Source organism: Hyperolius riggenbachi, chromosome 5 (assembly GCF_040937935.1).
Source record: "Hyperolius riggenbachi isolate aHypRig1 chromosome 5, aHypRig1.pri, whole genome shotgun sequence".
NCBI lineage: Eukaryota > Metazoa > Chordata > Amphibia > Anura > Hyperoliidae > Hyperolius > Hyperolius riggenbachi.
In genome coordinates this window covers 205,574,246-205,824,367 of record NC_090650.1, presented here as the reverse complement: position 1 = coordinate 205,824,367, position 250,122 = coordinate 205,574,246, and the positions used below count along the sequence as shown (strand labels likewise).

The 250,122-nt window shown below is 44.8% G+C and overlaps 1 protein-coding gene across 1 annotated transcript; it reads right to left on the bottom strand.

The window, feature by feature from the left end:
• Positions 1-10,069: 10,069 nt before the first annotated feature.
• On the bottom strand, positions 10,070-141,758 carry LOC137518568 (collagen alpha-2(VI) chain-like). Its single transcript, XM_068236616.1, has 18 exons — positions 141,676-141,758; positions 138,760-138,822; positions 135,208-135,261; positions 131,539-131,574; positions 91,222-91,284; positions 88,185-88,247; positions 85,279-85,341; positions 81,292-81,354; positions 69,822-69,872; positions 65,946-65,981; positions 63,780-63,842; positions 47,278-47,340; positions 34,545-34,580; positions 30,806-30,851; positions 20,011-20,163; positions 18,328-18,774; positions 18,183-18,221; positions 10,070-11,334 (listed from the first exon to the last, which is right to left on the bottom strand). Exons 1-18 carry the CDS (start codon positions 141,730-141,732, stop codon positions 10,727-10,729), a joined length of 2,004 nt encoding a protein of 667 aa, XP_068092717.1. The 5' UTR covers positions 141,733-141,758; the 3' UTR covers positions 10,070-10,726.
• Positions 141,759-250,122: the final 108,364 nt, after the last annotated feature.

Here is a 250,122-nt window from a genome sequence, read left to right as displayed (position 1 = left end):
CACTACTCCTCCACAGGAGTCAGCGCAATCCACGCAAGGTAACAGGAACAGGACTAGGACGGATTCACTACTCCACCACAGGAGTCAGCGCAATCCACCCAAGGTAACAGGAACAGGTCTAGGAACGATTCGCTACTCCCCCGCAGGAGTCAGCGCAATCCACGCAAGGTAACAGGAACAGGGATAGGAAGGATTCGCTACTCCCTCGCAGGAGTCAGCACAATCCACGCAAGGTAACAGGAACAGGACTAGGAAGGATTCGCTACTCCCTCGCAGAAGTCAGTGCAATCCACGCAAGGTAACAGGAACAGGACTAAGAAGGATTCACTACTCCCTCGCAGGAGTCAGCGCAATCCACGCAAGGTAACAGGAACAAGGGCCCAGTAGTAACAGCTAGACAGGCTAAGACTGAAACTATGACGGGCGGAGTCTGAAAGGAGAGGGAGACTTTTATGCCGGCATCAGCCAATGGATGCAAGCATGTAAACTCCCACACAGCTGAATGGTAATCACTCAATCCTGAGCATTCCAGAGCTGAAGAGCGATTGTAGATGGAATGAACACTTAGTGTGAGTGCAAGCAGAACTATGAAAGCAAATACATGTAAAGGACTCAGAACTGCTTGGCTGCAGTACCTCTGCAGCCAGCAGTACATGCTGCACTAGCGATCATGACACTAACTTTCTTTGGAGGGAGTGACTGAGGAGGTGGTAAGCGGTAAGCTCACTGTGTGACTGGAGGTTGGATCCCATACAAGAATAGCACCAAAGTTATCTCAATAACTTTTTCTGCTCTATAACCATTAATTTGAGTCTTTTTTTGTTGATTAATAGAGGTTTTTGGTTAGTAAAATGCTTTTTCATTTCACACTCCTACAGCCTTGTTGGTGCCCTTACAGCTCATTGAAACAGTGTTTCAAGCCTCCTGAAAAGCTCTGAAATGAAACACTTTAGTCGCATGTACAGTAAAACAAATCAAGCTTGAAAAGGGATAAAGTGTTACTTATTCTACAGGGATTCTCTAAAATGGTCTGGAGACTTTTTTGTGATACCTCTAAAAGAAGAATGAATAACTGAATTAGAGTGATTCTCCAAATGTAATTAGTACGACACATCTCCTAATTGGCCAACTGGTCATTCTGTCTGTTGAAATAAGGAAAATAGACACTGAACTCTGGCATTATGATGTGTCCCAAACTGAACATGGACCAGAGAAAGCAAAGGAAAATTACAATTATTCATGCTAACGTGAAAGGCTAAGACCATCTCCAACCAGTTTCTTTTTTTCATGTATTGAGACATTTACGGTTCATGAAACTGTAGCCAATCTCCCTGTATGTGGCCACAAGAGGGAAGTAAACAAACACCAGAGTGGTAGATGAAAATCCAGTGAAAATTACCAAAGAGATGCAAGCTGAACTTCAAAATCATAGTCCAACAGTGTCTGATCACACCATCCTTTGGTCTTTGAGTGACAGTAAGTTAAGCAGAAGAAAACCCAGGAGAACTTGTTTAACTCTTTGCTCTGACCTCATAAAGGAAACCCAAGGTGAGACACATGGAGGCTGACATATCTATTTCCTTTAACCTCCTTAGTGGTAACCCTGTGCTGGACACGGGGTAAGCCGTGCAGGAGGATTTCTCAGGCCCCGCTGGGCCGATTTGCATAATTTTTTTTTATACACGCAGCTAGCACCTTGCTTTGTGCATGTGCGCTGTCTGGCCAATCAGTGCCAGGCAGCGCTGAGGGGTGGATCGAGACTCCCTCTGACGTCGGTGACGTCATCGCGCCCGTCGCTATGGCGACGGGGAAGCCCTCATGGAAATCCCGGTCAGAAATTTCCGGACGGGCTTGATCGCCGGAGGCGATCGGAGTGGGTGGGGGGATGCCGCTGTGCAGCGGCTATCATGTAGCTAGCGCTAGGCTAGCTACATGATTTAAAAAAATGTAAAAAATAGTGCTGCGCCGCCTCCCTGGCGGATTTAATTGACCGCCAGGGAGGTTAATCAATACACACTGCCTGGCTGTCCTGCTGATCATTTGCTTCTAATACATACATTTAGCCATAGACCCTGAATACAATCAGATGTTTAAAAAAAAAATAGTTGCATGCTTGTTTCAGGTGTAAGATTTAGACACTACTGATCAGAAAGATCAGTAGGACTGCCAGTCAACTTGTATTTATAAAAAATAAATAAATAAATATGGCAGCCTCCATATGTCTCTCACCTTGGGTTCCTTTTCAGAACTCGAGCCTTTTTTCGTCCCTTTTTGTCAGTGATCACTTTGATTGGCTCACAGTGATCACAGGGTCAGGCGCCATGGAGCTCAAGTGTCTTACAACTGAATGCAGCTGCAATGGAGCAAGGACAGCGGCAGGAGTAAGGCCTGGTGCACACCAGAGGAGTTTTTCTGAGCGTTTTGAGTTTTTAAATCTGCTGCTAATGTTATCCTATGTGTCTGTGCACACTGGAGCAATGAGGTTTTGTAAAAAAAAACCCCATAGCATTACATTGGGAAGAGCTTTTGAAACCTCTAAAAGCTCTTCCCAATCTAATGCTATGGTTTTTTTTTACAAAACCTCATTGCTCCAGTGTGCACAGACACATAGGATAACATTAGCAGCAGATTTAAAAACTCAAAACGCTCAGAAAAACTCCTCTGGAGTGCACCAGGCCTAAGAGTTGATGGGAGATTGAAATCTACGCCCTGACAGGGATAAGAGGCAGTAAACTGGGAGGGGGGGGGGGGGGGGTAGATTTGAATCAGCAAGGTCCACAAGAATTAGCTAATATGCATACTGACAAGCTGCAGTGATTCTACGGAATGAGACAAAGCTAGGGCTTTTTGGCAAATCATATCATCTCTGTCCACAGCTGAAGGAAACAAAGCTTTCAAAGAAAATGAGCATGTTACATAACAATTTTACATGCTATTAACATAATATGCATGTTTTAACATGCAGCATATGCTTTTTACTTGTTATAATGGCCTCTATTCACAAAACTTCTTATACACGACTTATTATCTAATGCAGGCATGGGCAAACTTGGCCCTCCAGCTGTTGAGGAACTACAAGTCCTACAGTGCATTGCAGGAGTCTGACAGCCACAGTCATGACTCAAAGGCAAATGCATTGTGGGATTTGTAGTTCCTTAACAGCTGGAGGGCCAAGTTTGCCCATGCCTGATCTAATGAATAAAAATAACCTTTCAGCACATTTACAAGCAAAATAATCATTCAAAGTAAGTTGTTCCTGATTAACTTCATTTCAATATCACTTTTTTTACCATAATATTTTTGCTCTTTGGGAGCATAAAAATGTAACAGATAAGGTGAACACAGTATAAAACAGGTGAAAAAGCTTTGTGAATCATGCCCATTGGGTTAATTACACAATACGAATAGTGTGAACTCAACATTAATTTTGTTTTAGAGTGCATTCACACTATTGGCTTAAAGGAATACTATCGATTGAAATGACTTTTTTTTTTAATACTCTATATTAGTGTACAAATTACCACTAGTGCTAGGGGCACTTTATTTATTCACCCAGGTCTCCCTCCCTCTATTTCTGCTTAAAAATTCATTTCTCACACAGCTCACAAATATATTTCACTGTGTCACTCACAGCATGCAGGAGACATGAGATGAAATAGGCTGATCTGAGGTGGTAACAGGTAACTAAATGAGCTGTAATATTGCTGGAATATAACTAGCTATAACACTAGTCTGTGTTTACACTCAGACTGGCTGCCTGGCTGCCAGCTTGTGGTGATTCACTCCAGGCTGCATCCACTTTACAAGCTGCTGAGAGGGGCAGACCACTGTTTACAATTAGCATTATTAGTATCTTTACCAGTCAAGAGAAACAAAGATAATAAACACACATTGCTAGAATCTTTAACCCCTTACCACCATATCAACAAGATTCTTTCAGCAATTATAATTAAACTATAAACTGAGGAGTTGATAGCAACTCCCCTGTGCAGACATGGTCTTAGCCCTCTGGGAGCCCTCAGTTTTTAGATACATTTGTATCCAACACTGACGCCAAAACTGACGGAGGATTTTACAGCTGAGAGGAACAGCTGTGTGAGAAATCATATTGCTCCTAGTACTTGTCCTAATGTGTGTTACAACATACAGCATTTAAAAATAAATGCATGCATCGATAGTATTCCTTTAATTCACTAAACCGTGAGAACTGATATTACGCCCGTGCTATGCGATTCGTGCGCATTTGCCGTGATTTTCGCATGCAAATTTTAGCGTTTGCGTGCTAATTTCCACGTTCGTGGGAAAACGAACTTTAGCACGAGTTAACTTTCGCGTAGGTTAATGCATGCTAAAATTCGCATTAGCGCGCGAACTTGAAGATTTGCTCACCCAAAAAATTTACATGTAAAATTACAGCAAAATCGCGTGAAACGCATAGCACGGCCGTACTATCAGTTATCCAGTAATCATATAGATAAAAGTGGCTGGGCACATCCAGTAAAAAAACCTTTATTGTATCCAATTAAAAGTTGTACAACCACAGGCAACAGTGCAGCAGGAGAGAGAGGGGTCAGCATGTGAAGTGGTCGACAGCTGTTTCGCACCCTGCAAACGGGCGCTTCGTCAGGACAATCTGAGCCCCCCAACAACCCCCCTTAAATACAGTACTCACGTAAATAGCAGATCACCAGAGGAGGACGCCGTGCAGAGTGCACCCACGAGGCCGGACTCCGCACTTCCTGGACGCCCAATGCGTTCCACCAGGTGGAAGCGCGGACCGGAAGCAGTCATGCCGCTGGCTGGACCAATGAGGAGCATGATCAAGTGACGCTCCTCACAAGCGTCAGGCTATAGCTGGCTGATACACGAGAACCGCCCCCAAACAATGCCATTGGCTGCTCCTATACATGCCCGTCACCTCGACCAGTCACATGGGGTGCGGATCACACCTCGAACCCGTCCCCCCCGGTAACTAGGAAGTGATAAGCAAGCATTCCTAGCAACTATATCGGGAGTAACCTATTGACAGGTACACTGTCTACGCCTGCCACAATAATATATATCTGATAAAGCCAAGGCAAATAACAGGTCCTAACCACCCCCACAGGAGAAAAACGGAGCTAAATATCCCATTGACAGTCAAAGCTGTCACAAAAAGCTGTATGTTGTAACACACATTAGGACAAGTACTAGGAGCAATATGATTTCTCACACATGATTACTGGCTTGGTGGAACTGCATTGTTGGGCTTTGAGCACTCCGGAGTAACCCACTACAGGGACCTTGTGCACCTCCTTTCTTCAGATTGGTGGTAATATCAGTTATCACGGTTTAGTGAATCAAGCACCATGTGCGTTGTTGTGTACAGCAACGGACTACACTGGGCCCACATTGGCATGTTAGCACCATGGTGCGTCAGATTCTTTCATAAAAATGTAAGCGGAACTGTGCGGTACTGAACAATGTGCATGTTCTACCCATGTTACAAATGAATGACATCAACGTATCATGGGTTGTGGGTTGCAACACGTGCGTTACCAAAAGCAGCTAATTTTGAAATTGCATTGCAACAGATTCAACTTAAATGACAGCTGAAGAGGTACTGTATATGTTACCTGCCATATTTGTTTCCTATTAAGCAGCAATACCAGTTGCCTAGCTATTCTGCTGATCCTCTGCCTCTAATACTTTTAGGGCCTGTTTCCACTTGTGCGAATCTGAATGCGTTTCCTGCATGCAGATTCGCATAGACAATACAAGTGGATGGGACTGTTTCCACTTGCCAGGATTTCTGAGCGTTTTTCTGTGCAGAAAAAAACTGCACGGCAGAGCCATCAGAATTCGCATACCACATACCACTATGCGATTCGCATACAATGTATTTAAGGGCTCGTTTCCACAAGGAGCAGTGCGATGCGGCTACATAGCCACATCGCACCGCAGGTGTGCTGAAACACATGCAGGTCTACTTGGCTGTGGAATCGTTTTCACTGCGTGCATGCTGTGCGGTGCGGCGCGAAGTGTTCCAATAATCTGCAGCATGCTGCAGATTTTCGTACGTCCGCATCCGCCCGCAGCCGTGTCCCATCTCCCCAATACACTTCCACATCGGAGATGCAGAAGTGATGCGGCCGGCGGTGGAAGTGATGCGGCTGTGTAGCCACACTTGCATCACTTCGCAAGTGGAAACGGGCCCTTATAGGGAATTCGCATGCGGTTATGGTATGCGAATTTTCATGCGAATGCGCACGCAAATTCGCATGGAATCAATGGAAAAGCACACAGGCACTGCCATGGTTAAATTCGCATACATCCTCATCCATGCAAATTCGCATGAACATTCGCATGCACCCGCATGCGAAATTCGCATCTGCATGCGAATTTTTACCGCAGCGATTCGCACCGCACAAGTGGAAATGGGCCCTTTAGCCATAGACCCTGAACAAGCACATGCAGATCAGGTGTTTCTGACATTATTGTTAGATCTGACAAGATTAGCTGCATGCTTGTTTCTGGTGTGATTCAAACACTACTGCAGCCAAGTAGACCTGCAGGGATGCAAGGCAACCGGTATTGCTTACAATGAAACAAATATGGCAGCTTCCATATACCTCTCACTTCAGTTGCCCTTTAACTGTTTTCAACTAATCAATTAAGGACAAATTTACTTATTTTATTTTAGACATTTTTATGATTATTTCTCCACATAATCACCCCCCCCCCCTTTATTTAACCTTCCTGGCAGTAAGCCCGAGCTGAGCTCAGGCTATGCCGCGCAGGAGGATTTCTCAGGCCCTGCTGGGCCGATTCGCATAATTATTTTTTTTTGCAACACGCAGCTAGCACTTTGCTAGCTGCGTGTGCATTCCGATTGCCGCCGTTACCCGCCGGTTAGCCGCCGATCTCCACGCCGCCCCCTCCCCCCCAGAACCCGTGCGCTGCCTGGCCAATCAGTGCAAGGCAGCGCTGAGGGGTGACGTCATCCCGCCCAGTCGCCATGGCGACGGGGGAAGCCCTTCAGGAAATCCCGTTCTTTGAACAGGATTTCCTGATCGAAGCGGGCGGGGGGATGCCGCTCCACAGCGGCTATCATGTAGCGAGCCCTAGGCTCGCTACATGATTTAATTTTTTTTATTTTAAACTGCTACGCTGCCCCCTGGCGGTTTCTAATAGACTGCCAGGAGGGTTAAGGGACAACTGAAGTGAGAAGACTGTGGAGACTGCCATGTTTATTTCCTTATAACAATATCAGTTGCCTGGCAACCGTGCTGGTCTCTTTGGCTGCAGAAGTGTCTGAATAACACCAGAAACAAGCATGCAGCTAATCTGTCAGATCTGACAATAATGTCAGAAACACCTGATCTGCTGCATGCTTGTTCAGGGTCTATGGCTGAAAGTATTAGAGGTAGAGGGTCAGCAGAGCTACCAGGCAACTGGTATTGCTTAAAAGGAAGTAAACATGGCAGCCTCCATATACCTCTCTCTTCAGTTGACCTTTAAGCATTTATTATTTATTTTTAATTTAGGATTAATGATGACATGTTTTTATGTTTCCTAAATAATCCATGTATTCCCTTTGACGTTGCATGTATATAGCTGTCTTATAAACATACAGGATTCAGTCTGATGAAGGCTCAAAAGCTGAAAGCTTACTCATATATTTTTTAAGTTAGCCAATAAATGGTATCATCCTGATTCAAAACTTCTTGATTTAAATGTGTAATTCATTTAATGTATCCATTTGTGACATTTTATTAGTAAATGTATGTTCTTAATTTTTCTAATTTTACTAATTTATTAAAGATTAAAAAAAATTGTATGTGAAAAAAATATGCTGTGATAGGGGAAAACCAGTGAGGCATTGCGTATTAGGCCTGTGACCCACTAGAGCGTTTGAGCGTTTAGGGAGTACTTTAAATTGCTAACGATTTCCCTAAACGCTCTGACAATGTAAGTGTAAGTGACAGATTCTACTAAAGCGATTGCGATAAGGTTAATCGCAATCACAGGACATGCAGCATTTTGGGAGCATTTCCATTCTAATTAGTTGTATAAAAGCAGGGAAATCACTCCCAAAATCGCTTGCCAAGAGCTATCCCAAATCGCTACTGATTGTGGTATTAACATGAAATGCATCACTTGATTAGTATTGCAGGTTGTGTATTATGCTATGACAATACACATAACATTTATATTGCGCTTTTCTCCTGGCAGACTCAAAGCTCCAGAGCTGCAGCCACTAGGACACGCTCTATAGATGTTAGCAGTCTTGCCCAAGGCCTCCTCACTGAATACATACTGGCTTACTGAACAGTAAGAGCAGAGATTCGAACCCTGGTTTCCTGTTTCAGATGGAGAGTCCTTAAAGGGTACCTGAGGTGGGGCCACAACTGCCCCCGTAAAGTCCTCCAGTCCGGGCCCAACTGCTCATGCATGGCCTGGCCGCACGCACGCTCCAGCCGCGTTCATGTCACCAGGAGCTCCCAATGGGGGAGCGTACCTTGCCGGACTGCACCTGCGCTGAGTGGCCCTGACTGGAGGATTTTCCAGGGCCAGTTGCAGGTGAAACATGAATACATGTTTGATGCAGCCCCATCTCAGGTACACTTTAACCAGTAGACTATCCTGCCAATTCTTAAAAGAATTGCAACATTGGTAACAAAGACCATCGTATGGAGCCATGTGTTCTTTCTTAAGGGGCCCATACACATAATGATTTTCCCGTAAATATACAGCAGATTCGATCACTGTGATCGAATCTGCTGTGAAATCATTGTGCAAACGCAAACGATTGATTTCCATCCGAAATAAATTGTTCCCGTCGATTCCCGTCGAGCCGTCCGTGCGGAAGATTTTGCACGATCGCCAGCGGGTTGGGAGTGCGTCGATAGCGGCGTTCGAATGCCCGACGACCGACGCAATACATTGCCTGCTCCGGTTGGCGCGTGTCCCCCCCGGTCACTGCTGTCTCTTCTCCGCTGGGCTCCAGGGCTGCAGCTTCACTGAACTTCCTTTCCTGGCAGGAAGTTTAAACAATAGAGCGCCCTCTACTGTTTAAACTTCCCCGGACAGACAGAAAGAAGTGAAGGCAGCTGGTCCGGAACCCAGCGGAGAAGAAGACAGCGGTGACAGCGGGGACTCGCGCTGGGCGGATCAGGTAATGTATGCGGGGGGGGGGGGGGGGGGGCAGCAGCAGCATCACCACAGATTGTGATCGGTTTCATGCTGAACTCAATTCACAATCTGTATGCAGTAAAGGCAGCCATACCATCCCTCTCTGATCAGATTCGATCAGAGAGGGATCTATCTGTTGGTCGAATCTGATGGCAAATCGACCAGTGTATGGCCACCTTTATATCCACACACAGACTTGAAGTATTCATGTGTTAACATGTGCACTAAAGACTGCAAGAAACCATTTTATTACTTAGAATTTATATTGCGCTGACATCTTCCGCAACGCTTTACAGAGTATATAGTCTTGTCACAGAAGAGCTCACAATCTAATCTCTACCATAGTCAAATGGCGATAATAGGGATAAGATTGTGAGCTCCTCTGTAGTCTAGGGCCATTTTGGGGGGGATACCAATTAACTTATATGTATAATTTTGGTATGTGGGAGGAAACCAGAAGATACCAACAGAGACTCAGGGAGAACATACAAACGGTGCAGATAGTGCCCTAGCTGGGATTTAAACTATGTTGTGTGTTTTATTAGATATTCCCAAGTCCCGCAAGCCATGTTCGTTCATGATAACAAAATACAAGCGCAGCATGTGTTGCATTTTAATAAACTGTATAAACTATGCAATCTCTGCTAACTTAAATAGCACAGTTAGGTAATTTATTCATACAGATGAACATGGCAATCGGAACATATGCCGCCTCTAAGTCAGTGATAGTCTAGCAACGTTCCTTTTAACTTTTACAGGCATTAAAACACAAATCATATTCACAGTACAGGTAATAATCAAAACAAATGCATTAAAGACATTGAAGATATAAACTAAAACGGAATGCTTCTGTTTACAACCCCCCCCCCCCCCTCCCTTTCCCCAAATAATACAGCAGAAATGTATACCTCTTAGTGTGTGCGGCTACAGATGAGACAAAACAAATCAAACAAGATACTAAAGGGGAATTGTGGGCCTTTCACTTCATGTTAGCAAAAATATTAAGGGTCTAATTTTTATTAAAAGCTCAGTTATTAGTTACATGTCTGTTGTGTATGATCCCTACTCTACACTCATCAGTTTCCAAGTAGGAGCATTCAGCAAGAGATAGCATGGCAATAACTGGCTTACAAAGCTGCACTATAACTCCTACACTGCAGGCTGGACAAGCAGCTCTGCTATAAGCTACTGCACAATCTGCCACCCTGAGAATGCAAACAAAACAAATAAGCAGGCTACTGTAAACTGCTTTTATTCATATTGCGAGTGTTTACAGAAGGTACCCAGTCATCCTCTGCAGTGAGGGATGTAAAGGCAGACTCTATGTTGAAAATATAGGGATGGTCAATACGATTCAAATTCCATAATCCTGCATCAACTAGGAATTATATGCATCTCATTGACCATCCATATTTGAATACCAAAATCATAGTAACAACCGTAATGTCTCCTTGTGATTTTTCATGTCTGCAGATCACGTTTTTTTGTATAACAGATATTTTTGCTAATCGGATGTGAGTGGCTCAGAGTTCCTCTTTAGGTTTTAAGAAGGTCACCCCAGCCACTGAACTATATCCCTCATAAAGGAGATAGAAAATAGTTGGTCAACTTTCTTAAGTCTAAATAGTGAAGACCTGTCTTTCATTGTTAACTGAGTAAGTCTTTCAAGGTTAAAATCTGAGCCCACAGCTATTGCACTTGTAACAATACTATGTGAGCGAATTAAATTTAAGCCCTGGGCCAGGTTCTTGTTACTGCTCATGCCATCTGTTATAAATACAAAGGAGACTTCTGCCATGTGTCGTGAACCTTTGAATCTATCAGAACGACCTAACACTATGTTTTTAATTGCATAAAGAATGGCTGTGCCAATATGTGAGGAGGATTCATAGTATACAGCTTTTGAATGCAAAGTCTGAAAACTGGTTAGGTTGTAAGTGAAGTCCAGCAGGACATTCTGCTCATTTTCACCTCCATATTGGATTACTGCAATTCTGGCTCCATGTCTGTCCTCATCACCTACAGCAAGTTTTAGTTCCTCTGCTATGTGCTGTATAAATCTTAGTATATGCACAAAATTCTCTGTACCAGTTCTTTCTGAACCATCCACAAAGAAAACAATGTCCACGGGTCGTCCTACTAATGGTCCGAGGGTGACAGCTGCAATACACAAATAACAATAGCATTGTCATGGTTACTTCCTACATTTCTGTCTTTCTGCCACAATTCCCATCTTCAATATATCAATAAAGTGCCTTTTAATAATAATAATTGTTGTTGTATATACCATATTCCAGAAGGGAATCTTAACACTTTTTACATTCTAGCACAATATCTCAGACTTCAAGTATACCTGTCAGCGGGGAACTATGGGAGCAGCCATGGCTGACCTCCATGAAATACTCATTGTTGTTAAAGAATATTTAAAAAAATCATAGAGTAGTGCTCAAGCTGTAAAAAGACATAAGCAGTGCTGAGAGTCTCTTGTATTCCTAGTGACAATAAGCAGTCCACCACCTCAGGTGGGGCAATACGCCCCACGTGCTTCTCCCCCCTTCAGAAAACAACTCACCAGATGTTGGGACCCAGCGGATCACTAATCACATGTGGGGTATCTGGCCACCCCAAGCCTCTCTGGCAGACCCAGCTCCTGTCACCTGTGCTCCCTTATTACATATAAAGGGAAATATAGAGAGCAATATCCTTAAAGGTGTGCCACAACACCCACGTATAAAGTCTACATGTGCTCCCTTAGACAGCCTCCACCCTGCCACACCTCTTATTATGCCCCTACTACACCCCTAGCAGGGATGTCCCCAGGGCAAAGGTAACTTGGGGACCTCCTACCCCCTTCAACAAAGTCAGCCCCCTGGGGCCCTGAGTTAGTGCTGCCACCGCCTCCTTTCCCCAGGTGGTCTCCCTCCAACTGCTTCCCAGGGCCCCTGCACAATGTGTAGCTGCATTGTAATCGCTCTCCCTAGGGCCGGTTCTAGACTTTTTGTTGCCTGAGGCAAACTTGTGAGTATGCACCCCCCCTGCCAATTTAGAACGATTGCACACCACCCAAAAATTTTCACCCTCACTATAGGTAGCTAGCCAGGTATAGTTACCCTGGTATAGGTAGCTAGTATAGCTGCTCCCAGTATAGTTGCATCCAGTATAGTTGCCCAAGTTTAGGTAGTATAATTGCCCCCCGTATAGGTAATATAATTGCCCCCATATAGGTAGTATAATTGCCCCCCCTGTATAGGTAGCTAGTATAGTTGCTCCAGTACATGTAGTATAGTTGGTAGTATAATTGCCCCGTATAAGTAGTATAATTACCCCCGTATAGGTAGTATAATTGCCCCCATATAGATAGTATAATTGCCCCCCATATAGGTATCTAGTATAGTTGCCCCAGTACAGGTAGTATAATTGCCCCGTATAGTTAGTATAAATGTCCATGTATAGGTAGTATAATTGCCCCAATGTAGGTAGCCTGGAGGAGCTAGCAGCCCGGAAGGGGGGGGCAGCGGGCACAGCGGTGGGGAGGGGGGGTCGGACCTCTTCCTCTCACCTCTTCTTTCTCATTCCAGCATTGTGTACCACCGCTTGTCACTTCCTCAATGCCGCCCACTGTACTTGCGCAAGTACAGTGGGTGGCATTGAGGAAGTGACGAGACGTGGTACGCAGGGCTGGAACGCGGAAGAAAGAGGTGAGTAATCACTTCTCCACCCGCTGCCTGACACACACGCTGCGCACATAGCTGGACTGGAAGGCAGAGCAGACGGGGGGCACACAGGTGAGGGAGGGGGACCCAACCCCCCTCCACACTGCTGTGCCCACTGCCCCCCCTTCCTGGCTGTTACCCCCTCCAGCTCACTTCACGGTGGCCCCTCCATGGCCCGGTGGGCGGCTGTAAGCTGGGTGGTAGCAGGCCAGGCACACTTCCTGGTTTTGCCTGGCACCACCCCCAGTCTTCTGCCGCCTGAGGAAAACGCCTCACTTGGTGTCATAGGTGGGACGGCCCTGACTCTCCCGTCCCAGTGGCTACTCCATCCATGCTCTGTCTTCAGCCCCACTGCCTGCTTCTTCTCCGTGTGGTGCATGTTCTGCGTAAATAACCTGCACCTGGTCATGGAGAAGAGACAGGCAACAGGGATGAAGGCAGAGCAAGGATGAAGCAGTGTGCAGGGACAGGTGAGTTATTACAATGCAGCTTCATGTTGTGCTGGGAGGGAGGCCTGGGACAATAGTAGAAAATTACTTATTTTTACACAGAGCAGTAGGTACATCAGCAGTACATTCGTCCCTGTAAGTGGGAGAAATGAGGAAGAAAGGGGAACAGAAGGATTTGTTTCCCCAAGAGGGACAGTTTCACTTGAACAAGGACAGTTGTGAGCTCTGTTTGAGTTCTTGTAAAGTTGAAGAAATGAAGAACATAAATACCAGGCTTGGTAAGTGCATTCTCTATTGTTTATTCTGAGACACTGAACAACTTACGCCATCATGCACAGGGTCCAAGTGCCACGATTTCACCGTGGCAGTTCCGTTTTGAGCCCTCCCTCACGCTGTCACTGGGCAGCGTGCATTTGTCACGGAGAGGAGACTAGTTGCAGATGTGGTATGCGGCATGGATGGCCGCCGCCATTAAGTTTCTCCCTCCCTTCTAATGTGCCCCCAGTGTCCCCCCTGCCTGCAGAGTAAAAAATGCGCAGCGGAGCGGGCTGTAAATCCTACCATTGCCTCTCTGCACCGGGATCTCATCTAGTCTTCTCGGCTTCCTGTGATGTCACAGGAAGCAGGAAGCCAAGAAGACCAGATGAGATCCCGGTACGCACGGAGAGGCAAAGGTAAGATTTACAGCCCGCTCCACTGCGCATTTTTTACTCTGCATGCAGGGGGGACACTGGGGGTACATTAGGAGGGAGGGAGAAACTTAATGGCGGCGGCCATCCATGCCGCATACCGCATCCCCGGGCTCGTGCCTCGATAGTTTTTTCCCCACTCTGCCCACCCACGGCCACTCTCACCCTCCTCCCCACCCACTGGCACCCTCACGCGTCTCCCCTTTCGGGAGTAATTAATATTTATTAATTAAAAATATTTAATAAAAAAACTTTTGGGTGGGCGTGGCTAGGGGGGTTAGGGGTGTAGCCAGGGGTGTGGCCTAAGTGTCCCGCTTTCTAAAACTCAAATGTTGGAAGCACTAAATGGTTTAAAGAGGCGCCCTGGTGGTATATAAAAGCGTTTAAAAGCAGTTTAAAACCGAGAAAAGGTTTGAGGTTGCTAAGGGAGGCTCCCTTAGCTTGCTATTTCAATTGGCCTGGCACTGCTATTGGCCTGAGGAAGCGGGCTCAGACCCGTGAAACGCGTTGCCTGTGCTACCAATAAAATCTTTTGTCCCTACAAAGATTTGTCGTCCTTGTTGTAAGCAACCTCAAACCTTTTCTCGGTTTTAAACTGCTTTTAAACGCTTTTATATACCACCAGTGCGCCTCTTTAAACCATTTAGTGCATCCCTAACCCCCATACGATACCCGTGTGAGGGGTGGAGGCAGAACATATGTGGTTTACACCACGGTGGACATCTGCCTCCCTTCTTTTTTCCAAGGAGAGCGACCGCATCCAGGTCCTTAGTGACCTCCCCGAGTGGAGTCGGGTTAATTGTCTCCACCTGCTTCCTGTGGTCGGTTGCCCCTCTGCAACCCACTCTTGTGAGTAGATTCTTATCTTCTATATTGACAATTTTGACTAAACATATTACACTATTGGGCTCCCGTGTTTTTTGTTTCCTGTGCCTTTTCCCCAGAAGGTGTCCTGACACCAATCATCCAATACAATACAATACAATAACATTTCTATAGCGCTTTTCTCCCATAGGACTCAAAGCGCTTAGGCTCTCTCAGATTCAGTAATTAGTAGGATGAAGTATTCACACAACAAAAGTTATATTTCTGCAAATGCCAAACTGAACAGGTGGGTTTTCAGTCTGGATTTAAACACGTCCAGGGATGGAGCTGTCCTGATCTGTTGAGGTAAGGAGTTCCAAAACGTAGGGGCAGCATGACAGAAGGCTCTGGGACCAAAAGTTTCCAAGTGGACTCTGGGTATGACTAGATTATTAGAACCTGTTGATCTGAGAATGCGGGGATTGCTACGCAGCTGCAACATATCTTTCATGTATCCAGGGCCTAAATTATTCAGGGATTTAAATGTCAGTAGGCCGATCTTGAATAGGACCCTCCATTCTATAGGTAGCCAGTGAAGGGAGTGCAGGACTGGCGTTATGTGGCAGTGACGGGGTTGGTTGGTTAGCAGTCTGGCAGCAGTATTCTGTATCAGCTGTAGTCGGTACAAGACCTTTTTTGGAAGGCCAGTGTAGAGATCCACTACTCAAATGTTGGAAGGTATGCATCATGTGTGTATGAAAAGCATGTATAATGATCTTTTGTACGCATTCCTCCATTTGCTTCAATAAAACAACTTAATGAATAAACCTCTGACCTCTGTTTTCTACATACACAGCAATACTGTTTTTGAGTGTTGAACACTACAGTTATATTACACAGCTATATTTATTGTGACCTTTCTTTGTATGAAGCATGAAGGGGGGGGGGGGGGGGGGGGGGGAGACAGAAAGCCTGCAGCAGGTACTGAGATGGTGCTACAGCTACGGATATGCTCATGTTATTCATTTTCCTTGTGCATGCAAAAATCCTCCATAGTCTTAACTCTAAAATGTTTTGCATACAGACACTGAATAATATGTCAATTTTCCTCAATGAAAAAATAAAAACCTACAATTGTCTCTGAAATAGCTTGGAATTCATAAAAGTAATTGCCGCTCGGGAGACTGTTAGACGGAGAAACCGCTGTCTAGTCACGTTGTACAGCAGCGCTGTACTGGGGACAGCCGTGTGACACGGCTGTCCCCTCCATAGGCTAGGGAGCGATCACGCTTATTGGCTGGCGGGGGGAGGGAGCGGGAAAGGGGGAAAAAAATAGCAAAATGTATTTAAAAAAAATAATTAAAAAAAATGTATTGAAAAAAACAACAACAACTACGGAGCGATCAGACCCCACCAACAGAGATCTCTGTTGGTGGGGAGAAAGGAGGGGGGGATCACTTGTGTGCTGAGTTGATCGGCCCTGCAGTTTGGCCTTAAAGTAAAATAGCCTGGTCACTAGGGGGTTTAACACAACGGTCCTCAAGTGGTTAAAGTAAGGAAAACATTCAAGACCTTTTTAAGCGCACTTCCTATGGTAAGATATTCTACATCTTAAACACTCTTACTATGAAGAACCCTTTTCTAATCTCCTTTCTGCCTTGCCTAGTTCAGATCATCCTGCCTTTTTAGCCCTTGGCCTGTAAAATGAACACATTTACCAGGTGTTTATATTACCCTTAAACACATCGATAAACGTTAAGTCACCTCTATGTTGTCATTGTTCCAAAATGTTCTAATTCCTCTTGGTATGTGAGACCTTACATCCCTTTGATTAATTTAGCTGCCCATACTAGTAACTGTTCTAAAACAATATCCTTACTTTAAAGGGAACCCGAGGTGAGAGGGACATGGTGGCTGCCATATTTATTTCCTTGTAAACAATGCCTGGCAGCCCTGTTGATCTTCTGGTATAAGTAATAGGAATCAAAACCCTGGAACAAGCATATGCCTAATCCAGTAAAACCTGAGTCAGCTGATACAAAGTACCTGATCTGCTGCATGCTTGTTCAGGGTCTATGGCTTAAAGGATACCCCAACTGAAATATGACATAATGAGATAGACATGTGTATGTACAGTGCCTAGCACACAGATAACTATGCTGTGTTCCTTTTTTTCTTTCTCTGCCTGAAAGAGTTAAATATCAGGTATGTGAGTGGCTGACTCAGTCCTGACTCAGACAGGAAGTGACTACAGTGTGACCCTCACTGATAAGAAATTCCCCTTTTTTTTACCTCTTTCTTGCTCTCAGAAGCCATTTTCTGCTAGGAAAGTGTTTTATAGTTGGAATTTCTTATCAGGGAGGGTCACACTGTGGTCACTTCCTGTCTGAGTCAGGACTGAGTCAGCCACTTGCATACCTTATATTTAACTCTTTCAGGCAGAAAAATAAAAAAAGGAACACAGCATAGTTATCTGTGTGCTAGGCACTGTACATACACATGTCTATCTCATTATGTCACATTTCAGTTAGGGTATCCTTTAAAGTTTAATTAGAGACAAAGGATCAGGAGGATAGCCAGGCAAGTGGTATTGTTAAAAAGGAAATAAATATGGCAGCCTCCATATCCCTCTCACCTCGGGTTCTCTTTAAGGTAGTGCCCACAACTGTATAATGTCTGCTGATTTGACTTCACTAATTATTTATACACAGACAGCAGCATACTAATATCTCATGTTTTTATTTCCTATTTTATGCATCCCAGAATTGTCCCCTTAAATTTATCAAAAGCCTGATGATAATAACAATAATAATAATAATTCCAGTTTTTGTACAGCGCCTTTCTCCTGTCAGACTCAAAGCGCTTGCGAGGCAGCCACTAGAGAGCACTCAGTAGGCAGAAGCAGTGTTAGGGAGACTTACCCAAGAAACTCCTTACTGAATAGGTGCAGCTTACTGAACAGGCAGAGCCAAGATTTGAACTCTCTCGGTCCCCCTCATCCAGTGCTGTCCCCCAGTTAAGTTATGCTGCCTCCAGGAGCCCTCGGCAGGCTTCAGGAGCCTGAGTGGTCCCAAAGATGGGTGGCATGAGCGAGTACTTGGGTACATGACTCCTACCTAAGCCTATTGAGGGCCCCTGAAGGCGTATTCGACCAGTTGGTTGAATACATGGAACGGGGGTGTCAACACTGGAACAAGGGGACCCAGAGGGGACAGGGAAGGCTCAATAGAATCTTCCCTCTCCATAGGTAAGTATCAGATTTTTTTTCGCTTCAGACTTACTTTGTTATCAATAAAAGTTATAAGTAGGTCTTGCGTGTGTGTTAATAGCAGAATGGGAACGTCATTACTTACCCTGTTTGCATATCTGGTCTGGACAGATAATTTCTGGTTCTGTCAAGAAAATAAATGTATATTTTTAATTTTTTTTTTACACGTGAACAATATATAAATGAATGGTTATTGTAATAACCAAGGCAGCAGATATTGAGAGCCTGACCTGGGCATAACACTGCTTCTATGTCTTCTAGAAATTCCTCTGCAGCTAGTTCTGCATACATGCTTACATTCTTCACTCTGTGATTGATATTACAGGCTATCTTTTCAAGCTCTTTTTTTTCTGCTCTGTTGTTGAATGTGTCTCCAATACCGATGGCATAAACTTCTACCCCTTTACACAGTGACTCCAGCTTGTTTAAGTCTTTAGGATCATAATGTCCATCTGTAATTACAATTGCGATCACTTTGCTCACAGCCCTTTGGTTTGGAAGGATGAGCTGCTCATAGGTGTACTTCAAAGCTGAAGGAGTCCAAGTGCCACCAGCCATCCACTCCATGTTCTTCACCTTAGAAATAAATGAAGCCTTTGAGATTATACTAGGATCATCCAGCCTGATTGCTTGGATTGATTCTTGATGACTATACTGTACCACACCAAGACGAGAACCTGCAATAAGAATAATTTATTATAGATACTTGATAAGGAGATTGTTATAATGTAGGTGCACAAACCCAGGAATTATGTTACATATTGTTAGAATGAACTATCATTAATCAGAAGACACTAATCACATATATAAATGTGTATTCTTTTCAACTTTAAATTTAATTGAAAAGATATTAAAATATAAACTGTGGCATAAAATATAAAAAAGATTTTGCAGAAGGGGAGGTAGCATCAAACAAGCATGTGACATTATAGACATAAAAATCATAGCAGTATATAAAACCCAACACAGAGAAATTTGTCACAAGCTAACAAATAACAAAGATGACAGACTAGTTTGACTGAGCTCATGCTGACTAGAGCCCTAGCAAATTACTTACGACAATAACTTGCCCAAGTTCGAGCCATTGGGGTATATAAAACGAATAAAACTAGCTTAAAAGCTTACACCACATGTAAGTATGTACCAAAAGGGTATAACAATCCTTATTGTGAGATTGGTGAATAAAGAAGAAGGAAAATAAAAAGAAAGGGGGGGGGGGGGGGGGAGTAGTACAGTAAAGAAAGGAAAGAAAAAAAGAAGAAAGGAAACTGAAAAAAACAGAGAGTTACAGTGGCACCTGGATACAATGAAACAGGACGTATAACTTGTCTAACCATCAGGATCTTTTTCAGAAAATTTGGGGTCCATGGTTTGTCAATGTGGTGTCTCTTTAAATCCCAACTAAAGCGAAGTGAATTAATGTATATATATTGTATAGAAGAAGTATTGGACAAAATACCTCTTTTTATGCCCCAAATATACAAAGTCATTTAAACACAGCTCTAAACATTTCCTCTCCTCTCTGAATTCTATCTGTGGGCGAGTCACTCAGGTGTGACAATATGGTGGACAAAGTAGGAAGTTGTACCTTCAACACTGTCACACCCATCCCTTTTTTGGGGGGGGCTTTCTAAGTGATATCATATGAGAAGCATTAACTAAGGGGGATATAAATGACAGCTGAAATGGCGGAAAGGAGCTTCCAAAGAATCAGGAAAATATGCCAGATTCCCTCCAACCTCTACACTAGGAGGAGAATAGGAGAGAGTAGTGGAGTTAGGGGGCATAAAAGCACCACCCACAGCCCCAGCGTTGCCCCAGCTCCCTGCTTAGCTTGAACAGTCTCCAGGGACAAGACTCTTCAGAGTGAGCAATATAGAGGGATAAAAGCCAAAGATATTCATAATATCTACCTGTTAAGTCAGATGCATTTCTGCCCATTTTTCCAATCCTGTTGGCAATATTAATCACAAAATTTTTTATAAGACTAAAATTCGTTTTGCCAACACTTGCTGAGCTGTCCATCACAAACACTACATCAGTCGGCACACAGGATTTGTAGCAGTCTGCAGAGAAGATAACAAATTAAGATAAAGTAAGAAAGAAAATTGAATTGGTGTTTATTGCATATTTAAAACAATACCATCATTTTTGTCAAATCACTAAATACATGATTCCAATACACGTACAGTGTCTAACAAAAGTCAGTACATTTCTTACATTTTCGTCAATACTTTAATAAGCACACCACCTATGACGTAGAAGAATAGAGTTTAAATCTCAAATCTTTCTATTAAGTGAGCTAGTATCTATTCATTAAAGGTCTATAAGCATGGCAAACTTTTGTGTAATTTTGGCTGACAAATTATTTTTTGCACGGCATCGCACAACATCATTTATTGAAAATGCATTCAATGATATTTAAAGACTGCAGACAAACCACAACAATTGTTTGTTTTAAACAACCATCATAACAGATCATATCGTGAACAATCATTTTACTTTTTCAATAGACTTTAATGAAAATTTTGAGGAATCGTTTTAGCCATCGTTCGTTATTCATCATTTGTTGTAATGAAAGATGAATCAAGGAACAAACGTTTATTAGCGGAGTTCCCAATCCATATTTTCGTGGTTCCTCAGTCCTTTTGCAAAACTGTGTACAAATTTACAGTGTAAATTTTCTGTCCCATCAAAATAACTCAACACACATTAAGGCCTGAGACACACTGCAGAACATTTTGCTGATTGTCAGCGCTGTGTTTGCATTTTTAAAAAAATGCTCCCATTGACTTGCATAAAAACCGGTGTAAGAGTCAGGACAAAATCGCGATCACAGTGATTTTGCTGCGATTTTTATACACGTCAATGGGAGCACTGGCAACAAGAGTGAGTACAAATATGTTAGCAGATATTCTAGCAGTTGCCATTTTTATTATAACCTTGTTAAATGTAATCTTTGTATTTTTTTTTTTTTTTTACATTATCACAAAAATACTTTTTTTAAAATAACAATAAAGATTCTAAGGCAGGGAACACACTTGACTGTTTTCATGCGCGTTTTCTGCACAGGAAAACTGAGAACTCATGTTAATCAATGTGCTAGTTCACACTTACTGTGTTGTTCGTACGCAGAAAAAAAACTGACATTCTGCATAATGACTCTGCACGTTTTGGCAGTTTTCTCTATCAATTACATCAGTTGCTGTGAAAAAACGCGCACGTTTTCCTGCATGGAAACACACTTGGTGTGCAGAAAAAGTATGCAGAAAAATGCGCGCGGAAAACTGAAAGTCAAGTGTGTTCCCTGCCTCATTGTTCTAATTATTTCAGTAGGGGTAACTGTTACAATCTATATTTTGGCTAACAGTGGTTTTTAACCCATGCAACTGACTTTGGAAGAAGTAACTTATTATTGAATTAAACCCTCTAAATAAGTTACCGTAATTATCCTATATTGTATTGGAGCTATAAAAATCCTAATGAGCACCTGTGACACTCTAAAGAACTCCACGCCCAAGAGCATTAAGGCAGTGCTGGCAAATAATGGTGGGCTCCCAAAATATTGATACGTTGGGCAAAATATTGATACGTTGGGCACAATTTTGTCATTTTCCGCTTACGGGTGTACTCACTTTTGTTGCCAGAGGTTTGGCTATTTTGGCTGTGTGCTGAGTGATACTGTAGGTGAATCCGTTTAGTTAGGATTTGTGATTTAGCCACATAACTCTTTTATTTTCCAGTTTTTCAGCTTCCTATATTCATCAATGATTAATGTGTGCCATTTTAAACCAATTCTACTAATTCATTGTCAGATGACCAGACAGGAAGCAGCAAAGGTGGAATAGAAAATAGTACAGTCATCAGTCTGGCAAGGAACTTTGCCTGTGTGAATCACACATACATGAATCATCCTGCATGTTTTTATAGCTTAGGGAACAGTACACGCATTGGTTACTGTGCCAGCTTCCACAAATAGATCTAAAACGTTGGTTCTGAACGCATACCCCGTGACATACTTTAGCTGGGCTCTGGTGGTACTTGAAATTGTCATAATACATATAATAAGTTTTGGGGTTAAAAAAAAAATCTTGAATAAATAAACCGAAATAAGTATTTATAGTTAGTTAAAAGCATCAAGGAATGTTAAAAGGCATTTATACACAAAGGAGGAGCACTCCTAGCACATAGATATGCTTTAAAGCAGGGCTTTTCAACCTTTTCACAGATTGTACCACGTATATAATGCTGGGAATACACGGTTCGTTTCTGCCGCAGATAGATGGCTTGATAGATCATTTCCAACATGTTCCATCTCCTGTTCGATCGTTTTGCCGCTTGATTTCTCATAGAAGTGAATAGAAAAAGTTAAGAAAAATGAGCGGAAGATAAGAGAATCAACTGCAGAATCGAGCTTCAAAAACGATCGAGCAGTGAATCGAGGGGCAGAAACGAACCGTGTATTCCTAGCATAAAACTTTTCAAGTACCACCAATTACTTCACAAGGTGTCAACTGCTCAATGACTGAAAAAAATAATAAAGTATGCCCACTTACCACACTTAATGGAAAACTCATGCCTGGTTCTCTGACATAAATCAGGCAGAAATTACCTATGGCATGCAGGTATTACCAACAATAGGAAGATACCATCATGAGGCCTCCCAATGACAAATACAGTGATCATAATGCCTCAGAATGATAATTTCAGCAATCATGAGACCGCCAGATGGCAAATGCAGCAATTACTGTATGAAGTCCTCAAATGACAAATACAGCGAACATGAGGGCTCAACTTATCACATTAGCAATCATGAGGCCCACAAATAACAAATTTGGCACTCCCAGAATAGGTAGCCAGAGAGAGAAGACCACAGTATAGGTAACTAAATGTCACCTCAGTGTAGGTAGCAAGATGACCCCCTCTCAGTATTGGTAGCCAAATATCTTCCCAGTTTAGGTTGCAAAATGTCCCCTCTTAATATAGGTAGCCAGATAACCCACCAGTATAGGTAGCCAGATTCACCCAGTATAAGTAACCAGATGACCCCCACCCCAATATCGATAGCCAAATGACCCCCCTCCCCCGTATAGGGGGTTAAGTAATTCATCTCTCCAGGCTGCACTGACCCATCTTCCTCCTCCCAGGTGTTTTGTCTCTAAGATGCAGTATCACATGACACCACACCACAGAGATGGAATCCCTGGGTGGAGGAGAATTATTATTATTATTATTATTTAGTATTTATATAGCACCAATATATTATGCAACGCTGTACAGTATATATATATATATATATATATATATATATATATATATATATATATATATATATATATATATATATATATATATCTTGTCACTAACTGTCCCTCAAAGTAGCTTACAGTCTAGTCTCTACCAATGGGTCCCATACGTTCTCGGTGCTGGCATCTTTGTATAGATGTGTTCCAGGGAGGGCTATTGTAAAGATTAAAGGAAATACTAAGAATATCCAAAGAGGAGATGGACTAGGCCAAAACCTGTCAGATCTCTCAGATTTTTACTACCTACTGTAAGTGACAGTGACAAAGAGAAAAGTATACAGTAGTGCATTTTATGCTGAGAGGAATGTACATCTTATACAGTATGTGTTCTTTTGTGATTTTTTTTTATGAAAGTGGTCCTTGAAGGGGTATTTGAGATTAATGTTACCTATTATAGGAGGCAGTAGCATACCTACCATAAGGCTGCAGGTGCTCACAGCACCGGGCGTAGCCATGGCTAGGGGTGCCGCTGTGGTGCCCAGTCACTGTGTTCTTCCACCTTGGACCTTTTTTCAAAGTTTGGCAACAGTCGGGAAAATAGCAGCAGGTAGTGCAGAGGACTGCACTACTTCCTGCAGTAGATGTAGCACCCCTCCCCCTTTCTGACCCATGGGCAATGTGTCTTCTCGCTCTCTACACACAGCCTGCAGTGAGTGAATGTGCAGAGCAGCAGATGAGTAGAGAGAATGATTGCTGTGCTGCAGCTGGGAAATTAGCAGGGAAAGGTGGAAGTATGCGTTTATTGCTTCAGAAGTTGCCTGTCATTAGTAGCCATGTGCACTGGCTGCTGTAATACCCGAGGGACCCAGACTATTGATTATTTATCCTAATCAATAATGCAGGGCAGTCTGCTGTTGCAGAAGCCAGTGATACAGGTGCTGACAGCCGACTTCTGTAGTGAGCAGAGACGCAAGCTCCAGGCAATTTAGATTAGCTTGATTGCAGGTAATTTTATCTCTTTTCCCAGCTCCCTCTCCCACCCTATTGTCTTCCTCCATGACCATTTCCCTGTTTTCAGATTTCAGTGGCTTCTTTTAACAGCATGTCCCTACCAAACAGTACTGGTGATGTCTGCAGTCCTGTTGAGAGGTCTTCCTGACATTTCTCCTCTCCCATCAGGCTCTCTGTCTTTTGCTTCTACCTCTTTACCCCCCCCCCCCCTCCTCCTATGCATTCTTCTCTTTCGCATGTCCCCCTTTGCTGACTGTCCTCAGAGGAGCTCACAGTCTAATCCTACCATAGTCATAGTCTAATGTCCTACCATATTATTATTGTGTATTTAAATAGCACTGACATCTTCTGCAGCACTTTACAGAGTACAGAGTTTCATAACGGTTAGCTCCGTGAACATCTTGTTGACTCCTTTTCCCCCAAAATTTGCAGCGACGTGCTCAGTGTCCAAACCCTTACACCGTCCCATCAATTGGGGAGAAGGGGGTCTGGGGTGTCTGTAAATAACCGTCTGACAAACTCCCTAGGTATGCCACTGATAAGAGGTAATTTGCCAAAGCGGTCATTAATAAAGGGATGCATGCTATAAACATATTAATACAGATCTAAAAAGAGCAATATATCATAAATGTATTACAAGGACAGTATGAGTTTTCCAGTGATTAGATAGCAGGAGAGGGAATTAAAGTACACCTGAACTGAGAGTTATATGGAGGATGTGAAATATATTTCCTTTTAAACAATATCAGTCGCCTGGCTGTCCTGCTGATCTCTTTGTTTGCTGTAGTGTCTAATAGAGATGGCTCGAACCTCCGATTTTTGGTTCGCGAACCTCTAATGCGAACTTTGAGCGAACTTTCGTGAACTGCAATAGACTTCAATGGGGAGGCGACAAAAACAAAGAAAAGTAGTCCCTCTATATAATATTCCAATAATCAAATATCCACAACTACAGTAGTATCTCAAAAAAGGGTTCTTTATTAGCAACAACACATGATTAAAAACAATTAAAAACACTATGATCCCCCAGGCCCCTAATAATCCACATGGTCAATATATGATACTGATAATATCAATAACACTAGCTGGGCTCCTATTGTTTCATAATCAGCAGCATGTTGTTCCAAGTATGTGTCTCCCACCAGCTGTAGCTAAATAATGACGTTCTAATAGTGGGACACTGGATCAAGAAATGCTGCTGATCATGAATCTGTAAAATTCATGTTAACAATAGAAAGACAAAAGATGGACAATGGATATGCGCTAGTCCAAGCAAACTGTGCAATTATGCAAAAAAGTGCTAGTGCAAAAATTCATCAATCTGAAACCCTGTAAACAATGTTAAATTGAGTGCTGTGCAAAGAGTGCTGTCTAAAATGTGATTAAAGTGTCAGTGCATAATAATAAGAGCCCCCCTAGGGGACAGCATCACACCAATATATAGAAATGAGCTATAGTAAAGCAGAAGGATCCACAACCTTAAGAAGCATATTGAACAGGTATTGCCACCAATACAGTGTATAGATCAGAGAAGTAAAGGCGCAAGGTATAAGATAAAAAATTAGTCCACCTAAAGAATATCGTCAGGTGCAGAGCTTACCAGCAAGATTTAAGTGTATAGGGCCATGGGGTTCAGCGATCCTACCGGTTCTGTCTAAGCTGAGGCAGCTTAGGCGGAACCGGTAGGATCACTGAACCCCACGGCCCTATACACTTACATCTTGCTGGTAAGCTCTGCACTTGACGATAATAATTGCGGCCTGGTATCTTCCACTGCGGTGTGTGGCTTTGCTTTTGTGTGCTGCTTTCAGGAGAATTATCCCATTGCAGTTTGTGCTTTGTCATCATGTGCCGTCGTAAAGAAGTTGTCCCTACGCAGGTCTTGGTCTTTCCACGGCTCAATTTTCGGTGGCACAGAGTACAGATGGCATTGCTCTCATCTGAGGCAGACACACAAAAAAAATGTCCACACCGCTGAGCCCTGGGGTGATGGCACTTTGGTGGTGGCGGCCGACTGAGTGTTAAGTGGGGTGCCAGAATCAGAGCAGAAAGAACTTGTAAAAACAAAACAGAGGACACCGAGAGCCCAATAGTGCAATATTGTCTGGTAAGCTCAATATATAAAATAATGTCAAAGGTTCTTATACTCACAAAGGTGGGTTACCATCAGGCAACCACTTGACAGGCAGGTGGGGAGTATCAGTACCTGACCCCACTCAGGTATAAAAGTCGCTCTCTGTAGATAGAAAAATGGGGAAAGAACCCCTCCACCAGGGGTGGACTTAATAGTGCTGTAATATGTACGAACAGAGGCGCCAAGCAGAGTAAAACAATGTTCTAAAAACGATAAAAAGAGGGAAGTCGAGGTGGACTTACCTCCCTCTGGTAGTGGACATATACTCAAATGCAGAGTAAAAATATATATACAATTTATTCACCACTCCATAAAATCGCACCGCGTTTCGCGGTCAACAGTCCCGCTTCATCAGGCAGTATAGGAGCATAAAAAACTGGTTCAGGACCATAAAGCGTGTGAGCGCTCACATGCTTTATGGTCCTGAACCAGTTTTTTATGCTCCTATACTGCCTGATGAAGCGGGACTGTTGACCGCGAAACGCGTTGCGATTTTATGGAGTGGTGAATAAATTGTATATATATTTTTACTCTGCATTTGAGTATATGCCCACTACCAGAGGGAGGTAAGTCCACCTCGACTTCCCTCTTTTTATCGTTTTTAGAACATTGTTTTACTCTGCTTGGCGCCTCTGTTCGTACATATTACAGCACAGAATCAGAGCAGGAGGAGGAAGATATGTCACGCTTCCGTGCGGAAGCTGAGGAAGATGAGGTGTTTTGTGTTAAATAGTCAACTACGTCCTGACAATCTTGGGGGTTGATGGCACACACCTTCTGAACACTGTACTTTGATCCAGGGCCGCACAAAATCACAACAGCACGACCTCGAAACAGACCTGCCGGGTGGCCTGCCTCTGCCTGTTTTGCCCATATTGGGGGGGATAATGTGAAAGGTATGCACTGACTTGACTAATACAATGTGCAGTCACACAGGTGCAGTGAACAGGTATGCATTGACTGGTATCAATGCAATGTGCAGCTGTCACACACACACAGGTACCATGAACAGGTGCAGTGACCGGTGGTATATAACACTGCGTGCACTCACGTAGGTAGGTAGGTGCACTGAACAGGTAGGTATGCAGTGATTGGTATTACAAATGTGCAGCTGTCTCACACACACAGGTACCGTGAACAGGTGCAGTGACTGGTGGTATATAACACTGCGTGCACTCACGTAGGTAGGTGGTGCACTACTAAACAGGTATGCAGGGATTGGTATTACAAATGTGCAGCTGTCACACACACAGGTACCGTGAACAGGTGCAGCGACTGACTGGTATATAACACTGCGTGCGCTCACATAGGTAGATAGGTCCACTGAACAGGTGGGTATGCAGTGATTGGTATTACAAATGTGCAGCTGTCACACACACAGGTAGTCACTGAATGTGCTGGGCCTGGCAGTGGCATAGTAGGAATTACCAAGGGGCCAAGGTCCAGCAGCTGCGACTGACTGACAGGGCTGTATATGCAACACAAGTGTCTGTGGGACACACACACACACACACACACACAAAAATAGATCACAAGAACAACATTAGCTCTAGATATTGTATTTCCAAATACAATATTGTCGTCATACACTAGGGACATACTTTAAACTTTGTAATAACTGAGACAAATAGGCAAAGAAATTGTGTGAGTTTTATCCACAGTAGCACGTTTTATTTTAAAACCATAATGGCTGAAAACTGAGAAATAATGTTTTTTTTTCAATTTTTTTCTTATTATTCCCATTAAAATGCATTTAAAACAAAACAATTCTTAGCAAAACGTACCACCCAAAGAAAGCCTAATTGGTGTTGAAAAAAAACAAGACAAGATATAGTTCATTTTGTTGTGATAAGTAGTGATAAAATTATTGGCGAATGAGAGGAGGAGCTCTGAAATGTGAAAATTGCTCTGGGCCACCCCTCAGTGGTTAAAGTTTATGCCTCCTGTGTAAATAGCAGTGTTTGGTATGGGCCAGATATCTAATTAAAATGCTTATAATTCTGGCTTGTGTGCAAATTTCATTTAATTTATTTGTAGCTCAGTACTTATCTAATCCAATTAGTAGTCAGGAAGTGCCTTTGACTACCCCAATTCCAATCTACAGGCAATTGCATTAACCTCTTGAGGACTGCATTGTTAAACCCCCCCTAAAGACCAGGCCTTTTTTTGCTGAAATGGCCACTGCAGCTTTAAGGCCAAGCTGCAGGGCCGCACAACACAGCACACGAGTGATTCCCCCCCCCCCTTTTCCCTGCACCAACCGAGCTCTCTGTTGGTGGGGTCTGATCGCCCCCATTGTGTTTATTTTTTTTTTAAACAAATATTATTGTTATTTATTTTTTAATAAAAAATGCTGTTTTTTAAATTATTTTTTCCCCTCCCTGCAGCCGGCCAATCACAGCGATCGGCTGTCATAGGCTTCTGCCTATGAGAGCCGATCGCCCTCTTGTCCCGTGTCACACGGGTGTCCCCAGTACAGCGCTGCTGCTGATCGCAGCGCTGTACTATATGTAAAGACGGCGGTTTCGCCGTCTAACAGTCTCCCCTCAGAGCAGCCTGCACACGATCTCCTGCAAAACAGAGCCCCAGGACTTGACGCCAGTTGGTGTTAGGCGGTCCTGGGGCTGCCGCTGCGGCCACGCCCATTGGCGTGGGGCGGTCGGCAGATAGTTAAAGGAGTACTGTAGGGGGTCGGGGAAAAAGAGTTGAACTTACCTGGGTCTTCTAAGGGTCTCCCGCAGATGTCCTGTGCCCACGCAGCCACTCGCCGATGCTCCGGTCCCTGCCTCCGGTTCACTTTTGGAATTTCTAATTTTAAAGTCGGAAAACCACTGCACCTGCATAGCCTCAGCCTCGTTCCTGCTGATGTCACCAGGAGTGTATTGCACAGGTCCAATGCAGTCTGTGCCTGCTTAGTAGGCTCTTGGTGACGTCAGCGGGAACGAGGACATGGCCGCACAGGCGAAGTGGTTTTTTCGACTTTAAAGTCAGAAATTCCAGAAGTGAACCAGAGGTGGTGACAGGAGCATCGGTGAGTGGCTGCGTGGGCACAGGACATCTGCGGGGGACCATTAGAAGCCCCAGGTAAGTTCAGCTCTTTTTACCCTGGCCCCCTACAGTAGTCCTTTTTAATGTGCATGCTAGCTGAAATATAATCTACAATACACTATAACTGCTCTAACTGAACTACTATTTTTTTTTGTTGGAAGGGGGGATTGTTTTTCATCATATGGACAACGGAAGTGAAAAGAATATGAAGGCTGCCATATTTATTTATTTCCTTTTAAACAATACCAGTTGCCTGTCAGCCCTGTAGGTCTATGCGGCAGCACAGTGTTGGACTGGGAGGTGGTAAAGCTGAGGAAATCCACTTGCTGGCTAAGCAGCAGTAATCAGGTGTTGCTGCTTGCAGTGAAAACTTGCTGCAGGTTTCTATTGGGAGTGATAACACTGGATCAGCTTATTTCGGCGCTCGGCTCTCAGAGCCGAGGGCCGAAACTGGGCGCCCCATAGCAGCAATGTTATGCTGCGCGTATCGGCAATTCGGGGCGGCTGCCAGACCCCGAATTACATCTCCCTCCGAGTTGCGACAACTCAGAGGGGAATAGTATTTAATGCCGCCTCGGTATTTTGCGGCAGTGGTGAAAGCCGTCATTCGGCTCTCACCGTGCCGAACTGAGCGGTGCCGAAATGACATGCACCCGATAACCCAGGGTTACTGCTGCTTGGCCAGCACGTGGATTTCCTCAGTTTTTCCATTTCCCAGTCCGACACTGTGGCTGCAGTAGTGTCTGAATCACACCAGAAACAATCATGTGGTTAATCTTGACAGATGTCAGACAATAATGTCATAAACACCTGCTGCAGAAAAAGTCAGTCTTATATCAATACACAATACAGAGAACCTCCAGTCCCTATTTTATGTAACTAATAGTATGTCATTCATTCACGCTACCTATGCCATGTGCTGCATTTTCCTTCAGAAAGAGGAGAGACTTTGTTTCCCCAGGGACATTTGTACCATTTTCTTCTATCACATAGAGTCGCAGAACTTTAGGGAACTGCATGTAGCTTTACATTTGAACCCATTGAACCATTCCACCAGTACTTTTGTATTTAAATGCAAATGCATTGCTATATACATTTTAGTGAGGAAATACATGTGCTTCAATTCAAATTCAAATGAATAGAAAAAAAAATAAAAATGCATGCAATTCTATATAATTTTCCATGCTATTTTGATGGGAACGAGTCCCATGATACTTCCTTTTATGATGAATAATAGAGACATTAAAGAAATGCTGGCTTTGTACATACCACAGCATCCACAGAGTTCTTCCACATAACTCATTATTTCACAGTCCTGTTTGAAAAGACAAACAATTTATAACACAAGGTATGTAACAATATTTCTTATTTTCTTGACAGAGATGGATTCACTTTTAATAATTGTATCTCTGCTGAGCATGTGAGCTGCTAACTAGCTGAGCAATACTCTGGGTTGGCATCCACCTGTTTCCTGCACACAATATACAGTATGTAGTAGCACAAAATAGCAGATATGGGGCTTGATTCACAAAGCGGTGCTAACTGTTAGCACGCCTGTGAAAACCCCCTTAGCATGTCTAAACAAGCTTTTCGCGCATAAAACTATACACGTGCAAAACTTTACGCGCGTACTGCACAGAGCGCAGGGCGCTCCGTGCGAAGTGCCCATTAAACCCTATGGGACTTAGTGCGCATAAAAACTTTGCGCGCGTAAAACTTTGCGCGCGCAAAGTTAGCACGCGATCTGATTGAGAAATCCGGTGCTAACTTACTTAGCACCCTGGTTAGCGCGTCTAAAGACTTTAGATGTGCTAAGTAGGTTAGCACCGCTTTGTGAATCAAGCCCATGGTATGTAATACAGGGGAAACTTGAAAAATTAGAATATCGTGCAAAAGTTCATTTAATTCAGTAATTCAACTTAAACTATTACCGGTATATGAAATAGACTCATTACATGAAAAGTGAGATATTTCAAGCCTTTATGTGTTATAATGTTGATGATTATGGCTTACAGCTTATGCAAACCCCAAAATCAAAATCTCAGAACATTAAAATATTGTGAAAAGGTTCAATATTCTATGCTGAAAGTGACAAACTCTAATCAGCTAATTAATCCAGAACACCCAAAAGGGTTCCTATTTCATGTATTAGTTTCACTAGAATAACAGAATTACTGAAATACTGTAAATGAACTCTTGCACATAATAGATTTTGAAGGTGAGGTTTATTACCATTACATCAGCCATGATATCATGAAATGACCAGTCTAGCAAGTTATCCAGTGATGAAAATCCCTAAAAGGCCACATTTAGGCACTATGGACTCATCTTATCTGTTGTAGTAACTCAGAATGCATGAAAGCACAGGTGAAGAGACCTTGTGCAAGACTCCCTACCACTGCTATTGCTGTAGAGTTGCAGCTCTGGCGCTCTGAGTCTGCCAGGAGAAAAGCGCAATACAAATGTTCTGTGTCTTGTTTTGACCAGAAGTGAGAGGGATATGGTGGAGGTGACTGGGAGTAGGTAGGTTGCACCCATAGGTATTGTGGTGTAAATGGCAATGCAGAAAAACAAGATATCAATATTCCTACCTTAAAGGAGTTGATCTCACATGCAAGGTAGCGGTTAAAAGCTTTTACATTTTATTGATATGGCACAAATGACAACGCGTTTCACGGCATAAGCTGCTTCCTCAGGTCTGTAGGTGTGCCTGGGGTAAAGGAATAACTATGGCGCCCTGGATAGTTATTCCTTTACCCCAGGCACACCTACAGACCTGAGGATGCAGCTTATGCCGTGAAACGCGTTGTCAATTGCGCCATATCAAAAAGTAAAAAATAACATTTAAAAGCTTTTAACCACTACCTTGACTCCTTTAAGGTAAGAACATCGATATCTTGTTTTTATGAACTGCCATTTACACCACCATACCTACGGGCGCCTCCTACCTACTCCCAGTTACCCTAACCCCTGTATAGGGGAGTGTGTACTTGGAATCTTCCAAGTTGGCCACTTTTTTCTACCAGGAGCTGCGACCAAAAACCTCCATATTGGATACAAGGCCGAGTGAGGATGGTACTTCCTCACATGCTGGATGAGTGGTTGCTGTCACAGCGACCCAATTTTGTGAGTATAAACGATCTACTTAATCATAAATAGGAGACACCGAGAGCCCAATATAGTGTAGTATGTATTGGAAGGCAGTGGTGGACTTACCTCCGGAAGGCAGACTCAAAATACTGTCTGAATTAAACAAATAAATGTATTATTGGTACCCCAAAAGATGCAACGCGTTTCGCAGGCACAGCCCGCTTCATCAGGCAATAAGATAGGGGACAAACTGTGGACAAAGACAAAAGACGTTGCTGTAGCGAGCCACATAAAATTAACAAAGTGTGTAGTATCATGCAAATTGTATGCAACTTTTTCACAATATAAACACTGGATATAAGGTTGCACAATTACAACAAGGTTGACAGACCCTAGCATCATAAAATCTGCACTTTCTTGCCTCCTACACTAAATTGAATTATTCCTTAGGCTACAAGATGCACTGACTTTTTTGTGGATTTTATGATGCTAGGGTCTGTCAACCTTGTTGTAATTGTGCAACCTTATATCCAGTGTTTATATTGTGAAAATGTTGCATACAATTTGCATGATACTACACACTTTGTTAATTTTATGTGGCTCACTACAGCAACGTCTTTTGTCTTTGTCCACAGTTTGTCCCCTATCTTATTGCCTGATGAAGCGGGCTGTGCCTGCGAAACGCGTTGCATCTTTTGGGGTACCAATAATACATTTATTTGTTTAATTCAGACAGTATTTTGAGTCTGCCTTCCGGAGGTAAGTCCACCACTGCCTCCCAGCAAATTTTAAAATTTTTATTACCTTTTATCCTGCTGGCGCCTCTGTTTCTCTTACGATCTACTTAATCACTTCTTCTAGTGTCTTAGTGCTAATACACCAGATCGGGCTCCCGGTCTCCCTGTGTCTTTTTGTCTTCCATAAGACCCTGCAATGGTGGAGGTGGTCTTGTTTATCCTCTGCCTCTTATACTTTTAGCCATAGACCCTGAACAAGCATGCAGATCAGATGTTTGACTTAAGTCTGACTGCATTTGCTCCATGCTTGCTTCAGGTGTGTGAGTAAAATACTACTGAAGCCAGAACAATCAAAAGGATGCCAGGCAACTGGTATTGTTTAAAAGGAAATAAATATGGCTGCCTCCATACACCTTTCACTTCAAGTGTCCTTGAATATGCTATGGTGGAGGGCAAAATTAGAATTCTAGAAATGGGCTGACAGCCCTAGTAATGAGAAATTGTCTGCTGTTTAATACTTTTCCTTTTACTCAGCATTGCAGTTTCAACATGACCAGTAAAAGCAAGTAGTTTTAAATCAGGAGGATACCATTTGTTGGCTAACCTAGAGGTAAACAAAAAGCAAGCTTTCGGCTAAAAAGCCTTCTTCAGACTTTGTACCTGTATATTAAAATGTGAAAACACACAGCTTATATACACTGAACAGTCAGATGAGAAAGACAGACATACAGTATACCAGATGTGGTAAGTGATTGGAAAGCCCCTGATATTGATCATTTACCACCTTACCTGTTACCACTTTCAATATTAGATCAACATTAGATCAGAAATCTCACCTAACATTCCTCTCTTCACCGCAGCTGCAACTTTTGAACTGATCTCACAAGGAATGGCCTTTCTCGATCAATAATTAATCAGCACAACAACTGAACATCGATCGATGTGATGATTTTTCATACAGTTTTTTGTTAGGAGTACATTTTTTATCAAGTGCCGCATCTAATCTATTAAAAATGTAGTAGAATGTATGCCTGCCTTAAAATAAGTTGAAAAGCTCTTTATGTACGTAGGACTTTAATAGAAAAACATGTCTGCTCTACAGACAATTATAATATCCATCATGGTTAAAGTGTATGACAGAAGAAAACAGTTATTACGGTATATCAGTTAAGACACCTTACAGTAATTCCTGGATCTCCCCGCTCTCCTGGTGGACCCTGTAAATAAATACATATCACAATGATGCAAGCATACTTCCTCTAAATAAACATTGAAGTTTGATTGGACCTAAAAGTATGATCCTACTGTCCTCATGGAGTACATTACATACTATACTAACTGAAGTATTCCTATCTGTACTATGGAAAGAGGACGTGAGGTTATAAGCAGACCTTGGGCTTGATTTACAAAAGAGTGCTAACTGTTAGCACGGCCATTTTCGCACGAATTTTCGCATTGCGCGCGCGTTCGCGAATTGTCAAGCAAAACAATACCGTTTTCGTGCGTAAACGCGAATTTTCCCTCGAAATCGTTTGCAATGCGAAGATTCGCGCAAAACCGGCCGTGCTAACAGTTAGCACTCTTTTGTGAATCAAGCCCCTTGCCTTCCTCGCTTCAAGCTTTATTAGGGGAAGCAATAGTGATTGTGTGACCTGCAGATAGATTCAGTCCCCCATCCTATACATTACAGCGGTGGTGTCTACAAACTGCTGCCCAGTCAAGCTGTTATCACATTCATATTTATATACTTCCTAACGTCTTTGTTAAAATCGGCAAATACATATTACTTGTAACCTGCCAATAACAGGGGTAAAGAGACTTTCCTTTTCACCAGTCACAATGAGTAAATGTTTACCTTTAATAAACTGAAAACTCTTCATAAAACATCGGGAAGTAGAAAGCAAGAAAAAAAGAAATTCACTCATACATCACTTGAAGATCATTCAAAGAAATCGGTTTTATTTCCTCTTACCCACCAAACACTATAAATGACCCCTCCCCTCCATCTACAACAACTCTCTCCTCCCCCCCTTCCTGAATATTCTAAATATCCTTCCCATGCTCCCTTTGCAATGTAATAGGGAAGGCATAGTTGTTGCAACCACTAACCTCCTCCTCCTGTTCTTACTATTGGTGAGGGGTGTGGCTATCTAGTAAAATGATTGGTGTAAAAGTTTCTGGGTGTGGGAGGTTGTGGAGGGAACATGGCTGTGCCCTGCCACTGAACTGTGCTTGCATTGTTTCCTGGAGGGGAAGTGGCCAAAGGAATTGGGGGGAATCAGTGCAGTCCCAGTACTGCACTGGAGAGAATCCACTTGAAGATGGAGTCACATGACTGAAGACCTGTAGTTAAATATGGGGATCAGGAATGATGGAGGAGTGAAGGGTTAGATTGGAGGGTGCACTAAAAATTGCCTGCAATTGGTTAAGGTGTTTCCACAGAATGACAGCTTTAGTGAGGATGCTTATAAATGTTATACATTTCATATAATCCAGCATATACATGCAGAACTGCGATGCCAAGCATACAGTTTAAAATGATGACAGATTATAATAAAACCTCTACTGAGGATATTATAGAAAACTTTACATCTCATCAAAATTTCACAGATCATCTCTTTTGAAGGTGCCACAGCAACTTGGGATGTTTCATTTAGTATGTTACTATGTTTTATTTATAGTGATTGTATCGAGTCTTGGTAAGTATATGTATATGGCTCTTTTATTGAAAAAAAGAACTGCTCTTTAAGGATAAAGCACACGCGCGCACGCGCGCACACACACACACACACACACACACACACACACACACACACACACACACACACACACACACACACACACACACACACACACACACACACACACACACGATAAGGCTGATGACATTGCTGATCTCTGCAATAACTGCAGTCGGTAGGGGCAGTGTAGTGTGATATGTACATGTGGTGCAGCTCTGATTTGCACCTCAGGAGTGCGGTGAGCACACCTGTTTTGGGTACCCCAAAACACTGGGTCACCCTCTGGAGAGGCAGGGATGTTTTCTCAAAGCAAGAGGGGTAAATCTGCATATATCTGCATTAATAATTCTCTTTTCCCATAAAAATTAAACACATCTGATTGGCTGTTTGGGGTTCCACCCCCTTTTCTGATTTTGCGCTCAGTCACCCAAATGACTGACTGTGCCAGGTTGAGGCCACTGCTATTAACAGTGTAAGAATGGCAGCAATGTAGATATTCCCCTTGAAATTCAACAGATGTATTTTGATTGACTATTTTAGGCTCCACCCACTTTACTAAATATTAATCCCAGTGTCCCCAGGGACGGATCTAGGGGGGGGGGGGGGGGGCAAGCGGGTATCTTGCCCCAGGCGCAGTTTGTTGAATTCTTAAAAAGGCAGCAAAATGAATGGCAGTTTAGGCGCCAAAACCTGACCTTTAGCCGCCAAAACCTGACCTTGCCCCAGGCGCAACTTGGTCTTGATCCGTCCCTGAGTGTCCCAGTAACCATCTGTGCAAAGTTTAAGAACCCTGCCATTAGCAGTGTAAGAATGGCTGCAGTTTACATTTTCCCAGTGAAAGTTTGTTGGCTTCGTCCATTTTTTTGTAACCTGGACACACAGTCACTCAATTACCAAGTTTATGAGCTTTTGGGTTACTGGCATCAAAATGTGTGAATGGAAGCAGTTTATCCTGCAAAGAAATGTGATTGGCTGTTTGTGGCTCTGCCCCTTTTCTGACTTTGAACCCCAGTCACCCAATAACGGATTGTAGCTGTCACGATTGTGGAACTTTCTCCGTGATCAGAGCACAACGCGTGCGCTGACACGGCGGAAATTCTCCACAAGCGTATATTTGCAGGCACCCAGCAAAAGGTGCTACTCACCTGTAGAGGGAAATTCCTGTTGGCAGATGGCGCTGGGGAGTGCAGAGGAACCAATCCTCTGTACCTCCACAAGTGCCAGACAGGAATTGTACGAAGCGCAGAACGCAATCGCAAGAGAGGCGATTGCGAATGAGATTGAGCAAAGGGATAGGTTGTATGTGTGTGCGCCAATCCAGTCGCCACCCCGCGACCGCGCACACACAACAGCAGATACGAAATAGGAACGCGATCGCGAGAGGTGCGATCGCCAGACGTGACACAAGGCAGAACAGAATAGAATACGAGGGTAGCAAAGGCACAGCAAATACAATAAGGAGATATGGAAAATAACAACCGCTAGCTAACCGCGAACACCGCACTCATTCGCAACAGTGCACGCGGTTATGCGCGATCTCCACGTGATAAGCACAATAGAGACAAGCACGCCTAACTAACCATAAACAGACAAACATGAAACAGAGGACGCGAGCGCTTGCTTAACGGTTACCTCACCGAGCCTGCAGCAAGCGTAGCGGACAAGACAGACACACGAAAAACAGGAACTAGGCAGAAAGGATCCACCGCTCTTCCGCCAGAGCAAGTGTGATCCAAGCAGGAACACAGATCAGAAAGATCCACAGCCGCTAACGCTAGCGGCTAGTGCGATCTAAACAAGACAGATCAGATGAGGTAGCTGGTAGCAACCGCTGCTCCAGCTTACACTCCAGGAACTAGATCAGAAGGATCCACAGCCGCTACCGCTAGAGGCCAGTGCGATCCAAACAAGACAGAACAGAAGGATCCCCAGCGCTAGCAAAAAGTAGCTAGCGCGATCCCAGGAGACAGAACAGAAGGATCCCCAGCGCTAGCAAAAAGTAGCTAGCGCGATCCCAGAAGACAGAACAGAAGAGATAGCTGGTAGCAACCGCTGCACCAGCTATACTCCAAAAACAGAGATCAGAACCATTTCCTGTCAACCACCATAGGGACAGGACAATGGCAAACAGGCAAGACAAGACAGAACAGGCAATACAGATAATACAACCTGACTGGGCTAGCAGGGGAGCCTAAAGCAACCCCCAGGAATTAACTATACTAGATAGCAATGGCTGACACTCCAGCAGTGTCCATCAGGAACAGAGCATGGAAGGGAAATGTCCAGCAAAGCATTCTGGGAAACATAAAGCTCTTATAGTGCCAGTCATCAAAGAAGGCAGGTAGGGGATTTGCATAACGAATGTATGCAAATTCCCCAGCAAGAGAACAGACCAGAAACTTGCAATGGAAAGACAGGTCTCTGTTCCAGAGACCTGCAGCCCACAGACTAGAGGAATGGACAAACAGCTGTCTGCCTGTGCAGCCAGCTGAGCGGATCATCACAGTACCCCCCCTTCTAGGGATGGATTCCAGACATCCCTCAAAACTGGTATCATCACAAAACTCTAACTGAAGACTCATGAAGGTCAGGACAGCCCGACAAGGCCCAATTCCAGAGTCAGTCCATCCGAAACCGACCTCATCAGAAGCAGAAGCCACCGAAACATGCCCATCAGCACTACAAGTCTCAGCGTAACACCCATCAGGACTGTGGACACCAGAAAAGAAGCCATCGACACCCTCCAGACAATACCCACCACCTTCCAAGGAGCGTCCAAGAATACCAAACCTGCCGCAATACCTGTTCGAAGTGTCACTTACAACACCAAAGTCATTGCTGATCGTATTCAGGGCACCAAGCAAAACCTTTCCCGGAATCTCCCAGAACGCCTTGAAGCTCCGCAGAGATCCCAAGAAGCCAGAACGCTCACCAGGCTCACATGGAGAACCACCAAGAACCCCTATGGAACCTATGATCATTCCAGACTCAAAATTAGCAGGACACCCATCAAGATCAGGTCTTTCAGGGGGCCACTTCTGGGCATGCAAGCAGGCAGGCTATATCAGAACATGTCTCCACTGAGGAAGCATCTGAGTACGCTGGTAACCGAGGCACACTTGGGCTTTCTGGGTCACAGAGCACATCGGGGTGCACTAATACAGGAGAAACCTCAGGACATGTCGGGGAACTGCCAACCTCAGAGTCCGACACGACAAGGCCAAAACCAGAACCGGGCAGAAAATCATCACGAGTAAAGGTCACAGGTACTGGTCTTTCAAAAGAAGACTCGGACTCAAATTCAGAATTTTCTGTAACTGTAATATCATCATTGACTACACATGAATGAAGCTCCACAAGAGCTGCAAAAGTAGTCAGCAAGGCAGCAATGCCTACTGAAGTGGGCAACACCTCAGAAGGACCTGGGGGGCAGGAGACATCTCCTACAAGCTCTGCACCCTTTGGGAGGAACTCGGAGACCTTTAGATCATCAAACAAGACCCCAGGAACATCATTTTTCAAGTTGTCTAAGAAGGATTCTGTACTATCCATGTTACAGGGCAAAACTGGAACTTTATTTTGAGAACAGGGCCGATGTCCCAGGGAAGGTTCCACCACAAACTGAGACTGAATTTCATCATCATTAGTGGAACGTACAGGAATATTCACTGGACCACACACTAACTCCCTAACTTTAATCTCGCTGCACCCAGAACTCTGCGTAGTTGTCAAACTAGCTTGCAATTCCAAAACTGCAGAAAGACAGGTAAAAATAGCAGCAATACCTAGGCGAGCCTCTAGGGGTAGGGCAGGAGATATTGTACAAGGCAATATTGACTCATCCAGAGTACTGGGTGGAGAGTCAATACTTTCTTCAGAATCAGACTCGCAAATGTCAATGCAAGTGGACATCATGCCTTCATTCATGGTACAGGGCAGGTTCAGAGAAAGCTTCTCTGGACAAGGCAAAGAAGCTTCAGCATCAGATTCACAAAACCGAAGCGCTGTCTCACTCTTAGATTCGGCTAACAATGTCGAATCCGAGGAGTCAGAACGCAAAATTTGCGGATCCAAGATCGCTTTAGGTTGCGAAACTGACGCTTCCATATCGCAAACTTCCGCGATCTGCGGAGCAGACTGCAAGGCATCTAGGACAGAAACACTGGAGCAACTGTCATCAGGCAACAGGCCTGCACAGGTGCGAACAGAATAAGACATAGATTCATTTGCAAAAGAAATGGCGACATCAACAGGATAAACTTTATTAGGCATAAAAATTTTACTTTTGACGCTGCATAGTCGAGAAATTTTCCCCATAGCAGGGTCACAGACAGAAGATCTCAAAGATCTGTTTCTAACTGACAAAGGATCCCACACATCCTTGAGGAAACCGGCAGACTCATGCCGATCACAATCTGCAGGAACATCCGAGAAACAGGCATCAGATCGCACAGATTCAAACTGCACACTGTCAGGAGAGAATCCTTCGGGATTCGCACAGGAACCAACCACAGCGGCACACTCATACATTTCAGATCGCACAAAGTCAAGACTCTCATGCTTTACCCCAGAAAGGCAGGAACAATCATCCGACAAAGATGTCTCTTTATTGGAATCAATTGGTTGGTGTGTGTGCAACTCATCCAAAATCGTTTGCCATACATAGATCACCAGATCCACATCATCCTTGTCACATTCATCGGAATCAATCAGAAGGTACATAGAATCGAGACAAGCATTCAAGACATCTTCGCTTTTTGCGATGTAAAAATCGCAAAAGGCTTTCCAATCAAAATCGAATTCTTCCAGCAAGGCCCCAATATCCCAGGAAGTAAATGGGGGTTTAAACAGGCCAGTATCCAAATAATCTCCATAGGGGTGGAGTTCAGGAACAAGAACAGATTTTTTAACTGCTTTAATGTAGTGTGCGATCCTACCTATAGCAGGATCCACATAAGCTTTGGATTGGGGCAAAAACCCTGGAAACTGATCAGCAGATGCATTATAAACATCATTATCATACTGCATGGTTTTGCCCATTTTAGACTTGACAGAAATAACCTGTTTATTTGTGGTTGCTAGGGGCAACGGATCTTTCCGCTGGGAAGCCTTCCTAGATCTTTTACGTTTAGACTTAGAGGCTTTGGATGGCTGCTTTGTGGATGAAAGAGTAGATGGAACAGCTGATTGAGCTGCTGACAACAACTCATTAAGGGGGTATGGTAATTGAGGTAATCTCAGCCAATTGTGAATTAAAAAGGCCAAGAATTCCAGGGGTCTTTGACTCAGGGTGGTATGATTTAACACATCATAACCCCACATTAACATTTCGCCCCCCAACAGAATGTAGACCATTTGGGGGGCCCAGGTAGACACTGGGGTGCATTGGAATTCAGGGTTCGCTAACAGTTTCATACACTCAGACAAAAATTTGTCTGCTGATTCAGGTTCAAGTTTTTTAAATCTCTTAAAGGTACAAGAGCCATATTCGACAAAATCGTACAAATCGGAAATTCCGTCTACACTGGGGTTTTGGGTAGGGCTGGACATTCTGTCACGATTGTGGAACTTTCTCCGTGATCAGCGCAGAACGCGTGCGCTGACACGGCGGAAATCCTCCACAAGCGTATATTTGCAGGCACCCAGCAAAAGGTGCTACGCACCTGTAGAGGGAAATTCCTGTTGGCAGATGGCGCTGGGGAGTGCAGAGGAACCAATCCTCTGTACCTCCACAAGTGCCAGACAGGAATTGTACGAAGCGCAGAACGCAATCGCAAGAGAGGCGATTGCGAATGAGATTGAGCAAAGGGATAGGTTGTATGTGTGTGCGCCAATCCAGTCGCCACCCCGCACACACAACAGCAGATACGAAATAGGAACGCGATCGTGAGAGGTGCGATCGCCAGACGTGACACAAGGCAGAACAGAATAGAATACGAGGGTAGCAAAGGCACAGCAAATACAATAAGGAGATACGGAAAATAACAACCACTAGCTAACCGCGAACACCGCACTCATTCGCAACAGTGCACGCGGTTATGCGCGATCTCCACGTGATAAGCACAATAGAGACAAGCACGCCTAACTAACCATAAACAGACAAACATGAAACAGAGGACGCGAGCGCTTGCTTAACGGTTACCTCACCGAGCCTGCAGCAAGCGTAGCGGACAAGACAGACACACGAAAAACAGGAACTAGGCAGAAAGGATCCACCGCTCTTCCGCCAGAGCAAGTGTGATCCAAGCAGGAACACAGATCAGAAAGATCCACAGCCGCTAACGCTAGCGGCTAGTGCGATCTAAACAAGACAGATCAGATGAGGTAGCTGGTAGCAACCGCTGCTCCAGCTTACACTCCAGGAACTAGATCAGAAGGATCCACAGCCCCTACCGCTAGATGCCAGTGCGATCCAAATAAGACAGAACAGAAGGCTCCCCAGCGCTAGCAAAAAGTAGCTAGCGCGATCCCAGGAGACAGAACAGAAGGATCCCCAGCGCTAGCAAAAAGTAGCTAGCGCGATCCCAGAAGACAGAACAGAAGAGATAGCTGGTAGCAACCGCTGCACCAGCTATACTCCAAGAACAGAGATCAGAACCATTTCCTGTCAACCACCATAGGGACAGGACAATGGCAAACAGGCAAGACAAGACAGAACAGGCAATACAGATAATACAACCTGACTGGGCTAGCAGGGGAGCCTAAAGCAACCCCCAGGAATTAACTATACTAGATAGCAATGGCTGACACTCCAGCAGTGTCCATCAGGAACAGAGCATGGAAGGGAAATGTCCAGCAAAGCATTCTGGGAAACATAAAGCTCTTATAGTGCCAGTCATCAAAGAAGGCAGGTAGGGGATTTGCATAACGAATGTATGCAAATTCCCCAGCAAGAGAACAGACCAGAAACTTGCAATGGAAAGACAGGTCTCTGTTCCAGAGACCTGCAGCCCACAGACTAGAGCAGTGGTCCTCAAACTAAGGCCCGCGGGCCGAATGTGGCCCCTTGAGGTTTTTTTACCGGCCCCCTACACACAAAATGTATTGCTTATAGGTGAGGTCAGCTACATCTTTAAATATTGGTGGTCCACATATAGAATAGCAGTGCTGGCACCACCCATCCACATGGAAGCCAGAAAGCTGTGATTCGCTGGTTTCCAATCAAATACCACATCAGGTGACACTGCTGTCGACTGCAGGTTGTCAACTGGGTATGCTTCACTGTCTGGCCTACAAAGACTTCTACGTCATTTTATGTATACTCTGGCCCCCCCAGCAGTCTGAAGTATGTTGACCCGGCCCTCGACCCAAAATGTTTGGGGACCCCTGGACTAGAGGAATGGACAAACAGCTGTCTGCCTGTGCAGCCAGCTGAGCGGATCATCACAGTAGCAGGTTTGAGGCCTCTGCTATTAATAGTGTAAGAATGGCAACAATTTAAATATTGCCCTTTAAAATCAATAGGTGCATTTTGTTTGGCCTTTGTAGGCTCCACCCATTTTCCTGAGTATAATAGAAGCTTGAAACGCAAAATCAAATCTAAACTAAAATTTCAAGATTACTCCCCAAAATCTCTGATCATTTACACTTCCGAGCTGCAGCTGCTAAAACTGTACTAATACGAATGTAAAGATAGCCATACATCTAGCAATTATGGGCATATTCAACCAAGAGAAAAATATCTCTCTGATCAAATCTGATTAGAGAGAGAAACGTTAACTGCCCATACATCACAGGCTGATTCCCGATCGATTTCAGCATGAAATCTCTTGAGAATCGGCTGTGTCCTCCGCCTCGCCGCTGCCCTCCAGTGTATAAATGTGTATAAATGTACTCCCTCTTGCGTGCATTTATACATTATCTGTCTTATGCTGCCCACCGCGCAGTGCTCATCTGTCTTTGCAATTCCTTGCAGGTTATTATATTTATTTATTTATTTATTTGTTGTATTTATAAAGCGCCAACATATTACGCAGCGCTGGACATTAATTTAGGTTACAGACAATATTTAGGGGTGACAAACAGCAATATGACAATACAGGAATACAAGAAAACCAGATCACACAGCACAGTATGAGTACAAGGTAATGCTTAGTCACTGGATGGGAGCATGGAGATTAGGCAAGTTAGGTTCACTCAAATGCATAGCATGGGTGCACAGTAATAGAGGTGCATGATCAGGTAGGACACAAAAGGAGTGAGGACCCTGCCCAAAGGCTTACAATCTAGAGGGAGAGGTAGGGACACAAGAGGTAGGGGACCAGAGTTCGGCTGTGGGTTTAGAGCAATTGTGAGGGGTGGTAGGCAAGAGTGAAAAGGTGAGTTTTGAGGGCCTTCTTGAAGGTGTTGAAGGAGGGGGCTGCCCTAATGGGTGGAGGTAGGGAGTTCCATAGTGTCGGAGCGGCTCTTGAGAAGTCTTGGAGGCGTGCATGGGACTGGGTGATGCGGGGGACGGTCAGGCGAAGTTCATTGGAGGAGCGGAGTGAGCGGCTTGGTGTGTATCTCTGAGTAAGATCAAAAATGTAGGTTGGACAGGTTTTGTGGATGGATTTGTAGGTCAGACACAATATCTTGAATCTGATTCTGGACTGGATAGGAAGCCAGTGGAGGGATTCACGGAGGGGAGCCGCCCTGGTGGAGCGATGGGAGGAGTGGATAATTCTGGCAGCCGCATTCATGATGGACTGCAGTGGGGCTATTCGGGTCTTAGGGAGTCCAGACAGAAGGGCATTGCAGTAGTCGAGGCGGGAAATTATGAGGGCATGGATGAGGAGTTTGGTGGTGGCAGGGGTCAGGAAAGGGCGAATCTTACAGATGTTACGAAGGTGGAAGTTGCAGGACTTTGTGAGGTTTTGGATGTGGGGAATGAAGGAGAGTGCGGAGTCCAGGGTGACACCCAGACAGCGGGCTTGAGAGGTAGGGTGAATAGTAGTGTGGTTAACAGTGACCTGCACATCTGGGAGGTCCAGGGATGACCGGGGTGGGAAGATCATAAATTCCGTTTTGTCTAGATTTAGTTATAGTAATTTTATTGAATTCAATGCAAAAAAAAAATTACTTTGCTGCCAGATGACAGTGCGTGACCCTGGCGTCATCAACACTGATCACTAGGAAATGTCACTATCACAGGTACACGACGAGGGATCAGCACACCAATGGTGAGTATAAGTGCGCTCAGTATAGGTAGCCAAGTATAGGTGCCACAGTATAAGTTAGCTAGCTATAGGTGCCCTGTTACAGGTAATCTAGCTAAAGTTTCACCAGCGTCGTTAGCCAGCTTTAGGTGCCTCAGTATCATTAGCCAGCTTTAGGGACCTCAGTATAGTTAACCAGCTTTAGGTGCCCCAGTATAGTTAGCTAGCTACAAGTGCCCCAGTATAGTTAGCAAGCTTAAGGCGCCCCAGTACAGTTAGCAAGCTTCAGGTGCCCCAGTACAATTAGCAAGCTTCAGGTGGCCCAGTATAGTTAGTTAGCTATAAGAGGCCCAGTATAGGTGCAAACCTCAACGATCCCCCCCTTTTCTCTCCGCCTCCCTCCCTCTCCATCTGCAGCGATAGCGGGTGGACGATCCCCCCTCATCTCTCTCTTTTCCCGCATCCATCCCTCCCTCCCTTCCTCTCCCTCTGCAGTGATAGCGACTGGCCGATCCCCCCATTTCTCTTTCTCCCCGCATCCATCCCTCCCTCCCTTCCACCCTCTGCAGTGATAGCGGTGGCCCAATTCCCCCCCATCTCTCTCCCCGCATCCACCCCTCCCTCCTTCCCTCTCTGCAGTGAGAGCGGGTGGCTAATCCCTCGACCTCTCTTTCTCCCTGCATCCATCTCTCCCCCCTCCCTCTGCAGTGATAGCAGTGGCCAATCCCCCCATCTCTCTCTCTCTCTCTCCCCGCATCAATTCCTCCATCCCTCCTTTCCTCTGCAGTTATAGAGGTGGCTGATCCCCCCATCCATCCATCCCTCCCTTCTTCTCCCTCTGCAGTGATAGCGGTGGCCGATCCCTCCACACCCTTATCCATCCATCCTACCTCTCTCCCACTCCAATGATAGCGGGTGGCCAGCGCTGTTATTTTCTGTGCCTCTAGCCTGTGCCGCTGATCACCCGCTCTGGTCTTCACTGTCCCCAGTACCGGGTTACAGCATGATGACATCTTTATGCTGCATCCCGGTACTGGGGACAGAGAAGACCAGAGCAGATGATCGGCGGCGCGGGTGAGGGGAACGGTGAGTAACAGTGCCGGTCACCTGCTATCACTATAGAGGGAGAGGGAGGGATAGATAGATAGGGAGAGAGATGCGGAGATGGGGGAAATCGGTGAGGGGGTCTTCTACACTTGGCCTCCAACTGGGTAACTTCTAGCTAGCTTACCTATTCTGGGAGCATAGAGTGCTCTAGAAAACTTCCTGAGCGTATGCCCGACACTCTGTTGTGCATATTGCTTTCAGCTTATTTTTCTTGCCCGACACAGTGCTCAAATTTGATTGTCAGTTTTATGCTCCGCCCACTTTCCCTAATTTTTTTTACCTCGTTGCCACGTTTGGGGACTCTGGCTTTATTACTGTGTGAATGGCAGCCTTTTACATTTTTTTCCATTGACATGAATGGGTGAAATCTGATTGGCTGTTTGTGGCTCCACCTAGGTGTGCAGAGGGGATGTGAAACCCCAAGAACATATCATCCCAGGTGGTAAGGGATCTGTATACCAAGTATTATTGAAATCGGTCAAGGTGTTTTTGAGTGATCGTGGCGCACACACACACACACACACACACACACACACACACACACACACACACACACACACACACACACACAGACACACACACACACACACACACACACACACACACAGACACACACACACACACACACACACACACACACACACACACACACACACACACACACACACACACACACACACACACACACACACACACACACACACACTGTACATACACACATATCCTATTTTATATACTGTATATAGATATACACATGCATATATTTCTACATTTTCTAAGGGCATAAAAAACTGTGGGGGGTAAAGGGATCATTTCTCAGCAAAATCATCACAGTAATCCCAAGAGAGATTATAATTACTTTCCACACTATTCTTGAGCTTTACACTGTGCTTTATCTAATCACAGTGTAAAAATAAATATGCAATACTCACAGGAAACCCAGGTGTGCCAGTAAGACCTCGTTCTCCTGGTTGTCCATTAGGTCCAAATTCTCCCTGGACAAGTATACTAAATTACAGATAATCTACTCTGATAGCAATGCATTTATAACAATTTACAGTATATTATGATATATATAGAAACTGAATGTTGTGCCATTTCAGTGTTGAGTAGTCAATCAGTCAGTCTGCCTAGAACTTTAACTAACTGGAATTTCACCAGAAACTAACATTACATTTTTACATCTTACGAAGTTGAAACCCCTTAACCTCCCCCCAGTTGCCTAATACTAAACTTTTCCTGGCATCCAATCTTTACCTCCCTCTTGGGTCGCAACCCGAACCTCCCTCCTGATGCATAACCCTAACCTCCCTCCTGATGCCTAACCTTAATCTCCCTCCTGATGCATAACCCTAACCTCCCTCCTGATGTATAACCCTATCCTCCCTCCTGATGCTTAACCCTAACCTCCCTCTATATGCATAATCCTAATCTCCCTCCAGATGCATAGCCCTAACCTTTCTCTGGATGCATAACCCTAACATCTCTCTGATGCATAACCCTAACCTCCCTCCTGATGCATAACCCTAACCTCCTTCCGGATGTATAACCCTAACCTCCCTCCGAATGCTTAACCCTAACCTCCCTCCTGAAGCATAACTCTAACCTCCCTCCTGATGCTTAACCCTAACCTCCATCCGGATGTATAACCCTAACTTCCCTCCGGATGCATAACCCTAACCTCCCTCCTGATGCATAACCCTAATCCCCCTCCTGATGCATAACTCTAGCCTCCTGTAACGATCGGTGTAACACAGAGAGGATCTGATTACCGGTGATCTGCAGTATCACTAGGAATACAGATATATACCAGATTATTGATGATCTGCAGTAGCACCGATAATCAGATATATATGCTAACCTCTGGACACCTGAGTAGAGTAGTAGTGTTTGGTGCAACAGTAATACCTAGAGGACTAGGCCTCAGGGCAGTAAAGAATACTGCACAAATTCCTTCCGGAGACCTGAACTCTCCAAGAGGGGAGAGTAGGAAGGACAACCTAGAGTGACACTCAGGAGGGAGTGTCACTATCAGGACTGGGAACCGCCTCTGACAGTAAGGTCGGTTCTCGAGGTCGGACAAACCAGGTCGTAACCACACAGACAGATACAGTACAGATTCAGAAGGCAGATGCGGGGTCTAATAAACAAGCAGGGTACGGCAACAGGGTATCGGAAATATCGAGGTACAGAATCAGGAGGCAGATGCAGAGTCTTAGGGCGAGCCGGGGTTCGGCAACAGAGTATCAGACTAGCAAGGTACAGGATCAGAGTACAGAAGAATAGTCAGGCAAGCAGAAGGTCATAACAAATAATACAGTATAATTTCCTAACGCTAAGGTGTGAGATCCGTGGCCGTCAACACCTTTGGAAACTATGCTAGAACACAGATACAGACAGGTCTGAGTGCTACCACGAAGTGTTCGCAATGCCAGACAACCAACAACTGAACAGCCAGCAGTATATATACACAGATACTCTCCAGCACCTCCCTAAGTGGTGGACCAATGAGAAAGAGCAGAGTTGTCAGCTGACTGACCAGGTCAGCTGACCTCTTTCTGGCTGCCATATAAGCTCTGCCTCTCCGCGCGCACGCGCGTCATTCTGAACCTAGAGGGACTATGAGTCCCAGCTACACAAACACCGTCTTGCAACGTTCCTGCTGCCCCATGCGCGGGGTTGATCGCACCACTGGCAGCACTGGCGGTGGTCCCGCGCTGGGACAAAGTATCGGTAGCAGGGTCATGCGCGCTAACCGCCGCGTCAGACGCGGCGGTTTCTCTGCGTTCCGCCATGCCCTTCCCGGAAACAGCCGCCTCATGCTGTACAGAGGCGGCTGTCTTTCCGCGTTTCCTCACAGTACCCCCCCCTCGAGGAGTGGCCTCCGGACAGCTCCTTCCAGGCTTTTCTGTATGTAAAGTGTGGAACTCCCTCTTCAACTTATCAGCATGCATGCGGCCCTCAGGTACCCACATTATTTCCTCAATACCATACCCCTTCCAGTGCACTAGATATTGTACTGAGTTCTGCACAATACGTGAGTCCAAAATTTTCTCTACTTCATACTCAGGCTGACTATCCACCATCACAGGAGGAGGAGGAGTAGGACCCACATGGACTGCAGGCTTGAGCAGGAACACATGAAAGGACCTTACCCCACGCATGCTGGCGGGAAGATCAACGGTATAAGTAACGTTGTTGATCTTTTTCGCTACCGGGAACGGACCCACATACCTGGGACCAAGCTTGTCTGAGGGTTGTCTCAGGGTCAAGTGACGTGTGGATACCCACACCAAGTCTCCTGGCTGGAACCTCCACTCCAAAGAACGTCTCTTGTCAGCTTGACCCTTTTGACTTTGAAATGCCTTTTCCAAATTATTTTTCACCGTCCACCAAGTGTCTTTAAATGACCTCTGCCAGGCCTCCAGAGCCGGAAACGGAGTGGAGGCCACTGGCAATGGGGAGAACTTGGGCGATCTCCCTGTCACTATCTGGAACGGGGAAAATCCAGAAGAAGAACTCTTCAAATTATTTTGTGCGAATTCTGCGAAGGGCAGAAATTTTACCCAGTCATTCTGTGCCTCCGCAACGTAACATCTTAAAAACTGTTCCAAAGATTGATTGACCCGTTCAGTCTGCCCATTTGTCTGTGGGTGGTAGCCTGACGAGAAAGACAGCTTCATACCCATTTGGTGACAAAATGCCCTCCAGAATCTAGAGACAAATTGGACTCCCCGATCTGACACTATGTTTTCCGGAATGCCATGCAGCCGGAAAATGTGCCCGATGAATAAGTCGGCCAATTCCTGGGCCGAGGGGAGTCCTTTCAAGGGCATGAAATGGGCCATCTTGCTGAAGCGGTCGACTACCACCCAGATGACCGACATGCCTTCAGACTTGGGGAGCTCACCCACAAAATCCATGGACAAGTGGGTCCACGGTTCACTCGGGGCGGGCAAAGGCTGCAAAGTACCGACAGGTGCCAGCCGGGAGGGTTTACTTTTAGCACAAATTGCACATTCCCTAACAAACTCCTTGCAATATGCTGACAGGGAAGGCCACCAGGCACACCTGGCCACAAGATCTTGTGTTCTGGCTGCTCCGGGATGTCCAGCATTCTTGTGCGCATGGAACATCTCTAAGACCTGGAGGCGGAAGGGCAGAGGAATGAACATAACCCCTTCAGGCTTCCCTTCCGGGATGTCCTGCTGAAAGGGACTTAAAGTCTCCTTCCAGTCATCCCAAGTATCGATTGCAGCCAGCACTAATTTTCGTGGAACAATAGTCTCAGGGACGGAGGGCTGTGCTGTCTCTGGCTCAAAGCACCTGGACAACGCATCTGCCTTAACATTCTTGCTCCCGGGAGTATACGTAATAATAAACCTGAATCGAGAAAAAAACAAAGACCATTGAGCCTGATGGGGGCTCAACCTCTTAGCCCCCTCGATGTATTCCAGGTTCTTGTGATCAGTGTAAACCGTAATCATGTGTTCTACTCCCTCTAACCAATGTCGCCATTCTTCAAAAGCCAACTTAATGGCCAGGAGCTCCCTGTTGCCTATATCGTAGTTTCTCTCGGCTGGGAAGAACCTACGAGAGAAGTAGGCACAGGGGTGCATACGACTCTGCAAACCTGACCGCTGAGACAGCACAGCCCCCACCCCGATCTCTGAGGCGTCTACCTCCACAATAAAAGGGAATAAGGTGTCCACGTGTCTAAGGATCGGTGCAGAACAAAAGAGATCCTTTAGAGTGGAGAATGCCTGAACAGCTTCTGGAGACCAATGAGTGGTATCTGCCCCTTTTTTGGTGAGGCTGGTGAGGGGTGCAATAACAGTGGAGTACCCTTTAATGAACCTTCTGTAGTAATTTGCGAAGCCTAAAAATCGCTGAAGTGACTTCAACCCAACCGGCTGAGCCCATTCCAGAACTGCGGAAACCTTGGCAGGGTCCATGGACAGGCCTGTGGTGGAGATAATGTATCCCAGAAAGGTGACAGAGGTAACTATGAAGATACATTTCTCCAGCTTGGCGTACAATGAGTTCCGCCTCAGTTTTTCCAATACAAATTTTACATGACTCCTATGCTCAGAGAGGTTGTTGGAAAATATAAGTATATCATCTAGATATACTAGAACGAACCTCCCCAACACCTCCCTGAAGACCTCATTGATGAGCTCTTGGAAAACGGCTGGGGCATTACATAACCCGAAGGGCATCACCAGGTATTCGTAATGCCCGTCGGGTGTATTAAAGACCGTCTTCCACTCATCGCTCTTTCTTATCCGTATCAGGTTGTACGCACCCCGTAAGTCTAGTTTCGAAAAGACCTTGGCATTGGTGACCTGTGTGAATAAGTCATCTATCAGGGGCAACGGATAGCGATTCTTCACCGTAATCTTTTTTAGGCCCCGGTAATCAATGCAGGGCCGTAGGCCTCCGTCTTTTTTCTTAACAAAAAAGAAACCTGCCCCAGCAGGCGACCGGGACGGGCGAATGAAACCCCTTGCCAAATTTTCACGGATGTATTCCTGCATGGCCATTTTTTCAGACCCAGATAAATTGTACAAATGGCCCGGGGGGGGGGGGGGGGGGCATACAACCTGACATCATTAATAATTCAATAGAGCAAGCAAAGGAAAAATCCAGGATGTGATTGAGTGCAAAATGTCTTTATTGATAGCCACTACAATTTTAAAATCAATTAAAAACAATAAGACCAACCTGGACCAAATAATCCCTATAACTCAATAATGTATAGAGCCCAATACCAGCACTTAGCTTGGTAAAATATATGTGTCACAGTCTGAGCTTCCTGCGATAAATAAAGCACAGTATCTGGACAAAAAATATACCAAATACTTGTAATTGTATATAAGTATACTGTGTCGCAGAGAATGATTCAGACATGAAGGCACATATGGGGCAATCCCAGTATCAACAAAAAGGCCCCCCACCCATAAACTGCCACTGATGAGGTGCTAGTGCGTATTAATATAATTATAAAGTGCTCAAAGTGCAACTTGACATAGGTTAACAACTAGATATAAGTGTTATAATGCATGTGACAACAATTATAAGAAAAAAGGTTGAAAGAGGAGAGCTAAGCTCACGAATAAATGAGAACAGTGAAAAGGGATATATGGCAGAAGGAGGAGGCTTGTAAATGGAGGCTCACCGATGTAAAGTAGTCGCAAGGGTCCAGGAAGGCTTGAAACGCGCGCTGCCCGCGCTGTCCGGCTAGCTCCGCCGAAGCTGCAAAGGGGCATACAACCTGAACGGAGATCGATGGGACAGTCGAAAGGGGCGATGTGGGGGTAACTTGTCTGCTGCCTTGGGACAAAATACGTCAGAATACTCTGAATACTGCTCAGGAACCCCCTCCACCTGAATCCTGGTTTGGCCCAAAGTCACCTTCAATAAACATTGTTGGAAACAATGATCTGACCAGGAAATTAATTGGCCGGTGGCCCAATCAATGTGCGGAGAATGAAGGCGTAGCCATGGCATACCAAGTATAATAGTGGACGTAGACATATGTAACACAAAAAACTGTAATGTTTCCCAATGCAGAACCCTCACAGTGATTCCTACCTCTGGTGTCTGAGACAGCGGATGATTCCTCTGCAGAGGAGAATCATCCACTGCCGTAACCTGAATGGGTGGTTCCACCGTAGTGAGCGGAATACCCAATTTTTTAGCAAACTCAAAGCTCATAAAATTAGCCGCGGAGCCTGAATCAATAAAGGCTTCCGTGGCCTCGGTCTTATCTTCCCATGTAACAGTACAGGGAAAAAGTAACCGTTTTTCTTCTAGGGGTATGAGTTGGGCGCCTAGGGGAATACCCCCTACAACTCCTAGGCGGTAGCGTTTCCCGGCTTATTAGGACAGTTTCGTACTCTATGCCCCCCTTCAGCACAATACAAACATAGCTGTTCGGTCATTCTCCATCTCCGCTCCACTTGGGTTAACTTTGACCGACCAATCTGCATCGGTTCGGTTGGAGGCAAAACCGGAGGAGATGAGACAGTAGGAGGTGGGGTCACTGGGGCTGTGGCGTAAGACACCACTCTGACCCGAGAACTACCTCTGGTCTGTTTTTGGTAGCGCAGCCTGCGGTCGATACGGATGGCCGCTGAGATGGCCTCATCGACTGTTCTGGGCTCGGGCTGACTAAGCATCAGGTCAGAGAGCTCATCAGACAGCCCTGATAATAAAGAGTCTAACAGGGCATAAGTGTCCCACCTGGCTGTAACTGACCATCTCCTAAATTCAGCTGCGTAATCCTCGACCGGACCTTTGCCTTGACGCAACAGCTTGAGCTTCCGCTCAGAAGTCGAGGCAAGATCCGGGTTGTCGTAAATTACTGCCATAGCTTTGAAAAATTCTTCTACGGAGGTAAGGGCTAAGTCTCCGGTGGGCAAACTGTATGCCCATGTCTGAGAGTCGCCCGATAACAAGGTCTTTATAAATGTGACCTTTTGGGCCTCAGTTCCTGAAGATCGGGGTCTCAATTCGAAATAGGATAACACTCTACTCCTAAAATTACGAAAGTCAGATCTGTGACCAGAAAATCGTTCAGGTACGGGCATACGTATATCAACGCTAGGAGGGGATCGCACCTCATCCACTGACGTCTGGAGGGCTTGTACAGACCCTGATAGGGCATCAATTAACCACTTAACGACCGCCCCCAGCCGATGGGCGGCGGCAAAGTCCGGGCCCAAACGACCGCAATACGCCCATCGGCGGGGGCGGCTGCGGGAGTGGCTATGCGGCGATCGCGTCATTCGTGACGCGATCAGCCGCCGGGGACTGGCTCCGCCCCCCGTTCGCCGTAACCCGCCGGCCGTTCGGAAGCGCCGGCGGGTTACTGGCATCCGGATCGCCGCTGCAACAGTGTATAATAGGCTTTGTAATGTATACAAAGCCTATTATACTGGCTGCCTCCTGCCCTGGTGGTCCCAGTGTCCGAGGGACCACCAGGGCAGGCTGCAGCCACCCTAGTCTGCACCCAAGCACACTGATTTCCCCCCCCCCTGCCCCCTGATCGCCCACAGCACCCCTCAGACCCCCCCCTGCCCACCCCCCAGACCACTGTTTGCACCCAGTCACCCTCCTAATCACCCATCAATCACTCCCTGTCACTATCTGTCAACGCTATTTTTTTTTTAAGTCCCTAATCTGCCCCCTACTCCCTCCTGATCACCCCCCCACCCCTCAGATTCTCCCCAGACCCCCCCCCAGACCCCCCCCCCCGTGTACTGTATGCATCTATCCCCCCTGATCACCTGTCAATCACCTGTCAATCACCTGTCAATCACCCGTCAATCACCCCCTGTCACTGCCACCCATCAATCAGCCCCTGATCTGCCCCTTGCGGGCAATCTGATCACCCCCCCACACCAATAGATCGCCCGCAGATCCGACATCAGATCACCTCCCAAATCCATTGTTTACATCTATTCTCTCCTCTAAACACCCACTAATTACCCATCAATCACCCCCTATCACCACCTGTCACTGTTACCCATCAGATTAGACCCTAATCTGCCCCTTGCGGGCACCCAATCACCTGCCCACACGCTCAGATTGCCCTCAGACCCCCCCCTTATCAATTCGCCCGTGCAATATTTACATCTGTTATTCCGGGTAATAACCCACTGATCACCTGTCAATCACCCATCAATCACCCCCTGTCACTGCCACCCATCAATCACCCCCTGTCACTGCCACCCATCAATCAGCCCCTAACCTGCCCCTTGCGGGCAATCTGATCACCCACCCACACCAATAGATCGCCCGCAGATCCGACATCAGATCACCTCCCAAATCCATTGTTTACATCTATTCTCTCCTCTAAACACCCACTAATTACCCATCAATCACCCCCTATCACCACCTGTCACTGTTACCCATCAGATTAGACCCTAATCTGCCCCTTGCGGGCACCCAATCACCCGCCCACACGCTCAGATTGCCCTCAGACCCCCCCCCTTATCAATTTGCCCGTGCAATATTTACATCTGTTATTCCGGGTAATAACCCACTGATCACCTGTCAATCACCCATCAATCACCCCCTGTCACTGCCACCCATCAATCACCCCCTGTCACTGCCACCCATCAATCAGCCCCTAACCTGCCCCTTGCGGGCAATCTGATCACCCACCCACACCAATAGATCGCCCGCAGATCCGACATCAGATCACCTCCCAAATCCATTGTTTACATCTATTCTCTCCTCTAAACACCCACTAATTACCCATCAATCACCCCCTATCACCACCTGTCACTGTTACCCATCAGATTAGACCCTAATCTGCCCCTTGCGGGCACCCAATCACCCGCCCACACCTCAGAACGCCCTCAGACCCCAGCCCTGATCACCTCGCCAGTGCATTGCTTGCATCTATTTCCCCCCTCTAATCACACCTTGAGACACCCATCAATCACCTCCTGTCACCCCCTAGCACACCTACCCATCAGATCAGGCCCTAATTTGCCCCGTGTGGGCTCCTGATCACTCGGCCAAACCCTCAGATCCCCCTCAGACCCCCTTCCGATCACCTCCCCAGTGCATTGATTGCATCTATTTTCCCCTCTAACCGCCCCCTGAGACACCCATCAATCACCTCCTGTCACCCCCCTAGCACTCCTATCCATCAGATCAGGCCCAATACATCCTGTCATCTAAGAGGCCACCCTGCTTATGACCGATTCCACAAAATTTGCCCCCTCATAGACCACCTGTCATCAAAATTTGCAGATGCTTATACCCCTGAACAGTCATTTTGAGAAATTTGGTTTCCAGACTACTCACAGTTTTGGGCCCGTAAAATTCCAGGGCAGTATAGGAACCCCACAAGTGACCCCATTTTAGAAAGAAGACACCCCAAGGTATTCTGTTAGGTGTATGATGAGTTCATAGAATATTTTATTTTTTGTCAAAAGTTAGCGGAAATTGGATTGTTATTGTTTTTTTCACAAAGTGTCATTTTTCACTAACTTGTGAGAAAAAATAAAATCTTCTATGAACTCACCATACCCCTAACGGAATACCTTGGGGTGTCTTCTTTCTAAAATGGGGTCACTTGTGGGGTTCCTATACTGCCCTGGCATTTTAGGGGCCCTAAACCGTGAGGAGTAGTCTAGAAAACAAATGCCTCAAAATGACCTGTGAATAGGACGTTGGGCCCCTTAGCGCACCTAGGCTGCAAAAAAGTGTCACACATGTGGTATCGCCATACTCAGGAGAAGTAGTATAATGTGTTTTGTGGTGTATTTTTACACATACCCATGCTGGGTGGGAGAAATCTCTCTGTAAATGGACAATTGTGTGTAAAACAAATAAAAAAATGTGTCATTTACAGAGATATTTCTCCCACCCAGCATGGTTATATGTAAAAATACACCACAAAACACATTATACTACTTCTTCTGAGTACGGCGATACCACATGTGTGACACTTTTTTGCAGCCTAACTGTGCTAAGGGGCCCAAAGTCCAATGAGTACCTTTAGGATTTCACAGGTCATTTTGAGACATTTGGGTTCAAGACTACTCCTCACGGTTTAGGGCCCCTAAAATGCCAGGGCAGTATAGGAACCCCACAAGTGACCCCATTTTAGAAAGAAGACACCCCAAGGTATTCTTTTAGGTGTATGATGAGTTCATAGAAGATTTTATTTTTTGTCACAAGTTAGCGGAAATTGATATGTATTGTTTTTTTTTTCACAAAGTGTCATTTTCCGCTAACTTGTGACAAAAAAAAAATCTTCTATGAACTCACCATACTCCTAACAGAATACCTTGGGGTGTCTTCTTTCTAAAATGGGGTCACTTGTGGGGTTCCTATACTGCCCTGGCATTTTAGGGGCCCTAAACCGTGAGGAGTAGTCTAGAATCCAAATGCCTCAAAATGACCTGTGAATAGGACGTTAGGCCCCTTAGCGCACCTAGGTTGCAAAAAAGTGTCACACATGTGGTATCGCCGTACTCAGAAGAAGTAGTATAATGTGTTTTGGGGTGTATTTTTATACATACCCATGCTGGGTGGGAGAAATCTCTCTGTAAATGGACAATTGTGTGTAAAAAAAATCAAATAATTGTCATTTACAGAGATATTTCTCCCACCCAGCATGGGTATGTGTAAAAATACACCCCAAAACACATTATACTACTTCTCCTGAGTACGGCGGTACCACATGTGTGGCACTTTTTTGCACCCTAAGTGCGCTAAGGGGCCCAAAGTCCAATGAGTACCTTTAGGATTTCACAGGTCATTTTGCCACATTTGGTTTCAAGACTACTCCTCACGGTTTAGGGCCCCTAAAATACCAGGGCAGTATAGGAACCCCACAAATGACTCCATTTTAGAAAGAAGACACCCCAAGGTATTCCGTTAGGAGAATGGCGAGTTCATAGAAGATTTTATTTTTTGTCACAAGTTAGCGGAAAATGACACTTTGTGAAAAAAAACAATTAAAATCAATTTCCGCTAACTTGTGACAAAAAAAAAAAATCTTCTATGAACTCACCATACATCTAACGGAATACCTTGGGGTGTCTTCTTTCTAAAATGGGGTAATTTGTGGGGTTCCTATACTGTCCTGGCATTTTAGGGGCCCTAAACCGTGAGGAGTAGTCTTGAAACGAAATTTCTCAAAATGACCTGTGAAATCCTAAAGGTACTCATTGGACTTTGGGCCCCTTAGCGCAGTTAGGGTGCAAAAAAGTGCCACACATGTGGTATCGCCGTACTCAGGAGAAGTAGTATAATGTGTTTTGGGGTGTATTTTTCCACATACCCATGCTGAGTGGGAGAAATATCTCTATAAATAGACAATTGTGTGTAAAAAAAATAAAAAAATTGTCATTTACGGAGATATTTCTCCCACCCAGCATGTGTATGTGTAAAAATACACCCCAAAACACATTATACTACTTTTCCTGAGTACGGCAATACCACATGTGTGGCACTTTTTTGCGGCCTAACTGCGCTAAGGGGCCCAAAGTCCAATGAGCATCTTTAGGCTTTACAGGGGTGCTTACAATTAGGCACCCCCCAAATGCCAGGACAGTAAACACACCCCACAAATGACCCCATTCTGGAAAGTAGACACTTCAAGGTATTCAGAGAGGAGCATAGTGAGTCCGTGGCAGATTTCATTTTTTTTTGTCGCAAGTTAGAAGAAATGGAAACTTTTTTTTTTTTTGTCACAAACTGTCATTTTCCGCTAACTTGTGACAAAAAATAAAATCTTCTATGAACTCACCATGCCTCTCACTGAATACTTTGGGATGTCTTCTTTCCAAAATGGGGTCATTTGGGGGGTATTTGTACTATCCTGGAATTTTAGCCCCTCATGAAACATGACAGGTGCGCAGAAAAGTCAGAGATGCTTGAAAATGGGAAAATTCACTTTTGGCACCATAGTTTGTAAACGCTATAACTTTTACCCAATCCAATAAATATACACTGAATGTTTTTTTTTTTATCAAAGACATGTAGCAGAATAACTTTCGCGCTCAAATGTATAGGAAATTTTACTTTATTTGAAAAATGTCAGCACAGAAAGTTAAAAAAGTCATTTTTTTGACAAAATTCATGTCTTTTTTGATGAATATAATAAAAAGTAAAACTCGCAGCAGCAATCAAATAGCATCAAAAGAAAGCTGTATTAGTGACAAGAAAAGGAGGTAAAATTCATTTAGGTGGTAGGTTGTATGACCGAGCAATAAACCGTGAAAGCTGCAGTGGTCTGAATGGAGAAAAAGGCTCTGGTCCTTAAGGGGCGAAAAGACTGTGGTCCTGAAGTGGTTAATGCTTGATGACTACCCAGCACTTGATTGATGTTATCCACCGAAGTGGCAAGTGCGCCCAGACAGTCAGTGCGTGCGTCCATATTGTTTTTTGGTCTGGCGTTCTGTAACGATCGGTGTAACACAGCGAGGATCTGATTACCGGTGATCTGCAGTATCACTGGGAATACAGCTATATACCAGATTATTGATGATCTGCACTATCACTGATAATCAGATATATATGCTAACCTCTGGACACCTGAGTAGAGTAGTAGTGTTTGGTGCAACAGTAATACCTAGAGGACTAGGTCTCAGGGCAGTAAAGAGTACTGCACAAATTCCTTCCGGAGACCTGAACTCTCCCGGAGGGAGGAGTCAGGCTGAGAGTAGGAAGGACAACCTAGAGTGACTGTAACGATTGAGGAACTTTCTCCGTGATCAGCGCACAATGCGTGCACTGACACGGCGGAAATCCTCCACAAGCGTGTAATTGCAGGCACCCAGCAAAAGGTGCTACGCACCTGTAGAGGGAAATTCCTGTCGGCAGATGGCGCTGGGGAGTGCAGAGGAACCAATCCTCTGTACCTCCACAAATGCCAGACAGGAATTGTACGAAGCGCAGAACGCAATCGCAAGAGAGGCGATTGCAAATGAAAATGAGCAAAGGGACAGGTTGTATGTGTGTGCGTCAATCCAGTCGCCACCCCGCGACCGCGCACACACAACAGATATGAAATAGGAACGCGATCGCGAGAGGTGCGATCGCCAGACGTGACACAAGGCAGATCAGAATAGAATACGAGGGTAGCAAAGGCACAGCAAATAAAACAATGAGGAGATACGGAAAATAACAAACGCTAGCTAACCGCGAACACCGCACTCATTCGCAACAGTGCACGCGGTTATGCGCGGTCTCCACGTGATAAGCACAATAGAGACAAGCACGCCTAACTAACCATTAACAGACAAACATGAAACAGAGGACGCGAGCGCTTGCTTAACGGTTACCTCACCGAGCCTCCAGCAAGCGTAGCAGACAAGACAGACACACGAAAACAGGGACAAGCGAGAGATAGGATCCACAGCACTAGCGAAAAGTGGCTAGCCCGATCCAGGTACAGAGTAGCAGAACAGAAGGATCCCCAGCGCTAGCGAAAAGTGGCCAGCGCGATCCCAGAAGACAGAACAGAAGGATCCCCAGCGCTAGCGAAAAGTGGCTAGTGCGATCCCAGGAGACAGAACAGAAGGATCCCCAGCGCTAGCGAAAAGTAGCTAGCGCGATCCCAGGAGACAGAACAGAAGAGATAGCTGGTAGCAACCGCTGCACCAGCTATACTCCAAGAACAGAGATCAGAACCATTTCCTGTCGACCACCATAGGGACAGGACAATGGCTACAGGCAAGACAAGACAGAACAGGCAATACAGATAATACAATCCTAACTGCACTAGGGAAATCTGCCTAGCGCAGATTCAGGAATTACTCTAAGCTGATGTTCAAACAGAGAGCAAGGCTGACACCCCACCAGGAGTGTTACATAGGACGAAATCCTTATGACCAGCCAAGCATTGTGGGAAAGACATAGTACTTATAGTACATGCCTCCAATGAATGTGGCCAGGCAATTTGCATGACAACGTATGCAAATTCCTCTGCAAGCACAAGCTGCAAAACTGACAGAAGCTCTTCTTTCCAGAGTCCTGCAGCATGCAAACCTACACAATGGTCAAAGGGCTGCCTGCCTGCACAGGCAGCTGAGCAAATCATCACAGTGACAGGAGGGAGTGTCACTATCAGGACTGGGAACCGCCTCTGACAGTAAGGTCGGTTCTCGAGGTCGGACAAACCAGGTCGTAACCACACAGACAGATACAGTACAGATTCAGAAGGCAGATGCGGGGTCTAATAAACAAGCAGGGTACGGCAACAGGGTATCAGAAATATCGAGGTACAGAATCAGGAGGCAGATCCAGAGTCTTAGGGCGAGCCGGGGTTCGGCAACAGAGTATCAGACTAGCAAGGTACAGGATCAGAGTACAGAAGAATAGTCAGGCAAGCAGAAGGTCATAACAAATAATACAGTATAATTTCCTAACGCTAAGGTGTGAGATCCGTGGCCGTCAACACCTTTGGAAACTATGCTAGAACACAGATACAGACAGGTCTGAGTGCTACCACGAAGTGTTCGCAACGCCAGACAACCAGCAACTGAACAGCCAGCAGTATATATACACAGATACTCTCCAGCACCTCCCTAAGTGCTGGACCAATGAGAAAGAGCAGAGTTGTCAGCTGACCGACCAGGTCAGCTGACCTCTTTCTGGCTGCCATATAAGCTCTGCCTCTCCGCGCGCACGTGCGTCATTCTGAACCCAGAGGGACTATGAGTCCCAGCTACACAAACACCGTCTTGCAACGTTCCTGCTGCCCCATGCGCGGGGTTGGTCGCACCACTGGCAGCACTGGCGGCGGCCCCCCCGCGCTGGGACAAAGTATCGGTAGCAGGGTCATGCGCGCTAACCTCTGCGTTCTCTGCGTTCCGCCATGCCCTTCCCAGAAACAGCCGCCTCACGCTGTACAGAGGCGGCTGTCTTTCCGCGTTTCCTCACACCTCCCTTCTGCTGCTTAACCCTAACCTCCCTCTGGATGCATAACACTAACCTCCCTGCGGATGCATAACCCTAACCTCCCTCTGGATGCATAACACTAACCTCCCTGCGGATGCATAACCCTAACTTCTCTCTTGATGCATAACCCTAACTTCTCTCCTGATGCATAACCCTAACCTCCATCCGGATGTATAACCCTAACCTCCCTCCGGATGCATAACCCTAACCTCCCTCCTGATGCATATCCCTAACCTCCCTCCTGATGCATAACCTTAACCTCCCTCCTGATGCATAACCTTAACCTCCCTCCTGATGCATAACCTTAACCTCCCTCCTGATGCATAACCCTAACCTCCCTCCTGATGCTTAAAGAGTACCTGTGGCAAAAAATCTAAAAATAATGATTATATTTTTGCCCTAAGTTATAATCATGTGGCAGGTGTTTATTCTTCTCTTTCACCTTCTCCCAACATGCAAATCTCTGGTGAATCAGTAATTGGAAGCTGTGCTAAAAAATACCCCCCTCCCCCCCAGTTGACTAATTAACTCAGTTGACAGCTGGTAAATAGTGATGGGCGAACACCTGGATGTTCGGGTTCGGGAAAGTTCGCCGAACATGGCCGAGATGTTCGGCATGTTCGGGCCGAACCCCGAACTTCCCGAACATCCCTTTTTTGGGGGCCCTATGGGGTCGCAGGCATAAGGGGGGAGCATGCCCCGATCGCGGGGGGGGTCGGAAATTCCCCCTCCGCTAGCGCTCCCCCCTCTGCCCGCTTCCCCATTCAAAAGTTTCAAGAAGTACCTGTATAGCGGATGGCCTGGCAGTGGCACTGTGGAGTGAGGAGGAGGAGGAGTCCGGAGAGTGACGAGTTGAGGGAGGCCGGGCAGCGGGCGTGAGGTCAGAGAAAGGGCGGAACTCGCCCTTTCTCTGACCTCACGCCCGCTGCCCGGCCTCCCTCAACTCGTCACTCTCCGGACTCCTCCTCCTCCTCACTCCACAGTGCCACTGCCAGGCCATCCGCTATACAGGTACTTCTTGAAACTTTTGAATGGGGAAGCGGGCAGAGGGGGGAGCGCTAGCGGAGGGGGTGGGGGGAATTTCCGACCCCCCCCGCGATCGGGGCATGCTCCCCCCTTATGCCTGCGACCCCATAGGGGGGCCGTATTGCGGCCTGTTCGGCCGAACAGGGCCCTGTTCGCCCGAACAGGGGCCCTGTTCGGCCCTGTTCGGGGGCATACAGAAGTTCGGGGCGAACCCGAACTTAAAAGGCCGAACACCATGAGGTGTTCGGCCGAACTCGAACATCACCCGAACAGGGTGATGTTCTGCAGAACCCGAACAGTGGCGAACACTGTTCGCCCAACACTACTGGTAAATCAGAAGTTTGAGGCTTTTATTTGTTAGCTTGTCTTGCATTTTGCAGGTCAGTAAAGTTGTGCTTTTAAGAAGAAGAATTGTACTCATCCCTGCTTGTGAACAGAAAAAATAAACTCATTAAAATGTACCAATTAAAAAAAATCTACCACACTCTATGGAATTGATTGATTGTGCTCAGCGGCATAGCTAAGGAGCTGTGGGCCCCGATGCAAGTTTTACAATGGGGCCCCCCAAGCACTCCATACATAACAATTGATACGGCGCACCTAAACCTGCCAAACAACTACAGTGTCAGAGGTGCAAGAAGGGAGTGGAGAGCAGTTTGTTAATGATAACCATTATTCAAAGTATCAATAGAAGTGATTATTATGAGCACAGGACCAATAGAGAGCTAATACTGCAGTTGAGGGAGGGCCCATCGGGGCCCCTCTGGCCTAAGGGCCCTGATGCTGTCGCAACCTCTGCACCCCCTATTGCTACGCCCCTGATTGTGTTCATGATTGTGTAACCTTCCATAGCTGAGGATTTTTTTTGTTCATCTGGTCCAAGATAACCAGTTATTTTGCATGGTTTGCACTAAGTTGCTTTGTTATATGAATGACTACCATTTCATAATGATGCATTAATATCTGTTGTACTTACTGGATCTCCTTTCACTCCTTGTACACCTTGCTCTCCTTTCTCGCCAAAGTGTCCTCTTGTACCCTACAGGCAAAATGATATGAAATTAAGGGTTTTTTACAGTCAAATGCAATTTCTATAGCACTACAGTATAATAGTGTGAAAAACATTATATATAACATTTCCTGATAGGTGACTGGATCTTATTGTGCAGTAACAGTTGCATAGTTTACTGTATTTGTTTCCTCTAATCCCAACATATAAGTTTTAAATACGATTCTCTGCCACATAAAAAATATTTTCATGGCTTCAGCAACATTCAGCTAAACTTAGCCTGAGAGTGTCCAGTTCTCTCCCCCTCTCCAGTCACAGGTAACAAGGAGGTAATGGTATACTGTGGGCAAGAAAGAACACTCAGATGTATTGTTTTAAAAAACATCTCCTGGAACCGCCCTTTTCTCACACAGGACATTGCCACACTTGTGACCCATACCCTTATTATTTCATAACTAAACTACTGCAACTCTCTGCTCTGTGGCCTACCTGCTAACTGTTCAGCTTCCCTACAGTCCACCTGCTGCACGACTTATCCACCTCTTATCCCACTTCTCCAGCACCATCCCCTCTGCCAGTCCCTTCACTGGCTGCCAGTTACCCAAAGGATACAATTTAAAATCCAGACTCTCTCCTACAAAGCTCTTTAGCTCCTTCTCATCTAAATAATCTTATTTCCAGATACCATCCTACACGCAATTTCCATTCTACTAACAATATTCTCCAGTCTTCCTCTCTGGTTCCCCTTCACTCACTTCCAATTCTTCTCCTGATCCTCTCTCCTCCTTTAAAACTCTCTCCCTCAGCACATCCGCCACTCACCCATACTTACCCTTTTTAGACGCAACCTAAAAACTCACCTTTTCAGGCAAGCAGGTTCTCCTACCTAGGACACTTCAGCCACTGACCACCATTTTTTTACCATCTCATGCCCAGCTTACCTTCACCTGCTGTCCTATCCCTTAAACCTTTAGACTGTAAAGCTACGTACTCACCTTGCGATGCAGGGAGATGGATCCAGTGACACATCCTGATGACGAGTGCTCCTCCGATCCATCTTTCTGCCGGCGGGTATGCGCTACATCACGCGTTGTTACACGACGGGCGCGAGCAAGACTTCAAGCGATTTCCACACTTTGTGCAGGAGTCATCGTGGGATCTTAAAGAGAACCTGTAACAAAAAAAGTTCCCCTGGGGGGTACTCACCTCGGTAGGGGGAAGTCTCAGGGTCCCAATGAGGCTTCCCCCTCTGCTGTAGCTGCAGGCTCTCCGGAAGTCTCTGGCGATCCAGGCTCGACAAGCTGAGTTTATTTACCTTCCCTGGCTCCAGCGGGGGCGCTGTTGCAGCTCTCAGTATGGAGATAGATGAAAATAGCCGATCTCCGTCGGGTCCGCTCTACTACGCAGGAGCGGGAGAATTGCGTTGCGCTTGTGCAGCAGAGTGGCCCAACAGCGATCAGCTATTTACGCCTATCTCCGAGTGGATAGCCAATACTGCACCTGCCCTGGAGCGGGGAAGGTAAATATTTACATCCCCGCCATTCGGAGGGCCAGAGCAAGACCGCCATGGGACACAGGAGGACGGAGGAAGACTCATTAGGATCCGGAGTCTTCCCCCAACCGAGGTGAGTACCACCCAGGGGAACTTTTTGTCATTAAAGGTTTTCTTTAAAGATCCAAACTGCCAAAAGTCTGTTGTTGATTTGTTCACTGCAGCAGCTGAAATCTATGGTAATTAATAATAATAACAACAATAATTGTTCTGACTCTGCTAAAAAAAAGAAATTAAACACAGAAACAGGCGAGAGGACGGAGGACCCTCATTGGGCAATATAAGCATCACAATTTCAGGATATACTGGTAGGTAAAACATATAATGGTAATAATAATTATGTGACTGGCTTTAATCCCAGCCATTAGAAGACCAATACTGCCTCTCTATAATTGGAAATGCACTTTAAAGTTCTTACAGTAACAGCTGGATAAAGCACATGCTATTGTGGAAGACACTGCAAGTCTAGAATATATATGGTCTACTCCACTAGACGATGAAGTTTAACAATATTCCCACAATCAAATGCTAAATGTTTAGGGAGAAAGAAATATCATGTAAAAAAAAGTGAATATTCTTACGGGAAAACCTGGAAGTCCAACTTCTCCTCTGTCACCCTAGGTATAAACATAAAATGTGAGTAAACATATTGGACTGTAAATTATAATAATTTTCCTGAAGAAATCCTTTACATGAGCTAGTATGCCTGAAATATCATTAAATTACATGCAAAGCTGTACAGGGAAGCTCCTCCATGGCCTGATGGTCTTGGGTCTTTGCTTCCCTGGTGATCCTGGGTCTTTTTTTTCCTGGTGTTTCCAGACCTTTGATTTCCTGGTTGTCCTGAGCCTTTGTTTACCTGGTGTTCCTTGCCCCTTGCTTCCCTGGTCGTCCTGGGCCTTTGCTTCCCTGGTGTTCCTGGGCCTTTGATTCCCTGGTGGTCTTGGGTCTTCGATTCCCTGATGGTCTTGGGCCTTTGATTCCTTGATGGTATCAGGCCTTTGATTCCCTGATGGTATATGGCCTTTGATTACCTGTTGGTCTCGGGCCTATGATTCACTAGTGGTCTCGGGCCTTTTATTCCCTGGTGGTCTCGGGCCTTTGATTCATGGTGGTTTTGGTCCTTTGCTTCCCTGGTGTTCGTCGGCCTTTGCATCCCTGGTGTTAGCGAGACTTTGCTTCTCATGTGGCTGGCACAGATTACACCATGGTGTGCCAGAATGGATCATCCTTTACATAGTCTGTAATGTTAACTACTATACCTCCAGTAATAAGAGCTTGAAATTACATGGCTCTGAAACATGACGGGCACATGTGCATAAATTCCTTCCCCAAAATATGCACACTTACATTTAATTCTTTGTTGATTTTTTTTCCTTGGACTCAGAATAGGGAACAACCTGCTCACTGATTTGGCTGGGTGCATTCTTTTCACCTCACAATTGTTACTTGCTTAAAATGAAATGAATGTTTATTAAATCTTTATGTTTTACATACATGTATTTATTCATCACAAGTGCTTCCTCCCACACTTTCCCACCACTTTCTCTTCCTACAGGCATAGCAATGTCCCAAAGGCTATAAAACAAGAATATACTCAATCTGATTATTCACCTAACAGCAGTTTAACATTCTATCAAACTCTTATTCCAAAGACAAAACATTTCTCCATTCTTCTATTTTGATATACAAGCTAGCTTTTAGTTGCTCCAGATCCTGAGTAGTTTTCACCCCAACCCATTCATCTAAGGAGGAAGTTATTAAGGTACTTTGAGGAGTACAAACTACAATATGTTTACCTTTAACCTCCTTAGCGCGAATCCCGAGTCAGGCTCGGGACAGAAGTCCGCAGCTCAGAGCGGTAATTCCATGCCTGAGTAAGTTATATGCAAGAGCTGCTGCAGACCTCTCTGTGGTATGGGTTTTTTTAGGGTCTAAAAGCTTGTGAAAAAATTGCACGGCTTTTAGACCCTTAATCTGGAAATAATGATAACGCCAGGAAGGTTAACAACAATAACCTGATTTTAATTTGCTCTTATTCTACAAATAATATGTTTCAAATGAGTACAAAGATCAGTGGAGAAATGTGACATAAGGAGTGACCTTCATGTCAGATTTCTTATCAGTTAAAAGCTTGTTATGGGCGTACTGTATACCTAATTTCTACATGTTATTGATAATTTGTCCTGCAACAAAAGTATTTAAATTTTTATATTTTAGAACCATAGCTGAATAATTCCTTGAATAAAATTCAGTTTGGCCATGGCAGTCTAATATTTAAAGTGAAACCGTAACCAAGAATTGAACTTCATCCCAATCAGTAGCTGATACCCCCTTTCCCATGGGAAATCTTTTCCTTTTCACAAACGGATCGTCAGGGGGCTCTGTATGGCTGATATTGTGGTGAAACCCCTCCTACAGTGTGACATCAAGACCATGGTTCTGACATCACACTGTGGAAGCCTTGTTGTATTGTGGGAAATAACAGCTGTTTCCAACTGTCAACAAAGCAAACAGCATCTCCTTCCAATGACATCACCTGCCAGCAGTAAAAATCCCACCATGTGATAAATGTCAGAATGTATACCAGGGAAATGAAATATTTTACAATGGGCAAACACTGACTAAATCATTTATACATAATGTAATAAAAAGTGCTTTATTTTTACAATAATTATTTTCACTGGAGTTCCTCTATTGTGTGATTCTTGAATAATATCTTTCATACTCTGTATTTAGGCATTTCTTGTATCCGGTCATTTAAGGTGCGGCGTTTCAGAATTTCAGAAACGTCTGCCTTGCAGCAACCAAGGACTGTCTTATTAATGATTTCCTAAATATTTGAATTAATATAGGGATCATCAGAAGTAGGAATGACTCAAATGGTAATAGCTGTGACATATCCTCTGTCCTCCTCAGCAACCTAGCTAACAAGGCGTAGATGCTATCCTTCCACAGGTCTCTTATTCTAAAGGTGGCCACTAACTGTCCAATTTCTAGCAAAAAAATTGTTTGAGCGATCAGTAATTCTGATTGTATGAAAAATCGTTCACTACACCATCAACGAACCAATCTTTGCTTCCTATCAATCACAACCAACAAGAAAATCCAAATTTTGGTTTGACCAAAATTCAATCGGACGACTATTTTTATAATCGTTTGTAATCGATTGTGCCCATCAACTGAGATTATTTACAACCAATCCGATCAGAATTTCTGATCGCTCGAACGATTTTTCACTAGAAATTGGACCATTAGTGGCCACCTTTAATCTACTTACACACATATTAGATCTTCCTATTTCAGTAAGGGGTTTCTTGGGCAAGTCTCCTTAACATTGCTACTGCCTACTGAGTGTGCTCTAGTGGCTGCCTCGCAAGTGCTATGAGTCCGACAGGAGAAAGGCGCTATACAAATACTGCAATTATTAATTCCTTGTCTGAAATGATCTTTCCTAATCATTTCGGCTGGAAATATAAACTTTGTACAAGTGTCTGCCAGTGTTGCTAGCCTCCCCTGTAGTGATCCGAATGGCCAGATTGCAGTCCCTGATTTCCTTTGTTCCCTCACTTGTTGTTTGAAAGAAGTTACTGGCAGTGTGTGGCTGCATCTCCCCTCTCTCTGCTCCATCAATCAGTTGCAGCACCCAGTATATAATAGAAGGACTATCTCACACAAGTGCAAAGCTAGCACTTCACAAATAGAAATGTTAGCTAACGCCGGGTGGACTTAGTCCATTTATCACCACTATGCCCAATGAGGAATGTCTACTGCTACAGCATCACTGGGTACAACTACACAGACAGAAATCAGCATTGTTTGTGGTATTGTTATCCCAGTGTATAATCTACTGGACTTTTGATTGGCAAACAAAAGAAAAACATCTATAGACTTCTTCATACTAATTTCTGTATCCAACGTATTACGTTATTACCATCCTACACTAGCATAAGCATCATCTCACTCCTTTACCAAGCTTTTCCTGGACCTGGAAATTACATAAATACTTAATAGGCCAACATAAATGTCTGCAGTCAGTTAAATCCTGGCGCCTCTCACAATTGGCTCTAAAATCTTTTCAGTTGCAAACATATTAGAAGTGCTTAGCAGACGTCTTCCAGTATTCAGTTCTGATTTTTGTGGGATCCTATATTATAAAACTGCAGCTGTCTGCATCTTCCTGCGTCTGTGTGTGCTGCCCGCTGCCACAGTGTGCATAATGAGTGCACACAGCATGGGGTCGCAGCCGTGCAGGCACACGTTGGTGCACGTGGGCATCTGGACTTGGCCCTACATTCGCAGTGCCCATTTATGGAATGGGCATAAAGACTAGTATCAATATATAGCATAAGTAAACACCTAACATTTATGACAAGTCAAACAACGTGTAAAAAGTACTGCCAGAGATTTTTTTTCTCTTTGCATTTAACCTTTTTTAGCCAAAAGAGATAATTTACCTGTAATCCTCTTGCACCTGCATAACTGTTTCCAGGTTTTCCTCTGTCACCCTAGAAATAATGAGAACCATCAGTTGTGCCTTAAACTATGTAAACATGATAGCAGAATGGCAAGTATATGGTGAAGTGGAACGGACACGGAGCTGTTTTGGCACAGGGACCTTTGCTGGCTTTGGATGCTGCATTTATTTGAATTGGATGCTAACATAATTAGCATCCACGCCGTTTGGCATGAGCACAGCGGCAGACCCAGGACCACTCCATGGGGAGAAAAGGGGGGGGGGGGATCACTATGTGCTGAGTTGTGCGGCCCTGCAGCTAGGCCTTAAAGCTGCAGTGGCCCATTTAGTCAAAATGGCCTGGTCAATATGGGGGTTTAACACCACGTTCTTTAAGTGGTTAAAGGAGAACTTCAACTCAGGAGTCAGGATTGAACTTCATTGCAATCAGTAGCAGATACCCACTTTACCACGAGAAATCTTTACCTTTTCTCAAATGGATCATTAGAGTTATCTGCATGACTGATATTGTAATGTAACCCCTCCCACAGTGTGATGTCAGGGCCATGGTTTTTTGTCTGTGAACCTTGTTGCATTGTGGGAAATAGCAGTATCTCCCTCGGTGCACAGAACTCCGCAGAAATCACCTGGCAGGACATCTGCAAACATTCTGCAGAAATCACTTGGCAGGACTAAGACCTCGATTCATCATTGTCTTTGCGATAACTTTTTCCAGTTCATTAAATTACCGAATTCGAAGTTTATCGATTTCTAGTTGTATTCAACAAGGTTTTTCCGCATTCGGTGTGAATTTGATAACAATGCGGTAACCATTCGGTAAAGTGTCGATATTTCCATTTAACAGCGGTAATTTAACACAAGGCCATAAGATTCCCTTGGAATTGTGGGTAAAAAGGCAGTCCTTTGAACACCACGTAGCAACATTCCGAATAGGGCTTGACACCTGGACCAGGATTCTGGAAGTGGCTTGCGACAATCCCACAATTTCGCCAGCTACGGCTTGATAAGAGCCTTTTCTGAAAAAATGTAGTGCAGCTAGCAATTTAGTTAACCCTGCCACTGCCTGTGTTCTCTTTCAAGATGATTCAAGAGAAATACAGATGTCCTGGTATAGCAAATAAATCCATTCTCTTGCAAATTGATATGGTTCTAGACCTTATTCTTGCCCTTCTGTGCCTTTGAATCACTTTCAGCTGATACATAACCACTTCAAATGGCTCCATCTTCTCTGTCAGCAATGATCTGACAGGAATAACGACAGAGCAGTGGAGGAGATAACTAATCCTAAATTTAACGCTAAACCACGCCCACTTTCATTTTCAGGAATTGCACTTCTTCCGTTTTATCGCATAATTACCGAATCATTACCAAATGCTCGCTAACAGCTGTAGATAACTTTGATGAATCCTGAAATCAACTTCTCGAGTTCGGTATTTTACCGAGCTGTCGGTAATTAGAGATGGCCCGAACGGTTCGCCAGAGAACGGTTCCAAGCGAACTTTGGGTGGTTCGCGTTCGCATGTGATCGCGAACTTTCCCGGAAGTTCGATTCGCCCCCATAGTGCGCCATTAGGGTCAACTTTGACCCTCTACATCACAGTCAGCAGGCACATTGTAGCCAATCAGGCTACACTCACTCCTGGAGCCACTCCCCCCTTATATAAGGCAGGCTCCGCCGGCCACTACACTCACTCGTGTGCCTGCTATAGTGAGAGAAGGGAAAGCTGCTGCAGACTGTTTCTCCTAGGGAAAGATTAGTTAGGCTCTTGGCTTGTTAGCTTGCTCCTGGCTGATTCTTATTGCTATAATAGCACCCCACAATCTTGTTCTTGTGATCTATTTTTTTTTCTGTGTGTCCCACTGACACTTTTGTTGCATAGACAGCCTTGCTAATTCATACTGTGTGTGTGCCACTGCCAGCCAGGCCCAGCACATTCAGTGACTACCTGTGTGTGTGATAGGCAGCTGCACATTGTAATACCCATTACAGCTGTTGTGTTGCATAGACAGCTTTTGTAATTCATACTGTGTGTGTGCCACTGCCAGGCCCAACACATTCAGTGATTACCTGTGTGTGTGATAGGCAGCTGCACATTGTAATACCCATTACTGCATATACCAAGCTGTTGTGTTGAGTAAACCCACCTCATCACTGCATATACCTACCTTTTGTGTTGAGTGAACCCACCTCATCACTGCATATACCTAGCTATTGTGCTGAGTGAACCCACCTCATCACTGCATATACCTACCTTTTGTGTTGAGTGAACCCACCTCATTGCTGCATATACCTAGCTGTTGTGTTGAGTGAACCCACCTCATCACAGCATATACTTACCTAGCTGTTGTGTTCAGTGAACCCACCTCATCACTGCATATACTTACCTACCTTTTGTGTTGAGTGAACCCACCTCATCACTGCATATACCTAGCTGTTGTGTTCAGTGAACCCACCTCCGCACTGCATATACTTACCTAGCTGTTGTGTTCAGTGAACCCACCTCATCACTGCATATACTTACCTACCTTTTGTGTTGAGTGAACCCACCTCATCACTGCATATACCTAGCTGTTTTGTTGAGTGAACCCACCTCATCACTGCATATACCTAGTTGTTTTGTTGAGTAAACCCACCTCATCACTGCATATACCTAGCTATTGTGCTGAGTGAACCCACCTCATCACTGCATATACCTACCTTTTGTGTTCAGTGAACCCACCTCATCACTGCATATACTTACCTAGCTGTTGTGTTCAGTGAACCCACCTCATCACTGCATATACTTACCTACCTTTTGTGTTAAGTGAACCCACCTCATCACTGCATATACCTAGCTGTTGTGTTCCGTGAACCCACCTCATCACTGCATATACTTACCTAGCTGTTGTGTTCAGTGAACCCACCTCATCACTGCATATACTTACCTACCTTTTGTGTTGAGTGAACCCACCTCATCACTGCATATACCTAGCTGTTTTGTTGAGTGAACCCCATCACTGCATATACCTAGCTGTTTTGTTGAGTGAACCCACCTCATCACTGCATATACCTAGCTGTTTTGTTCAATGAACCCACCTCATCAGTGCATATACCTAGCTGTTTTGTTCAGTGAACCCACCTCATCACTGCATATACCTAGCTGTTGTGTTGAGTGAACCCACCTCATCACTGCATATACTTACCTAGCTGTTGTGTTCAGTGAACCCACCTCATCACTGCATATACTTACCTACCTTTTGTGTTGAGTGAACCCACCTCATCACTGCATATACCTAGCTGTTTTGTTGAGTGAACCCCATCACTGCATATACCTAGCTGTTTTGTTGAGTGAACCCACCTCATCACTGCATATACCTAGCTGTTTTGTTCAGTGAACCCACCTCATCAGTGCATATGCCTAGCTGTTTTGTTTAGTGAACCCACCTCATCACTGCATATACCTAGCTGTTTTGTTCAGTGAACCCAACTCATCACTGCATATACCTAGCTGTTGTGGCAAGTGGTGTCATCATTGTCCACCATAACAGATTCTCGTTAAAGGATTTAAAGTTAATTCATTTCAAATACAACAAGCCCTTCGAAAGTCCTCCTGTATTGTTATTTTTGGTCACTACCTCGGGACGTGCATACCATGCCTGATGCCTTCCTTGGATGTGTGGTGGTGGTAGCCGTTTCTTAGGCTCCCACTCCAGAGCAGAATCAAACCAGGATTCCCTGGCCATTACCCCTGGTCAGTCACCATGGTACTGAGAAAGTACCATCAAAAGTTTCACACAGTTGAATGAATGGCAGACTTGCCCTCCATAACACATTCTTGGAAAATGCGTTCGAATTGGTTTGACTTCCGCTGGGTCAAGGGTCCATCTGACCACAGATGCCTGGTCTGCAAAGCACCGTCAGGGCAGGTACATTACTTATACAGCATGGGTCTCAGGCTCCCACTTCGACCAGAATCGAACCCTGATTCCCCGACCATTACCCACTGGTCACAATGGCAGACTTGCCCTCCAGAACAGATTCTCGTGAAAGGCAAGTGGTGTCATCATTGTCCGCCATAACAGATTCTCGTTAAAGGATTTAAAATTAATTCATTTCAAATACAGCAGGGTCTCGAAAGTCCTCCTCCGCGTCCTGTATTGTTATTTTTGGTCACTACCTCGGGACGTGCATGCCATGCCTGCTGCCTTCCTTGGATGTGTGTGGTGGTAGCCATTTCTTAGGCTCGAAACTCCGGACCGGAATAGAACCAGGATTCCCCAGCCATTACCTGTGGTCACTCACAATAGCAGACTTGCCCTCCATAAAAGATTCTCGCCTCCTTGATGAGGAGACCAACCTGGTGAATCGCAGTGAAGGCACCATCAGACTTGCCCTCCATAACAGATTCTCGTTATAGGATTTAAAGTTAATTAATTTCAAATACAGCAGGGCCTCGAAAGTCCTTCTCCGAGTTCTGTATTGTTATTTTTGGCCACTACCTCGGGACGTGCATGCCATGCCTGCTGCCTTCCTTGGATGTGTGTGGTGGTAGCCGTTTCTTAGGCTCCAACTCCAGACTGGAATAGAACCAGGATTCCACGGCCATTACCTGTGGTCACTTACAATGGCAGACTTGCCCTCCATAAAAGATTCTCGCCTCCTTGAGGAGGGGACCAACCTGGTGAATCGCAGTGAAGGCACCATCAGACTTGCCCTCCATAACAGATTCTCATTAAAGGATTTAAAGTTAATTCATTTCAAATACAGCAGGGCCTTGAAAGTCCTCCTACAAGTCCTGTATTGTTATTTTTGGTCACTACCTCGGGACATGCATGCCTGCCTGCTGCCTTCCTTGGATGTGTGGTGGTAGCCGTTTCTTAGGCTCCAACTCCGGACTGGAATAGAACCAGGAATCCCTGGCCATTACCCGTGGTCACAATGGCAGACTTGCCCTCCATAATAGATTCTCGTTGCAGGTACTGAACCACAAGCAGAAAATGTAATGTAAAAAAATATCGATGTAAGCTTTAACAATGGTAGAGAAAGAACCATGGAAAGTTGATAAGGCAGTCAGACATTACCTAACCTGACATCACTGAGTGAGGAAGAGCATTCTCGCCATGGTGCGCAGTAGTCCAGCATGGCCGTCACTACACAAACAGCTGTTTGCGGTGAGTTACACAGTGAGATGGTTGTGTCAGTGTGAAGCAGTACACTAATTACACTACCTGATTGATGTATACACATGCAAGATGTTTTAAAGCACTTTAGGACTGCAATTTAGCATTCAATGTGATTTCTGCCCATAAAACGCTGCTTTGCGTCAAATCCAGATTTTTCCCCGGGACTTTTGGCATGTATCCCACTCTGCCATGCCCCCCTCCAGGTGTTAGACCCCTTGAAACATATTTTCCATCACTTTTGTGGCCAGCATAATTTTTTCTAGGTTTCCAAGTTCGCCTCCCCATTGAAGTCTATTGCGGTTTGCGAAAGTTCGCACGAACCGAACTTTGGCGGAAGTTCGCTAATCGAAAATAGGAGGTTCGGGCCATCTCTATCGGTAATTGATTCGATAAGTCTTGATGAATCGAGGCCCAAATATGTTGGCAAAAAGATGTGAAATCTTGCACTGTAGCAACAGTGTGTGACAGCTGAACATGTGTGCACACTACTCCAGCTGCTGCTTAGATCAGGGTGTGAGGTTATCTTTAAAGAGGAAAGCAAGCAAAGGAGGAGCACTCTGTAGTGTGACAATATTTTTATACATAAACATGCAATAAACATATACACTTATTGGAAACTAGTAGTAAAATTGCATCTCATGGGCAGTTTGCCCAACAAAACATCCTTAGGAGGTGGCCTTCCTATCCACTGTGGCCAGCAGCGGTAGTGGTCCAGATGGTGTTTGAGATGCAAGCTCCCTCGACAGACTTCCAGTGACATCACTACACATTTCAGTGCCTTTGTCAGGTAGGAAGGCTGCCTCCTGAGGACATTTTGTCGGGCCAAAGATGAGATTTTACTACTGGTTTCCAGTATATGTATATGTTTATTGCGTGTTTATGTATTAAAACGTTATCACACACTTTGCTTTGTATCCTCTAAAGATGTTGCTGCCTGTGCTAAATTTCAAAATGTATATCAGAGAAAAGAAAGATTTTACAATGGGCAAACACTAAGTTAATCTATATATCACCAGATTTCACCCGTTCATGTCAATAGAAAAAATGTAAAAGGCTGACATTCTCACAGAAATCAAGCCAGAGTCCCCAAACTTAGCACAGTTGGTCAATTGGTGACCGAAGTTACAAATCCAGGAAAAGTGGGCGGAGCATTAAACAGCCAATCAAATTTCAGCCATTCATTTTCAATTTAGAAAACGTAAACTGCAGCCATTCTTACACTGTTAGTGGCAGGTTTTTCAAACTTAGCACAGTTGGTCACTGGGTGAATGGGATTAACATTCAGGAAAGTTGGTGGAGCCTACAACAGCCAATCAAAATTCACCTATTGATTTTTAAGGGTAATAGTTAAACTGTTGCCATTCTTACACTGTTAATAGCAGAGGCCTCAAACCTGCTTCCAGGGCAGGTTCTAGACAGGCACATATGAGGGGGCAGCCAGAAATGTGAAGGGGGCATCATGTGTACACAGAGGCGGCAGTGTCGTGAAATACACCCTGTATGTATTTAAAGAGTTTAGCCTGTCTAATTCCCCCTCATCTGTGTCTAATCACAAGTTGAAATTTGTTCATCTCTACCCTGTGTCACCTGGATAAACCGGTGTACAGAGGCGCCAGTAGAATAAAAGATGATAAAAGGTTTAAAACATCTAGGTGGTGGTGGTGGACCAACCAACCCAAAACAGACACGATGCTGTCAGTTCAAATTAACGGAAATTTATTCACATACTCCAAAATACTGCGACGCGTTTCTCGGGTCAAAAGCCCGCTTCCTCAGGCATTAAAAAACAGGAGTATCTCACTACAGGATGACAGAGATAAAAACCACATCAGGGAACTGTATAAAGTATATAATAATAATAAACATGTACGCACGATAATGTTTATGTTAAGGGGAGATAATGTGATGATAACATGGGTAGTAGTATAGTGTGTGATTGGTCGTATAATGTATTGGAATTGGGAGAGGGGGGGAGGGGGTTTCAGGGGGGAGGGGGGCTAAGGTGGCCAGGGGTAAAAAGTGGGAGGAGGTGTGGGAATATGGGTGGGCTAAGGGGAAAGTGATCTATTGCAGTAAGTATATGTGGGGTTTAAGGGAAGTTAGGGTTATACTAGTAGATTACAACTTTTAGATATCCAGCTGGAAAACATTCCATGTTGTAAGATTCAGCGTGGCTGGAGGGCGGGGTTGGAGGCAGTGGACCAGGTCAGGAACCAATGGGATGTGCGGGTGGGTGGAGACCAGAGGGCGGCAGGTGTAAGCGTACTGGGGAAAGAGGTAAGGGTCACGAGCAGCGGGGCGGTGCGTGTAATACGTCATGCCGCTTACCGCTAGTGCGCGTGCGCATGGTCGCATCATAGGCTGGCCGCTACTGCGCATGCGAACCTTGACACGTATACGGAAGAGAAGGGGATAGTTATACATGCGGACGGCGCATGCGCGAGAGACAGGGGTGGCCATGTTGGATAAGGGAATAACGGGCAGCAACAGTGAGAGGGATCAAGTGGGCAAGGGGGATGAGCATGAATACATAAAAGCAATTGGACATAAGTATAGTGATATTAGAACGATGTGTTAAACAATTAGATCTAGTGGCTTCCTATAATCCCGAAACCACCCACATTAGCTCCTGACACTGAAACCAGTAACGTACCCCGCTTCATTACCAAATACAGCCACCAGCATCAGTCCATTCGTAGCATCCTTAACAGAAGGTGGGAGGTCCTTCTCCAGGACCCCCACCTACGTCCCATTGGTTCCTGACCTGGTCCACTGCCTCCAACCCCGCCCTCCAGCCACGCTGAATCTTACAACACTTGGATCTATTTAAAGGTCCTGAGCGGGCATACAAGCACAGAGGTGCTGAGCCTGATCAGGACAGATAGCTGGTAAGTGTTTTTGCACATATATTTAAAGACTATTACTCACTGGTATAATTTGCGATAGGAATGTTTTCCAGCTGGATATCTAAAAGTTGTAATCTACTAGTATAACCCTAACTTCCCTTAAACCCCACATATACTTACTGCAATAGATCACTTTCCCCTTAGCCCACCCATATTCCCACACCTCCTCCCACTTTTTACCCCTGGCCACCTTAGCCCCCCTCCCCCCTGAAACCCCCTCCCCCCCTCTCCCAATTCCAATACATTATACGACCAATCACACACTATACTACTACCCATGTTATCATCACATTATCTCCCCTTAACATAAACATTATCGTGTGTACATGTTTATTATTATTATATACTTTATACAGTTCCCTGATGTGGTTTTTATCTCTGTCATCCTGTAGTGAGATACTCCTGTTTTTTAATGCCTGAGGAAGCGGGCTTTTGACCCGAGAAACGCGTCACAGTATTTTGGAGTATGTGAATAAATTTCCGTTAATTTGAACTGACAGCATCGTGTCTGTTTTGGGTTGGTTGGTCCACCACCACCACCTAGATGTTTTAAACCTTTTATCATCTTTTATTCTACTGGCGCCTCTGTACACCGGTTTATCCAGCGAACCACCCTTGGTGGAAGGGTGTCATACCTTCCTTTCTTCTATCACAGAGAGCGACATCTTAATCCTGAGTGGGGACAGGCTTGTACTCCCCACCTGCCTATACAGTGGTTGCCTTTGCGGTAACCCGTGTTTGTAAGTATAATACTTACCTTCATTTATATTCCTCCTGGGTTAATACCTACTACACCATATTGGGCTCTCGGTTTGTCTCTTTTATGTCACCTGACTGTCGCAGAAGATTAGCTCATTTGAAAGCACAGTATGTTAACAATATGTCTGCTTCCATGTTCGCAGGAAGTTGAAACACTGCACATTATTAAAAGATTTGTATCAGCTGTAACAAAGACTTTTTTTCTTGAAAATTATTATGTTGTTCCTATTCTTTTAGAGAACAGAGGAAGTTCTGATTCAGGACAGGTCAGGACAGGACGACAGGCAGAGTGGCAGACCAGAGGCAGTGGTGTGCCTGCAGTGTGGCTGGCCATGTTAAAGAAGGGGACGGCGGAATTTGGGGCCAGAACTGACACAATGAAAGCAGTGCTCTGAGCTCAGCCTCTGTCCGTGAGCACGCTGCATGTAGGAGGAGGAATTAGTCTAGCAGTAATGTGACTTCTGTGCTGTCGGCTAACCCCCAGCCTGGCATCTTTCTCTGTGTGTGCCGTTGCATTCCAAAAGGAAACTGGCGACAGAGGGAGACAAATTGAGGGAGATTCACTCACTTCAGCTGTGCGTGCTCCCAGATGATTGAGGGGGGCAAGACATTTATTTGAGAGGGTGCTGCCCCCCTGTAAAGCCTGCTACAGTCAGTCGTTGGGTGACTGACTGGGGTACAAAATGCACTAAAGGGGGCGAAGCTACTAACAGCCAATCAAATGTTTTTGCTTGATAAACTGCTTAAATTCTCTTATTGATGCCAGGAACCCCAAATCTTACAAACTTGGTCATTGAGTGACTGTGTGTCAAGGTTACAAAAAGTGAGCAGAGTAAAAAAAAAGCTAATTTTCAGTGGGAAAATATAAACTGTTGCCATTCTTACACTGTTAATGGCAGAGGCCTCAATTATTGTACAGTCTGTCATTAGGTGACTGAGGTTCAAATTCTGGAAAGGGGTGGGGCTACAAACAGCCAGATTAGTTTAATTTCAATGGTAAAATGCAATTTATTGATGCCAAGGACCCCAAACCTCATAAACTTGGTCATTAATTAACTGTATGTCAAGGTTAGAAACAGTAGGCGGAGCCAAAAACAACTAACGTTTTACATGGGAAAATATAAACTGCAGTCATGCTTACACTGTTAATGGCAGGGTTCTTAAACTTGACACAGTTGCCCACTGGGTGACAGGGATTAATATTCAGAAAAGTGGGTGGAGGCTTCAAAAGCCAATCAAAATTCACCTACTGATTTTCAAGGGGAATATTTAAACCACTGCCATTCTTGCACTGTGAATGGCACAGGCCTCAAATCTGGTTCAGTCGGTCATAGGGTGACTGGGGTTCACATTCTAAAAAGGGGGCGGAGCCACAAACAGCCAATCAGATTTGTTTAATTACAATGGGAATACAAAATATTAATACAAAGGACCCCAAAGCTCATAAACTTGGTCATTGAGTGTTTGTGTGTTAGGGTTAGAAAAAAGTGGGCAGAGCCAACACCAGCCAAATATATACCCAGGCAGGCAATGCCAGGTCATCAGCTAGTAATTTATAAATATATATATATATATATATATATATATATATATATATATATATACACATATACGTACACTGTATATAATTATCTTTAAGTATTTTGGAGTTTTATTTTTAATGTGTGTGTGCGTGTGTGTGTGTGTGTGTGTGGGGGGGGGGGGGGGGTAGGGTTAGACAATGGGGGAGGGGGATTACTAAGACATGATGGAGGAATATGTTTTTTTAATGCTTGGAGGGCATACGTTGACAAGGGTTTGTCAGAGAAGAGATTTCTATGTGAGGGAGTAGTTAGTATAATAGTTGAGTATGAATCCAGTCTGTCATGTCAGTGCTTAAAGAGACTCTGTAACAACATTTTCAGCCTTAGTTCTTCTATCCTATAAGTTCCTTTGCCTGTTCTAATGTGCTCTGGCTTACTGCAGCTTTTCCGAATTGCACAGTGGCTGTGTTATCTCTGTTATATGATCTAATCTGTTTTCTTCTGTCACAGTCGGGCTAAGACTGGAATGTGTGGAATGTGCAGGGCTACTTATGATTGGTAGAAGCTATACACACCCCCTCCAGGCCCCCTGCAGGCTCTGTATGACTCACACACTCTGCTTATGTGAGCCTATCACAAGCTGGTTAGTTTGTTTGTAAACACTGCCTAAAACTGGCAATTACAAGCCAGGTTTGCAGCAGAGAGTGGCAGAAACAGCACAGAGGAGCCCAGGAGAACATAATGAATAGAATGGTATGCTTTTTGCTGTAAAAAATTTAAAGTACAGATTCTCTTTAAATGTCACACCTTTGCTTTTCTCTGCACTCTGTATACACCCTGTGTAGACATCATGTCCTTCTCATGACTACTCCTTCTGTTCTTTTTCATCATGTGTCATGGGGAAGATAATCATAGTAACTACCATATGAAACAGCAAAGGCAAGGAATATCATTTTATGTCATTTTACAGTAGGTGTGTGTCACCCATACACAATTCCATGTTTAACAGTTAGGCTAATTTACTATACAGCTAAAATGCCAAAATAGAATAGAAGTTAAATCCATTATATATAGCATAAATAATATGTTTTTGACATACTATGGGGCCAGGCAATCCAGTATCACCTCTTGCTCCGACATCCCCCGGGTCACCAGGACTGCCCTTAGAAATAAAGAATTTACACCATAGTAAAGTTGAGATATTAGAGGGTTACAGAAATATGCTAGGTAACAATACAGCATTATTCATTTTTCCTACTTTTGCATCATCTGTTAGATAAACTTGCATATAGTAAGAATATGATTGTTTTGCCTCTGCACCTTTAGCTCACTTTGGCTCTTATTCAATTCACTTTCTCTCCAAGGTTTTCTCATGGGGATAATTTTTCATCTTCTATTTAAGTACCAAAAAGTAGGTGAAAAAATGCCGTCAAAACTGTTCTGAATATTTTCTATCTTGCTGGTGGCTTAAAAGACATTTTAATTATAAGGTGTGAAAATATCACATTGTAGGACAAAAAAAAGTTAGTAAGGGCCTGTTTCGAAGAGAGAAAAAAAGATGCTTCTTTATTTGTTGTGTTTTTTTTTTCATTTTGCATACGTTAAAGAGACACTGAAGTGAAAAAAAAAAATATGATATCATGATTTGTATGTGTAGTACAGCTAAGAAGTAAAACATTAAGATCAGATATATCAGTCTAATTGTTTGTTTCCAGTACAGGAAGAGTTCAGAAACTCCAGTTGTTATCTCTATGCAAAAAAGCCATTAATCTCTACAACTTTCAAAGTTGTGGAGAGGGCTGTCTAATGACTTTTATTATCTCAACTGTAAGTAAACAAATGTCTTTTCCTCTGCCAGAGGAGAGGTCATTAGTTCACAGACTGCCCTGAAAGAATCATTTTGAATGCTGAGTGTTGTGTAATCTGCACATATTAGAGAATGATGCAATGTTAGAAAAAACACTATATACCTGAAAATAAAAATATGAGAATATTTTCTTTGCTGCTAATCTTCTAGTAATTATTCATAGTACACAACCAATTCATTATATCATATATTTTTTTTCGCTTCAGTGTCTCTTTAAGCTTCTTAAAATATTGTAGCATATTGACTAACCTATGTAACATTTCTAGGAAGACACAAGATAGGTTTACCCAACTACCATGAGAGGTCAACAAGGGTTTCCACTGGAAGGTAAGATTACCCATAACTGATTTGTGTTTCCTACCTGTTGGAGCTAAATATTGAGGTTGAACCTGATAGGACTATTGCTCTAGCAGAGCAATAGTCCTATCAGGTTCAACCTCACTATAAGGAGCCTTAACCTATGAAAAAATTTAATAAGTTGAGCAAATTGATCACATGCAGTCCCATAAATTATCTGAAGGAATAATGAAAAAGCAGTTTGACGGAGGGCTAAAAAAATACATATAATGTTGCAGTAATAAATTCAGCCAACAATGCATTTTGAGACATGACAGAATCATTCTTGATTTTTCAGAATGACACACACACACACACACACACACACGCACGCACGCACGCACGCACGCACGCACGCACGCACGCACACACACACGCACGCACGCACGCACGCACGCGCACGCACGCACGCACGCACGCACGCACACACACACACACACACACACACACACACACACACTCTTTGCAGATGATTTTTTGGATGGATTTAGGCAGCCATTTATTAGACGATCAGGGGTGCAAAAAGGTGTTCAGGTTTAGGGTTAAGTTATGGCTGTGTCTAGTAGACATTTTAAAATGGACACTCAGCCCCCTAAATACCATGCCACATACCAAAAGTGCCAAAAAACGGACCGTGCTCTGAAGAAGTGTGCAGAAAATACAACATTTCACTGCTTAGCTTCATGCTCACTGGTTGTTTGAACGGGTCCTGAGCCTGAACAGTAGCATAGAAGCTAAAAAGGACTTAAAGTAGAGCTATGGACTTCTAAATAATTCTACATACACATTCCTGTCAGTTCCTCTTTAAGAACATTAAGTCATAGGTAGTATGGAGGCGCCCAATGTGTGTTTTATTTTAGTGTTTTAAAATATAAATAAAAATAAAACAGGGAGGTAATTGCTTTCCTCTCTAGAAGATATAGACACCAGTTCAACTGAAAAAAAAAAGGTTTTATTCAAAAAGCAATCTGACAACGCGTTTCACGGGTCATGGCCCGCTTCCTCAGGTCAATACAAAATGCCTTGATAGCATAGGGGATAGAGTGTAGGCACCTCAAATCTTAGAAAGAATAAAGATTAGAGGCGCAGAAACTGCAACCCACCTTTGTGAGTATATGTCTACATACTTTTGTCCTCCCTATACCTGACGATACTGCACAATTGGGCTTCCAGTCTCTCCCTACTTCTCGCCTAGGTATTCTTGGTCCCTACAAGAATCACCGAAGAGAAAACTCCCCTATAACATTAAATCTTTGTCAGCATTAGTTGCATTGCTATAGTGATATTGTTTATAAAATCAGTTATATGAACAATGAACGAGACCTCCATGTTAGATAGAAGCAGTTCATGTATTTCGCTTAAAGAGAACCTGTACTGAGTAAAAATATTTAAAATAAACACATGAGGTAACTTCAAATGAACATTACATAGTTACCTTGCCATCAGTTCCTTTCAGAAGCTCACCATTTTCTTCTGACAATAATCCCTTCCAGTTCTGACAATATTTTGTCAGATCTGAAATATATCAGTTGCTATCAGTAAAATATCAGTTGCTGTCAGTTATAGCTGAGAGGAAAACTGATGTACCAGGTAATGTCCATGTTTCCCTATGGCTCAAGTGGGCAATGTTACAGTTTAACTGTGTGCTGACCAGAAAGTTGTTATGGGTAATGGCCATTTTCAAAATGGAGGATGGAAAATTCCCTTGATCACAGTGAACAAACAGGACGCGGGAAAGGAGAAAGACACTGAGGAGTAGACTATATGGAAGGTAAGTATGACTTGTGTATGCTTATTTTGACTTTTAATTTTCAGTTCAGGTTTTCTTTAACCACTTGCCGACCGCACGCTTATACCGTGCGTCGGCAAAGTGGCAGCTGCAGGACCAGCGACGCAGTACTGCGTCGCCAGCTGCAGGCTGATTAATCAGGAAGCAGCCGCTCGCGCGAGCGGCTGCTTCCTGTCAATTCACGGCGGGGGGCTCCGTGAATAGCCTGCGGGCCGCCGATGGCGGCTCGCAGGCTAAATGTAAACACAAGCGGAAATAATCCGCTTTGTTTACATTGTACGGCGCTGCTGCGCAGCAGCGCCATAAGGCAGATCGGCGATCCCCGGCCAATCAGCGGCCGGGGATCGCCGCCATGTGACAGAGGACGTCCTGTCACTGGCTGCACAGGACGGATAGCGTCCTGTGCAGCCCGGATCACCGGGGGGGAGAGGTAGGAGAGGGAGGGGGGTGAATGTCGCCGCGGAGGGGGGCTTTGAGGTGCCCCCCCCCCACAACTAGCCTGCACGCAGGAGCGATCAGACCCCCCCTGCACATCATCCCCATAGGGGGGAAAAAAGGGGGGCGATCTGATCGCTCTGCGTGTACCCTGATCTGTGCTGGGGGCTGCAGAGCCCACCCAGCACAGATCACAACAAACAGCGCTGGTCCTTAAGGGGGGGTAAAGGGTGGGTCCTCAAGTGGTTAAAGGACACCTTAACTGAGAGGGATAAAGAGGTGGCCATATCTGTTTCCTTATAAACCCTACCAGTTGCCTGGCATTCCTGCTAACGTTATCTGCCAGTAGTATCTGGATCACACACCTGAAACAAGCATGCAGCTAATCCAGTCTTCATTCAAATATCTGATCTGCATGCTTGCTCAGGGTCTATGGCTAAAAGTACTAGAGGCAAACTATCAGGACTGCCAGGCAATTGGTATTGTTGAAAAGGAAATAAATATGGCAGTATCTATATTCCTTGTGCTTCAAGTGTCCTTTGGCATGAGCAACACATTTTTCTTCCTTCGGAATGATGACTATACAAATGAGGCTTCCAAATTTCTGTACAGCATACACAGCTTTAAAAATGGCATATATTGAAAAGCACACAACTCACTTTATCGCCTGTTACTCCAATTTCCCCAGGTGGTCCTCTTGGGCCAGGAAAGCCTGGAGCACCCTGGAATAAAAAGACTCATTAAGTTTTCTTATGTCACAAATAAATTGTTCTGCCACCCAAGAGCAGGGAAAAAATTGCTGCGCGTGAGATGTGGGATATCAGTCTCAGGACGCTCATTACAGAGAATATATAACATCTTTTCAGGTTACAATGATTTTATAAACTTAGGAGTGTTCGAATACAGCTATGAATATACAAATATATTCTATCTGCTAATTTCTTATTTTTCTGGTATCTGTTGCATTCTTTTTTTTTTTTTTTTTTTTTTTCAAACTCAGCGTACAACTTTGTACTATGCCCAACTAGATTGGCTGCGCTTCATCGGAGCCCTCTTATGTTGGATTTATTTTGCATCATCGTTTGACAATTTATTTAATCTTAAGTACGTATACATATATATATATATATATATACACATATATATGTGATATCTAAACATAAAAGTTCACACCAAACAGCAGTCACAATATCCGTAAATTACAAAACAAAGAAAAAAACAAAGAGATGGAAAGAGGGGACCTGTGGCCTATTTGGTTCCTGTCTCCGTATTCTTACTTCACACTTTTTGTACTCCGAGTTCCATTCAGTCTCCTCAACATACTCACACCCTTTCTTTAGTTACATTCGTCTCCATCCTTTCTATACATTCTCTCTTTCTCTTTCTTCACCTGTTTCAACATATATCCGGTCTAACAGTTCTGGCCGTGTCAAGACCACGTTCCTTTCTGTGCCTCAGGTCATCCACCGCTCTCAGTGCTCCACACCTCCCCGATTTTCTTCATTTGCTGTTCTCTAATTTTCATTCTTCCTCTCTCTCCTCATATCTCCCCCTAGCCTCTTCCCACATCTTTCTGGCCATCTGAAAATCTTCCTGTGCCCCGCCTTCCCGCTCTCCTTCCTCCCCTGATTCTGTCAATAGCAAGTAAGATGATAAATTCAACCATTCTGTTTTGGAGGGTTTATTTATAGACTTCCAGTTCTTTATTATAATAGTTTTGGCTGCCAATGAGAGAATATAAATTAGCAATTCCACTATCTTGTTTTCCCCTTTTAGGCTCAGTCCGAAAATTGCTACCATCTCATTTATATCACCATCTGGGATAACATATTTTCTTATGTCTGAATTTCTGACCAAAATGGTCGTATTACTGGACACTCCCATATCATATGTAGCAAGTTCCCCATTTCCGCCTCACATCTCCAACAATTATTGTTTTCTTTTAACTTTTTTTGAAAAAGTTTCTCCGGCGTCAAATACCATCGAGTAACTATTTTAAATTGTAATAATTGAATGCTAGAATTTTTGGGTATCCAAATATATGAAGTAATCTTCTCCCATTCTGAATCCTCTAATTTTTTTCCCCACTCCTTTTCCCACTTTTCACGGAACCCACATGTATTTTGTTCCTCCTCAATTGTTCCCAGATGGTCATATAGCCATGATAGCATATTCTGTGGGACTGTTTTCTCTAAAAAGAAATGTTCTAATTTATTCATTTTATCTCTTATCTCTCCACCTTTTAATTTTATGTATCTGTTGCATTCTGTATGCAGTAGAGTCTTATTTTCCCCCCACATTCCATCTTTATTTTCTGACACTATATTTTGGCATTCAGCTGGTCCCTGAAAGCTGCCCTTGTTGTGAAGGACATTGATTAACAACAGTGTGTGTGAAGACTGCACAAACCTGAAGTTTTGTTCCAGAAAACAAGTTATTTTGCTGCCTTTTCTACAACAACCACTTTTAGAATGCTAGATCATAGTAAAGCAGGCATATGCCCAAACAAAAAATAGGCCGCAAGCTCACCCAAATAACGTAATGAGGTAGCATGTGTCAATAACAACATAACTGTGTAGATTGTCCCCCTAAGAAACATAATTAGGAAGAGTGTTCCACAAATGATGTAATTATGTAGAGTGTATGAGTACCCCCACAAAACATAATTAATTAGGCAGGGTCTACCCCAAACAAATAATTAGGCAGCATGTTCTTCCATGCAGAATAATTAGGTAGTGTGTACTCCTAAAGAACATTATATGCAGCATGTCCCCTGAAAAAATACAATTAGGCAGATTAACCTCCTTAAAGTATAATAATTAGCTTGTGCGGCCACTTAGGGCATGCTCCACGGGTGACCGGGATCATTAGGAAGCCATGCCCAAACACTCCTTACTGTTTTGCCCTACATCAAAGGCAAAAGCCCTATCCAGTATGCTATCCAGCTGACCAGCACGACAAATTAAAGCGGGAACTAGAAGCAGGAAGAGTCTATGGGACTGTCCATTATCTCCCAAAGATGGCAAGTGTTGCATAGGCCAACCACTGTATGCAGAACCCCTGTACAGATCAGCAGACCAGGTCTCTGAATATTTGGATGACAAATGCAACAATGATAGGTGGATTGCTAGACTGTGATACCTACTTTTTTTGAATACACAACCAATATAAGGGCAATTATGCGCAAGTAGGGTTTCACTTGCTTTGGATAGCATTTCAATATGGTTTGGACTTAGCCTCCTAGCCACCCATTGAGATAACAAAATCATCAGGAAAGGACTTCAAATGTAGAAAAAAGGGAGCAAAGAGCAACTGCAAATCAAACAGATTTCAAACACAGGTACACACTGCTTCATAGGATCTTGTTGCAAATTCAGATTCTGCATTAAAAGGGAATGCATGAAATGTTTCCATTTATTTATTCACAAACCACTTTACATACATTAGGTATACATGTGCTATATTATGTGTACAAAGATATTCAACAGCATTACTTTGAACTTGATCAGTTGTAAGCCTTGTTGCACAGTTTATATAAATTGATAGGCATTACTGAGAAACGTACCCCTGCTCCTTTGTTTCCTCTTTCTCCATGCAATCCTCTTTGGCCTTCTTGTCCAGTTTCCCCCTTTAATTTAGCAAAAGAAAATGTTTCATATTTAATAGGAGGATAAGGCAATTGTTGCTGTGTCACATTTTCACAAGCTACATATCTGTTCTGATATACAAGTGAACCAGAGACGAAGCACCCTCATGTATTTTACCATATATATCAGTGGGAACATTAGAGAAAACACCTACCCTGGTTTCTGTTTCATTCTTCACTGCTCACCCTGCTTGTTACCAGCCCTGATAAAATCCCCAACTGAGCATTCAGTCTGGCTTTGCTCAGGAATCATTATAGCTGAGTCTGTCTTCTCTGATGTCTTTTCAAGCCCAAGCCTTCCCCATTCTGGCTCTGCTATAAATAATGACTCAGCTATAATGATTCCTGAGCAAAGCCAGACTGAATGCTCAGTCAGGGATTTTATCAGGGCTGATAACAAGCAGTCTGAGCAGTGAAGAATGAAACAGAAAGCAGGGTAGGTGTTTTCTCTAATGTCCCCACTGGTATATATGGTAAAATACATGAGGGTGCTTCGTCTCTGGTTCACTTTAATAAATAAAACAAGATAAAAACATTTTTTTTTTACTTTCATACAAATGTAAAATACAAAATATACAAAAATTGTATGCAATTCTGAATGAAAGAGATAAGTGATAAAGGCTGAATTCATATTTACAAAACAGCACCTAAATTGTAACCTTAAATTTTTGTATTTATTAGATGATGACAGATGGAGAATGAAAGAAAAGCATTTACAATGAATGGCAGAACAAAATTACATAATATGTATACTGTTCCCTTAAAGAGAATCTGTACTCTAAAAGTCTTACAATAAAAAGCATACCATTCTATTCATTATGTTCTCCTGGGCCCCTCTGTGCTGTTTCTGCCTCTCCCTGCTGCAATCCTGGCTTGTAATTGCCGTTTTTATCCAGTGTTTACAAACAAAAGATAGAGCAAGTGATACGCTGAGAGTGAGCTCAGTGTGTGAGTCATACAGAGTGTGCAGGGGGCCTGGGGAGGGTGTGTATAGCTTCTATCCAATCACAAACAGCACAGCACATTCCAGTCCAGCCTGACTGCCTCAGCCCGACAGAGCCGACAGAGGAGAGAAGATTAGATCATATAACAGAGATAACACAGCCACTGTGCAAATAGGAAAGGCTGCAGTTAGACAGAGCACATTAGAACAGGTATAGGAACGTATAGGCTAGCAGAAATAAGGATGAACATTTTGTTACAGAGTCTCTTTAATTGATAGCGAAAAAAGAAAGAAAGAAAAAGAGAGAAAGATATTTAATGAGAATCTAATAATTCTAAGAATCTAAATTTAGTTCAAATAGTATTGTGCTTGGGATTGGATCAGTAAGGCACAATTTTGTCAATTTGATTGGGCCTTGGCATGCAATTAGCATGCAAGCACAACGCACTAATGTTGCTCACATCTGAATGTATATTACAAATCTGATGTATTAAAATTCCAAAACTGAGAACTTGAGTTTTATTAGTCACTTGCCAGTTTGGGGGTTTCAGGTGGACTTGTATCTGACTGGATACACTAGATCAGGATTTCTCAAACCTGTTCTCCCCAATGGTGCATGTTTTGCAGGTAACCTCACTTATACGCAGGTGGAGTAATTAGTGTTTCAACTATATGGAATCCATCTAGCTGTGACACTAATTACCGCACCTGTGCATAGGCGAGGTTTCCTGCAAAACATGCAGCATTGGGGAGTCATGAGGCGATGTTTGAGAAACATTGCTTATATATATCCAGTGGCGTAGCTAAGGAGCTGTGGGTCCCGGTGCAAGTTCTAAAGTTCTACAATGGGGCCCCCCAAGCACTCTTTACATAACTATACGGCGCACCAAAACCTGCCAAGGACAACCACAGTGTCAGAGGTGCAAGAAGGGGATGGGAAACAGCTTGTTAATGATTACTACTATTAAAAGCATCTATAGAAGTGATCATTACCAGCACAGGACCAATAGAGAGCTAATACTGCAGTTGAGGGAAGGCCCCTCGGGGCCTCTCTGGCCCAAGGGCTCCAATGTGGTTGCAACCTCTGCACCCCTGTATACATCTTCAAGTACTGTAGATGTCGGCAGATGACTAGATGAGGCAGGACCAGATGCATCTGCCACAAATCTAGCTGTATCTTATCTAAGTATTGGTGGAAGTTTTCAGTAAATTACATTGGAAATTGACTTTTTTGTTTACAGTAAAACCACATTTATTATCTTGATACTTTTTATACTATTTATTTTTATAAGGAATACAAACTAAGAAGAGGTTAAGACACATACGTCTCAATTCACTAAGTTTTATCAAACACTTTATCAAACGTTTGATAATTTACCTCATGGGTAAAATCTAATTTTGAATTCACTAAGGTGTTATAGATTTATTGAACGTTTTATCGATAAAACATTCAATAAATCTATAACACCTTAGTGAATTCAAAATTAGATTTTACTCATGAGGTATATTATCAAATGTTTGATAAAGCCTAGTGAATTGAGACCATTTTCTCTTAACGTTTTTCCTAGGTGTTATTTGTCAAAATGCATTTTAAGCCACCAGAAAGCAAGAAAATACTCAAAATGATTTTGATAGTACTTTTCATCTATTTTTGTTTGCACTTTTTGAGTTGCAAAGTGCTGAAAAGCTTTTTTAAAGAGAAGATGATAAATTATCTTTTAGGAGAAAACATAGTAGAAAAACTTGATTGAATAAGGGGCAGTATGTTTTTTCTTTTTTCTCTTATTTGGCGCAGCACTGCTCACGACCAGCAGGTAGGGACGTGTATGAGTCAGGCTAGCAGAAACTTGCATGAAAAATATTTACACTACTTTTTCTCCGTCTATGCCAATCTAGTTACACTACAGAACTGTGCTCTGAGAGGAATACTGGTGAAAAGTAATGGAATATCAGGGATAAAGCAGATTTATTTCACAACCAAAAGAATATATTTTGTGATAAAAAGAGATGAACCTGCTGTCCCTTAGGTCCCAGCTGTCCACGAGATCCAGGTGGTCCGTTTTCTCCTCTGATTCCCTGTAATGAAGATAATAAAACCTCTTTGCCAAACTGATTGAAGCAGATAAACATGCATGTAAAATATGTAGTCCAACTAAATACTGACAGCAACATTGTGCCGGACGCAACTTCCAAGCAGCACAGCTAACTCTGTACTTATGGAAGTTTTTATTAAAAAAAAACATGGGTAGCAGGAAATACCTTTGTTACTATTTGTTGCAAGTGCAAACCCTTGCAGCAATTTTTTGATTTATATGTAAACATGTAAATCGCGGTGCTTATTTTGCATTAGTGTTTTGATGTTTTCCTAATCATTATCGTCAGGCTTGCATGATTTTTGGTGACATTGCACTCTGCTCCCAACAGTTCACGGCGCAATCATGGCGAATAGAAAATGTAGGTTGTGTGACCATACAATTTGCCTACTCTTTCACTGATGTGATTTCTTTTTTCCTCAAGCGCAAATGTAGTGCAGGTTTCATTTTTCCTGTGTTAGCGTTTATGCCAGTGGTCCTCAAACTAAGGCCTGTGGGCCGAATGCGGCCCCCTGGGGCTTTTTTACCCCCCCCCCACGCACAAAATGTATTACTTATAGATGCGGACCGCTGCATTTTTAAAAATTGGCAGCCCACATATAGAATAGCAGTGCTGATACCACCCTTTCACATGGAAGCCAGAAAGAAGTCATTCACTGGCTTCCAATAATTCACTGTTGTCCAATTGGACGGCAGGTTGTCACCTGGGTATACTTCTTTGTCTGGCCCGCAAAGACTTCTTCGGATTCTGCTGCAGGCTTTTGCAGGCCATTTGGTGACATTATGGCTCACATATGACATGCTTTGTTAGGGTCACAATATCTGCACTTGCTGTGTTGGAGACATAATAACTGCACTTGCTGAGTTGTAGGGCATACTATCTGCACATGTTCAATGGGAGACATTAGGGTTGCACATGTTAATAGATGTGGTCTACAATACCTAGGTACAATGTAATGTTTTTCTACATCATTTTATGTATACTCCGGCCCCCCAGCAGTTTGAAGTATATTGACCCGGCCCTTGACTGAAAAAGTTTGGGGACTCCTGGTGCAGCAGCAACAACTTGGAACTAAATGCTCTCAAACCCATGGAGATGATAATAGACTTTAGGAGATCCTCCCCCCCCCGAGCACCTCCCCTTAAGAATAAATGGATCCAAAAAAACCCAGGTAAAGTCATTCAAGTTTCTTGGGTCCACAATCTCACACAACCTAAAATGGGACAACAACACTGCCACTATTGTCAAGAAAGCGCAACAGAGGATGTACCATCTACGGCAGCTGAAAAAGTTTGGCCTACCTCAAAATTTAATGGTGCAGTTCTACACTGCAGTCATCGAATTCACCATAACATCATCTATGACTGTATGGTTCGGCTCCTGCTCAACATTAGAAAAGGTGAGGCTGCAGCGCATCATCCGAACAGCGGAAACGATAATTGGCTGTAGCTTACCTTCCCTGCAGGATCTTTACGCTAGCAGGTGCAGAAAGAGAGCAACCAAAATAGCCTCTGACCCCTCTCACCCAGCTCACTCCATCTTCCAGCTCTTGCCTTCAGGAGTAAGATTCCGGTCAATCACTACCAAAACCTCCAGACACAGGAACAGCTTTCTTCCTCAAGCGGTAGCCATACTAAATGCAGAACCACGTTAGAGCTGCTAGGACTTGAAAGTAATCAGCACAGAACTGTAAATGAACAATTCGCACATTGCTTACTGCCACTATACTTGCATAATGTCCTTGACTTGTAATATACACACTGTCTGTCCTTGTATTGTTTTTTGTTTGTGTTTGTTAAGCAACTGCCAAGACAAATTCCTTGTAGGTGCAAACTAACTTGGCAAAATAAAATTGATTCTGATTTTGATTATGTGAGTGGGAGAAAATGCATTGCTGTGATTTTCTTGAGATTTCTTTGTTTACATTTTTTTTTTAAACGGATCAGTGTCTTTGTGTCTGTCTGACGATGTCCCCTGTCAGTCCTCCACTACTGGCCTGCCTTCTGTCAGTCTTGCTTTAAAGCACACCTGAACTAAACTAAAAAAAAGGACTTTTACTTACCTGGTGCTTCTTCCAGCCCCCAATAGTGTGTCAGGTCCCTTGGCGTTCTCTGAGCCCACTTCATTGCGCCACAGGCAGCTCCAAAATTCCTGCAACTGGAGCTCTAGCATGTGTAGTCCCATCTGCGCGCACTTCACAGTCGCGCTCCCGTACTCGGGAGCATCTGTGCATGCGCAGTTCTCAAAAGAATGAATCGCGCATATGCAGAATGTTCCCGGTGACGTGGGCATGGTTGTGGAGTGAATGCAGATGGGACTGTGCATGCTGAAGCTTACGTTTCAGGAATTTTGGAGTTGAGTGGAAGAGCGTAGGGAACCCAGAGGATGCAGAGGGACCTGACAGAGTAGGGGGGCTGGAAAAAAACCCAGGTAAGTTAGAATCCCAAGTTTTTAACCCTATTCAGATGTGCTTTAAATTAATACTGAGTAGAAAATTCAAACAGAGTTGTACTTTCTAAAGCATTCCCAAGTTAAAAATAGTGTTCTTTTACTTACCTGGGGCTACTTCCAACCCCCATAGTCTTGTAGGACGCTTGCTGTGTGCAACTCGGCCATTCAATTGCATACTATTGCGCATGTGGTTGTGTGGGGGTGTGCCTCTTTGATCGCGCTCCCAGCCAAAGGAGTGTGATCAAGGAGGCACGCCGCCTGCTTAATATCTGATGTGCCTACTATTATGCACATGCTACCAATTACCCCAGTAGCCTAATTTTCGCTATCGTGCCCCTTTAAATAAAGATCATTTTTTTTTGTTTACAAATTCAGTATAAGTGAATCAACAGATGTTCAGAAGTGGATAAAATTTTGCAAGGAAACCTTTCAACCCTGGAGAGGCCGACACTTTTTAGATTTATAAAGGATGCATCATAATTACAGTTCACAGAAGACAAGGAGCAGAGAAGTGATAAGCTTTATCTGAGCAATGCCAGGAAGGTGTTGGCAGCACACAAGCAGCACCTGTTTCATGGCTGTCCTCTCTCTTTGTGCCCTTCTGCTTTCTGTTACAATTCTCTTCTAAGCACAGCTGCATGTGGAAACTATTTACTGCACTGTCCTGGGAAAATACTGTGTAGATTCCCAAAAGCAAAATTTATTATGGGAAAGTGTCTGAATACAACAGCTGCCAATAAAGGAGGATATAACGATTTTCCACGGGATTGAAACAGTTATTTAACATAATAGGAAAAAATTACTGTCAACAATAATCCCCTTGGAAAATCCTGTTTCTATCTCCCTCCCCTCTCCTTCCAGAATAAGACAAGATTTGTAACTGAAAAATTCCTTGTGAGTAGTAACATATATATTACTGAAGGAATGGACTGGACAGAGATAAATGAAATATGTCCATGTTACTTCTATACTAAAAATAAGGGGACATTAAAACTGTGGTGTGAAAGTATTTGTCTCCTTTCTCATCTCCCCATTATTGGATATTTTTCACAGTAAATGCCTTCTATTAGTCTAAGCATTATTACAGAAAGGGTAATTAAGCTACTGTGTGTACAGATGCTAGGTTGTCCTTGGCCAAGATGACTGTTTGGTATTCATAATATGTACAGATTGTCATATTTTACATGCACTCTAGTTGCAACATTATGAATGCATGTAATTAAGAATAGCAATAACTCCACTAGGGATAAAGAATCCATTTAAGTACCAAAAATCATCTCTGCTGAGGATCAGAACTCAAAACATATATTTTTTTTTATATAATATAACACACACACACACACACACACACACACACACACACACACACACACACACACACACACACACACACACACACACACACACACACACACACACACACACACACACACACACACACACACACACACACACACACACACACACGCTTACTTTTGAGGGGGACTTTTATTCTTTGTTATGCTAATCATTTTGTGAATTAGGTATCACATTTTATTATATGTACTCCTGAGAGGTAATACTGATCCTCAGCAGAGATGATTTGTGGTACTTAGATTTTTTTTTATCCCAAGTACAGTTGTTATAACTATTCTTAATTACATGCATTCATAATGTTGCAACTAAAGTGCATGTAAAATATGATTATCTGTACATGCTTTGTTGTATACACATATATATATATACAGTACATATTTATTGTTTTAGGCATTTTGTGTTGAACTGAGGAAGCGGGCCTTGACCCGTGAAACGTGTTGTCAGATTGCTTTTTAAGTAAAAACTTTTTTCCAGTTGGACTAGTGTCTATATCTTCTGGAGAGGTAAGCAATTACCTCTCTTTTTATTATATCATTTTTAATTTGTATTTTAAAATACTAAAATAAAATGCACATTGGGCGCCTCCATCCTACCAATTACCAGTCAGACCTTCTTTGGAGGTAATAGCGTTGCAGATTTTCTGGAAAGTCTATCATACTACAGGAGAGTGACCATCCAGTAACCAGCAGAACCAGGAGTACCAAGCAGGGACGGTTTATTCCCTGCAGGCCTATACGGTGGTTATAGGAACTGCAACCCACCTTTGTAACTATATATCTATATAAGTTTATCCTCCCTATATCTGACGATACTGCACAATTGGGCTCCCAGTCTATCCCTACTTCTCGCCTAGGTATTCTTGGCCCCTACAAGAATCACCAAAGAAAAAATAAGATAATCGTAGTCAATCGTAAGCTAGGGTCATACACAAGAGATCAGAAGGCAGCGGTACAATAGGTTGAGACAAAGGCTAGGTCGTTAAACAAGCTGAGGTCATACACGGAATATCAGATGGCTATGGTACAATAGGCTGAGGCAAAAGGCTTGGTCGTTAACAGGCGGGGGTCATACACAAGTGGTCAGGTGGCTAAGGTACAAAGGGTTGAGACAGAATCGAAGTCAAGGAGTAGCAAAAGTCATACCCAATAATCAAAATACTGGACTAGCTGGAGTATATATATATATATATATATATATATATCGGCAGTGTCTGCATATATACAGTGGGTTCCAAAAGTATTCGGCCCCCTTGAAGTTTTCCACATTTTGTCACTTTACTGCCACAACCATGCATCAATTTTATTGGAATTCCACGTGAAAGACCAATACAAAGTGGTGTACATGTGAGAAGTGGATCGAAAATCATACATCATTCCAAACATTTTTTTACAAATAAATAACTGCAAAGTGGGTTTGCGTAATTATTCGGCCCCCTGGGTCAATACTTTGTAGAACCACCTTTTGCTGCAATTACAGCTGCCAGTCTTTTAGGGTATGTCTCTACCAGCTTTGCACATCTAGAGACTGAAATCCTTGCCCATTCTTCTTTGCAAAACAGCTCCACCTCACTCAGATTAGATGGACAGCGTTTGTGAACAGCAGTTTTCAGATCTTGCCACAGATTCTCGATTGGATTTAGATCTGGACTTTGACTGGGCCATTCTAACACATAGATATGTTTTGTTTAAAACCATTCCATTGTTGCCCTGGCTTTATGTTTAGGGTCATTGTCCTGCTGGAAGGTGAACCTCCGCCCTAGTCTCAAGTCTTTTGCAGTCTCCAAGAGGTTTTCTTCCAAGTTTGCCCTGTATTTGGCTCCATCCATCTTCCCATCAACTCTGACCAGCTTCCCTGTCCCTGCTGAAGAGATGCACCCCCTGAGCATGATGCTGCCACCACCATATTTGACAGTGGGGATGGTGTGTTCAGAGTGATCTGCAGTGTTAGTTTTCCGCCACACATAACGTTTTGCATTTTGGCCAAAAAGTTCCATTTTGGTCTCATCTGACCAGAGCACCTTCTTCCACGTGGTTGCTGTGTCCCCCACATGGCTTGTGGCAAACTGCAAACTGGACTTCTTATGCTTTCGGTTAACAATGCCTTTCTTCTTGCCACTCTTCCATAAAGGCCAACTTTGTACAGTGCATGACTAATAGTTGTCCTATGGACAGAGTCTCCCACCTGAGCTGTAGATCTCTGCAGCTCGTCCAGAGTCACCATGGGCCTCTTGACTGCATTTCTGATCAGCGCTCTCCTTGTTCGGCCTGTGAGTTTAGGTGGATGGCCTTGTCTTGGTAGGTTTACAGTTGTGCCATACTCCTTCCATTTCTGAATGATCGCTTGAACAGTGCTCCGTGGGATGTTCAAGGCTTTGGAAATCTTTTTGTAGCCTAAGCCTGCTTTAAATTTCTCAATAACTTGATCCCTGACCTGTCTTGTGTGTTCTTTGGACTTCACGGTGATGTTGATCCAGGGATTTTATCTGATTGCCATCTGGAGTCAGGAAGGAATTTTTCCCTTTTTGGGGTTAATTGGACCATGCCTTGTGGGGGTTTTTTCGCCTTCCTCTGGATCAACAGGGGTATGTGGGGGACGGGCTGGAGTTGTACTTTGTACTGGTTGAACTCGATGGACGTATGTCTTTTTTCAACCAAAATAACTATGTAACTATGTTGCTCCCAATATTCTCTTAGACAACCTCTGAGGCCCTCACAGAGAAGCTGTATTTGTACCGACATTAGATTACACGCAGGTGCACTCTATTTAGTCATTAGCACTCATCAGGCAATGTCTATAGGCAACTGACTGCACTCAGATCAAAGGGGCCGAATAATTATGCACACACCGCTTTGCAGTTATTTATTTGTAAAAAATGTTTGGAATCATGTATGATTTTCATTCCACTTCTCATGTATACACCACTTTGTATTGGTCTTTCACGTGGAATTCCAATAAAATGTATTCATGTTTGTGGCAGTAATATGACAAAATGTGGAAAACTTCAAGGGGGCCGAATATTTTTGCAACCCACTGTATATAGCTCAATAAGCTAACTAGACTAAGCAACAAGCAATAATATCACAGAGAGAGAGTGCCCAGCACCAGCGTACTGATTGCTATCACGGGCAGTTAATGAGAGTGAGGCAGGGGTTTAAATCTTACAAACCCTGCCCAGGGCCGGCCCAACCCAGAGCAACCAATTGGAGTGGCAGCTGACACTAAATCCTTTGATGTTGGAGGGTATAAGAGCGGCTCTGAACCGCGTGCGCCCATGGACACAGGGGAGATGTGCACTCCCGTTCACTGCCGCAGGGGTGCTGGTGATGCCGCCAGATGAGGAAGATCGCGGCCGCGCTCCACTCACTGAGCCGCCGGTGCTGGAACTGCTGAAAGGTGAGTTCCTTACACTAACCCCCCCCCCCCCCCCCCCCGAGGAGTGGCCTCTGGACACTCCAACCTAGGTTTATCAGGATAATTATTATGAAATTCCTGGAGCAATTCATCCATGTGCACCTGTCGTGTTGGGATCCAACATCTTACCTAAGGACCATACCCCTTCCAATCAATGAGATACTGTAAAGAATTACGTACTTTCATCCTCTGGTTCCCCATCAATGATGACTGGAGGTGGTGAAGAACCAGCCTGACATGTGTTAACAGCAGGTTTCAACAAAGATACACTTAAAGAATGAACACCACGTATAGAATGAGGTAGGGTTACTCTATAAGTTACATTATTGATCTTTTCTGCCACAGGATAAGGCCCGATGTATCTGGGGCCCAACTTGGACGAAGGCTGTCGCAAAGAAATGTTGCGAGTAGATACCCAAAGTACTGTAAATCACCAGGAGAAAACTCAAATTCAGGAGACCGATGTCTATCGGCAAATATCTTCTGTTGTCTGACAGCATTTCTTAAATTGCTTTGTACCTGCTCCCATAAAGACATCATATGCGACAACAAGTCCTCCAAAAGTGGAAACCTAGATGCTAGAGTAGATAGAGACGAGAACTTGGGATTCTGGCCTGTGACAATCTGAAAAGGAGACATTTTGGTTGAGGAACTGACAAGATTATTGAACACAAACTCTGCGAAAGGTAATAACTCGGACCATTGTTCCTCACAATCGGACACAAAACATTGGAGATATTGCTCCAGGGATTGATTTGTTCTCTCAGTCTGGCCATTAGTCTCTGGATGAAACCCAGAGGAAAATGATAAAGATATTCCAAGACGTGAGCAAAAAGCTCACCAAAACTGTGAAACAAACTGAACTCCTCTGTCTGAGACAATGTTCTCAGGAATACCATGCAATCGAAAAATGTGTTTAATAAATAAATCGGCTAGATCTTTGGCAGAAAGTAATTTCGTTGTGTTACACAATGACAATAAAGTGAATTGAATTGAATTGAGTGAATTGAATTGAATTGAGAGAAACAAAATGAGCCATCTTGCTAAACCTATCAACCACTGCCCAAATGACGGTATTTCCTTCAGAAGATTGCAAATCGACAATAAAACCCATGGAAATATGGGTCCATGGTTTATCAGGAATGGGCAGTGGCTGGAGGCTACCTCTGGGAGCAACATGGGGAGTTTTGTTTTGGGCAAAGACTGGACAAGACTTGACAAAGGCTTTACAATGATGGGACAACAGATTTAAAGTTTAAAGTTTTATTTTCACCAGGATGACCTGACAATTTTGATTCATGAAATTGTTGCAACACTTGTAGGTGAAAGTTAAGAGGAACAAACAGTAAACCTGGTGGTTTCTCTGGAGGAGAATCGTCCTGGTAGGATGACAAATGAGCTGAGATCAGGTAATAATTGGGTCTCAGTCAGGGCAGCAACTACACAGTGTTTAGGTACAATACATTCTGGAGACATTGGTTGACTGGATTCATGTTCAAAGCATTGAGACAGAGCATCAGCCTTAAAGAGAACCCGAGGTGGGGTTGGGATAATGCTATCCACATACAGAGGCTGGGTCTGCTTATATTGCCCAGCCTCTGTTGCTATCCTGATCCCCCCTAAGTTCCCCCTGCGCTCTGCTATCCCCCATAAATCACTGTCGTGCTGTGCGGGCTGTGTTTACATCTGGTATGTCAGTCTGCGTGCTCCACCGCCTCCTGCATAACTCCGGTCCCTGCCCGCGTCCCTTCCCTCCAATCAGCGGGGAGGGAAGGGACACGGGCGAGGACCGGAGCTATGCAGGAGGCGGGGGAGCACGCAGACTGACAGTACAGAGGTAAACACATCCCGCTGTGACACACTGCGTGTCGGCAGCGCGGCTGTGATTTATGGGGGATAGCAGAGGCTGGGCAATATAAGCAGACTCAGCCTCTGTATGTGGATAGCATTGTCAGAACCCCACCTCGGGTTCTCTTTAATGTTTTTAGACCCTGGTTTATAAGTGATCGTGAAATTGAATTGGGAAAAGAACAAGGCCCAGCGAGCTTGTCTGGGATTAAGTCTTTTAGCACTCTCAATGTACTCTAGGTTTTTGTGGTCAGTAAAAACCGTAACAGGATGTATAGAACCTTCCAGCCAGTGTCTCCATTCCTCAAATGCCATTTTAATTGCCAAAAGTTCTCTATTGCCAATGTCGTAATTACGTTCTGCAGAGGAGAACATCCGGGGAAAAAAAGCACAAGGGTGAAGATGCTCGGGCACCCTGCGTACTGTGAGAGGACTGCTCCTATGCCAATGTTGGAAGCATCCACTTCAACAACAAAAGGTCGGAGAACATCAGGATGAGTTAGGACAGGGGCAGAACAAAAAGCCTTTTTTAAGGCCTCAAAGGCTTGGCAAGCCTGAGAAGGCCAGTGAACTGGGTCTGCGTTTTTTTTTTTTGTCAAATCAGTCAAAGGAGCGACTAGAGTGGAGAAATTCTTGATAAATTTTCGATAAAAATTAGCGAATCCAAGGAATCGCTGGAGAGCTTTAAGCCCTGTGGGTTGGGGCCAATTCAACACAGCAGAGAGTTTAACAGGATCCATGACAAGACCAGAATCTGAAATGATGTACCATAGAAATGAAACCTGATTAGTTTCGAAAACACATTTCTCCAACTTGACATAAAGAGTTTTCCCTCCCTTCCCTTTTTCTGCAATACAGCTTTGACATGTTCTCGATGTTCAGTAAGGAAGACAGAGTAGATCAAGATGTCATCTAAATAAATGACCACAAACCGTCCTAGGAAATCTCTAAAAATTTCATTCACAAAGTCCTGGAAGACAGCCGAAGCGTTACAAAGTCCAAAGAGCATGACTAGATATTTGTAATGCCCATCCTTTGTATTAAAGGCTGTCTTCCATTTGCCACCCTGGCGTATCCTAATAAAATTGTAAGCCATCCTCAAGTCTAGTTTTGGAGAAGACTTGAGCCCCTGTTACTTGAGAAAACAAATCATCAATAAGCGGTAATGGATATTTATTTTTCACCGTAATCTTGTTTAGACCCCTGTAATCTATACAGGGACGCAATCCTCCATCCTTCTGTACAAAAAAGAACCCAGCTCCAGCAGGGGAAGAAGAAGGACAGATAAATCCCTTGTTCAAATTGTCTTTGACGTATTCTTTTATGGCCAGAGTCTCTGGACCTGAAAGATTATACAAGTGCCCTCGTGGAGGCATCGTACCAGGTAGCAGGTCTATGGGGCAATCATAAGGTCTGTGGGGAGGGAGTTTATCAGCAGCCTGAGGAAAGAAAACATCTGAATATTCCTCATAACAGGGGGGTAGGTTTTCAAGCTTTAATTCAGTGGCTAGCACAGGAAATAGTTTAAGACAGTTGTCTTTATAAAATGGAGACCACTTAGTCAGTTGCCCAGTACACCAGTCAATGTGTGGATGGTGTAGCTGAAGCCAAGGAAGACCCAGCACTAAAGGGCTAGAAGGCATTCTCAGCAGGTAGAGCTGCAATTTTTCGAGATGCAGCGCTCCCACCTGCAGATAAACTTCAGGCAGGGCCGTATCTATTAAGAGGCACCCGTGGGCCGGTGCCATGGGCGGGTCCTCGGGGGGGGGGGGGGGGGGGCACTCATAGTTCATTTATTTATATTTTTTTTTAAAAAAATTTCTTTAAACATTTTAAGTTTAAACATTTTTTTTTCGAGGGGGGGGGGGGGGGTAAGCACAGAGAGCGTACGCACACATGGAGGGGAACTCTCTCCCCCCCTCTCCCTCCAGCAGAGTGGCAGCGGCCGGCAATCCTGTGTGAGCCTTCTGCTTCTTCCTGTATTGGTTGTGGGGCCCCGCCCCCTTCCTGTCCCGGCCATACAGCGGCAGTTTCAATGTGTCTCTGAGACACAACACAATCTGGTAACCAGATTCTGGTTACACTATGGATCTTACAAGTTCCCCCTGGCCACAGGAGATCTGTGGTGGAGCAGCAGCAGCAGCATGGCGAGTGAAGGGGCCAGAGGATATCAGCGCAGCAGCAGCACTGTGAGTGAAGGGAAAGGATTTCTGGCTAGCTTTATGACGACTGGCAGGCTAGCAGGGAGAGGTAGCAGATGTGCACAGTGCTTCTTCACTCTGCAGTTTACACAAGTCAGCTGTCATTACTGCCTGTTTCATTGGCTGCTGTGACACAGAGTGCCCTGGACTATTGATTCATTATTCTGATCAGAATAATCAACCAATAATGCAGGACAGTCTGGTTTTGCAGTGGCCAGTGATTAGTGTTGGGCGAACAGTGTTCGCCACTGTTCGGGTTCTGCAGAACATCACCCTGTTCGGGTGATGTTCGAGTTCGGCCGAACACCCGAACTAAGAGCGCATGGCCGAACGTTCCCCGAATGTTCGGCTAGCGCTGTGATTGGCCGAACGGGTCACGTGGTTCGGACCCGAACGCGCTCTGATTGGCCGAACTGTCACGTGGTTCGGGTAAATAAATACCCGAACCACGTCATATTTCCGCCATTTGTCTGTGGGTTTAGCTTTGGGCAGGCAGGCAGGGTAGTTCGCGCTCCAGCCACGCTAGCCAGGGTCCCCCCAGTCATTGTGTCACTGCTGGGAATAGTAGTACACCGCTCGCTCAGCATTCTGTTTACTGCCACTCTGTGTACCTCGCTCAGCCACACTATATAGCATTCTGTTTACTGTTCTGTGTCTGCTGGGAATAGTAGTACACCGCTCGCTCAGCCACACTATATAGCATTCTGTTTACTGCCACTCTGTGTCTTCTGGGAATAGTGGTACACCGCTCACCCGCCACTGTATTGCATTGTGCTCTGTGTCGCTGCTGGGAATAGTGGTACACCGCTCACCCGCCACTGTATAGCATTGTGCTCTGTGTCGCTGCTGGGAATAGTGGTACACTGCTCACCCGCCACTGTATAGCATTGTGCTCTGTGTCGCTGCTGGGAATAGTGGTACACCGCTCAGCCACACTATATAGCATTCTGTTTACTGTTCTGTGTCTGCTGGGAATAGTAGTACACCGCTCGCTCAGCCACACTATATAGCATTCTGTTTACTGCCACTCTGTGTACCTCGCTCAGCCACACTATATAGCATTCTGTTTACTGCCACTCTGTGTCTTCTGGGAATAGTAGTACACCGCTCACCCGCCACTGTATAGCATTGTGCTCTGTGTCGCTGCTGGGAATAGTGGTACACCGCTCACCCGCCACTGTATAGCCTTGTGCTGTGTGTCGCTGCTGGGAATAGTGGTACACCGCTCAGCCACACTATATAGCATTCTGTTTACTGTTCTGTGTCTGCTGGGAATAGTAGTACACCGCTCGCTCAGCCACACTATATAGCATTCTGTTTACTGCAACTCTGTGTACCTCGCTCAGCCACACTATATAGCATTATGTTTACTGTTCTGTGTCTGCTGGGAATAGTAGTACACCGCTCGCTCAGCCACACTATATAGCATTCTGTTTACTGCCACTCTGTGTACCTCGCTCAGCCACACTACATAGTATTCTGTTTACTGCCACTCTGTGTCTGCTGGGAATAGTAGTACACCGCTCACCCGCCACTGTATAGCATTGTGCTCTGTGTCGCTGCTGGGAATAGTGGTACACCGCTCACCCGCCACTGTATAGCATTGTGCTCTGTGTCGCTGCTGGGAATAGTGGTACACCGCTCACCCGCCACTGTATAGCATTGTGCTCTGTGTCGCTGCTGGGAATAGTGGTACACCGCTCACCCGCCACTCTATAGCATTGTGCTCTGTGTCGCTGCTGGGAATAGTGGTACTGTATAGCATTTCTGTACTGCCACTGTACCGCTCTGATTGGCCGAACTGTCACGTGGTTCGGGTAAATAAATACCCGAACCACGTCATATTTCCGCCATTTGTCTGTGGGTTTAGCTTTGGGCAGGCAGGCAGGGTAGTTCGCGCTCCAGCCACGCTAGCCAGGGTCCCCCCAGTCATTGTGTCACTGCTGGGAATAGTAGTACACCGCTCGCTCAGCATTCTGTTTACTGCCACTCTGTGTACCTCGCTCAGCCACACTATATAGCATTCTGTTTACTGTTCTGTGTCTGCTGGGAATAGTAGTACACCGCTCGCTCAGCCACACTATATAGCATTCTGTTTACTGCCACTCTGTGTCTTCTGGGAATAGTGGTACACCGCTCACCCGCCACTGTATTGCATTGTGCTCTGTGTCGCTGCTGGGAATAGTGGTACACCGCTCACCCGCCACTGTATAGCATTGTGCTCTGTGTCGCTGCTGGGAATAGTGGTACACTGCTCACCCGCCACTGTATAGCATTGTGCTCTGTGTCGCTGCTGGGAATAGTGGTACACCGCTCAGCCACACTATATAGCATTCTGTTTACTGTTCTGTGTCTGCTGGGAATAGTAGTACACCGCTCGCTCAGCCACACTATATAGCATTCTGTTTACTGCCACTCTGTGTACCTCGCTCAGCCACACTATATAGCATTCTGTTTACTGCCACTCTGTGTCTTCTGGGAATAGTAGTACACCGCTCACCCGCCACTGTATAGCATTGTGCTCTGTGTCGCTGCTGGGAATAGTGGTACACCGCTCACCCGCCACTGTATAGCCTTGTGCTGTGTGTCGCTGCTGGGAATAGTGGTACACCGCTCAGCCACACTATATAGCATTCTGTTTACTGTTCTGTGTCTGCTGGGAATAGTAGTACACCGCTCGCTCAGCCACACTATATAGCATTCTGTTTACTGCAACTCTGTGTACCTCGCTCAGCCACACTATATAGCATTATGTTTACTGTTCTGTGTCTGCTGGGAATAGTAGTACACCGCTCGCTCAGCCACACTATATAGCATTCTGTTTACTGCCACTCTGTGTACCTCGCTCAGCCACACTACATAGTATTCTGTTTACTGCCACTCTGTGTCTGCTGGGAATAGTAGTACACCGCTCACCCGCCACTGTATAGCATTGTGCTCTGTGTCGCTGCTGGGAATAGTGGTACACCGCTCACCCGCCACTGTATAGCATTGTGCTCTGTGTCGCTGCTGGGAATAGTGGTACACCGCTCACCCGCCACTGTATAGCATTGTGCTCTGTGTCGCTGCTGGGAATAGTGGTACACCGCTCACCCGCCACTCTATAGCATTGTGCTCTGTGTCGCTGCTGGGAATAGTGGTACTGTATAGCATTTCTGTACTGCCACTGTACTGCTGCCAGTCAGCGTGTACTGTAAGGATAAGTGAAATGAGGAAGAAATCCGGTGAAAGCGGGAGGGGCAAGGGAAGAGGTGTTTCCCCTGACGGTTCACGTACAGGCCACAGGGGAGCACCCAAGAAAACCCACTCAATACCGCCCATGTTGTCCAGGACAACAACAGTAGTACACCGCTCGCTCAGCATTCTGTTTACTGCCACTCTGTGTACCTCGCTCAGCCACACTATATAGCATTCTGTTTACTGTTCTGTGTCTGCTGGGAATAGTAGTACACCGCTCGCTCAGCCACACTATATAGCATTCTGTTTACTGCCACTCTGTGTCTTCTGGGAATAGTGGTACACCGCTCACCCGCCACTGTATTGCATTGTGCTCTGTGTCGCTGCTGGGAATAGTGGTACACCGCTCACCCGCCACTGTATAGCATTGTGCTCTGTGTCGCTGCTGGGAATAGTGGTACACTGCTCACCCGCCACTGTATAGCATTGTGCTCTGTGTCGCTGCTGGGAATAGTGGTACACCGCTCAGCCACACTATATAGCATTCTGTTTACTGTTCTGTGTCTGCTGGGAATAGTAGTACACCGCTCGCTCAGCCACACTATATAGCATTCTGTTTACTGCCACTCTGTGTACCTCGCTCAGCCACACTATATAGCATTCTGTTTACTGCCACTCTGTGTCTTCTGGGAATAGTAGTACACCGCTCACCCGCCACTGTATAGCATTGTGCTCTGTGTCGCTGCTGGGAATAGTGGTACACCGCTCACCCGCCACTGTATAGCCTTGTGCTGTGTGTCGCTGCTGGGAATAGTGGTACACCGCTCAGCCACACTATATAGCATTCTGTTTACTGTTCTGTGTCTGCTGGGAATAGTAGTACACCGCTCGCTCAGCCACACTATATAGCATTCTGTTTACTGCAACTCTGTGTACCTCGCTCAGCCACACTATATAGCATTATGTTTACTGTTCTGTGTCTGCTGGGAATAGTAGTACACCGCTCGCTCAGCCACACTATATAGCATTCTGTTTACTGCCACTCTGTGTACCTCGCTCAGCCACACTACATAGTATTCTGTTTACTGCCACTCTGTGTCTGCTGGGAATAGTAGTACACCGCTCACCCGCCACTGTATAGCATTGTGCTCTGTGTCGCTGCTGGGAATAGTGGTACACCGCTCACCCGCCACTGTATAGCATTGTGCTCTGTGTCGCTGCTGGGAATAGTGGTACACCGCTCACCCGCCACTGTATAGCATTGTGCTCTGTGTCGCTGCTGGGAATAGTGGTACACCGCTCACCCGCCACTCTATAGCATTGTGCTCTGTGTCGCTGCTGGGAATAGTGGTACTGTATAGCATTTCTGTACTGCCACTGTACTGCTGCCAGTCAGCGTGTACTGTAAGGATAAGTGAAATGAGGAAGAAATCCGGTGAAAGCGGGAGGGGCAAGGGAAGAGGTGTTTCCCCTGACGGTTCACGTACAGGCCACAGGGGAGCACCCAAGAAAACCCACTCAATACCGCCCATGTTGTCCAGGACAACAACCCTCACAAATCCAAAAGAACAGGACCAGATAATTACTTGGATGACCTCTCAAGCGTCCAGCAGTGGGTTAAGCAGCACCAGCACATCACGCACGAGGTCCGAGTCCTCAGCCAGTTACAAGGAGCCAGTGGGCACAAAGCTGACACAACCGGCAGCGACACCACGCACACAACTGCCAGATAACCAGTCCGATGAATTACCTCAGGACACAATGGGGTATTCGCAGGAGCTATTCCCAGCCCAACAAACTTCCACCTTTCAAAGGTCAATGGAGGAACAGCCAGAAATGTTGTGCCCGGATTCACAACCATTAACTGTGGGAAATGCACCGCGCACTGAAATACAAGGCGAGTCCGAGGAGGACTCGGAAACCCAAATCCCAGAGCAAGTTGGGCAGGAGGGGTTGCAATTGCAGGAGGTCGGCCGACAAGATCTGAAAGACGACGTTGGAGTGAGCTGCGCAGAGGTTGTTCTGGGGAGCCCTACTCCACGGCGGCGGCCCCCCACAATGACATATGACGAGTTTGAGGAGATGGAAGAGGAGGGTATGGACAATGTGGACAGAGACCCAGATTTTGTTTGTGAACGAGAACATCGCCGTCGTAGCAGCAGCACAGATGAGTCTGTTGAAGAACCCACTGCTGCATGAGTTCGCCTTGTGCCACAAGGTAGGCGGCGCGCAATTTCAGGCACCACAAGCGTGGAAGTTCAAGTGAGAGGCAAAAGAGGAGCAAACAGAAATCGCCAGCAAGGCAGGTGCTCCAAAGTCTGGGCTTTCTTTGAAGACTGCACTGAGGATGTTACCATGGCGATTTGCAAGGTGTGCAAGACCCGCCTGAGCAGGGGGAAAAGTATTAACAACCTCTCCACCACCAGCATGAGCCGCCACATGCTATCCAAACATCCCACTCTGTGGGCAAACGCGGCAGGACAGGGTACCAGCAACACTGCCTCCCTTGGGTTCACCAGACTCACCACCAGACCCGCCTCAGCAGCAGCAGTAGCCCAGCCATTGCGTGGTTCACAACATTCACAAACATCAGACGACGCTGACACTGTCACTTTCCGGAGTAGTGCTCTTGAGGTCTCCCAGTGTTCATCAAACACAACAACCAACAGCCCTTCCGTGTGCAGCGCTACGGTTTAGTTGTCTGTGTCGGAGATGTTTGAGCGCAAGAGGAAATTGCCAGCAAATGACCCCCGGGCCGTGGCAGTAACAGCCAGCATAGCCAAGCTTCTGGCCTGCGAAATGCTGCCATATCGAGTGGTGGAGACAAACAGCTTCAAGGGCATGATGTCAGTGGCCATCCCACGTTACGTGGTTCCCAGCCGCTACCACTTTGCGCGCTCTGCAGTGCCTGAGTTGCATGAGCACGTGGTCAGCAAAATAACCCGAAGCTTGAAGAATGCCGTTGCCTGCAAGGTTCACCTCACCACTGACACCTGGACGAGTGCGTTCGGCCAGGGTCGATACATCTCCCTTACCGCGCACTGGGTGAACCTTGTGGAGCCTGGCAGCGCTTCCTCACCTGCTACGGCGCGGGTGTTGCCCACGCCGCAAACAGCTGCACCGCCGTCCCTCCCACTGGATAACAACAGCAGCACCTACCTCTCTGACTCCTTCTCCTCCAACGCATCTCAAAGCTGTACCTCATCCGGAAACGCTAACCCAGCAGCAGTAGGATCATGGAAGCAGTGCAGCACAGCTGTTGGCATGCGTCAGCAAGCGTTGCTGAAGCTGATCTGCCTTGGGGATAAGCAGCACACAGGGGAGGAAATTTGGAAGGGAATAAAGGAACAGACGGATTTGTGGCTGGCACCGCTGGACCTGAAACCGGGCATGGTTGTGTGTGATAATGGGAGTAATCTCATTCGCGCTTTAAGGTTGGCTAAGCTGACACACATCCCTTGCCTGGCGCACGTGATGAACCTAGTAGTTCAGCGGTTCCTGAGGACATACCCAGGCGTGGCCGATCTTCTGTTGAAGGTGCGTCGAGTGGCCAAACATTGTAGAAATTCCAGTACTGCTTCGGGGGCACTCGCCAAGATGCAGGAGCGCTTCAATCTCCCCCACCATCGCTTGCTGTGTGATGTCCCTACGCGGTGGAATTCTACGCTGCACATGCTAGCCCGCTTTTGTGAGCAGAAGAGTGCAGTGGTCCAGTACATGACGGCGCAGTACCGAGGCGCATCTGGACAGCTGCCAAGCTTCTGTGGATCCGATTGGGCCAACATGTTGGACCTCTGCCAAGTCCTCCAAAATTTTGAGCAATCCACGTTGCTTGTGAGCAGTGACAACTCTTCAGTCAGCATTACCATACCACTGCTGTGTTTACTGAAGAGGTCAATGTTGAAAATCAAGGAAACAGCAGTCATGATGCAACTGGGGGAATCTGAAGGAGAAAACGATCAGCGTGATGGTACCAACATCAGGCCATCCGCCTCAGGGAACGCTGGCCCCAGCAGCTATGACGAAGAAGAGGAGGAGGAACAGCTGGAGTTGGAGCAGGAATTTCATGCCACCGCTGACGAGGGCCAGAGCGGTGCACGTTGGACTTCCACAATTCAGCGCGAATGGTCAGCAGAAGCAGACCAGGAGGAAGGTGACGACTATGATGCATCACAACAACTATCACAACGCTCACAAGAGGATGATGAAGATTCTGGTAGGACTCTGGCACACATGGCTCAATTCATGCTAGACTGCATTGAACGTGACCCACGCATTGTGCGCATTCTGGACAACACCAATTACTGGGTTTATACCCTTCTGGATCCACGGTACAAACACAATGTTCCAAAACTGCTTGAAGAAAGAGTCAGACAGGTCAAAATGGAAGAATACCAGCAGGCCCTTGTGGAGACTTTAGAGAGGAGATTGACATCCTCCCCCTCCTCTAGCCAGTTGTACGCCGTCAGACTGACTTCCGCAAACCCAGGACGACCAGGAGGGCAGCAAACAACGCAAGCCGCAGCTAGTGCCCAAAAGGGAATGGTATCGGCAGTGTCCTTGGAGTGGGAAAATTTTCTGACACCCATGCAGCAGCAGCCCACTGAACAGCAAGCGTGCAGATCCACCTCCAACACCGATCGCCTGGAGAAGATGGTCAAGGACTACATGTCAGATGACGTAGCTGTGTCGAACAATCCATCTGCACCCTTCAACTATTGGGTATCGAAGCTAGACACCTGGCACGAACTGGCAATGTACGCAATAGAGGTGCTGGCTTGCCCGGCAGCCAGCGTTATGTCGGAACGCTGTTTCAGTGCTGCCGGAGGCATCGTCACAGATCGGCGTATCCGCCTCTCCACAGAAAATGCAGACCGTCTGACTCAAATTAAAATGAATCAATCCTGGATTGGAAATGACTACGCAACACTCCAGGACCCCAACCAAGTAACATGACCAATGAACATCTGGGATGGTGTAGCGTTTCCGGTCCCTGTTTATTGAACCTCTCATCTGTATTACATTTATGACTGCATGGCGGCAAAAAGCATTGCTGCTATATCCGCACGCTTTTTGTCCTCATGCAAGGCCTGGGTTGTTGTGTCTCAAAAAGCATGGCCTTCTCCTCCTGCGCCTCCTCCTGTTCCATCATGTCTGCTGCTGCTGGGTTAGCGTTGCCGCGTGGTCCCTGTTTATTGAACCACTTATCTTTATTACATTTATGACTGCATGGCGGTACAAAGCATGCTATCCGCACGCTTCTTGTCCTCATGCAAGGCCTGGGTTGTTGTGTCTCACAAAGCGTGGCCTTCTCCTCCTGCGCCTCCTCCTGTTCCATCACGTCTGCTGCTGCTGGGTTAGCGTTGCCGCGTGGTCCCTGTTTATTGAACCACTTATCTTTATTACATTTATGACTGCATGGCGGTACAAAGCATGCTATCCGCACGCTTCTTGTCCTCATGCAAGGCCTGGGTTGTTGTGTCTCACAAAGCGTGGCCTTCTCCTCCTGCGCCTCCTCCTGTTCCATCACGTCTGCTGCTGCTGGGTTAGCGTTGCCGCGTGGTCCCTGTTTATTGAACCACTTATCTTTATTACATTTATGACTGCATGGCGGTACAAAGCATGCTATCCGCACGCTTCTTGTCCTCATGCAAGGCCTGGGTTGTTGTGTCTCACAAAGCGTGGCCTTCTCCTCCTGCGCCTCCTCCTGTTCCATCACGTCTGCTGCTGCTGGGTTAGCGTTGTCGCGTGGTCCCTGTTTATTGAACCACTTATCTTTATTACATTTATGACTGCATGGCGGTACAAAGCATGCTATCCGCACGCTTCTTGTCCTCATGCAAGGCCTGGGTTGTTGTGTCTCACAAAGCGTGGCCTTCTCCTCCTGCGCCTCCTCCTGTTCCATCACGTCTGCTGCTGCTGGGTTAGCGTTGTCGCGTGGTCCCTGTTTATTGAACCACTTATCTTTATTACATTTATGACTGCATGGCGGTACCTCATGCAAGGCCTGGGTTGTTGTGTCTCACAAAGCGTGGCCTTCTCCTCCTGCGCCTCCTCCTGTTCCATCACGTCTGCTGCTGCTGGGTTAGCGTTGCCGCGTGGTCCCTGTTTATTGAACCACTTATCTTTATTACATTTATGACTGCATGGCGGTACAAAGCATGCTATCCGTACGCTTCTTGTCCTCATGCAAGGCCTGGGTTGTTGTGTCTCACAAAGCGTGGCCTTCTCCTCCTGCGCCTCCTCCTGTTCCATCACGTGTGCTGCTGCTGGTGCTGGGTTAGCGTTACCGGTCCCTTTTCCTGGAACCTCTTCTCTGTATTACATTTATGACTGCATGGCGAAAAAAAAGCATGTTACCTGTGCAAAGAAACATGACATTTTCCACATTTAAAAGACAGTTTTTCCTTTGAAACTTTACAATCAATTTTCTCAAAAACTATAAGCTCTTTTTCAAATATTTTTTTCCCTCTTGTACCCACTCCCAAGGTGCACATACCCTGCTAATTTGGGGTATGTAGCATGTAAGGAAGCTTTACAAAGCACGAAAGTTCAGGTCCCCATTGACTTCCATTATGTTCGGAGTTCGGCGCGAACACCCGAACATCGCGGCGATGTTCGGCGAACGTTCGCGAACCCGAACATCTAGGTGTTCGCCCAACACTACCAGTGATACAGGTAATAATGACAGTTAACTTCTGTAGTACCATGAGCAGCACTGTGTAAGCTGGGGCAGTTTAGGTTATGCCTCTGATCTCTCCTCTTCCAGTGTCTCTTCCCAGCCCCCCTCCCCCTCTGCATTTATCAGCATGTCCTGTCAAACGGGACAAGTGAAGGCTGCAGTCCTGGTGAGATCTCCCTGGCCCTGCTGTTCCTCTTTTACCCCAGACTTTTTGACTGTCTTTATCTCCTCTCTTATACATCCACCTCTTTCTTATATTCCTCTTTTCTCTTTCCCACATTCTCTTCCTATTACCACAATCATTCATGTGTCCTATTTCCCCCACACTCCCTACTCTGTATTCTCTTCCCTGTCTCTTTTACTTGCTCTCTTTCCTACAATCTCCTTCCTATTCTGTTTATTGCTGTTTTATACACCCTCCTCAGGGTGTATAATCAGCAATGTCTGACCTTAACCACTTGAGGACTCAGCCTTTACTCCTCCCCCCCCTCCTTAAGGACCAGCACTGTTTTTTATGATCTGTGCTGGGTGGGCTCTGCAGCCCCCAGCACAGATCAGTTTACATGCAGAGCGATCAGATCGCCCCCCCCTTTTCCCCCCTATGTGGATGATGTGCAGGGGGGGTCTGATCGCTCCTGCTGGCTGGCATTTTGCGGGGGGGGGGGGGCACCTCAAAGCCCCCCTCCGCTGCGAAATTCCCCCCCTCCCTCTCCTACCTGTCCCCCCTGGTGATGTGGGCTGCACAGGACGCTATCCGTCCTGTGCAGCCTGTGACAGGATGTCCCCTGTCACATGGCGGCGATCCTCGGCCGCTGATTGGCCGGGGATCGCCGGTCTGCCTTACGGCTGTAAACAAAGGAGACATACGTCTCCTGCGTTTACATTTAGTCTGCGAGCCGCGATCAGCAGCTCGCAGGCTATTCACGGAGTCCCGCTCCGTGATCTAACAGGAAACGGCCGCTCGCGCGAGCGGCCTTTCCTGATTAATTAGGGAGGCACCTGGCGACACAGATCTGCGTCGCTGGTCCTCCAGCTACCACTTTGCCGCCGCACGGTATGAGTGTGCGGTCGGCAAGTGGTTAAAGAGACACTGAAGCGAGAATAATTCTCGCTTCAGAGCTCATAGTTAGCAGGGGCACGTGTGCCCCTGCTAAAATGCCGCCATCCCGCGGCTAAACGGTGGTCCCTTCAACCCCAAACCCCCCCCCCCCGCAAAATCAACGACCCAATTGGTTGTAGATTTTGCTGCAGCCGTTAGCCCTGCCTCTAGTCGCGTCTATCAGCGGCGCATCACCGCCTCTCCCCTGCCCCTCTAAGTGAAGGAAGACTGAGAGGGGCGGGGGAGAGGCGAAGATGCGCGCTGACAGACGCGCATGGGACAGGTCTGCGGCGGTTAGCCCTGCCCCAACCAGGAAGAGATCTCCCGCTGCACCGAGGTGATTTCGGGGGGGTCAGGGACCCCCGTTTAGCCGCGCGATAGCGGCGTTTTAGCAGGGGCACACATGCCCCTGCTAACTATGAGCTCTGAAGCGAGATTTATTCTCGCTTTAGAGTCTCTTTAAAGGGAAGGTTCAGGGACTATGAAAAAAAAAATCCTTATCCACTTACCTGGTGCTTCCTCCAGCCCGTGTTCTGAGCCTGCGCAGTACAGCCCGGAGGACGTCCGATGACGTCAGCGCGCTGGCGTGGAACGCACAGTGGAGCGCAGAAGAGGCCCAACCTGGCCGCCGGCCTGGCCAGGTCGGGTCGGCCACCGGAGACCACTGGGAGCCTGCGGAGCGGCGCCGAGGGCACCTCCTGCCTGCCACGGGCTGGAGGAAGCCCCAGGTAAGTGGATAAGGATTTTTTTTTTCATAGTCCCTGAACCTTCCCTTTAAAGAAAAAAAAAGTGGAATACCTGCATCACATGTGTAGGCACAGAGGACGCCGTCCGCGTCCTCCGTGCCGTTCCGCCGGGCCCACGCCACTCAATAGCCCCCAGGGCCGGCTCCCGACCGCACGGCCCGGGTCGGGCTCTCCTGCCTCCACTAACATGGCCGCGGCTGCGCAGGCTTTTTCCTGTAGCCTGGATCGGGGGGTTGGCCCTAGAGCTGCGCAGCCGCACTCGCGGCTATGTGGACTGCGCAGCCGCGCCCAGCTCATGCAGCCATGTTAGTGGAGGCAGGAGAGCCCAGGCCGTGCGGTCGGGAGCCGGCCCGGGGGGCTATTGAGCGGCAGGGACCTGGCAGAACGGCACGAAGGGCGCGGATGGCATCCTCCGTGCCTACACATGTGATGCAGGTATTTCACATTTTTTTACACTTGGCCTCAGAAGTCCTTTAAAGAGAGTCTGAAGCCTACAAAATTACATCTTTTTTTTAGGCAGTCCTCTTCAGCATTAATGGCATAACTGAAACACCGCTATCCTGCATCAAAACTTCCCTGGCCGCAATAGCAGCATAGGGGGCGATATACAGGCTGGGAACGCGAACAATCACTCGCGTTCCCATGCCTGTCGGCCGGTGACGGCGAAACCGGAAGTCGTCGCCGGCGGGTCCAGAGGCATCGGAGCGGTGCTGCGAGGGCACCGATCGGCTGCAGGGGGCTGAGGGAAGCCCCAGGTGAGTTCATCTAATTTTTTTTTTTTTTTACTTAAGGTTATCTTTAATCACCCCAACTACTGGGGCAAAAATCCGCGACTTTCTAGGATGTGGATATTGCTGTCCAGGGAGGCAGAGCTTAGCTCTGTAGCTCTGTCTCCAATCGCATCAATCTCCACGGATCACCACCTCTCCCTTCCTTCACGCTGCTGTGTGTGCCTGCTCCGCTCTATCTTCTCTGCTTAAAGTGACTAAAAATCGACTCAGCAGCACTGAAAAGACTTGGTGTTTATTTTACAGTTTCACAGCATCAGAACTTTGTTTCTCTTATACAAGCCTCACTTTTAGCTGCACAGAAGAAAACTGCCCGGGCTTTTTTCCCCTGATGCTGTGCAAAGCATGATGGGATTTCTGATGTTGTTGTTCTCGTTCTGCTGTTTTGGTGCAATGTTGTTGTTTTTTACATTTTGAATTTGACATTTGCAGCCTAGTGAGTGCAGCTGGGAGGGGTAATCAGGACACAGGACAGTTGGAACTGTGTCTCCTGCTCCTTGTCACCTCCTTTCAACCAAAAAGATGGCTGCCCCCATGACAAAGATGGCAGCCCCCATGAATCACAAACATTTGCCTGTTCTTTTAAAACAGGGTGGGTAAGAGATTATATTACCTATCTATTCTAATTAACATAACTAATGTAACTTGATGATAGTATGTTTGTTTAGGCTGAAGTTCCCCTTTAAAAGATGCCCACTGTACGATTATCTTCTGGTGTTATGCTGCCCACATTGCGATTATTCTCTGCTGAAATGTTGCATTCATTGCGATTATTCTCTGCTGAAAACAAATCTAATCCTGCCATAGTCTAATGTCCTACCCAGGGCCGAGCCTGGGCGGGTGCTGCGGGCGCTGCTCATCCCCTGTGGCCGCCGCTCCCTCCGTCCCTGTGGCCGCCGCCGCTGCTCCCCCCTCCCTCCTAGCGCCTCACTCAGACCTCGATCAGGCGGCGACCAATCGTGCGGGTGCTAGGACCCAGCGCCCGCACTGATATGCGGAAGTGACATCACTTCCGCATATAGAGCGGGTGCGTCCGGCGCCCGCTCGTACTGGTCGGGTCGCCGCTGATCCTGAGGTCTGCAAGGTGAGAGGGGAGTTGGAGCGGTGGCTGGGGGGCTCCCTGTCACTCACTAGCTAAAGGGGCTCCCTGTCACTCACTAGCTAAAGGGGCTCCCTGTCACTCACTAGCTAAAGGGGCTCCCTGTCACTCACTAGCTAAAGGGGCTCCCTGTCGCTCACTAGCTAAAGGGGCTCCCTGTCACTCACTAGCTAAAGGGGCTCCCTGTCACTCACTAGCTAAAGGGGCTCCCTGTCACTCACTAGCTAAAGGGGATCCCTGTCACTCACTGCCTAAAGGGGCTCCCTGTCACTCACTGCCTAAAGGGGCTCCCTGTCACTCACTAGCTAAAGGGGCTCCCTGTCACTCACCAGCTAAAGGGGCTCCCTTTCACTCACTGCCTAAAGGGGCTCCCTTTCACTCACTGCCTAAAGGGGCTCCCTTTCACTCACTGCCTAAAGGGGCTCCCTTTCACTCACTGCCTAAAGGGGCTCCCTTTCACTCACTGCCTAAAGGGGCTCTCTGTCACTCACTGCCTAAAGCGGGTCCAGGCTGGCTACATATACCGGGGACACTGGCTGTTTGTCATTATGTGCATTTACTGGTGAAAAGCTGTCTCTTATTATGTGCATTTACTGGTGAAAAGCTGTCTCTTATGTGCATTTACTGGTGAAAAGCTGTCTCTTATTATGTACATTTACTGGTGAAAAGCTGTCTGTCATTACGTGCATTTACTGGTGAAACGCTGTCTCTTGTGTGCCTTTAGTGGGGAAATTTTGTCAGTAAAAATAATCTTTTGTCAGTAAATTTTTAGGTATTTTTCAGTAAAAAATAACGTGAAAGGTTGGCAACACTGGCAGGCTGCGCGGCGCAACGGGAAAGATACAGGCAGCCCACCTCACGCTTGGGCTTGGCGGGGGGAGGAGCCGACGACAACGAGCGAGAGTAGGGTGGCCGCAGGCAGCCATAAATACGCAGTGTGTGACTGCGTCGCACTCGCAGTGCCTCTCAATCTGAGTCAGTCCAGAGACTAGCAGACTCGCAGGCAGCCAAAGCCAGCCAGGAGCAAGCCCATGGAAGAGGGGTAGGAATGGGGTATCACATGCATGCGTAAAGAGGTGGAAGGTGTGGGTGTGATTAGGCAGGACATGGGTGTGGTTATGTGGTTGGGCACGGTTAATTTAACCACTCCCATAGGCGCCAGAGAAAATCTTTCACCCAGGTGCCAGGCACCCCAGGCTCACCCCTGGTCCTACCCTATTATTATGTATTTATAAAGCACTGGCTATTTCTGTAGCACTTTGCAGAGAACAGTTATGTTACTGACTTTTCTCAGGGGAGCACACAATCTAATACCTACCACTATTTTGTGCGAGAGAACACTGGCTAATGTGTGTTGTTGTTGTTTTTTTTTTTTGGGGGGGAGGGGAGGGAACATTTCCTACTTGCTTTTTTAGGGTCACTTTACTCATACCCGGGGAGAAAACACGGCCCCACCGACTTTGGGCTGCACTCTTACTAGGAATTTTTAATTGGCCACACCCACTGTATGTTACGAACACGCCCACTGCATTATGTGGCCACGCCCATTTTTCGCGGCGCGCCCGCCTACCGGGGAGGGGGGGGGGGGGCGCCATAAGTTTGGAGTGCCTAGGGGAGCCCAAAACCTAAATACAGCCCTGACTTCAGGCGTGATAGAAATAGGTACATTCGCTTGCAAAGGTGAGTCATCAATTGCGGTAACAGATTTTGTCCTGCATAGATAAGGTGGGAATACCAAGTTCTGCGGCAAAGGAAGAATCAAGGAAGTTACCCGCAGCTCCCGCATCAATAAATGCCTGACAATGAAACATCTTATCATAGTAATGTAAAGTAACAGTATTTTTTTAACTTTAAGGGGAAGAATCCGATCGCCTGAGTGAGGTTCCCCAGCCTCACTTAGGTGCTGGAGTTTTCCGGCTTTCTCTTTGCAGGACATTCCTTCTCAATATGCCCCTTGACCCCACAGTACAAACATAACCCTTCATTACGCCTTCTGAGTTACTCCGATGGAGAAAGTTTGGAAAAACCTATCTGCATAGGTTCTTTAGCTACATGGGAAGTATTACGGTCAGCTGGAATAGACGCTACTGGGAGCAACTGGGCTTTACCCTGACGTCCCTGTCTGACCATCCTGTCCACCCGAATAGCAAGATTTATGGCATCCTCTAAGGTCTTAGGATCAGGATGACTGACTAACTGTCATTGACCGTGTCAGACAGACCAAACAGGAATTGATCCAGTAGAGCTGCCTGACCCCAATTGGTCAACACTGACCACCGTCGGAATTCAGCAGCGTACTCCTCTGCTGACCGACGACCCTGTCGTAAATCCCTCAGTTTATGAACTGCAGTGGCAGTTATATCTGGATCGGAATATATAACAGCCATTGCTTTAAAGAAGCTATTTACAGAAGATAAAGCTTCATGACCCGGCGGCAGACCATAAGCCCATGTCTGAGGATCGCCCTGTAACAAGGACTAAATCAAGGAGACTTTTTGAGACTCTGACCCTGAGGACCTAGGCCGAACCTCAAAGTAAGTCAAGCAACTATTCATAAAGTTACTAAAGGTTGATCGTAAGCCTGAGAATTTCTCCGGAAGAGGCATTTTAGTCTCCATAGGTATATGAGGAGCAGGAGGAGGTGCAGGTTGCTCGTTATGAGCTGCAGAAGCCTCAGCATGTGGTGGTGCATTAGCCAACTAATTCAGTTGATCCTGCTGAGCAGCTACTGTCTGAGTGAGTTGGTTCACAGCCCCTGTGAGGAGCATAACCTGACGTTGCAACTCCTCCATAATAATAATTTGTGGCCCGTGATAATGTCACGCTTGGTATAACGTATACACAGAGGATCAGATAATCGTAGTCAATTGTAAGATAGGATCATACACGAGAGATCAGAAGGCAGCGGTACAATAGGTCGAGACGAAGGCTAGGTCGTTAAACAAGCTGAGGTCCTACACGGAATATCAGATGGCTATGGTACAATAGGCTGAGGCAAAAGGCTTGGTCGTTAACAGGTGGGGGTCATACACAAGTGGTCAGATGGCTAAGGTACAAAGGGTTGAGACAGAATCGAGGTCAAGGAGTAGCAAAAGTCATACACAATAATCAAAATACTGGACTAGCTGGAGTGTATATATATACATATACATATATATATATATATATATATATATATATATATATATATATATATATATATATATGTATATCTCGGCAGTGTCTGCATATATATATAGCTCGATAAGCTAACTAGACTAAGCAACAAGCAATAATATCACAGAGACAGAGTGCCCAGCACCAGCGTACTGATTGCTATCATGGACAGTGAATGAGAGCGAGGCAGGGGTTTAAATCCTACAAACCTCGCCCAGGACCGACCCATCCCAGAGCAACCAATGGGAGTGTCAGCTGACAGCATGTCAGCTGACACAAAATCCTCCGACGTCGGAGGGTATAAGAGCGGCTCTGAGCCGCGCACGCCCCCCCCCCCCCCCAGGGACACAGGGGAGATGTGCACTCCCGTTCACCGCCGCAGGGGTGCTGCGGATGCCGCCAGATGAGAAAGATTGCGGCCCCGCTCCGCTCACTGAGCCATCGGCGCTGGACCCGTGAGTTCCTTACACTGGAGCTTTTGTGGAGTATGATATATGCAAGAGATTGCGGAGAAGCCGCCGCACAGACTGGCAGCGAGGCGGCTGATTCCGCGTCCAGGCGTCCAGCGCGGCGGTTTGCACGCAGCAGCGTGCGTCTGGGGTGGCTGGGCCTGTTAGTGCACACAGACTGAGGAATATGCGCGCGCGCGCTGAGAGGCAGAACCTTTATGCCAAACGAGGAGGGATCAGCTGACCAGGTTGGTCAGCTGATCCCAGAACTAGTGGCCATTGGTTGATCAGCGGTAGGTGGCGCTGGAGAGCGCCGTTCTATATATACCTATTGCTGGTCAGTCTCAAGTTGTCTGCCATTGCGAACACTTACGTGAAAGCACTAAGACCATAGTCAGATCCCACAGTGTGTTTGAACCAGGAGGACCTGGGAATTCACACTGAGCCAGATTACTTCTGTATTATCATTGTGTTATACTTTAGACTAGTTCCAGGGTGTCGAGACCACGGACCTCACACCCAAGACTAGGGATCCTGTGTTACCATCATATTATACTTCAGACTAGTTCCAGGGTGTAGAGACCACGGACCTCACACCCAAGACTAGGCATTGTTTGATATCTGTTATGACCTACTGCATTCTTGACTATCCCTCTGCTTTCTGATTCGGTACCTTCGCATATCTGATAACCTGTTGCCAATCCTGCCTGTCCCTGGGTTCCGAATCAGCCTTCTGTCTCTGTACCTTATCTGCTCGTGTGTTGCCGACCTGGCCTGCCCGACCTTGAGAGCTATACCTCTCTGTTGAGAGATTAGTCTCCAGACCTGCTTGTGACGCCCACCCTATAGGTGTCACTTAGCCTCAGGGCCTTTCTGCTTTTCAGCCTGGGGCTTCAACTCTTTGGACGTCTCAGGCTGCTGAAAGGTCTTTGCACTTATCTGAGGGAGGTACTCCCTTACGGCCAAAAGACCACCTGCTCCTCGGGTGGTCTCACTCAAAGTCATTACTGTTGCACCAAAACACTCACATTACATAGGTGTCCAGAGGTTAGCTATATCTGTATTATTGGTGATTCTGCAGATCATTAATAATCAGGTATATATCTGTATTCTTGGTGATACTGCAGATCACCAATAATCAGATTCTCTCTGTGTGCTGACACCGATCGTTACGGAACGGCAGACCAAAAACATTATGGACGCACTGTATTGTCATGATGAAGTCCTGACCACCACGGTAAATAATCTTTCCGGGGTAATTTTGAACCAACAGACCCAGATCAGCCAGCTTTTTGGGGCTATTCAGGAACTGCAACTAGCTATAAATTCAGTGCGATCCCCTCCGGTCACAGACATTAAGATGTCTGTACCTGAAAAGTTTTCTGGCCATAGATCTGACTTTCGGAATTTTAGGAATTGGGTACTGTCTTATTTTGAATTGAGGCCTACCTGGTCAGGAACTGAGTCCCAAAGGGTAACGTTTATAAAAACCCTGTTGTCGGGTGAGTCCCAAACGTGGGCATATAGCCTACATGCTGAGTATGAGGCATTATCATCAGTTCAGGAATTTTTTAAGGCCATGGCCATTATATACGATGACCCGGATTTTCCTCTACTGCTGAAAGGAAGCTCAAGATGCTCAGGCAGGGTCGTAAATCGGTTGAGGTTTATGCCGCCGAGTTTAGGAAGTGGGCTGTCTCAGCTAGATGGGGAGTATATGCTTTGCTGGACTGTTTTTTGGCAGGATTGTCAGATTCAATCCATGACGTAATGATAGGACATTCTGAGCCCAAGTCGGTAGACGAGGCAATTTCTTTGGCCGTGCAGATTGATCGCCGCTTGCGATACCAGAAACAGATTCGTGGTAGGATTGCTGTAAAATCTGTCTCATATGACTCTTCTCGATCTCCGTCACCTTCAGACGAGCCGATGCAAATCGGATATTCAGGGCTGAGTCAAGTGAAGAAGAGTCACAGAAGGCCAAGAAAACGCGGTCTATACAGTGCTAAGAGGCCAGGAGAATGCTGCCGCCTGGGGTTAGTCAATACCATGGGCGAGCGGTCTTTATCTTTTAACAATGATCGTCTGCTCCTTCCCTGCTCTATTACATGGGAGGGTCGGACTAGTTCCGCAGAAGCCTTTGTAGACTCCGGTGCGGCAGCGAACTTCATAGATTACGATTTCGTAAAAAAATTGGGGATACCCCTGTTCCCATTAGACCGGCAGATTCTGGTCACTGCAGTGGATGACTCTCCGTTGCAGAGTGTTCAGACTCTCTTCCAGACCCCCTTGTTGTCATGTTGTTTAGGGGCGCTGCATGAAGAGAGATTAGGGTTCCTGGTCCTGCCAATGGTAAACTCTACTGTGGTTCTTGGTATGCCCTGGTTGCAACTCCACTCTCCGCAGATTGACTGGGCTTCAGGACAGTTACTGAAATGGTCAGCCCATTGTCATCGGCATTGTTTGGGGAGAGTTGGGGTTGGTGCTACCAAGATACATGTCGGAGAAGTGGCAGTGCAGGTCAAAGCAGAAGCTTTAGTTAAATGTTCCGAGCCTGAGACCAGCCTACCTCGAAAAGGTGGTCAGGGCACCTGCGGAGATGGTGGAGGACTGGATGCCTAATCTGGGCCCTTGCCAGCAAGACATTCTAGAGGGTAAAACATCTCGTCAGACCTCACCGGGTACATTACAACATTTACCAGTGTCAAGGAAACCCCAGACTCAGAAAAATCAGACTAGTAAGAGAAAGTCTGTAGAGTGGGAGTTTTCCCCTGGGGACATGGTGTACTTATCCTCTCGGCATGGGGCCCTGAAGCGAGTATCACCCAAACTCAGTCCTACATTCATAGGACCATTCCCAGTGACCAGGAAAGTTAATTTTGTCACCTATGCTGTCGATCTCCCAGCCAGTATGAGAGGTGTAAGATCAGTCCATGTGTCTCTGTTGAAGCCAGCAGTGCACGTGGATTCCCCTCCCTCCCTCCCTGTGATGGTACAAAACCAATCGGAATGTGAGACCGAAAGATTCTAGACCCACATTCTGGGAACCCGGGTGGGAAGTGCTCGGAGTCCACTCCTCGGGGGGGTACTGTAAGAGATTGCGGAGAAGCCGCCATGCAGACTGGCGGCGAGGCGGCTGATTCCGGGTCCAGCGCTGCGGTTTGCACGCAGCAGCATGCGCTGGGGTGGCTGGGCCTGTTAGTGCACACAGACTGAGGAATATGCGCGCGCGCGCTGAGAGGCAGAACCTTTATGCCAAACGAGGAGGGATCAGCTGACCAGGTTGGTCAGCTGATCCCAGAACTAGTGGCCATTGGTTGATCAGCGGTGGGTGGCACCAGAGAGCGCCGCTCTATATATACCTATTGCTGGTCAGTCTCAAGTTGTCTGCCGTTGCGAACACTTACGTGAAAGCACTCAGACCATAGTCAGATCCCACAGTGTGTTTGAACCAGAAGGACCTGGGAATTCACACTGAGCCAGATTACTTCTGTATTATCATTGTGTTATACTTCAGACTAGTTCCAGGGTGTCAAAACCACGGACCTCACACCCAAGACTAGGGATTCTGTGTTATCATTGTGTTATACTTCAGACTAGTTCCAGGGTGTCGAGACCACGGACCTCACACCCAAGACTAGGGATTCTGTGTTATCATTGTGTTTTTCTTCAGACTAGTTCCAGGGTGTCGAGACCACGGACCTCACACCCTAGACTAGGGATTCTGTGTTATCATTGTGTTATACTTCAGACTAGTTCCAGGGTGTCGAGACCACGGACCTCACACCCAAGACTAGGCATTGTTTGATATCTGTTATGACCTATTGCATTCTTGACTATCCCTCTGCTTTCTGATTCGGTACCTTCGCATATCTGATATCCTGTTGCCAATCCTGCCTGTCCCTGGGTTCCGAATCACCCTCTTGTCTCTGTACCTTATCTGCCCGTGTGTTGCCGACCTGGCCTGCCCGACCTTGAGAGCTATACCTCTCCGTTGAGAGATTAGTCTCCAGACCTGCTTGTGACGCCCACCCTATAGGTGTCACTTAGCCTCAGGGCCTTTCTGCTTTTCAGCCTGGGGCTTCAACTCTTTCGACGTCTCAGGCTGCTGAAAGGTCTTTGCAATTATCTGAGGGAGGTACTCCCTTACGGCCAAAAGATCACCTGCTCCTCGGGTGGTCTCACTCAAAGTCATTACTGTTGCACCAAAACACTCACATTACATAGGTGTCCAGAGGTTAGCTATATCTGTATTATTGGTGATTCTGCAGATCATTAATAATCAGGTATATATCTGTATTCTTGGTGATACTGCAGATCACCAATAATCAGATTCTCTCTGTGTGCTGACACCGATCGTTACGGAACGGCAGACCAAAAACATTATGGACGCACTGTATTGTCATGATGAAGTCCTGACCACCACGGTAAATAATCTTTCCGGGGTAATTTTGAACCAACAGACCCAGATCAGCCAGCTTTTTGGGGCTATTCAGGAACTGCAACTAGCTATAAATTCAGTGCGATCCCCTCCGGTCACAGACATTAAGATGTCTGTACCTGAAAAGTTTTCTGGCCATAGATCTGACTTTCGGAATTTTAGGAATTGGGTACTGTCTTATTTTGAATTGAGGCCTACCTTGTCAGGAACTGAGTCCCAAAGGGTAACGTTTATAAAAACCCTGTTGTCGGGTGAGTCCCAAACGTGGGCATATAGCCTACATGCTGAGTATGAGGCATTATCATCAGTTCAGGAATTTTTTAAGGCCATGGCCATTATATACGATGACCCGGATATTTCCTCTACTGCTGAAAGGAAGCTCAAGATGCTCAGGCAGGGTCGTAAATCGGTTGAGGTTTATGCCGCCGAGTTTAGGAAGTGGGCTGTCTCAGCTAGATGGGGAGTATATGCTTTGCTGGACTGTTTTTTGGCAGGATTGTCAGATTCAATCCATGACGTAATGATAGGACATCCTGAGCCCAAGTCGGTAGACGAGGCAATTTCTTTGGCCGTGCAGATTGATTGCCGCTTGCGATCAGGGCCGGATTTGTACTTCTTACCGCCCAAGGCCGACTATTACCAGCCGCCCCAACCGAAACCGTATCCTACCACCTCTCTCCACACACACCAATCCAAAAAATTTTGGGCCTATGGTGTCCACTATTGGGGCTAGTGCCGAGGTCTCCATGGCAACGTGAAGTGAATCAATCATGTCACACGGGGGAACTGGTCAATCAAGCGATCTACAGGTGATGGGCGTGGTGGGAGCCTTCCACCACACACACATTGTCAAAAGTGGCTCACAATTGGACATTGGGTGGGGTCAGCAACACGTAAAAGTGAGTCCTGTACCCACTGCTGTCTCCAGGGTAACAGCGCTGGCCAATCAATCATTAAGAAATGGGTAGTGTGAGAATTCTGTACTATTTGCTGGTGCTGCCCTTGGTCCTTTCATCCCCCACACCAAGTGTGTGAGACCCGGCCTTCTGTAACTGCCTGGAGCTGCTGCTATGTCATTGGACAAGGTCTGGCTTTTTGCTAGTCACACACTGTTCACAAACGTTTGGTTAATGGACTGCAGCTGCCTGTAGCACAGCACAGGCAGATGCCAGCTGGTACTAATAGTGCAGTTATCCTGACCACTTTCATTTGTTTGGACACTTGCAAATAATGCCCTGAAAATAATGCCCACTGTCTGCAGGCTGCCCCTTGTTTATCTGGTGCCCTAGGCCATGGCCTATGTGGCCTTGCCAGAAATCCGGCCATGCTTGCGATACCAGAAACAGATTCGTGGTAGGATTGCTGTAAAATCTGTCTCATATGACTCTTCTCGATCTCCGTCACCTTCAGACGAGCCGATGCAAATCGGATATTCAGGGCTGAGTCAAGTGAAGAAGAGTCACAGAAGGCCAAGAAAACGCGGTCTATACAGTGCTAAGAGGCCAGGAGAATGCTGCCGCCTGGGGTTAGTCAATACCATGGGCGAGCGGTCTTTATCTTTTAACAATGATCGTCTGCTCCTTCCCTGCTCTATTACATGGGAGGGTCGGACTAGTTCCGCAGAAGCCTTTGTAGACTCCGGTGCGGCAGCGAACTTCATAGATTACGATTTCGTAAAAAAATTGGGGATACCCCTGTTCCCATTAGACCGGCAGATTCTGGTCACTGCAGTGGATGACTCTCCGTTGCAGAGTGTTCAGACTCTCTTCCAGACCCCCTTGTTGTCATGTTGTTTAGGGGCGCTGCATGAAGAGAGATTAGGGTTCCTGGTCCTGCCAATGGTAAACTCTACTGTGGTTCTTGGTATGCCCTGGTTGCAACTCCACTCTCCGCAGATTGACTGGGCTTCAGGACAGTTACTGAAATGGTCAGCCCATTGTCATCGGCATTGTTTGGGGAGAGTTGGGGTTGGTGCTACCAAGATACATGTCGGAGAAGTGGCAGTGCAGGTCAAAGCAGAAGCTTTAGTTAAATGTTCCGAGCCTGAGACCAGCCTACCTCGAAAAGGTGGTCAGGGCACCTGCGGAGATGGTGGAGGACTGGATGCCTAATCTGGGCCCTTGCCAGCGAGACATTCTAGAGGGTAAAACATCTCGTCAGACCTCACCGGGTACATTACAACATTTACCAGTGTCAAGGAAACCCCAGACTCAGAAAAATCAGACTAGTAAGAGAAAGTCTGTAGAGTGGGAGTTTTCCCCTGGGGACATGGTGTACTTATCCTCTCGGCATGGGGCCCTGAAGCGAGTATCACCCAAACTCAGTCCTACATTCATAGGACCATTCCCAGTGACCAGGAAAGTTAATTTTGTCACCTATGCTGTCGATCTCCCAGCCAGTATGAGAGGTGTAAGATCAGTCCATGTGTCTCTGTTGAAGCCAGCAGTGCACGTGGATTCCCCTCCCTCCCTCCCTGTGATGGTACAAAACCAATCGGAATGTGAGACCGAAAGATTCTAGACCCACATTCTGGGAACCCGGTGGGAAGTGCTCGGAGTCCACTCCTCGGGGGGGGGGGGGGGGGGGGGGGGTACTGTAAGAGATTGCGGAGCAGCCGCCATGCAGACTGGCGGCGAGGCGGCTGATTCCGGGTCCAGCGCTGCGGTTTGCACGCAGCAGCATGCGCTGGGGTGGCTGGGCCTGTTAGTGCACACAGACTGAGGAATATGCGCGCGCGCGCTGAGAGGCAGAACCTTTATGCCAAACGAGGAGGGATCAGCTGACCAGGTTGGTCAGCTGATCCCAGAACTAGTGGCCATTGGTTGATCAGCGGTGGGTGGCGCCAGAGAGCGCCGCTCTATATATACCTATTGCTGGTCAGTCTCAAGTTGTCTGCCGTTGCGAACACTTACGTGAAAGCACTCAGACCATAGTCAGATCCCACAGTGTGTTTGAACCAGAAGGACCTGGGAATTCACACTGAGCCAGATTACTTCTGTATTATCATTGTGTTATACTTCAGACTAGTTCCAGGGTGTCAAAACCACGGACCTCACACCCAAGACTAGGGATTCTGTGTTATCATTGTGTTATACTTCAGACTAGTTCCAGGGTGTCGAGACCACGGACCTCACACCCAAGACTAGGGATTCTGTGTTATCATTGTGTTTTTCTTCAGACTAGTTCCAGGGTGTCGAGACCACGGACCTCACACCCTAGACTAGGGATTCTGTGTTATCATTGTGTTATACTTCAGACTAGTTCCAGGGTGTCGAGACCACGGACCTCACACCCAAGACTAGGCATTGTTTGATATCTGTTATGACCTATTGCATTCTTGACTATCCCTCTGCTTTCTGATTCGGTACCTTCGCATATCTGATATCCTGTTGCCAATCCTGCCTGTCCCTGGGTTCCGAATCACCCTCTTGTCTCTGTACCTTATCTGCCCGTGTGTTGCCGACCTGGCCTGCCCGACCTTGAGAGCTATACCTCTCCGTTGAGAGATTAGTCTCCAGACCTGCTTGTGACGCCCACCCTATAGGTGTCACTTAGCCTCAGGGCCTTTCTGCTTTTCAGCCTGGGGCTTCAACTCTTTGGACGTCTCAGGCTGCTGAAAGGTCTTTGCAATTATCTGAGGGAGGTACTCCCTTACGGCCAAAAGATCACCTGCTCCTCGGGTGGTCTCACTCAAAGTCATTACTGTTGCACCAAAACACTCACATTACATAGGTGTCCAGAGGTTAGCTATATCTGTATTATTGGTGATTCTGCAGATCATTAATAATCAGGTATATATCTGTATTCTTGGTGATACTGCAGATCACCAATAATCAGATTCTCTCTGTGTGCTGACACCGATCGTTACAAGATAAGTATGAGTTCCAGAAAACTATCTGTAGTGGATATAACACCATTCATGCTTTCTAGTATGTCATCATCAAAAGGACCTAAATCTTTACCCCGTGACAACAAGTAAGCTTTTTGAAGTATAGGAAATATAATATAATTACTAGGTAATGCCCAGTGATGTTGATCCAGGGATTTTATTTGATTGCCATCTGGAGTCGGGAAGAAATTTTTTTCTCTTTTGGGGCTAATTGGACCATGCCTTGTAAAGGTTTTTCGCCTTCCTCTGCATCAACAGGGATATGTGAGGGAGCAGGCTGGTGTTGTACTTTATTTTCTGGTTGAACTCGATGGACGTATGTCTTTTTTTCAACCCAAATAACTATGTAATATCTATGTAAGTATGAAATTGGTTTTAAATCAATCTGGTATATATTTCTGACAATGATTTGGCAAGATATTTTTGTAGCAAGATTTTTTTTTTCTTAAATGATCAGATTCCACAATCCAGTTACCTAGAAATTGTGCATGCCAAGCATGTTGTGTCTAATGCTGGGAATACAACATGAGATTTTTTGGCAGATAGATGGTTCGATAGATAATTTCCGACATGTCCGATCTGATTTTCGATCGTTTTCCTGATCGATTTCTCATGGAAGGGAATGGAAATCGATCAGAAAAACGATCGGACAGTAAATCTGCTGTAAAATCTCATTGTGTATTCCCAACATAAAAAAAAAAAATCTAAAAAGCATAGTATTTGGGAGTTTATATTTAGATCTTAATTGAACAAAGGTCAACAACTTGCAAAAGTTTACAACTTAAATTTTCATTATTGTTAACAGTCAACAATGAACTGTTGAACGATGCCTTAAAGGTAACACTAACCTACCATCCATATGTACTTTTGAATTAACTACCTAAATTACGCCTAACACTAACCTCTGCCCCTCCAAGCTATGTCTACTTGTTTAGCACTTTAAGCTATGCTTCATACACAATCTAATTACTTCAGAAAATGAATAACCAGACAGAACAGATACAACTGTCACAGGGTGGTTGCTGGCCTTAATTTCCCACAGTCTGTTATAATTGGCATTCCTAAATAAAACACATCAGTTTAGAATAGTGACAGCTGCACAATTTCTCCCTATGTCCTATCATTTACTCTCTCCTTGCCTTCTATAGTGCTACATGTTAAAATAAGTAAGTGACACCAGATTTAAAACTTTGTATGAAAAATTTCCATTAACACAAGAAACCCTTTAAAATATATTGATTTTTTTTTGTTTTCCATTGACAAAGCCATATTGAATTCTATAAGGTCACCTTATAGCTGCAGACATGTCAAATCCAGTATAAAAAATGGAAACCTAAGCCTCCAGAAGTCATTGTTACATAAAGTTAGGCATCCCATTAAGTGTACCCGAGGCAACATATGAAATGATGAGATAAACATGTGTATGTACAGTGCTAAACATATATAAATAACCAGGCTGTCTTTCTTTTTTTTTTAAATTTGCTGTCTGAAAGAGTTAAATTTCAGGCACAAAAGTGACAGTTTTTGTCTTGTTGGTACCTTGTTAGGAATATAGTAAACCTCACTGATAAGCAAATTACAACCATAACATTTTTCCTGGCAGAATACAACTTCTGATGGCAGTAGTGCTACGTACACACATGCGACAACGATCGTTCGTTGAGGACGACGAACGAACTTTTAATTGACGAAAGAACGACCGAAGTAAAGTTAGTTGTAAAAAGTGTGTAACGATCACATCGTTAGAACGAACGTTACACCACGTAAAAGCACTTAATGCGCCTGCGCATAAAATTGTAAAGTTCCTTGGAGAAAAAGTGAAATGCGCATGTCCAGCCTAGTACGAACGATCGTTTCCAACGATGTACCACTTTTGCTAACGATCGTCGGTGGTAAAAATCCGCCAAGACAGAACTTTCTTTTGTAGCGATTTGGCTCGTTCGTCGTTAGACTTAATAGTCGGTGGTTCGTTTTTTGTAACGATCGTCGTTGGTAAAGATCGGGGAACGATCGTTACAAACGACTATAGTCGCATGTGTGTACGCACCTTAGGACATAGAAAAAGGTCAACAATTCATGTACTGTATTTTAACTCTGGGATACTGCCATTAAGCAGAGACAATAAACTATTAAATCTACTTTGTAAATGTTTAAATCTTAAATAAAACTGTGGGATATCTAAAAAAGGAGTAGGAGGAAAAAATACATTTGTTTATTTCATCAGTTTATTTTCACCTCAGGTTCACTAAAAGGAACAACTCATAGCAGAACATAAAATATTATTTAGGATAATCATTTTTACGTTAATTTTCCTGGCTTCAGCAGCAAAAATGCTTCTTGTAGCTAGATATTCAAAAGAGTCACCATACCACATTGTCTAAGATTTTGCTCATGAATGCTGAGACTAGTAGTCCTAAGTTGTTTAAAGGAGACATCCCAAAGCACTACCTTATCTGTCTGTGTACCTCCAGGCTATTCCGGACTGCATGTCAAGAAAACACAATAACATGCTACACATAGGACAATACTACTAAACCTAGTCTGTGATTACCAACACAAGCTAGCACTCAAGTCCTCCACCGACACAGCAACTGCCAGTGCCAGGCAAACTACCCCATAGTGCTTGCACTCACCCAAGCATCCTCAGCTTTAAGAGGCAAAGGTTGTACTTCTGGGCCTAGCACAGTAAACCTTCTCTCCATCTTGGAGGAGTCTCAAATGGTTCCAACACTAGGACTCAAAAGGGTTCAAATAATGAAGAATTTATTAAAAAAAAAAAACCATTGCAATTACACGGACCAGGATAAACAAGTGCATAGAAGTGCATAGAAGTGCATATAAGCACTGACAACTAATTACAAGCCATAACACTAAAGCATGGCAGATAAACACTTGTAAGTGTAGGGAATCTGTTCAAATGGCCAACAGTTCAAGGGAACTGTGCAACAATAAAAGACTGTCATTCAGCTGAGAAAATAAAAACATTAAACATGTTTTTTTTAGCTCTGAAAACACAAGTTAACATTTAATAGAGCCACATTTAGAAGTAGGGCTATATATACAATTGTTCATCGCATTCGTTGATTATTATTTTTGATTTGCATTAACAATGTTAGTGGGTAGAAGAGTTTTAAGAATCCCTATAGCTTACACATGCCATTGCGATTTCATGTGACTAATTCCTGTTGATTTTTGGTGCCTGACCTGGGTGTGGCCCTCAGTCTGGTTTATAAGCATGTCCCAGAATTAGCAATGTTTGTTAGTGATGAGAAGTCCCTTCATGAAACCGTATCGGTGTATAAAATAATAAAAGGATATACAATTGGTTTGTGAATTTTGTATAAGTAGTTTACATAATTATCAGTAGCCATATAAAAACAATACTGTAGTATATAACCAAAACAAGCTTTCTTTTATATCATTGTAAATTTACCAGTGCATACCTGATCACCAGCTACTCCAGCGGGGCCCATTTTTCCCTAAACAAAATAACATATAATTACTATACAATGTAAGTTTACCCATTTTGGTGGTGTGAGAAGAATTAATAATTTCATGCAACCTGACTATCCTGGGCCTAAATGAAGAAAGCAAGTGTAGCAATATAATAGATGTTTAAAGGACACCTGAAGTGAGAGGGATATGGAGGCTGCCACATTCATTTCCTTATAATCAATGCCAGTTGCCTGGCATCCTGCCTATCTTTCATGCATTAGTATTATCTGAATCAAACACCTGAAAAAAGCATGGGGTAAATCCAGTCAAACTTGAGTCAAACATCTGATCTGCATGCTTGTTCAGCGCCTATGGCTTATTTCTGGTGTTATTCAGACACTGCTACAGCCAAATAGATCAACAGGATGCCAGGTAACTGTTACTGTTGAAAAGAAAATACATATGACAGCCTCCATATTCTTCTCACTACAGTTGTCCTCTAAATAAGCCTCTTATAACAAACTTAAGCTTGGTACAGAGTTTGAATAATAGTTGGCCATGCAAAGCAAACTATCTTTTACTGTATCCAGTGATGCCTTCACAGATAAGCATAACTAAATCTAGCTTATTGCCCATATTTAGCACACTCCATTATAATGCCCCTTTCTGTATGTGTGCTCCATGCTAATTTTGCTTGTTATATTATCTTGTATTATAATTCCACCTGCCATAGTGTTCACGGTCCTCCATTACAATGCTCCCTAATATAGTGTTCTCCTTTATAATTTTCCCAGTTATAAGTGTCCTCCACTGTAATGCCACCTGTTATAAGTTTGCACAGTTGTAGTGATACCAGTTATAGTATCCTGCATTATGATGCCCTTTATTTACACTGTGCTACTTTATAATGCTCCCTAGTATAGTGTTCTACTTTATAATTCTCAATATTTTAAGTGTGCTCCTTTATAGTGTTCTTTATAGTGGTCTGTATTATAGTGTTCTTCTTTTTAATTCTCCCTGTTATTAGTGTAATACTTTATAATACGGCAAATAGGAAGTGGGAAATGGTTTGGCACTAGATGATGATGGTCAGACACCTGAGGGAACTAGGTGCGTGGCTCTGCCTCCGAATAACGAGACCACTGATTTTCTACTAGAATGAGTCTTGACAGATCCTGACTTGACCACGTAGATTTACAGAAATCACCTTTTTATTGAACAGACAAGACATTACAGTGCATACGGCCTGAGAGCCGTTTTGCAGGCTATACCTGCTTCATCAGAGGCCACAATTAAAGTCTCATTTTGGTGGAATATATTTTATAATCCTGCCTATTATACTGTACTTCTTTGTAATTCTCTCTATTATAGTGTTCTTTTTTATAATGCTCCATATTATAGTGTTCTACTTTATAATTCTCCCTATTATAATGTTCTCCTTTATAATGCTCCCTATTTTATTAAGTGTGCTCCTTTTTAATCTCCCCTATTATGCCTCTATTACAGTGTGATCCTGTATAATGATAATTTTATTAAAAGTGTGATCCATTATAATGCCATCTGTTAAAAAGTGTTATCTATTACAATACCACCTGTTAAAGTGTGCTTCATTACAATTCCCCTGTTATATGTGTGCTCTGTTATCATGTCCATTAAAATGCTGTCTGGTATAGTGTGGACCATTACACCAATATAATGGATGGTCACGGTAGATTTGTGGTTCTAATGTGAGCCCGGCCTAATGGTACAGCAAAAGGTGAGGGTTGTACTATGAATTCCGAACATCTGGTAATCATCACCAGTTCACAAGTTAATTAAATTACCTGGAGAAACTTTTATTCAGAGTATGTAAAAATGTAAAAGCTTCCCACCCTAGGAAACTAACACATATTCACATTATTCTATACCGTATAAGTAGAACATTTTGCCTTTTATGAAAAGAAGATATGGTAACATAGGGAACCAGCCATCTTTAGTACTGAATCATATGAGGAGGGGCTAAAACCTTTGTTATGGATAATTTTACTGCTGTCTCTGTTCCCTGTAGAGAACTTTTACATTGCCTCCTGTCGCTGTGACAATGTGACATATATAGGGGCGAGATTAAGTAGTGTCGACTAAACAGTTGTCACACACAAAGGGCTCTATTCATAAAACATTTGCGGGAAAAAAATCTTGGAGGGAAAACACTGCATCTGTATTTTAGACTTTTGTGTTCTAATTCATAAAGAAGTTTACATGTGCGATGAAAGGTCGGGGAATTCCCGCACTAAACTGACGGTGCTGCCTGAGTTGATACATTTTCTCTGTGCAGAGCAGGGGCGTAGCAATAGGGGGTGCAGAGGTAGCGACCACATCGGGGGCCCTTGGGCCAGAGGAGCCCTGAAGGGCCCTCCCTCAACTTCAGTATTATCTCTCTATTGGTCCTGAGCTCATAATAATCACTTCTATAGATACTTTAAATAGTGGTGATCATTAACAAACTGTTTCTCCTCCCCTTTTTGCACCTCTGACACTGTAGTTGCCATTGGCAGGTTTTGGTGCGCTGCATCAATCGTTATGTATAGAGTGCTTGGGGGGCCCCATTGTAAAACTTGCATCAGGGCCCACAGCTCCTTAGCTACGCCACTGGTGCAGAGATAGAGTTACTATAAAGGAGGCAGCCCCAGAATCCCTTTAGATGTGCTTTTTTTTTTAAACTGCCTCTCCTTGCCCTGCATCTTCTCTGAATCTGTCTAATAGTGTTTCTAAACAATCTATTTAATTGCCGCAGCTTAGAAGAACTTCAAGAAATGTTACACATGCAGGCTTTCTGATGTGAAATTTATCTGAAAACAGTTACCCAAGGGGTTAAAAAACACAGCCTTGGTATTCCGGGATGCCTTGTTTGCTCTGCTCTCACTGCTGCTGCCTGGGAGGTCTGTCTCCATTAGCTTGCCTGTTATCCGCTGGCTTATCGCGTTATCTAAACAGTCGGTATTCTCCGTTCCCATTCCGCCTGCTCTAATCTTTATGAATTGACATGTAGGGACATGTGTTGTGATAATCACCACACAAGGAGATAATTTCCCGCACTGCTCAGGAATTGTAGCTTTTCATGCGGAAAAAGCTTTTATGAATGGACACTTTGCTAAATGGTCGGTAAAGTCAGCTGTTTTGAGCATTACCACATGTGGGAATGCTTTATGAATAGAGGCCAAAGCAGATAAAATGTGACTAAATAATTTATTAGAAAAAAAGTTGGGAAGCATGTCTTTGGGTTGCCATGAGATGATATGCTCCAGGTAGTGGATGTAATGATTGTCAGAATATAGCAGTCTCAGCTGTATTTTTTCCCTTTTTTAACTTAAAATAAACAGTCTATCACCCCCAGAGATGCTATCAGACCAATGGACCAATGGGAACTGTAAGTGGCTAATTTAAATTTGCGGTTCTGATGGTCTCTAGGTCTGTATCAAGGAGGATCTTTGGTTGTAAGTTTAAATATGCTTGCTCTGGAGTTTCTGTTAACTGGCATCAGAAGTATGGCAAGAGCAGACGACAGAGCAACTTCTCTTCAATCAAGAACACAAATGAAGAACAACTAGAATATGAATAATGGAGCAAGCATCGAAAAAGTTAAAAAGCAGGTACCAGATTTTTTTCATTTGATTATATAAAATTATGTTTTTACAAACCTTTTGCCCTTTAATTCCAGGAAGGCCAACATTTCCCTGGTATCCCTGTGGACCCTTGAGTATAAAACAAAGTCAGTTAAACACCAAAAAAGAAGAGAAAAGAAAGTCATAAAACCTACCAAATCAGATCATTACCAGATAAATTATACATTTATTGTCTTAAATTACTTTGAAAAGCCACAGATGGCATATGGATGGTAATTGCATGCGATTACGCCCCTTTATGTAGTAAACTGAGTGGAACTGAAATGCCTGTAAAAAGAAAAACTGTCCAGTACTGTACATTACACTGAAAGATATGGGATACTCTGTTAGGCTAGGTTTCCATTTGTGCGAATTTGGGCAGATTCCTCGGCCACAAATTCGGATGGAATTTGGCAGCCTATAGAACTCTATGCAGAGCATCCGAATTTGTGGCCAGGGAAAAATCTGAGGCCCTTCAGCATAATTCTGCGCGTCACCGTCCGAATCCCATAGCCGTGCATAGTGCAGCTAGAGGGATTCGGCTGCGAGAAACGAGCAGCTGTGCCAGCATTGGGTCTCACAAGACGCATGCCACGCACAACTGGAAACCTAGCCTTAAGTTACGGAGATCCAGAACCACCAGTATTTCGTGTAGTGGACTACAAGAGGCCCCATTAAGTAATAGGGTTCCCTGTATCATTTATGCACACAATACTTACAACATACAGACTGATTTAAATGCATACCTTGCACTGATGAGGGGCAAATACCATGAAACAGCTAAATGTACATTAGATATAAAATTCAGTGTCTATGGATGTGCCATAAACCTGTGCCTAATGATTGGGATACACAAGACTGGTCATGTACTTCATGATGTTGCATCAGTATGGTAATGGTGTGTATGATGTGAAAGTAATGAGAAGAAAAGAACACCAAGAGCCCAATATAGTGTAGTATGTACTGGTAATGGAAGATTTATAGAGTAATTCAAAATGTAATACTCACAAACCAGGGTTACCATTAGGCAACCACTGTCAAGGCAGGTGGGGAGATTGTCCTGACCCCACTCAGGATTAAGAAGTCGCTCTCTGTATTAGAAGAAGGAAGTGGGTACAACCCTCCACCTAGGGTGGACTCAATGTAGCAATAATATAACAGAGGTGGCAAAAGGATAAAAGCAGAACACACGACTGTAGATTTTCAGTCAAAAAACGTTTATTGGGTAATCCAAAATAAAGTGCAACGCGTTTCGCAGGTTAAACCTGCTTCCTCAGGCAATACATCGAAGCTGAGCGCCTCAGCTTTGATGTTACTAACAGATGCTTTTTTACTCCTATATGAATTGCCTGAGGAAGCAGGTTTAACCTGTGAAACGCGTTGCACTTTATTTTGGAGTATCCAATAAACGTTTTTTGACTGAAAATCTACAGTCGTGTGTTCTGCTTGGAGGGGGTAAGTCCACCACTGCCTTCTCTATTACCAAATTGGTTTTTAAGCTAATTTAGTCCCTTTTATCCTTTTGGCGCCTCTGTTATCTTATTGCTATGATGTGAAAGTAATGCAGGGACTGGCATGACCCGTGGGAGGGATAAACATTGCCCTGGGGAGAAAGTTTACAGAAAAGAGTGGACAAATTGAGAGGGTTGGTGTGTTTGGCTGAAAGCTACATGCTGCCATGGAGACAGCCAAAGCAGACACATTAGTGAGAAACAGATAAAAAACAAAAACAAATGAACAGTCAGTTCTTAAAGGTGTTGTGTTGGAAGCAGGGAAAATAGTGTAAGTGTGATGGCTAGATAACTTGGTCAGAGCAAATCCAAAATGGTAGGTCTTGTGGGATATTACAAGTATTTATAGGTAAATATTTACAAACATGTTCCAACAAAGGACAACTTGCAGAGAAGAGTAATGGGTGCGTAAGGCTCATTGATGGGGGGGAGGGGAGGGAGGGGGTGGTTGAGAGTGAAGACTCGTCCACCATGTTGAAGAGTTGCTATAGCAGAAATTGATGGAAACACTATTGCTGCCCCTGAAAGGTTCTAGTGCATGGCAGCTTGCTATATAAGGGTCTGATTACCAGCAGACCAATCAGAGTGCCCATGTGGATCCCTATCACATGGGCACATGAGCACAGAGCTGGTTTAAAAGGAACCCGAGTTGTGAGAACTATGGAAGCTGCCATATTTATTTCCCTTTAAACAATACCAGCTGCCTGGCAGTCTTGCTGATTTTTCTGGTCAGTAGGGTCTAAATTCCTCACCCAAGACAGCTAATCTTGTCAGATTTATCATAGACATCTGATGTGTATCCTTGTTCGGGGTCTATAGCTTAAAGTATTAGAGGCAGAGGATCAGCAGGACAGCCAGGCAATGTGCTTTATTTAAAATGAATAAAATGAAATAAGCATGCCATCCTCCATTTCCTTCTCATCTTGGGTTCCCTTGACACTGGTTTCTCACTGCATATTGGTGGTAGCGATGCAGTGCGTCACGCCCGCTGCACCACATCGCACTGCCAAAAATAAGCCTGTCTGGCATTCGGCCAAGCAGGAAGTGACGCACGCTTGCAGTGATGTGCTCCGGGTATGGGGAAGTGCATGGAAGTGTATTGTAAAAATACGGTTCCACACATGACGTCGCAATATCAACGTGGTTAAAGAACTCTGTGTCGCCATAGACTAAAATGACTTCTGGGCCGACACAGATCGCCGCAGGAGCCCACACGGTAACGTAGGTATGCGCTAGCATTAAATTGGGCACTTCTGGTAAAGTGTAACGCAATGTGGGATGTATGAACTTCCCTATAGACTTTCATTAGACTGCGGTGACAGTGCGTCAATGCTACAATAAGACCTCAGTGCAAAAGTAACTCTGGGGGCCCCTGCCTCCCTGCAGAAAATTCACCCCCCAGGGCCCCTGAGCGATGCCGACCCCCAGGTCCTCCAAGTTGTGCTCCTTGGAGCACCGTTTTTGGCAGCACAGTAACTCACCTGTCCCAGCGCACTGTTTGTTAGTACGTGTGCTCTCTTCTTCATCCTCGCAGGGGTGCCTCTTATCAGTGATGATTACGTAATGACATGCACCAGGTGACGGAAAAGATGCTGCCAGTGAGGATAGAGATGGGGAGCAGGGACTAACGGAGCAGCGGGTCAATTGTTTTGCTGGCAAAAATGGTGCAGGGGTTCTGGGGAGCACAAGACCTGGGGAACAGCATCAAGCATCTATGGGACATGCTGGAAATGGGAGATGTGCTGGTAAAACAAGTCTGAGCCACGAGGAACTTTCAAGACTTACAGGATCTGCTGCTATTATCAGAAACCACAGCTAACCAGATGCTAGATATCACAGGTCTTGTGGAGTCTGTGTCTTGATGGGATAATTGTTTTGGTGGCACAAGATGGACATACACTATATTAGGTGGTTTGAATGTCTTGTCAGTGTGTGCTATAAATCAATGATTCTATATACATAAAAATATGGTGGTTTGACTACTAGGTAACTCAACTGGAAACCATGTGTGAAAAGTTAGTAATAAAATGTTTGTGTAATGTCACATTTTAGTATTGCTGTACAACATATACTTCACCTTGTCACCTGGATCTCCCCTAGGACCAGGTGGACCTGACTGACCCTGTTTTCCAGGAAATCCCTAGAAAACAAAGAGTAAACAGATAGATACAAATTTGTATGAATCCAAATAAATGTACGAGTATACAATGGCAATGTAAGGAACTTACAGACTTACTCAAACATTTGGCTTCCTCCTCTGACCGGCGCAGTTTGCTTCCTGACCACATCCCAAGTAACCCTGTATATGTGCTCATGTGCAGATGCAGATGTCTTGGATGTGCATGCGCCCAGTCTTATTCGCTCCAGTGATGCAGTAAGCTGCATGCCACCCAGAGGGAATTTACCATTTATTAGTGATATGCTGGGAACACACGGTACGATTTTCCGTGCGATAGATGGATCGGATAGATAAAATCCGTCATGTCCGATATTGCTCCCGATCGTTTCCGCGCTCAATTTCAGGGAATGGAAAAAGATAGGAAAAACGAATGCAGATAAGAGAATCGAGCGCAGAATCGAGTGCGGAATTGTGCTGAAAAAATGATCGGGTTGCAAAATCGCACGAAAAAACGTACCACAAGAACAAATCTCTCAGGACTACATGCCACAGCAGCACATTTGGCTGCAACCGTAGAAGGGTTATTGGCCACTCAACTATAATGTGCATGGATGCTTCTAATGACCCTCCACTCAGCTAATAGGTCTGAACTCCTGCTGCAAACTTCATTGACTCACGACTCACTTTTATTGGTGACTAGCTGAAGACCCGGCGTTGCCCGGGTATGTGGTTGTTGTTGGGTCTGACTACTTTTTCTAAGTTAACACACAGTAACTCAATGACCAGATTTGTGAGCTTTGCGGGCCTTGGCATAAATAATGTGAGAATGGAAGCAGTGTAAATTTTCCCATTTCAAGCAAACAAATTGATTGGCTGTTTGTGGCTTTATCTGAATTTGTACTGCAGTCATCCAATGACCAATTGTAGCAGGTTTGACGCCTCTGCCATTAACAGTGTCAGAATAGCAGAAATTTCAAAATTCCCCTTGAAATTGAAAGGTGAATTTTGATTGGCTGTTGAAAGGCCCCACCTATTTTCCTGAATATTTATTCCAGTCCCCCAGTGAGCAACTTTGCCAAGTTTGAGAACCCTGCAATTAACAGTGTAAAGGTGGCCACACATCAATTTTTTTAAATATCTGTTCAATTTAAGAATTGAAATCAATTTTTCTGACTGATTGTAACATTTCAAAAATCTGTCCAATGTACTACACACATGTTCAATTTTTATGATAAATTATGATAAAAATGATTGGAAACTCTAAGAAAATTGCTAAAATTGCTAGGGTGTGTATATTAATAAACTGACAATCTAACACACACCATACAATCTTTAGAAAAATTTTAGAAACATTTCCAGCATTCCATTTCGATAAAAATTGAAATAAAATGGGAAATCGGATCGGATTTTTCGATCAGATGAAAAAAAAAAGCTTTCGATTTTTTCGGGAGTTCCGATCATATTTATCGTATTGCTGTAAAATCGGATCATTTTATTGTATCATGTGTGGCCACCTTAAGAATGGCTGCAGTTTACATTTTCCAATTTGGTTGTTGTTAGCTCTGTCCACTTTTCATAACTTTGACACACACAGTCATTCAATGACCTTGTTTGTGAGCTTTGGGGTCCTTGGCATCAATAATGTGAGAATGGAAGCAGTTTATCACTGAAATGATTGCTGTTTGTGCCTCCGCCCCCTTTTTTGATGTTTAGGCTGCTTTCACAGTGGGACGTTACAGGCGCACGTTAGAGCAGCCTGTAACGCACCCCAACGCACAGCAATGAAAAATTAATGGGCTGTTCACAGTGCCCACGTCGCGTTACATTGTAACGCAGCACGTCTACATAACGTACTGCATGCAGTACTTGCGTTAGACGGTTTGCACATGCTCAGTATGGGTTTTTATTTTCATTTTATGAGCGGAGAGGAGGCGGGGAGAGGCCGCTACGTAGCCAGGCACATGGCTACTTATGATTTACTGCACTTGCAGTGTTTACATCCTGGAGCAGCCGCGGATTGGCTGGCGGGACCACGTGATGCGGAGAGCTCCGCTCACGTGGTCTCCGCAGTGCCTCCGACAGAGCAGGCGCACCAAGAGCTGCTTGTAACGCGGCTCTTGGTAGCGTCCTGCTCCAACACCACCAGGCGTTGCATTAGGGGCACGTTATGTGCCCTATAACGTCCCCTAAACGCAATGTCCTGGTGTGTAAGTAGCCTTAAGGTCTGCCATTAACAGTGTAAGAATGGCAGCAATTTAAATATTCCCCTTGAAAACCAATAGGTGAATTTTGACTTTTTGGCTATTGTAGGCTCCACCCACTTTCCTGAATATGAATCCCAGTAATCCAGTGTGCAGGTTTGCCAAGTTTGAGAACCCTTTCATTAATAGTGTATGAATGGCTACAGTTTACATTTTGCCATGTAAAATGAATGACTGTATTCTGAATGGAAGTTTTATGCTCTGCTCACTTTCTCTGAGTTTTTAACCTCGGTCGCCAAGTGAGCAATTGTACCAAGTTTAGGGGCTTTATTACTGTGAGAATTGCAGCCTTTTCAATTTTTTCCATTGATGTGAACAGGTGAAATCTGATTGTCTGTTTGTGGTTCCGCCCAGGTACATACATACATACATACATACATACATACATACATACATATATATATATATATATATATATATATATATATATATATATATATATGTCACCTCACTGCTGAAGACATTCAGCATGGAGAAATTTAGGTTAAAGGGGCACTATAGTGAAAAATTGTGAAATTTAAAATATGTGCAAACATAGACAAATAAAGAGTACGTTTTTTTCCAGAGTAAAGTGAGCCATAAATTACTTTTCTCCTATGTTGCTGTCACTTACAGTAGGTAGTGAAAATCTGACAGAAGTGACAGGTTTTGGACTAGACCATCTCTTCATAGGGGATTCTCAGCAAGGCTTTTATTCTTTATAAAGCTATTCCCTAAAAAAAAATCGAACAATGATGCTGGCCAGCTTCCCTGCTCGCTTCACAGTTTTTTGGCAGTTGGACGGAGAAACTGTCATTCACTAAGTGCTTTTGAAAATAAATAAATCCCTGAGAATCTCCTATGAAGAGATGGACTAGTCCAAAACTGGTGATATATTCGTACTAATCCTGCAATATTATTACATTTGGAATGGATGTATAAAATTATTGTGCTTAACATCATCAGTTACACTTGACTCACATGAATTTGACTGATACTGATAGAACAATGAATCCTTGTTCCAAGGATGCTATTACACCAATTTAATTCTTAATGATGTCCTGTGAATGCCCTGAAGAATGCTGGTCACACTTCCGTGACTTCAATTCACAAAGCAGAAAACATACAACCTTATAATGTGGGTTGTTGGCAGCTGGTAAGCCCCTCTTACTCTTTTCTGGTGATGGTTGGCCACGAAACAATGTGAGGTTGGAATATCACCGTGGTGAAGTTTTATTGACTGTATTTATTCCTCTTTGATCTACGCTGTCGCTGACTTCTTAATACTAAAGGAAAAATATTGTTTTGCAAAATTGGGTCATCACTATCTGATGATGGTAGGATTAAGTTGTGACCTCCTTTGAAGGAAAGTTAGTGACATGATTATGGACTCTGTAAAGTGCTTCGGAAGATGACAGCACTTAATAAATAAAATATGAATATAGTTTATTAATATTTTTATATAAAAAAGGACTATTACATTATATTAATATAGTAATTTTTTCTGTTCCATTTTTGCACCATTTTCCTTTGAACCTGTGTTAATAAGTCATATCCGCTGTCTCATTTGTTTAAAACAGGTGCATTATGGTCATGTCACATCTGACTGTTTAAGGTGACCCTTTAGTGAAAGGGTTATGAGGGCTGACGTATGTATTTCCTTTAATCACTTCCTGCAATAGGGACATTTACAGTATATAAATGTCCTATTTGTGTACCTTTAGTGCAAATAGGATGTTTATATAAGTTCGGCTATTCTGGTGAAGTACATATGCGCAATGGTAACGCACGTAGAAATGTTGGTGGAATGCGTGCGCTCATGCATACGTGCGTGTATTTGTTATTTTTAACCCATGGCATGAGGTGGATAAAAATAATTCATCTTGCCCAGCAATCCTGCTGATCCTCAGTGTCTAATATATTAAACAGGCACTATAGCAAAAAATATAGAATTAAGTATTTTGTAAATAAAAATCATATTTAAGGATACATTTTGACTGTCTTCACTGATGCCAAATCCAGTTTTCAAAGGACTATTGGTGTTATGTCTTCGGACACTGTTGACCCTTCCACCGATGGAGGAGACGTTACCCAGTAATGGAATCTAAGCGCCCACGGGCCTTCACCAACAAACCCCTAGGAGAGAGGAAAGCTGGACTTAGCTGCCTAGTGTTCACCAGGTCACTACTAGGATAGTCTCGGCTGGTGGTTGGGAGAACAGTGACACTTGAGTAATCCGGTAAAGGTAAATCCGTATAAGCAATCCGGGTCAGGGCAGGCGGCAGGCAAGAGCAGAGTCCAATAGCAATCCGGGTCAGGGCAGGCGGCAGGCAAGAGCAGAGTCCAATAGCAATCCGGGTCACAACAGGAGATCAAACAGGAATCAGGCTTGGTCAAGAGCGAACAGCTGAACACCGAACAAGCTGTCAGAACGAACAGCACTGACCGCTGGGAAGGAACCGCCTTTTATAGAGGCAGGGCCGCACTTTGGCGCGCAATCTCGGAACGCTGCGCATGCGTACAAATGTCCGCCATGATCCCGCGCATGCGTACGCGTGACCTGACGCCATTCTGCATGGACGTACGCACGCCCCGACCGCTGTTGCTAAACCACGGCCAGCAACGCGCGCACGCGCAGAGACCCCTGGACGCCAGTGCAGGACTGAAGCCACACACGGAGGACGCCGCGGACGGAGCAGAGCCACGTGAGTATGACAATTGGGCCACGTACAGTAATAACAGGGGAAGGCAGGGGAAAGTGAAACAAGCCACTTATGTGTTGTAAAATATGGGGAATATAGGGAAGTAAGGTTGGTTGTTCATCGCACATAGCTCTCATGGGACCACTTGATCAGCACATCCACGTCCCCTCCCACCGCACATGGACATTCACTGTGGCATGCTCTATTCAGCTGCTCTACAGACATGTGCACCGCGTGTGTCTCTTTAGAGCAGCCAAGTAAGCTCAGTCACAGCCAGGGGCGTAGCTATAAATGACTGGGCCCCATAGCAAAAAAATATGTATGGTCACCCCCACGACATTCCAACCCCACGGACCTCGGATCTCCCACCCAAACATTTTGCGGGGAAAAGATTTCCCCACAAAATGCAACCAGATTGTCGGCAGATTTCTCCACAAATTGCAACCAGATTGTCGGCAGATTTCCCCACAAAATGCAACCAGATTGTCGGCATATTTCTCCACAAAATGCAACCAGATTGTCGGCAGAATTCCCTACAAAATGCAACCAGATTGTTGGCAGAATTCCCTACAAAATGCAACCAAATTGTCGGCAGATTTCCCCACAAATTGCAACCAGATTGTCGGCAGATTTCCCCACAAAATGCAACCAGATTGTCGGCAGATTTCCTCACAAAATGCAACCAGATTGTCGGCAGATTTCCACAGCAGCCAGCCAGCCACTCCTGCAACTTGCCTCGCTCCTGCCTCCTGCTGTCACTCTGCGGCCACAGCGTGGGGTCGGGTCGCTCCTCGGGTGACACTTCAGTCCAGGCCTCCGGCTCCAGGGCACGCTCCTTCGGCTCCAGGGCACGCTCCTCCGGCTCCAGTCTCTCTGCAGCCACCGTCAGTCAGTCTGCGGTCCGCTCTCACTCCGTGAGCCGCATGAGGCCGTCTTGACGTCACTCGCTCCTCCTCCTTCCTCCCTGGCTGGCCGGAACTATAGAGCAATAGTCGGGCCGGCCGCCAGGGAGTATCAATATGCGCTGCTGGGAGTAGTGCCCCTCCTCACACCAGCCACCAATGCTATGGTTGCTATACTGATTGCTACGCCACTGGTCACAGCCAATGTGAGTATGTGAGTGTGTTGGGGGGAGGGGGGTGGGGACTTGGATTTGCTGCTGATTCATGTGGTTCCATGAGAGATGTGGGAGACATTGAAATGATCCACCCTTACTTCCCCAGCCTCATACGGGAATATTTAATTTTTACAATGCATAAACGGCTTATTTTACTCTTCTCTGCTCCTGTTATTAGTATAGATGACTTAAAGGTCTGTCTAAAAGTGGATTTGCCATCACTAAGGATTAACTGAAGTAAAAAGAAGGACAGCCTAAATGTATTATTAATATGATTTTTCTTTACAAAATACTCCTACAAATGTATTGGTACATTTGTGTTATTTTATTTTTTAATACATTTTGCTATAGTACCCCATGAATGCACAGACTCAAAGCAAGAAAGCAGATTAGTTGCTTTGACCACTCTGGCAATATGCTTGTTGGTAAGCTGTATGATTCAAATACTGTTGAAGCCAGAAAGAGAATCAGGCAACCAGGCAACTGGCATTGTTTAAAAGGAAATAAATATTGCAGCTTCCTCATATCACTCACTATAGTCACGTTAATGCATTATTACAAGTATACGTATTACTGTAACATATATTTTTGTAACTATTTCAGTTCTTTTAATTTAAAGCAGTGTCTGGCTGTCCATCCAAATTCCTGGATTGCTTTCCAGGATAAGTGTGTCTGGCAAGGTTTTCCTAGTCTGAATTCACTGCAATGAATCTGAATGTGAACCTAGGACGTTCACAAGAGCTAAAGAAGCACATATGACCAGTGTAAAATAACCTCTCCAGCAGGTTAGCTATTATTATCTGTTGAGAGATATACCTTTTCCCCAGAATATCCTGGCATGCCTTTAAGTCCAACATTACCACGCGGTCCTTCTTCTCCCTTACATGAAAAGAAAAAGTGCAAAACAATGAAGTCAGAAGGCTTATTCTTGGACTCTGTTTTAATGCAGTCAGGAGTTTTATTGAATATTCACTATTAAGAGGCTGTATAAAGACAGGTTTGGCCTAAAGCAAAAAAAAAAAAAAAAAAATCAACACTCATAAAAATGCTGATGTAGAAACCAGATTGCTTTGTTGGTTTTAATGCTAAATACAAACACTCATTGTTATGGGTCATGTGTAATTTCTGACACTGTTTTGTAAATATGGTCAGTGGTTTTGGTCTTTTATACTAATAAAAGCTGATGTACTAGCTGTGGTTTAGCTCAGAAATGTAAGTTGATGATGACCATGAGGTTTTATTCTGGGTCATCTTTTCTGAGTCCCTCTCCTCGTCCCCCAACAATCCGTGTATATGGCACTTCTCCCAATCAACAGAGCTGTGATTACATCAAATTGCCTTTTCCTGCCAGGGTTCTAATGTCCTCACAAGACTGGCCATCATGTTTGTGCAATGGATTTCTTGCAGTTCCTTTCTTGGGGGTTAAGGGACCTGTTTGCACTTTTGTATGTATTTAACAAACCTACATACAAATGAGACAAGCAGGACCATTTCTGGCCATTTAACGCCCAAGACAAGGCCCCTCCCCCCTTGCCTGTCCCCTTCCCCCCATATTATGAATAGGAGGTCTATAGCCTTCAGTAATTGGCTTTGCAGAAATTAATTATGAATAGATAGGTTAGATACAGACATATTGTTTTTCAAAACAATTCTATAAAGGATACACATATTATAGCCAGATACAGCTCACTGGCTCAAACTCATTCAACTCACATAACAAATCATTCCTATTAGTGTTAGGAGAGGTGTGTACCTGCTTTATAAACAAAAAATAAATAAATCTGTGAAACCTGGGTCTTTACATGTTGGAATATTCTCCTGGAAATCCAGAAGAGTCACAACAATCAATAGAGACCAAATCAAAACAATTATGTAACGATTGGTGTCAGCAAGAACAGATTTTCTGATTATTGGTGATCTGCAGTATCACCAATAATACAGATGTTATACCTTATTATGTGGTGATCTGCAGAATCACCAATAATACAAGTATAGCAAGCAGTGGCGTAGCTACAAACCTCTGGGCCCCGATGCAGAATCTGGATGTGGGCCCCCCCCCAGCCAAAGAAGAAAACTCACACATAATGAGGCACTCAAAAAACAATCCCACATGATAAAGCACAAAAAAACACACATAAGAAAGCAGCGTTTCCCCATGACGAGGCGGAGTAGGCATGGCCAAAAAACGTGAGCATCATCATTTAAAACTGCTATATTATGACCCATTTTGCCTACAAAAAAGCATGTTACTGTGCACTGTCAGCAAAATATTTAGGTATTTCAACCTTTATCATATGGCATGCATGATTCAGGTGACATACACACTACCAGATTCCAGAAGATGCAGGGCACCAGTGTAGGAGTAACTGCACTGTGCTGCCTCCTCACTGGCGACAATCGTTAGAGATCCCAAAGCAGATCTATAATGTTCCATGAAAGGAGTGGGGCAAAACCACGAGGGATTTGGGAGACAAGCCACACACCATACAATTTTTACATTTCTTTTCACTCCAAGAATAACAACCATTTTTTTCTGACTGATTGTAACATTTGAAAAATCTGACCAATGTACCAACAAATACATTTTTTTTAATCTTTCTTGTACACCCAATCGTTTTTATCAAATTGCTGTATTGTATCGTGTGTACCTTTAGCATTAACTACACCACTGAATTCAGTTTAGGCATCAGGAAGTGGAGTTAGTGTTAAGCATTAAGGTAAAGTACCCCTGAACTGGGAAAAAAACCCTATTAAATGAAGTCCAAGTCCATTCTTATGAGTGTCCTGTGGTGCTCATTGTCCTTGGAGTCCCTCCTGTTCCCCATCCTCTTTCCTCCTAAGCCTTCCGGAAGTTTCTATGAGCGGTGCAGATCAATTCTAAATTGCGCTGGTGCAAGTTTCGAACTGCTCAAAGCACTTGTACACAAGTGCTTGCTTTGCTAATCACACACGTATTGGAGCTTCGTCTCAGCAGCTAAAAATTGTGTGTTGCCATTTTGGGGGAATTTCCTGATTAAAGGACTTCCGATGGGAAAAGCAAATCTATTTTTTACTCACCTGGAGCGTCTTCCAGCCCCTGGCAACTGTGTCAGTCCCTCACCGCAGCCCTGGTCCTCTGCGTTGTAACGCTGGCCACCCATAACGATGGAGACCCGCCGGCGGGGTCGGTTCTTGTGCACCTGTGCGGGCACTTGTGCACACACGTCCATGTCATCTGGCACATACTGTGCTTTGTGCAGTAGTTGTGCGCAGGCACAGTATGTGCCAGATGACACGTGTGCACAAGTGCCTGCACAGATGCAGAAGGGCCAACCCCGCCAGCGGGTCGCCATAGTTAAGGGTGGCCAGCGGGACAACGCAAAGGACCAAAGCTGCGGCGAGGGACTGACAGCTGCTAGGGGCTGGAAAAATAGATTAGCTTTCTCCCATCGGAAGTCCTTTACGTATTCAGCTGGAGGATTCCATTGTATACTTCAAGGACCAGAAGGGACCACGAGCAGCATCTGGAAACTCATAAGAAAGCAATTTAGCCCAATATGGGCTTCAGTCAATTGTTTTTTTCCTCAGTTCAAGGGTACTTTAAGCATTAGTTTTGTGTTGGAAATAATTGTTTTATTTTAATTCCCTCAAATCTGTAATAGATGCAGGCTCTGTGGAACCACAAGGCTCAGAATGTCCTATATTTCAGAACATGCTGAGGAGTTGCAGGTTTATTACTGGAATATATATTAATGTTCCATGTACTCAACTGCAATCCTTAGACTGGTGTTGTGAGAGGACATTCTGGCCCTTGTGATTCCAGGGGATTGGTGTATCTATAGCAGGTCTATGAAAGGGCTATAAAAGAAAGCAGGAGGAGGAGAGCTTGCTGTGCAAAGTAACAGACCTGAGGTCACTGCTTGGTTGGACTGAAATGATTCCAGAGGCAGATAACCGATCTTAGGTGGCTGAATTCTTTTGAGTTCCTGCTTGTGCACTCTGTGTCTCCAAGCGGCATCTCTCTGCAGCTAGCTTCCCCTCTCCCTCCTCTCTGCAGCTACTACTACTGATGATCACAGGACAGAAGTGATTAACCACTTCAGCCTACAGCGTGGAAAATCTCATGCATCCGAGCAACGTTCACCTCCCATTCATTCGCCAATAACTTTATCGCTACTAATCACACTTAATTGATCTATATCTTGTTTTTTGCCGCCACTAATTAGGCTTTCTTTAGGTAGTACATTTTGCTAAGAATTATTTTTTTCTAAATCCATTTTAACAGGAAGATTAACCACTTAAGGACTGCAGTCATAAAACCCCTTAAGGACCAGAGCCTTTTTTTCCATTCGGACCACTGCAGCTTTCACGGTTTATTGCTCAGTCATACAACCTACCACCTAAATGAATTTTACCTCCTTTTCTTGTCACTAATACAGCTTTCTTTTGGTGCTATTTGATTGCTGCTGCGAGTTTTACTTTTTATTATATTCATCAAAAAAGACATGAATTTTGTCAAAAAAATGACTTTTTTAACTTTCTGTGCTGACATTTTTCAAATAAAGTAAAATTTCCTATACATTTGAGCGCGAAAGTTATTCTGCTACATGTCTTTGATAAAAAAAAAACCATTCAGTGTATATTTATTGGATTGGGTAAAAGTTATAGCGTTTACAAACTATGGTGCAAAAAGTGAATTTTCCCATTTTCAAGCATCTCTGACTTTTCTGCGCACCTGTCAGGTTTCATGAGGGGCTAAAATTCCAGGATAGTACAAATACCCCCCAAATGACCCCATTTTGGAAAGAAGACATCCCAAAGTATTCAGTGAGAGGCATGGCGAGTTCATTGAAGATTTTATTTTTTGTCACAAGTTAGCGGAAAATGACACTTTGTGACAGAAAGAAAATAAAAAAAAGTTTCCATTTCTTCTAACTTGCGACAAAAAAAAAATGAAATCTGCCACGGACTCACTATGCTCCTCTCTGAATACCTTGAAGTGTCTACTTTCCAAAATAGGGTCATTTGTGGGGTGTGTTCACTGTCCTGGCATTTTGGGGGGTGCCTAATTGTAAGCACCCCTGTAAAGCCTAAAGATGCTCATTGGACTTTGGGCCCCTTAGCGCAGTTAGGCTGCAAAAAAGTGCCACACATGTGGTATTGCCGTACTCAGGAGAAGTAGTATAATGTGTTTTGGGGTGTATTTTTACACATACCCATGCTGGGTGGGAGAAATATCTCCGTAAATGACAATTTTTTTATTTTTTTTACACACAATTGTCAATTTATAGAGATATTTCTCCCACTCAGCATGGGTATGTGGAAAAATACACCCCAAAACACATTATACTACTTCTCCTGAGTACGGTGATACCACATGTGTGGCACTTTTTTGCACCCTAACTGCACTAAGGGGCCCAAAGTCCAATGAGTACCTTTAGGATTTCACAGGTCATTTTGAGAAATTTCGTTTCAAGACTGCTCCTCACGGTTTAGGGCCCCTAAAATGCCAGGACAGTATAGGAATCCCACAAATTACCCCATTTTAGAAATAAGACACCCCAAGGTATTCCATTAGGAGTATGGTGAGTTCATAGAAGATTTTTTTTTTTTTTGTCACAAGTTAGCGGAAATTGATTTTAATTGTTTTTTTTCACAAAGTGTCATTTTCCGCTAACTTGTGACAAAAATAAAATCTTCTATGAACTCACCATACTCCTAATGGAATACCTTGGGGTGTCTTATTTCTAAAATGGGGTAATTTGTGGGATTCCTATACTGCCCTGGCATTTTAGGGGCCCTAAACCGTGAGGAGTAGTCTTGAAACCAAATGTCGCAAAATGACCTGTGAAATCCTAAAGGTACTCATTGGACTTTGGGCCCCTTAGCGCACTTAGGGTGCAAAAAAGTGCCACACATGTGGTACCGCCGTACTCAGGAGAAGTAGTATAATGTGTTTTGGGGTGTATTTTTACACATACAGATGCTAGGTGGGAGAAATATCTCTGTAAATGACAATTATTTGATTTTTTTTACACACAATTGTCTTGAACCCAAATGTCTCAAAATGACCTGTGAAATCCTAAAGGTACTCATTGGACTTTGGGCCCCTTAGCACAGTTAGGCTGCAAAAAAGTGTCACACATGTGGTATCGCCGTACTCAGAAGAAGTAGTATAATGTGTTTTGTGGTGTATTTTTACATATAACCATGCTGGGTGGGAGAAATATCTCTGTAAATGACACATTTTTGATTTTTTTTACACACAATTGTCCATTTACAGAGAGATTTCTCCCACCCAGCATGGGTATGTGTAAAAATACACCACAAAACACATTATACTACTTCTCCTGAGTATGGCGATACTACATGTGTGACACTTTTTTGCAGCCTAGGTGCGCTAAGGGGCCCAACGTCCTATTCACAGGTCATTTTGAGGCATTTGTTTTCTAGACTACTCCCCACGGTTTAGGGCCCCTAAAATGCCAGGGCAGTATAGGAACCCCACAAGTGACCCCATTTTAGAAAGAAGACACCCCAAGGTATTCCGTTAGGGGTATGGTGAGTTCATAGAAGATTTTATTTTTTGTCACAAGTTAGTGAAAAATGACACTTTGTGAAAAAAAACAATAAAAATCCAATTTCCGCTAACTTTTGACAAAAAATAAAATCTTCTATGAACTCATCATACACCTAACAGAATACCTTGGGGTGTCTTCTTTCTAAAATGGGGTCACTTGTGGGGTTCCTATACTGCCCTGGCATTTTACGGGCCCAAAACTGTGAGTAGTCTGGAAACCAAATTTCTCAAAATGACTGTTCAGGGGTATAAGCATCTGCAAATTTTGATGACAGGTGGTCTATGAGGGGGCAAATTTTGTGGAAACGGTCATAAGCAGGGTGGCCTCTTAGATGACAGGATGTATTGGGCCTGATCTGATGGATAGGAGTGCTAGGGGGGTGACAGGAGGTGATTGATGGGTGTCTCAGGGGGCGGTTAGAGGGGAAAATAGATGCAATCAATGCACTGGGGAGGGGATCGGAAGGGGGTCTGAGGGGGATCTGAGGGTTTGGCTGAGTGATCAGGAGCCCACACGGGGCAAATTAGGGCCTGATCTGATGGGTAGGTGTGCTAGGGGGTGACAGGAGGTGATTTATGGGTGTCTCAAGGTGTGATTAGAGGGGGGAAATAGATGCAAGCAATGCACTAGCGAGGTGATCAGGGCTGGGGTCTGAGGGCGTTCTGAGGTGTGGGCGGGTGATTGGGTGCCCGCAAGGGGCAGATTAGGGTCTAATCTGATGGGTAACAGTGACAGGTGGTGATAGGGGGTGATTGATGGGTAATTAGTGGGTGTTTAGAGGAGAGAAGAGATGTAAACACTGCACTTGGGAGGTGATCTGATGTCGAATCTGCGGGCGATCTATTGGTGTGGGTGGGTGATCAGATTGCCCGCAAGGGGCAGGTTAGGGGCTGATTGATGGGTGGCAGTGACAGGGGGTGATTGATGGGTGGCAGTGACAGGGGGTGATTGATGGGTGATTGACAGGTGATCAGTGGGTTATTACAGGGAATAACAGATGTAAATATTGCACTGGCGAATTGATAAGGCGGGGGTCTGAGGGCAATCTGAGCGTGTGGGCGGGTGATTGGGTGCCCGCAAGGGGCAGATTAGGGTCTAATCTGATGGGTAACAGTGACAGGTGGTGATAGGGGGTGATTGATGGGTAATTAGTGGGTGTTTAGAGGAGAGAAGAGATGTAAACACTGCACTTGGGAGGTGATCTGATGTCGGATCTGCGGGCGATCTATTGGTGTGGGTGGGTGATCAGATTGCCCGCAAGGGGCAGGTTAGGGGCTGATTGATGGGTGGCAGTGACAGGGGGTGATTGATGGGTGGCAATGACAGGGGGTGATTGATGGGTGATTGACAGGTGATCAGTGGGTTATTACAGGGAATAACAGATGTAAATATTGCACTGGCGAATTGATAAGGCGGGGGTCTGAGGGCAATCTGAGCGTGTGGGCGGGTGATTGGGTGCCCGCAAGGGTCTAATCTGATGGGTAACAGTGACAGGTGGTGATAGGGGGTGATTGATGGGTAATTGATGGGTAATTAGTGGGTGTTTAGAGGAGAGAATAGATGTAAACAATGGATTTGGGAGGTGATCTGATGTCGGATCTGCGGGCGATCTATTGGTGTGAGTGGGTGATCAGATTGCCCGCAAGGGGCAGGTTAGGGGCTGATTGATGGGTGGCAGTGACAGGGGGTGATTGATGGGTGGCAGTGACAGGGGGTGATTGACAGGTGATCAGTGGGTTATTACAGGGAAGAACGGATGTAAATAATGCACTGGCGAATCGATAAGGGGGGGTTTGAGGGAAATCTGAGCGTGTGGGCGGGTGATTGGGTGCCCGCAAGGGTCTAATCTGATGGGTAAAAGTGACAGGTGGTGATAGGGGGTGATTGATGGGTGATTGATGGGTAATTAGTGGGTGTTTAGAGGAGAGAATAGATGTAAACAATGGATTTGGGAGGTGATCTGATGTCGGATCTGCGGGCGATCTATTGGTGTGGGTGGGTGATCAGATTGCCCGCAAGGGGCAGGTTAGGGGCTGATTGATGGGTGGCAGTGACAGGGGGTGATTGACGGGTGATTGACAGGTGATTGACAGGTGATCAGGGGGGATAGATGCATACAGTACACAGGGGGGGAGAGGGTCTGGGGGGGTCTGGGGAGAATCTGAGGGGTGAGGGGGTGATCAGGAGGGAGCAGGGGGCAGTTTATGGACTAAAAAAAAATAGCGTTGACAGATAGTGACAGGGAGTGATTGATGGGTGATTAGGGGGGTGATTGTGTGCAAACGGTGGTCTGGGGGGTGGGCAGGGGGGGGTCTGAGGGGTACTGTGGGCGATCAGGGGGCAGGGGGGGGGGCAGATCAGTGTGTTTGGGTGCAGACTAGGGTGGCTGCAGCCTGCCCTGGTGGTCCCTCGGACACTGGGACCACCAGGGCAGGAGGCAGCCTGTATAATACACTTTGTAAACATTACAAAGCGTATTATACGCTTCCTATCCGGCGATCGTCGGGTTAACAACCCGCCGGCGCTTCCGATTGGCCGGCGGGTTGACGTCGCGGGTGGGCGGAGCCTATTGCCGGCGGATGCGCGCGCATCCCAGCGCGCGATCCCCGGCCAGAGAGTGCCCCAGGACCTGACGCCAATCTGCGTTACGTGGTCCTGGGGCTGCCACTTTGCCGCCGCCAATATGAAGTAGGCGGTCGGCAAGTGGTTAAGAAAGAAATGGAAAAAAATCATTATTTCTCAGTTTTTGGCCATTGTAGTTTAAAATTAATACATGCTACAGTAATTAAAACTCATGTATTTTATTTGCATATAAAATTATTTGCATATTTGTCCCGCTTATTACGCCTTTTAAATGATATCCCTATCACAATGTATGGCGCCGATATTTTATTTAGAAATAAAGGTGCATTTTTTCAATTTGCGTCCATCACTATTTACAAGCTTATAATTAAAAAAATAAGATTAAAATTAATAAGATGCTTTCTTAACATGTATATTTAAAAAGTAGACCCTTAGGTAACTATTTATGTAGTTTTTTTTTTTATTGCAATTTTTTTTATTTATTTTTTAATTAAAAATGTATGTGGGTGATTTTAGTTTGGGAGTAAAGCTATTTTTAGATGTAATATAATGTAATTCTTTATTTAAAAAATGTATGTGGGTGCAGTTTACTATTTGGCCACAAGATGGTCACAGTGAAAAAGTTCCTGGAGCGTACGATCATGCTGCCAGGAACTATTAGGAGGCTGTACATGTTTTTTCCGGGCAGAAATACCGCGCTCTCTGCTTAGAAAGTGTTGGTATTTCTCGGGGGGGGGGGGCTTAGATCGGTAAATGGGAATTATATTCCCATTTACTGATCGGGGGGCTAGCGGCAGGCATCGGGAGCACGCCCAAACGCGCGCACCACGCTGCAGGAGCAGCACAGTCTATCTGGACGGATATATCTGTCCAGATAGGGTCAAGTGGTTAACGGCAATTTCACTCACTATTGCTGTAACTTGAGAAGAGGTGGAGGATTTATTTGCAGTGCTTAGCTCTAGGTTCCGCTGAATGCATTGAATCTGCTCCACTCCTCACTCCTACTCACTGCAGTGCACATGACCTGGCTGCCTGTCTCCCTCCCTGCCTTGTTGGCTCCTCCTCACACCCCCGTCACTCGGGCCGGCAGCAAATGGATAGGGCTGGCTCTCTGCCGCTCTGCGCAGCGTTCCACTGTTATGAATGCTGCGCGGTGGTGCGGCGACGACATGTGACGTCACTGGGGACGTCACTGACTGGGAGACTCCAGCCCGGCGAGCAAGTAGTAGTGGCAGAAAAAATTAATAAAAAAAGACACTGCACGGCTGGGTGCCCGCCCCCGGGCCCCCCCCCCGGCCTATTCAGGAGCCGGGCCCGGTCGCGACAGCGACCTCTGCGACCACGGGCCCTACGCCCATGATAGCAAGACACAGGACACTCAGGTTTAAGATAGTGTTTGGTGCAACAGTGATATTGATAGAGATACCCACTATCCCAGAGGAGCTGGCAAAAGGGGGTATCTCTAAAGAACACAGTAATCAGTACTCCAGCAAGCTGGAGACACAGAGGAGTAGTGATAGGTCCACCCGAGGAGCGGGTGATGCACAGTAAGACAATGTAGAGGGATCACTCGAGGAGCGAGAGATTCAGACTGTACTGCAGCAGGTGATCCCCTGAGGGGCAGGAGATACAGGCAGTACTGTAATAGCTAGTCACCTGAGGAGCAGGTGATTAAGACTGTACTGCAGCTATCAACCTGAGGAGCAGGTGATTAAGACTGTACTGCAGCTATCAACCTGAGGAGCAGGTGATTAAGACTGTACTGCAGCTATCTACCTGAGGAGCAGGTGATGCAGACTAAACTGCAGCTATCTACCTGAGGAGCAGGTAATTCAGACTATACTGCAGCTATCAACCTGAGGAGCAGGTGATTCAGACTATACTGCAGCTATCAACCTGAGGAGCAGGTGATTACTAAACTGAGAGTCCCTCACCAGGACTAGGCTCCCTGGAGTGGGCAGAAGAGTCAGACAAGCGGGTTTGGCAACACACGGACAGATACGGTACAAAGGTAAAAGACAGAATCAGAGTGAGGGATAAGCTAAGTCGGCAACTGGATCAGATAGGCAAAGGCACAGAATCACAAGACAGAAGAGTAGTCAAGGCTAGCAGAGGGCCATAACAAATAATACAATTCAATTAGTACTTTAAGCTATCAACAGAATCTGGCTAACTGTGGATCCCCAGCTCCTGCTGGTTCTAGCACACTTTTGTATCTGACTATGGGTCTGAGTGCTAACACGTAGCATATGCAACAGCAGACGAGGAACAACTGACAGGCATGTTCTATATATACTGGGAGCGCTCCTTAGCACCGCCCCAGTCACTCAGCCAATCCGGATCAATGTTGGAGTCGGCTGATCAGCTGACTCCCCTTCTGCTTGCATAAAGATCCTGTCTGTGCACGCGCGCGCGTAGCCCTCAGTCTATGTGCGACTGAGGGACCAGGCAAAGTTCCATCATCAGAGAGGTCCGTGTGAAGACCAACTGACCCGTGCACTGAGAGATATGTGATCAAGGCTGTAGATGCCCTCCTCTCTCTCCACACTCGATAAGCTGCCTGTTTGCGCACATTCATATTAATATTGCTGTGGGCATCTACAGCCTTGATCACATATCTCTCAGTGCACGGGTCAGTTGGTCTTCACACGGACCTCTCTTCCACTTGGACTCTCTCTTTTCACCCTGACATTTATTGGGCAGGGTGTCTTGGTATCTAGCTCACATCTCTTTTCCTGCTAGTTCTACGTCACCCTTCCCAGCACCTTCACCCTTTCACTGCTACCTGTGGATTGGGACCTACATATATATTGATTCTATACATATCTTATGTGTGGATGTTTAGGTTATTGTGAGGGCATCATTCATATTTAATACTATATACTGATACTATTTATTATCTTGTTGTGCCATTGTTTTTAGTTTTAATGTTTTTAAGAACATTTTTGATATGGATTAATAAAGGCTAATTTGTATTTTCTCTACATTGTTGTGGTGCGGTTTTTGCAGGGCCTCACTGATTCTTTATTTACTGATGAAAATGACAAGTCCATACCGAGCTGTTGGCAAAAGGCTCTCCAGAATTTAGACACAAACTGGACTCCCCTATCTGACACCACATTCTCCGGAATGCCATGCAGCCGGAAAATGTGCTGGATGAAGAGATCCGCCAATTCCTGAGCTGAGGGGAGTCCTTTCCATGGGACGAAATGAGCCATTTTACTGAACCTATCAACTACCACCCAGATGACCGTCTTGCCCTCAGATCTGGGGAGTTCTCCTACAAAGTCCATAGACAAATGGGTCCATGGTTCACTTGGCACTGGCAACAGTTGTAGCGTACCTACTGATGCTTGGCGAGAGGGCTTATTTCTGGCAAACACAGAGCACTCTCTCACAAACTCCTTGCAATCAAGTGCCAAAGAAGGCCACCATACACATCTGACCAGTAGATCCTGAGTTCGAGCAGCCCCAGGATGCCCTGCATTCTTACGGGCGTGAAACAACTGTAGGAGTTGTAAGCGAAAGGGAAGTGGCACAAACAGTACCCCCTCGGGCTTCCCTTCTGGGATATCCTGCTGGTAGGGCTCTAAGGTCAGCGCCCAATACTGCCAGGTTTCTGTGGCGGCCACCACCAATCTTTGAGGTAGAATGGTCTCAGGGGTTGCTGGCTTAACTGTCTCGGCCTCAAAGCACCTAGATAATGCATCTGCTTTGACATCCTTACTGCCTGGAGTATACGTTATAATGAATCTGAATCTTGAAAAGAACAAGGACCCGCGAGCCTGTCGGGGGCTAAGCCTTTTGGCCCCCTCGATGTACCCCAAATTTTTATGATCAGTATAAACAGTAATTGTATGTTCTGCCCCATCAAGCCAGTGACGCCATTCCTCAAAGGCTAACTTAATGGCCAGGAGCTCCCGATTGCCGATATCGTAGTTCCTCTCGGCTGGAGAGAACCTACGAGAAAAGAAAGCACAGGGATGCAGTTTACCTTGAAGGCCAGAGTGCTGAGATAGCACAGCCCCAACCCCAATCTCAGATGCATCCACCTCAACGATGAAGGGGAAGGTGACATCTACGTGGGAGCTAAATGGGAGCAGAACAAAATAACCTTTTCAATGTAGCAAAGGCAGACTGTGCCTCTGCTGACCAATGGTAAGTGTCAGTCCCTTTTTTGGTGAGGTTGGTGAGGGGTGACACCACAGAAGAAAATCCTTTGATAAACTTCCTGTAGTAATTGGCGAAGAATATCTCACTACCGAAGTAATTGTACAGGTAACTACTATCTGTCACACGTTGCCAACTCAGGCTTGATCTTTATGTACATAATAAAGTTAATTAAAACCTCTCCCTGTACAGCAGTCTATTTGATTCGAGTGATCTGCTTTCAGGGATTTACTGAATAGATAAATTGTATCGTAGACACTAGTCTGATTAGTTTGGCTGCAACCTATGTTCACAATTGGTCAAGTAGGTAAGTATTGCTGCAGGGGTATTTGCTGATCCCTCCCACGAAAGTATGTACATATGTATCATGGGGTGTAGCTATCCCACAGAAATCTCACTGTCAATTAACTGTGCCAGGTATACAGTAATGGGCTAGTGTCTGATTAAACAACTTGTCAGTGTTAAAGAGTGGCCTATTCATATATGGCCAGATTGATATGTATAACACATCACATACATATTCACCATAGGGGAAAAGAATGCCTTCATAGAAGGTGGCTGGGTCGGAATATTATCACCATTAGAGTGTGTGAGCCGTGCAAATACAAATGCCCAGAAAGTGTGACTGAACAATTGTTTCACCTCATGTATGAGGCGTCGTCAGGAGTTTGTGATACACAACATTTACAATATATACAATATATACAGCTCAACCCTCCACCCAACCAACAGAGATTCCCCCAGCAACACGCTCAAGTCAGAGCTGAATGTATGGTTTCGCGGGATGCTTAAATAGCACTCTTCATATCCACCCCTCTCAACTAACCCTCCCTCACCTTGACTGACGCCATCGTCGGCGCTCTGTATATTTTAAACCTCTCCCCAGTCCACTTGATCCATCACCCTTGTTCGCCAGTGAGTGACGTCACATCCTGCGATGTCACATCCGCTGGCCGTCTCTATGCGCTGATGGGCTGGATGGACTGAGTACGTTGCGTCCTACTCAATGGTTGTCCTGACAAGGAGTAAACATCACACAAGTGATTGTTTACTACTCGTGCGGTAGCCAAAAGATGCTGCTGATACCGTGTACATTAAGGTTATATCAATATAGGGGTCCCACAGTGCTGGTGTCTCTTACTTATTAGGTGTCACACACTAGATAAATTCATCATGTCCCATAGTGGCACTCAAATGTAATAAATCAGGACTGGGACCGCAGTCTCATTTTAAGGTCCCTCATCCTAGACATTTGACATCTGCCTGTATAATACCAGCACTGGAAAGTATGAAAATAAAAATAAAAATAGGGACAACAGACTCTAAAGGGGGAGAGGTTTATAAAGGGGAGGGAGGATTGTAAGGAGAGAGGGTGGGGGTGGGGGGGTAAAGATCCCCGCGTCAGAAGTGCATTATATGGATGTCAGGGCAGGGGGAAAAGATAGGGGGAAGAATCAACCATTATCATTAATTTGTATTGTGAGATCACGGAGATTTTCAATAAGCATAATAAGTGGGTTTGGGTATACTCTAAATAAAGCCCTTAACAGAAAAATCCTCGTTTAGGCCCCTTGGGGCTACAGAATCCAACCGGAAGATCCATGATAGTTCAAGCTGTAACAACTTTTTGTCTAAATCTCCACCCCATCTCTTTTTGGGGGATTCAGCAGTGGAAACAGGGCAAAAGGGGTGGAGATTTAGACAAAAAGTTGTTACAGCTTGAACTATCATGGATCTTCCGGTTGGATTCTGTAGCTCCAAGGGGCCTAAACGAGGATTTTTCTGTTAAGGGCTTTGTTTAGAGTATACCCAAACCCACTTATTACGCTTATTAAAAATCTCCGTGATCTCACAATACAAATTAATGATAATGGTTGATTCTTCCCCCTATCTTTTCCCCCTGCCCCGGCATCCCTATAATGCACTTCCGATGTGGGGATCTTCGCTCCCCCCCCCCCACCCTCTCTCCTTGCAATCCTCCCTCCCCTTTATAATCCTCTCCCCCTTTAGAGTCTGTTGTCCCTATTTTTATTTTTATTTTCATACTTACCAGTGCTGGTATTATACAGGCAGATGTCAAATGTCTAGGATGAGGGACCTTAAAATGAGACTGCAGTGCCAGTCCTGATTTATTACATTTGAGTGCCACTATGGGACATGATGAATTTATCCAGTGTGTGACACCTAATAAGTAAGAGACACCAGCACTGTGGGACCCCTATATTGATATAACCTTAATGTACGCGGTATCAGCAGCATCTTTTGGCTACCGCACGAGTAGTAAACAATCACTTGTGTGATGTTTACTCGTTGTCAGGACAACCATTGAGTAGGACGCAACGTACTCAGTCCATCCAGCCCATCAGCGCATAGAGACGGCCGGCGGATGTGACGTCGCAGGATGTGACGTCACACACTGGCGAACAAGGGTGATGGATCAAGCAGACTGGGGAAAGGTTTAAAATATACAGAGCACCGATGATGGCGTCAGTCAAGGTGAGGGAGAAAACAGTATACGTATCCACAGGAGGAGTGGGGTTATTTGAGAGGGGTGGATATGAAAAGTGCTATTTAAGCATCCCGCGAAACCATACATTCAGCTCTGACTTGAGCGTGTTGCTGGGGGAATCTCTGTTGGTTGGGTGGAGGGTTGAGCTGTATATATTGTATATATTGTAAATGTTGTGTATCACAAACTCCTGACGACGCCTCATACATGAGGTGAAACAATTGTTCAGTCACACTTTCTGGGCATTTGTATTTGCACGGCTCACACACTCTAATGGTGATAATATTTCGACCCAGCCACCTTCTATGAAGGCATTCTTTTCCCCTATGGGGAATATGTATGTGATGTGTTATACATATCAATCTGGCCATATATGAATAGGCCACTCTTTAACACTGACAAGTTGTTTAAAGGGGAACTTCAGCCTAAACAAACATACTGTCATCAAGTTACATTAGTTATGTTAATTAGAATAGATAGGTAATATAATCTCTTACCCACCCTGTTTTAAAAGAACAGGCAAATGTTTGTGATTCATGGGGGCTGCCATCTTTGTCATGGGGGCAGCCATCTTTTTGGTTGAAAGGAGGTGATAAGGAGCAGGAGACACAGTTCCAACTGTCCTGTGTCCTGATTACCCCTCCCAGCTGCACACACTAGGCTTCAAATGTCAAATTCAAAATGAAAAAAAAAAATGCACCAAAACAGCAGAACGAGAACAACAAAATCAGAAATCCCATCATGCTTTGCACAGCATCAGGGGAAAAAAGCCCGGGCAGTTTTTTTCTGTGCAGCTAAAAATGAGGCTTGTATAAGAGAAACAAAGTTCTGATGCTGTGAAACTGTTAAATAAACACAAAGCCTTTTTAGTGCTGCTAAGTCGATTTTTAGTCCGGAGGTTCACTTTAATCAGACACTAGCCCATTACTGTATAGTATACCTGGCACAGTTAATTGGCAGTGAGATTTCTGTGGCATAGCTACACGACATGATACATATATACATACTTTCGTGGGGGGGATCAGCAAAGACCCCTGCAGCAATACTTACCTATTTGACCAATTGTGAACATAGGTTGTAGCCAAACTAATCAGACTAGTGTCTACGATACAATTTATCTATTCAGTAAATCCCTGAAAGCAGATCACTCGAATCAAATAGACTGCTGTACATGGAGAGTAATTGTCGAAGCCCAGAAACCTTTGGAGTGCTTTCAATCCTACGGGTTGAGGCCACTCCAATACAGCAGAAACTTTTTCAGGGTCCATGGAGAGACCCGAAGTGGAAATAATATATCCCAAAAAAGGGACTTTAGTGACTTCGAAGAGGCACTTCTCTAATTTTGCATACAAGGAGTTCTGCCTCAATTTTCATAACACAAACTTCACGTGCTTCCGATGTTCTGTCAGATTGGGTGAGAAAATCAGTATATCGTCCAGATACGCTAACACAAATTTTCCCAGAACTTCTCTGAAAACCTCGTTGATCAACTCTTGGAAGATGGCAGGGGCATTACACAACCCGAAGGGCATGACCAGATACTCGTAGTGCCCGTCGGGCGTGTTGAATGCCATCTTCCATTCATCACCATCCCTAATGCGTACAAGGTTGTATGCACCTCGTAAGTCCAACTTAGAAAAAATACTGGCATTGGTAACTTGGGCAAACAAATCGTCAATCAACGGCAGTGGATAATGATTCTTCACTGTGATCTTATTCAACCCCCGATAGTCAATACAGGGTCGAAGCCCACCGTCCTTTTTCTGTACAAAAAAAGAACCCAGCCCCAGCAGGTGACCGGGAAGGACGGATAAAGCCCTTGGCCAAGTTTTCCTTAAAGGACTTACGAGCTGAAGCAAAAAAAAAAAGTTAATTACCTTAGCTGAATGTCAGACCTCAGGGCAGACGATCAGTGCCTCCCCTGCTATTTTTAGACCCTCTGTCATGTTAATCCAGCTATCATTAGCGGCCCCGACCCAGGCCAGGGTTGCCTTGGCTCATGACGATTAGAATCGCCGCTTTAAAACTCCTCTGCCTGCGCAGTACTGAGACTGCGCAGGAATAAGCCCTGGGAGCTCACATCGTCGCTCGGTATACTGTTATACGTCATGTGGGCTTCACCACATGACAGCCCACATGACTGACTGCACTTCGAGCCGGCCGCGCCCTCTCAGCACAGAATACCAGCGCTGAGCGAGGGAGGACGTTACCTAGCTACAGGACTTGTTTACTGCAGATTTGAATAAAATAACGTACTCTGCAAATCTGCAGTAAACAAGTCCTGTAGCTAGGTAACGTCCTCCCTCGCTCAGCGCTGGTATTCTGTGCTGAGGGGGCGCAGCCGGCTCGAAGTGCAGTCAGTCATGTGGGCTGTCATGTGGTGACGCCCACATGACGTATAACATTATACCGAGCGACGATGTGCGCTCCCAGGGCTGTAATCCAGGCAGAGGAGTTGTAAAGCGGCGATTCGAATCTTCATGAGCTAAGGCGACCCTGGCCCGGGTCGGGGCCACTAATCATAGCTGGATTAACATGACAGAGGGTCTATAAATAGCAAGGGAGGCACGGATTGTCTGTCCTGAGGTATGACATTCAGCTAAGGTAATTCACTTTTTTTTTTTGCTTCGGATCGTAAGTCCTTTAATGTATTCCTGCATTGCCAGCTTCTCTGGCCCCGACAGATTATAAAGATGACCTCTAGGGGGCATACAACCTGATCTCAGCTCTATGGGACAGTCAAAACTCCGGTGTGGCGGGAGTTTATCTGCTGATTTGGGGCAAACACGTCAGAAAATTCTGTGTACTGCACTGGCACTCCTTTCACCTGAACCTTGGTGGCACAAACAGCAACTTTCTCCAAGCAATGATGATGACAATGGGCTGACCAGCTCTGTAGCTGACCTGAGGCCCAGTCAATCTGAGGGGAGTGAAGTTGCAACCAAGGCATACCGAGAATTATGGTAGAAGTTGCCATTTGCAGGACAAAAAACTGTAGTTTCTCCTTATGTAGAACCCCTATTTCAACAAGGGCGTCTGGGAAAGAGGCTGTCTACATTGTAACGGAGAGTCATCTACTGCCGTGATCAGAATCTGACGGTCTAATGGGAGTAAGGGAATCCCCAATTATTTGACAAAGTCATAATCTATAAAATTGGCTGCAGAACCTGAGTCTACAAATGCTTCTGTGGGCGTGGCCCGACCCTCCCAGGTAATGGAGCAGGGAAGACGCAAGCGATTATTGTTTAGAGGTACAGATGGCTCGCCTAGGGCATTACCTCTGACTACACCTAGGCGGCAGCGTTTCCCGCCTTCTTAGGACAATTCTGGACAATGTGACCCTTCCACTTGGGTTAACCTAGAATGACCGATTTGCATCGGCTCATCTTGTGATGACGGAGGTGAAGGCGAGGCGTAGGGAATAGATCTTAAAGCGTTTTTCCCATGGGTTAGTTTTTGATAATGAATGCGGCGATCAATCCGCATGGCCAATGAAATTGCCTCGTCCAGGGATTTAGGCTCAGGATGCCCTAGCATCAAATCAGAGACTGCATCGGACAACCCTGACAGGAAACAATCTAATAAGGCATATGTTCCCCATCTAGCTGACACAGCCCACCTCCTAAACTCTGCGGCATAATTCTCCACCGGATTACGACCTTGCCTGAGAGTCTTTAACTTCCTCTCAGCCGTAATAGCCACGTCCGGATCATCATAAATAACGGCCATGGCCTTAAAGAACTCTTGAACTGAGGATAAAGCCTCATGCTCTGCATGCAGACCATATGCCCATGTTTGTGAATCTCCTGTCAAAAGCGTCTTGATAAATGTTACCCTCTGGTTCTCAGATCCTGACAGATTAGGCCTTAACTCAAAATAGGATAACACACAATTTCTAAAATTCTAAAAGTCAGATCTATGTCCAGAAAACTTCTCTGGTACGGGCATGCGAAGGTCCGTCATTGTAGGGGATCGCACTGCATCAATAATCGTTTGCAATACCTGAACCGTCCCAGACAGTTGGGTGATCTGAGTCTGTTGGGTACCGATAACTCCGGTAAGATCGTTTACCGCAGTGGTCAGGACTTCAACTTGACTACGTAGTGCGTCTATATTGTTTGGTCTGCTGTTCTGTAACGATTGGTGTCAGCAAGAACAGATTTTCTGATTATTGGTGATCTGCAGTATCACCAATAATACAAGTATAGCAAGACACAGGACACTCAGGTGTAAGATAGTGTTTGGTGCAACAGTAATATTGATAGAGATACCCACTATCCCAGAGGAGCTGGCAAAAGGGGGTATCTCTAAAGAACACAGTAATCAGTACTCCAGCAAGCTGGAGACACAGAGGAGTAGTGATAGGTTCACCCGAGGAACGGGCGATGCACAGTAAGACAAGAGTAGAGTGATCACTCGAGGAACAAGAGATTCAGACTGTACTGCAGCAGGTGATCCCCTGAGGGGCAGGAGATCCAGGCAGTACTGTAATAGCTAGTCACCTGAGGAGCAGGTGATTAAGACTGTACTGCAGCTATCAACCTGAGGAGCAGGTGATTAAGACTGTACTGCAGCTATCAACCTGAGGAGCAGGTGATGCAGACTAAACTGCAGCTATCTAGCTGAGGAGCAGGTGATTCAGACTATACTGCAGCTATCAACCTGAGGAGCAGGTGATTCAGACTATACTGCAGCTATCAACCTGAGGAGCAGGTGATTAATAAACTGAGAGTCCCTCACCAGGACTAGGCTCCCTGGAGTGGGTAGAAGAGTCAGACAAGCAGGTTCAGCATCACACGGACAGATACGGTACAAAGGTAGAAGATAGAATCAGAGTGAGGGATAAGCTAAGTCGGCAACTGGATCAGATAGGCAAAGGCACAGAATCACAAGACAGAAGAGTAGTCAAGGCTAGCAGAGGGTCATAACAAATAATACAATTCAATTAGTACTTTAAGCTATCAACAGAATCTGGCTAAGTGTGGATCCCCAGCTCCTGCTGGTTCTAGCACACTTTTTGGATCTGACTATGGGTCTGAGTGCTAACACGTAGCATATGCAATAGCAGACGAGGAACAACTGACAGGCATGTTCTATATATACTGGGAGCGCTCCTTAGCACCACCCCAGTCACTCAGCCAATTCGGATCAATGTTGTAGTCAGCTGACCGGCTGATGAGCTGACTCTCCTTCTGCTTGCATAAAGATCCTGTCTGTGCGCGCGCGCGTAGCCCTCAGTCTATGTGCGACTGAGGGACCAGGCAAAGTTCCATCATGTAACAATGCGGCGAAGGCCGCTGGCTGAGACGCGGGGACAGCCGCCATGCCGCTCAGTGCTGCGGCGGCCTCCCCCTCATTCACCACAGTCCCAGGCACAATTCCATCATGTACCCGTGCGGCGGAAACCGCCGGCTGAGACGGGGAGATAGCCGCCATGTCACTCCCTGCTGCGGTGGCATCTCCGCTATCCCTTACAAATTACAGTTTAAATAGCTAAAGTAGAGCACCTGGCTATTCATTGTTATGCTATTCAAGCAATCTTTGTTATGTTAAAGAGTAACTGTTGGGCATAAAATCAAAAATCAATTCTTTATTTTTATCTGGTAAACAAGTAATAAGGATGCTAATCAGGCAATCCAAAAGTTAAAATCACTATTACTTTTCTTGTTGATAAATTATCATTCCCCAGTTTACATGACTCTTATTTGGAACACAGACATTTTGGTATACAAAAGAGAAGTTGCAGGGCATGCTGGGTTGTCTTTTTTTGCTTCTCTACTTCCCCTCAGACTTAACCAATGCAACCTGATTGGCTGAAGCCTCTTTCCCTCCTGTTTTCCCCTCCCACACCTCTGTTCCTCTCTGATTGGACAAAATTTCTCAGGCTGAAACAATGCACTTTCTATAGTGAAGGGCGGGCAAATCAGGCAGAGGAGACTAAGGGTGGATATTACATCAGGACTGGCTTCAAAATAGCAACAGTAAACATGGAAACTGTCTAGAATAGGATTCTACTTTTCCTTTATAAAATTCACAGGAATCATAACGTGGACAGTGCAATACATATGTTATGTAAGTAGAGCAAGTATTTATCTACTTGTATATTTGCTTTTTTTTCCTGAGATAGTATGGCTGACAGCTCCTCTTTAATCAGTTATGCATAAGAATTGCATAAAGCAAAGTCTGCTAAGAATAGCTCACTGGTGCCCCCACAAGCAGCTGTCAGCCCAGTTATTTGCCTGGTTTGTCTATGCCTAAAAACTGCCCTGGTGACAAGCATAGCTCCCAACTTTCCCTCTTTCGGAGGGACAGTCCCTTTTTGGGAGCCCTGTCCTTCTTTCCTCCTCATTTGTCCCTTATTTCAGGACTTTGTCCCTCTTTCTATGTAAATATATATATTTATCTACTAAAAAAATGTGTTTGACTCTAAACATTATTCCCATCCTTTAAATTGATATATTACTAATTTTAAAATGTTAATATGAAGGAAAATGAACCAGGATAGAAAGGACTAGTGTGGTTTGAATTATAAAACAACATATTTTCTTATGAATTCTTTATGGTATGCGTGACTAGGGGTATGACGGGGCGTGATCAGGGGGTTGGAAGGGGCGTGGTTTAAGTGTCCCTCTTTCTCATCTCAAAAAGTTGGGAGGTATGGACAAATACAAACTATGACACAGAAGAGGACTCTACTCAACTGAGCTTTCAAATTAACAAGAAAGTAATATAGGATTGAATAAATTGGGAAATATGATTGTAGTTAATAAGGAAGTATAAGTACAGGGAAGAACTTGAGTAGCCAGTTTTGAACAAGTAGGTTTCAGGAGCATGTTTATATGTTCTAAAGGTAGGAGTAAGCCTAACTAGACGAGGAAGAGAGGTCAATAGAGTGAGAGGAGCCCAAGGCTCTGTACACACATCCAAATGTAATCGGCAATCATCTGCAGATTAAAACTGGATGTGTATGGAGCATAAGAGAAGTATTGGAGCCATGTGTGGAAATAGGCTATGGAGGGAGGTATCACTCAGAAGACGGGGGTGAGACAAAGGAAGCAGTGTGGTGCACTGGAGGATGTATTACATGAAGTTGAGAATTTGTGTATGGAAGTATGAAGGGAGTCATGTGAATGAGGTCGTGGGAGATATTAAAAAAGGAACACACTAGTGATTGGCAACATGAAGATGTGGAGATACTGGCACTACCACTGCAGTGAATGACTCCTAAGTAATAGGCTACATCCATAACAGTAAAAAAAAACAAATTAACCCTTTGCACACTCCTATGCAAATGTGCAAACAAATGCATTCACAGATTCACTCATCCAGGCATCACTGTTATCCCTACAGCTAAGTTAAAAGCCGAGGTCTTAGTTCACAGAAGAATGCATTCTCTTGCTTTGTCACCCACACTGTGCAGAAGTACACAGGTAATAGTAGGTGTCCTCCTAATTCTAGCCCTGTAACATGCATAGTGCAGACATGCAAAAATTCATTGCATCAAACCTATCTGGGGATTAGGATCACACATCCTGACGTCCTCTCCTGGGACAGATAGTGTATCATACCAATCACACAAGGAAGCTTATGTAATGTATCCTGTTTTTGTCAGCATTCACACAGCTTATTCTGGTGTATGTGCATGGTGCACATACCTGTTGGGGGGTGGCTGAAGGACCTGGAGGGTTCTTGGAGGAGATTGTTGGGGGGTAGGGAATGAAGAGTCGGGCAAGCGGAGTGTTCTGATGCATGTACACACTTGTGAGTATGCACTTTACATTTATTAATAAATAAAGCAGTTGAAGCAGTGCTGAACCTTCTTCCTTGGTGAGTCTAGTGATTGGTAAGACACTGATGATATTGCGTAATGTATAAACATTTACTGTATGACTAAATTTGCCATTAATTTTGACAAGACCACTAACTTGGTTTACATCCTCGTCCCTCGAACCTTCAGGGAACTAATACTGTGTTTCACTGTTGTATATATCATGGCAATAACCCCAAATAGAGGTTAAAAGTAGTGATAAAATATGTGTTTCAACACATAGTATACCTTCTCTCCCCCCCAAGAGCCCTGATTTCATTATCATCGAGTCAGTGACTACTTGAGAGAGAAGCACCCAAAATCTGTAATGCCACTATAGTACCAATGGTACAGGAATGAGTTTCCTAGAGATTAGAGCTATGACTGGGCACCTGGTCCAGAGGGCCTTACTGGACCCATATTTTAGCTTCTCCACTCCACTTTTCTCCATCACCGTGCAGAGCTAATCAGAACAGGGAGACATAAAAGTCAGGTGCACATGATACAATACTGTATGTACAGCCTTTGTTAGAGAGCATAAGTGGCCATCACATGCATGATCAACCTATGTAGGAAAAAATCTCTCTCCTTTATCCTGGAATGTAGAGAAAAATCTTAAGTCATTTGAACTAGTGTAATTACACTTAAACAGCATAAGTGTAAAACAGATTCCACAGTAGGGTGGTCAATAAGATGCAAATAATTACAAGTTGGTGCAGGATTATGCAATTTTGGTATGCAAATTTATGCAATTTGAAATGGAGTAAATGAATTCCACCTTCACGTTGCCGATGTTTGTACAGTATAGTGTACTAACTCAATATAATCTAAGGGAGTTTTTTCCCTAGATAGAAATTGTACTGCCGTGTCTATTTTTTCCTCATGTAATAATACAATATTTCATCTTTCCAGCATTCCTCTGTTCACTACAGGATCCATGCAGTAAGATATAATTCTCTTCTTTCTCTCATTCTCACAGTCTCAGGCCTGACCTCTGTGTCCTCCGGGAGAAAACTCATGTATCTGGCAAAGTAATGGCATCTGTAGCCATGCACACATCATTCATGTTGGTAATGACAAAACTGGCACAGACTGAGCAAATAACAGGTGATTATTTGTCACAGTACCATGCTAGTTTATAAAATTAATTGCCAGTAGATCTAGTACAAGTAGGAACTTCTTGCAGTACAGTTAGTTATCACACACCAACAGCAACAACCAGCATGGTTTCAAGTTAAGAGGGCGACTCCTAGGGGATATAACATACAGACACAAGGAACATAGCAGATTCTAAGGCCTTGTTCTCATTAGAAATTGCTTGCTATTCTATTTTTGGTGCCCATCCAATTGTACTACTGTGCTTTTGGAATTTGAAAAGAATCACATTACTCTAAAGGAAATAGCAACATGTACTTTCTATGAGAAAATGCATGCCATTATAACATTTTCTTGATAGCACGTGTTCCTAAAAGCAGACTGAATTGTGTATAGTGAGAGCAAAGCCTAAGGGTGCATACACACTAAGTTAGGTCACTTGATTGTTCAAGAATATTTGAAATGCTTTTGCCATGTCTCTATAAATTTTTCTGATGTCTATCAAAAAGTCTTTGGCAAACACAAATCAAACAGTAGATGTTTCTTACACCTATGGTAAAGCTAACTGATACATAGAGTACTAACAGCTTACGAAAGGGTGATTGACAACCCCCCTGTGGACATAACAGAATTCTATAATGCAGCTGGCACATCCTCAGCACATCCTCGGTAATTCTATAAATCTTCAAAACATTAGGCCAACGTTTTGAGACCAATCCAGTCTCTTCATCATGGTAAACAATATATAAGCATATTTCTGTGATATACAGAAAAAAACACATCATCAGCATGTCAACAAAGCACATTTCTGCAACATACAATATAAAACTCACCAGTACGCCAACAAAAATCCACAATATCACTGTGCACAGGTGTTATGCACACCAATAATGGAAAAAGCTACCGAATCTAGAATAGTCATGGTATTTACCCCCAAGAGGGCCACTAAAAGAACAGAAAGACAATCCATATTCCATGGTGTAGGAAACATCTAATCGGAACCCTAATGCTGGATATACACCCTGCATTCCCGCACTCGATGCGCCCGTCGATTCGTGTCGACTCGATTATTTCCGAGCGCATTTCGATGATTGTTAGGTCGATTTGCATGTAAAGTATGCCAAATCGACCTAACGATCCATCGAAATGCGAATTGGACATGTCTGAAATAATTGAGTCGACGCGAAACGACGGCCGCATCGAGTGCGGGAACGCGAAGTGTGTATCCAGCATAAAGTAAAAATACCAAAGTCAAACTGGTGAATCTTATCATCACAGATAGCAAATAATGATATTGTTAGTGCAATGATATTGAAGTGCCACAGGAAGTGCCCATCCTGAGAGATAACACACTAGAGGTTTTGACACAAGCCCACACTTTGTTACAACGGTTAAACAAACAGAACACTAAACTAGAGGTGATATTTCACCATGATCAAGGGGATCTTAAAGAGGTTGAACACAAATATAATCAGGTGAGTTCCAGTCTGACCTGGTGGAAAAGGTTTCTGGCAATGTTCCAGGGACACTCGGACTGGGTCTCTGCAGTTCAAACTTCTTTCTACACCCACTGGTCGTAATGATGGGGAGTACAATCTTGGGCATCATTACACAGGTGAATTTGTGTATAAAATAAACAAATCAACATGGTTAAGAGATTGGTGTCAGATAAACAATCTCATAAGCCAATATTTCCAAGCTAATCGACATACAAGGTTAGGTTTTTAGCTTTCAGCAGTACCTATGATGATGGAGCTGATTGTTTGAAGGCGTTTTTTTAGAAGACACCCGGCACTGCTCCGTTGCTTAACAGACAAACAAGTTTCACTTTTCCATGAACATGCAAGTTTGTAAGGGATACGCATGCGACGCAAATGTTGAGAGTTTGGTCAATAGGGACCTAGAAGTAGGGCATCCCCATAGAGCCTGGTTAAAAGGAGGCCAAGAGGTCTTGCGCTCTCTCCCAGGCATAACCACCTAGAGCAGAGAAAGTGTGTTAGCACGAGCATCGAAAAGTGAAACATAAAGAAAAGAATCATGGGTACTGTCTGAACCAGAAGAAGGGATCTGCAGATCAAGCCTTTTCAGGGGGGCTGTTCGAATTTAAGTATGCTTGAATTCGTAGGCCTCAGTTACTTTAACTGAGGTTAGTTAAAAGACTTGACTTGCAGAGAGTCTCCCTTTAAAGTGGACCCAAACCAAACATTTTTTTAATTCAAAATATTTAGTTGCACCACTCTGACACATACAAAGGTAAATAAACACTCCTTCAATCCTATGAGCATTTCAATGTATGCTTTTCACCCTTCTCTTTTCATAACTGGTTAAACAGGTGGCAGCCATTACTTCTGAGCTTAGTAGGAGGTTTTAGATCATGGGTGTGTTTGTCATCAGCTACCCTCCCTCACATCACAGGGGCATCCTCTATGTGAAATCTCACACAAGCTGAGATCACCTCCCCTGTGACATCATCAGTAGCAACCTGTGTTTTGTTTTTGATTTTTATCTTCTCCACCAGTTTGCCGGAAAAATCCCGGCAATATGAAAGGAAGGGAGGGGTTTCTCCAATAAATGTAAAATATTTTATATTTGTCATCATGCAGCTGAAAAAAGGCTGCTATTTATCATTATAATTTAGAAAATAGATTTTATTTCTGAAATCTTGTATCTTTAGTTTGGGTCCACTTTAAGGAGCATTTCCAGAAGCACTGTGGAACATGGTCTTGTCTCTCACACAGGGCCAGCAGTATATAGGCCTAAATGCAACTAGCATAGATGGAACAAAGAGAAAGCTGCCTGATCTGGTCACTAGGGATAGATCATGTCTGCATGGAATGCATAAGATTCTACAGACCGTTTGCTTCGCCACGAGGGAGGTAACGTAACGAAGATATAAGATTGCTGATGAACACTTCTGTATATTTGTTTTACAAATAAACTCTTGAACCTTTGACGATAACGACGTCTAAGAAGTTCTATCTCCTATGCTGTTTGCTGTGATTAGTGTCAAGTTATCACACTTCCTATGATATGGTGCAACTTTTTACTAAAATTTATTCGGCTCTCGACTTGAATCTTTTTTAGTCCCCTTCTAGTTATCTTTCCGGAAATTAGAGTATGTTGGCATATTCCCTTTCATCTGCACATTTGAACTCATCACGGGCTATTTGTGATAAAGGACTTGCCACTTTAAAAGACCACTATCGCGAAAATCGTAAACTTTAAAATACATATAAACGTATACAAATAAGAAGTATATTTCTTCCAGAGTAAAATGAGCCATAAATTACTTTTTTCCTCTGTTGCTGTCACTTACTCTAGGTAGTAGAAATCTGTCAGAACCGACCGGTTTTGGACCAGCCCATCTCCTCATGGGGGTTCTTAGGGTTTTGTTTATTTTCAAAATCACTTAGCAAATGTCAGTTGCTCTGTGCAACTGCCAAAAAAGTGTGTAGCTAGCAAGGAGGCTAGCCAGCATTTTTGTATAAATCATTTTCAGGGAGTGTCTATAAAAAGAATAAAGGCCATGCTGTGAATCTCCAATGAGGAGATGGGCTAGTCGAAAACCTGTCAGTTCTGTCAGATTTCTACTACCTACTGTAAGTGACAGGCAGCAACATAGGAGATAACTTATTTACTGCTCATTTTTCTCTGGAAGAAATGTACTTCTTATTTGCATAAGCTTACATGTATTTTAAATGTTACAATTTTTCGCAATAGTGGTCCTTTAATTTAGGTATACTTTTTTTTTTTTCTTTTTCTTGTTTTTTCTTTACTTTACTTCATGCCATTAGATGTATCCTATACCACATGGGTTTTCTTTCTGTTCTTTTCATGGCCCTCTTGGGGTTCATGCTATGACTATTCTAGACTTGGACACTTTTTCCGTTATCAGTGTGGGCATAACACCTGCATGCAATGATACAGAATTTTTTGTTGACATACTGATGTGTTTTTTATTGTATGTTGCATAAATGTGCTTCTACTTTCATTGCTTGATGAAGAGACCGGGTAGGTCTCGAAATGTTGGATTTATGTTCTGTTGATTAAAGAGTTAAAGTGCCCATACATCTGTAGATTTGCATCTATTTGACCATGCAATTCAATAATTATTATCAAATCGGGTAAAAATCTGTGCCGCTAAAAGCATGCTCGATTGACAATGAAACCAATTTTGCGATGAAACTGGTCGCATGCATCGATTGGACATGCTGGAAAAACTCAGGCTGACATGCTCATTTGGGTGCGTGGCGGTACCACTGTGTTATAATCATGAAAGACAAACACAACAGAAACCCCCGGGCCATGTCCCCCAAATGTACATCTAGGCCCCGGAGCCCCTGCATTAATACTTTAGGTAAGGTAGGTAAAGTATTAATGCAGGTAGACGGGGGGGGGGGGGGGAGGGGGAATGGAGGGGGGAGGAAGGCTACATTTACATATGGGGGGATGCAGCCAGGGGCGGTCAGGCAACATCACAAGGCCAATTCCCAAAAGAGTTCATGCTTAAATTGATCGGGAATCAGCCAGCGGTTTATGGTGGTCAACAGATCTCTCTCTGATCAGATTCGATCAAAGCGAGAGGTCTGTCTATTTGTTGATCGTCCCCCCCAAATCACTAGATGTATGGGTACCTTTACTGAGGATGTGCCAGACTCATAACTGACTTTCTGACTTTCACAATCAGATTTCTTGCTATTGTTATTTACCCCTGCAGACACCAGTAGTTCGCTCCTGACCATCCTTCCCTTCAGGAAAGAAGATGCAGAGTCGGCACTACTGCTCCTAGTACATTTATTGCCAATAGGTGTACATCAAATCACGTGCAGGGTGAATGGGTAAAACATACCGTGCATTAGAGGCTGAAGGTGGAGAGCTGATGGTGGGCGCTAGGTGCAGGAATAGGCTAAGGCTATTTCTGCACCTAGCGCCCACCATCAGCTCTCCACCTTCAGCCTCTAATGCACGGTATGTTTTACCCATTCACCCTGCACGTGATTTGATGTACACCTATTGGCAATAAATGTACTAGGAGCAGTAGTGCCGACTCTGCATCTTCTTTCCTTAATAGATTCCTGTACAATTCAGTCAGAGCACACTGCCTAGACCAATGGGGTCACACCTGCCTTGACTTCACAGACCCTTCCTACCAGCGGAATGTATTCCATGTAGTGCCGACTCTCCCCCTCCTTTCTTCCTTCATTGATGTTTTGCCATCCTTCCCTTCCCCTCTAGCTAGTGCCAAACAGCATGGTTGTATGGCGATCATGACAGAATTACTGCAACATTGTGCAACAATAGTTTAAAGTGGGAACAGGCTTTAATAAGTTGTTCTCATACTTAGCAAGAACAGTCTCTAGTGATGGCAGACCTTGTGAAAGTCTCTGCCAGATTGGGGCCCTGGTTCCATCTTGGTAGAACACTCAGTTCAATTACTCAACATCCAATTTACTTAAAACAAGCTCCATTTCCACCACACTATTGTGGTATATACTTGGCCAACCCCAGGGTTTTTAGTACAGGTGTATATGATCTAGGCTAGATGCAGGGCAAGCAATTATTTAATTAGCAGAATATTAAACCAACCCAGGGAAAGACAAGTGATAAAACAAGCAAAGCTCTACATAGGGCTATGGTTGCTAATAGAAACATCAGTGACATCAAGAGATTAAGACAGGAAAATGCTAGGCAGGTAAGTGGTGCAACAAAGGTACACTATTAGACAAAGCAAGGGGAGGCAATACAAACTCTAAGCAGAACCCTGAAGCAAGGTTCCAGACACTGAATACAAAATCAGGAATGGTATTAGACTATGACTAAAATAAAACATAGACTACCCAGAAAATTAAACAGTGGCTGAAAGTCAGATAAGGATGAACAATGTTCCAATGGTTTCCTATAGTAACTCTCAAGTTTAAATACCCAACAAACATCTGGGAAATTAGTGGTTATGGCAGCATCTAGGACAGCTTAGGTTCTCAGTACTGAATAGGATCCCTGGCAAATGCATCATTGAACTGCCATTCTCACTAGGCTCTATCTAAATCAACAGAACTCCTCAATAGAAGATTGAAAGCTATTCATGTTGGGGCTTCCATCCACTTAGGTATCTCTGTGATAATTGGTGTACCATTGTAGGAGAAGGACAAACACAGGGCTGCATTCACTGTGTGTGAGCTCTAACTCACAGTGCAGCCCTGACATCCAGGGCTGGGTTTAGACTTTCTGCTGCCTGAAGCAAACCTTTAAGGATGCATCTCCCCCACCCCAGTCAGAGCCAGTCAGAGGGGAACCATGGCCAGTCAGAGGGGAAGCTTTGGTACACGATCAATCAGGCGGAGTTGCTGGCACCAGAACAGCAGGGCCAGTTCTAGACTTTTTGCTGCCCGAGGCAAGCTTGTAAGGATGCGCCCCCACCCGATTTGGAATGATCACACAGCACCCGACAATTTACTCGGCTGAAGCTCAGCACAATAGCACACTGACTGGCTGTGAGTCTGTGACAAACAAACTGCTCACCCTCAGCCACTCCATTCCATCTCAGGAAGGTACGCACAGTACAAAAATGCTGCCCCTGAAATCTCTGCACCTGATGGAAATGTTTCACCTTGCTTCTATTCATAGCCGTCCTTTGACCTGTGCGACCAGAGCGGTCGCACAGGGCGCCGGCTTCCAAGCTGGTTACCTATACTGAGAGCACCAACACATGGCTACCTATGGGGGTGATGGAGACCTTCAACTGACTATACTGGGGGCACCTATGCTTGGCAACCTATATTGAGGGCACCTACACATGAGATCGGGGGGTGTTTTTTTTTTTGGGGGGGGGGCGCACTGCGGCTATAACGCGTGGTGCAAATTGTTGGTGCTGTGCTATCATTGTAAATGGGGGCGGGGGGGGGGGGGAGCCGGATAACTGTCCCACTGATTGTTTTTATTAATATTCCTGAAAGGTTCTAGCCTTCATTGCTAAGTATATTCAGGATAATTCACTCTTTCCATCCATTCGGGGTTATTAATAGTATTTTTCCTATTATACATATGTTATATGTCACAGAAATCTGAGCATTTGGTGTGATGTGTCACAACGTCAAAAAGGTTGCTAACCACTGTCCTAGGAGATATCTCAGGAGAAAAGAAGAATTGCATATGTGTGTGTGTGCGCGCATGCGTGAAGAGGATGGGGGGGCACCAAAATCAGGTTTCGCTCAGGGCGCTGTGAAACCTAAGGCCGGCCCTGCTTTTATTAAAACCGGCCCTGCAGAGCAGCCACTCACAGCCCCCAGCTGCTCCTTTTGCTAACTGATGCAGATGGTTTTGCGGTCGGGACCACGGCACTGTCATTGGGCCAGTCACTGTACTCGACCAGTAGCAGGGACCCATCACCAGATGTCACTGCTACAGATCGAGTGCAGGGATTGGCCCAATGATGGTGCCGTGGTCCAGCCCACGAGACCTTCAGCTGTGATTGGCTGGTCTGGTGCCAGCACCCCCACCTGATTGTACGCAGCAGGTGCCACTGATCAAATGAGGATGGGGATTCAGGGATGCGTGTGTGTGTACCAAACTGTTTGTCCAAAAGTCTCCACCTAGATTTATCTGGCTGAATCAAGTGATTTAGGTAGTTTCACGGTAGGTCTGCCCATGCTGACATCCAACAGAGGCCTAATGTAGTTACTCAGCAGCCACTACACTCCAGGTGAAGACAGACAGACATAATCAGTAACATTTTAGCATGCATCTTATTAGTTATATTCTTACCTGATTTCCTACTCTTCCTTTACAGCCTGTTGAACCCATACGACCAGATCTCCCCTTAAAAAAAGTAGAATATAGTCTGAATAATATTTTGTATTGTTCAACCTGGAGTAGATACACAAGAAACCATACAAAACAGGCCAGTAATTTAACAGAGCTGGCCAAACCATACAGTGTTATTGCCATCTCCCGATTATGAAGATATTCACAAACATGATTTTTACATGCTTATGCCATTCGTTTATCCTCATAGGTTTCAGTAGCCATAAACAAGTCTACTTTTACACCATCTGATGTATGAGTCTACCCAAGGGTTTATTGAGACAGACATTACACGTTAATAATAGTATTTCTCCTAAGTGAAATTTTCCTTCCTGCCAGTGTGTTTGTCCACTTACTTAAAGCGGATACGAGATGAAAAACTAACTATAACAAGTAACTTGTCTATATATCTTATCTAAAGTTTAGACAGTATATCTAGCTGCAAACAACTTCAAAAGTTTATGATTATTTATTCCTGTGATACAATGAGGGCAGCCATGTTCTGTTTGTCACATTGTCACAGGCTGAGGGCTGGAGATGGTATCAGCTTGCCTGTGTGTAAATTCAGTCCCCTCTCCTCCTCCCTCCTCTCCTATGCCTCTGAAATCAATGGCTAGTAACCTCCTCCTCCTCCTGCCCAGACTGAGCTCCCATAAGCCCTTGCTAAAGTGCCAAGGCACAAAAGGAGTTGTGGGCGAGGCTTGTTTACTTTATAGGGAATTAGAGTATTAAAACGAAGAAAAAGTATTTGGCTTGAGGAATGCCCTATAAACTATATCAAAGGAACAGAATTATGCAATGAGTAAAAATGTATCTTGGATCCACGTTAACTATATCTTGAATCATTCCTGTTCAAATCCGCTCTGTGTATAACTGGAAGGAACCCATGGAGGCAGTGAATGATATTGTCTAAAATGCTTGTTATTCTCTCTTTAACAGTTATGATCAAACAGCAAAAGCTTTACTTTTCTGTTACCAAGAATGTACAGCTTTGTAAGTGTTTGCTATCATCATTAGAAAGAGTTAACAAAGTCAGACCTTATTGGGCTAAATAGTACAATAAGTAAATACCTCTACCCTCTTTAGTAGACATGGTAAAATTACTGAAAAAAACATGTGCAAGCAGATGGGGCTTAAATGAGGTTTGGACAGAATAACAAAAAGATAATTAAAAAACAAAAGTAAAAAACAGAATGACAAAAGTAAAGATCAACATAAAATGTATGTTATACATGAACTATTAAAATCACATACACATGTAGGTGTTGGCCTTGAGTCCTGCCAGACAAAGAGTATAACTGTCTGTCACTGTGAGCCTGATCCAATTCAATTTTTATCCTTCGTTTTCTCCTAGGTGATATTTTCACACTATAATAAAATGCCACCAGCAAGCAAGAAAATACCCAGGATAATTTTGACAGTACTTTTCACCTCCTTTTTCAATTGCAAAAGTTATTTTAAGCAGAACATGAAAAATGATCTCTTAGGAGAAAACTTAGGAGAAAAGGGGAATTGGATTGGGCCCTCTGTGCTTTGAGTAGACTTTTCCAATACTAGCCTCTGCAGCAATATCGAATGCACTATCTAATTGAAGGGAATATATAAAATATGGATCTGGTGTGGACTCTTCACATGCACGAAGTTCAATGGTAGGACACATTGAGATGAATATTCCATAACATAGACTTTTATATATACCAAAATAATTGTCAAACCTACCTTGTTTGTTGTGGTCTTGTGCTGCCTTTCTTAGACTCTACCAGTTGGCAATAATGACTGAAGTAACATTTTGATTTCACACTTATGCATTTTGAATTACACTTAACTGTAATCATGGATAAAAGCATATGGCCATACACAGGTGGAAGAGACTGGACAACATTTTGTATCCATGCTCAATGAATAGGTGGTAGCGGGAGTCATGGATAGAAGCATAGTCCATTTATATCCATATTTATTCAACATAAAGGTTTCCAGCATCACTGCTGTGAATTTCAAGGACCAAAAAATACCAATGTTTTTGCTGTGAATCAGTTTTGTGTTAATCGCTGGGCACTAATTATCATCATAATAATTTGAATAATTCCAGATATGAAAGTAAGAACATATAATTTGGTGATATTTACAGTATATGCTACTAATATCTACAGAAAATCTTCTATGTTTTTTCTGTAGTTAGACATCTTGTTGTTGATATTTGCTTTACACATCCAACATATATTTTCTACAGTAGCAGTGTTGCCAACCCATCCCTGTAATTATTGACACATATGAATTATACAGGTTTGCTGGCTAGTTAGATGCGGTTTAGGCACTGAGTATGTGTAAGTAGCCCCAGAACCTGTATTATTTACATATGTCAGTATTTACATAGATGATTTGGCAAACCTGACACTCATCTACAGCCATATTGAAAAGTGTCCTAAGAGATATTTGAATTTGTTGTTGATCATATGATCTAGTCAGTCCACAATTTAACCGCTTCCCAACCAAAGCATTTTTCACACATCATGCTCCTCCCATTTATTCTCCAATAACTTTATTGCTACTTTATGACACTGAAATTATCTATACATCATCTTTTTTTTGTTGCCACACATTAGGCATTCTTTGGGTGGTACTTTTTGCTCAGAATTATTTTATTTTATCTGCATTTTAAAGGGAATAAGAAAAAACAAATATCAGAAGCACCGCTGTAAGTGAAAGTAGCTCTTTTATTTTAATATGCAATAAAATCACATATCAAAAATAGGCTGGAGGCAACTACAGCCCGCTGTTTCAAAGCGACATGCTTCTTCTTCAAGTTGCAAGCTCATTCTGAGAAACAGTGCTTACACACATCCTTTTAAATGGCCACAGATTCAAATGTTAACCAATCAACAAACAGATACAAGAGGAGCGACCAATAAGGGCAAACCAAAGACAGGAGGACCTGATGGGGAACTTCAGTACACAGGAAGTACATTCCACAAATGACATCACTGTCAAAACACTCCCACAGCAAAAAAACGGCTACAAAACCACACCCAACAAGGAAAAACGGACCTGATGGGGAACGGCCATATACGCGTATAAACGTCACATGACGCGTAAAAACGTACACGCAACAATAATAGTCGAGCGCTTAAAAATGTATGAACGACGCGTAAAAACGTATGCATGGCAATAACATTCAAATGCGTAAAACCATGGGAATAAAGCGTAAAAAGATACGCAAAATAATTTAAAACAACTGTGATGCATAGATTTGAATGCGGAAAAACTTAAAATTGTACGCAAAAAGCCGTAAAGAAGTAAGAATTTGATATGCTCAAAATTGGTCACTCCCCTTGAATACAAATACAGTGCAACTTATCACATCGAAAACATGGAAAAAATAGGGAAATAATCATAAGGAAAAATGTCATCTCAATGTAAAAACATTAGATACATCACATAAATCATCTCCAAAGGTGCGGAAAATACCTCTACCTAATATACACTGACCCCAATAACTACACATACCTAAACTTGATCATATACAAAAAGACAAGTCATACTCTCTATTTAAACCTCCTCTATGTAAAGTTCCTAAAGGTCTAATTCATCCTGCTTCGCATTTTAAAAGTGCTTTCAATCTATCTCCACCTTGTAAAGTTCTAGGCACACTATCTATAACTTGGATCCTGAATCGTGAAACTGAATGTCTGGACTTGACAAAATGGGACGACACTGTTTGTTCCCGATTCTGATTGCGGATCACACTCTTGTGGGATGAAAGACGCACACGTAAAGGTTGTGTCTTCATGCAGACATAGGCTAAGCCACAAGGGCATTTAATAAGATACACAATGTAAGTTGAGTCGCAAGAGTAGGGTCCACGAATCTTAAATTCAGTTCCCAAGGATGGATGATTAAAGCTATCACCCTTCACAATATGGCTACAAGCATGGCAACTTAAATGTGCCAAATTTACTCGCCGAGTCAGCAGTTGCAGTAGTCGGCCCATATTTACCTCGCCCCAATTTATCCCTAATCATAGGGGGTCTTTTGAAGGACAAAAGTGGGGGATATCTGAGTTTGTGTACTTGTGGGAAGGATTGGCGTAAGAGGCCCCAATGTTTCCGTATAATGGACCCCAGCTGAGCGCTGCAGGCATTATAGGTGGAAACACTCCTGTTCAAGGTGGAAAAAATCGGGTAATCTTGTAGGACAATAGGACAGTCCATGACTGAGGGCTCGTGTTTCAATATCGGTAAGAGGGTATAAAGAGATGTTAACCACTAATTGTGAGTTTTTGATTTTTTAGATCTATTAAATTAAAAGTATTTTTTTCCAACAATCCAATGCAGAATAGACTTCCTCCAAGTGATGACGACTCTTTACATCTTCGAGATTTTGGACTTAGGAACAAGAGTTCTTTTATGCCACCGAATCATGTGGAATTATTTTCTAAGAGTGTCATGGACGATCTTAAAAAAGTAGAGCAAGATTTCAAACAGAAACGATATCAAGTCAACTTTAATATGAACAAACAGGAAAGAGATGCCTTGACTGCCCTACAACATAATGATACTATTACCATTTGCACAGCCGACAAAGGCGGCGTGGTGGTGGTTCTTAACATATCATATTATCAAGAGGAGATCTTGAGTCAGTTGGCTCAACAAGAGGTCTATTTGAGGCTTAGTGGTGATCCCCTAGCCAATATTATTCAAAGAATTGATCATCTAGCTACTCCTACTTGTTATATTCTTCCGAAAATTCACAACTCCACACCGGCCACCGGGGCGTCCCATTGTTGCAGGCGTGGATTCTATGTTTGTACCATTGGCTATTTTTTTTTTGGACAAACTCTTGCAGCCTTTTGTTATTGGGCTAGATTCGTATATGAAAGATACTTCTATGTTTCTTAGCAAACTTAGTTCACTTGATGTTGGTGATGAGGAGGTCTTTCTTGTTATGTTGGATGTTGAGAGCCTCTACACCTCCATCCCACATGATGGGGGTGTAGAGGCTGTTGACTGGTTTTTGTTAACACATTCTGATTTACAGTCTTCTCAGGGAAAGTGCGCTATTGAATTATTACTCATCATTTTGGAAGAAAATTATTTCTTTTTTGGGGGTCATTTTTATAGACAGCTGAGAAGAACAGCAATGGGCTCCAATGTGGCCCCCTCCTACGCTAATCTTTTCATGGGCTTCTATGAGGAGGCATTTGTTTACCAGAGTCTGTTCTTCCACCAGCATGTTTTATGCTGGTGGAGGTACATTGACGATGTATTTTGCGTGTGGAGGGGGCCACGTTTGGAGCTCGATTTGTTAATACAAGAACTAGGTGATAAGTGTCCTTTTATTAGATTAACTGTTCATTCAGACTTGGGACATGTCCCATTCTTAGATATGATGGTGATCCATCAAGGAAACCATTTTATCACCGACTTTTATGTAAAACCAACTGACCGCAATTCCCTCTTAGAATTTTCGAGATTCCATCCTCGATCTGTGAGAGAACATATTCCCCAGGGACAATTTGCTACAATTTCCAAAATTGTTTCAGATCCTATTATGCGTGACCAATGACTTCAGGAGACTGTCTCTAGATTCCAACAATGAGGTTACCCTGACTATACCAGTGCAGTTCCTAGGCTAAAATGCACCCAGGGCGAGGGTGTAAAAATTGCGCCCCCCCCCCCCCCCCGAGCAAGGTATGGGCGCTCATAATATAGGTTAGCCAGGTCTAGTTGCACTCAGTATAGGTCCCCCCAGTATAGGGTATAGGTAGCCAAGAATAGGTAATCCAGTATAGGTAGCCAGCTATAGGCCCCCAGTATAGGTAGCCAGGCATAGGTTAGCCAGTATAGTTGCCCCCGGTATAGGTTAGCCAGGTCTAGTTGCACTCAGTATAGGTCCCCCCAGTATAGGTAGCCAAGAATAGGTAATCCAGTATAGGTAGCCAGCTATAGGTCCCCCCAGTATAGGTAGCCAGGCATAGGTGAGCCAGTATAGTTGCCCCAGGTATAGGTTAGCCAGGTAGGTGCCTCCAGTATAGGTAGCCAGTATAGTTGCCCCCAGTATAGGTTAGATAGGCAGACACCCCCAGTATAAGTTAGATAGGTAGGTGCCCCACTACAGGTTAGCTAGGTGGGTGCCTCTAATATAGGTAGCCAGAATAGTTGCCCCCTGCATAGGTTAGATAGGTAGATGCCCCCAGTAAAGGATAGTTAGGTGCCTGCAATATAGGTAGCCAGTATAGTTGCCACCAGTATAGGCTAGCTAGGTGCCCCCAATACAGGTTAGATAAGTAAGTGCCCCCAGGATAGGTTTGATAGGTAGGTGCCCTACAGTATAGGTTAGATAGGTAGGTGCCCCCAGTATAGGTTAGATAGGTAGGTGCCCCCAGTATAGGTTAGATTAGGTAGATTCCCTCCGTATAGGTTAGATAGGTAGCTGCCCCCCAGTATAGATTAGATTAGGTAGGTGCCCCCCATTATAGGTTAGATTAGGTAGCTGCCCCCCAGTATAGGTTAGATAGGTAGGTGCCCCCCACTATAGGTTAGATAGTTAGCTGCCCCCCAGTATAGGTTAGATAGGTAGGTGCCCCCCAGTATAGGTTAGATTAGGTAGGTGTCCCCCAGTATAGGTTAGATAGGTAGGTGCCCCCCAAGTATAGGTTAGATTAGGTAGGTGCCCCCCAGTATAGGTTAGATTAGGTAGGTGCCCCCCAGTATAGGTTAGATTAGGTAGCTGCCCCCCAGTATAAGTTAGATAGGTAGGTGCCCCCCAGTATAGGTTAGATAGGTAGGTGCCCCCCAGTATAGGTTAGATTAGGTAGGTGCACCCCAGTTTAGGTTAGATAGGCAGCTTCCCCCAGTATAGGTTAGGTAGGTCCACCCCCCATAATGGAGGGGGGAGCCGGAGCCACGGGGAGTTCCCTCTCCCTGGGCCGCCCTCCGTGCTCCCCCTCAGATGCAGAGTAATTACGCAGCAGGAAGCGCTGTGCATAACTATTCACCTTCCTGCATTCCACTCGCCACTGATCTCCTCTCGTCATAGACGCTGCTAAACACGCTGCTTCCTGTTTAGCTGGAAGCAGCGTGTGTAGCAGTGACTATGACGAGAGTAAATCAGCTACGAGTGGTGGAACGCAGGAAGGTGAGTAGTTATGCACAGCGCTTCCTGCTGCGTAATTACTCTGCGTCTGAGGGGGGAGCACGGAGGGCGGCCCGGGGAGAGGGGAGGGAGAGGTCGAGCTGCCCTCCCCGCGGCTCTGGCTCCCCCCTCCTTTATAGCGCCCCCCTCACAACAGCGCCCAGGGCGGTGGTACGGGCCGCACGGCCCTAAAAACGGGCCTGGACTATACTTTTAGGGAACGGGACAATAGACCTAGGCATCAACAGGGCCTTAGACTCCCCTTGGTTTCCACCTATAATGCCTGCAGCTCTCAGCTGGGGTCCATTATACGGAAACATTGGGGCCTCTTACGCCAATCCTTCCCACAAGTACACAAACTCAGATATCCCCCACTTTTGTCCTTCAAAAGACCCCCTACGATTAGGGATAAATTGGGGCAAGATAAATATGGGGTGACTACTGCAACTGCTGACCCGGCGAGTAAATTTGGTACTTTCCATGTTTAAGTTGCCATGCTTGTAGCCATATTGTGAAGGGTGATAGCTTTAATCACCCATCCTTTTAAGATTCATGGACGCTACTCTTGCAACTCAACTTACGTTGTGTATCTTATTAAATGCCCTTGTGGCTTAGCCTATGTCTGCATGACAACCCCATCTTTACGTGTGAATCTTTCATCCCACAAGAGTGAGATCCGCAATCAGAATCGGGAACAAGCAGTGTCATCCCATTTTGTCGAGTCCAGACATTCAGTTTCACAATTCAGGATCCAAGTTATAGATAGTGTGCCTAGGACTTTACGAGGTGGAGATAGGTTGAAAGCACTTTTAAAATGTGAAGCAGGATGGATTAGACGTTTAGGAACTTTAGATAGAGGAGGTTTAAATAGAGAGTATGACTTGTCTTTTTGTATTTGATCAAGGTTAGGAATGTGTAGTTATTGGGGTCAGTGTAAATTAGGTAGAGGTATTTTCCGCACCTTTGGAGATGATTTATATGATGTATTGTAACGATTGTGGAACCTTCTCCGTGATCAGCGCACATCGCGTGTGCTGACACGGCGGAAATCCTCCACAAGCGTGTAATTGCAGGCACCCAGGAAATTCCTGTCGGCAGATGGCGCTGGGGAGTGCAGAGGAACCAATCCTCTGTACCTCCACAAATGCCACTGTGTAATTTTAGGAGAAAGAGGAGAGCTAGGCGTGTGCATCAATAAATATTACAAAAACATCCATCTATGAAAATATCAAAAAGGAATTTTATTTTCTCATTAATCTGCAAAAATAGTGAAATTTAAAAAACATAACCCATGTGAAGCGGCCGTCCACCTATTCAAAACCACCTCGCACACAAGCAAACACACCTAATGTTGACCACCTAATGTGATCATGGGCCCATAAGTGTGATGTAGACAGGGCTACAGTTGAACCCACAATGTTCCACTGGTATGTATGAATCCATAGCATGAAACCATGAAGAAATGATCAGACAAGCGCTCCAAAATTGATGTAAGGATGTGCAACATACAGGGAAATGCACAAAGAGATCAGATTGCGTGCATCACAACTGGCACAGCAAGCCATGCAACAATGAGCACAAGCAGGCAAGGTTAGTGCTGTAGTTCAAGAAATGGGGATGCAAGGGAAGCCAAAAGCTACTGCAATGTCGGCTCTGATACTGTACCAGTCCCGTCCTAGATGCATGTGGCTGATGCGGATGTGTGGATCCTGCTCATGAACCAGCGATATCCAGGTCCTTTCACCAGGTGCACAGGCAAGTGGCGGGGTGGTAGCAATTCCCACTGCGCAGATCACATCGGCGATGGCAAGATGCTGACGGGCATTCAAGTGGAGTGTCCAATGACGCGAGGGTCAATCTCACCCAGCAGAAGCTCCAGCTGGTACCGAGTGGAGGTGCGCTTACCCCCGGGAGGGGAGGGGGAAGAGCAACGGTGAGGCCGCACACAGCGGGGTTAGAGTGTAGGCACGGCGCGGGGTCCCGACATGTTTCGCCGGCCACTTCCGGCTTTCTCAAGGGGGCGTGGCTACAGGTCAGGAAGCGGCTACCCTGCACTAAATACACACACACGCCAGTCAATCACACTGGTGCCTGTGTATTACGGCACCGCCCACTCCATACCAAAACGCAACGGAATATCAAAAGTTTAGATAAATAAAAATCAAAATGGATACAATACCAAGAGAAACGTTGTATCACATAATAATTCATAAATAGTGTTGCCAGGGTGACGTCAGTGGAGAGGGTGGTCCGAATGCAGGGAGGCAGCAACCAAGTATACTATAAAAGAAAACGGAGGGAGGTTTGCAAAACCCTCCGTAATATGATGTACAATATAATGCGTATACTAGCAGGTACTTATAGTATTCGATATCTTGTGAGGTTTAGAGAACAATTGCCACAACCACTTTCGTGGTGACAAAAGGCAGGGTGTAAACATTCAAAAAAATGCCCCCCCAAAAAAAAATAGGCCAGGGGAACTCCATACAAATAAATCTGTACCTCCACAAATGCCAGACAGGAATTGTACGAAGCGCAGAACGCAATCGCAAGAGAGGCGATTGCGAATGAGAACGAGCAAAGGGACAGGTTGTATGTGTGTGCGCCAATCCAGTCGCCACCCTGCGACCGCGCACACAGCAGATATGAAATAGGAACGCGATCACGAGAGGTGCGATCGCAAGACGTGACACAAGGCAGATCAGAATAGAATACGAGGGTAGCAAAGGCACAGCAAATAATACAATGAGAAGATGCGGAAAATAACAAACGCTAGCTAACCGCGAACACCGCACTCATTCGCAACAGTGCACGCGGTTATGCGCGGTCTCCACGTGATAAGCACAATAGAGACAAGCACGCCTAACTAACCATCGACAGACAAACATGAAACAGAGGACGCAAACGCTTGCTTAACAGTTACCTCACCGAGCCTCCAGCAAGCGGTCGTAGCAGACAAGACAGACACACGAAAACAGGGACAAGCGAGAGATAGGATCCACAGCACTAGCGAAAAGTGGCTAGCGCGATCCAGGTACAGAGTAGCAGAACAGAAGGATCCACAGCACTAGCGAAAAGTGGCTAGCGCGATCCCAGGAGACAGAACAGAAGGATCCACAGCGCTAGCAAAAAGTGGCTAGCGCGATCCAGAGAGGCAGAACAGAAGAGATAGCTGGTAGCAACCGCTGCACCAGCTATGCTCCAAGAACAGAGATCAGAATGACTTCCTATCGACCACCGCTGGGACAGGACAATCGCAACAGACAAACAAAACAGATAAACAATCCTAACTGCACTAGGGAAATCTGCCTAGCACAGTTTCCAGGAATTACTGTAAGCTGATCTTCAAACAGAGAGTAAGGCTGACACCCCACCAGGAGTGTTACATAGGACGAAATCCTTATGACCAGCCAAGCATTGTGGGAAAGACGTAGTACTTATAGTACACGCCTCCAATGAATGTGGCCAGGCAATTTGCATGACAACATATGCAAATTCCTCTGCAAGCACAAGTTGCAAAACTGACAGAAGCTCTTCTTTCCAGAGTCCTGCAGCATGCAAATCTACACAATGGTCAAAAGGCTGCCTGCCTGCACAGGCAGCTGAGCAAATCATCACAGTACCCCCCCCCCCCTCCAGGGTCGAATTCCAGACGACCCTCAAAACTGCTATTAGCAACAGACTAAAAACTGAAGACTCATGAAGGTCGGGGCAGCCCGACAAGGTCCAATTCCAGAGTCAGTCCACCCGAAACCGACCTCATCGGAAACAGAAGCCACCGAAACATGCCCATCAGTACTACCAGTCTCAGTATAACACCCATCAGGACTGTGAACGCCAGAGAAGAAGCCATCGACACCCTCCAGACAATACCCACCACCTTCCAAGGAGCGTCCGAAAATACCAAACCTGCCACAATACCTGTTCGAAGTGTCCCTTACAACACAAAAGCCACCGTTGATCTTATCCAAGGTACCAAGCAAAATTTCTCCCGGAATCTCCCAGAACCTTTTGAAGCTCCACAGAGATCCCAAGAGGGCAGAACAATCACCAGGCTCACATGGAGAATTACCAAGAACCCCCATGGAACCAATGACAATTCCGGATTCAGAATTACGAGGACACCCATCAAGATCAAGACTTTCAGGGACCACTTCTGGGCATGCAAGCAGGCAGGCCATATCAGAGCATGTCTCCACCGAGGAAGCATCTGAGTACGCTGGTAACCGAGGCACACTTGGGCTTTCTGGGTCACAGAGCACACTGGGGTACACCAGCACAGGAGAAACCTCAGGACATGTCGGGGAACTGCCAACCTCAGAGTCCGGCACGACAAGGCCAAAACCAGTACCGGACAGAGAATCATCATGAGTGGAGGTCACAGGCACTGGACTTTCAAAAGAAGACTCGGATACAAATTCAGAAATTTCTGTGACAATAATATCAGCATTGACTACATATGAGTGAAGCTCCATCAGAGCTGAAAAGGTAGCCAGCAAGGCAGCAATGCCTACGGAAGAGGGTAACACCTCAGAAGGACTTGGGGGGCAGGAGACATCTCCTACAAGTTCTGCACCCTTTGGGAGGAACTCGGAGACCTCCAGAACATCAAACAAGACCTCAGGAACATCATTTTTCAAGTTTTCTAAGAAGGATTCTGTACTATCCATGTTACAGGGCAAAACTGGAACTTTATTTTGAGAACAGGGCAGATGTCCCAGGGAAGGTTCCACCATAAACTGAGACTGAATTTGATCATCATGAGTGGAACGTACAGGAATATTCACTGGACCACACACTGACTCCCTAACTTTAATCTCGCTGCACCCATAATTCTGCGTAGCAGTCAAACTAGCTTGCAACTCCAAAACTGCAGAAAGACAGGTAAAAATAGCAGCAATACCTAGACGAGCCTCTAGGGGCAGGGCAGGAGATATTGTACAAGGCAATATTGACTCATCCAGAGTACAGGGTGGAGAGTCAGAACTTTCTTCAAAGCAAGAAAGGGACTCCCAAATGTCAGTGTGATTGGACATCGTTTTGTTATTCATGGTACAGGGCAGGCTCAGAGAAAGCGTCTCTGAATAAGGCAAAGAAGGTTCAGCATCAGATTCGCAAAGCCGAAGCCCTGTCTCACTCTTAGATCCGGCCAACAATGTCGAATCCGAGGAATCAGAACGCAAAACCTGCGAATCAAAATTCACTTTAGGTTGTGAAACTGATGCTTCCATAGCGCAAACCTCCGTGATCTGCGGAGCAGACTGCAAGGCATCTAGGACCGAAACACTGGAGCAACTGTCTCCAGGCAACGGGCCCTTACAGGTGAGAACAGGGTGAGACAGGGAATCATTTGCAGGAGAAATAGCGACATCAACAGGATAAACTTTATTAGGCATATTAATTTTACTTTTGACGCTGCACAGTCGAGAAACTTTCCCCATAGCAGGGTCACAGATGGAAGATCTCAAAGATCTGTTTCTAAATGACAAAGGATCCCACACATCCTTGAGGAAACCGGCAGACTCATGCTGATCACAATCTGCAGGAACATCCGAGAAACAGGCATCAGATCGCACAGATTCAAACTGCACACTGTCAGGAGAGAATCCTTCAGGATTCGCACAGGAATCAACCACAGCGGCACACTCATTCATTTCAGATTGCTCAAAGTCAAGACTCTCATGCTTTACCCCAGAAAGGCAGGAACAATCATCCGACAATGATGTCTCTTTATTGAATCAATTGGTTGGTGTGTGTGCAACTCATCCAAAATCGTCTGCCACACATAAATCACCAGATCCACATCATCCTTGTCACATTCATCGGAATCAATCAGAAGGTACATTGAATCGAGACAAGCATTCAAGACATTTTCGCTTTTTGCGATGTAAAAATCGCAAAAGGCTTTCCAATCAAAATCGAATTCTTCCAGCAAGGCCCCAACATCCCAGGAAGCAAATGGGGGTTCAAACAGGCCAGTATCTAGATAATCTCCATATGGGTGGAGTTCAGGAACAAGAACAGATTTTTTAACTGCTTTAATATAGTGTACGATCCCACCTATAGCAGGATCCACATAAGCTCTGGATTGAGACAAAAAACCAGGAGACAAAACATCATTGTTATACTGAATGGTTTTGCACATTTCAGACTTGACAGAAATAACCTCTTTATTTGTGGTTGCTATGGGCAACGGATCTTTCCACTGGGAAGCCTTCCTAGATCTTTTACGTTTAGACTTAGAGGCTTTGGATGGCTGCTTTTTAGAACCTGAAGTGGCAACTGACACATTGAACTGATTGTCATACTGAAAAGTTTTGCATGGAAGGGAAAGATCAGCTGACTTATCAGCAGCTACACAATCAATCAGAGCAGGTGGTAAGCCAGGCAGTTTAAACCAGTGAGAGAATATCACTGCAAGAAACTGATACAGATTATCATTCCAAGAATTGGTTTTTAGCACATCATATGCCCAGGTGAACAAATCGTTTTTAAGAGCACATAGGCAAACAGAAGAGCCGACGTGGACGGATCAGAAATCTGAAAGGTGGGATTCAGGCAAAACCTCACACATTCAGAAAGAAATTCCGCCTTGGTCTCTGAATTTAGCCTTTTAAAGCTCTTAAAGATGCAGGATCCAAACTCGACAAAATCGTACAAATCAGAAATTCCGTCTACACTGGGGTTTTGGGTTGGGCTGGTCATACTGTAACGATTGTGGAACCTTCTCCGTGATCAGCGCACAATGCGTGCGCTGACACGGCGGAAATCCTCCACAAGCGTGTAATTGCAGGCACCCAGCAAAAGGTGCTACGCACCTGTAGAGGGAAATTCCTGTCGGCATATGGCGCTGGGGAGTGCAGAGGAACCAATCCTCTGTACCTCCACAAATGCCAGACAGGAATTGTACAAAGCGCAGAACGCAATCGCAAGAGAGGCGATTGCGAATGAGAACGAGCAAAGGGACAGGTTGTATGTGTGTGTGCCAATGCAGTCGCCACCCCGCGACCGCGCACACACAACAGCAGATATGAAATAGGAACGCGATCGCGAGAGGTGCGATCGCCAGACGTGACACAAGGCAGATCAGAATAGAATACCAGGGTAGCAAAGGCACAGCAAATAATACAATGAGAAGATGCGGAAAATAACAAACACTAGCTAACCGCGAACACCGCACTCATTCGCAACAGTGCACGCGGTTATGCGCGGTCTCCACGTGATGAGCACAATAGAGACAAGCACACCTAACTAACCATCGACAGACAAACATGAAACAGAGGACGCAAACGCTTGCTTAACGGTTACCTCACCGAGCCTACAGCAAGCGGTCGTAGCAGACAAGACAGACACACGAAAACAGGGACAAGCGAGAGATAGGATCCATAGCACTAGCGAAAAGTGGCTAGCGCGATCCAGGTACAGAGTAGCAGAACAGAAGGATCCACAGCACTAGCGAAAAGTGGCTAGCGCGATCCCAGGAGACAGAACAGAAGGATCCACAGCGCTAGCGAAAAGTGGCTAGCGCGATCCCAGGAGACAGAACAGAAGGATCCACAGCGCTAGCGAAAAGTGGCTAGCGCGATCCAGAGAGGCAGAACAGAAGAGATAGCTGGTAGCAACCGCTGCACCAGCTATGCTCCAAGAACAGAGATCAGAACGACTTCCTATCGACCACCGCTGGGACAGGACAATCGCAACAGACAAACAAAACAGATAAACAATCCTAACTGCACTAGGGAAATCTGCCTAGCACAGTTTCCAGGAATTATTCTAAGCTGATCTTCAAACAGAGAGAAAGGCTGACACCCCACCATTAGTGTTACATAGGACGAAATCCTTATGACCAGCCAAGCATTGTGGGAAAGACATAGTACTTATAGTACACTCCTCCAATGAATGTGGCCAGGCAATTTGCATGACAATGTATGCAAATTCCTCTGCAAGCACAAGCTGCAAAACTGACAGAAGCTCTTCTTTCCAGAGTCCTGCAGCATGCAAATCTACTCAATGGTCAAAAGGCTGTCTGCCTGCACAGGCAGCTGAGCAAATCATCACATGTATCTAATGTTTTTACATTGAGATGACATTTTTCCTTATGATTATTTCCCTATTTTTCCCATGTTTTCGATGTGATAAGTTGCTCTGTATTTGTATTCAAGGGGAGTGACCAATTTTGAGAATATCAAATTCTTACTTCTTTACGGCCTTTTGCGTACAATTTTAAGTTTTTCCGTGTTCAAATCTATGCATCATGGTTGTTACACATGGTTTTACACATTTGAATGTTATTGCCATGCATATATTTTTACGCGTCGTTCACACGTTTTTAAGCGCTCGACTATTGTTGTTGTGTGTACGTTTTTACGTGTCACGTGATGTTTATGTGCGTATATGGCCGTTCCCCATCAGGTCCGTTTTTCCTTGTTGGGTGTGGTTTTGTAGCCGTTTTTTGCTGTGGGAGTGTTTTGACAGTGATGTCATTTGTGGGATGAACTTCCTGTGTACTTAAGTTCCCCATCAGGTCCTCCTGTCTTTGGTTTGCCCTTATTGGTCGCTCCTCTTGTATCAGTTTGTTGATTGGTTAACATTTGAATCTGTGGCTACAGTGGTGTGAAAAACTATTTGCCCCCTTCCTGATTTCTTATTCTTTGGCATGTTTGTCACACTTAAATGTTTCTGCTCATCAAAAACCGTTAACTATTAGTCAAAGATAACCTAATTGAACACAAAATGCAGTTTTAAATGATGGTTTTTATTATTTAGTGAGAAAAAAAAAACCTCCAAATCTACATGGCCCTGTGTGAAAAAGTGATTGCCCCCCCTTGTTAAAAAATAACTTAAAGGTGGTTTATTACACCTGAGTTCAATTTCTGTAGTCACCCCCAGGCCTGATTACTGCCACACCTGTTTCAATCAAGAAATCTCTTAAATAGGAGCTATCTGACACAGAGAAGTAGACCAAAAGCACCTCAAAAGCCAGACATCATGCCAAGATCCAAAAAAATTCAGGAACAAATGAGAACAAAGTACTGTAATTGAAATCTATCAGTCTGGTAAAGGTTATAAAAGCCATTTCTAAAGCTTTGGGACTCCAGCAAACCACAGTGAGAGCCATTACCCACAAATGGCAAACACATGGAACAGTGATGAACCTTCCCAGGAGTGGCCGGCCGACCAAAATTACCCCAAGAGCGCAGAGAAAACTCATCCAAGAGGCCACAAAAGACCCCAGGACAACATCTAAAGAACTGCAGGCCTCACTTGCCTCAATTAAGGTCAGTGTTCACGACTCCACCATAAGAAAGAGACTGGGCAAAAACGGCCTGCATGGAAGATATCCAAAGCGCAAACCACTTTTAAGCAAAAAGAACATTAAGGCTCGTCTCAATTTTGCTAAAAAAATATCTCAATGATTGCCAAGACTTTTGGGAAAATATCTTGTGGACCGACGAGACAAAAGTTGAACTTTTTGGAAGGTGCGTGTCCCGTTACATCTGGCATAGAAGTAACACAGCATTTCAGCAGAAGAACATCATACCAACAGTAAAATATGGTGGTGGTAGTGTGATGGTCTGGGGTTGTTTTGCTGCTTCAGGACCTGGAAGGCATGCTGTGATAGATGGAACCATGAATACTACTGTCTGCCAAAAAATCCTGAAGGAGAATGTCCGGCCATCTGTTCGTCAACTCAAGCTGAAGCGATCTTGGGTGCTGCAGCAGGACAATGACCCAAAACACACCAGCAAATTCACCTCTGAATGGCTGAAGAAAAACAAAATGAAGACTTTGGAGAGGCCTAGTCAAAGTCCTGACCTGAATCCTATTGAGATGTTGTGGCATGACCTTAAAAAGGCGGTTCATGCTAGAAAACCCTCAAATAAAGCTGAATTACAACAATTCTTCAAAGATGAGTGGGCCAAAATTCCTCCAGAGCGCTGTAAAAGACTTGTTGCAAGTTATTGCAAATGCTTGATTGCAGTTATTGCTGCTAAGGGTGACCCAACCAGTTATTAGGTTCAGAGGGCAATTTCTTTTTCACACAGGGCCATGTAGGTTTTGAGGTTTTTTTCTCACTAAATAATAAAAACCATAATTTAAAACTGCATTTTGTGTTCAATTATGTTATCTTTGACTAATAGTTAATGGTTTTTGATGAGCAGAAACATTTAAGTGTGACAAACATGCAAAAGAATAAGAAATCAGGAAGGGGACAAATAATTTTTCACACCACTGTATATAAAAGTATGTGTGTAAGCACTTGAAGAAGAAGCATGTTGCTTCGAAACAGCGGGCTGTAGTTGCCTCCAGCCTATTCTTGATATGTGATTTTATTGCATATTTAAATAAAAGAGCTACTGCGGTGCTGCGGATATTTGTTTTTGCTATTTTTGAACTCGTTGGGCAATGAGTTCTAATCAGCTATAGTACGCTTGTCTCCATTTTTGAGTGCTGGGTCCAACACTTTTGCAAAGGGAATAAGAAGAAATAAATGAAAAAAAAACCCAAATTATTTCTCAGTTTTCAGCCAATATAGTTATAAAATAAAATGTGCTACGATAGATAAAAATGACACGTTTTATTTGCCCATTTGTCCCAATTATTACAACATTTAATTTGCATCCCTAGTACAATGTATTTTAACAATATTTTATTTGTAAATAAAGGGGTATTTGTTCAGTTTGCATTTCTCTATACTAGATCAATAATTAGAAGCCCTAATTTGCAAAAGTAATAGTGATATATCCTAATGACATACATATATAAAAAAACTAGTGACTAAGATAATTATTTAGGATTTTTTTATGCTGTCAGTTTTTTTTTTAACAAGGAACAAGGCAACTATACTGGAGGGGGAGGGGTTAAAATTGGGGATTTTTTAATTTATTTTTGTATACATTATTATTTTTTTTTTTTATTTATATAACGCCAACATCTTCCGTAGCGCTGTACATAGTACAAACAGATAATGGGGAACAAATATACATAAGAAATACAACACTGTACAGTCATGACATTGAATAGAATAAATACAGATACATACATAGTTGATATGTAGTTGGTACATGTACATATGTTAAAATAACAGCAGTATGAGAAACACTAGGAGGAGGTCCCTGCCCTTGCGGGCTTACAATCTAGAGGGTAGTGGGGAGGAAACAAAAGGGAAGGAAACACCTACATTTGTAGGTGTATTTTTATTAGGCCACTAGATGTCCCCATACTATCCTATGTATGTATGTATCAAACCTCCCCTTTCTGGGGAAAATTATTGAAAAGGCTGTCTACCTCCAGCTTGAAGCCAGGCCCTCCAGAAACAGCATCCTTGACCCTATTCAATCTGGCTTCAGGAAATATCACAGCTGTGAAACAGCCCTCACCCAGATTTGCAATGATTTGCTCATGGCAAGAGACAAAGGCCAATGTTCCATCCAGATTTTGCTCGACCTCTCAGCAGCTTTTGACAAAGTTGATCATGAAAACTTGCTTAACAAGCTACAAGAGTACTGTGGCATAGATGGCATTGTTCTCCAGTGGTTCAACTCCTTCCTGGCTGGCAGAACACAAAGGGTAGCCTTAGGGCCCTTCCTCTCCAACCCTGCACCACTAAAATATGGTGTACCCCAGTGCGCGATATTATCCCCTTTACTTTTCACCATATACATGCTTCCAATTGTTGAAATCATACAAAAACATGGCCTGACATATCATTGCTAAGCTGATGACACCCAGCTATATTTGTCATTCAAACCTGGAGTCACAAACCCTACTCCACGAATAAACGCATGTTTAGCTGAGCTTCAGGAGTGGATGAATAATAACTGGCTAAAACTTAATGCTAACAAAACTGAGGTTCTTGTTATCGAGAGTCAGGGCTCGACAGCAAAACAGCCTCAGTCTCAACCAACACCGCTAAAGATAGGGAGCTCAGACCTGAACAACTCAGACTGCATGCGCAGACGGGGAGTACTGATTGATGGGAAATTAAGCTTCAGGAATCAAATCTCAGCTGTTGTGAAACATTTCTTCTTTCACCTAAGGAATATTGCAAGGATTAAACACCTCATTCATTCAGAGGATCTTCCAACCCTAGTTCATGCCTTCATCACATCAAGGTTGGACTACTGCAATGTTCTCTATACAGGCCTTCGAAAGAAAGACCTATGCCGCCTGCAATTAGTACAGAATGCAGCTGCAATCCTGTTAACGAGCCAACCCCGCCATTGCCATATAACACCAACCCTGTGTTCACTCCACTGGCTACCAATGAAATGGAGAATTTTGTTTAAGATTGGCTTACTGACATTCAAATCCTTGCACAATCTGGGCCCTGGATACCTGAAGGACTTGCTGCAACTGCATCACACCCCCCACAATCTTAGATCAAAAGGATGTAACACCTAGGTCACCCCCAGAGTCCACCTCAAAACCTGTGGAGACAGAGCCTTCTGTCATTCTGCCCCTAGACTTTGGAACTCCCTGCCACATGCAATCAGGATAGCACCATCCCTGGAAGCATTTAAGTCTAAACTGAAAACCCACCTCTTCAGTCTGGCATTTATAAACACCTGACTATCTCCTCTGTAACACAGTCCAGCCTGCAACCCTGTATTGATCTGAGACACAACTATGCTCTTTGAGTTCTATGGGAGAAAATCGCTTTAAAAATGTTATTGTATTGTATTATTGTATGTAACGAACAGTACACAGGAAGTAGTAAAAGAACTGTGAACTTTTACTTTCATTTGTGAATGACAAGCGGGGAAGGGGCAGGGGGTGGTGCACAGCTGTAAACCGCAGGATGCGTGTATCGACGCCTCTGATGCTCGAGTGAAGTCCAAAAGGGCAAGGGTATGCATACCAACGGTGCTGAAGTAGCTAAAGTGTACCAGGACTGACATGTTAGATAAACATACGGTAGGTACTGATAGTACTAGTCCTACCAAGAAATTGCATGAAGTTCCTTTCGGTTTTTCTGCACTTTTATTTGGCTAAAGAAACACTGATAATTTAGAGCTGTAAAGCTCAAAAGGTAATTTCTTCCATTTGATTTGCAGCTGATTAACGGGGATATGACAGCTGATCACGGGGATTGGCTGGCGAGGGGAGGGAGGGAGGGGGTAATATGTGAACAGAAAAAAAGGCATTTTTAAAAAAACAAAAAAATAAATAAACAAACAAACAAACCTTCAGGGGGCAATCTGACCACACCAACAGAGAGCTCTGTTGGTGGGGAGAAAGGGGGGGAGGAATCACTTGTGTGCTGTGTTGTGCAGCCCTGCAGCTTGGCCTTAAAGCTGCGGTGGCCTATTAACAGAAAAATGGCCTGGTCGAGGGATTTAACACTATGGTCCTCAAGTGGTTAAAGGGGAACTGAAGTAAGAGGTATACGGAGGCTGCCATATTTATTTCCTTTTAATCAATACCAGTTGCCTGGCAGCCCTGCTGGTCTATTTCTCTGCAGTAGTATCTGAATAACACTACAAACAACCATGCAGCTAGCCTTGTCAGATCTGACTTTAAAGTCTGAAACACCTGATCTGCTGCATGCATACATGGCTAATAGTATTAGAGGCAGAGGATCAGCAGGGCTGCCAGGCAACTGGTATTGCTTAAAAGGAAATAAACATGGCAGCCTCCATATATATCTCTCTTCAGTTCCCCTTTAAATAAAGTTTTACATCAGGCTGTCATGGCTGGTGTTTACAATGCAGTCTTAAAAATGTAGCCGTTAAACTAATAATACAAAAATTAGACACAGTTCTGTATTGCAGATGTTCTATTGATCATTAGTGCTACAAATACAGTTTAGATTTGCTTTGGCTTCCATGTGCTTATCTATGCAGAAACAATCATACTGAGTTTATTCTTTTCAGTGCAAAACTGTCTTCATATTGTTCTTAGCTTGTTGGCATGAAGGAAATGTGGAGGAATATGCAATACATTCATATAAATGCAGTTTTAATGGACATACATATATTGTCAAAACCAGCATGAAACTAAACATAAAAAGAAGTGTCAGTTCTGCTCTAACCATACCTTTTCTCCTCTGGTGCCAATATAGCCTGGTTTTCCAGAGTCTCCCTGTAGCACAAACGAACATATAATTATTCTGCATTATTCTGCATATATTCCCAGACATTCAAGTTTTATTTTGCTACGTCATTTACCTTCATTCCTAGCTCTCCGTTATCTCCCTATAACAGGTAAAAAGATTTTAATACAACATTTAAACACATGCAAAATTAAACTGACATACACATAGCAATTAAATAACTTACAGGTTCTCCTTTCAGTCCAAGATGGCCCTTTTACATACAAAAGCAATAGATATTGTATTAACATGATTGTTATAAACAACAAGCAAACACGCTTTTGGGCGGCTGTGAACCAAAAAATGCATGCAGTGATGTGATCCATGTACAGGTCCTGCCAGTGATCTACGGTATCATACAAATAAACTATATTAACAATATTCAAATTGTCTTTTTATTACAGTTTTTTTTCTAACATTAATGGATTCTCAGATTCTTCAAACATCACATTATTGTGCATTTTATGGACCATTCAAAATAAATTTAAAAAGCCACTCAAATACCTTAGATTGGCTTTTCATTCTCTTGGTCATTGCAAGGGAAGATTTTTTTTTATACTATATTATAATTACAGTGTGCAGATAAATAACAATGTACAGTTAGTAGAGGGACATTTATAAGGTGGCATTAGAAATTCACTTGAGTTTGAAAAGGCAGGTCACCACAGGTAGATGCTACATGCTTATTAATGCACTGCAACTTGTATATGAGCATCACTAAAGTAGAAATTATATAAACTCGCGGAGAACCGGGAACTTTTCTGGAAGTTCGATTCGCCCCCATAGTGCATCATTAGGGTCAACTTTGACCCTCTACATCACAGTCAGCAGGCACATTGTAGCCAATCAGGCTACACTCCCTCCTGGAGCCACTCCCCCCTCATAAAATGCAGGCAGCTTCAGGCATTGGACTCACTCGTGTGCCTGCAGTAATTAGAGAAGGGAGAGCTGCTGTGCAGAGATCTATAGGGAAAGCTTAGTGAGGCTCTTGTAGGCTTCTTAGCTTGCTCCTTGCTGATTCTTATTGCTAAGAAAGCACCCCTCAACAGCTCTTTTGAGAGCTAATCTTGTTCTTGTGACCTATTTTTTTGTGTTTGTGTGTGTCCCACAGACACTTGTTTGCATAGACAGTCTTGGTAATTCCTACTGTGTGTGCCACTGCTAGGCCCAGCACATTCAGTGACTACCTGTGTGTGTGACAGGTGCACATTATAATACCCATCACTGCATATACCTACCTGTTGTGTTCAGTGCACCTACTTACCTACGTGAGCGCACGCAGTGTGATATTTAATACCACCAGTCACTGTACCTGTTCACGGTACATCTGTGTGACAGGTGCACATTTGTAATACCCATCACTGCATACACCTACCTGTTGTTCAGTGCACCCACCTACCTACGTGAGCGCATGCAGTGTGATATTTAATACCACCAGTCACTCTACCTGTTCACGGTACGTATGTGTGACAGATGCTCATTTGTAATACCCATCACTGCATATACCTACCTGTTGTGTTCAGTGCACCCACCTACCTACGTGAGTGCACGCAGTGTGATATACCACTCCGTGCATACCTGTTAACTGCACCTGTGTGACTGCACATTGTATTACTCAAGTCAGTGCATACCTTTCACTTCATCCCCCCCAATATGGACAAAACAAAAGGCAAAGGCAGGCTACCTGGCAGGTCTGTTTGAGGTCGCGCTGTCGTGATTTTGTGCGGCCCTTGACCAAAGTACAGTGTTTAGAAGAAGGCACGTGCCATCAACCTTCAATATTGTCAGGACGTAGTTGACTATTTAACACAGAACATCTCATCTTTCTCAGCTTCCTCATGGAAGCGTGACATATCTTCCTCCTCCTGCTCTGATTCTGGCACCCCACTTAACACTCAGTCGGCCGCCACCACCAAAGTGCCATCACCCCAGGGCTCAGCGGTGTGGAAATTTTTGTGTGTGTCTGCCTCAGATGAGAGCAATGCCATCTGTACTCTCTGCCACCTAAAATTGAGCCGTGGAAAGACCAAGACCTGCGTAGGGACACCTTATAAAGGCACATGATTACAAAGCACAAACTGCAATGGGATGACCAACTGAGGAAAAGCAGCACACAAAAGCAAAGCCACACACCGCAGTGGAAGATACCAGGCCGCAATTTTTTCTCAAAAAACTGTACCGTGATGTTGAAAGGCAAGTGGTGACATCTCTGGCACACAGCGTTGGGTCAAGGGTTCATCTGACCACAGATGCCTGGTCTGCAAAGTACGCTCAGGCTTGCCCGAAGACTAAGTCAGTCCCCACACACAACATCTCGGCCTGCACGCCGTGTGACTGCCTGCCCCAAGACTAAGTCGCTCCCCACCCAGCATCTCTGCCCGCAGGCACTGCAGCTGCAACAACAAAACAAAAAGGCATGTACATGTGCCAATTCCCCTTCGTGATCATTACCTTGCTGCGGTGAAGGGGCTTGCGTATCACAATGAAGCAATGACCGACGGCTATATGAATGTCTCAGGGGGGGGGGGGGAGGGGGGGGAAGGGTTCCACCCAAGATAATAAGGTCGTTTCTTCATTGTGGACAGACCAAATTTGATCAGCTGGACAGTCACTGTTGTTCTATTATTGAGCTACCACAGCCCGGCGACCATATGGGCTTGTAAACCGCCACGGCCTGCACTCTCACCATGGTGCGCACTGGTACAGCACGGCCGTCACTACACAAACAGCTGTTTGCGGTGCCTTACACAGTGAGTTTGGTGTGTCAGTGTGAAGCAGTACTCTAATTACACTCCCTGATTGATGTATACACATGCAAGATGTTTTAAAGCACTTTATGCCTGCAATTTAGCATTCAATGTGATTTCTGCCCTTAAAACGCTGCTTTGTGTCAAATCCAGATTTTTCCCCAGGACTTTTGGCGTCTATCCCACTCATCCATGCAAAAACTCAGATGTTAGACCCCTTGAAACATCTTTTCCATCACTTTTGTGGCCAGCATAAGTGGTTCTAGTTTTCAAAGTTCACCTCCCTATTGAAGTCTATTGCGGTTCACGGAAGTTCACGCGAACCGAACTTTTACGGAAGTTCGCGAACCCGGTTCTCGAACCTAAAATCAGAGGTTCGGGCCATCTCTAGTCCCATGCAACCTGCACAGCTCAGAAGTTGCTTCCTATTATGTTCCACCACTGCGAGTGCTGCACTCTGGATAGAAGACAGAGGGGTAGAGGTGCATGGGGCACCTCTACCCCTCTGTCTTCTATCCAGAGTGCAGTACTTGCTTCTCAGTGCAGCTGAGAATATTCTGTATGTCTGCACAGAAATAACCGGGCAAATTATAAAAAAATAGTTGGATTGTATTTTGCAGAGTTCAACAATTTTCTGAAGTTTTTATATAGCATTACATTCTACACCACATTGCCTGGAGACGCTGCTGCCTCCAGGATCTTGGTGTGTAATTCTCCTGTCATGTGGTCAGTACTTAGTGACCTTCCTCTGGTCATCACTGCTCTTCCTGAAGCACTAGGCATTTGACTGGGTAGTGGCTTTCAATGCTGAACCACAACACTATAATATTAGTTAGTAATGTACCCATTACCACAAAAATCCAGATTTTTGTATTGTGTTGCCTACAGAGGACTTATGTTATGTACATAAAATGGCAGGAGAAAGTGACAAATAAAGAGCTGGGGAAAAACACCAACCGACTACCAACAGAAATTCAGTTAAGGAAAAGTAAGTGGGGTTGAGTAACCCACACTCAAAAAGGAAGAGAAAGCAGAGTTCTAGAATTGAATCCACAGGGATCAAGAAGGGGTGGCCTTGAAACACATGAGGCTCGATTCACAAAGCGGTGCTAACCCAGTTAGCACGCCTAAAAGACTTTAGGCGTGATAACCATTGCACCACGCTGGTGAAAAGCCAGTTTAGGCGTGATACGTTTAGGTGTGATAAGTTTAGGCGTGATAAGTTTAGCTCTATGCGAAGGGCACCAGACTTTGCTAGCGCAAAACTTTTGATCAGCTGTGCACTGCGGTGCTAACCCAGTTGGTGCTTAAACTTATCACACCTAAACTTATCACACCTAAACTTATCATGCCTAAACTTATGCCTAAACTTATCATGCCTAAACTGAGTTTAGGCGTGATAAGGGGCATTTCACCAGGGTGATAACTGATAGCACCGCTTTGTGAATCAAGCCTATGGAGATAGATCAGTAGAAGAAGAAATTAGAAAGATGGGAAAAACCTGGAATGATCTGAATGGAGATCTGAATAGAGAGTCTTCACAGATGCCCTATGCTCCACTGAGAGAAGGGAGAGGAGGAAGTAGAGGAGGAGGAGGTGGTACTACCCATGAAGAAGAAGGATAGTCAATAATGGATATGAACTGCGCGCTAGCATAATCCTGGCTGCCAGGGTGACATTCTAAGGAGTTGATGATGTTTTCAGTCAAAGGAAATGAATATAGCTGCTTGTTTCCTTGCCTGGAGAGCTTTATTGTTTTACATGTATTTTCTTGAGAAAATATGTGCATTTCCTTTGCTCCTGCATTGTCTAGTGCAACAAATGATGCAACAACACATCAGGCATGTAGAGGCCCATTAGGAAATGTACAGAAAACAAAACCTTGTATCTACAAGAAATGGTGCTCATGTGTTTCTTATACAGCATTAACTAAAGTCATTCTACCTTTGGACCTGGAAATCCAATTGGACCTTCTATTCCTAGATCACCCTGAAAAATATAAGGTACATTGTTAACTTCATGTGAACATCATATTACCACATTAACTTGCTTTAGAAAACAAACATTAGGAAAGGAATACACATTTATAGGTTAGGGTTAGGGATCAGGGGTTAACCTGCTGAGCGGTCTGGACGAGCTCAGCTCGTCCAGTACCGCCGGAGCCTGCCGCTCAGGCCCTGCTGGGCCGATTTGGCTCAAATAAAAAGCAGCACACGCAGCCGCGATCCGCCGCATGCAGCGGCGAAAGAGGGTCCCCCCAGCCGCCTGAGCCCAGCGTAGCCGGAACAAAAAGTTCCGGCCAGCGCTAAGGGCTGGATCGGAGGCGGCTGACGTCCATGACGTCACTCCGCTCGTCGCCATGGCGACGAGGTAAGCTAAACACGGAAGGCCGCTCATTGCAGCCTTCCGTGTTACTTCTGGCCGCCGGAGGCGATCAGAAGAACGCATCCGGAGCGCCCTCTAGTGGGCTTTCATGCAGCCAACTTTCAGTTGGCTGCAAGAAATAGTTTTTTTTTTTATTAAAAAAAAAAACCCTCCCGCAGCCTCCCTGGCGATCTTAATAGAACGCCAGGGAGGTTAATGCTAGGGGTGAGTTTAGGCTTAGGTGTTGGGGATAATATTATTATTAATAATAATAATAATAATAATAATAATGGAACCAAGAAGGGTTAGAAACAAAGGATAATTATATGATGGTTTAGTGGATAGCACTCTCCCCTTGCAGAATTCTGCATGATAATCATCCTAGGATAAGTCTCAGTAGGTGGGCGGGGCTACATACTAATATTCAGCAATATAGAGCTATAGGAAGTGTTTCTGATGCTGACACCAGGATTTTTGAGGTGAAAGCGGGTATCCTGAATAATTTACTGCATTCTACTATATGTCATTCTGGTTCTTCTTTAACCACTTCAGCCTTCAGTCATTTTTCATCTTAATTATGCATCCGAGCAATTTTCTCCTCACATTCATTCACCAATAAATTTATCACTAGTTATCACAATGAATTGATCTATATCTCGTTTTTTTCCACCACTAATTAGGCTTTTTTGGGTGGTACATTTTGATAAGAATTATTTTTTTCTAAATGCATTTTAACGGGAATATTAAGAAAAAAATTGAAAAAAAATCATTATTTCTCAGTTTTCGGCCATTATAGCTTTAAAATAATACATACTACCATAATTAAAACCCACGTATATTATTTGCCCATATGTCCCGGTTATTACACAATTTAAATTATGTCCCTATCACAATGTATGGCGCCAATATTTATATGGAAAAAAAGGTCAATTTTTCAGTTTTGCATCCATCACTATTTACAAGCTTATAATTTTAAAAATAATAGTAATAATAGTAATAATGCTCTTCTCATGCATATTAAAAAAGTTCATAACCTTAGGTAATTATTTATGTTTTTTTTATTGTTATTTTTTTTTTAATTAAAACATTTATTTGGTTATTTGTGGGAGTGTGGGGGGTAAACAGTTAATTTTAAATGTAATAAATTGTATTTATTTAACCTCTTGAGGACTGCAGGCTAAACCCCCCTAGTGACCAGGCCATTTTTAGTAAAATTGGCCACTGCAGCTTTAAGGCCAAGCTGCAGGGCCGCACAACACTGCACACAAGTGATTCCCCCCCCCCTTTTCTCTCCACCAACAGAGCTCTCTGTTGGTGGGTTCTGATCGCTCCCCCATGTTTGTTTTTTTTATAATAAATATTATTGTTTTTTCTAAAATAAAAATCCCTGTTTCTTTAAAACCCTTCCCTCCCTCCCTCCCTCCCTCCTCACAGCCAGCCAATTACGGCGATCGGCTGTCATAGGCTTCTGCCAATGAGAGCCGATCGCTCTCTTGTCCACCAGGGGTAAAGCAACGTTGGAGGCTGGCACTTCCAAAAATAGAAAAAGCTCTTTTATTGAAACATTAAAATCAGTGGTAATCCAGCGACAGCCCGCTGTTTCAGGTATCAGCCTTTCTTCAAGCTGTTTCAACCACAAGTGAGATAGCACACATATACAACATATATAGGGTCAACCCACCACATTATTCAATCAGTTTAAATTTCTCACAGCCAATCACATTACCTGTACTCTCCGGAGGACCTGAGAGGAGACTTCATCCCTAATATGCAAAGCATCCTGCAAACATAGTATAGCGGAGCATGACGGCGCTCCACGCCAACAAGGAAACACCTCCGCATTCCCATTTGATGCAGCCAGATCAGATGACACCATGCCTGCCAGCGTCACCACGCACACGCTGTCAGTGACCCTCGTATAGCTATACGCATGCTCAGTGCGCATAAAGCAACCCAAATGACGACCTGAAAAGCGCCACCCTGCAGGGCGTGCACCAGATGACGTCATATGTAAACAAACTCGCCGCTACTTATCACGGCAACATAGAGCATCCCTAGCAGCGCGTCCCCAGCAACGTGGGCATGTCTAAAAGTAACACATGAAACATTTACCCAATCCGCTGCATCAAATCAAATATCAGGGGTACCTCCACTCAGATTCCTCCAGCACAAGCAATATGACCCGCCGAATGACCACTGAACTTACAATACGACCCGCCGATAAAGGCGGAGCTGTTGTGGTGCTGGACAGTAGCTACTATGAGGAGGAGATTAGGGGCCAATTGGCTCAGATTAAAGTTTATAGTAAGATTGATGAGGACCCTATAGTCCCTATACAAAGAAGGATTAAAAGCATTATTGAAAAGGCTAAAGTTGCAGGAATCATTAATGAGGGTGTGGCTAGGTTTTTGATACAGGAGAGTCCTACTACACCAAGATTCTATACTCTACCTAAAATAGGAATTCAATTACCATGCGCTGGAGGGAATTTCCTAACAGACAAGCAGCGTGTGAGACAGAGGTAACCCTTTAACCCTCAGTAATTTGCTAAAAATAGGTAGGACTAGCAAAATCCTTCTGAAGAAGGCCAACGTCTATTGGCAGAAACGCGTTGAGGTTTCTCCCTTCTTTTAACTTTAATTTGCTTGGTGGAGACTGAGGACGAAGTGATATACCGCGTAAGCGCTTAGCGGATATTCAGGAAGCAAGTCCCAGAGGTCTTTTGTTGAGTGGTGACGTCACCCATAAACACCAATAGGAACGTGAAGCCAGCTGAGCGGAAGTGCGGCGAGCGGAGCACTGTATTCTTCACACGGAAGTGACGCATGCCGCATTGGGCCAGCGTGGAAGTACACGGAGAGAGCTGTGTAACAGCGGACGGTCCCAGCTTTGCGGATGATGGTAGGATTATCGGGAAGGACATTTAGATCTTGCAGGAACTTATACTGAACTGTAAGTGAACAAATCCTTAATATATAACTGGATCTATCAACCCATTGATCACCTGAAAGCGGGACACTGTTAGAAGAAACACTCATTAGGATGAACTCCTTTTTTGCATAAGCTCTTACATATTTTATGTACATAGCACAGTGGGAACTCCATACCCCGAATTTTGAAGCTGTCTAGTCTCTTTTTTTAGAAGGGCCCTTCTATAGTGTGCATGTAGAGGTGGTGTGGAGTGGATGAGTGAATTGCGGGTGGTTTAAGATGTTTTTATTCTGTGAGCTTGATACTGTTGAATAAAGAAAGACCTATTATACTCTTAGCGCGTGTTAGACTCTACCTAAAATACATAAGGACCCATGCCGTCCACCGGGGAGACCCATTGTGGCCGGCACGGGTTCGATTTTTGTCCCCATTGCACAGTTCCTGAATAGGTTGTTACAGCCTATGGTAGTGACATTAGAATCTTATGTGAGGGACACCAATATGTTCCTACAGAGGATTGGAGATTTGGATTTGGAAGAGGATGAGTTATTCTTGGTTACACTAGATGTGGAGAGCCTCTACACCTCCATCCCACATGATGGAGGTGTAGAGGCCATTGATTGGTTCCTGATGACAAGATCAGATTTGTCTAAGCAACAACGAGTATTTGCCATTGAATTGCTTAATGTGATATTACGTTGTAACTACTTTTCTTTCCATAACGAATTCTTTCTGCAGCTACGGGGCACGGCGATGGGGTCGAATGTGGCCCCATCCTATGCAAACCTCTATATGGGTCTGTACGAGGAGGCTTTTGTCTACTCTAATCAACTTTTTCAACAGCACGCCAGGTGTTGGCTTAGATATATTGACGACATTTTCTGTGTGTGGGTGGGGCCACATTCGACCGTGAACTCCTTTTTGGTGGACCTGTCTCAATGCTGCAGCGAGATTAAACTTACCTGCCATACTAGTACAGAACGAGTGACATTTTTAGATACGACTGTCATCAGAGAGGGACGTTCTCTTACTTCTGATCTATACACTAAGGATACAGACCGTAATTCCTTGTTACACTATGATAGTTTTCATCCTTCCCATGTGAAGGATGCTATTCCCAGGGGACAATTTGCCAGATTGGAGAGAATTGTCTCTACCCCTGACCGCTTACAGGAGCGACAAGAGGTTAGCGAGCACTCTCGCTTACAAGAAGTGAAGGGAGGATAAGAAACCTTTTTTTTCTTTAGAAAGATCGCGGCTTCTGAAATAAAACGTCGGTCTTTCTAACGGGACTTACTGTAGATCAATGAATGGGATCTGTGTTCCCATTCATTGATCTCCGGGCTAACGGGTGGCGGCAACAGTGCAGTAGCAGCCTTTTAGATGTAGCAGCTACGTCCAAAAGACAAAAGTAGTTAATATTATCACACTGGTACCGTAAATGTGCAAAATCGCTGCCATCCTGCTACTCTGTACATCACCCCTCACCTTGCCTAATGGATGGGCTGGCCCTGATTTCACTAAATTCAGTTTGTATTTGCCTCCTGCTCTTGGTGACATCATGCATGCATTTCAGAAAATATCAATGGGAAGTGTGGCTGGCATCAGAGGCAGTTACATACTTAAAGCAAACCTGAAGCGAAAAAAAACGTATGAGATAATGAATTGTATGTGTAGTACAGCTAAGAAATAGAACATTAGTAGCTAAGAAAATAGTCTCATATTTTTTTCCAGTACAGGAAGAGTTAAGAAACCTCAGTTGTTATCTATGCAAAAGAGCTTCTCTGTGCTATTCGACCTAACTTGGGTCAAATACAGTCCTGTTTTCTGAAGCACTTAAACAACCAAGAAACAGTGAAAGATAGGTTGAAATAAGTTTTTACTGCAGGAAAGTTCAAATGGTCATTAGCTCCGTTCTTATATAGTTTAAAATACAGAGTGTGGTTCGTAAATGGAAAATATTACAGAATGATGCAAGATTATAAAAAAAACTATATAACTGAAAATAAAAATATGAGACTCTTTTCTTTGCTACTACACATACAATTCATTATATCTTAAGTTTTTTTTCAGGTTTGCTTAAAGGGAGTGCAGTAATGCAAGGTCTGACAAGGGGTCTGTTTCCACTAGCAATGGTGCGATGCAAACATTGCATCACACCACATCACACCACACCCCTGCATTCAATACAAGTCAATGGAGTAGTTTCCATTGATTGGGAATTTTGATTTGCAATGCAGTGCGATGCGACGTGGGGGAAATTATGGATGTCAGTTTCCCGCTGCAGGCATCTGATTCCCAAAGCTGTATTATTAAGCCACATCGCATGACGACCTGAACTACCCACCGTTGTATGTGATGCGCTAATCGCATCGCTCATCGGCAATGTCGCTAGTGGAAATGGGCCCTTAATCAGCGTTTATAAAACCATAAAAAAAACTTTAGTATCTTCCAAGTTGTTTCAGAGAATAAGCCACAATAAGCTCACTGGTGCTTCTTTCCAGTATTAATTGTGTAATTGTGTTCATTGTCCTTTGGATATATTACTAAAGAAGATGCTTTATATTGATATAATGAGTCAGAAGCCCAGAACCCAAAGCTTGATTGTATTATAATCATAGCAATTTTTTTGTACAGCGTACTATCCCTGGAAGTAGACTAAGTAGTACTAAGGCAAGTGTTTTATATACAGTGGCTTGCAAAAGTATTCGGCCCCCTTGAAGTTTTCCACATTTTGTCACATTACTGCCACAAACATGAATCAATTTTATTGGAATTCCATGTGAAAGACCAATACAAGGTGGTGTACACATGAGAAGTGGAAAGAAAATCATACATGATTCCAAACATTTTTTACAAATCAATAACTGCAAAGTGGGGTGTGCGTAATTATTCGGCCCTGTGAGTCAATACTTTGTAGAACCACCTTTTGCTGCAATTACAGCTGCCAGTCTTTTAGGGTATGCCTCTACCAGCTTTGCACATCTAGAGACTGAAATCCTTGCCCATTCTTCTTTGCAAAACAGCTCCAGCTCAGTCAGATTAGATGGACAGCGTTTGTGAACAGCAGTTTTCAGATCTTGCCACAGATTCTCGATTGGATTTCGATCTGGACTTTGACTGGGCCATTCTAAAACATGGATATGTTTTGTTTTAAACCATTCCATTGTTGCCCTAGCTTTAAGTTTAGGGTCGTTGTCCTGTTGGAAGGTGAACCTCCGCTCCAGTCTCAAGTCTTTTGCAGACTCCAAGAGGTTTTCTTACAAGATTGCCCTGTATTTGGCTCCATCCATCTTCCTATTAACTCTGACCAGCTTCCCTGTCCCTGCTGAAGAGAAGCACCTCCCGAGCATGATGCTGCCACCACCATATTTGGCAGTGGGGATGGTGTGTTCAGATTGATGTGCAGTGTTAGTTTTCCGCCACACATAGCGTTTTGCATTTTGGCCAAAAGGTTCCACTTTGGTCTCATCTGACCAGAGCACCTTCTTCCACAAGTTTGCTGTGTCCCCCACATAGCTTGTGGCAAACTGTAAACGGGACTCTTCCATAAATGCCAACTTTGTGCAGTGCACGACTAATAGTTGTCCTATGGACAGATTCCCCCACCTGAGCTGTAGATCTCTGCAGCTCGTCTAGAGTCACCATGGGCCTCTTGACTGCATTTCTGATCAGCGCTCTCCTTGTTCGGCCTGTGAGTTTAGATGGACAGCCTTGTCTTGGTAGGTTTACAGTTGTGCCATACTCCTTCCATTTCTTAAATGATCGCTTGAACAGTGCTCCGTGGGATGTTCAAGGCTTTGGAAATCTTTTTGTAGCCTAAGTCTGCTTTAAATTTCTCAATAACTTTATCAATGACCTGTCTGATGTGTTCTTTGGACTTCATGGTGTTGTTGCTCCTAATATTCTCTTAGACAACCTCTGAGGCCGTCACAAAGCAGCTGTATTTGTACTGACATTAGATTGCACACAGGTGCACTCTATTTAGTCATTAGCACTCATCAGGCAATGTCTATGGGCAACTGACTGCACTCAGGGAAAAAAGGGGGATGAATAATTACGCACACCCCACTTTGCAGTTATTTATTTTTAAAAAAATGTTTGGAATCATGTATGATTTTCATTCTACTTCTCATGTGTACACCACTTTGTGTTGGTCTTTCACGTGGAATTCCAATAAAATTGATTCATGTTTGTGGCAGTAATGTGACAAAATGTGGAAAACTTCAAGGGGGCCGAATACTTTTGCAAGCCACTGTAGATTTGTTGAGTCAGTAATATTGGACCAGAGCCCTGTTTGTTACATAGCAAAAACTCGGTATACAGAGGAGCTAGAGTAGAGTAAAACATTTTAAAAACCACTTTAAAGCAAGTGGGGATGTTAGGGTGGACTTACCTACCTCTTACAAAAAAAGAAAACTCACTTGAGTCTTGATAAAACAGATTAGACAAATAATTTATTCAACTCCACAAATGCAACACGTTTTGCGGGCGTGACCCCGCTTCCTCAGGCAAAAATGGGAACACAACTCAGTGGGTCAAGCAATAGGTTTGAACGCCTCTGTGACAATTTGTCAACTCTGTGGCGAAACGCGTTGCATTTGTGGGGTTGAATAAATTATTTGTCAATTCTGTTTTATCGAGACTCAAGTGAGTTTTCTTTTTTTGTAAGAGGGAGGTAAGTCCACCCTAACATCCCCCTCTGCTTTTAAGCGGTTTTTAAAACGTTTTACTCTACTCTGGCGCCTCTGTATACCGAGTTTTTGCTGATCTTCTAGTCCACCCTGGGTGGAGGGGTGCATCCCCATCTACTATCTACAGAGAGCGACTTCTTAACCTGAGTGGGGTCAGGTCCTAATGCTCCCCACCTGCATTCAAAGTGGTTGCCTATGGGTAACCCGTGTTTGTGAGTATTTACACATAAAATTGTATTGAACTCTTCATTTTACCTGACAATACTGCACCATATTGGGCTCTCGATTCTCTTCTTGTTTTTTAAGCCTGCTTGTTACATAGGCCATTCTAGTTTTCCAACTGCCGAGTGCTTTTGGCTAAAGCAAGCAGTCCCAGGGGAAACATATGTGTCACATCAGTCACTTCATATGCTTCTAATTAGTGGTCATTTTTTTTCTTACAAATGACAGTTCATAAACATCTCTGAAAGATCTTTGAGGATTTTCACTCATTCAGCCTACACATTGTGGTGGATTTATCAATGAATGTGCAAAGAAAAGTGGGGCAAAAGTGCCGCAGATGCTCCAAGCATCATTCTAGTCAGAATCCTTGTTAAATTTCCAAACTGAACTCGGTTTGCTCTGGGCAAGTGATCTAATTTTCTTTGAACTGGTTTTAATAAATCAGACACAAACTTTATTGTTTTAGTTATCAGAATTCTTTTGCCCTGAGATAATCTATTTGTAATGAGATTATTTTTTCTTTATTATTTAGTATTTATAGAGCACGGACATCTTCCGCAGCACTGTAGGTAGTATATTGTCTTTTCACTTAAAGGACAACTGAAGTGAGAGGGATATGGAGGCTGCCATATTTATTTCCTAAAACAATACACATTGCCTGGCTAGCCTGCTGATGCTCTGTCTCTAATACTTTTAGCCACAGACTCTGAGGCCTGGTGCACACCAAAACCCGCTAGCAGATCCGCAAAATGCTAGCAGATTTTGAAACGCTTTTTCTTCTTTTTCTGTAGCGTTTCAGCTAGCGTTTTGCGGTTTTGTCTAGCGGTTTTGGTGTAGTAGATTTCATGTATTGTTACAGTAAAGCTGTTACTGAACAGCTACTGTAACAAAAACCGCCTGGCAAACCGCTCTGAAGTGCCGTTTTTCAGAGCGGTTTGCGTTTTTCCTATACTTAACATTGAGGCAGAAACGCATCCGCAATCCAAAAAATGCCTCACCCAGGCATTTTTCGTTTCTGCAAAACGCCTCCCGCTCTGGTGTGCACCACCCCATTGAGATACATTGACCAAGCAGATCCGCAGCCGCAAGCGGATCTGAAAACGCCCAAAAAGCCGCTCGGTGTGCACCAGCCCTGAACAAGCGTGCAGCAGATCAGGAGTTTCTGACATTATTGTCAGATCTGACAAGATTAGCTGCGTGCTTGTTTCTGGTGTACTTCAGACATTTCTGCAGCCGAATAGATCTGCAGGGCTGCCATGAAACTGGTATTGATCAACAGGAAACAAATATGTCAGCCTCCATAATCTTCTCCTTTCAGTTGTCCTTTAATGCTGGGAGTATACAATAAGATTTTTCAGCAGATTTACTGTCCAATCGATTTTCCGATTGATGAATTGATTGATTTTTTGATAGTTTTTCTGATCAATTTCCATTCACTTCTATGAAAAATCGATCAGGAAAATGATTGAAAATCAGTTCGGACCAGTCAGAATTATCTATCGAACCATCTATCTGCGAAAAACTCTCACGGTGTATTCCCAGCATAACTGTCCCTTAGAGGGGCTCACAATCTAATACCCACTATAGTCATATATGTATGTGTATGTAATAAACTTACCTGTATATTTTTAAGATGTGGGAGGAAGCCAGAGTATCTGGAGAAAACACATGGAGATGGGGTGGGGGGTGTTAGAACATACAAACTGTGCAGATAGTGCCCTGGCTGGGATTTGAACCTGTGATCCAGCGCTGCAAGGTAAGAGTGCTAATCACTACACCACCGTGACCTTGCTACCCCACCATGAGATGCAAACAAAAGTTCATAAAAGAGCGCACATGTATGAAGTCCCCATTGAGCAAGAACTCCAGGCCACTTCAGGGCCTGCAAATGTCCCAAAGCTGATTAAAAAACAGTTTGTGACACAGGTCCTCAGTGAGCGAATCACCACTACCTCACCCTCAAGACGGAGCACTTACCCATACAAAATGACCCATGTAATGTTGTCATTACCCTAATTATTTGCCAGCCTGGTGTTTTACTACTTGCAACGAGATGTTAAGTCTCCTATAGAAGCCGTCTGACTTGATCTATTTTAAGCTTTAGCTGCAGTATCCTGATTCACTCCTCTGGATGAAGCTGACTTGTTCTTTGGGTACAAGTCCACACTACTTGCTGAAGAGTAGGCATCTGATGGTACTGAGCAGACAGTTTCAAAGTACTGTATGTAAGGTGCAAATGCTTGAGGAATGATGCGCCTGGAGCTCAGATTTGTTGCTATTCTGTTAGTTTCCTGTGTTACTGCCTGTCTCCTGTTTATTCCTAATAGTCTTTTAGATTATCTGCTTATGCACTGACAGGGCTGGGACAAGGTCCTCCAGCACCCAAAGCTGAGACACCAAAGTGGTGCCCCAGGGCCCCCAACCCCCCAACACCTTCATCTCCAGTTATCTAGCTTGCAGTCACTGCCATGTATCCCCTTTTCTTATTTCTCTTTGCTCCAAACACGATAGGGGAATGATAGCTGAGCGAGTTGTGCGCCCCCTCCTACACTGTGCCCTGAGGCTGGAGCCTCTCTTGCCTCTGCCTCGGCCCTGTGCACTGATAACAGTATGTGAGCCCTGTTTTTCATTTCCAACTACTCCTGTCTGCTACTGTTCCTTACTTTGATTATTGCGATTTGGAGTGGGGGGAGCTATATTAACCCTCCGTTTTAAAGGCTCTTACACACGCTTGAGTTAAGTCGGCCGATAATCAAGTACGTGCATGGCAGCCCCTGACACATGGCAGCTGCCCCGCAGACCATCTGCCAGGCAGATCATCTCACCCAAATGACTGCTGATTGCTTTGTCCCTCGGCTCCCCTACATAGCAACAAAACTCGTTGTCAGCTACACAGTTGACTTGGCATCTGTACAGCGCGCCCCAGGGATGTCACCCAAGGGGATTGGGTACCGATCCACGATAGGCGACATCTATCACAGGTGTGTATGCACCTTAAGGAATGAACCAATATACTGTATATGTTAGGATGGAACTGGTATAGTTGAGATCGGGAGTTGAGGTTGGAAGAGGAGGAAGGGTGGAAATTCCTATCTTATTTAATTCACAGAGCTAATTGGACAGAAAAGCTCCTATTTCAATAGTTTTTTTTTAGCCTGGAGCTTATCTTTACCTGGAAGAAGGAAAAAAAAACTCTTTCTACTGTAAAGGTGGCCATACACTGATATATTTGCAGCAGATTCGACCATCAGATAGATTTCTGTCAGATGCCTGTCAAGTCAAATCTGATGTGTGCCACACACTAGGTACAGATTTCCAATAGATTTCAGAATTAAATCTATTGGAAAGCGATCTAAATGCCTTATTAGACCATTATATCCAATGCAACTCTATGGGCCATTGATCTGCTGCCAGCAGCAGATCGACCTAGATTTTCCATCCAGTCAGATAGATGAAATCGATCGAAATCAGCCACAAAGCGATTCATTGGCTGATTCGATAAAATCGATTTCCGATAATCGATCAATCGCTGACATAGACCAGCGTATGGGCCCCTTTAGGGTAGTGCATTTACCTTATTATGCCGACAAGTAAGCTGCCTTTTACCTGTAACCCTGGAGGTCCTGGATTGCCGGGTGTTCCGGAATTTCCCTTTATACCCTAGATTTAATAAAGAAATAGTTAGATAAACATGAAAAATCAATCCAGAGTGATGTTTTGGCCCATGAAGTTAGGCTCGGGGTCACATCTGCGTTTTGAGACAAACGGATCCGGTGAGCGGATCTGGTGTCCTCTTCACCGGATCCGGATGGCTCGTCTGTGGCCCTGCTCACATTAGTGAAAACGGATCTGATTAATGATTGACCGGATCCGTTTTCACTCGACAATACATACATTACCTTCATAGGCAGCCGGCGGTAGAGGCTTCCTCTTCTTCCGCTGTGACTACACAGCGCGTCATGTGACTAGTCACATGACGCATCATGTAGTCACATGACGCGGAAGAAGACGGAAGCCTCTACCTCCGGCTCAGTGGCGTAGCTAAGGAGCTCTGGGCCCCAGTGCAAGTTTTAAATGGGGCCTCCATGTTTACTGTATGTATCTTGCATTATCAAAAAAGCTTATTGTAAACCAATAATATTTGGCTGATGGTGATACAAAAAATATTGACTATGTGCAAAGCACTTTGGCACAGACTGATCAGATTCAGTTTCTTGTAAATAGATGTTAGAAAACATCTCAGTTGCAATGGACTACTGCATTGTGCGCTCAGTGATGGGTGTTTATCTGTCTGCATTGATTCACAGATACTTTCCTTGCACACATCAGATGGATTATTACCATTACCAGTCACTGGGATTTTAGGTATAACAATTTCCAGTGCAGTGTGCTTCATTAAATGGTTTGGCACCACCAACATTAGCCAGGCATTAGGGACAACATTAGGAAGGCTCTCTTGAGAATAGGGTCAATGTTCTAGGTAGATAAAGTTTAGCTACAGATCAATATTACTGTTATACTGGCCACACATGTGACAATATAAAAATCTAATAAAAATTGTACCCTGGAAGAACTGTTCACATCACTGTGTAAATTATAATTTTTCAGTGAAAGCAAAGACAGGTCCTAAAACTGTCCCATGTGGTATATGATGATAAGATATACTGAAGGAGTAAAGATTAGCATTAGCTGTAAAAAGGGCAAACTTCAGTGTCAAGCACACTTTTAAAGTGTTAACGTAAAAGCCATATGTCTTTCTTTTTAACCACTTCACAACTGAGAGGTTTTACCCCTTGAACACCAGAGCAATTTTCACCTTTCAGCGCTCCTTCCAGTCATTCGCCAATAAACTTATCACTACTTATCACAATAAAATGAACTATATCTTGATTTTTTTTACCACCGACTAGGCTTTGTTTTGGCGGTACATTATGCCAAGAATTATTTTATTTTGAATGATTTTCAACAGGAAAATAAGAAAAAAATTGGAAAAAAATCATTATTTTTCAGATTTCGGCCATTATAGTTTTTAAAGGAGTTATCAGGCTAAATAGTCAAAATGAGCTTTACTCTCCTGGGGCTTTCTCCAGCCCCTTGCAGCCAACTGTCCCACGCCAACCGTTCCGCTCCCTGCTGCTTTCCCGGTCTCCGTTTTCGGTATTCAGGCCAACCGCGGGGTCGGCCTTACTGCGGCTGCACGAAGCGCTGCTGACAATCATGGCCACGTGGACCAAAGCGAACTGCGCAGGCGCAGTAGCTCTGTGGCTGCGCAGTTCGCCGCGGCCCACGTGGCCATGATTGACAGCGGGGCTTCGCGCAGCTGCAGTAAGGCCGACCCCGCGGTTGGCCTGAATACCGAGGGACAGAGGCGGGGAGCGGAGCGGTCGGCGTGGGACAGTCGGCTGCAAGAGGCTGGAGAAATCCCCAGGTGAGTAAGGCTCATTTTGACCATTTGTTCCGATAACTCCTCAACCTTCCTGGCGGTAAGCCTGAGCTGAGCTCGGGCTTTGCCGCGCAGGAGTATTTCTCAGGCCCAGCAGGGCTGATTTTCATATTTTTTGTTGTTGTTGAACTGACCGCTCGCCGCCGCTCACCGCGTTAGAGGGTGCCCCCCCCCCCGAGACCCCTGCGCAGCCTGGCCAAGCAGTCCCAGGCAGCGCTGAGGGGTGGATCGGGACTCCCTCTGACGTCACGATGTCCATGACGTCGGTGACATCGCTCCCGTCGCCATGGCGACGGGGGAAGCCCTAATGGAAATCGCGTTCAGAACGGGATTTCCTGACAGACCTGATCGCCAAAGGCGATCAGAGGGGGTGGAGGGATCCCGCTGCTCAGCGGCTGTCATGTAGCTACCGCTACATGATTTAAAAAAAACAAAGACAAAAAAAAACCTGCTGCGCTGCCCCCTGGCAGTTTTAATTGACCGCCAGGGAGGTTAAAGTAATGCATGCTACCGTATTAAAAGCCACATAATTTATTTGCCCATTTTCTACCGCCAATATTTTATTTGGAAATAATGGTGCATTTTTTCAGTTTTGCGTCAGTCACTATTTACAGACCCATAATTTAAAAAATAACAGTAATAGACCTTCTTCACATACATATCTAAAAAGTTCAGTCCCTAAGGTAACTATTTATGTATTTGTTTTTTATTTTAAAAAATTTTTATATTATAAAAAAAATGTTTGGGTACCTTGGGGAGAGTGTGGGAGGTAAACGGTTAATTATAAATGTAAAATAATGCTTTCAATGAAAAAAAAAAAGTTTTTGATGTAATTTTACTATTTTACTATGGCCTCAGTGATTTTTTTTAATGGTTCTGTAAACATTACTATGTACGTTTACAGGACGTGTACTACGAATGGGAAACTTTTTTTTCACAATGATCGTGCAGTTTGTCATAGAAGCCGCCAATCATTGCTTCGGAGACTTAGATCAATGAATTCTCATTCATTGATCTCTGGGAGAGGGGGTGGCGATGGGAGCGTGCGCACGAGCGAGTGGGAGTGCGGAGAGCGGCGGTTGCGGCGGGAGTACCTATATTTACACCCCGAGCGGGGAAGTAGAGTTTAAAGGGGCATAGATATATTGTACGGGGGCGGGGAAGTTGTTAAACAATGCAAATTGCCTAGCTGTCCCCCAATCCTCTGCCTTTAATACTTTTAGCCATAGACCCTGAACAAGCATGCTGATCAGACGTTTGTGATTGAAATGTGATTGGATTAGGCGAATGTTTGTTTCAGGTGTTTGATCCAGACACTACTAATGCCAGAAAGATCTTTTTGTAAAAAAGGGAATAAATATGGAAGCCTCCATATCCCTCTCGCTTCAGGTGTCCTTTAAGGAGATATGCCAATATAATTTTTTTTCACACCTGAACATTAATTAATCACTATGATCTTTCATGCAGAGTTCTTATTTATGCACCTGTCATCACCTCTTCAGTCTATTGCATTAAAATGGAACAGTCACAACTGTACTGCCACCAAGAACACTGCATAGGAATTATTGTGACCCAAATCATTCCATCCAGAATCATGGCTGACTAAACAGAAATGTACTGCAGATAAGTGGCTTCATATCTGCTTATACTACCATGTGCAGAGAACTAGAATGCATGATTCCTTTACTGTAGCAGTGGCGTTTTGATCAGGGGCACCGCCCACGAACCTGTTACCATGGTGCCCCAGATCAGTCAGTGTCAGAGAGCTCCGTAAGCCGCTCTCCCAGGCCTCCGAGTCCTCAGACCTCAGATGGCAGCGACTCTGCCCACCCTTCACTCCTTCTCCACTCCCTCTTCACCCCCTGCTGGTCCCCCCGCACATCTACAAGCAGCAACTGCTTACCTCTGCCTCGATTCCAGTGTGGAGCCTGGAGCGCAGCTGTCTCTTCCTCCTCACTGTTCCCCTAGTGACCGGCTTCTGGCTTCTGCTAATGATGCTGACCGCGTCATTAGCAGAAACCGAGCATCGAGGAAACAGCAGGAGGGAGAGAGAGGTCTGTGGCCCACGCTGGAATCCAGGCTCCACGCTGGAATCAAGGCAGGGGTAAGCAGCCACCACTGCTTGTAGATGTGCAGGAGGACCAGCGGGGGGGGGGGGGGGGGGTACCTACCTACCTATACTGAAATACCCATACCTACCTATACTGAGGGCTCCATACCTACCTATACTGAAGGCCCCATACCTGCCTACCTACCTATACAAAGTCCCATACCTACCTACGTACCTATACTGAAAGCACTATACCTATCTTCCTATACTAAAGGCCCCATACCTACCTACCTATACTGAAAGCCCCATACCTAGCTACCTATACCGAGGACCCCATACATACCTACCTACCTATACTGAAGGCCCCATACCTACCTACACTGATAACCAATATACCTACCTACCTATACTGAAGGCCCAATACCTACCTACACTGAAGGCACCATACCTTCCTACCTGTATTGAGGACCCCATTCCTACCTACCTATTTTGAAGGCCCCATACCTACCTACCTATACTGAGAACCCCATACCTACTTACCTATATTGAAGGCCCCATAACTACCTACCTATACTGAGAACCCTATACCTACCTACCTATACTGAAGACCCCTATACCTAGCTATCTATACTGAAGGCATCTATACATAGGTACCTATCCTGAAGGCATCTATACCTAGCTACCTATGCTGAAGCAAAGCCCCCAGCAAAGCAAAGACCCCGAGCCCCAGCCTAGCAAAGCCCCCCGGGAAAGGTAAAGCCCCTGGGCCCCAGACAAGCAAAGCCCATAGCCCAGCCTAGCAAAGCCCCAGCAACGCAAAGTCCCTGGGCCTCAGCCAGGGGGCCTGCTATGTCAAAATATAAGGGAAGACGCCGAGAGCCCAGTATAGTGTAGTATGTACTGTAAATTGGGTATGGAAGGTAAGTATAGGTAGATTATACTCACAAACAAGGGTTACCGTCCAGGTAACCACTATGAAGGCAGGTGAGGAGATTAGACCTGTCCCCACTCAGGATTAAGAAGTCGCTCTCTGTAGATCGGGAAAAAAGAGGAATTTCCCTCCACCAGGGGTGGAAACAACTGCAAAAGTAGTACAGAGGCGCCAACAGGGTAAAAACAATATTTCTTTAAAATGGATAAAATGAAGTAGGTAGCGGTGGACTTACCCCTCCAAAACAGACACAAAAATGTGCTGTTTTAAGCAAAAATCAGTTTATTTACATACTCACAGAGGCGCCAGGCTATGTACCGGACCGCATTGGTGATATGCTCCTATTTATTGCCTGAGGAAGTGGGATATACCCGCGAAACGCATTGCACCTTTTTCGGAGTATGTAAATAAACTGATTTTTGCTTAAAACAGCAATTTTTGTGTCTGTTTTGGAGGGGTACGTCCACCGCTACCTACTTCATTTTATCCATTTTAAAGAAATATTGTTTTTACCCTGTTGGCGCCTCTGTACTACTTTTGCAGGGGGCCTGCTATGTTCATGTACATTTGGCCCCATCTATGACCACGCCCACTTCCACCGCATGACCAGGCCCATTTTTTTGCTGAGCCACACAATCTTTCCCTCTTGGTGCCCAGGGGTGCCCTGGATCTCCCAGGAACCTAGAAATGCCCCTGGCAGCATTGCATCTAGAAGAACAGTTACATCTGGGGAGAGACTTAAACATTCTTACTGAATCATTGTTTAGTTGTCCTAATTCACCTTTTTCTATTTTTTTTATTCTGAAAGATTCTAAAAACAGCTCACACAATTTGCCCACCATTGTTAATATATGGTAGAAACTTACCTTCAAACCTTTTAGTCCTTTTGGACCTGCCTCTCCGTTTCTTACTAAACATATCGATCCTCTGCACTGCAACAATAATTCCAAATAGGGATGTTTAACAAAATCTTAATTAGCATACCAACCAAGGAGGTATGTGAAGCAAGGCATTAATGTTTACCATAGATTTGAATATTCTTTACCTCTAATTCAGCCTCTTTCACCTGTTGGAATAAAACAGAGTAGGCGTTTAAAGGCTCACTCCACTTTAAAACAAAAATCTACTGTATATAACATATATTATACCACTATATAAGTCATTTGTAACTGAATACCATTAAAATTATCTTTCAACTTTAGTCTGCAGCTGCTATACGGTTTTTATAACACTAGCGGGAAACCATGGAAACAGTATACAGCTTGGTGATATCCAGAATTATTTTGTTTGTCTTATTAGTTCATAAGCCTGCACAAAGAGAATGTAACATTTGTTGCTCCTTTTGCACCTTTACTGCTGTGAAACTTGGAGTAGAAGTATCCTTACAGTAGTACACATACGTCAGCAATTAATTACAGTGATCACTTCCATCTTAGTAAAAGCTGGACTATGAAAGGCATCTTTCCTAGTAGCTCACTGTGAAGCATATGGCAAGATTGTTTGGTTTTAGAAATGTATTTTTTCTCTATAGGTAATATACAACTGGATAAGAATATCTCAAATAAAAAAAAGCTAACTTTAAAGGGTTAAAGGAAATCAAACACAAGCCACTGGGGCTACAGCTGAGATCTCAAGCCATTGAGGGCTTAAATTAAAGTTATCTTTAAGGAGTAAATGCCTTCCAGAATAGGACCCTGGGACTACAGCTCAGTCCTTAAGCCATTTTTATTTGGTGATTAACCACTCTACGACCATCTAATGTTGATTGGCAGCCGCAGAGTAGCTCCCCCTGCAGGGCCGGTTCTAGACTTTTTTGCTGCCCGAGGCAAACTTTTGAGGATGCACCCCCACCCCGAATTGCAATGATCGCACAGCACCCGACAATTTGCACCCCGTGTTATAGCTGCAGTGAGCCCCGAAAAACACCCTCAGTATAGGTAGGTAGCCAGGTATAGGTGCATCCAGTATAGGTCACTTTACTTCTTGTTTCTGCTTGGTGCTGCCCCCAGACTTCTGCCACCTGAGGAAGTCACCTCACTTGGCATCATGGGCGAACCGGGCCTGTTCCCCAGGACCGCCTAATGCCGATCGGCGTCAAGTCCTGGGGGCAGAATTTAGCAGGGATCGCCATCCCCACTGAGTTACAGAGCTCCGCTCCGTAAACAGGCTGGCAGGCTATAAAAAAAATGCTGCAAATCCTTGTACAGCGCTGCAATCTAGTACAACACTGTACGGGGGACAGCTCTGGCACTGAGCTGTCCCCAGGAGAGGCTCACAAAGCGATCCCTCTCATAGGCTGATGCCTATGAGAAGCGATCGCAGGTATTGGTTCTCGGGGGGAGGGATAAATTATAAAGAAAATAGCCATTTTTATTAAAAAATTAAATTCATAAAAAAAAAAAAATCGCAGCAGCAATCTGATGCCACCAACAGAAAGCTCTGTTAGTTGCAAGAGAAGGAGGACAGATTAACTTGTGTGCTAAGTTTTATTGCCGTGTAGCACACTATCAGGGCTTGTTCACACTAAGGCTCCCTACACACTGCATGCAATTCCGATTCAATTTATAATCGTTTTTTACATCCGATTCCGATTTGTAATCGTTATTGCATGCTGTGTTTTTTCCTCAGTTTTTCCGTTGATTGCATTCAGGGAAAATCCGAATTAAAAAACAGAAACGGAATCAGAATCTCAAAACGGATTTGCAATGTGCAGGGAGCCTAAGAGCGATTTCGCTCTTTTTTAAGCACTGGCGATTTTAAAAATCGCCTTAAAAGCCCTAGTGCAATGGTCACTTAAAGGAATACTATCGATTGAAACGACTTTTTTTTTAATACTCTATATTAGTGTACACTAGTGTTGGGCGAACATCTAGATGTTCGGGTTCGGGCCGAACAGGCCGAACATGGCCGCGATGTTCGGGTGTTCGACCCGAACTCCGAACATAATGGAAGTCAATGGGGACCCGAACTTTTGTGGTTTGTAAAGCCTCCTTACATGCTACATACCCCAAATTTACAGGGTATGTGCACCTTGGGAGTGGGTACAAGAGGAAAAAAAAATTTAGCAAAAAGAGCTTATAGTTTTTGAGAAAATCGATTTTAAAGTTTCAAAGGGAAAACTGTCTTTTAAATGCGGGAAATGTCTGTTTTCTTTGCACAGGTAACATGCTTTTTGTCGGCATGCAGTCATAAATGTAATACATATAAGAGGTTCCAGGAAAAGGGACCGGTAATGCTAACCCAGCAGCAGCACACGTGATGGAACAGGAGGAGGGTGGCGCAGGAGGAGAAGGCCACGCTTTGAGACACAACAACCCAGGCCTTGCATGAGGACAAGAAGCGTGCGGATAGCATGCTTTGTACCACCATGCAGTCATAAATGTAATAAAGATAAGTGGTTCAATAAACAGGGACCACGCGGCAACGCTAACCCAGCAGCAGCACACGTGATGGAACAGGAGGAGGCGCAGGAGGAGAAGGCCACGCTTTGTGAGACACAACAACCCAGGCCTTGCATGAGGACAAAAAGCGTGCGGATAGCATGCTTTGTACCGCCATGTAGTCATAAATGTAATAAAGATAAGAGGTTCAATAAACAGGGACCACACGGCAACGCTAACCCAGCAGCAGCAGCAGCAGCAGCACACGTGATGGAACAGGAGGAGGCGCAGGAGGAGAAGGCCACGCTTTGTGAGACACAACAACCCAGGCCTTGCATGAGGACAAAAAGCGTGCGGATAGCATGCTTTGTACCGCCATGTAGTCATAAATGTAATAAAGATAAGAGGTTCCATAAACAGGGACCGGCAACGGTAACCCAGCAGCAGCAGCAGCAGCAGCAGCACACGTGATGGAACAGGAGGAGGCGCAGGAGGAGAAGGCCACGCTTTGTGAGACACAACAACCCAGGCCTTGCATGAGGACAAAAAGCGTGCGGATATAGCAGCAATGCTTTTTGCCGCCATGCAGTCATAAATGTAATACAGATGAGAGGTTCAATAAACAGGGACCGGAAACGCTAAACCATCCCAGATGTTCATCGGTCATGTTACTTGGTTGGGGTCCAGGAGTGTTGCGTAGTCGTTTCCAATCCAGGATTGATTCATTTTAATTTGAGTCAGACGGTCTGCATTTTCTGTGGAGAGGCGGATACGCCGATCTGTGATGATGCCTCCGGCAGCACTGAAACAGCGTTCCGACATAACGCTGGCTGCCGGGCAAGCCAGCACCTCTATTGCGTACATTGCCAGTTCGTGCCAGGTGTCTAGCTTCATGCCCGGTTTAAGGTCCAGCGGTGCCAGCCACAAATCCGTCTGTTCCTTTATTCCCCTCCAAATTTCCTCCCCTGTGTGCTGCTTATCCCCAAGGCAGATCAGCTTCAGCAACGCTTGCTGACGCATGCCAACAGCTGTGCTGCACTGCTTCCACGATCCTACTGCTGCTGGTGCTGGGTTAGCATTTCCGGATGAGGTACAGCTTTGAGATGCGTTGGAGGAGAAGGAGTCAGAGAGGTAGGTGCTGCTGTTGTTATCCAGCTGTTTGCGGCGTGGGCAACACCCGCGCCGTAGCAGGTGAGGAATCGCTGCCAGGCTCCACAAGGTTCACCCAGTGCGCGGTAAGGGAGATGTATCGACCCTGGCCGAACGCACTCGTCCAGGTGTCAGTGGTGAGGTGAACCTTGCAGGCAACGGCATTCTTCAAGCTTCGGGTTATTTAGCTGACCACGTGCTCATGCAACTCAGGCACTGCAGAGCGCGCAAAGTGGTAGCGGCTGGGAACCACGTAACGTGGGATGGCCACTGACATCATGCCCTTGAAGCTGTTTGTCTCCACCACTCGATATGGCAGCATTTCGCAGGCCAGAAGCTTGGCTATGCTGGCTGGCTGTTACTGCCACGGCCCGGGGGTCATTTGCTGGCAATTTCCTCTTGTGCTCAAACATCTCAGAGACAGACAACTCAACCGTAGCGCTGCACACCGAAGGGCTGTTGGTTGTTGTGTTTGATGAACACTGGGAGACCTCAAGAGCACTAGTCCGGAAAGTGACAGTGTCAGCATCGTCTGATGTTTGTGAATGTTGTGAACCACGCAATGGCTGGGCTACTGCTGCTGCTGAGGCGGGTCTGGTGGTGAGTCTGGTGAACCCAAGGGAGGCAGTGTTGCTGGTGGTACCCTGTCCTGCCGCGTTTGCCCACAGAGTGGGATGTTTGGATAGAATGTGGTGGCTCATGCTGGTGGTGGAGAGGTTGTTAATACTTTTCCCCCTGCTCAGGCGGGTCTTGCACACCTTGCAAATCGCCATGGTAACATCCTCAGTGCAGTCTTCAAAGAAAGCCCAGACTTTAACTGGCTGAGGACTCGGACCTCGTGCGTGATGTGCTGGTGCTGCTTAACCCACTGCTGGACGCTTGAGAGGTCATCCAAGTAATTATCTGGTCCTGTTCTTTTGGATCTGTGAGGGTTGTTGTCCTGGACAACATGGGCAGTATTGAGTGGGTTTTCTTGGGTGCTCCCCTGTGGCCTGTACGTGAACCGTCAGGGGAAACACCTCTTCCCTTGCCCCTCCCTCTTTCACCGGATTTCTTCCTCATTTCACTTATCCTTAAAGTACACGCTGACTGGCAGCAGTACAGTGGCAGTACAGAAATGCTATACAGTGGTGGGTGAGCGGTGTACCACTATTGTCAGCAGTGACACAGAGCACAATGCTATACAGTGGCGGGTGAGCGGTGTACTACTGTTCCCAGCAGACACAGAGTGGAAGTAAACACAATGCTATATAGTGTGGCTGAGCCGTGTACACAGAGTGGCATTAAACACAATGCTATATAGTCTGCTATATAGTCACCCCGAACAGGGTGATGTTCTGCAGAACCCGAACAGTGGCAAACACTGTTCGCCCAACACTACTGGGAGGGAACGCAGATTTTAGTACCTAAACACACGATACAACATGTTTTCCGGGGTCGGACTCTGAGGCACATACAGATGGTCCCGATCATCATCCTCATCATACAACTCTTCTCCTGAGTCTGACCCACCCACCACCTCTGCCACCCCAACATCCCCAGACACAGACCCCTCATCGTCCTCAACATTAACTTGGGATGCTGGCCTGAGCCAGACCTCCTCCTCCACATCAGGCCCCATCATCTCCTCAATGGCAGCCCTCATTAATCGCTCTGGCGACGGACTGATGGACACAACGTTCTCCTCCGGGGAGGGCTGCTGCTGACCACTGGCTGCTGGGGTGGATGTTATAGCTTGCGTGGGGCGTTGGCTGTTGCTGTTGTTGGGAGTGCTGCTCACAGCGGAGGTCTCTGGGGAACTCATGTTGAGCTCATATAGTGGTTGACGGTGAGTGGAGTATTACTGATCCCAGCAATATACACACTGACTGGCAGAGTACGCAATGCTATATAGTGTGGCTGAGCGGTGTACACAGAGTGGCAGTAAACACAATGCTATATAGTCTGGCTGAGCGAGCGGTGTACTACTGTTCCCAGCAGAATCAGAGTGGCAGTAAACAATGGTATATAGTCTGGCTGAGCGGTGTACACAGAGTGTCAGTAAACAATGGTATATAGTCTGGCTGAGCGAGCGGTGTACTACTGTTCCCAGCAGAATCAGAGTGGCAGTAAACAATGGTATATAGTCTGGCTGAGCGGTGTACACAGAGTGTCAGTAAACAATGGTATATAGTCTGGCTGAGCGGTGTACACACAATGCTATATAGTCTGCTATATAGTGTCAGTAAACAATGGTATATAGTCTGGCTGAGCGAGCGGTGTACTACTGTTCCCAGCAGAATCAGAGTGGCAGTAAACAATGGTATATAGTCTGGCTGAGCGGTGTACACAGAGTTTCAGTAAACAATGGTATATAGTCTGGCTGAGCGGTGTACACAGAGTGTCAGTAAACAATGGTATATAGTCTGGCTGAGCGGTGTACACAGAGTGGCAGTAAACACAATGCTATATAGTCTGGCTGAGCGAGCGGTGTACTACTGTTCCCAGCAGAATCAGAGTGGCAGTAAACAATGGTATATAGTCTGGCTGAGCGGTGTACACAGAGTGTCAGTAAACAATGGTATATAGTCTGGCTGAGCGGTGTACACAGAGTGTCAGTAAACAATGGTATATAGTCTGGCTGAGCGGTGTACACAGAGTGGCAGTAAACACAATGCTATATACTCTGGCTGAGCGAGCGGTGTACTACTGTTCCCAGCAGACACAGAACAGTAAACAGAATGCTATATAGTGTGGCTGAGCGAGCGGTGTACCACTATTCCCAGCAGACACAGAACAGTAAACAGAATGCTATATAGTGTGGCTGAGCGAGCGGTGTACCACTATTCCCAGCAGACACAGAACAGTAAACAGAATGCTATATAGTGTGGCTGAGCGAGCGGTGTACCACTATTCCCAGCAGACACAGAACAGTGAACAGAATGCTATATAGTGTGGCTGAGCGAGCGGTGTACCACTATTCCCAGCAGACACAGAACAGTGAACAGAATGCTATATAGTGTGGCTGAGCGAGCGGTGTACCACTATTCCCAGCAGACACAGAACAGTGAACAGAATGCTATATAGTGTGGATGAGCGAGCGGTGTACCACTATTCCCAGCAGACACAGAACAGTAAACAGAATGCTATATAGTGTGGCTGAGCGAGCGGTGTACCACTATTCCCAGCAGACACAGAACAGTGAACAGAATGCTATATAGTGTGGCTGAGCGAGCGGTGTACCACTATTCCCAGCAGACACAGAACAGTGAACAGAATGCTATATAGTGTGGCTGAGCGAGCGGTGTACCACTATTCCCAGCAGACACAGAACAGTAAACAGAATGCTATATAGTGTGGCTGAGCGAGCGGTGTACCACTATTCCCAGCAGACACAGAACAGTAAACAGAATGCTATATAGTGTGGCTGAGCGAGCGGTGTACCACTATTCCAAGCAGACACAGAACAGTGAACAGAATGCTATATAGTGTGGCTGAGCGAGCGGTGTACCACTATTCCCAGCAGACACAGAGTGGCAGTAAACAGAATGCTATATAGTGTGGCTGAGCGAGGTACACAGAGTGGCAGTAAACAGAATGCTATATAGTGTGGCTGAGCAAGCGGTGTACTACTATTCCCAGCAGACACAGAGTGGCAGTAAACAGAATGCTATATAGTGTGGCTGAGCGAGGTACACAGAGTGGCAGTAAACAGAATGCTATATAGTGTGGCTGAGCAAGCGGTGTACTACTGTTCCCAGCAGTGACACAATGACAGGGGGGACCCTGGCTAGCGTGGCTGGAGCGCGAACTACCCTGCCTGCCTACCCAAAGCTAAACCCACAGACAAATGGCGGAGATATGACGTGGTTCGGGTATTTATTTACCCGAACCACGTGACCGTTCGGCCAATCAGAGCGCGTTCGGGTCCGAACCACGTGACCCGTTCGGCCAATCACAGCGCTAGCCGAACGTTCGGGGAACGTTCGGCCATGCGCTCTTAGTTCGGCCATATGGCCGAACGGTTTGGCCGAGCACCGTCAGGTGTTCGGCCGAACTCGAACATCACCCGAACAGGGTGATGTTCTGCAGAACCCGAACAGTGGCGAACACTGTTCGCCCAACACTAGTGTACACATTACCACTAGTGCTAGGGGCACTTTATTTATTTACCCAGGTCTCTCTCTTGCTATCCCTGCTTAAAAATTCATTTCTCACACAGCTCATAGTAGTTTGGGTCACCCTGAGCTGCTTGGTTACTCTGTCACACAGCTCACAATCACAAATATATTTCACTGTGTCACTCACAGCATGCAGCAGACATGAGGAGAAATAGGCTGATCTGAGGTGGTAACAGGTAACTAAATGAGCTGGAATATTGCTGGAATATAACTAGCTATACCAGGAGTTTGTGTTTACACTCAGACTGGCTGCCTGCTTGAGGCGATTCACTCCAGGCTGCATCCACTTTACAAGCTGCTGAGAGGGGCAGACCACTGTTTACAATTAGCATTATTAGTATCTTTATCAGTGAAGAGAAGCAAAGATAATAAACACACATTGCTAGAATCTTTAACCCCTTACCACCATATCAATAAGATTCTTTCAGCAAGGTGATAATTAAACTATAAACTGAGGAGTTGATAGCAACTCCCCTGTGCAGACATGGTCTTTGCCCTCTGGGAGCCCTCAGTTTTTAGATACATTTGTATCCAACACTGACGCCAAAACTGACGGAGGATTTTACAGCTGAGAGGAACAGCTGTGTGAGGAATCAAATTGCTCCTAGTACTTGTCCTAATGTGTGCTACAACATACAGCATTTAAAAATAAATGCATACATCGATAGTATTCCTTTAAGTGATGGTTCTCCGTTTTCTATTGAATCGCAAACGTGGCTCCTGCACCATTTTCTGAGCGTTTGTGTTCAATAAAAGATATAGGGAAATCGCAAAGCGTGCAATTTCCTGAGGGCTTTAATGAATAAATACTTTGGGCTCAATTCTGGTAGCTATGTGAGGTAAATATTTTTTTGTAGGTAAAATACCTCATGAAGTATTTACCTCTTTATTTTGCAATTCTGAAAGATTTTTCTCAATTTCCAAACATGAGGTAAAACATTCGGTAAAACATGAGGTAAATGCATAAAGTGAGGTAAAACATGAGGTATTTCAGTGGTAAGCATGCATTAAATAAATAATAGTAGTAGTCTTTAATTGTTTTCCATAAGTTAGGATTTGGAATTGTCTTCCATAAGTTTAGAAGATTTTTTTTTAATTTTTTTTATTTTTTTGAGGGAGGAATGTGTATTTGATTATGTAGCAACCTATGAAAAGTATAATTATAGACATCCCTTACTAACCACCAGCCGACCGCGTCACGCTGAAAGGCGTGGCCACGGCGGGAGCCCTAGGATCACCTAATGCCGATCGGCGTAAAGTCCTAGGGCTTGCATTTGCAGGAGATCGTGCGCAGAATGCGCACGCATCTCCTGCTTGGTGGGTGGTGCAAAGCTCCGCCTTCAGTCTCCAAACGGCAAACGCCACTCAGGAGACTGTAACGGCAAAACCGCCGCTTAATTGTATTGTACAGCGCTGCAATCTGCAGCAGTGCTGTACTGGGGACAGCCGTGTGACACTGGGGCAATAGAGATCGATCGGCTCTCATAGGCTGAAGCAAGATCGGCAAGATCGCCGTTATTGGCTGCCTGGGGGGGGGGGGGGGGAGGGAAAAAAATAATCAAAAAAATACACAAATTTAATTAAAAAAACATGAATATTTATATAAAAAAAACAAACACTGCAGGGGCGATCAGAACCCACCAACATACCAACATAAAGCTCTGTTGGTGGGGACAAAAGGGGGGGGGGGAATCACTTGTGTGCTGTGTTGTGCGGCCCTGCAGCTTGGCCTTAAAGCTGCAGCAACCAATTTTGTACAAAATGGCCTGGTCACTAGGGGGTTTAAGCCCATGGTCCTCAAGACAGGGGTTAAAAAAAAATATTTGGAGTTTTATTTCCATGATTCTTTTCTATTACACAACCTGAATAGGAACAACACTAAAACAGCAATAGGAACTCCACTAAAAACTGCAAAATGCATGCAAATTGACTTTACCTCCAGGTACAGGCAGGCCTTAAACTGATCGGTAAATTATGTGCTAACATGCCCCCTAATTTCCATGAGAATAGCTATTTTTGGTAAATTACCTCATGGATTACCTCATAATTTACCTCATGAGGTAAAACATGGCTAAAACCTACCAGAATTGCTAAATGGCATTACCTCATGAGGTAAATTACCTCACATGAGCTAATTTGTTTGATAACCCTGCCAGAATTGAGGCCATTTGTAACAATTGGGGAATTATTTCCGTGGTCAGCGTACAGGACGCGCGCTGACACTGCGGAAATCCTCCACAAGCGTGTAATTTGAGAGAACCCAGCTATGATGCTATGCACCTGTAGAGGGAGATTCCCACTGGCAGATGGAGCTGTGGAGTGCAGCCGAGCACAGCCTCTGCACGGCCACAGATGCCAGATGGGAATTGTACGAGTTGAAGCAATGCAGGGCAAGATAGCCCTTAAAGAGAGAGAACCCAGAGACAGAATGTATGTGTGTCCACCAATCTAGTCGCCACCCAGCGACGGTGAACACACAACAAAACCGAAGTGGGAACGCAATCGCAAGAGTGGCGATTGCCAAAAGTGACACAAGACCGAATCAAAGAGCATAGAGACAGAATGTATGTGTGTCCACCAATCTAGTCGCCACCCAGCAACGGTGAACACACAACAAAACCGAAGTGGGAATGCAATCGCAAGAGTGGCGATTGCCAAAAGTGACACAAGACCGAATCAAAGAGCATAGAGACAGAATGTATGTGTGTCCACCAATCTAGTCGCCACCCAGCAACGGTGAACACACAACAACGGAAACGAAGTGAGAAACGCAATCGCCAGACTGGCGATTGCCAACAGTGACACAAGGCCAAGCAGGACAGAGCACGAGAGTAGCAAGAAAGGCACAGCAAGCAACAACAATCAGTACATCAAGAAAAATAACAAACGCTAGCTAAACGCGAACACCGCACTCATTCGCAACAGCGAACGCGTTTACAACACGATCACCGCACGTTAGGCGCCCAGTGATAAGCGTGTCACCCTAACTAACCAATGAAACACAAACACGAAATAGAGAACACGAACGCTTGCTAAACGGTTACCTCACCGAGCCTACAGCAAGCGTTCGTAGCAGACAAGACAGACAGATGGGGCTACCAGTAGCAACCGCTGCTCTGGCTAGCACCCCTAAGGCAGAACACAGAAGGAACCACCGCTTCTACCGCTAGAGCGGATGCGATCCAGACAGAAAAACAGATGGGGCTACCAGTAGCAACCGCTGCTCTGGTTAGCACCCCTAAGGCAGAATACAGAAGGAAGCACTGCCACTACCACTAGGGCTAATGCAATACAGACAGATGGAGCAGCCAGTAGCAACAGCAGCTCTGGCTTACACTCCCAGACAGACAGAATGATTTCCTGTCGACCGCCGCTGGCGACAAGACAATCGAGACAGAGAGACAGAACAAGGCAATACAGATAGTACAACCTGACGGCATTAGAAGGGATGCCTAGTGCAGTCCCCAGGAATTACTCTAAGATAATCTTTAGCAAACAAGCAAGGCTGATACTCCAAGAGAGTTTTGCAGGAACAAACCATCATGACCAGCAAGGGATTCTGGGAGCAAAAGGTATTTATACTGCAAGCCATGAAAGGAGGCAGCTAGGTAATTTGCATGACACGTGTATGCAAATTCCTCAGCAGAGCAACTCTAAAACTTGCAAAGCGAAGACAGGTCTCTTTTCCAGAGACCTGTAGCATTCAGACCTAAAAAATGGTCAAACAGCTGTCTGCCCGTGCAGACAGCTGAACAGATCATTACACCATTGTATTTATTCATTTCCGGTTCAAAAAGTTCACTTCCTAACTAACGTCAGGAAGTGTAAAAAATCATTGCACCATAAACGTGCTTAGAATAGCGCTTTTCTAAGCAAAAAGTGCAGAGAAAAGCGTTTTGAAAAGCACTCACCAAATCGCCAGTGCTTGCAATAGTGCTGGTGATTTGTAATGTGAATAAGGCCTTAAAGCTGCAGGGTGCTGAATTGTAAAAAATGGCCTGGTTACTAAGGGGTGTAAGCCTGTGGTCCTCAAGCAGTTAAAGAGAAAACATAACCAAGAATTGAACTTCATCCCAATCAATAGCTAATACCCCCTTTCCCATGAGAAATCTATTCCTTTTCTCAAACGGATCATCAGGGGGCTCTGTATGGCTGATTTTGTGGTGAAACCCCTCCCACAGTGTGAAGTTAGCGCCTCACAGCTCTGAGGTACTGACATCACACTGTGGGAGCCTTGTTGCATTGTGGGAAATAACTGCTTTTTCCAACTGCCAAAAAAAAATGCAAGCAGCATCTCCTTCCAGTGACAACACCTGCCAGCAGTAAAAAAGTCACCATGTGATAAATGTCAGAATGCAAATCAAGAAGATGAAAGATTTTACAATGAGCAAACACTGACTAAATCATTTATACATAATTATGGTAAAAATGAAGCACTTTTTTTATTACATTATTTTCACTGGAGTTCCTCTTTAAGTGGAGCTGGTGTACTGTTTATTTGTACTTAAATAATATTGATGTTTATGGAGACTTTTGCCTTAGTAAGTGCGTTATGCTGGGTGGGACTCACCAGTGAAACAAGACACACAACGGTAACAGGCTGTAAATAGTGATGGGGTGAATCCCTGAGCCAGGCCAGGATTTGCCATAAGATAGTCTAAAGAGCACTGGGGAGTGATATGATATAGTAAAGATCTCTCAGAGGTTTACATATAGATATGTCTCTACCATTGCTTTTCAACTACCAAGTGCTGACCATTTAACCACTTGCCGACCGGCCACTACCAATTGGCGGTGGCAAGGTGGCACTCCCAAGACCGCGTAACGCCAATCGGCGGCGGCAACTGGGGGACTTATTAGCCATGAATCACGCGCATCCACCGGCATTAGGCTCCACCCACCCACGACGTCAACCCGCCGGCCAATTAGCAGCGCCGGCGGGTTGTTAACCCCCGATCTGCCGCATAGAAAGTGTGTAATGAACTTTGTAATGTAAACAATGTGATCGAGGGACCACCAGGGGAGGAGGCAGCTGTGCATGTAAACACACACAGGCTGATCCTGTCCCCCTGCCCCCCTGATTGCCCACAGCACCCCTCAGACCCCCCTAATCACCCCCTCAGACCACTGTTTGCACCCAATCACCCCCCCCCCAATCAACCATCAATCACCTCCTGTCACTATCTGTCAATGCTATATTTTAGATTAGGTCCTAAACTGCCCCCTGGGGGCTCCTGATCACCCCCCCACACCCTCAGATCCTCCCCAGAACCCGCCCGTGTACTGTATACATCTATTCTCCCCTGTAATCACCCACTGATCACCTGTCAATCATCCATCAATCACCCCCTGTCACCACCTGTCACTGCCACCCATCAGATCAGACCATAACCTGCCCCTTGCGGGCACCCAATTACCCGCCCACACCCTCAGATCGCCCTCAGACCCCCCCCCCGCTCACCTCGCAAGTGCATTGCTTGCATCTATTCTCCCCTCTAATCACACCCTGATCACCTATCAATCACCCCGTCATCCCCTGTCACCACCTGTCACTGCTACCCATCAGATCAGACCCTAATCTGCCCCTTGCGGGCACCCAAACACCCGCCCACACCCTCAGATCACCCTTAGACCCCCCCCTACCTTATCACCTCCCCAGTGCATTATTTACATCTGTTTTCCCCTATAATCACCCACTGATCTGATCACCCATCAATCACCCCCTGTCACCACCTATCACTGCTACCCATCATACCCATCAGATCAGACCCTCATCTGCCCCTTGCGGGCACCCAATCACCCACCCACACCCTTAGATTGCCCTTAGACCCCCCCTGATCACCTCACCAGTGCAGTGCTTGCATCTATTCTCCCCTCTAATCACACCCTGATCACCTATCAATCACCCTGTCACCCCCTGTCACCACCTGTCACTGCTACCCATCAGATCAGACCCTAATCTGCCCCTTGCAGGCACCCAAACACCCGCCCACACCCTCAGATCGCCCTCAGACCCCCCCCCCCCCCCCCGATCACCTCCCTAGTGCATTATTTACATCTGTTCTCCCCTCTATTCACCCACTGATCACCCATCAATCACCCCATCACCACCTGTCACTGCTACCCATCATACCCATCAGATCAGACCCTCATCTGCCCCTTGTGGGCACCCAATCACCCGCCCACACCCTGAGATCACCCTCAGACCCCCCCTAATCACCTCCACAGTGCATTGATTGCATCTATTCCCACCTCTAATCACACCCAGATACACCCATCAATCACCTCCTGTCACCATCTGTCACCCCCTATCACACCTACCCATCAGATCAGGCCCTAATTTGCCCTGTGTGGGCTCCTGATCACTCGGACAAACCCTCAGATCCCCTCGTACCCCATTCCGATCACCTCCCCAGTGCAATGATTGCATCTATTCTCCCCTCTAATCACCCCCTGAGACACTTATCAATCACCTCCTGTCACCACCTGTCACCCCCTAGCACTCCTACCCATCAGATCAGGCCCTAATCTACCCCCTGCGGGCTTCTGATCACCCAGCCAAACCCTCACCCGCCCCACCGCAGTGACAGAATTTTTTTTCCTGATCACTGCAAAAAACACTGTCCAATAACTGTGACGCTGTGAAGATCGGTTTTGATTTTTTTTTTCAATCAAAACTCAGTGACCACAGCTTTCTACTTCACAAGTACTCCCTTTTGCTAGGTAGGTGCTCTTTTTCCTGGGTAGTCTCAGAGGAATACCCCCTAAATTTAGCAGTCCACATGGCAAAAAAGGGGTATTCCACTGAAGAGGCAGCCGAGATTCTAGCCCAGTGGGGCAAGTGCGATTGGGAAGCCTCATCTGACGAATCATCCGGGTCAGAATACGAACCGGTGAACAGCAGTGGCTCTCTGATAGCAATGACGAGGTTGAGGTCCCGACTAGAGCTAGGCGTACCACACCCCATGTCACTGGATCGCAGGATCAGACTCAAGGGCAGCAGAGTGGTGCTAGCGCTGATCCAAGTTTTCTTGGTGAGGCATGCACCAGCAGTGTGGCATCTCCTGGACCTAGCACCAGTACTACTGTAGACCCTGGTGAAGTGGCGAGCACCAACATGGTAGTAGAAACTGGTTTGGTGGCACGTGCATTAAGACCCGAGTCGCAACCACCAGCAAAACGGGACCGTACTACCCATAGTCTCCCAGAGGTGCTGGCAAATCCCAATTGGCAATTCCCTGGTTCCGCCACACTCGTACTGCCCCCTTTCACCACCCAGTCTGGAGTCAAGGAGGAGACAGATAATCTAGGATTGGCTCTAGACTTTTTTCATCTGTTCTGCACAGTGGATCTCTACGACTTAATTGTGGCTGAGACCAACTGTTATGCCACACAATACACAACCGCCAATCCGAGAAGCTACCATGCCCAGCCTTTTCGGTGGAAACCACTCCAAGTTTCAAAACTTAACATTTTTTTGGGCCTTCTCCTTAACAAGGGTCTAGTCAAAAAGAATGTATTGCGGTCTTATTGGTCTATGCACCCAATACATCACATGCCCACGTTCTCTGCTGCCATGTCCAGGTAACGATTTGAGAACATCCTGCGCTTTCTGCACTTTAGTGCCAATGCAACCTGTCATCTAAGAGGCCACCCTGCTTATGACCGGTTGCACAAAATTCGGCCCCTCAAAGACCACCTGTCATCAAAATTTGCAGATGCTTATACCCCTGAACAGTCATTTTAAGGCATTTGGTTTCCAGACTACTCCTCACGGTTTTGGGCCCCTAAAATTCCCTGGCGGCAATGTTTGACATATGAAGTCACCTCTTCGGCTCAGCCTCCTCCCCCTGCCCCCTTTTATATGCAGCTTTGACAGCCGGGGACAGCGGGTGCTGGCAGAAGCAAAGAGGCGGCCAGGGAATTCATTCATTTGTGCCGCTGGGATTTCACACATTTGGCCGCAGTGAGACGACCACCGAATTCATTTATGCGGCCAGGAATCTTCATTTATGCGGCTGGGAATTTTAATTTCTCACATTGTGGCCGCAGGGGCACGGCCACTTCGCATTTTGACCAGCCAGAACCCGAAGTGGTCAGACTTCGGGTTCTGGCCGTAACATATACAATACAGTATATTCTAAAGACATGATTACAAATTTTATTGTACCACACCAGTGGTCAGTTAGTACCTTGTGTCACAGCAAAAGTAATTCAAGCACGTATGAGACACCAACTCTTGTGACATGACAAAGGTCACATAGCCTCCTGAAACATGGCAGTGGTCATACAGCATATTGTATTATTACAGCAGTTAGAGAAAGGCTTTTACAGTGGCAGTGGTAAAAGTACATCTTGGGTATAGTTGTGGATAAAAACATTACGACATGATTCAGGCCTGTGACCTACAATCTTCAGTTTGGTATTGCTGGAGAACAGTGATTATTGATAAACTAAACAATAACAGTTGAATTGTAGTTGCAGTGCTGACCTGAAAGAGCTAATCTCTCAGCAATAGAAGCAGGCACACTGGGTTAAGTGATTTGCTCTGTGCTAGGGTAAGAACCTCCACTCTAGTGGTAATAAATAGCTACTGGACACAGCCTCTATGGTACTTTCAATATGTGAATTGCAAAATGTATAAAATATTAAGCATTGCTAATTAATGTACTGTATTATCATATGTGCTTAGTGTTAAGTATACTTTAATAGAGAGGGTTAGTGTTAGGGAAGGGCATAAGGTTAATGCTAGAGATGGCCCGAACGGTTCGCATGCGGTGGTTCGCGTTCGCAGTGAACTGCGAAATTTATGCTAGTTCGACCCGCCCCCTATACTACATCATTATGCTAAACTTTGACCCTCTACATCACAGTCAGCAGACACAGGGCAACCAATCAGGCTACACTCCCTCCTGGAGCCCCCCCTCCTAACAAAAAGCAGCAGTGTCTGCCATTTCCTCTCTCTGTGTGCTGCGTAGGTAGTGAGAGAAGGGAGAGAGGTTGCTGCACAGATTAGGGAAAGCTTAGTCAGGCTGTTGTTAGGCCTGTTAGCTTGCTCCTTACTGATACTTATTGTTAAGAAGCACCCCACCTGTGTGGAACAGCTGCATATTTGTAATACCAGTCACTACATACCTGGTAATGGTACCTGTGTGTGTGTGACAGCTGCACATTGTATTGATACCAGTCACTGCATACCTGTTTAGTGCACCTGCGTGACAGCACACAGTTTTATATTATATACCAGTCACTGCATACCTGTTCACGGTGCCTGTGTGTGTGACAGCTGCACATTGTATTGATACCAGTCATTGCATACCTGTTCAGTGCACCTGCATGACAGCATGCAGTGTTATATTATATACCAGTCACTGCATACCTGTTCATGGTACCTCTGTGTGTGACAGCTGCACATTTGTAATACCAGTCACTGCATACCTATTCATGTTCACTGCACCTGCGAGACAGCACGCAGTGTTATATACCAGTCACTGCATAACTGTTCACTGCACATGTGTGTGTGTGACACCTGCACATTTGTAATACCAGTCACTGCATACCTGTTTATGTTCACTGCACCTGCGTGACAGCACGCAGTGTTATATACCAGTCACTGCATACCTGTTCACGGTACCTGTGTGTGTGACAGCTGCACATTTGTAATACCAGTTCGTGCATACCTGTTCACTGCACCTGTGTGACCACACGCTGTTTTATATACCAGACACTGCATAACTGTTCACTGCACCTGTGTGTGTGACAGCTGCACATTTGTAATACCAGTCACTGCATACCTGTTTATGTTCACTGCACCTGCATGGCTGCATGCAGTGTTATATACCAGTCACTTCATACCTGTCCACACTACCTGTGTGTGTGAGACAGCTGCACATTTGTAATACCAGTCCGTGCATACCTGTTCACTGCACCTGTGTGACCGCACGCTGTTTTATATACCAGTCTGTGCATACCTGTTAACTGCACCTGTGTGACAGCTGCACATTGTATTGTAATACCAGTCACTGCATACCTTTCACTGCACCTGTGTGACTGCACATTGTATTAGTCAAGTCAGTGCATACCTTTCACTTCATCCCCCCTGATATGGACAAAACAACAGGCAGAGGCAGACCCAAAGGCAGGCCACCCGGCAGGTCTGTTCGAGGTCATGCTGACGTGATTTTGCGTGGCCCTGGACCAAAGTACAGTGCTCAGAAGAAGGCACGTGCCATCAACTCCCAAGATTGTCAGGACATAGTTGACTATTTAACACAGAACACCTCATCTTCCGCAGCCACCAGCGCTACTACAAGCACCACATCCGCTCCATTTGACACTTTGCAGGAGTTATTTGGTGGGGAATTAACTAATTCACAGCCATTATTGTTACAACAAGATGAAGGCGCTAAGCAAGTTACACCACAGCTCGCCAGCTGTTACCATACCAGCTGCTGGACTTTGAGGACTTCCGAAAATTTGTGGTGATTGGGACACCACAGTGGAAGATACCAGGCCGCAAATATTTCTCAAAAAAGGCGATACCCAAACTGTACCATGCAGTTGAAAGGAAAGTGGTGTCATCTCTGGCACACCGGGTTGGGTCAAGGGTCCATCTGACCATGGATGCCTGGTCTGCAAAGCACAGTCAGGGCAGGTACATTACTTACACAGCCCATTGGGTCAACCTGGTGACTGCTGTCAAGCAGGGAGTACATGGCTGTGCAGCGGACCTAGTTGTGACACATCCACGGCTTGCAGGCAGGCCTGCTGCAACCTCCTCTCCTTCTCCTCCTACTCCTCCTGCTACATCCTCTTCACTGTCATCCTCCTCCTCCTCCTCCTCCTTGGATGAGTGGCAGTGCTACTCTACTGGTGCTGCGATCTCCTCTCCAGCTACACAGCCCCAGCTCCCCAGGGCCTATGCTGCATGCCAGGTACGATGGTGTCACGCCATCTTAGACATGTCTTGCCTCAAAGCCGAGAGTCACACTGGCTTCTCTGAACAAACAGGTGGATCAGTGGCTGACCCCGCACCAACTGGAGATTGGCAACGTGGTGTATGACAATGGCAGTAATCTCATTTCGGCTTTCAATTTCGGAAAGTTGACACATGTACCCTGCATGGCACATGTGCTGAATCTAATTATTCAGAGATTTGTGTGTAAGTACCCAGGCTTACAGGAAGTCCTGAAGCACTCCAGGAAGGTGTGTAGGCATTTCAGGTGGTCCTACATGGCCATGGCATGCTTGGCTGATGTTCTGCGGAGAAACAACTTGCCGGTGAGGCGCTTGACTTGCAGTAGCCAGACTCGCTGGAATTCAACGCTCCTGATGTTTAACCGCCTGCTACAACAGGAGAAAGTCATCAACCAGTATCTGTAAAACTACAGTAAAAGGACATGCTCTGGGGAGATGGGGAACTGGACACTCATGCGAAATGCCTGCAGGCTCATGCGGCCATTTGAGGAGGTGACAAACATGGTAAGTAGCAGTGAAGGCGCCATCAGTGACTTGATCCCATATGCTTTCTTCCTGGAGCGTGCCATGCGTAGAATGGTGGATCAAGCTGTGGACGAGCGTGAACAGGAAAGGGAGGAAGAGTTGTGGGATCAATTATCAGCAGAACCAGATGTTTCCTCAACACCTGCGGCAGCACAGAGGAGAGGGAGGAGTAGGAAGACTCGTGTGGGGAAGAGGAGTCAGATGAGGAAGGTATTTTTTTTGAGGAGGAGGCAGAAGAACAACTGCAGCAGGCATCACAGGGGGCTTGTGCTGCTCAACTTTCCCGTGGTATTGTTTGTGGCTGGGGGGAGGAGGAGAACTTACCTGACATCACTGAAGAAGATCAAGAGGAGATGGCTAGTACGTCTGCATTCAAATTTGTGCTTTCATGCTGTCCAGCCTGTTGAGCCACCCCCGTATAAAAAAACTCAAGGGGAATAACCTGTACTGGGTGGCCACGCTACTAGACCCTCGGTATAAGCACAAAGTGGCGGAGATGTTACCAACTCACCAGAAGGCAGAAAGGATGCAGCACTTGCACAACAAGCTGGCAAGTATGCTTTACAGTGCATTTAAGGGTGATGTCACAGCACAATGGAATAAAGGTGCCACTGCCAGTAATCCTTCTCCCATGTCCACGCAGGCAAGGACAGGATGCTCCAGCGATCTCATGGTGATGTCGGAAATGCTGACATTTTTTGGTCTTAGCCCTGTCGGATCCACCCTCCACCAACGCCTCGACCGGTAGGTAGCCGACTACCTGGCCTTAACTGCAGATGTAGACACTCTGAGTAGCGATTAACCCCTGGCCTACTGGGTGCGCAGGTTTGACCTGTGGCCAGAGCTGTCACAATTTGCCATCCACCTTCTGTCTTGCCCTGCCTCAAGCGTCCTGTCAGAAAGGACCATCAGCGCAGCTGGAGGCATTGTCAGTGAGAAGAGAAGTCGCCTAGGTCAAAAAAGTGTTCAGTACCCCACCTTTATCAAAATGAATGAGGCATGCATCCCGAGGGCTACTGCCTGCCCGAAAATTAAGTCAATCCCAACACAACATCTCTGCCTGCAGGCCGCTTTACTGCCTTCTCTGCCACCACCAACAGGGTCCAGGTCTCCAGGTGGATTCCGCCGCTATAATAATTTTTCTGGTGCGTGTTCATGCCTGCCTAATTTTTCTGGCTGCACTGCGGTTGCAACAACAAAACAAAAGGCATGTACCATACATGTGTCAATTCCCCTTCGTGATTGTTACCTGGCCGCGGTGAAGGGGCTTGCGTATCACAATGAAGCAATGACCGCCGGCTATATGAGTGTGTTGGATGGCACACCCAAGATAATAAGGTCGTTGCTTCATTGTGGACAGACCAAATTCGATCAGCTGGACAGTCACTGTTGTTATGTCATTGAACTACCTCAGCCCGGCGACCATATGGGCTTGAAAATCACCTTTTTCATGGGTCAACTCAGGAATTACTGAAGCCCAATTCTCATTGCACTCTGTTTTAACAATTACATGCAACAACTTACCGTAGCTGTTTGCGGTGCCTTACTCAGTGAGTTTGGTCTGTCAGTGTAAAGCAGTACACTAATTACACTACCTGATTGATGTATACACATGCAAGATGTTTTAAAGCACTTTAGGCCTCCAATTTAGCATGCAATGTGATTTCTGCCCTTAAAACACTGCTGTGCGTCAAATCTAGATTTTTCCCCATGACTGTTGGCGTGTATCCCACTCCGCCATGCCCCCCTCCAGGTGTTAGACCCCTTGAAACATCTTTTCCATCACTTTTGAAGCCAGCATAAATGTTTGTAGTTTTCAAAGTTCGCCTCCCCAATGAAGTCTATTGTGGTTCGCGAAGTTTCCGCGAACCTGAACTTTTGCGGAAGTTCGCGTTCGAGGTTCGCGAACCTAAAATCGGAGGTTCAAGCCATCTCTAGTTAATGCCAAAACAGTTTTGGGCTTAGTGTAACATTAGTGGGTTAAGGGGGGTTATCTAAAGTTGCAGAGACTTTTTCAGCAGCACTGCATGACAATAAGCAGCACCAAGTTGTCTTTCATATTAATATTTTCATGGGTCAACTCAGGAATTACTGAAGCCCAATTCTCATTGCACTCTGTTTTAACAATTACATGCAACAACTTACCGTAGTCAACAGAGTTTTGAACTGAAAGAAGGTAGAATTAAACATTTGGGCTTGGGTTGAAATAGAAAATGATTTATGACATGAAAATAACAAGCTATATGCAGAGTTACAGACCAGATATATTACTGTTTTTACAACATATACAATTGCTCATTTTTCTAATAACTTGTACTTGTACTGCAGAAGTATCTGCTTACCATGGTATCAAGAATTCTGAGGACGGTCCTATTTCTGTCATTGCTCATCTTAGCAAGATAATTACTCCGATAGATTTCAGAAGGATAACTGGCAATTGTTCGGAGTTCACTTTCTACTGTGTCATTTTGTGTAGCAACAACAAATGTTTTAATGCCAGCAGTCTTCATAGAATCAGAAGCATCAGATACTCCACCGCAAGGACTTCCAGTAGTATGACCATCAGTTAGAACTATGGCAAATTTTAGACCGCCATTTAAGCCAGACTCTGTCAGGAGAGCTTCAGTCATTGTCTTCAAAGCACAATCAACAAATGTCCCTTGACCACTGGAGGTGACTTCACCAAGATTTTTGATAAACGTAGATGCTTGATTTGTGAGGCGAACAATTGGTTTTATAACATCCGAAAAATGTAGTGCACCATATCTCCAGTTGATTTTTTGGCCTCTTCCTTTCAATGTTTCTGCATGCATAACAAATGTCCTAAGAAAAGTCTTAATTTCATCCATAAGACTTCCATGGGGGAGCTTCACATTCTTAGACGAGTCAATGGAGAAATACACATTTATTTCACACTGAGAATTTCCTGCAATGCAATAATCATGGCAGGGAAGAAAACTGTCAATGTAGATTATACTAATTACAGTTTCATTGTTTGTAAGTAAAATACAGATATAGAGCACATATGAACATTTTCAATTGGGCACTGGTGCTTTGTGGTTCATTTGGGCACTGCCATAGAGCCCAATGTAAGTTTGTGGGTTTCATTTGGGTGCCAGTGTTTAGCTATGAGCCTAAAGCCCCGAGACAATCATTGTGCGCAATCTCAGCCACAAATCTAGTGCGTGTACACCTGCTCCATGAAGTTGAAAGGAGACGAATATCAGGTAGGGTTATCAGTTATTGTTAGGTACTAATATACAGTGGCGTAGCTATGGAGCTGTGGGCCCCGATGCAAGTTTTACATTGGGGCCCGCGAAACACTCTATACATATCAATTGATACGGTGCACCAAAACCTGCCAATGGCAACTACAGTGTCAGAGGTGCAAGAAGGTTATGGGGAGCAGTTTGTTAATGATTAACATTATTCAAAGTATCTACAGAAGTCATTATTATGAGTACAGGACCAATAGAGAGCTAATACTGCATTTGAGGGAGGGCCCAAGGGCCCCTGATGCGGTTGCAACCCCTCTGCAACTCCTATTGCTACGCCCCTGCTAATATAAGATCGCTAGTGTTAGGGGAAAGGAGACCGTTAGATTTAGAACTTATGGTTAACAGGTTAGAATTATATACTAGGAAGAACTGTACATAGGGGTGGGGGAGTTTATTAACGTGAATGTAGCAAGAACTTTAATAAGTTCAGAATAAACAATAGCTGCCCAACATATTTTATCGGGGTTTTAATGTCAAGTATGACAAAGAGAAGATGGATGATTGCTTTACTATTTGCCACTTCCTGAATATATACACCTTATTAATAACTACCATGAGTTAGGTCTAGTAGTTACAACTCATTATCTAACATGGATAAGTTCTGGAAGATACAGTACATGATCTTCACAGCGGAAGACAGACAAGAGAAGGGGGAAAGAATAAAGCCTCATACATATGTTAGGGTGTGGGTGTACAGTGGCCCTGATGCATTGCAGAGAATTCAATAGTGCCAAATCATCTCAGCCGAGCACAGGCCCTGCCCACTGTTCTCCTCCTTACCATTCTTGCTCACTTCTGTGCTGTGCATTGTTCCTCCTCCCCAGAGCCGCATTAAGACCATGCAGGCCCCAAGCAGAGCAATACATATACATTTTCAAGGTCAGGCAGATAAGTATTGGTCAGAGGACGGATCCCCATGCTCACGGGCACCTCTCTAATTGTCACCCAATCTGCATTATTAATTAAGGGGTTAACAAGGTTCTGTGGTTTTGTTTTGTTTTTCAATAAAAAACTAACATTTGTCTGAGCACAGAAGCACAGTCCGGTAATTGCTGATTTGCTGCCAATGAATGCAGCCATTGCTTGGGGCATAAGCTATGTAGCAATGGCCAGGAATCACTTTTTGAGTTCCTAAAGTTTTATCACAGGAAGTGTGAATGCTCAAGACCCTTTTTCTTAATAGTTTAATAAATCCAATTTTAAACACCATGGGACATGACCTCTAAACACACCATAAATAAATGAGTCTGTCTGTATCAGTCACTATCACATTTGTGCTGCCTATCATCTTTGTAGTAGATGACTTTGTGTAGTGACACAGAAGATATGTGCAGGAGGTGGTAGATAATATTCAATACAATAACATTTGTATAAATGGAGAGACCATATTTTAAGGCGCATCATTTCGTACATACAGAACAGGGCTGGGCCGAGGCAGAGGCGAGAGAGGCTCCAGCCTCAAGGTGCAGTGTAGGAGGGGGTGCACAAGTCACTCAGCTATCAATCCCCTATTGTGTTTTGCAAGCCAGATAACTAGAGATTAAGGTGTTGGGGGGGTTTGGGGGCCCTGGGGCGCCTCTTAGTGTAATAGCAATCAGTGCGTGACTGCTGGGATATGAGGGATGGGGGGGCGCACATTGGTGTCTCAGCCTTGAGTTCTGGAGGATCTTGTCCCGGCTCTGATACAGAAAACCATTGGATAATCTGCTTGTGAAGCTCAAGGATGATATATTTAGATATGTGTCTTGAGACAGAGGTGTATTGTGAGAAAAATAATTGACTTACCTGTTTTTGTAGCAAATGGAGAAAATGGATATTCTGTTTTAAACTGACAAAAGCACAGACTCATCCACGAGAGAATGAGACTGATCCTCAGAGTTTTCTCATACATTGTTCTGCCAGTAAAAACAGAAAGGTTCTACATTCATTCAAGAGTATGATGCAGTATAATACATGTATTCAAAAAATGCTGTATTCAATGTCAATAAAGAATGTAATGATTCAGCATTATATTGGCTGAGGCACCAGAGGCATAACAATAGCCCCAGTGACCTTCCCCTCGTTGTGGGAAGACCCAGGAGCTAAAGGCTCCTGTCAACAAATGCAAAGTTAAATGCAGAGCGACAGCAGCAGGGCATCATACGGGTTACAGTGGCGAGACAGGTTCTCACTCTCCTTCAGTGAAGCTGCACGCCTGGCAGCCATGCTGCTCATGATGCCTGTCACATGACAGGCAGAGATGGGAGCCACATGGTGATTGGCTGCACAGCACAGAGCTGCAGTGAAGAGGAGTGAGGAGGACCTGTGAGGAGTCAGGAGTGAGGAGCACCCCGGAATAATGTATAATTACCTGCCCTGGAGGAAGTGGGGGGCTGAAAGATGGGTGCTGGGGGTCTGGCTGGCAGATCTTTGCAGGAGTAACTGTAGATTGTAGTTAGCCCCTGCAAGGCAGCCATTAAGAAATGTCTCAGCCAAAAATCTAGTTTGTGTACAGGAGCCCCCTAAGTGCATGAGTGTCAGTACGCCACTGGTCAGCTTGGTGCAGGGTGAGCTGAACAATGGCTCACCCTTCTGCCGCTGAAATTTCCCTTCCAAGTAATGGCGATCCACCAGAACCTGAATTACTTGCGCGCAGACCGCGGACTATAGCATTGCTGCTATAGCGGCACCCAAGTCAGGTGCTAAAAAGCCGACTGTGCGGCGAGAAGAGACGCTTCACCCTGACGTTGCCTAAAGATACAGCACAATGGATCCTTAGGGAATATGCCCAACCGACACCCAAGCGGATTCCTGGGGTGTCACCCCCCTTTCGAGAAGCTGTTCTGAAATGTGCCGCACGTCATCTCTCCTCCCCCTGGATTGCAACAGACAGGTCTCACTGACCTGTTACTAGTTAACATAGATAATTGTTACATGTTTAATTTTCTTTATAGTCTTACAAAACTCTCCTAGTATTTTTTTTTTCATCTGTCTCAACATTTTTGAAATGTGTTACTGGCATCAATATTCAAAATTAGCTTATATTTTCCATAAAACTTTAGCTGGCTTCAGGCTACATAATTAAAGTAAATCTGTAACTTCTTTCACCAAAATAAACCTAAGTCTGAACTAGTACAGAGAGTATAAAATGCATTGTGCCATTCCATGGGATGAAGGGGAAAGCATCCGCTGTCCCCCAAAAATCATGGAAGTGGAATTTGTGCCTTGTGGGAATTTTAACTGACAAACCCAGACAAGATAAAAAGGAACATGTGTCAACAGGCCCATAGGAAAGTATTCTGTTTGTCCATTGGTCTGCTGCCTGCTCTTAAAACAGTCAGGCCATGAATTAAGTGTACTTTCAAATTAACCCTAAGAAACCCCTTATTAATAATACAAATATAAACCAATACATTTAGTTTCCTATAGTAGTTACAGCAACCATAGACCCGGCGAGGGTCTATCTGCTGGTGTCAGTGGGACAGATTTATCAAAGCATTACTGACAGTTTTTTCTTCTTAAAGCGGATCTGAGATGAAAAACTAAATATAACAAGTAACTTGTCTATATATCATATCTAAAAAGTTTAGATAGTTTACACAGCATATCTAGCTGCAAACAGCTTCAAAAGTTTATAATTATTTATTCCTGTGATACAATGAGGGCAGCCATGTTCTGTTTGTCACATTACACACAGGCTGATGGCTGGAGATGCTATTAGCTTGCCTGTTTGTAAATGCAGTCCCCTCTCCTCCTCTCTCCTCCCCTCTGCCTCTGAAATCAATGGCTAGTAACCTCCTCCTCCTCCTGCCCTGACTGAGCTCCCATAAGCCCTTGCTACAGTGCCAAGGCACAAAAGGAGCCGTGGGTGAGGCTTGTTTAGTTTATAGGGAATTAGAGTATTAAAACAAAACAAACAAAAAAAGTATTTGGCTTGAGGAATGCCCTATAAACTATATGAAAGAAACAGAATTATGCAATGAGTAAAAGTTTATCTCGGATCCACTTTAACTATATCATGAATCATTCCTGATAATAAGAACATTCTCAAATCCTTTGTAATAGCAGCAGTTTAGCATGAATTTCTAGAGCTGCACTACAGTTAAGAAAAGTGCAAATCCATTCTTAAACTGCTGCAGATTAAGAAGTGCTTAATAGCAGTTCTACAGATAGTGCAGCAGTGCAGGCTAGGCATGATTTGTAAATGGCTCCTTCCGCGTGCTGCCAGGAGTCCTGTGTTTAACCCTTCCACTGCTTGGCATTGATGCAATACAGTAGATGTATTGGTTAACACAGAAACAGCAATTTCCCTCAGACACTGCACTGTCTGAGAAACCTTCCTAACTCCTCCTTTTCTTAACAGTTTGAGGCCTGGTGCACACCAAAAACCGCTAGCAGATCTGCAAAATGCTAGCAGATTTTGAAACGCTTTTTTTATTTTTCTATGGCGTTTTGCTAGCGTTTTGCGGATTGCTGCAGCGGATTTCAGTATAGTAGATTTCATATATTGTTACAGTAAAGCTGTTACTGAACAGCTTCTGTAACAAAAACGCCGCAAAACCGCTCTGAACAGGCGTTTTTCAGAGCGGTTTGCGTTTTTCCTATACTTAAAGAGAACCTGTACTGAATAAAAATATTTATAATAAACACATGAGGTAACTTCAAATGAACATTACATAGTTACCTTGCCATCAGTTCTTCTCAGAAGCTCACCATTTTCTTCTGACAATAATCCCTTCCAGTTCTGACAATATTTTGTCAGATCTTAAATATATCAGTTGCTGTCAGTAAAATATCAGTTGCTGTCAGTTATAGCTGAGAGGAAAACTGATGTACCAGGTAATGTCCATGTTTCCCTATGGCTCAAGTGGGCAATGTTACAGTTTAACTGTGTGCTGACCAGAAAGCTGTTATGGGTAATGGCCATTTTCAAAATGGAGGACGGAAAATTCCCTTGATCACAGTGAACAAACAGGACGCGGGACAGGAGAAAGACACTGAGGAGTAGACTATATGGAAGGTAAGCATGACTTGTGTATGCTTATTTTGACTTAATTTTCAGTTCAGGTTTTCTTTAACATTGAGGCAGAAACGCACCCGCAATCCAAAAAATGCCTCACCCCGGCATTTTTCGTTTCTGCAAAACGCCTCCTGCTCTGGTGTGAACCACCCCATTGAGATACATTGACCAAGCGGATCCGCAGCCGCAAGAGGCTGCAGAAACGCTGAAAAAGCCGCTCGGTGTGCACCAGCCCTTAGAAGGAATTTTCATTATCTAGTGATTTCTTAGGATGTCTGAGACAATTCTGCACGGATTTCTAAAAACCTACCTTTATTTTGTCTCAGAAGCTGTGATAAATGTCCCCCACAGCTTCTTCTGCTTCATGCAAAGCCTTTACTGCTGTCCTTGCTTGAGTGTGGAATACTCACAATTATCTGTACATCAAACCTTGTCACTGGTCTCTGTAATTTATTCCTTTCCTGTGTTTTCTTCCTCCCTTGTGCTGGCAAAATAGCTGTGACTTATCAAGCATGGGCTTCACAAGATCTCTCATATCTGGCTCTAAAGGCTCATACACACGCTCAACAAAAGTCTTCTAAATGCACAAACTTGTTGGACATCTTTCGTCAAGTAAAAGACGTGCAAAAGACAAGGCGTTATCACTGATAAGACGCAGCTCAAGTCATTTCAACAGTTGGGTTGACTTGAGTTACGTCTTATCAGTCGTTGGTCGCCTCTTATCAATGATAACATCTTGTCTTTTGCACGTCTTTTACTTGGCAAAGTAGTAGGAGTAGGGTATTGTACCGTGTTAGCCATCAGTAAAAGCAAGAAGTTTTAAATCAGGATGATACCATTTATTGGCTAACTACAAATGAATAAGAATAAACAAGCTTTCGGCCTTGCAGCCTTCGTCAGGTTTGCATCCTGTTAGTTTGCAAGCTGGTGGTACAGACAGCTTATATACATGCAACATCAAAAGGGAAAACAGATATTTTTTTCAAGCATAAATACATCATTATGATGCCTTAATACAAACAGACCATCTAAATGGGGTAAGATAAGGATCCTTGTTTACTTCATTGCTCACAGACCTGGTATTAGGATTGACCCAGAGGTATCGTAAATTCTTAGTTCACAAGTTCAGCTAGAGTGGCTGAGACAGTTCATATATCATCAATCTCATACCAATATAGAAAGTTGTTGTCCTTATTCAAACCCATCTGCACAGCTTTGAACCAATTTATAAATTTTGTTTCTGCTATTAATCGGTCATTTGACGTTTTGAAGCCGCCCTTCAGGGCAGTGACACGAAGATCATCCATGCTGTGTCCGTTGGACCGAAAGTGTGTAGCAACTGGGAGTCCAGATTTGGTATCATTAAAGGGGAACTGAAGAGAGAGCTACATGGAGGCTGTCATGTTTATTTCCTTTTAATCAATACCAGTTGCCTGCTAGCCCTGCTGGTCTACTTCTCTGCAGTAGTATCTGAATAAAAAACAGAAACAAGCATGCAGCTAGTCTTATCAGATCTGACTTTAAAGTCTGAACCACTGAAACACCTGATCTGCTGAATGCTTGTTCAGGGGCTATGGTTAATAGTATTAGAGGCAAAGGATCAGCAGGGCTGCCAGGCAACTGGTATTTCTTAAAAGGAAATAAACATGACAGCCTCCATAT

Bases quoted from the DNA above. Each gene is read 5' to 3' on its own strand.
- LOC137518568 (XM_068236616.1), bottom strand. From the start codon at position 141,732: ATGAAGAGATGGTCTAGTCCAAAACCTGTCACTTCTGTCAGATTTTCA. The intron at 135,262-138,759 runs GTGAAGTATATG...TTTATACTCAAG, and splicing joins GGGGAGATCCAGGTGACAAG to GGTCCACAGGGATACCAGGG. The intron at 88,248-91,221 runs GTTCATCTCTTT...GCTAAATTAAAG, and splicing joins TGGGACCTAAGGGACAGCAG to GGGGAAACTGGACAAGAAGG.